Raw genomic sequence first — 229,029 nt, 5'->3', positions numbered from 1 at the left:
AGTGTCCCAGCACCCTCTAGGAGAAGAACCTTTTTCTGCTATCCAACCTAACCCTCCCCTGACACAGCTCTATTGTGACAAACACTTTGGTCATCTCTTCAAGGCACCACTGCTGTCAGAGATGGCACAGGGTTTACAAAGTTGACAGTTTTTGACAATGCTGAAAGGCCAAAGACTTGTGTTTGGGTTTTTTTGTGGGTTTTTGTTTGTTTGTTTGGTTGTTGTTTTTTGTTGTTGTTGTAGAGAGGTTTGTGAGAGACCATGATCCCGGCTCCCCTCCACCCAGTGGGGCAGCAGCTGCATCAGAAGCTTCGAATCCCAGCCAAATTGCCTCTTCATACAGATAGGAGATCCATCCTCGGGATCATCAGCCCGACACGCGGGGTTTGGGTTGGGTACGGTGTGATCCTCTTCTTTTGTTTACTTCCGCAGGCCTTCGACAGCGTGGGTGGCAATTCCTGGAGAAAATGAACCCCCTGTTACCGACGGAGCAGAGACGAGTGAGCCTGAGAACTGGTTGGTATTTTCGGCATCCCGAGAGCCGGTTGGAATTCACGGGTAAGGCCTTTGCTCTGCTACGGAACGCCACGCATGGGCTGAATGCCTGGCTGTGGTTGTGCAGGCGCTGCTGCACGCCATAAATCCAGCTCCTGGCGACAGGGACACTCCAGAGCCTCCGCGCTATTCTCGCCGCGGTGCCTCGGGCTCCGGGCGGTGCCTCCGCCGCTCGGATCCCGGGAGAGGGCAGCAAGAGCCCGCCGGTGTCGGGTGGAGGTTTCCCGGTGCTGGCATTGGGCTGCTTCGTGCGATGGAGCCAATTCTGGAACTCCTTCCGAAGTGATGTGTTAGCGTTCGCTCAGATCTTGCCCCACAATATCCCTCTTCCACGACCAAGGGCAGAAACCCGCCAGGAGGGGAGCGGAGAATTCCTTGCTCTGCTTTTCCCTGCGGATAGAGCAGGGCACGTTTGGTCCTTCCTACATTCCCGCAGGAGACAGTGAGAATCCTTCATCCTTATTCTGAGCAGGATCTGCATCTCTCATCATGCACGTCCAGTATTGGCTGCTCTAGAATATAAAGTCTTGGGGGGTGCAAGATGTGAGATTAACAGTTTATGTGTTTTCTGACTTCTGAGTCCTTAGAGCACCCTCAGATCATTTTCTTCCAAGCTCCTCCCTAAAATCTAAAATCTAACATGAAATCAGAAAGGCAGCAAGACCCACAGTTGATAACTCAGCTGAACAAAGATCCAGGATTGTCAAGTTGCACTTTTTGTGCCTTGGTGTCACTGGCAACCTGGTCTCTTGCAAATTCACCCCTTTGAAGCCCCTGCTGTGTCTGCCTTTCAGATGTCAGCTTCCAGAATGGTTTTATGTTCCCAACATGGCAATTTATCCACTGGTTAACTTGGAGCTCTGCTCTGCACTGTCCACAAAGCTGTCACTCATTCTCTGTTACTACTTACAAAAGCCAGTAGTTCTTTGTCATTTAATGAAGTGAGTCCAGTGTCTTTAATAATCCCTTTCTGGCTCTTTCCTTCCAACTGAGTAACACGAAACTTGCTTTTCCTAGGATAATCTATAGATGTAGATATTGGGCAACGAAAATGCAGAAGGATGTGATTGTGTTGGACCAGGAGAAGACAAGTTTAAATTCAGTGTTATATCTGAAGTGACTGCTGTTTATGCACTTAACCTTGTGACAGAGTAAAAACAGTGCCAGGAGCATGTTATTACATGAAAAAGTGTTTATTCCCCTTTAAAAATTTATGAACTGGCAAAGAGGCCATGAAAGAAAGATGTGGGTATTCCTCTGTCGTGAGTATGAGTGTCAGCAGTTACCAGCCAAAGCATATATGCCCCTTGTTCCCTTTGCTAGGACAGCAGGTATTTCTGGATCTAGAAACTTGGTCCTGAAAACTGCTGAGTAAATTCCAAGTAGTGTTCACTGGAATCCACTGGAGGGGTGATCCCTGAGCCCATGTTTAACTGGTCCCTGGGAGCTGTAGCCTGTTGGAGGCCCTAATCCTGGAGGCTTCATAGCTCTTTCAAGTCTTAGTAACTTTGATTGGCATTAAGGGTCACTCAGTACCTCCTGAGAGGAGGCCCTGACTGCTTTCATCTTTTAGAATTAATGGTTTTGATCTTGAGAATCTGGCCTGGGAGATTTTAGTTTGAATTTGCTGGTTTTAGCTTGAGCTTGAAACTGACTTAAATGGGTTTTGTGCCCTCAGTACTGGATGTTAGTGTGTTAGAGCCTTCTCTTCGTTGGTCCTGCAGGTGCAAGTCTTAAGCAACTGCATGCAGTGGACTGAGATCAGGGGTTAATTTGGCCAGGGATAATTGAAATAATAAATAAAATAAACCAAACCAAAACATAAAGCAAAACTTTGAGTTTGGAATAGCTTCTCAGATTCTGAAAGTAATTGAAGTAATCCAGAAGAAAATATGCCATGAAATCTGTTTTCCATTATTGCATGAGATGGTGTGTCTTAAAATTTGATCAAATCCATTTTTTCATGATAAAGATAATGCCCCTTAAAGTGATGTAGAGATCTGGGGTCTTTTTCAGTGTAGAATTACAAATTATTGTAGGCTTGACATTCTCATTTGTTTATTTATTTATTGATGATTCACTGTTCCTGTCATGATTTCACAGCAAGTAAAAATAATTTCTGATTGATTTCTAGCTGCTAGTAGTATTTTTGAAAGATGTTCTAGTAAAAGCTCATTGATGTGTTTGTGCCTGCTAGCTTTCTTATCCAGACCCAGTCTCTTGTATATAATCAAGGTGCAGTTGGAGAAACTTGATGTCCTATATTGCATTCTATTTAAGAAAAAGTACAGTCATTTCTGTGAAGTCCTATACTCATATTTATCTGTGGATTTTGTGAGATCCCCTGACAAAGTCAAGATCAAAGGACAAGGACAGTCCATTCTTTTTGCTTTAAAGGAATTCATTTCCAGCTTCAGTGGCTCCTGAGTGGGATGACTGTGAGCAGCAACACAAGGAGTTCAGTATGGGGAATAGCTGAGCACATCCATGAGTAAGTGGGGCCAGAGGAATTTATTCCCAGGGCTGTCAGTTTTGCTGTCTAGGAGCAAACGTGCTCCCCTTGTTGGTTTTGCATTCGTATTCCCACACCATCAGTCAATCCTCACTCCTCTGTAGTTTTTATCCTCTTCATATCTTCACTGAGGGATTTCCTTACTCACTCCTCAGAGAGAATTCTTTGGAGACCACATTTATCCTCCACAGGGACGAAATCATAGTCTGCTGTGTCTCACCAGGATTCAGCAAGGGCTATCTCAGATTGTGGATGGAGTTCACCAGGAATAGGGTCAAAAAGAGGGCTGTTTTGTGTTTTCTTCCTTGGTAATACAGGGAATTCACCCTCAGAGAATTTATGGAAAGGTCAGTTGGTCAAATAAGACTGTTCTGGGTGTTCACAGGAATAAGTTACTAACTGGCAGGGGTGGTTTGTTCACATCCTCCATAAGGATCCCATGGAAGAGATTAAATCCTGGGTCTGGATATTTGATTGTGAGTAGCTCTTGGGATATCTGTTGGAGTGTTTGTAGTCCATATGCAGTCAGCTGTGGGAACTTATGATAACGATGTTTTAAGGTAAAGTACATAAATGTGCTTTTCCAGCCCACCAAAGTGAACATCCCAAAGTGTTCAGCTAATGGCCCAGTACAACAGTTCTAGTGTTGCTGAAAACAAGCCCCAGTCTGTTCAAATTTATTCTAAGGCAACAGGAAACACAGAAAGTCATGCAAGGGCCTTGTTTGGATGGAGCCAGCACAGGGAAGGGCACAGTGCAAGGCTGGCAGAAAAAGAGGGAGAACTGGAGGCTGAGACAGTGGATTCATCAGGGCATCCGTGCTGGAAACAGCATGGCTGGAAGATGGCAGTACCAGGTGATCAGTTTTCACTGCAGGAGCTGGCACAAGTCTCTGCTGCACCCTTTGCACTCAGGTAGGCACCTGTATCTGTGCATGTAAGTGTGTAGCAGTGCAGGATGTGTGGAGAAGGGCTGCTCTTCACTTTAGGCATCTAATTGAAGCACATAAAAAAGATACCTGGAGTTAAGGAGCTAAATCAGGCCTCTTTTCTCTTAATTCCCTCTGTAAAATGCAGTTAAAAGCACTTTCTCTGTGTTCCAGTTTAACCAAGATCCAAGCAGTGCGTGGAGTGTTCAGGTTTTTCTTCACTGACTGTGTGTATTTTGCACTCTGTAAGTTAAAATCTGGACCTGTGTAGAGTGTGGCACCCACGTCATGAGGCCATGGCAAAGCTGAGCATGGGGTGGCAGAGCAGAAGCATTTGGTGGTCTGGTCCCAGCTATGTGACATTTGGCTCTACCTGCAGCCTTAAAACTGAGCTGGAAACACAGCATCAAGTGGAGATGGCTGGAAAGGTCTTGCACGACCCCACAAATGGTCACTGATCAGAAAAATTACACTTGAGGGACTCCTGTCTGAGTCTCTGGAGCCGTTACAAATCTATCCTTGCCCAGATGGGGCTGGAGGTGTGCCAAGAAAGCTCCTCAGAGACCTATCCCTCATCTCTTTTGTTTCTCCAGAAGCTTGTACAGTTGAATTAATATATATTTTTGGTTCATTCCTTCCTGTAAGTCTGGAACAGGTAGGTCAGGTTCTCCTGGACAAGCAAGGAAAACCCGAGTGGATTTGTAGGAATGGGAATTTGCTCATTCCCATTGACACAGCAGAGACTGATGTGGAATTTTTAGGGGACCACAATTTAACAGTTGGTGCTTAGGAAAAAAAATCCAAAAACCTGACTTTTGATTGTAGAATATATTAGCAGTAAAGTCATGTGAGGCACAGGGTGATTAATTGTGCCACTCTGGGAGTCTTTGGTGCACTGACGGAGAGAAAGACACACTGGAGAACAAAGGAGACCCAAAAGAACAACCAGAGGTCTAAAACTCTGGTGCTGTGGAGGAAGCTGGAGGAACTGGATTGATTTAATCCAGAAATCGCAGATTAAGCCTAGAATTTGCTAAGTCTTCCAGTGATGAAAGGGAAGAGGCTGAATCTGTTTTCTGACTGCTGTAAAAAGGATGGGGAAGTGCTGAACTTCCAGCAACACACATTTCAAGAAAGTTTTTACAGGTTTTCCTTTATTAGACAGGAGGGTTCACATGGGGGTTTTGGGGGTTTTTTTACCATAGCAGACCCTCTGAATATGGTGTATATGTGTAATACATATGGAAAAAGGTGATACATGTGGAAACTGGATCATGACTTTGAGGGAGGAAAGATTGCTCCTCTGTGCTTGGGATGAGATTCAGTGGCATTGGGAAGCAGGGGATTTGAAGGGGTGTGAGTGGTATAGCTATGCACAAGGATCTGGCTTGCCAGATGCACAGTGCCATCAGCAAATCTCCCATGGACTCAGGGAATTTCCACATTTACAAAATAACACTGGAACTGACTACACAGAACAAACCAGAACAAATTACCAAAATGACCATTTCTGTGAATGAGACCATCACAGTTACAATTATATCTATCATGGATAGGCGATCTAAAGGAAATTTTTTAAGGATTTAACCCTTATATTTAAAAAACCCCAATCAGTCCTAAGGAAGGAGGAAGGGAGGGGAGATAAGATGATACCCACACCTCTTTCCAGGATGGAATACCTGTGGGTATTGCACACTGCAGGGTATATAAAGTCTGTAAGCCTGATCTAAGTGTATCTGGGCAGAGAAAATGGAATAAATCCCTGAAATTCTCTGGATTTGACGGAGCAGTACCCATTTTGGGAGTCAGTGGGGGAATGTTCTGCTCCAAAGAGGCCAGCTGAATGAATACTTCAGTGAAAAGAGAGACACTTGAATATTTTCTTGGTTGCCAGCAGTCCAGTTTACCGAGAGCTGCTTTCTTAGAGATGGTTTGTCACTGGAAAAAAAAAAAAACAAACAACAGAGAAATCAGTCTAACATTGACATTGTTTCTTTGATTCCAACAAACATGGATCAGGGAATCAGGGTGGGAGTCTTGAAAACTTTTCTCTAAAGTTTAAACAGATGAGGCCTTGCTGTCTGAACTCTTTGGCTGGAGGCTCCAAAAGTAAATTGTAGTTTCCTTATTTCTGCTTGCAAGATTTTCATCAGGCTCTGGGAGAGGAATACAGTGGGACAATTTTTCTTGATCTTGCTCTTGTCTTAGTGAATGCTGAAAAACTGAAGGGAAGGTAGAATTCCCCTCTTTGTTAAGGCTAAAAGCTCAACAAGTTTTCAGAGGCTTGGGCTTTTCAACAAAGGTTTTGTGGGGGATTTTTGATTTTTAAATCTTAACCTGTTTTCTCCTATTTCAGTGTTCTTTGTATTGAAGATATATTGAGATAATTTCAATTCCTCTGAAATGTTTTTCCAGGTATTCTTTGGCTTTGATAGAAGAGAATTAGTGTCCATATCAAAGGCATCCAGAAAAATTAATAATTTGCTTCTTTTGTGTGGCAGGGAGGTTAATGGGGCCACCAATGCTGAAGCTGGCCCAGGGTGATGAACTTTGATCTCCCAAACTGGTTTTGATTGTTTGGAAGCCCCAAAGCTCCTGAGTTTTCCATGGAGTGGTGTTGCTGTTAGAATTACACCTGCCTGCTCAGCACAGGGCTCTGGGCCTGAGGAAACACAACAAAAACACCCACGGAAGCACCTAGTTTAATGTTCCTTGTTACCTGTTGTTGTACTGAAAAATTGTGTCCAACCCCATCTGATGGAATGAAGTTCAAGTGGGGAGCAGAGATAAAAGATCCATCCCGGATAGATTCAGATGTTTTAACCCCCTCTGTTCTCCTGTTTATAGTGAGTTACTGGTTCTTGGACAAGATGGGATTTAATGGGAGCCTGGTGTGATTCAGTTCTTCAACAAAAGCATCCTTTCTCTGCAAAATTAGTTACTCATTTGTGCTGAATGAGGAATGAAAAACAGAGTTTAAGGATTTAATTAACATTTACTTCTCTTTCCAACATATCAGTCTTTACACTCATAAACTTGGTGATAAAACTATTTCCAGTTACTTTCTGCTTGTCTGAAAATCTTCCAACCTCCACAGAATCTGAATTCCCAGGTTAAGAAACCAAGTATGTAAAAAGAAAAGCTAGAAATAATATTCTGCTACTTTTATAAAAGGACAAATGTAATTTTTGTGTGCATATGTATTCATTTTTAGCCCAGCAGTGATTACTGTATGTGCTAGAAGTACCTGTTAACATTAAAGCTTGTTCAGAAATCTTTTGTTCTGACATAACTTGAGTGGGCACAGTTTAAAAATATGGAGGTTTTTATCCTGATTTAGAATATTCCCATATAGGATTAGGTAACATACCATTATGACAATCTGACTGTGTCTAAGTAAAACAATATTATCTTTACCACCAGATTGGCATAATTAAAGCAGTGTTGGAAAGCTATAGTTAAATGTTATTGCTTTGGGCATAAACCAAGGAATACTATAATTTTTTTAAAAAAGTGTTTCTTCTCAGAAGTCAGGACTACAGGAATTGATTCAGTCTTCTTAATTCTGGAAAGCATTTTGAAGTTTACTCAAGGTGCCATTTTTAGTCATAAAAATAAAAAAATGAAAAATACAGAAGTGTATTTATAGGAAGAATAATGAAGATTTATAGGGTAATGATAGTTGCAGTGCTCCTGGCCTAGGAACCCTATATTGAACAGAGTGATTGAATGTTTGACTTTTTAAAAGAGAGAGAGAGAGAGAAAAAAAAAATCAAAAACCAGATGAATAAAGAAAAACAAATCCTTTCTCTAGTGTAAAGCCAAACCTGTGTTTTGAAATTTAAATGGTTTTTTGGGTTAAGCAGTGAAAAAATGGACTTGATCTTTGCAATAGGTTGGATTTATTATTGGAACCAGTTGGCTGTGCCACAGAGGAGCAGAATTTTCTGGTAATGAGAGCAGGAACTGGGAGTCAGAAGCAGTAGGGTCTGTTTCTGGTTTGGGCACTAGCACACAAGGGAGCCTTGGGAAAGGCTGCCTGGTTCGCACCTTGCCTTTCCCAGCCAGAAAAGAGGGCTAAGAAAAGAATCCCACCTCACAAAGTGTATGCACTAATTAAGGAACATTGCCACAGCACCTACTGGAGGGGGGATTTTCAACAAGGACAGGCTTTATCTGCTTTTGAAAAACTAAACATTTACCAACCTGATTGCCCAGACTCCTAAATCCATGTGTGGCCATCTCATTTCCAGAGGTCTGTCTGCTGGTGAGAAAAACGTGGTAGGGAGTGTTTTTCCCTGGGCCATGCAAACAGAAGGGTGACAGGACTCCCTCTCACTGGGACCCTGGCGTTTGCCTTGGCCTGTTGCACAGGACTTCCCCACTCCAAGCAGTGATGTGTGTGTGACCCCTGCAGTCTCCACTGTGGCTCTCCAAAGGCAGCTGGGGAATGGTGAGCCCAGGTCATTCATGCAATGGATGGATCCCGATGGGTGCGGACAGGTCCTGCTGGAACAGCTCCCTCAGGAAGGGAGCAGGGTTAATCTGCACATCCTCACTGCAGTTACCCCAGTATCCCCCAGGCCCCAAATCCAACTTGGCTCATCTCTCCCAGTCATTCAATTCCTAAGTCACCCTGTATTAGCATTAAAATTGCTCAGCCACCCCTTCCTTCCTGATGTCATGGTCGGTGAGTGAAAGGAATGGCCTTGGACACCATCCCTCCCTCCCTGCATCAGAGGAAATGAGCGCTCACAAGACAGGAAATTCTCCTGAACCACAAAGACCTGGAGCTCATCTCTCACCTTCCTGTGGGCCTTACCCAGTTCTCAGCCTGGGTCTTTAAAGGTTATTAATAGCACTGGTTGCATTAACAGATTTGTGTTTTTTTTCTTCTGTCAACCAAGTTATTAAACTGCGATTTTCGGGTTGTTTTTATTCAAAGTATCAGAGATGGACCCAAGAATGTTGTGGTCCTGCAGGACAATGATTCTTTGTTGCTGATGGGCAGCCAAGTGGGATTTGTCTGTGTGGCAGGCTCTCAGTCAGCAATGGACAGGCTCTCAAGTCTCCAGTGGAAAACAAATAGCTCCAAACTGGGGCAGGATTTGGTTTCACAAGTATTTCTTTACAGCAGCAGTGCATTTCCAAAACCCCAGTCACGTTCTCCTTGTTACAGCTGATTTTTCCAGAACTCATCTATGTTCTCCTTGCTATGGCTGATTGTTCCAGAAGCCAGTCAAATTCTCCTTTCTGTGACTGGTCCCTTCTGCACCACCACTGTTCCCCTCTCTCATCTTGTTGTACCATTTGCGTGGCTATGTGATGCCTAGCTTTTGGAATTATCTCAATTCCAAAAGAAAACCAGGACAAAATCCCCTTTGTTTTTGATTTTTCATCCTGTTAGGTTTATTTTTATTTCAGGTCAGTTCCCTAATCCATATTTCATCTGCAGAAAAGCAGTTGTGGAGACAGCGAGAAGGAGACAATGAGAGGAAATACAGGAGTTTGTGCGACTGGAGGCTGAACCAGACCAAAATGAGCTCCCTTGTGCTCCTCTTTGAGACACAGGAACCTCAAAGTGAGTCTTGGCTGCGAGGCACATGTGTGTAGTTTGGTGTTTGTGTCAAAGGAGACAGTTTGTGTCTTTGGTGTTTGGTCACTGGGTAAAAGTGCTGGTGTTTGTCAGGTATAAAGCTCTGCCATGGCCAGCAATCTCCCAGGCTGGCTCTGGGTTTGCAGGCAAAAAAAAGGTGATATAGGGATCGGAAAATACTAGGTTCTCTACATTTCAGGAGTGTCACTTTCTAAGTCCTGCAAGTTCAAAAATTATTGTGTGACTTTTCATTCTTTAAATGGCACCTCTCTGTGTGCTAATTTAGGAAAGGAATCAGTCATCCAGGGTGGAATATCAGATGTATCTGATATTCCACCCTGAAATATCAGAGTAACGTTTTGGTGGCTACTGGGGACCTTAAAAAAGTGTACTCATAAAACCTCTGCAGTACAAGGATTCAGACACAGGGAATAGAAGTTTTGGTTTTAAAAATGCTAAGCCCTTCCTGCAAACTAATGATTCCATCTTCTGCTTCCTGCTGGAGTTTTTGGTGCTTGGTGCCTGCAAGATGGGATTTGGAGCTGGCACATAGGTAAGCTGTTCTGCTGCCTTTGGAGAATAGTGTTATTTTGCCTAGCAAAGCAAGGGAAGGAGTTTGAGAAACATCCATGCAGCCAAGTAACACACAGGGTGGGGAGCAATCTGTCCTCCACAATGTCTGCACTGATCCTCACAAGGAGTTAAACTAGACAGAGTGAATAGATGGTGGGCTGGTTCTCTCTTGAAAAAGGTTTTTCTTTCACAGGAAGAAGGACTGAGAAGATTAAAAGTTCAACTTTGTTTATCCCAGATTTATTCTGGACTGTAGTATGCATTGTAAACAACTTTCTTCATGGAAAAGTATGTGGATGAAGCCCAGTCTGATTTATTTTCTCTGTTGCTCAGATTTAGCCTGAACTGGTATGAGTTCCTACTTTTCCATAAATGTTAATGCTTTTAAAAACAAGCCCAACATGTAATTTCACTTACTGTAGGCTTTGTGTTTGTCATGCAGACCAACAGCCACAGCAGAGCACGAGCTCTGAATGGCCACCCTGAAAACAAAGTGCTCTGGTTTCCAGTGCAGAGTCAGGTATTCCTGAAATATGTGAACAAACCTGGGGCTGCTCTCTTGGTCTGGAACCCCCAGTTCTCTTGATGGGCTGCCTAGGCTGTCCTCTGGCTTTGCTCACCCTCCCTCTCTCTGGGTGGGGTCATAGCACTTGGGAAGGGCAGATCAGAGACCACCTTTCCTTGTGATCAGGCTGGATCCGTCTTTATGTTGATTCCATAATGCCTGAGAGAGCAACTCCACCTCGCTCCTGGGACCAAACTCAGCCCCTAACAAGGTTTCCTTTCCCCTGACATTGCGGCTGACTTTTGGTTCACGCTCAATGGCTGTGTCGGCCTGACAGCCCTGGAGCCTGGCCTGGCCTGGCAGCCTTGGTGCCCTAGTCACTGAGACTGACTGGGAAGTCACTGGAAATGAACTGGCAGCATCAATCCTCTGGCATGTGATCCTATGGGATCAGATTTTGGATCCATCTGTTGGTTGCTTATCCCCATTTAAGTGTTGATAGCAGTTAAGATCCCACCCAATGTAACAAGGCTTAGAACTGTAAATATTCCTGGAATACATGTAACAGCAGCCAGCCTTCTCATATGGAGTGTGGGCAAAGCAATGCTCCCTAATTATGGATTACTGCACAAATACTGCATGTGTTTAGTGTGTTGGAGACATTTGGATGTCAACTTCAGTGCCTCAAGACATCCCTAAATCTCCAAAATAGGCTGTTCTCACAGCTAAAACTGAGTTAGAAGAGTTTAGTTGTGAGGGTGAAAGGATCCCCTTTAAACTGGTGAGCAGATGAGAATGAAACAACGTTCTTGAGTTTCCTTGAGACCCATGAAATGACCATTTGAGTTTTTTCACAGAGCTACATTTTCTCCATTGCTATTTAACTAATTGCTGGTAACTGCAGCAATGAAGACCAAAGAGCACCAAAGCAGCCTTGGAGCAGAGTAAAAAATACTCAGTGCTGTATGCTCTCCTTGATTTCTACCTCAGCCTTATCCTATACTTCCCTGTGGAAGGAGAGCTGGATCTTGTCACAGACTCTGAGCAGGGCTGGCAGCTCAGTACGCTGCCTCCTCCTGCCCTGGAAGTGCCTCTGAGTGACAACAGTCACCCCACAGCTCAGGACAGAACAGGTCCTGTGTGATTGGTATTGAACATCCACCCTTTGAGCAGATCTTTGTTCTGGGACTTTTCCAACATCCTGCAACATCTTTGGATTCAGGTCTTTGTTCTCTTTGGTCCACGTGGAATCTCCAGAGCTTGTTCAACTCTGAGCACATCACCTTGGCTCTATCTGAAACCAGTATCTGGGTTTCAGATTTGGGGAACAGTATTTGGGGCACAGCTGGACAGCAGGAGCTCATGCTGGCTGCATGGAAAAGAAACCTTTATCCATGTACTGCATCAGGCCTTGTGCAGCCAGCAAGATCCATCTGTGGAAGGGGATGTGGCGTCCCTCTGATATGCCACGGGCAAGTGGTTCCTGCCAGGAGCAGGATGCTGGGTTTGCCAGGCTTCTGGACAGCCACCCTGGTGCTCCCCAGCCCAGATGGTGGATGAGATCTGTCTGAGCTCAGCGCTGCTTTTAGCAGCTGGGAGAAGGGAGGAACTGCCTCCCGAGGAGCTGGGTGGACACAGCAGCCTGTGTGGGATGGAAGGGCCTTGCCTCTGGCTCAGGAGAGCGGGGGGGGGGTTTGGAGGGGAACTTTTCTGGCAAGCAATTAACTTGTTCAAATAAACAAGAGGCTAAAACCAGCTTGTCCTGAGTCCCCTTTAGAAACTCTGCAGCAAATGTTGTCAGTGACTGTAGGTCCTTGTTGGGAATTCCATGGATAGTCACTGACAGCAGGGAAACACGTGGCAGTACATGGCAGCTCAGAGAGGGCCCTCTGTTCTCTGAGCTCACTGGACTCTCTGTCCTGTCTGTGCAGATGGAAACACGGCAGACTGAGCACAGAACTGCCCCGTGCTTCTGGCTTGGCCATGCTCAGGCTCTGTGGCCTCCAACAAGTTCCTCCTTTGCACTGTAGATCCTTCTGTGTGTGGTGAGATCAGGGATGGACAGCTGCTTCTCCGGGGATTCTTGACTAGGCTTTTAAACTGCGAGGTGCAACTGGAAGGGACTGTGTTCAGAATAGGTACATGTTTCAACATTGGTCTAATTTTTTACATCCTTAAAGATGAGCAGGGGCTTACCAAAAGCTCAGCTTGTTACAAGACTATTTTTTTTCCACCAGTGAAAATGAGAAATGCTGCAAAGAGATAAAGAGGCTGGGTGTGATCAAGGTGACACTGGACCAGGCTTGGCCTCTCTCACATTTAATGCTTTGCTCTCATTTTGCTGCATTGTGAGCCCAGCTTTTTGGCTCTGTGTCGTGGAGAAATTAATCCCATCTGAAAGCAGGACGTTGTTACAAGGTGACTCATGTCCAGGCACAGCGATGGCTGTGGGAGGTGGCTGGGGCTAGGAAGGGCAGGACTGAAGAACTGAGTATGGCTCCAGGGTGTGAAAGGAGCAGGGAATTTGGGATTCAAGGAGCGAAAAGAGGAGCCAGATCAGGCTGTGCTGTGTTAGGTTCTCCCTTTCTGCTCCTTTCTGCACATTGCTATCTAGTCTCATGTCATGCAGATAAGAAATAAATACTTGTTTCTTTGGATTCATGGACTTCCTTTCAGAAAAAACAGAGTGAGGCAGAAGGTGGGAATCACTGTCAGAGTCTTGAATTTAAGGGCATGGTGTTGTCTTCTCCCTCAGTGAATATGGAAACCTCTTTCAGATCTGTCCATATCCAATGCCGCCAATTGCTTGTCCCATGGAAAGAATGAACCTGTGTCATGGTTTGACCAGGAAGGAGTGGGAATTCTGGGAAGCTGTGGTCAAACCAATGAAGGTTTTGGGTTTCATACTGACACCTGGTGTAGCCAGTGGGGTTTGGACACACCTCCGAGAATACACAGGGGTTAAAAGCAGGGCACTGCCCTGGCACTTCCTCTTTTGGACATCGTCGGGCGAAGAGGTCAGATCTCTCCCCCGTCCGGCCCGCTGCTGCTGGGCGGGGGGGGGAGCAGCCACGTGGTAGGCCCGGGGCCTGGACAGAGATGGGGTTGAGGGGGCTTCGGGGGGGCTTCGAGGATGGAAGGGTGGAAGGTCCCAGAGAGTCAGCCCTCGGGCAGCCAGCTCCCCTTTCCCCCCCCCCAGGAGAGCAGCCAGCCGGGAGGAGAAGGAGGGAGACTGCCCGGCCGCAGCGGCAGCGTGTGGGCAGCGTGCGTGGGAGTCGCTCCGGGACCGACAGCAGAGAGACTGAAAACTTTTAACCCTTTCTTGCATGATTGGGGCCTTACAAAAATGCTAATCCTCCTCGAAGCTGAATAAGAAGGGAGATGAGAGATGAGATGACTTGGCCCGGAGATTGTGGAGATGATTGGATGGGGAGAGATGATTTGGAGTGGCCTTTTGGCTGGACTTTTTCTTGTAGCCATGGACTCAGTTGTTCCTGTGACACAGACTGCATTTAGGGGGAGGCAGTGCCTCAAAACCAGGAGGGTTCATTTGTGAGGACCCCCCGGCCCCAGGGGGTTGGAAAAATATGGGGGGGACAGTTGTCCCAAAAGCAGAGACTGTGCCTTTTTGGAGTGAGACAAGGCATCCTTGAAAGACCACCCTAAAAGCAGCTCTGGCCATGTCTCGGTGGTGAGAGCACTGAGCATGGAAGGAACATGTCACAAGCGGCAAAAGGACTTTTTTTTCCCCGGGCGGTGCCGAAGTGACAGGGAAGCACACGAGGTTCTCAGTGTGTCTCCACGAGAAGCCTATGGAACGAGAAGGACTCCTTTCCTCTTCATGAACTGCAGTTTGAGTATACTAAAGTGTCGTGCTGGGCTGGGCAGTTGGTGTTTCTGAGAGAATGTATTGGATTGGGAAAGTCAGGGAGTGGGGAGGAGGAAAAGTGGTTTTTGTAAGGTTTTCAATTTTTTTTTTCCTTTTCCTTATAGTCTTTCCCTATTTTTTTTCCTGTAGTTTTAGGTAATAAAGTGTTCTTTATGTTTAAGTTGGAGCCTGTTTTGCTTATTCCTGGTCACATCTCACAGCAGACACCAGGGTGAGGCATTTTCATGGGGGCACTGGCTCTGTGCCAGGTTCAAACCATGACAACCTGCTAAGCAAAGCCTAACCCTATAAAAATCCTGGGATGTAATTCTCAGCAGGAATATGGAAAGCAACCATATAATTCCTGTTACACCTAAACACTACAGACCAGTCTGGGAAGTGACAAGATTTTCTAGATTTCTCTGAAATCTTCTTTTATCATTGAGGGGCATCCCAGGGACACAGCAAAGCATTTTTCATGAAGCTGTGAATTTGTGTATGCATGGAAATTTCCTATGAATGGGGCATCTGGAAGGAGAGAATGAATCCTGGAATGAATCCCACATATGGGCTCCACAAACACAACAAGCTGGAGCTCTTTCTCAAACCACTTTTCTCTTCTGCTTATTTTATTCCTTCTTGAGGCTTTTCCAGCATCTCTTGTTGGAATTTATAATCTGTCTATTCTCATCATGGCTTCTAGGCCCAGATTCGGTGCGACTCACATCCCTCCTTATGAAGGAGTAGCAGACTATTCCCATCTGATACCATTCCTACTAATCCTGAGAAGCTACAATTGAGTTAAAAACTCATGTGTGTAGTTAACATGCCAGGAAACACCAAAAGGAAAATATGTAAGGCCAAGCAGAAGTGACCAGACTGTTTAATGTGATTGAAAATCAAGCTAGGAATATTCAGTGGGAATTATCTCATGGAAGTGACTATACCTGTTCACTGTAGCATAGTTATTTTATCTCCTGAGTCTTCTCATTCCTGAAAATGACCATTTCATATTTCTGGGAAAACCTAGAGGGTCCCTTTATTAGGATGTGCTGGTCACAGCAGTCCATCATTCAGAGCTATGGTGTTAGTACAGCAGGAACTGCACCTGGAGGAGTGAAATGTCAAATAGCTGCAGCTTTTCTGCAGGGAAGAAAGAAAATATGTTCTCTCATGCACTGAAAAACTTCCTAAGAAACCCTGTGATACTGTAAAACTTGCCAGGAGATCTCCAAATAAATATTTATTTGTTTTTATGAAACTAGTTTTCCTTTGGGCCATAAGGTTTGAAATCCCTAGATCTCAAAGAAGGCAAGGGAAATATAGGGAAGTGGTTCTGCAGGAAATCTTCTTCTCTGTCTTGTTTTGTAGGTTTGTATTGATAAGACCCGAATGACTTAAGTGGTTCCAAGAGGCTGGATATCAAGGAAAGGTTCTTGCCCCAGAGGGTGCTGGCACTGCCCAGGCTCCCCAGGGAATGGGCACGGCCCCGGGGCTGCCACAGCTCCAGGAGCCTTTGGAGCACCCTGTGAGGCACAGGGTGGGATTGCTGGGTGCCTGTGCAGAGGTGTTGGACTTAATGATCCCTGGGCGTTCCTTCCAAGTTGGAACATTCTATGATTCTATGAAACACTGCAGCACTTAAACCTTTTAGAAACCCCCATGGGTCCCCAGGGACCTTCCCTAAACTCTTTCCATAAAAGACTGCACCAGAAACAGTCCATCCTCATTCTCTCTCTGCACAGATTTCCTTCTCATTGAAGAGGAATGGGAACTTTCTTATCTTGCCTTGGCCAGGAAACACCACAGATCTGTCACTTCAAGGAAGTAATTCTTTCTTAACTCTTACCAAAAGCAAGATTGGCCTACAAAGTCTAGAATACACTTTTTTTTGTGGTTTTTTTGGTTTTGGTTTTTTTTTTTTTTTTTTTTTTTTTTTTTTTTTTTTTTTGTTTGGTTTGGTTTGGTTTGGTTTTTTTTTCCCTTTGGATTCCCTGCTGTTTTGGTAATCCCAGTAACTGGTTAGAAAACTCTGCCATGGGCTATCTGGGAGCAGAGTTATCACTTCCGTACAAACTGTGTTTTGAAATCTCTTGGCTCTGGTTTGTCTCTGAAGGTTATAAATACTGTTCCCAGCACAAATATTCTCTGTGTCTGAGAGCTAATGAGCCGAACAGCTGCACTGGGGCTGTCCACCAGGAAATATTAAGGCATGTGAAAAAGATTTTAACATGCTCAGACATTCTGATATAAGAGACTTAATGTGTGTCTAAAATGCAGGGGTTTTCCCTCATCTAATTTATACCTTCAAATGAAACAGTCCTTTAATGATCTTCTTTGACACCTGTTTTGTCAGGACAAGACAGGACTGACCATCATCTCTGTGACACTAGTACAAATCCAGCTGTTTTCAATAAAACAAGCTATGTTTACAGAAAGAAGAGACCATGAAGTGTCAAAACCTCTCTCTGAGGAAAGTATGCATTTTTGTAAGGATCCATCTGAAATGTACCACACGCAGACAAGTATTCACTGATACACTCTGACTCTCTGAGCAGCTTCAACTCCAAAGCACCAGTGAATCCACTTTAACTGGCCAGCTAAACCAGGTTTTGACTACTTTGCACTAACAGAAAAAGGAATGGTGTCCTGGCTCCTGCTGACACATCTGATCTAAAGTATCCAAGAATTTATAAACAGGATCTAGGAACTATTTGAAGAATCAAGTAACTTTGTCCATAAATTTGGATCAACAGCAGTATCTATAATTCACTTCAGAAGTGACATAAACAGGAGACTTAACTGTGTGTCAAACCTAAGTTAGTGAGGATAAGAGTGCAAGCAATCTTGCAGTTCATGGAATCATAGAATGCCCTGAGCTGGATGGATCAGCTCCTGGCTGTGCACAGGACAACTGCAAAAACAACACCACGTGCCTGAGAGCATTGGCCAAACACTTTTCAATTGTGAGAACCTGAGTGAGTGTGCAAAGATAAACATTCTGCATGGAAATCTGCTTCTGAGCCCTCCTTTGAGAGGATCACAAGGCCTTTCCTGCAAGACTTTTTCCCATCAGTGCTCATCAGACCCCAAACTCCCACCAGGGTTACAAATGGCCCACTGAAACAGAAGTAAAATGCAGTTGCACCTCAATGTACGCAACAGCAAAAACTCCTATGTTATCAGGTAGATGTCAAAGCCACACCTGATCCTGGTTTAGAAAAACCCCTCTGACTCTGCCTGCACTTTTGGAACCCCTGAGAGCAACAGCAGTTGTGCTAAAGGACATCCCAAATCCTTAAATTCCTGATGTGGGGCTATGGGAACCATTCTTTTCGCCTGACTCATGTTGACTTAAACCCAAGTGACTTTTAGTTCAGGCAAAGTCAAGCCCAAGTTGTGAACAGGATCTTTCCATTCATATTCCCAGTAAGGCTGCTTCTTCTTAAAGAGAAAAACAAATAAACTGGGTAAGCTGAACACAGTAAATAATTTTCTCTCTTGTTTTGGGCTAAAAACTTCCCAGTTCCTTAAGTGAAAATTGCTGTGGCTTAGAGAAATGTGTACCAAGGCCCCTCTATTGTTCCTCTATCATTAATCACTGGAAGAACCTTTCCCTAAGGAATGCCATTGGCCAGTTTGCTTTTAGTAGCTCCAGGCTGGATGCTGATCTGCTTCCTCTGCTTGCATCTGGCATGAGTCTGGTGAAGGAAGTGGAGTGACTTGGAATTCATAACTGTGTGAAAGAGAGCAGAGGCAAGCATCTGAAGCCTTCTCAGATCTTTAGCATCTGGAGAACATAATTTACCAAAACACCTGAACATCCATTAATAACTGCTCTGACATCCTGGGCATGACATTCTTTCCAGCAGGAAGACTGTGCAAGGGTGGGAAAAGAACAAAAGCAATGGGAGATAAAAGAAGCAATGAGCAGTGTGGATTTCATATGCTCATAGAAATGGACAGCATACACTCTTCATGCTGGGTTTTCTCTGCTCCTGGCTTTTGGGATTCAGTGGAATTACTCCTGATTTACAGTCATTTGAGTGGAACAGGTTCACTCCCCTTTTCTTCAGCAAAACAAACATTTATTACTTGGAAAGAAAAGCATAGGATTCTTAAAATTTGACCCAGAGCTGAGCAGAAATTCTCAGTAATGCAAGATTTTGTGTTTCTTTAGTTTGTAAACAAAGAAGGAGCCCTTGGAAGGAGTGTGTGGATTAATGCCAGAGGAATGGCAGAGGGACAGTTCCTGTTGAGGTGTAAGTGAGGATTCCTCCTGCCACAGGCACGGCAGCTCCATGTGCATCTCATGGGAACGTGGAAGAGCAGGATGGTCTAACATGAGAGAGTTGAGCTTTGGGAATACTGACAGCAGCGTCTCTGCTGGCTCAGGGCCCTCAGGCAGAGCAGGACCTTGATCAAAACAAGCTCAGCTGCCTGAAGGAATCGAGATTCAGTGCTGAGCTGGAGGTAGCTGGGGGTCTGCAGTGCAGACACATGCTAAAAATTATTTCCAAAATCACCCTGAGTGCCAAAAGGGAATCAAGGTCAGATGCTCAGCTGGTGTAAACTGGTGCGGCCCTCCTGGATCCTACCTCTGACCTATGGTTTTTAGCTTTGACCAGACCTCAGGTTCCTGTAGCGCCCATGAAGAAATTCCAGATGTCCTGATAGTGGATGATTTTTTTCTTCTCTTCCTCCTGAAACACATCAGCACTGTTTTGAAGTGGTGATTTAGCCCCTGGAGAGCCACAGAGATCCCTGCCTCTGGAGAGCACAGAGCAGCTTCCCTCTGGGAAGGGAGAGGAACCATGTATGTGCATCCCCATCCACACTGCTCACTGAGCACTGTCCATTAAACTCAGCATGAGCTCCAGGCCCAGCCACAATCCAGAGTATTTATGGAGTGAATGTCTTCCTGTAAATATGTGGGAGGATGATGCAACCCCTGTAGACCTGACCCTCCTCTCACCTTTCTTACACACATTTTTATGATTATTTCCTTTATATGGGACTGGAATAGCAGGGAGAGATCCTGGCTGCCTCTCCATTCTGCAAGGAAAGGACAGGAGAAAGGTCTTCACCTCCTCCCATGCCCTGGGGAAAGCCAGGAGAATCCCAGTTTTTCCGCTACAGCTAAAATAGTAGCTGCACTGTCCAGGCAGAATGTTTCAGGGGACACATACAGAGCCCTAGCAATTAATTAATGCCAGAGCCAGGAACATTTCTGTGGGTTCTGAAGGTGCTGAGTGCCAAGTGACCAACAGCTGCCCTGGCAGGAAAAGGCTTTTAGCCTCATGCCCTCGAAACAGAGCCCAGCCCCACAATGTTCATCTCCCCTATCTCATTTTGTGAGGGTAGGCCATCTTGTGCTCAATTTTGTAAAAATCTGAAAATCCCCCAAAACTACCTTTTTTACCAAAGCATCTTGACCTTGCAGACTTGTCTCTCTCTGCCAGGCAGGTCGTCAACTTCCAGTCTAATACACCAGAGAGAACATTGTGAAATGACTGTGCATGAAGAGGCATTGGAGTAAAGGTGATTCGAGAGTATTCACTTGGCCAAGAAATGGAACGAGCTACAGTTTTCTTTAACCTGAGTCATGGCCATATTGCAGGGATCAGGTTGGAAAAAACCCAAGTGACTGTTATTTGCCCAAAGTCTGCCTTCAAACCCATCTCTGTTGCCAGATGACATCATGTGTCTGAGGGGGAAACAATTTAAAATACAGAGATGCAAATTATTGGTTCAAATAACTTCCTTAAAGCAGAAAAGAATAATAGACTGAGGTTTTGCAAAACTGATTTGAAAATATCTGTTATTTCATATCTGAAGTCAGATGGCCCAAACTGCGAAAGTTTGAGCGGTGTGTTAGTGGTTGTTTTATAGTGTTTGGGAATTTAAAAGACAGTGTGGCAAAAGTTGTACTGAAAACAGAGGTTCTGAACTTGAAGTGTTTTAAGCAGTTTTGTAACAGTAACATGGTTGTACATAAATGGTATGAAAAAATGCAGCGTGTGTACTAACTTTGCGCTACAACTAATAACACTGTCACCTCTAAATATATATATAGGGGTTTCTACCACCACACAACTTTCTGGGAAAGTGAGCCAGGGAATTGTGCAGGAAAAGCATTCTCTCTGGAGGAGAGTCAAACTCAGCTTGTGTGAGTTTGGTCTGTCTGAAGGCGATGATGGTTCCAACCACAGACGATTTCATTATCAATCTGTTTAAAATCCCATCATTCCTATAACAAGGCTCCTTATGGAGCTTGGAACTTGTCTTTTCTTAAACAGTTGTGATGTGAAACTTCAAAAATATCTATTAGTAAGGAAACAAATAAAAACAACAACAAAAAAAAACCAGACCAGCCTCATAGATGTCTGTCTGTAACTCTTGGGTTGCTGTTGATAATTGCTGCCCCGAGATGTGCAGGATGTCTCTGCTTTGGCCCACACATCCGAAGAACGAGTCTGGACTCTTCACTTTTTGGTCTTGAGGTTGTTTATTAATTCTTATCTATAAAATTTTCTTTCTGCCCAGCCGAGGTCTGCTCAGCAGGGCAGCCACAGGCACTCTGTGTTGTCCTTTTATACTACAAACTACATATAACATATTTACACTTAATTCCCAATACCTACCACCTGTGTTAGACAGTGCACTTCTACTCTAAACCAATCCCAAGGTGCCAACATCACTGCAGAAAATGGAGACCAAGAAGAAGAAGAAGGAGAAAGGCTGGAACGCCCAGTTCCTCCATCTTGTCCCCATAACCCCCATACCAAAAATCCTAAAATCTACCTTTTCACCCTGTGATCATTTTATTATTATACTATTCAAACCAGTCTTCATACAAAGTTGGCAACTTGTTCCAGGGGTCACAATCAAACCCCCAGGTGTTCTGGGCTGTGTGCCAGGGTCTCTGAGCCCCCCGGCAGGGTCCTGGCAACTCTGGGCACCCGGAGGGATGCACTGAGTTCTGACATGTAACCACAACAAAAAGAATTAAGAACAGGCAAGTGAAAATCCCACACTTAACATCTCCCAAATAATTTTTAAGGTTTAGTAACTCAGCTTGTGCAGTCCTTTGGAGGAAGATGCTGCTCTTTAATCAGCAGGTTTGCAGCTGATTTTGGACGTGTCTGTGTTACATTCTATGGTTAACAATCCCTTCAGCTGGGGGAAGTCCCTGCCACTCCAAAGGTGCCAGCTCTTTGTTTCAGGGGGCTGGAAGCTAATCAAGGATTCCTGTGTACAGGAAAGGCTGGCAGAGCATCTCATCTGGATGAGCTGGGGACCCCACTCACCTGCTCGTCTCTCCTGGTCTCTGAAATCTGCCCCTCTTCCCTATCCTCAGGGCTGGGTTTGGGCTGCAGAAGGACCAGATGACCCAAGGTCCTTCCAACTTAGATTATTCACTAATTTCATGTAATGAGCTGGAATAATTCCAAAACCTGAATGGGAAAGGTGTGGGCAGGCACCTGTTGGAATCTCAAACCCCTAATGAAAGCTACACAAATCCTGGGGGACCACCCACCCCTCCAGGTCCTCCCAGGCTGCCAGAGCTCAGGGACTTGTTGCTGCCTGTTGAGGCTCCTGAGATGTGCAGCTGGTGTGAATTACAGAACTATGACAGAGCTGTTTTTTGTCTGAGTCCTGGATTTTAAGGCTAAGATCTTAGGTGATGCTAGAGGTCTTTGGAGGGATGGGATCCAGAAGAGAATGTACCCTTGCACCTTTTTGGATAGAGCTGTGTAGACACAGGCACTAGAGGAGGCTCCTGGTCCTTGTGGTAGAGCTGCAGCTTCTTCAGGAGCTGGCAGATCCCAGTGTCCATAAAATGGATGAGAAAAAGCAGCATTTGTAGGCAGAACCAATAATGTTATTTCATAGCCCATACCTGGGGAGAGGTCCCTTTGTCCCTTCTTTCTCCCAAGCAATGTCACCTCCAGCACATCCTGCTGTGCCTCGCCTGAGCAGGTGTTGAGGACCAAACCCCCCGGGACACAGAGTGGTTACAGAGCTGTGCTCCAGAGGAGTCCTGTGGCACTGACAGACTCCTTAAATCATCCTGTCCAAGTCCACCTTAAACATGCCCTCCCTCCCTGCAGTTTTCCTTCGGGATAATTAAGCATTCAGTAAGTTAAGAAGTGGAAAAACCTGAGGAAGCATCTGTTTCACAGGTGGGTGCAGCTGTTTCCTCCAAGGGCTTGTTCTCCTGCAGTTCTGTGCAAGCCCGTGCCTCGCACAGAACTTCAAGGCACAAATGCTCCTGGTACAAATGCTCCTAGCCGTGATGGTGACTCACACTTGTATCTAAACATCCAAATTTTGCAGCTGTTAAGGGTCTCAGGGGATCACTTGCTGTCATACTGCAGTCTTGTTGCTTGGATGTCCTTGGAAGTGCTGAGTTTCTCACTGTTCATCTGTTCTGAAACAAGGATCCCATGTTTTGATCAATAGGGTTTGGTGTCTTTCCTCTGGGTGCTCTGGGCTGTAACTCTGGCACTGCAGAGGTTTGCATCCTGCCAAGATCAGGCTTCAGAGTGGCATTTATTTTTTTCTAGAAGTGAACATGTGCTTTTGCTGGCCACGTCTGTCAGAGCACCATCTCTTTCTGAACTTACAATGTTAAGATTGTTTATATATATATATAATATCTACAAGGACATCAGCAGCCACCTCACCATCCCAAGTGTCACATCCCTTGATAAACTTCAATATCACAATAAATCCTCAAATACAATAGTTCCTCCCAGAACTAATATAATTGTGGATTTCACAAGTCAACTCTGCAACCACGGGCAAAATTTGTCCCCTGCCTGACATCCCTTTTGCTATGGGCACAGCAGTGTGGTCTGGGGGCTGTGTATCTGGCAAGTTAGGAGAGGGAATCCCAGCTCTGCTGGAGCCAGCAGGTGTTTCCCTGCAGTCAGCATTTCATCATGGCAGGGCTGTGCTGGAGTGAGCAGGGGGTTGTTTTCCTGCCCTTTCCCTCCACAGGGAAGGGAAACCATTGCACCCAGGTTGGAGTTAGACAAGGTGAGGCACTGAGCCTTTGCTGAGCTCTGGTGCTGCATTTCCGTGACACTTTCTTTTGACAATTTAAAGCCACAGCTGATGCACTTGGACAACAGAGACAGCAATCTCAGAAGGCTGTTCAGGAGCTCCAGCTCTTCTTCATGTATTAAAGGGAGCCTAGAGAGATTAGACTACAAATGGAGATGCCTTAATTAATTCTTCTCAATTACACAGCATGGATCTGACCCTAAATATCCTTCTAGACACACTGAATTAGTACTAACTTAAACTCAGCTCTGGAAGAGCCCTTCTCAGCTGTCAGTTCTCTGGGAACCATGTTGAGCCCCAAAAATATCCAGGGCTGTTTATCTGTCTTGCCCCAAGACACACAGACCAGCAGAACTCCTTCCCAGCCTTGCAGCAAACACAGACCCTTGAGAGACATTGGTGGGTTTTGTTCTGTTACAAGTAATAAACCACAGATGGAGAAAACACCAGTGGCAGAGTCCCGTAGCCCTATACCAGCAGGAGAGAAGTGAAAAGGCCTAGCCCAACTTAAAAATTGCACTGTATCCTCAGACTGGCACAAAAAGCAGGGAAGGGACTCCTCCATGGCCCTGGATCTGGCACTTGTGACCAGCTGAGTGTGGGAGCAGGATGGATCAAGCGGGCAGCACTAGTTGGGTAATGACCAAGGAAATGGAACCGTGTTTCGGACCATTGAGTAGGATGGATCTCACCATCTCTGCTGGGCCTGGTTTGTGTTTGGTGTCGTCAGCTTAAAAGAGTTTTATATCATCAAGTCGAAGGAGTCCCAAATGGGAATGAGGACCTGTCATCCACCCCAGAGGTAACTTTTGCTGTGAGAACACAAACCTGCTGCAAGGCTCCAGAGGCCACCAGTGTGTTCTGGGGGTGACCAAGCAGCTCTGGGACAGGAGACAGTTCTGAAGTCACTGAGAACTGGGTGAACACAATTCTCTGTACCATGCTGCTTGCAGCAGCTTTTATTTTGGCTTCTGCAGGCAGAGGGACATGGGGAGAGATCCTGCTGAGACAAAAGACTGTGTGTATGCTTGCCTTCATTTCATTTTATTCTTTGGCATGACAAGATTTTTAACAATTATTTAAATATCTGTTTTTCAAATAACTATAAATCCAGAGAAGCTGCTGGTGGGCATGGTGGCTGAACCCAGAAGAGTGTAACAAGGTGTGTTAAACACCCACTATTCTTTGCTTGGGGGAGATTTTAAGCAGGGTTGACATCTTTATTGCTTCATTTGAGGCAGCTCAGGCAAAAGGAAGAAATAAAAATTGGTGTTAATTTGGGTGCTTCCTGCCTTTGATCATTCTGAGCCACTCAACCATCATGTTCTTCTTTTACCTCTTGGCATGTCCAGTGGGGTTAGCAGCTCAGTTCTAGCATGAGGGGTAGTTTTGTTTCTCCCAGTGCCTACGAAAATCTTGCACAAGGGGTGGAGTGAGCTCCCAAAATCAAGGGATCTCCAGCTGATACTTCTTCACATCCTGCTCCTATAATCCAAGAGGCAGCTTGAAGGATGAACAGGACTGAACTTGGTACGTTTTACTGCCCTGGGAAGGTGGAAGCATTCAGGTGGATGATGATGATGAGAAGCTTGGAAAGGATGATTTATCATCGAATTATTCTTTACTTTTGTTGTAGGTTGAAAACTTAATCAGCCATCATAATGCTGGCTTACTGCTGAATATTCCCCACAGAACTCCTGATAAGTGAGTGATGTTGGGATTTTGGCTGAACAGTTATCTGAGGTCACACAGCAAGTTTATGTTAAAGCAGAATTTGGAAGATTGCAGCTTGAGGTGCAGCTGCTGCTTCTTATACAATCAGAGAATGATGGAATGGTTTGGGTTCGAAGGGAACTTTAAGCTCATCCAGTCCCACCCCGTGCCATGGGCAGGGACACCTTCCACTGTCCCAGTGTGCTCCAAGCCCCGTCCAACCTGGTCTTGAACACTTCCAGGGATAGAGCAACCACAGCTTCTCTGGGCAACCTGTGCCAGGGCCTCACCAGCCTCACAGTGAAGGATTTCTTCCTAATACCTAATCTAAACCTGGCCTCTTACAGCTTAAAGCCATTCCTCCTTGTCCTGTCGATGCACAAAGGGAGATGTCTTATTCTAGCAGAAGGAGGAATGGATTGAGTAACACATAACACACTGTCCTTTTAAAAAGCCACAAATATGCCATCTTCCCATCTTCAGGGGCCCTGGAGGGGTCAGAATTCAGCTGGGGTTTATATTCTTGCCGTGTGAGAAAATGAGACCAGAAGTGTGCAGCACTTTATCCCTGTCTTGTTTACAAGCATCAGGAGAATGTCCTGGGAAATGTGAGCAGCTAATTTTAGGTGACAACATAGTTCAGGCCCTCCAAAAGGAGAAGGAATGTATCTCCAGCCAGACTGCCTGGAGCTCCTAAGTTCCTGAAGGCTGTGGATGTTTATGGCGTCTCCAGAACCTGAAATCTTTTGTGTGCAGACATAATCATCTGGTGTGCCACAAGCAGAGGTGGCTGTCATGGACATGATTGTGAAATCCCCCATCTCATGGAAGAGGAGAAGCTGCATCTGGGGTGGTTTGCACTTTGCTAATGCTTTCCAGCCCCAGACCCAAGGGGATTTCCAAATGCTAATAAATTAAGAATCAGAGTTTTCTGTTTATAGTGGTGGACACACAGGGAGCGTGGATGCTGATCTGGTATTGCACAGGAACCTGAACGGACCTGGATGAATTGCAGGGCTTGATTCCCAGGTAAACTGCCCTACCTTGGAGGCAGGAAGGAAAGAGGCTGAATTTAAATAACCCACTACATATTCCCTGTGTTTATTTCCATCTTCTCTCTTGTTTCCCAGCACTCAGCTGGGACAGGGATATGCTGGGGTTGCATTGCACAGCGCCTGGGCTCCCGGCCCAGCTTTGTATTGGCCCAAAGAAGGTACCATCCCTTGTAGCACGTCTCCCCAGGAAAGCTTCCTGACCCTAAGGAAAGGCTCCATCTTTCTCAAGTCACTCCATATGTACAGAAGCTCCTGTCTAAAATCTGACTGCTCTGTCCCACCCTGGCCAGCAAGGACTAAGAGTGCCCTCTGCTGCACTCCTCCTTCCGTGGCAGTGCTCTGATTGCTCTTCAGGCATAAACAAAACGACTCCTTACTACAAAAAACAGCTTTCATGTTCTAAAGGTCTGCCGTGCTGGCTGTGTACAAGCCTGGTGCTGTATTTCAGCAGCAAACAGAAAGGATCATGACCCCAAATAAAGATGTGTGTGATCCTGCATCCATCCCAAAGCACTTTGGAGAACCTCTGCCCTTTATGAAAAACTTTCATCCAGGAGCTTTTCATTGCCTTATAAAATAGGCAGCTCTCATGCAGGAGTTCTAATCACGAAACTTTCATTCCCCGGAGCTGACAGGTGATGCACAGCCAGATGTGACCTGACAGCACCAAACTACCCATCCCTCCCTCCTGCTCAGACTCTGAGCACCACAAATCTCTGTTTCATCACTCCTCAGCCCTTGCAGCCAAAAAGGAAAGAGGGGGTCTGTGTCAGGAAAGCTGTGCCAAGCTTCATAATCGGAGGTAGAAAGAGGAAAAATTTAAAAATAATAATGCTGCTTTTACTGGGGTTTGATTTCCCCACTTGGAAAGTAACCAAGCTGCAGGCAGCGGTGGCAGCCCCGAACGGCCGGAGCCGCAGGAACACACTCGCGTTCCCTGAATTTGGGCATTTTTTGTTGCACCCTTTTGGGCTCCGTTCCAGCCTGCCACTCAGCGCGGGGCCCGCCCCTTCCAGAGGATATGTAAAGAGAAGCTGATGCGTAACTTGCTCCAGAGAGACGGGAAACTCTGCAGGAGAGGGCGGGGGTGGCCGGCAGTCTGGATCCCTGCCCTTCGCAGCGCTCGGGATGCCGGGCAGCTTGGGGACAGTGCCGCGGGTCCTGCTCCTGCTCCTCCTCGCCCCTGCCTGGGTACGTACGGCCCTGCAGCAGCTCTGCTGGGCAATGCAGCTTCTTGCTTCCATGCATGCGAGGGCTTTGGGCTGAGAGACCCTTCCCGGCTGGCAGCTGCCCCCGGGTTCCCGAGGGGGGAGCCGGGCTGGGAGCAGAGCGATGCAAACGTGCTGGGTACCTGAACCACACTGGGGGCTGCCCCGTGGCATCCGCGGCTCTCAGAGCTCCTGGCACATGGGAAGGGGTTTTGTTTCCTCCTACTCCTGGAAGCCAGAAATCGGCCTTGGTCTAGAAGTGGGAGAAGAGAGCAGAGAGAGGGGAAGGCAGTGAGTTTGTAATTGCAAAGAGTAACAGTTTCTTATCCCAATTCCCTCCCATCACCACTCTTCCCCAGCTGTCACTGAATCCACCCATGTTCTCCCAAAAGCAGTGATCCCAAGGGGAAAATTAGACTGCATCATCTCTGGAGCAGGATTTCTGCCTGTTTTCCTGTTAATACAAGTTCTTGAGAGAGCAGCTGATTCCTCTGTGGACATTTGAGTGCTGTTCTCATGTCAGCAGCATCAGGAACGTCACTGCCATCAATAAATTGCTGTAAGTGCTTTTTGGCTCAGTGAAACTGGGTTCACAGAGCCCCTTGCAGGGCTCTTTGAGGTGAGAGAGGTGCTCAGTTCCTGGTTGGGGAGCTCTGTTGGATTGCTCCTAGCAGTACTTAGTGTGTGCCAGCCCTTTTCCTGCCAAGAATGCGAACTGGGCTGCAGTCTAAGGGAAACAGCTGCCATTTAGGGTGGGCATCCTGATTCTTACTCTGGCTCAGATGTGGCAACACCATGTAGCTCATATAAACCATAACAAGTAATCCCACCACTGTGACTCTTGGTTACCACTCTGAGACAGGTGATTTTCCCTAAACCTCAATGTCAAATGCTCAGAAATGTGAGTTTTGACTTTCTTTAAGCATTAGGTTGGATTCAGTGACCTTTGATGTCTTTTCCAACCTTAATGATTCTGTGATGCTTTGTGGATTAAGGCAAAAAATGAGAGCTGTTACTCCTGAATCTCTCTTCTGTGTTGTTCAGAGGTGGGAGTAGCTCCAGGATTACTGTGAGTTGTGTTGAGGCTCATCCTGGGCAGGTGTCTGTATCCCTGTGCCCTGTCTGTGAAGGGGGTCCCTGGTTCTTGTCTCTCCAAAGGAGCTGTTACACGTGCTGCAGCAGCTGTAGGAAGGCATCTTTAGAGCCTGAGATGGAGAGAGAGCAAAGATTATCCACAGTCATTTGGAGTTTGGAGGATGAATAGCTGTGTTTTGGCTGCTTAGTCTTGGAGCACTAAAAGAACCAGCTGAGTGTTTATTACATCACCTCTGCCTTGCAGCATTAACCCCTGGCTCCCAAAGCTCTTTGCAAACACCCAGCTCAGCTCAAAATTCACCTTTTCCTGCCCTCTGAGCGCAGTGGGATCAAAATGAGCCCAAACATATTTTAAAACATCCTCTTTGGTTTGGCTCCCCTAGCTGGTTTCCTGGGCTCCTGTAGACATTGGTCAGGAATGAGAAATCCAGATGGTGACACGAACCTGCTGCAGTGGTGGGAGCTCACGTTGCAGCACTCATGCCTTCCAAAAGGTGCAGGGGAAGAGGTTTTATGTAAATATGAAGCAGAAAGGACGTTCTCAGTTTTTCTTACCTGCAGGTAACTGGGTTTGATTTTGGTAGTTGGGAGGGAGCTTGTTCTGGCTTGTCAGCTGAGCAGACAGCTTCAGGGAGTCAGAGGTGGAGAACACAATGGAGCAGAGCAGGGGAATCCTCTGCTCTGAGTGTTGGCACTTCTGCTCTGGCTTGGCCATCACTCAGGGGTCCTGGAGGTCCCATAGCTTCACACACAGTGTTTGTGATGGATGCAAGAGCTGTCAGAAAAGCCAGAAGAGCCAACATTCCAGGCTTTAAAACCTCTTAAATCCATGGCCTTGATCTCTGGTTCTGTTCTGCTGCTCTCAGAGTTCACAGAAATGCCCTGCAAACCTCAAGAGAAGCCAGGTCAAGGTTGTCGTGAATTGAAGTCAAGAGTATGCCCAGTGAAGGCAGAAGTGAGTTCTGGGGCAACCCTTTCTGCAGAGGCATGGATGTACCAGCCTGGTCAGAGAGTAAGAAAACTAGATAAGTTTTCCCAGAACTGGCTTGTGAGACTTTAGGGAGCTGAAGATACACACTCTCTGTTTTCATGTTTTTCTCAATGATTGTTTATAACAAAACACCTATCAGGTGAAATGTGTTGATTATTGACCAATCTGGTCTATCTGTACTGGAACAATGTATAAAAAGAGAGAATTCAAAGTGAAGTGAGGTGCTGTGCAAACCAGCCTTCTGGTGAGTCTGTGTCATTTCTTACTTGACAGTGACATAGATGGAAGAAAATGAAATATTCTCTGAGTTGAATCCCTCTGGACGCAGGTCAGTGGCAGGTTATGTGGAAATATTGGGCTTTGTGTTACCTTTGGGTCTGCAACAAAACCCTGAATTCCAATCCTGGCAGTTCTTGGGAACGGTTTATGGAGCTCTTTGGGGCAGTTCTAGGGTAGTACTTTGGGCAGAAGAACGAGAAGCAGCCCTTGGAAAGAATGCAGGATGAAGGGTGCTCCATGCAAAACCAATATAATCCGCTAGTCACCCTCTCTGAAAGAAAATTCAGTAATGGAGGGCTCAAGGAAGTTGCTTGAACATTGACTTTTTCCCACTTGAGAGTCTCCCTGGCCAGGCAGTGTTTCAGTGCTCTGGCTGTTGGGTATGTGTGAGTTAAACCCCATTCCAGCTCATTCCCTCCTCTTCCAGGCCTTGGCGAGCAGCAGGAATTATAAATAGCTTGGGCTGACTTTGCTCAGCAATAAAACCGGCAAACAGGAGCCCCAACACCTCCTGGGCAATGGAGGGAGACACATCCGAGCCAACTGGTGGGAGCATCTGGGAGTATTTAGAAGGGTCCTGAAAACCATGATGAATTGAGCTTTTGAGCTGATGCTGGGGGAGCTGGGGTACAGCATAGGTGGGTGCAGGGTCACCAGCTGGTCTCTGATGCAACAGAGATGTGAATCCAGATGTTCTCCTGCTGAAAAGCAGCTATGATACAATGAGGAAGTGAGGCTGCTGTGAACAGAAGGTAAAACCAGGTGGGCTGGTTTATATGGGTGAGTTATTAAGGAAATAACTAGTGCCAGCAATTATTAATGAGGGTGGGGAAAAAACCACAGAATTGTAGAATCATGGACTGGTTTGCATTGGAAGGGATCTTGAAGATCATCCAGTTCTATCCCCTTGTCATGGGCAGGGACACCTTCCACTAGACCAGGTGGCTCCAAGCCCTGTCCAACCTGGTCTTGGACATTTCCAGGGGTGAGACAACTCAGTTGGGTTTAAAGCTGTTGCATTCTCTTATCCCCAAAGAGCTTTATTTGGTTTGCATTTCAGCAGGAGAACTATTTTGGGAGTGTTTCTATGGCCTGTGGCTGACACTGCATTGGAAAATGCTTGTTATCATTATTTTTTCTTAAGTGTGTGGATTACGTCTTAATATAGATCCCACATTAGGAATGCTTTGTCTCTTGTGCGGTCTCACACACCCACTCCAACTCATCTGGGACTAAATAACATGCTGCTTGGCATCTCCAGCAGCTGGAGCTGGAAAAAGTAGGGAAGATTTCTGTATTTTTAGTTCTTTTGATGCACTTCAGCAGTTGGGAATTGATTCCTGGGACATGCCAGGTTCTGGTGAGTGGCTCCTGTGCAGTCAGCTGGGAACAGCTGGGCTGCAGGCTGGAGAGGCTTGTTTCCAAAGTACTTAGTGCTAGGAGTTATCCAGGAGAATTATGCTGATTCCTGCTGAGCAGGGAGGCTCTGGAAACACTCACCCCTTGGGACCACCAGAGGGAATGGCTAGAGCTCTTTCAGGAGTGCTTTAGATGGATATCAGGAAAGGTTCTGCCCCCCGAGGGTGCTGGCACTGCCCAGGCTCCCCAGGGAATGGGCACGGCCCCGAGGCTGCCGGAGCTCCAGGAGCCTTTGGACAACACTCTCAGGCACAGGGTGGGATTGCTGGGGTGTCTGTGCAGGGACAGGGCTGGACTCCATGATCCTTGTGGGTCCCTCCCAACTTGAGATATTCCATGACTTTGAGGGAATATTTAGCCCAATCCCAGTCCCACAGTGCTGTGTTGGTGACACAGCTGTACAAAGAAGGTTGCACATTCTGACCCCACATGACCTAAAGTCAGAGCAACAGTAAAAATAGCTGGAAAATTTTTCCTACTCTGATTGGTGACAGACACAATATTCAAGGAAGCTATTTAACAAGTGAGGGCTGGATGGGATCTGAAAAGTGCAAACAGAGCCATAACAAGATATATTTTTTGACTTGTTCCAGGTGTGTGTGCTCCTCCCTGCTGCCCTCAAGGCTATTACCAGCTCAGCTGCTGCTCTCCTGGGGTGACAGCAGAGGTGTGAGGGATCTGCCTCATTGTATGCTTCCCTCTCCACCCTGTTCATAGCAGTGCAGGATCCCAGAGTGTTTTGGTGGCATCGTCCATGTGCCAGGGTTGTGGGAGCTGAGCTATGTCCATAATAGTGGAGTGGTGCATGGAGCAGGGCAAGGGGGAATTTGGATGGGTAGGATCTGAACAGTAAACCAGGCAGCAGCTGGCACTGATGTTTCTGAGGAGGTTTCAGAGGATCTCTAGAGACCACACATTCTGCACTGTTCACAGTCAGGTTGTTACATCTTGCCCAAATCTGGGCACAGCCAGGGCTGAGCTGGTGTTCCTGCTCCGAGCTAATGCAGGACAGGGATGGCACACACTCAGTGACTGGGATGCTGGACCCATCTGGGTTTTCCAGAGCAGGTAATCCTACTTCAGCTGGTCTCTGTTTGGGTATCTGAAGTGTCATGAAGCCAAGGGTGGGTTTCAAGGGCTGCCCAGTGAAGTGCTGCCAAAGGGGAGCATCTGTGCACTCACAAGGTCCCAAGGTGTCGCAGAATAGAGGCCTTTGTTGGGGATGAGCCATTTGTTGGTGAGGGGAGACTCAGACACTCAATATGAGTGATAAGCAAGTTCCGTTTATTGAAGAGAGCATCAGACACTTATACAGCAAGCAATAAGCTCATGAATATTCTGTAATTTACACCATCCATTGGCCACACCACAACATCAACTCTTCCCCATTCCTCAGGGGTTACATCTCTCTTTTCTCATGTCTCTTTCACTATTTGTTATCATACTACAGCTATGCCCAAGGACACACTATCTTGCAGGTGCAGGACTTGGAATTAGCCACAGCTTTGTAATTTTCCATTCTCTAGCAGCTAAATTCCCAACACCAAGGAAGGTTGGTTATGCTGTGTTCCTTGGAAAATGGAGAGGGCACATGTAATAAGAAAGTGTGAGATGCAGGGGACAAAATGAAACTTTCAAGCTTCTGGGCTGGTTTTCAGCATCCCCACAGTCCTGGCTTTGGGCAAGTCCTGTTGCTGTGCACATTGCTTATTCAGCTTCCATTCGATCTGATGCTGGTACAGAGGCTTTGATGGTTGTCCTGTGTAAAAGCTGGAATTCCTTGCTGTTAATGATTACTACTTTATTGCTTCCAGAGAGGGTGAGCTGTGCTGGGGACTCTGAGCTACTGCTTGTCCTGTTTGGTTTGGATCTGCTTCCAAGAGACTTTTTTTTTTTCCCCTTGAGCTCCAGATGAAATAGGGATGAGGAAAACCTGAGTCCTGTGAGTACTTGGGAGCTGCATACACCCCTCTGGCTGGTCCCCTTTGCTTCTGGGGTATCTGTGCTTTCAGCAGAGACATATTTTTCCTCTCCCTGTCCAGCTGCCTTGCAATAGACTCATTCTCTCCATGGCTTTTTGCCTTCCAGGTAGAACCACAGGCCTGCATGTTCCCATGCCAGTGTCCCTCCCAAGCTCTGCCGTGCCCTGCGGGTACCAGCCACGTGTGGGATGCCTGTGGCTGCTGCAAGGTGTGTGCCCAGCAGCTGGGCGAGCTCTGCTCCTTGCACAGGCCCTGTGACCATCACAAGGGACTCTACTGTGACTTCTCAAAAATCCACAGAGGCAGTGGGATCTGCTTAGGTGAGAGCTGCAGGTTCTGTCCTTGTGTGTTTTTTCCGTGGCGCCTCCCCAGAACACCCATCAGAATTTCCCTGGCGCTTCATGCAGTGCCAGCCTGGGAACATCAGATCCCCTGGCACACACACAGCTGGTGTCTCACAGCTCCAGCGAGGCATGAGTGGGGCTGTGGGCCACTCCTGTGTCTTGTGACATCCTCAGGGGACATCCTGTACCCTTTGGGCATATATCAGCAGTCTGAGCTCTTACTGAAAGTACTTTCCTTGGAATATCCTACCCTAAATCCCTCTACCTTGTGCCAGGGATGGGTGTTCTGCACTTGGCTGCTTCTGTGCAAGAGGCAAAGTGTATTTCTGGCCATAGCATGTGCGTGGGAAGAGCTGAATAGCTCCTTCACCACATTGTGTCTCTGTGGAACATGAGAATTCCAGAGCCAGGTAATGCAAATGCAGAAACTGCTTTCTCTCCGACACCTCTTTTCAGCTAGAAAAGAAAAAACAATTTTTTTTTTCAGTAGTTCCTTCTGAAGCAAGCAGAAATTATTTTGGTCTAGAGGAAAATAAAGTATTTCTGCAACCTCCTGGTCTTTGTTTAAAAACAAGACTCCTGTCCCATCTCTGACAGGAGCCAACATTTTTTTTTCTTAAATTCAAGCTTTTCAAAATAGTCAGGAAGACCTAGGAGTTGGCAGTTTATGTGAGTACTTAGGGAAATGTTTGGCCACAGCACTGGATGTCTCTGGAAATGATCCAGCACCAACCTGAGACAGAATCATAATATCATGGAACAGTTTAGCTTGGAAAGGATCTTAAAGCTCTTCTTGAGCCACCCCCTGCCATGGGTGGGGACACCTTCCACTGTCTCAGTTTGCTCCAAGCCTTATCCAACCTGGCCTTGGACACTTCCAGGACTGGGGCAGCCACAGCTGCTCTGGGCACCCTGTGCCAGGACCTCAACAGCCTCACAGGGAAGAATTTCTTCTCAATACCCCATTTATCCCCAGCCCTTGTCTAACTGAGTCTAACTTGTTGGTGTTTCGTCCTCCAAGAAGTTTTTACAAGTTGCTTCATTTTCATTCCCCAGTTTGGGGAATTTTTGGAAGCCATGGATTTTTGGAGCTCCTGGTACTTTCTGCAGACATTGAAACACCTGGGAGCTGAGGATGGAAGCGTAGTAAGGCAAACACAGGTGTGATGACATCCAGCAGATGTGAGCTGCATGCTGCCTCATTCCAAATGGGAATGAGGTGTCTGTTTGTGGAGGAAAGGTAGCAAAATCACAGGAACAATTTCCTCAGGAGTGTGGGAGACACCATTTCAAAATCTCTCCATGAAGCCTTGAAATCATTCTAATAAAGGTGCTTTGTATTCACCAGACATCCAGGTTTGATCCAAACATTTGGAGTGAGAGTCCCAGATCCTGCTGTGGAGGAAATCAGACTTGCAGACACAACTATCCTTCCTGGTTTTAAATAAGAAATTAGGCTTTTCACAGCAAAAACTGCAGTGAACACAGGCCAGGATTTATTTCTAAAATGGGCTGAGGATTTGGGCCATAATATCCTTGGGTGATGTTTTTATGATGTCCACATGGATCTGTTGGAAGATTTTGGAGGCACTGAAGGAAGCTGGAGGAGTGAGTCAGAGGAAAGGAAGGATCAATGTTTTGACTTAAATTTATCCAAATAAGCAGATGTGCTAGAAGGAGAAAGGAGCTGAGGCGTCAAGAGAAAAGTGTCTCAGTTGAGACCTGTAGGCTGTATTGGGAGAGATGGGAAGGGAACCATCAGAGGGAAGCTTATTTTATATTTGTGTAATTTTATCACATTCCACATATTTCAGAGGAATCCTTTCCTTCCTGCAGAGACCTCGGAGTACTAGAATGGTAGACAGGGTCCTGTAGTAACTCTAAAGTAGGGGTCCTGCAGGTGATAGGGGGTGCAGGGAGCTGGTAGAGCTTCACAGAGCAGCTCTTTCAGTGATGCCACATCCCCTGAGGAAAAGGACAAAGAGTCTCCTTAGCTGGGCTTGGTGTTTGGGTGTGGGTGGTGCCAGGCAGAGCTGGGGAATAAAGAGCTGGAACACTTAATGGGTGCTGTCTCTTCAGAGCCTTAATGGGACCAGGTCAGAGGGAAAGGGAGGGCAATGAAGGCCACAACAGAGGGATTGAGTTTGGAAAACAAAATCAACCCCTGGAGCAGGCTGCTGTTCTTTGGGAGGGGAGGGAGGAGAGGGAACGGCATGATCTGCTCACTGAGATGGAAGAGTGTGTTTAAAAATAAGTATGAATGGTTGTATAGAGGGAGGGTGGATGGATGGCTTCCACTTTGATGGAAAAAGTGAGGATTTTGAAATGTCAAAGTTGGAGCACAGGAGTATTTTTATCCCAATGAAATTGTAAAGAGTAGCAAGATGACATGCAGGTCTTGATAGGAACAGTCCAGAAGGATTTGTGTCCCCTCGAGGGATAGGGATGGGATGGAAAGAGATTCTTACTCCTTGTTTGATTCAAACACTTTGTATCCGAAACAGTGTCCCTGGGCGAGCAGGACTTAGGGGAAAACAGATCAGGTTTCCTGGGAAGTCTCCACAAGCAGTCAAAAATCCTTCCTTTTGGTAACTTCCCCATAGAGGTTTGCATGGATTTTTTAAAGATTCAGGATTGCAGAAAACAGCAGCTGCTGAAAACTGTCCAAAATCAAGATTTCTGACTTGTGAAAACTCTGAGATTTCAACATTTAATTTCAGGTGGAGAAAAAAAAAATTTAAAAAAAAAATATATATCAAAAAATTATATATAAAGTGTACATATACATATAAGTATATATATACTTATATACATATAAGTATATATACTTATATATATATAAGTATATGTATATATATATAAGTATATATATATACTTTTATATATATATAAGTTTTTTTAAAAAATATATATAACTATTTTTTTTAAAACCTCAAAATTTTCCATGACTTATTTAGAATACTTATTTGGCTGTGCCAAAACTTTCCCTTTCCATTCTATCAAAATATTTCATCTTCATAGTATCAAAATAATTACCAGAGCAAAATGCTTAATGCTTCCCTCTGTGGATACTATCCCATGAGTATTTTGGTTGATCATAAAGGAAATCTTTCATGTCAAATGGTTCAGTTGGTTCTTCTTGAAAACATTCTTGATCTTAATCAGCTAAGAGATTTCTCCTGCAAAGCTTCCAGTGGGAAAGTTCTGGCTAATGCAGTCATAAGAACTTGGGAGTAGTGTTGTGCCTGCAGAGTAAAGGTTCCTGCTCTGTGTCAGATATTGTTTCCCTTTTTTTGCCCATTTAAGTTTTATTGGGAAAGAGGCAGAGAGTGGTAGGAGGTCTGGAGATGAAAGATCCAGAGATCAGAAAGGAGAGAACTGGAAAAAATTGGGGCTGGAAGGAGGAAGAGATTTGTGCATCATAGAGGGGCCAAAAAGGTCATCAGCCCAAAGTGTCATTTTCATTTGTAGGTACCATTTGCATGGGGGAACCAGCCGTTCTTAGAAGAGCGTTGCCTATTGGTATCCCAGGAGTACTGAGGAGTACAGCCATGCTCACATGCCGTGTCAGGAATGTCTTGCACAGCACCACTGACCTGTCACTCTGAGCTGGTTGAGAAGAACTCTGACAGAGAAACAGGCTCTTTACAGGCACCAAAGACAAAATCATACTTAGTAGTTCATCCAAGTGGAAAAGAAATTTTTCTAGAGAATTTTGGGAGGACCAGCACTTCTGAAAAATCAGTGTCATGAATAGCCTTGGGTCCAGGGAGGCAAATACGACATATCCAGCACTGGGATGGCAAAGCAGGGGAGGATGGGCTCTGTCCCTCCTCAGGAGAGCACTGTGTCCCGAAGACAGGGTTTCAGCCTTCTGCTTACTCCTCCTTCTCCTCCTCTTCCTGCCCCAGCTCGTGAGGGTGCGACGTGTGACCTGCTGGGCAAGATCTACCTCAATGGGGAGAGCTTCCAGCCCACGTGCAAGCTGCAGTGCATCTGCATGGACGGGGCCATCGGCTGCGTCCCGCTCTGCGCCGATGACCTGCGCCTGCCGTCCCCAGAGTGCCCCGCGCCCCGCAGGGTGAAGTTCCACAACAAGTGCTGTGAGGAGTGGGTGTGTGAGGAGGGCAGCGAGGATAACCCCTTAGGAGCAGCCACAGCAGGTCAGTGGGGCGCGTGGGATGGGGCTGGGAGCTGTTTGCTGGGGAAGAGGGGTGGATTTGGAGCACTGACTGGTTTGTGGCTGGGGGTGGCTTTGTGCATCATCATGATGGGGGTGAGTACCAAGTGTTGGGTTCCAGAGGTAAACACTAGGTCCAGCCCACCCAGCTGCTCTATCACTCGCCTTCCCAGCTGGACAAGGGGGAGTGTCAGAACCATGTCTGGACAGGCTGTTTGGGTCCAATCCAGCTAGCTACGGACCTTAGCCCACATGAGCTTATATGGATGAAAGCAAAAGATTGGAAGTGCTCTTCTCCACGTGGGGACGAATGTCCTCTGCTTATTGACTTGGAGGACGCACCTCAGACTCAGGCAACCCCCAAGATGGGAAAGAGGGTGTTGTCTGATGGCGGGAGACTTTTATACCCAGGGAATGAGGGTGGAGGAAGAGGACCACGGCCAATGGGATACCAGTGAGGGGACACTAAACGAGGGAAAGGAAGAGACCACCAGGGCTGACACTGGGGTAGGGAAGAAGAAGACTGTGTGGTCATAGGATACAAATCATGTGAACAGTGCAAATCACCAAACACCCAGTGCAAACAACTAAATAACTATTTAGTGCAATACAACAGGGGAGAAAAATAAATGGAAAGTGACTTGTAGGTTGAGATAAGGCAGTTTATGAAAGGAAAAGTGAAAGTTTGCATGTGCACAAGCAAAGAGAAAAAGAATAGATTTATTCTTTACTTCCCATCATCAAGTGGCGTCCAGCCACTTCCTAGGAAGCAGGACTTCAGCACATGGAGCAGTTGCACCAGAAGGCAAACATTGTGAATAGCAATTTCCCCCTCCCCCTTTTTCTCCTCCTTTTCTTAGCTTTTATATCTGACCTGATACAGTCTAGAATATCCCTGTGGTGAATTTGGGTCAGCTGTGTCCACTCCCAGGATCTTACCCACTCCCAGCCCCTTGATCAGGGTGCGAAAGTTGGAGAGACATCACTGATGCTGTGCCAACCCTGCCCAGCAGTAGCCAAACACACTGGTGTGTTAGCAACACCTTTCCAGCTCCCACTGCAGAGCACAGCACTGGAATGGCTGCTCTGGGAACATCAACTCCAGCTCAGCCGACCCAATACAAAGTGAAACCTCAGTGGTGCTATGGGAAAGCTGCTGTGTCCTGAAGTATCCCTGCAGACCTGTCTGGAGCCGGGCTATGTAGGAAATGGCCCCTGCCCACCTGCATCCCCTTCCTGCTGAGAGGCCAAGCATCTCATGGGATGGGCCAGACCTTTGCTGATGTTCCTGAAGTGTTAAACTGAGTTGGGAGCAGCCATGGAGCTGCCATTCTTTGTGCAAAGCCCTGAGCCTTGCCTTGTGTCTCTTCCTCATGGCTCAGTTTTCAGGAAGGATCCAGCTCACAGGCCAGAGCTGAACAACCTGCAGGAGAACTGCCTGATGCAGACCACAGAATGGAGCACATGCTCCCGGAGCTGCGGAATGGGCATCTCCACCCGTGTAACCAACAACAACCCCCAGTGCCGCCTGGAGAAGGAGACTCGGCTCTGCATGGTCCGGCCCTGCGACTTCTCCATGGAGAAAACCAAGGTATGGTGAGGTATGGTGCTGGAGGATAGGGGACACAGCACCCCAAATGCTGGTGACAGCCTTGGGAATGATCCTGGCTCACAGGATCCTGACTCTGTGCTTCCACTTCCTCTGTGTCCCATTGCCCAGTGATGGGGCCTGAGCACAGGCCTCAATGCATCTTTCCTGTCATGTCCATGGTAATTCATCTGCTCTCTCCCTAGAAGGGGAAGAAGTGTGTGCGGACCCCAAAGCAGCGCCAGAGCCTCCACTTTGAGTTTTCGGGATGCACCAGCACGCGCTCCTACCGGCCGCGGTTCTGCGGCAGCTGCTCGGACGGGCGCTGCTGCACCCCGTTCCTGACCAGCACCGTGGACGTGGAGTTCCGCTGCCCCGAGGGGGACTTCTTCCAGAGGAAAATGATGTTCATCAAGATGTGCTCCTGCCACTACGACTGTCCCCGAGACAACGACATCTTCCTGGCCACATATCACCGTTGGATGATCGGAGACCACGTCAAGATTGAGCAGCAATAGCCCTGTCTTGCCAGATCTGAGGTGTGCAGGAAGGCTCTGCAGTGCTTTCATGGCTGTGTCCTGGCCAGTGCAGCCTCTTCCCCTTCTGTGAGCAGCACAGTGCTGCTTCCACAGCAGCACCATTCACACCAACGGTCCCTGTGGTTTTCCCAATGAGCCAAGGGAGGGGCCGCAGCTGCTGCAGCCCGCTGACCCCCATGCACAGTGTGCAAAGGTCAGTGAAGGAACCAGAAACAGGCTTGAGCTGCAAACTTGATCTGTATTCCTGCTGGCCAGAAGAGAGAGTGGTTCAAGGTCATGTGGCTCCCGCCTGTCTCCAGCCCAGAGGACAATTCCTGATTCAGACCCCAAGAATTCTTCCAGCATTAACTGGGGGTAGACCAGGCTGCCAGACCAAGGTGTGTCCCCTGAAGGTGCTGCTCCGAGCAGCTTTTAGTGCCTTGATGAACATTTCATAGAACCATGGAGTGGTTTGGGTTGAAAGGCACTTTAAAGCCCATCTTGTTTCAACCCCCTGTCATGGATAGGGGCACCTTCCACTAACCCAGGCTGCCCCAAGCCCTGTACAACCTGGCCTTGGACACTTCCAGGGATGGGGATGGGGATGAGGCAGCCACAGCTTCTCTGGGCAACCTGTGTGGCAGGGCCTCACCAGCCTCACAGGGAGGAATTTCTTCCTAATCTTGTAGGAAATGGCTCTGGGGTGGGAGAGGGACTGGACCACACAAGCTTACACATGCACAGTGAGGCTGCAACTATTTCAGCTCTGGAGTCTTTGCTCTGGATGTTTGTAAGTAGGAGGAACACTTTTCAGCTCCAGTCTCCCTGGCCATTTTAAGGTACTGGCAAGACAAATCCTCCTATTTGTAAATGGAGCAGATCCCATCTGGAGTTCCTAGGGCAGTGCCATGGGGAGCTGTTGGCACCGGTATCACCAGCAGTGGGATTTCCTCCTGGCCACAGACTTGGCAGAGTCTCTCTGCCCCGAGAGGACCCCATTGCCAGCCCTTAGCTCCAGGAAAGGCCTCCAGCAGCCAGTGCCAGTGGTGTGTCCAGCAGCGCGTTGGCAGCTTTGTGGGACTGCTAAGGTCTTGTCAGGTGTGGAAAAATCTTCTGATTTTAAGCAGAAATATCCAGGTACAGCACTTGATGCTGGTTCTTAAGTCATCCTTGCCTATCACCATTGGAAAACATGAAGAATTTCTGTTCCAGCCATGCAGGAGCAAGACTTCACCTCACCATATCTTCCTACCCCCAATTAGAGCCTGGTGCTAAGGGACATTCCTAGCTGTCCCCAACTGCTGCCCTGAATTTCCAGACTGCTGACACACCAGCTCAGGGCCCATGTTCCATCCCAGCCTCTGTTCTTTCTCTCAGCCTGCAGCAGCTCATGAATCTTCACCCTCCTGTAATCAATTTGAACTGTAAATAATTTATCTGATATTGTTTCTAAAGCCTTTGTACAGTCCCAGGATCCTGTTGGCACAGCCCTGCTCAGGCTGTTACTCCTCTCTGAGCTTCTCTCCTGCCATTCATACTGTTGCTGAGTCTCAAACCATCCTGAGGCTGCACTTTACTCAATGCTAATAAATATCTCTATTTTTATATCTCTGAACTCATCCCTTTGTGTGAGGCTCCTGCCTGGTTCCTCTGCTGACCTTTCCCCAGTGCTGGGATCTTCTGCAGAGTTGATGGCTGGGTACTGAAGAGAAGGAGTGACAGGGTTTTTTTTCCTGTTCCCAAATAGCAGCAGGATTGATGTTAAGTGTTTCATAGACACCTCTGCAGCCCACAAAACACAGCTCCTCCCTCCACGGCTTGGAGGGGGGACAGGCAGAGCCCCCCTCTGCCTGCTGAAGGACCCACAAGTCCTTAATACCAGATTAAAAATAACTCTGAGAGCAGATGTGAACAGAAGTCAGTGATAACAGGGCCAGAACGCGAGGGGCTTTGCAGTGGCTTAACAGCTTATGGATTCATCCCCCTCTCATCACATTAGCAGGGACTCCCCCCTCTCCCACTCCGCAGGGCCAAGAGGCTCTTCCTGCTCCCAAACCTTCAGCCCCATCGGGGAAGGCTTAGGGCTCCCAGGGAGGGGGAACAAACCCCTGTCAAGCTTGAGCTGCGGGGTGTTGAGGTTCTGAGCCCGGGGCGGGCTCCGGCCCGTGCACCTCTGAGGGCTGCAAAGGCCCTGGCAGAGGCAGCGAGGGACACACGGTCACGGTCCTCGCCAGTGTCCCCGGGGCGGTGACCATTAGATGGCACTAGGAACCTCCCCATGGGGACACCCCGTCCCCAGAGCAGGGAACAGTGGCGTGCCCCTGGGGTGCTGAGCGTAACCCCGGGTAGCCCCCGCCAGGAGCGCCCGCTGGGTACTGCAGCCCAGTCCCGGCCACCAGCGCCATCGCAAGGCCGCCACCGCCAAGCCAACGGAGACAGCAACGAGGCCCTCGGCGCTGGGACCGAGTTCATCCAGCCGCCGCCTCCGTCCCCGTCCTCGCGGGGGCCCTGTTCCACCTTATCTCCGCAGCCGCCGCCTGCGCGGCACCGATAACCCGGGCGTGGCCCCAGGGATGGGGTCGGGGTTGGGGGCGCTGCAGTGACCCTGACGCCCTCACGGGCTCCGGCCACGCTGCAGCCTCCTGCGGTGGGCTCAGAATGGGGACACCCCCGGCTCCTCCAGCCTCCAGCAAGGACGGGGTTTTCCCTAAGAAAACTTCGGAAAATAGTGAAAATGAGCAAAAATATCTCCAAAAGCCCTGATTCTGCCGGTTTGGGGGGCTTTGGGGCTCTGCCATGACGCGGGGGGAACCCGGGGGGAGGGACCTTCTCCTTATTGGACCTATGACGTCACGGGGCGCAGGAGGAATCTCTTGGCCCCACCCCCCGCTCGTCACCTGCAGGCCCCGCCCACTGCAGCGGCGCGCTCTGGCCTCGCCCCCTCGGCGCTCTGACGGGCGGGGGCGGCAGCCAGTGGGCGCGGCCAAGGGGGCGGGGCTCGTGTGGTGACGTCAAGGGGCGGGGGCGGGGCCGGTGGTGCAGGTGGAGGCAGCGCGGAGCGGAGTGGCGGCCCCGGTGAGCGGGGGCAGGTGAAGTTTCTCGGGTGTCAGGCCTGTTATGGGGCGAGAGAGGTTTGGAGGGGAGGGTGAGGGCTGTAGGGGTCAGGCAAGTTATGGGGGATGCTGTGGGAGTCCTGGGGTGCTTTGGGGGGTATAGGGATCAGGCAAGTTCTGGAGGATTTGGGGCTCCCTATAGGGACCCATGGTGGGTCAGTCTGGTCGTAGGCTGCGGGGTTTTAGGAACAGTTGTGGTGCTGTGGGGGCACATGGGGGCTCAGGCTGTTTATGGAGTGGAGGGGTTGCCAGGGGACATGGGGTGCCATGAAGCAGGGGGTCTCCGGTGGGATCAGGCTGGATGTGGGGTGATCTGGGGCTGCGGAAACCAGGGCCACCCGTAGAGGTCAAACTGGATGTGAGGTGGTTTAGGGTGCTCAAGGGTTTGGAGGGGGCTGGGGATGTCAGTCTAGGTGTGGGGAATCCACGGTGACTGAGGTGTGAAGCAGGGGGTTGTGGAGAAATGGGTGATGTTCGGGGGATGGAGGAGACGAGGCAAGCACCTGCAGCGCTCTCAGGAAGCCTATGGGGCAGAAGGGAAGTGAGGTGCTCTGGAGTGGGGAGATCCCCAGTAGGGTCAGGCTGGGTGTGGGGGGAATGGGGTGCACTAGGGCTGTCCTAGAGACTGAATGGGGCTGCAGGGGAGGATGTGGGGTGGAGGGCCACCCACAGTGGATTCATGCTCAGGAGATGGACGGGGCCCTGCCTCACGGGGAGTGGCCAGCCCCGGGATGTTTCCCCCCATGCTGTTGTTTCCTCTGGTGCAGTGGAGGGGAAAGGCAGGTGCAGCCTCGGAGAGTGGGGTCCCCCCTGCACCCCACAGTCACGGCAGCAGCACTGGTGTCCCTTCCTGGGAGGTGGCAGCTCCCGCTTTGCCCTTTGGGTCCAGCTCTGTTTCTTGGAGCATTCGGTGTTGCTGGGGCTGTGCCAGAGATGCAGCAGCTCAGCCTGTGGCTTCGGGGTGGCCGCGATCCTTTCCCGAGACACCGTCTGTGCCCGCCGGACGGTTCCCAGGGCCGGCGGCAGTGGCCGAGCTGCGGGGCGGCGGGAGCTGCTCCTGCCGTCGATCCCAGCCCCGGCGCCGGTCGGTGCCGCGCTGAAGCCTCGCATTGATTTCCCCACCCCCTTGGGGGAGTCGATGTCTTCACGTCCCCTCCTCGACGGGGACACTTTGCGCTGATGTTGCAACCGCAGGCGTGTGCGGCGTGCCCGGCGCTTCCTGCAATCTCTTCCTCTCCTGAATTTCGCCCTCCTGCAGTCGTGGTGGGACGAGAGGCTGGTGAACCTGCTCCGGTGAACCTGCTCGTTAGTTGGTGCCGTTGGCTGTGCCGGTGGCGGGTCCGAGCGGCTGGTGGGATGGCAGGGGACAGCGGGGGACAGTGACTATCTTTAGGGCTGTGTTGCAACGGAGGGGTGTGCCTTGGCTCGGCGCTGCCGGCAGCCGCCTCCTCGCCCGAGGATTGACTTACGCCGAGGCTCCCGCATGGGAAAAACCAGCACTTGCTGTGGTTTGTTTGAGCAGAGGGGGGGCTGTGGTGGGGCTGTGAGGCTGAGCCAGGGGTCCGACAGCATGGGGGCTGGTGTCAGTCACACATGCCCTGCATGAGCTCAGGCTGTGTGAGGTGTGCAGGGCTGAGGTTTGGGGTGCACCGTCGGCCCCGGCGCTGTCATGTGTCACACATGCTCTGCCACTGCCTGGCAGTGGGAACAGCTGAGCTGGAGCAAACGGCCAGTATGGGAAAGGTTGGGGAATCTCTGCTGCTTCCTGGGAGAGAATTGCCCTGGAGCACAGGAGCAAAGTTGGGTTCTTGCAAGGTGCATCCCAGAACGTTCCCATCCCTGTGCTCCCTTCTTGAGGCTTAGTGGAAGCACAAATGCAGCTGTAGGAGAGAGCCAGAGTCAGGTCTCTTTTGAGTCCTGTTTCTGCCAGAGTAACCTGGTTACTCCGTGGGGGAATAACTTGCACCAGAGTTGGGGTGACATGGAGATTCTGTGTTTGGCCTCTGAGCCATTGTCCTGCTCATGGCCACTGTGCCTGTGGTGGTGCAGCTGCACCATGCCTGTCTCTGAGAGGAGGCAGCTGAAACTTGCGGAACAATTCACATCCCCCCATGAGTGCAGTTCCTCTCCCAGTTCTGGGGCCTGTGTAGATGTGGGTCTCCTCCAGCTCGTGGTGCTGGCAGCCCCTCAGTTGCTCTGACAAAGTGGGGCACAAGCTGCTTCTGCTTCTGGTGATGATAACGGCAAATCAGCAGAAGCAAAAAGTTGATCTGTGCATCAAACTGCTTCCTATGGTTGTGCTCAACATGTTCTGTGGATGTGGGCCCCTCCCATCCCTTCACTTTGCTTTTCCTCGTGCTTAGGAACAACTTCAGGCCTTTCTGAGAGGGCTTGAAACCCGCTGAGGAGAGAAAGTGCCTTCTCATCTGCAGCGGTGCTGCTGGGATGAGGCTCCCTGTTCCTGACGCGCAGCCTGGCAGCTGCTGGAATTGCCTGCAGCCGCATTGCTCCGCACCGCACTTTCCCCCAGGCTGGCAGGGTCCTTTCAGAGCCAATGGCGGGGAAAGGATTTCTCAGAGAAAAGGCAAAACGTCAGCTGCTTTCCAAGGAGGGCACCTTGGAGTTATGTCACTGTTTAATATATAGCAAGGTTTTTCTGAGCTCCCTCCCCAGCTATTCCCCAGAGGGGAAGGCAAGTTGCAGGTGGTCTCTGTCCCAGAGGGCAGGAATTGTCCTGTCTCTGCTAAGCAGTGTTTCACCTTTGTATTCACAGCTGCAGGAAGAGGCTTGAGGCTGTGGTGGCTGGAAGTTTAGAGTCATAATTGGCTCTTGGCCATGCTGGATGCTGTGGCTGGAGATGTGATTTGGGAAGGGGGAGGAATTGCCTATCATTAGCCCAGAGGTGTCTCTCACTGAGCTGCCCAGGAAGGAGGGGGATGTCTTGGTTGTCCATTTTATGAGTTTTGCTTCATGCAGTGATTTGTGTGAGCTCTGAGCTGGGATTCACCAGCAAGGGCTGCAGTTGGTTGTCCCTATTTAGCCTGGGACTAGCACCTGGCGGATGAGCAGTCTCACACAGCAGTTATCCCAATGAGGCTGTGATGGTTCGGGTCCCTCATATTGGGACTTTGTCATGCAATCCCATTCTGAGCTGGTGGGAACAGCCAGGGTGGGCTGGCTGGGGCTCTGGGGTCTGGCCAAAGCAGCCACCACGGCTGCCCATCTCTCCCCACTAGAGGCTGCTGATGACCAGAGCATTTTCCATCCCTGCTCTGAGAAGGCACTGGGGTCTGGAATTTGCAAGGCTGAGCATCCTGGCCTGAGCTTTTCCTGCTGATTCACCCTGGAGACAGCAGTGTGCTTTCCTTGTCAATGGCTGGGTTCAGGGGGCACATCTGCTCCCCTGCCAGGCTCACAATAGATCTCCCTACTTCATTAAGTCCTAATTAGGTAAATGCACCGGTACCTAGTGCAAGGCCATTGCCAGGGGACATGGATCCTGCGGGGAGCAGGGATGCTGGCTACCATCCTGCCTGCCTCAGGGATTTTTCCAGCTGGGTGCTGAATGTGGAATGAGTTCAGACTCTTGTATTGTTTTCCCAGAGGATGTGTGCACAGAGATAAGAGCTTCAGCCCTCTGGCATGAATCAATTGGCAGAAAAGCCAAGGATTAGTTAAGCCATGGAAAGGATCCTTCACCTCTGGGCACAGCCATGGTAAAGCCACCCCGTAGACACAAAGGAGAGTCTTAGACCAGGCCACCAAACACCTGGGCAGGATGGGTTGGAAAACCGAGGCCCTGGGAAGTTGCTTAATCACAAAACAATGAGGTGTAAAATGAAAGGCAGTGCCTACTGCAGTGGAAGTGCAGAGAAGGAGTCCGTGGAGTTGCACAGGCCCTGCTGCCCTTGCTGGTGCAGGCAGTGCTGGGTGGGCAATGTGGTGCCAGCTGGCTCTGGCACAGGGCACAGCTTCCCTGACAATGGCAGAGCAGCGCTTTACATAATCTGGGATTTGCCAAACAAGCTTGAAGGTCTGGAAAATCCTTCTGCTATTGTTCATGCTCAAAGTTTACTAAACTTCCTGGTTTGATCTGCAGGGCTGGACTTTGCTTTGGTACCACAGTGGGGGAAATAGCTCTTTGCACAGAGGGAAGAAAAGGGTGTTTGTGGTGTTTAATCCATTCTATTTTTGTGGTTCACAAGAGGTTCTGAGCAGCTGCTCACAGCTTTGTAGGGCTGCAGGACTCTCTGTCTATCCAATTAATATGGTTTGTGTCTAGTCCCCTCCTGATGCCCCCCTGAGAAAAGCCTGGACTACCAGATGAGGAAGGGGCGCCATGAGCAGGGCTCACAGCCACCATCTGGGCTCCCAGCTCACAGCCTGTGTCGGGACACAAATGCTGTGTTGGGACAGCTTTTTGCTATCTCAACTCCTCAGACCCTGAGGCTCCAGGAAGGCTCCAAAACTGCCACTCGTTGGCAGATTTTAGGAGAAGAGGTGTGATGGGAACTCGGGGCGGCTTGTTATGCTGTGTCAAACCTGGTGGTAACTTCCTGGAGATTTGGGGCAGCTGGGAACCCCTCTGGGAAGATGCTGATGCTCTGGGAGCCACCCCAGGCCCATCCTGGCCTATGTAAGGCTGTGGGCTCCACCTGGATGTGTTTCCTGGCCTCTGAGAAGTGTTTTGGGGCATGGGGCCTGCCCTTGCTCCTCCATTTGCTCACCCCAAAACCCTTTGCCAACACAAATAAAGCCCCTGTGTGCTATTCAATTAAATGGAGAAATCCTGTTAAAATGTTCTCTGGTTGTTTGTGGATAAATGATTGAGAAACAGGACTTTTCCTTCCATTCCTGGGAAAGGCAGGTTTTGTAACAAGGAATGGGGTGAAGTTCTTGCTGGTCCTCTTACTGTGAGGCAAGTTTTGAGCCCTGGAAAGCAGCAGAAGAGGAGGAATCTCGGCCTAACAGTATGAATACATCCTCTTATTAGAGGTGGCTTTGAGTGCCTTTTATGTAGGTAATGACATCTGGCCACAGTTGACCAGAGCTGTATTTAAGGAGGGGACATAAGGCTTGGCACAAGCTGGGAGCCTTTGGAGCTGACTGCAGTGGCATTACAGCAATCTGGTAGGTGTTGCTAACAAGGCAGTGCAGGGCAGCTATGGGGAAACTCTGAGCCTTAAGGCCTGGAAAACTTGGTGTTGGCACTGACTTCAGCTTTGTGAGGGGAAGTGGGGTGGACTGGTGCCTCAAAAACCAGGGTGTTAAGGCAGCTGTATGTGACCTCTGTGACCTGATCTCTGTGGTGGTTTAGGTGCTCACTGGGTAGAACCAGCCAGCCAAGGGCTTGTATTTTTGTATCCACTCTCCAAAGCCCCTTGGAGATGGATAAGCTGCTTGTAGGCACTTCAGAACCTGAAGGGAGCTCGTTGTCTGTGCTGAGGTTATGTATTGGGCAGGACAGCATGAGTTGCCTCCCTGCCCCCAGGTGAACTCAAACGTTGAGTGTGGGAACGAGGGAGGGCAGATGTTAGCCCGGCACAGAGCCACGTTGAGCTATAACGTGACTTTGTGCGTGTGTGTTGATGTTGTGCTGGAGGTGCCGTGTCTGACGTGGAGGTGAACCCCTCCCATATGGCCCGGATTGGCCTCGGCCAATCCCTGGCTGCTCAGAGGCTCACGGGCTGGCAGATGGGGTCAGCACTGCTTGAGAATTTCCTTGGGTGCAGAGTGGAGGCTTTTAATAGCAAACGCAGTCATCTGCATCATGACATGGCCTGAAACTTGGCCCTGAGGATCCACTGGCAGCTGGGCACTGGCTGAGCAATATGTCCACTCGTGTTGGAATATTTTTTAAGTGTTAAAGTAAAAAGGTTTTGAGTAAAAATGAAGTAAGATCTAAACCTATTGCAGGTGGGTTTGAGGTGCGGCTCCTCCCTGGGTGGTAGCCTGGAGAAACCCTGCCTTTCTTGGGAAGGTTATGTGGCCCCATCCCATGTGCTGTGCTGACAGATCCCATACCTCAGCCGGGTGCCAAGACTTCAGCCTTCTAGGAAAGGCAGCAGGAGCTGGTATGGGTTTTCTTGTGCCATCCTGTGGGCACCTGGTGCTGTGCGAGCAGCGTCCGGAGTTGCAGATGGCTCACGTTGTGGTTGTAGCACTGCTTGGTCCATCCAAGCTGCCTTTGAGTGGCAACACACAAGATATGCAAGTGCAGAATTGATCTGTGCTGCTGACCAGGGTTGTTTTTGGCGCTGCTGCTTTTTCTTCTGTTGTAGCATGAAGTGAACGTGACTTCGGTAGCTGCCTGGCTCTGGCAGTTTGCATCCTTCCCTCCTTACAAATTGTCTTCTTCCTGCTCAGCCTCCTGACCCCTGTCCTAGTCAATACAAGGCTGTTATTGGAGCTCAGCAGGCCATGATGATCACATCCAAGTGCTGGACCTCGAACCACCTGGCAGTGCTGGGCTGGATGAAGAAGCTCATTTGCATAGGGTGGTTAATTCTCTGTATGCTTTAATCTCCGTGACCATCTGTGTTCTTTCCCAGGCTGGGGAGATGGGAGCTCTTTGGATTTTCCCAGGAGGTGAATGTAGAGAGGACTGCTTATTCTGGGTATGCTGAAATCTGCCCAGGGTCAGAGCAAGACATCCTCCCACTGCTCTGGGAGCAGTTGTTCTGCATCTTTGGGCAAGAAGGAAGCATTGATTTGTCAACTGTATCCTGAAGGCACATCCCGAGGAAATGCACGGAGGAGACAGGAGCAAAGACTAAAAATGGAAACCTCTGTGAATGCTGTCCAGCATTCAGTCCCAAACATGGAGGGTCTGTGACCAGTTTGGCTGGCACCCTAGAGGGCTGAGGTACCAGGAAGGCTGTGTTGGTCTGAAGAAAGACCAACACTAAAGCATCTCCTGGTCATCCAAAAAACCCTGCCAGGTTTTGGCAGCCTCTGGGGTGTACTCCACCAGCAGCTACTGCTGTGTGTGTCCTGGTGAATTGCTTGATTTGAGCTTCAAAAGCTGCATTGGAGACTGGGGTGCTCACACACAGCACCAAAATAAGAGGACTGATGCCTATAGGTGAGCAACACCTGAATTCTTCCTCATTTTGCTTTCTCACATTTGGAGCCTGAGGCTCTGCAGACCATTTGCAGCCCCAGCTGGGATCCCACTCACACTGGCTGTGGGTGCTTTTGAGGAGCGCCTATCCTGTGGGGCAGCATGGCCCTGTGGAGGCTGCTGCTGGCATCCAAACCCAGAGGGAATGATTCCTGCCCAGTAATTAAGCTCTTCTGCTCCTGTTCACTGCACTAATGAGCTGTCTCATGGATGTGCTCCTCAGAGCTGCTCTGGATCCTCTGTGTGGCTCTGAAGCTGGAGGTGACTTTCCAAGAGAGCCACCTGCAAAGGGCAAGATCTCCATTCCTGTCCTGTTGGGGTGAGGTATCTGGGCTGGGAACCTTTGACTGTGAAGGCATTTCCCTGACTACACCCTGTGTGCTGTGAATTCTTCTGGCAAGGTGCACCCGAGCTTCTTTGGTGAGGAGAGCCCTTCCTGCTGGTCATGCTTGCAAGGCTGGGCGAGATGAAAGTGTTTTCCCAGCCTTCAGCTGAGGGACTGAGGCTGCGCTCTACCTGTATCCAGGCTGGATAGTAACACTTAAAAAATAAATGGTGCTCCAGCTGCTGTCCTGGTTCAGTAGTTTGGGTTTTCAGTCCTGATAGAGATGATGGCACCAGGACTGTTGGCATCATGGTGCATCCCATAGGATAGGTATGGGCTTGTGCCCAAATTTCCACCTGTTCTAGTGAAAGGTGTCCCTGCCTGTGGCAGTGGGTTGGAATGAGATGAGCTGTAAGGTCTCTTCCACCACAAACCATTACATGCTTCTGTGATTCTCTGGCATGGCAGGGTGACTGCTGAGTCCAACTTCTGCCATGAGTGCTATGTGAGGCAGGTCCCTGTACCCTCAGTGGGGCTGTTGCATGGTCTGGGGATCTGGCTGAATTTCAGGCCCTGGTGTGTGCCCACCAGAGCACACATACAGCCTTGCCGGGGCTGGGAGCACCGTGGCTCTCTTGAATCTCTTCATTTACTTAATGATCCTTTTGTTGAGAGGATTAGGGTTTAGAGGCCTCTGGCCGAGTGTTAATTAAATTAAGGCTCTGGTGTTTTGTGGAATTTTTGAAGCCCACTAGAGGGCTCAGTTGGAGCCCTGTGGAGCCGGGACCGGCGGCGCTGGGCTGCGTCCAGCCCTCCAGAAGTTTACCCGAGAAGTTATGTAAGTCCGGAGGAACTGGACGGGCACACAAGCTGCACGGGGCCAGCTCGCAGCCTCCACGGAGCCCGCCGCTCCTGCAGCCCGCTTGTGCCCGTGCCCGCGGGAGGCGGTACTCACCGGAGGGGTTACTCACGGGAGGGGGTACTCACGGGAGGCGGTACTCACGGGAGGCGGTACTCACGGGAGGCGGTACTCACCGGAGAGGTTACTCACGGGAGGGGGTACTCGCGGGAGGCTGGCAGGCATGGGATGCCTACGTCACTGCTCTCTGTATAATCAGCGTTAGGTAATGCCGAGCTGATGTTTTTGGTTGGTTTTTTTTTCCTTCCCCACTTGGTGTTTACATTTCTAAGAAGTGGCTGACCGTGAACATCCGGTTCCACCTTCACTTCTGGAAGAGTCAGATACTGAAGTTTGCTCTGTTGCGTTGCTCATGTGGGTGCAAGTGTGAGCTTTTGACTTTGTGGCTTGGGTTTTTCTGGTGGGTGCATGGGTTTTTCGTGTTTAGCCAGAACTACTTTTTAACCAGTGTCTCTTCTCCTTTCTCTCCTATCCGTTGCCCCACGATGGATTTTGGTGCTTCACCTGTGTGGTTGGCCCGGCTCTCTCATCTCTGGGTAAGTACCTGTTTTGTTAGATCAGTGGCAGAAATAGTTGAAACAAATTGCTTTGACTTAATGATCAGACATATTGAAATAAAGAACTGACCTATTTATTGTCCTAAACTCTGAAGCATTGGTTGTTGTCAAACACCATGATTTATTGTCTGTGTGTGTGTCAAGATTTTGGATATTGAAAAGCACTTAGTTGGCCTGGAAATTGCTGTATTTTATGATATGAAGAAGCCCCCTGTATTAGTTTTTCTTACAAGCCTAGGCTGTGGAGCACTGACCTGGGGATAAAAACACACTTTAATGCCAGCAAGTGAGCAAATGGAAGGGAAAATATTTTTGCGAATGGAAAGCAATGCTTGCTGTTCTTCCAGGATGTCTCCTGACACCTGTTGGTGGCAAGTCAGCACTGTGGTTGTGAAAGGGGCTCTCTGATGGCACTGGACTACCTCACCCTTTGCAGACCATGGGTGTTTGGGGCTTTGCAGGCCATGGAGAGGAGGCTGAGGCCCTTCTGGCAGGAGAGGAAGGGAAATGCGTGTCGAGCTTGGAGAAGAGCATTAGGCACTGATGATTTCAGTTTGTGTTCATGGAGCGCCTGCTTTGCATAGGGGAAAAATTGCCCTGGTGGGGTGGATTCTGATGGTTTCCCTGCAGAGGTTTGGTGCCTGCCATGAACTTGGCTGTGAGGTGGTGTTTGTGTATTAAAGCCTCTGAGGACAAGGTCTGTGTGCTCAGGGTGGAGGGAAGGAAGGGATTTGCTTGGTGATGCTTTTTCTCTGGGTGCAGTGGTGCCTTTGCATCGAGGTTGTGTTCTCTGGAAACTTCAGTAAGTTCAAATTTACTTTTTTTCTTTTTTTAAATTCAAGCTGTCCTCCTGCTAAGCTTTCCCCTCTCCATCACTCCTCTTCCCCAGTAACACCCTCTCCTCTCCTAGTAAGGGAAAGGGCTGAGCACATTTAGAGCAGCTCTGCTCCGTGCCTGACTATTTCATGTGCTGCCAGTCATTGATGAAAGACTTGAAGGGAAAGCAGAGGAAGGTGCTGGGAACAGATTGCTTTATTCTTAAACTTGACATCATTATACAATGCCTCATGCCAGGGCAGGAGAGATGAATCAAATCCAAGCATAAACCTGTTGTTCTTACTCAGAAGTGAGCACTATATTTGGAAGATGAGCAGCTGCCTCCTGATCTGAATGAGCTTTGCTACCAAATCTCCAAAAGCAGGATTGTTAATTAACTAGAAAACCTGCCTTGGTTATAAGTGCTGAGCTCCAACCCCACCAAACACCCAGCAGCCATTTGAGTGCAGAATAAAACTCCTCCGCGTGGAAGGTACAGCTGGGAGCTGCTGTGAGCTTGGATGTGGAGCAAGATACAAGTGCTCACTTGCATGATGGCTGGAATGGGTTAGTGAGAGGCAAAGCTGTTCCAGCAGAGCAGCTGTGCCAGGGTAACCTGGAGCAAGTCCTTGGCCAGAGAGTCTTCCAGCTCAGTGCTTGAGCAGGGCCTCAGGACAGTCACCAATCTGGCTATCTCTGTTTAACAAGTCTCTGTTCAAGGGTGAATTTCTCCCTTGTGAAACACTGATAACCCAGACCATCCCTGGTTTGCACTCCCTAGAGCAGTCCCCATGTTACTTTTGTCTGTTTTCTTGCATGTATTGCACAGAGGGGAGAGAATTGCATTTTGGTGATCCTGCTTGTTACATGCTGTAGAGGTTCTGATCATGATATGATATGAAATTTGCTGCTTGCTGAATAATTGGTGTCAATCTTTATCAGCAAACAAGAAAGCCATATGGTACCTTGTTAGGGATAGCAAAGATAAAGGGGGTGTGGTACAGTATCACTGGCTCAGGGACAGCACTGACCTTCACTCAGCAGAGAAAACAGCAGGCTCAGATTGCCTCTCCTTCTTTAAGCCTAGCTTGTCTCATAGGTAAACATAAAATGCATAGGAGTTTTGGTAATATATATTTATATTAAATATAAATTTAGTAATCTCCTCTCCTGACCTGGTAAGTGTTGGGCAAAGTAACACACCAGCAGCTTCCATGGAGAGAAGCTGGAAGTAGCTGTGGGGCAGAAACCGTGAAGGAAAATGCTGAAAAAGCTAGAAAACCCTCTCTGCTGGGAGTTTTGCTCTTGACCTTCAAGCTGAAATTCACATATGTTGCCATTATTTAAAGCCTGTCAAGAAATCTAAGGTGAGGTCACTGCTGAAAAATTCAGAGCTGTGTCTGTGGTGGTAAGTGCAGGGTGTCCATTCATAGGCTGTGTTTGGGCTCTGCCTTTCCATACAGTGGCACTGGTGATGCTGGAAACCACGTGCTGTTATCTATCTATACATGTTGTTTCTATCCATCCTAGAATTGATGGGGGACCTGGAGAAGGGCACTGCTTTGCCCTTGAACAGCTTGTTGTGCTGTGAGTTTCTCTCCTTAGTTCTTGTTTACACATAGCCCAAAGAGGAAGAACAAATGAGGTTTCCAGCACATTTCAGTGAGATTTTCTTCTTCAGCCTCTCCTGTTGGTTGACAGTGCCTGAACATGAGCCTGGGTGTGCAAGAGGGCAAATGGCACGTGGCCTGTGTGAGCACTAGTGTGGCCAGCAGGACTAGGGAAGTCCCCCTGTACTGGTCACTGGTGAGGCCAAACCTTCGATCCTGGTGTCAGTTTTGGGCCCCTCACAGCAAGAAAGACATTGAGGGGCTGGAGTGTATCCAGGGAAAGGAACAGAGCTGGAGAAGGGGCTGGAGCAGCAGGAGCAACTGGGGGAGCTGGGGTGGCTCACCCTGGACAAAAGGAGGCTTGGGGGGACCTTCTGTCTCTCCATAGCTCCTTGACAGAAGGGAGCAGCCTGGAAGAGATTGTCAGGGAACAAGGGACAGGATGAGAGAAAATAGCCTCAAGCTGTGCCAGGAGAGGTTTAAGTTGGACATTAGGGAAAAGCTTCTTCATGGAAAAGGTCATCAAGCACTGGCACAGGCTGCCCAGGGCAATGATGGAGTCCCCATCCCTGGAGGGGTTTAAAATCTGTGTAGATGTGGCACTTAGGGGCATGGGTTACTGGTGGGCTTGACAGCGGTGGGTTAATGATTAGCCTCTTTGATCATGAAGGGCTTTTCTGACCTAAATGATTCCATGTTTCTATGGAAATGTGGCAGCAAGGTATCTCTTCACTTGTCCCACACTGTCAGAAGAGACCATGGTCTCTAACATGGTGTCAAGTTCTAGAGCCAGCTTAGCTCAGTGTTTTCACTTTGTTGCTTAGTAAAGCAGTGAAAACAGTTCTCATTGTGGCGTTCAGAATAGCAGTGCTGCCCTCTGAATTACCATCTAATTAAATGAAAGCAAAAACTCCAAAACAAGTGAGCTTTCTGTTGCATAAGAAAAGCTGTTTTGGTTGACCTAAAAACCGACATTGAAAACCAGCCTAAACAGAGATGCTTTCCCTCCCAGCTCCGTGGGCCATGCAGAGCAGTTGCTACTGTTCTTGGAGAGGCATTCATGCCGTGGCAGCTGTGAGCCCACTTCAAAACAGTTACGCCTTTGAGACTTGCCTCCCTTTTGCTTGATGGTTGGAGAAACCCTGCTGTGGAGACAAATAATTAGAAATAAAAGATGGCAGCTTAATGATTATTAGCTTTTCTGATGCAGCCTGCAGTGAGTGCAGGGTGAGATTGGCATCTCCAAGCTGCTGCTGCATCTCCTGCTCCAGAGATTTACTGTGTGCACTGTTACTGTGCAGCCTCAGTGGACCTGCACAACACCCTGAATTAACAGAGTTATTTATTTTAGTAGCAAACTTTTTCAGACTCTTGGCAATTAACTGTGACAATGGCAGTATGCTTCCTGCCCTTGGCTCCCTGTCTCTCCATCCATGCCCAGAGCTTTCCTTCGCTACCTTATCCCCCTCGCCCTCCTCAATTTCTTGGATTCTGTCTATTAATATGAACCACTTTGGGTTCTCTTAATAAAATAAGCATGTAAAGTTACTACCTTAAAATGCCTCAAAATGCCTTATTTTGAGCTCCAGAAAATCTGGCAGCAGTGGGATGCTATCCTCTGGGATTCTGTCTTATTGATATTCATCTTTTTGAAGCTGGTATCCATGACTGCCAGTTTCAGAGGTTAATATACTGCATTCAAGCAAGCTGAGGTCTTTTTAATTTGTGATATGGAAATGTGCACCAGTTAATCATTGTGCACCTGCAGAAATGCTTCTGGGCAGACTTTGGCTGTGCTCTATCAGGTTCTGGGAACATCCATAGGCAGGACTCAAAGTGACAAGACTGATCCAGTTCAGTAGCTCAGGACAAATCCTGCAAGGTCCAAGGACGTGTCAGGCAGGGGACACCGTGCTGACCAAGGTGTGCAGAGCTTTGGCTCTTATTTGTGGAAAAAATAATGGTTAGAAGCTGTATTTGTTCTCCACAGCTAAAGTTTAATTTAAATAAATGTTAGGTTTTGCCAAGTGTCCCTCCCTGATGCACAGGTCTAGCCCTCAGCACCATTTGCTGTCTGTTGACTGAAGCTGGGTTCACGGCCTTTGGGATATGTTAGTGCAGACTCGAACACTCTCTGCCAAGTATCTGCCTTAAACTCACTGCTAGGTAAAGTTAAATAGTCCTGAATAAACCCTGATCTTGAAACTGTCCTTCCCCATACCAAAGAGCTCTAAGCATTTTGAAGCCAAGGGGGGCTCTTTGCCCAAAAAGAGATTAACAGAATGGAGTCCAGTCTCCTTCACTGAATTGGTGCCTTTCTGTGGAGAAGCTGCAGCTGAAAACACACCTACCTGGTGTTATTTAAAGAAGCCAGAGCCTCTCTTGGCTACAGTTTGACTCCTCATCTATGCAAAGAGTAAATCAGCCCCTGACATCTTTTGTTTGTAGTGCAGCTTGGCTGCCTCCCGCCTGGAGCTCTGGTCTCTAGGTGGCAGTCACTGTTATTTTTGGGTGCATTTCAAGAAAGGCTGCATAGCTGAGCTTGTCCCCCGCTGAAGGAACAGCTGCCTCTCTGGCCAGGCTGGCTGGTCCTGCTTGGCTTAGGAGGCTGACACAAGAGCTTGAACTTCTTCCTGCTGCCCAACTGTAGGAGTTTCCAGCAGCATTCCTGAAAGAGGGGTAGGGAGTCAAGTGCTGTCTGTGAGCACACACCTCTGGTTTTAGTTTTTTACCGTGACTGCTGGGATATGAAGTCCTAGTAAATGCCTTGAAGGAGGGTGAGCTCTCGAGGTGATGGAGATGAGTGTGCTGTGGGACAGTCTGAGGCTCCTGTGATGGTTCTTTCCATGGTTCAGTCAGTTTCTTAGGTTGTTTCTGGTGCTCAGGCTCATGCCATACTGACTCTGCCTTTTCCTGAGCCTGCACTGCTTGAATTCACAGCATCACCTGTATTCTGTTCTCCAGGATTTTTTAAGCTCTTTATAGATCCTTCCAGTGCAGACACTTGTGTGTTTAATACCTCCTACTCATACTTGAGAGGAACAGTATTTCTCTGTCAATGTAGAAACATTCACCATATGAGCACTGGATCCTGCAGGGCTGCAGCTGACCTCCTCTAATCTTTAATGGTGCATCTTGGCAGAAATGTGCTTTACATGCTGACTCTAAGCCCTAAGTCTAAACAAAGCTGACTCTCCAGGAGCTGTTCTTCTGCACTGGCACACAGCCTGGAGAGAACTGAAGCTCCACTTCTGTTTTGTTCCTCTTTCTACTTGGAGTTTGTCTGCTGTGCTGCAAGACTGACTCAAATGAACATCAGCTTCATACAAATCAATGAAACTCATGACGGGAGCTTTTTGCATCAATTAACCAGATTGCAGGTGGGAAGGGAATTCCTGGGTGTACAGACTTAGTTCCCAGCCACCCCGTCTGTCCAAAAAGGATCCATTTGAGCCAGCCCAGTACCAAAAAGATCTAATGGCTAAAAAATGGGATTCTTCTGCCCATGGGAGAACACATGGTTGTTGTTTAGCAACAGCAGCTTTTAAAGGCTACAAATTACAGCCAACAAAAGAAAATTCTCCAGAAGGAAACCACAAAGAAAAGGGTGGCAGAAGCAGTTTGGATTTAGCAAAATTGGAGGTGAACTGCCCTGATGCCAAGTGTGATTCCAATACCTAAATCACTCAGTCTCTTCAGCTATGGAGGGCGCTTCTTGGCCCTTTAATAACTATCTCAGCAATGAATCAATTGTTGGTTTTGGAGAGTGTTATGATGGGCTGGACTAGATTTAATCTTTGGTTAAATACTTGATACAGAGCCAGGTGAGTGTAGATGTTTCAGGTTGCCTTCACTGTGCACACCATGAGTTGTAGCAAAGTAGTGCAAGTGTTCTAGACCTTAGTGAAAATTCCTTGAGTTTGCAGTTCAGCCTTTCAGAGGCTTTTTCAGCAGTGAATTCTGTGCTGGAGAGAGGGGTGGGCAGGGGAGAAATGCAGCGTTCTTGCCTTCCAGGTGAATCATTTACCTGCACTATCTTAATTCTAGATCACCATTTTACAGGAAGACAAAGCTTGAGAAGTCAAAAGGAGGTTTCCTCTCCTCCTCATTCTTGTCTACTGCTCGTGGCCAAATCAGCACTGCTGATGGTGACAGCAAAGCTGGAAGAGGAGCCAAGGGCAGAGGGCCAGGAACTGGCAAAACTGAGCCACCTGCTCTCCTCCCACCTTGTTTGCTGTGAAGCTCTTGTGAAATGGTTGCTGCTGCAAGGGAGACTGTCACTTGTTTGCAAAGTGTGTGAGTGTGAGAAGGCAAATGGAGTGTGCCCGTTGTGTGTTCACATATGTGTGCGTAATACAGCTCATTTAGAGCAGGATAGATAAAGGATTCATCTGACCAGCCTAATTTTTTTTTCCCTTGAACTTGGTGTAATCCCAAGTATTTCTCTTCACTTTAAGTCCTGCTTGCTTTGGGGAAGGGAGCACAGCACCAGTGTGATGCACAATTGCTTTGTTTAGACTGGGAATTCCTCACTGGAGAAGCTCCTCAGGGCAAAGAGGAGAGAGCTCTGTGCCTTTTGTTATTGTGCCAGTAATGCTCTGGGCAGTGTTCCCCAGCACTGGGGTAAACTGGGAGCCCTGTTTTGCAACAAATCCTACCTGGAGTGTATCTTGTGGGCCTACAGAGTGCTGCATCACCTTACAAAGATCTGTTCTATGAAGAACTTAACTTGAGCTAGATTTAATCTGCTATCTGGATGCTCTTAGGATGCTGCAGTGTGTCCTGCTGAGCTGCTTGCAAGTGCCTGCACATTACCCAGGCAGAGGGCAGGGTTTGGCATTGTCCTCCATGACCCAGTTGGTTTACACCAATCCACCAATCCATCAGGATCTGAGCATTCCAAGTGGCCTTTCACTTTGTGAGGAACAACCTCTGCCTTAGCGACCCCAAATGCATGCCTAAAATGAATATAATTCCTGTCCTTATTCCTATATCCAACAGGCAAATACCAAGAAATCCTGTCTTAATAAAATAATTCTCAATCTCTAAATAATTCCCATAAAGTGACTTTAACCAGCTGTAACCAGGAGAGTTCTTTAAATAGTTTCAATCCAGGCTTGGCACAGGGCAAACTGTTTTGATAGTAAAGAATTTAAGAAATTTCCATTACTTCCTATGGGATTTCAGAGGTCAGTTTGGGGCTATGTAGGAAGGAGAAAGTTACAAGCTAAGCCAGTGGCTTCCAGCAGAAGTGTGGTGGTGATGGGTTTATTTCCATGAGAGTGGTGGTTTTGGGTTTCTTTTGCCCTTTTTTTTCTCATATCTTCTGCTCCCTATAAAAAGTTGCTTTATGTAGGCTTAGATCCCCTTGCCCCAGAAGAATGTTTTTCAGGCTCTCATGGCATAGATGTAGTGCCTCCTTTTGTATTTGATAATTCAACTTTCTAGTGTCTCTTCCTTTAGCTTTTTAGCCAGTCAAGCTCAGCCATTTGTTTGGGATCTGAAGAGGTGACAGCATCCGTTGCCCTCATGCACAAGCACGTCAGCAGCTTGTGCTAGTGCTCCCTGTGGATAAATGCTTCACCTGGGAATACAAAATGCAGGAGCTGCTGCTCTCTGTTCTCAGCTGCTGACAGATGGAGTTGGGGATCATCTGGTGATCTGAGCGTAGTGGATGATGCACTGTGTGGTGTTAAATCACTGCTTTGATGCAAAGTTTTTGTTGCCCTGGTCTCTCCTCCACATAATCTTGAAGCAGTGTGGGTTTGTTTGCTTGTTTTTCTTAGCTGCGAGAAGCTGTTGCCAACCAAATCTTGTGGTTTCTTTGCTCCACGGTTTTCTCCTCAAAGCTCTTTGGACTGGTATTTCTCTTCTGGCAGTGTTTTATGCCCACCATGGGTGAGCAGTAGCAAAGGCAGCAGTTGTGGTGGATCAGCACTGAACATCTGACACTCCTCCATGTACTGCCTGGGCTATTAAAATATGCTAATTTATTGCACTGGGGACTGAAGTCAGAACTTCAGGGCATGTTTCAAAGGAGCTACCTGTCCCTAATGTAGGAGCAGCGACTTGGAGCTGCCAGACCTTTGCCAGCCTTTTTTTAAATCAGATGTGCTCATCTAAGTCCAAGGAAACCACCAAGTAGTCCAGATTTAAGGCAAAAAATATCTGTCTTCCCTCTAATTAAGGACCTTATTGCAAGTAGTCTCAACACTTGGACACAGGGGAGCTGCTCCGTTCTTCTTGGCAGAGCTGACTGTCATAGACGCATAAAGGAGAAGGGGTAAATGGCTGTGAGAAACATGTTAATTTTTTTCTAAAAATCTGGGTATTTTTAGCTTCATATAGCATAAATGTCCTCAGTGTGAGTGGCCCTTGCTAGATCAGTATCAGTGATGGAGCCATCCCAGCCAGTGTGCATCAGCCTTGGGTATTATCTGCTGGCGAAGAGGCAGGGCGGTTGCTCTTAATCCAAGCAGAATAATATGCCTGAGACCTTAATTCTCTATGGGAGACAAATGGAGATGCCTTAGTGCCAGGAGTATTTTGGAATTGTGCACATATACGAGGGGGATTCGGTTCCTGAGCTGGGCAGGCTGCCAGCAGCTTTGCTGTAACCTTTGGAAGTGCTCAAGAGGTACCGGGCAGCATGTTTTGCTCTGATGTACAAAGCAGGGAGAGCTGGACAGCTCTGCTTGACAAAAATAACTGATTCTAATTTGGCTGTAAGCGAGGGAAATCCAGGCCATGCTGGAGGTGCGGGATTCCAGAGCAGGGGCAGGGTGGGCCCCTCGGTGGGGCTGTCCTGGGGGCGTTTCTTGTTGACCAAGCCACCTCAATTGTCGCTTTTTTGGCTTGCCACAAGACTGTGGCAGTACCTGTTCGATTACGAATGGACTTATGCTCAAAAAAATGAAGACTATAATGACAGCGTTAAAAAAACCCCAACGCCCCCCCCTACCTTTCTTCATACATTCCTCCTTGCTTCTTCACCCCGGGTTTCCCTTCAGAGCTGCGCCACGACTTTCTCTGGGAGGCAGCGAACGGTATTTAAAATTTGGGTCACGGAGGGAGGGGGAGCGGCGCTGCGCCCGCGGTACGGGCGGGCAGGACCCTTCCTGCCCCTTCCTACCGGGGCCGTGCGGCGCCAAATTATCGCCCCCCCGCCACCATCACTCTAGCGGGGGAGGGTGTGGTGGTGGCAGGAACAGGCGCTAATCCCGTTATTTCAGCCTCTCGCTGCCCGGGTTGTTGTTGCGGCGGGCTCAGCAAAGCGCTCCGGGCTCTCCCTCCGGGCCGCCCGCGAGAGGAAACGGCAGAGAGCGGCATGGGGGGAGCCAGGAGGGGGCGCACGCTCCCCCGCCCGCGCCGCCGGCCGCGGTTTCCCTGTAGCCAATGGCGAGGCGGCGCTGGCGTCCCGCCCCTCGGCCTCGGCCAATGAGAACTTACTACAGTGTTGTGGGGGGAGGAGGCGGGGCGGGGGGGGTAGAGCCGCGGGCGGGCGGCTGCGGGCGCGGAGCGGCGGGCGCGGAGCGGGAGGAACGGAGGCAGAGCGACTGGCTGGGCACGACGCGGCCCCGGGGTGCCGCACCGCGGCGGGGGCTCTGCGGGGGCCGGTGCGAGGCCGGCGGGCGCCGCGCGCGGAGGCGGCCGGGTAAGTGCGCGCGGGAGCGGGTGCGCGGCGCGGGGGAGTGCGCGCGGCCTTTGCGCGGCGGCTCCGTGTCCGTGTGTCCGTGTCCGCACACGGCGGGCCGGTGCGAGCCCGCGGTCTCTGTGCGGGCGGGCACGTGTATGTGCGCGTGTGTGGTTGTGCACGGTGTGTGAGTGCGTGTGCTCATCTGCGCAAGGTGCATCTTCACAGTGAGCGTGTGCGGTTGGTGTGCTTGTGTGTGTAAAGGGTGTGCGTGCGTGGGGTGTTGCAGTGTGCACGCGTGGTCTGCACAAGCACCCCGTGTGTGTAGTTTGTATCGGGGGTGTGTGGTGTGACTGCTGTGAGCTTTGCGTGTGAGCACTGCATGGATACGCAGTGCGCTGTGTGTCCCTGCACACCAGGTGAGTGTGCCCCATGTGTATGTACGTGCTGTGCGGGTGTGTGCAGCGTGTCTGTGTTTGCCCTGTGTGTGTGCGCGGTGTGTGTTTGCGGTGACCGAATCCGGTGCATCTGCGTGCGCACAGCGTGTGTGTGCGCGGCTCGTGGGGCTGTGTGTGACACGGAGTGCTGGAAGTCAAAAGGCCGAGGCTCAGCCCGAGACAGATTCTGCAGGAGGCAGGGAATGGGGATGGCAGGATAGGGACACACAGCTCGGGGGGGCTGGCACCCCGTGTTCCCCTGTGCTGGGGCGGCTTGCCCGGGCTGGGATCCCCAGCTCTGCCCGGAGTCCATTGTGCAGGAGCGAGATATGGCGGGGAAGGGCTTAGGGCTCCGCAGACCGATGCCTGCTCACCCACCCATGGGACAAATGTGGATGCTGTGGTTTGGTATCAGTCAGGCAAGGGCTCTTTCCTGTCCCTGGATCCTGCTTTGCCCTGAATTCTAGCTCAAGAAAACACCTTGGCCCACTGGGAAGCAATGCTCTTACTGGATTTTCCACCAAGGCGTATTTTTATTTCCTATCTCCAGCGAGGCACCATTTGTGATGAAAATTACTCCAGAATGTCTGGAATGAGTTAAAATCCACCTCAGACACCTCTGAGTGCTGCAGCTGCAAGTGTTCCAAGTCTTCACTTCCTTGTCTTTTGGGGAAAAGGAACTTGTTCACCCTTGGTGCACTGGTTTGAGGAAGCTGGTTTTGGGCAGGGTCTGGCAGCTTTTCCCTCTGTGGCTGTGTAAATGGTAATTCAAGAATTGCATGATTGCATGGTGAAGAGAAAATTTCTTAGAGATTGTCCAAATTCTGGGGTTGGTGCTATGCTCGTTCAGTTATAATTCTATGTGTTAATTTAATTAAGATATTAATTAAGCAAAGCAAGATGGGTCCCTTCCAATGCAAGCTATTCCATGAAAATCTAATATTTGAACAGTACCACAAATCCCTTTTTGCCTTCCCTTGCTCTTTCCGTTTAGGATTTGAAGGCTTTTCAAATATGCTGGATTTTGCTTGCCTTAGTTTGCTGGATCTAGAGGGATGGTCTTTGAATTAGTGATTCTTATTCACAGTTAAGATTTGTAAAAACAATGCCTGTAAGATCTCATGGGGCAGAGAGTATGCTGGCTCTGGATGAGGGATGCAGAGGGGCTCTGCCCTGGCTGCTGCTGTGATGCGGTGGAGTGCAATTCCTTTCATGCTTAGCTAACTCCTGTGTCACTGCCCCAGGATCTGCTCCCTTTGCTTCAAAGGTTGCTTTGTGGAGATCCAAAGTAGGTTGTTTTTCTTTTTTAATGGCTGGTCCAGCAAAATTTTTGATGAATTTAAGTTTTTCCTGCAGCATTGTGGTGACTGGTAAGGGTTTTGTGTCACATGTCAGTGATACGGATACTCTTGATGTTTATATTTTACATCATCTTGCATCTTCAGTTGCACTTCTAGGGCAATTTTGAGCATTGGGTGGGATTTAAAAGGCAGTGCATATCTCTGCTGCCATGGCCTTAATAAAGAAGGCGAGGATTTTCTAGGATTCCCATGGACAAACATAATCTGCTGTGGAAGATAAATATCAGGATAAACATAGTGTGTGCTCCTTACCTTGAAAACTCAATTAGAACCTTATGAAACATAGAGAAGGATGGTTTTTCCTAATATAAACACATTCATTATTTCCTGTATCAGTTTAGATGACAAGAACAGGAATTACCTGTGTTTTCGTCTGATCTCACAACTGCAAGTTAAAACAAATAATCTTATGAAAAGCAAAGCATTTCATGGGAAAGCAGCAATCCTGAGGAGTAAGGACTCCTCTTGGCCTGTTTCCAAACATTGTATGTTCCTGAAGCCTATAAATGCTTCAGGCAATGATACTCCAAACCTACATCTCCTGGCTCCAGTGTCTTCCTGCCAAGTGCCTATGTGCTCTGCATGAGCATCCATGGTGATTTTCATATGACAGCATTTGATTTTTGGAAAGTGGTAAACAATGTCTCTCCTACTGCCCCATTTACTCCTTGTTGAGCAGATATTTGAATGAATGGAACATAGGCTGGCAAGGATGTGGTTTATCTAGGGACCAACCACCTCCACCAATTCATTTATTAGAGATCAAAGTATTGCTCTGACAGGATAGCTTGCAGGGATGTTGGGGTGCTCCGAGTGCTTTGATACATTGATAGGTGAATGATGATGATAATGATGTTGTGAATGTGGCATCTAACATGCTGGAATAAAGTTGTGCATACAGAAGGGTTGCTGATGGCAGGCAGTGGCTCTGTACTAGGTTTTCACCAGCAGTTACTTGGCATCTCAAAGGAATCCTGGATTTTTGGGGTCAGCGCGTGAACCTCAGGCTCTTCATCCTTGGATGTTCCTGAGTATCCATAGCATCTGACTGGGATTTTTTCTCAGATATCTTTCCTTGTATTCCCAAATGAGGGGCATGTGCTGAGAGCCTCTTCATTTGGGGGAGCTGTGACAGTACCTGTGTCACTGCAGGTGGATTTTTCTTTAGCCCCTTACTCCCATATTCCACCTATTTATTGGAAAAAGCCGTGGAAATCGGTGGTGCTGAGAGATCTTGTGTCCATGCCAGGTGAGAGAGCTCTGGGCTCTCCCCACCTATCCAGGCCAGAGATCCCTGCTCGTGGTGGGAGCTTCCCACCCCTCTTTTGATGGAGGAATGTGTGGGTGGGGCTGCAGTGGCGAGGTAGAGCTGAGCTGTGCTGTGTGTCACACTGGGTCAGTATCTGAACTTGCTGGAGCTGATTTTACATCCCTGGAAAGCCGTGATGAATCTAAGGGATTTAATAGGATGGTGTGAGGGTCCCTGCAGCGGCCCTATGAATGTAAATAATTTCCCATCATAAACTTTACTTTGTACTTTTAAGCTCTACTGCAGGTCTGTTGGCTTCCCTCTACCTTCTGTGCAGTTTTCCTAGAGCGTTAAGGAATAGGAGATACTCAGGTTGTTCAGGCTTGGAGCTGTGTTTCTTGCTCTTGTGTATTTCTCTGGGAAATATTTCAATATAAAGCTTTCCATCAGGACTAGAAATTGCAGTCTGGGCTTGGGGATCTTTTGCAATGATTATTCTTTCTTGGTGCTTGGTTTATTGTCGTAATCTTGTGTAGGCTAAGCAGGCAATAATGTGTAAAGATTTCCCTTTGTATGTCTAATCTACTACTGTTTTGATCAGTGTTGTGGTTTCTTAAGTTGCAAAGGACTGTAGATGTGGCATAGCAGGGATTTATCTTTGTCCATCGGATGGATTAGGTAGGAATGTTTATGGCTTGTACTTAATCCCGATTAATATTATTAGTTTCTTTACGTTCAGTTGGTTGTTTACGCTTGTTTTCTGTTTATGTGAGTTTTTGCTTGTGTAATGCCACTCACATTGTGTATTAAAAGCCAGTGCTTTTTATTTGTCCAAGTAGATCATACCGATGGACTAAATCTTTCTCTCTCTTTTTTTCTTTTTTTAAATGAAGCAGTTCCACAGAGAGGGAAATTGTGTGGGCTTCGGGGCTATGTTCAAGCAGTCGTGCTCTTCCAGGCCATGCTCCTCCAGACCCTGCTGCATTTTGGATCTGGGATTTTTAAACAAATTCCCATGCCAGCTTGCTTTAGCTGCTGTGCTCAGAGCAAATGTTGATAGCAGTGCTTTGTAATTTATAATTTATAAAGGCTTACAGCACTTGAACTCTGGTGCTTTTGGAGGAGACTGAGAATTTTGTTTCTCCCTGATCTCAGTGCAGAGCCTAAAAGATGTAGGAAAATGGGAAGCTCAGGGGAGTGTTTCATCTTGCAGGTGGTGGGAGAGCTCCATGGCTGCCTGGTTGCATGGCCGTGGCCGCAGCGTTGGGTGCTTCCCTCCCCATGTGTATTTTTGGGGAGCAGCCCAGTCCATCTGCTGGTGAGGGCGAGTCCCATGGGATGTCAGCCTGGCTTTCAGACTGGGTCACACAATGGAATAACCCTCTGTGGCTGCATCAGGAAACCTGGAGCCCAGACCTGTGGAGGATCCTTTGCTCTGTCAAAATTGAGTCCTCCTTACAGGATCAGCTCAGCCTGGGATGTAACCACAGCAAAACACGCCATGGCTGGAGCCTGGGGATGGGAACACGCTTTGCAGCAGTGGAAGAAGAATTGGGCTGGTTAGCTGTTTCTATGAAAACCACAATTCCTTTGAACCCTCTGGTCACTGGTTGTAGGCTGATTATTTCGTTCCTTCCCCACCCCATGGAATGTGTGTGTGTGAGAGAGATAATTAAAAGCTTTTAGTTAAATAAATAACTAAGCTGCTCACGTGGCTTTGTAGTAGAATTGCAGAGGCAGACCCGTGGAGGTGGAAGATGGTGTGTGCTGCTGCTGGTCCCACAGCATCTCCTCACCTTCCCATGCTGGTGTGGCCTTGGATTGTGATTCCATATGGACTTTTCACTCCTAGGGCCTGTGTATCACTGAATATGAGAGCGAGCAGGATGTAAGTGGGGACAGTCCCATCCCATTGTGTCCAGGGCTCCTGGCTGTATTTATTCCCTGTTATTCAAACTCTGCTCCAAAGACAGGATTACTAATTCCCGTCCAAATTCATCTGCGATGCCTGTGTGCAAATGAATCAAAAGCATGAGCTGGTCTTTGCAGTTCACTCATGAGATGGTCTGGATGCTCCAGGATGGCTTGAAGGGTGGTTTGGTTTTATCCCATTGACATGGATAATGTCAATGATGGAATGTTTCGTGTTCCAGCCCTAGTTTCTGACTCTGTGAGCTGCCTGCAGTGCCTTGAGCCAGGCACTTGGAAAATGAGAAACATGCAGCTGGTAACCATTCCTGGGGAGTTTTAGGAGTTGTTTGTCATTGGGCAGGGGTTGGTTCGAGGAAGGATAAAAATCTTTCAGGTCCAGCTTCAGCTGCCCTAAACAGCAGATATTTCTGCTCCTGCAGCCCTGCCTTGCATGCTGCCTTCCAGTTCCTGAACCAGTGGATAAGAGGGCCCTATAGCCAAAGTCATAGAATCTTCTGAGTTGGAAGGGAGCCACAAGGATCATCAAGTCCAACTCCTGGCCCTGCATAGGACACCCCAACAATCCTACCCTGTGCATCCTCGAGAGGGTTATCCATTGTCCAAACGCTCCTGGAGCTCTTGGCAGGTTCCGGCCTCTGACTGTTCCCTGGGGAGTCTGCTCAGTGCCTGACCAGCTTCTGGGGGAAGAAACTTTTCCTGGTATCCCACCTGAATGTATATTCCTGATTTCCCCTCTTAGCATGAGGGCCAGAGGAGAGCAGGATGCCCTGGGGCTTTATGGGAAAATGCAAATTTTAGTCAGTGCAGGGGCAGCTCAGGGTAACATTTTGCAGACTGACAAAAAACTCTCTTAAATCCCCAAACAAAAACTGCTGGTCTGTCCTTCAAATACTGGATTCTGTGTTTGCATAGTGTATTAGTCCTGTTGGCAAAGGACACATATCCTGGCAGTGTCACTTTGGCATGTACATCAGACACAAGCCAGTGGGACCCTCCAGGGATGGAGCCCCTTGGAGAAGAGCAGTGGTGAGCTGTCATCCTCCTGGTACAAGGGAGTCCTCCTATCCTTCATGTACCATGAAAACTCAGCTGCTCATTTGATCTAAAAAAATCTTGAAATCCAGCTTTAGACCAAAGTTTTCTGGCCTTAATACCTTTTGCAACTATTGGTTGGCAGTGAATTGGCAGGCAAGATGGAAACAGTGTGTTTAAATTGTGGGGATGGTTGTTGGTCTGAAGTCAAAAGAAGTCACCTAAGCAGCATCCCTCTTTCTCCTGCATGCCTGCATGTAAGTGTATAGAGGCAGTAAAAAGGCCATTTATCATGTAAACAAGCCCTGACACAGACAGAAGGCAGACCCCTATAGCTTGTAGGAGGAAGGGGGTCACATTCCATGCAAAACCCCAGCATTTTTAGGGCCCTTGGTAGCACATTATTACAATTTGAACAGGGGAAACCAGGTGGGATGAGTATCAGGCACTTCCCTGGTGTCCCTCCATCCCTCTCCTGGGAAGTGCCAGCGCTGCTCCCATGTCCCTTCATTCCTCCTGGGATTGGTGCTGGTGGCCGATGCTGATATCGCTGCTTTTTTATCTCCAACTGCCAACTTGAAAGCTGAGTGTGTGTGGTGAGAAGCTCATGAGAGGCTTGGTGAATACACACATGAAGTAGCAACAAGATAAACTCAGTGTGGGCTGCCTGGTCCAGCTGTGGGAATAACTTTCATCACTTTTTCTCCTTTTTAGAGGAAAAGCTGGAAGCCTTTGGGGCCTGGAGAAGAGTTCAGTTGCAGAGAAAATGCGAGTTTCAGCTGTTCATAAATGTTTCTAGTCAAAAGGGTTTAAGGAACCCCACACTTTCTCAAAGAGGGGGAACAACTAGCAAGAGAAACTGTTTTGGAAGAGGAAGAATGTAGGGTACATGTATATTGCTTTTCCATGAATTTTCATGTGCAGCCAGGCTTCCCCAGGTGTTTAAACAGGATGGAAAAGGGGTCTTGCATACGTGTGAGTTTGCTGACTCACACACATGAGCTGGCTTCATTCTTCAGGGCTTTCTGGAAAATTCAGTATTGTCAGGATGCCCTTGGGAATGGGGTTTATCTGCAGTGGGAGCAACTGCGTCAGCGTGGGAAGGGCATGGTGGTGATACTGGGTGGAAATGGCCATGTGCTGAATTCCTCTGGCACTGCTTCTAGTGAGTGCTGTAGTTTCTTCAGACTTCTGGAGGGGTTTGTTGTTGTTGTAACTGCTGCTTCTGTTACTTCCATCGGGTCTGCATAGGTGCTGCCTTCAAAGCACACTTCCTTTGTTTGTGGGTAGCAGTATCAGTTTGCTTGTTCCCACCCATCTCTGCTCTTTCCTTCGCTCCTCCAGGAAATGGTGGAATAAAGCTGGGGTTGGTTGATGAGGTCAGAGCTGCTGTCAGAGCAGGACCCCTTCCCTGCCCATCTCTTCAGTGAAGTTTGGGATGCTGCATTCCCTTGATAACATGAACCCAAGGGACTTGTCGTGTCCAAGCAAGTTCATCTCCAAAAATGACCCTTTTTCCTCTGTTTACACACTGAAGCAAGTTTTTTCACTTTGTTTTGTTCTGAAGCAAGATGCTTTGAGTAGCTGATGTCTCTCATCCCCTCAGTTTTGGGGCACCAATGCAGAAAGCATCCCTCTTCTTGGTTCAGGTGCTCTTCCTCCTACCTGCAAACACCTGCTGGATGCCTGTGGGGAAACCAGCAGTGGCACGGACAGTGTTAGTGGCTTCATGTTTTGCAGCTGCTGCTCTTGGCTTATTTAAAAATGATGATTGACTCTCTTAATCTATCCTGATGATGATGTATGGTGATATTGCTTTTGCAGACATGTGGTTTATTAAAAAAAGAGTCCCTGTTGCATGATGAATCGAGAGGGAGTGCTCGGGGAAACGGAATCTATTAGTGTTACTTGCCTGTGTCCCTCCTGAGGCAGGAATGGGAGTAGATAATGGACATGAGGGATGAATTCACAAAGCAAGGAGGCTTGCAATTACAGAGAAATTTGGTATTTCAATATGATACTGTTCTTGCAAGTTTATTTTTTTTATAATTGAGCTGGACTCTCCAGCATGAGCATTGCTTGATTGTTACACTGGTGGGTTTGACCTGCACAGTGCTAATCACAGCAAAATCTGGCAGTCAAATATTATATTATACACAACATATGCAAATACAGTGGATTTAAACTTTTTTCTCCTTTTTTTGAGGTAGATGCACAGCTGCATCTGTGCCAGTGATGATAAGGTTCTCTGCAGACACAGGTGAAGGAGAGGTGCCAGTGCCCTGTGCCTGCAGCTCCATCACACACGGGTTCAGGAGGCTGGAAGGTGTGCAGGGAGCTCATTAGTGTCTCTGTGGGGTGCTAACCTGGTTACAGGGTTGGCTCTGTTTGCTGGGGGAAGTGGTTCTGCGTTAACCATTTCTCATGATTTCTCAGCACAAACAGTTGTAAATCACTCCTGTGGTAGGAGCAGCTGCAAAAAGTGCTCAGCTCTGGTTTTGCTGTGCAGAGGTACCACCTCCTGCCTGGCCTTTGAAAACACAAATATAAGGAAACAACTCTGCCCTTTTGAAGTATTAACTACCAAATCAGCTGAAAATTTGTCGATAGATTCTGCTTGTTTTGGAAACAGGTTAACCTTCTGAAACTTCTGACTTTGGCAGAAAACCAGGGAGTGATGAGTTACACTGTACCTGAGGTTTGATTAATTGTAACTTTCATAGCACTTCAGCTTCACCACTAGAAAAACAATATAGGATTGGTGAAAAACATTGTTCTTTCACTAAAACACTTGTCCTAATAAATTTTCTAGACGGGGCAGGGGGGAGAGAATGTCGCAGACATCTTTTTGTGAGAATCTTTTTCTAAAGATTTTTTCTTCCTGAGAAGCTGAGAGGCTTCAGGAACAAATGTAAACATTGATTATCTGCTGCTGTGAATGCAACAGGTGCATCTGGGATTGGTCTCATGTGGTTGTTTGTAATTAATGGCCAATCACAGCGGAGCTAGCTCGGACAGAGAGTCTGAGACAGCTGCCTTTGTTATCATTCTTTTCTATTCTATTCTTAGCTTAGCTAGCCTTCTGAGATGGAACTTTTCCTTCTCTTCTTTTTAGTGTAGTTTTAATGTAATATATATCATAAAATAATAAATCAAGCCTTCTGAACATGGAGTCAACATTCTCATCTCTTCCCTCACCTGAAAACCGCTGTGACCACCGTCACAAGAGAACATCAACTGGAGCTGCAGCTGTGCCCCTCTGAAACAGGAGGTTTGTGAGTGGGTGGTTCCTGTCTACCTCAAGTGTCTGCTTATGTTTTTCCCCAATTCCTTTCAGCAGAAACACTCCCATAGAAAATACTTTGAGACATTTCTTTAAAACAAAAAGCAAGGGGAGAGAGAAAAGAAGGAACCTCTCTGTTGTAAAGGATTGTCAGAGCTTTGCTGTTGGAGCAAGAGTGTTTGGGATTTATGGAAGTAGGACAGACATGCAGCCGGCTGCACCTCGTGAGATTGACCATCATCTCAACATGCCTAGGTCAGCCAAGCCTAGCAGTTGCTCAATTCCACATCTCCGGAAGAAACAGTGACAGGGGAAGGTGCAGTTTTTATCTGTTTTTCTGAGTTAATCTCCATGCCCTGCTTTCCCACCTATGGGCTGTGGTTTTGCCTAGTCACAAGGTATTTCATGGGTGCAGTTAGTTCAGGTGCTGCAAGTCAGAGACATCTGGGGATGAGTCACTAAAGCTCACGATGGGGCAAGTTTCTCGAAAACAAGAAAACAGGCTTTGTGAAAACTTAATTTTAAGAGTTGATTCCCAGACATGAAAAGATCCAGACCTCTTGGTATCACCAGTGATGAGCTCTTTTGATGTGCTTTGAGAAATAGGCTTGAAATTTGTTGCTGTGTTTAAAAAAAAGTGTCTTTGGTGCTCCAAGCAGTGAATTATAATTTTTTTTTTAAATCTGAAAAAAAAAATGGAAAATGGAAAAAAATTCAGCTTGGAGCCATGCAGATACTTGATTTTTAAGTTGATAATTTGTCACACAAGTAATTAGCCAGTGTGATATCCAGCACAGTCCCTTCTGACTTTTGCAGTGATCATATATGTGATCTGCTCTTACTGTGGAGAAAAATGGATGTGGCACTTGCATTTTAGTTGGAGGACTGGCTTTTTTGGGTTGAGTCACTGTAAATGGGGATATGTATGTTTCGTTTGGAATCTGAGATCCGCCCATCTGGTGCTAATGAAGTGTTTGGTTTAAGCCACCTGCAGCAGAAGCCTATGCAGCCATTCTTGATTTCCCAATGGCATGAGCATTTGTATGATTATGCGGCACCTTCTTATTTTAAGCTGTGCTGGAAGTTGGTTTTGCTGCTTAAAATGAACTGCTGTAAAGTAGCAGCTCGTTTGGTGACCACTAATTGATTTAATTACTTCTCTTAATATGAAATATGTTGTGAGTTATAGAAGCATGTTCTCCTGCACCACAGTACTAGACTGATGCTGTCCTAGATGTGGGAGGTGTTCCCTGTGTCCCCAGGCAGGCATGTCCCTGGTGTGAGCAGTTCAAGCCACCATGGTGTTCCCCATCCCAGTGCTACAACATGGATTTTTCTCAAAAGCTGTGCTTGGCAAGGTCTGGGAGCAAAGTGAAGCACAGAGAAGAATTATTCTCCTTTTTATCTTTCCTCTTGTATTTGGATGTCTAGCACTGATCTTCCCTGCTGTTGTCAAGACTGAATTCTGCAGTGCTGTTGGTGGAACACTTTGAAAGTGCACTGCACCCTGCAAAGGGAAACACATTTTTGAGGAAAAGAAAATCTAATACTAAAAAGAAGTAGATAATCATGGCAAAGTGCTGTTTCCTTCTGGCATATTGCTGTTTCATGCAAGTGGCAGTGAATTGTGCAATAAAGATCTATTTGTAGAAAGCAAAAAAAACCGCCAGAATTGACGGGATTATTAAATCTGAGCAATGTGAGTTGCACAATAGCTTGTTAGGCTGCTGTCTGCAGAGGCCACTGTGTGAAGGCAAACGGGCATTCTGTGCTCTTCCTGAAGGCTCACGCTGTACTCCTGTGTCCCTGGGCTCTGCACAGGGAGCTGGTTTGGCCTTAACCTCACAGGGCTGTTATTAATGCCTGAACAGCACAGTTCTTGCTATAAAGTTACCTGTGCTTGAAGGGCCACGGTACACAGGCATTTCTCCCATAGTGTTTGGGTTCTTCATCCTCCTGGGTTTGAGTGCTTTGCCAAGGTGCTTAAAACTCATGGGCATTTATACAGCACTGGCTGCTGTTGCTGGTGCGTGCCCTTAATCCCAGAGATTTCTGGGTTAACATCCCCAGGCTTGAACTGGTGCTGTGTTTTGTTGAATCCCATAGCGAAAACCAGATATTTATTGCTGTGGATACTTGGAGCATCCAAAGGGCTGCTGAAATCTGGGCATTGAGGCTGTGATGCTCATGGTCTGTTTCACCAAACCTGCCCTTCATGCTCAGGACTGTTAATCTAGCACTAGAGGAATCTCTCGTTCTTCTCCCAGAGGAGAGACTGGTCCTGGATGCTTCAGCTCTGTGCAGTTCAGCAGACAGCAGCCTTGTTCACAGGGTGCTCTGTAATTACTGTTGGCTCTTAAGAGCCAAGTAATTGGGAGCAGTAATTGGATGGTAGCTTAAGAGTAGGAGCACAATTTAATAAAACAAGCAGGCTTGCATTTGTAATGTCAGCAGGTAAAACGCCTGGGAAACAGCAAATGCACATGGTGGTGACGCCAGCGAGGTCCGTGCTCAGCGCAGGCGCTTGGCAGCCCAGGCAGTCAGGGCAGCCAGGTCCTCTTCTCCTTCTCTTGTTGCTCAACAGGGGACACAGCCTGGTAAGGCAGATACTCTTTAGACATCTCCCATGCTTAGCAATAAGAGAATGAAATGTTAGTGTTTTGGAGTTCTAGTTCACTTCTAAAGAGCTTTTGCAGCTTGTTTAGCTGGGGAGCTCTGGAGTGAGCTCAGGCTGTGCACCCGTGTCCTCACCAGAGATCAGCTCATTGCATTTGTTTCCTCTGGTTTTTGCTGTTTACTCTTAAACTACACTTCTTGCCGCTGCAAGGGCTCTCATTAGTGTGCTTTTATTTTCTGTATTGCCCTGCTCACAGCCTATACTGGCAAGGAGGTGCCTCCCAGCTAGCTCAACCTGCTCAGTCCTCATTTGTATGTTCATTGTTTTCATCTCAGATGGGAACAGGTGACTATTTACCTTCAGATTGTGCGTATGGAAAGAGAACTTGAAGGAAGTGCAAAGGAGGTTGTTTAGGAATGTATTTATTGGAGGACCAAAGAACGGGTTTGCCTGGGGCACCTGGGTGAGCTCACCGATGCTTTTTGCTCTCTCCACTCTTTCACCCTGGCCTCGTTTGAAGGGTCTTCTCATGGCAGTTTTAACCCGAACAATGGTATCACCAGAGCCTGCAGAAAAGAGGATCTGTGTGGCATTTTATTCCCTTGTGCTGCATGAATGTGGATTTCAGCAATATTGTTGTGTGGCTCCTGCTGTCAGCAGCACGTTGAAAAGAATGGCTCACTTGTCTGGAATTGTGACTGTGGGATTTGCAGCCCTGTAGCAGCGTAATTTTAGCTGAGGCTCTCCATTTATTCCTCAGTACTGGGCAAGACCAATTGATTTTGGATCTCAGTATTTTGGAAAATACTGAGAATAATATGGTTTAGTCTTAATTTGCTGTTGCTTTTGATACTTGATAAATACCTGAGCTACGCTGAGTCCCTGTGAGTTTGTGGAGCTTTCAGCTGGCTTCATCTGTGCATGAAGCAATTACACAACAAGGATTTAAATATAAAAAAGGGAAAAATAAGCAAAGCTTCTCCAAAAAAACCCCATGTGGTTGTTCCTACCACCATTATATTGTCGGGCGTTTGTGTATATATATGCAAGCACACACTTTGAATAGAATAAGGATTTTTTTTGAAACCTAACTCATAAGTTTAAATGGGATGCTAAATTGTGTATATAAGGCCAGTAGCTTATCCAAAAAGCACCACTACTCCCGTGTACAATTCTCCCTAATTTATTTTATTAGGGAGAAATTTAAACCAGCTACTGTTTCCTGCATACGCATTATCCCTACCAAAGAATATATTTTGTCTTTATTGGCTCTTCATTTATTTTAAAATATTGCAATGTTAAACCAGTTGGAAGCTGTTTATTGTTGTCTTCTCAGCTGGTTGGTGGCCAGCACTGTCCTGCCTGTGCCGTGACAGGTTGTGTTGGCCCTGGTGGGAGTGGAGAAAGCTGGTTTACAGCTTCCAGGTGCTGCCCCAGTTTCCCCAGTGCACATGCCCACCTGACTTCATAACCACATTCCCTTTAATGCCCTCATGGGTGTTAAACTTCTCCCAGTGTTGAGTGTATTAACAGTGTAAAATATCCTGTATTGACAGGATAAAAGGGAGACGACTGGGGAGAAAAGTGTGAGTTGGTGGGGAAAGGCATCCTGGACAGCCCCTGGGAAATGTGGGGGAAGGTTGGAGGGAATCATGGGGTGCTGGAAGAAAGAGCAGGTCTGGTGCAGCCAGACAGGAGGGTAGGAGAGATCCTTTTAGTGCATGTTGTCCATGGAGCTTCTGGGTGGAGCAGCGTTTGGATCAGCAGGGTAAGTGGCTGGAGAAGGTACTGTGGTGTTCTGTTCAGAAACACAAGGGCCGTCCAGGAGCACCGCTGTGGTACTCAGCACTCACCCTGCTGTGGTGTTCTGGGAGGCAAAGGTGGGCGTTGACGAGGTGGAAAATACCTCTTGAGAGCCGGTAGAGCATGGCCATGCTGCTGTTTGTTCAGTGAAATCACAACCCACAACCAGCCTCCCACACCAACCGTTCCAGCACAGAAAAGAGGGTGGTGTCCAAAAATATGAGCAAACAGCCCTTGAATGTGGGTGCAAAGTGTATTTCTGACCCCTCCCTGCTGTACTGAGGGTGAACACAACTTCCTTTTCCTTTCTGTAGTCTGAAGAAAGCAATGTTTGTGTACATTTCCTCCATGCAAATAATTGCAGCAACTCTGGCTGATGCTGGAACTGAGCAGACTGTGCTGCTAGAACCAGCATGCATCCTTACTTGGGTCTCCAGTGGTGAAAAAACACAATACCATCTTATCATTCATCCTATTCGTTAAATCGGTGCTCTCCTTTCCCCCCATGGTGGTGTTTAATATCCTGTTCACTGTTTCCTACTGCTCACAGGCCAGGCTGCTGCCTGGAGCTCAGCTGCTGTGCCCTGGTGAGCCATTAATGCATCAGGATGGGATCTGGGGCAGTAATTCAAAACAGGAGTGAGCACAAGCTCCCTGTGGGATAATGCTGCCATGGCTCTGTGGGCAGGCAGAAGGTGTCAGCGTCGTTATTTTCATTCTGCAGCAGAAGTGGGGGTGATAAAGTGCTCACTGAGTGTTTGCTATCCCAGAGGATCAAAGGGATTCCTGACATCTGAGCTGCTGAAATGGAGCATCCCCATTGTCTGCCTTTAGCTGAGCTACTGAATGGTGATGGACCAAAATCATCAGGATAGGTACTGAAATGCTGTCCCTCCATCCTGTGGGTCAGTCTTGGAGAGGATTGCTTGAAATGGTCACTTTTTTGCTGTAAACTTCTGAGAGCTGCACTCCCATTCCAAAACCTCAGACTGCCAGTGGTTCATCTGCTCTGCCAAAGAAAGAGGTGACTATTTAATGAAAATAGCATTTCCAAGCTGTCTGTCTTGTTAAAGCATCCAGAACGCCATGTTGTGTCTTTTTCCCTGTTGGTGACACTGCACAGCCAGTGTGGGAATTCAACAGCAATTCTGATTCAAAGCCACCTTCAGTGAAAATGGTTGTTTGTAAATGTGTTGCATCAGATGTGTCAATGAATGTAATTAAGGAATGAGGACTGCTGCACACCCCTAATTAAGGGGATTAAAAACTAAAGCTGCCTGATTCCACTGCTGGATGGAAAAAACAGACTGGTGGAAACAGCCAGAGGCCGAATCTTGGTGGGGTGAGAGGAGTTCTCACAAAAGGAGCAGCTCTGGGAGTTGACAGGACTTAGCTGCTCTGCCACATGCCATAGCTGCTGACTGTACATGGTAGGGTTTAATTGCTGCTTCACACTCCTGTTTGGTTCCTGTTCCTGGTGGGCATGGGAGGATTGCCATCCCTGCCAGCCATGCTGGGGTGCAGCCTTGGGAAGCTGACAGTTGTGTCACCCATGTTAGTTTGGTGTCCTGGTGTCTCCTACCATCTTGGTACCCGTCCCCAACTCTCTGGCTTTTCTGGGTGGTGCTGTGGGATCTTGTGTCAAAGTAGAAGCGGGATGTGTGTGAGGACACAGGGCAGAACCTCCAGGCACCTGTGAGGTGCTTTTTGCAAGCCAGATTGTGCCAATAGAGGACGAGGAACATTGTGCAATGGAAATATTAGGAAACCGTGCTCACTGAGGGCTTCTCCCCAGCCTTGCTAAGAGGAGAATGACTTTATTATGGGATGGGGACTGCCAGCAAGGATGTCTCATTAATCCCAGCACTGATTTCCCATTGTTTTTTTAACTCAGGGTGGGCATGGCCTGCCCTGTGGTGCAGGATCCCTGGAGGGATACTGGAGAACAGCCTCTGTGTAGAAGATGTTACAAACCCTGCTGTGATTTTCCAGGAACCATCTTCTCCTTTGCTGCCTGGCTTGTGGAGCCATTCCAGGGTCAAGGGTGACTTTGTGGTCACTGAGCATCACGAGCCGAAAGCTGGGAGGAAAACCATCCCTATGGGGGTGATGTGAAGTGTCCGAGCATGTTCCTGGGACATGCAGTGCTCTTCTGGGGCTGCATTCATTGGGGCAACCTCCTTCTGGCTCCAGGGTGGCACTGGAGCTAGTCCCAGTCAGAGTCAGTACCTTGAGGCTTTGCAAACAGCTTCTGATTCCTGGCTCTGTGTTTGGGGGAACAGCTCAGTGATTGGTTGTTTGCCAGTTGCCTGTGGACCTGGTCTGTTGGGAATGTGGTTACACCCAGGGTTTGGATCTTTGCCTGCTCTTCTTGGGCATAGAGAGGAGCCTGCAGATGTGCATTAGGATCGTCCCCATGTGTTTTTCCCCTGGGAGTGGTGCAGAGTTTAACTATCACCTGCAATGTTTTTTAAAAAAGGAGAAAGAAAAAAAAAAAAGAGGGCAGCTTTCTGGGGGAGGTGTCTCCGTGTCTCCTCACCTCCCTCCTGTGCATGGTGCCTACAGAAGATATGTTGCTGTTCCCAGTCTTAAGGCAAGGTCAGCAGCATCCCAGTTTGCATTCCTCATTGCTACATGCCTTGTGGTGCTGCAGTCAGCTTGGAGTGGGCTTTTGCTGCTGCTTTTGATAGGGGACCTCAATTAGCTCTTAGTGAGCTCTGAAACCAAGCTTCCTGACCTTGTGAGTTTTCAAGTTGCTGAAGGTTGGGTTCTTTCTGTGATACTGAGAGTTTACAGCTCGAGGTCTGTGGTGGGAATGGATTTCTTCTCATTCTATGTGCTGTTGCATGTGATACTGGGCCCTGAAAGAAGAGGAGACTTCAGGAAAGGGTGAGCCTTCCTGAAACAAAGCCTTCCCCCAGCTCAGGAGCAGCACAGGCTGCTGCGTGCTGGTACCTGTGGTGTTTGCACCCACCCAGCAAAACGCGGCTTCACAAGCCCCCTGCTCACTCACTCATTCCCTTGGGCTCCTTGGAGCTTTTGCTGTCCCAATTGTGTCTCCAAAGCTGGCATCCGTGTCTGTGCTGGATCTGGCTTGTTCTGTGCTGGTGGATGCTGAGGAGATCTCCAGCTTCTTCATCCCGTGTTGCTCTGCAGGTGTAAGTGGCTGGGGCTTGGCCAGAAAACGAAGAATTGAGGAGTTTAGTAAATAATCTGCAGCTGGCCAGTGCCTTCCTGCACTCCTAGGTAAGGGTCATTAATCTTTAAAAGTGCAATGTTCAGGCTGATAATTACTGTAATGGTAATTTTAGTGACCTTGCAGCCCTTGTTTCACTGCTCGATGGTAGCAGTGAGCATGTGAGAACAAATCAGGTAAATCAACTCAGCCTGGCAGCTAGTACAACTTCTTAAAACTCATTAAAGCAGCAGAAAACCACGTTGTTGCACACCTGGGTGGACCCAGGCACTGCTGGGTTAGGCACCATGTCCTGGGAGTTTCTTTCACTGCAGGCTCTTGTGGGGGAGAATGATGTTTCCTCTGCATTCAATATGTTTGGAGTGTTGCTGTAAGAAGAAAAGGTCTTGAAATCAGCTTAGAGTAGTGTAGTGACTAACTTAAGTGTCCTTAACAAGCTGAGGGAGTTGTGGGTATTTAGACTTGAGAAGAGAAAGCTCCAAGGATACCTTAGAGCCCCTTCCAGTGCCTAAAAGGGCTTACAAAACAGAGAGAGATTGACTTCTTTACACAGGCAGATAGTGAGAGAATAAAGAGGAGTGACCTCAGGGCAGGATTAGGTGGGATAGTGGGGAGAAATTCTTTGCCGGGAGGATGGGGATGCCCAGGGAAGCTGTGGCTGCCCCTGGATCCCTGGAAATGTCCAAGGCCAGGCTGGATGGCGCTTGGAGCCCTCTGGGATAGTGGAAGCCGTCTCTGACCATGGCAGGGGGAGTAACAAGATGAGAGGCTTTTGGGTTCCCTTCCCACCCAAACCATTCCAGGATTCTGTGATATTTGATGGCAATTTTGAAGCAGTAAGCCCAGCTGAAAGGTAGGGTTGAGGATGTTTTCATCCAGCTGTTTCAGCCAGCTTTCATGTGGGCTCGGCAGAGAACAAGCCGAGTGCTTGTTCTCGCAGCCCTTCCTGTGAGTGGTTCCCTCAGATAGTTCAAATATTGTGCATTTCATGTGTGCTAATAGCATCTGAATAACTGCGTGATCTTGGTTATTTTTAATGAATTTGGGGCGTTGTCCCAGGGTGCCGCAGATACATTTGAGGCGCTTGGGTGAATGCAAGTTGCATTCACCCGTGAAGTAACAAATGAAGCGCTCAAGTGCAATGTCCCTGGCACGCAGGGGAGGAACAGCCCATGTGTGTGAACGGGGACAGTACGTGATGGAGCCTGTTAAGAGGTTTTAGCATCAAACATCCTTCGGGCTCTTGGTGCAGCCATGGTTCATCCTGGCAGGTGTTTGTGTTTGTGTGTGTGTGTGTATCTGTGTGCAGGGGTTGTATTTATCTAGTAAGCAGCTCTTTATCAAAGGAGTGTGCAGGGCCCTCGGGGCTTCTAATTATAGCTTTGGTTTGGAAGCAACCAAAGGGAGAGCAACAAATGCAAAAAAGTACTTTACTCACGTTCTTAGGAAACTACGGAAAGAATATGAGCCCTGTTATGTTAAACCTTGAGTGTAAATGAGGCACAGTGTAAGTAAACACATCTGTGTTCAGTCGGGAAAAAAACCACCTTATGAATAATTCATGGAAAAAATCCTCCTGTTCAGCTGATGGAGAGCTATTGCTTATTTCTGTTGAACTGTTGCTTTAACAAGATGGAATGCTGCTGCGGGGAGAGCCATCGTCACTCGCAGCGGTGGCATTGTCATCTCTGCTGTGCTGTCATCGCCACCGTGGGTATTCCTTCGGTGCAGAGCCGGGAGTGGCTGTGACAGAGTGACCTGCTGGGACGGAGCTGTCCTTGCCATTGCCTCCCTGTGATGGAGTGGCTTGCTCATGGTGCCTTTGTAAGCACCGTCCTGCTGCTTCTCTTTGCACAGATTTCTGGCGCCTGCTGGGTGCCCGTGCTCCCTGTTTCCACGGGAGGCTGGTGGAGGGAGCAGCCCCAGGAGGTTATCTGCACCACGCAGGGGCTGAGCTGCTCCTAGGGTGGGGATGGGCTTGCATGGATCCCTCCCTCTCCCCGCCAGGTCGGGCAGATACCGGCTTTTTCAGCAAAGGATGGTTTTGGAGTGCCTGCTGCCTGCCAGGCTGAGCTGCTGTGTCCTCCAGGAGGATTTGGGGACTTGTTTCTGAAGAAGCGGCCCTGTCAGGCACTGTGTGTTTGAGACCAAACCATGTTGTTTCTGCTCTGGCCTCTGCTGCAGAGGGGAAGGGAACCCCAAGAGTTACTGCTTGCTGCTGAATAGGAAACAGCACTTGTATTTTACTGATGCTTTTCTTAGTCTTCTTAGCCAGCTAGTGCGTTGCAATGGGAGGAGGGAGGGTCTATGAGCAGCTTGATTTTGCTGGCAGTCTGGTGCATGTGCCTTCTCCGTGTCTCTGTTCTGGGTCCAACTGCTCCAAGTGAGTTTTCCAGACAGGTTCCATCCACACGGGCAGCCTTTCCAAACCCATTGCTGTAGACAAGGCCCCAGTGACAAGTACATGTTTTCATTTAAATTTCAGCACTTCACCAATGAGCAAAGCCCATGAATTTCCATGTAAGGAATTATGTACCATCCAGGAGGATTTTTGAGGATACGAAGGAGGAGCTTTCAGCTCCCTTTGGTTGTAATGCACTTACTGCTCCATTTAGTCAGGTCATTTTATAAGCCCAGTCTTCAATTTGACATAAATGATTTGCTTTCAGCAGATGGTGAGCTACTATTTTTGCCCTCATTTAAATAGGAAAGCTGTACGATAGCAGGAGATGGGAGAGGGGCACGGTGCTGCTGACATACAGTAGATTACCAGGGCTGGTCTGGTGAGAATTAAATCCAGGCAGCTGTAATGTGCCATCTGTGTTGTGTTGGGTGGTTTATTTTTCCCCCATTCAATGAGGCTCCTGAAGTCTCCTGTTACCCTCCAGGTCAGGCTGAGCAACAGCATCCTTTATGTTCATGATCCAAAGTACCAGTGCAGAAAGACGAGGCATGTTAATTGTAACGGGGTTTATAAAATGTCAGCACTAATTATTCCTCTAATGTAGTAAATAAATTCTGAAAGGTTCTGAGTCTTTAGATTATTTTAAAGTTGTTTGAATTTCTGTTGAGAGGCTTATTTTATTGCATTTGAATTTCTTGCCTTGTTTGAAATCCCCAAGCAAACAGCTCTCTGCTATGGTTATAGTATCCCAGACTGGTTTGGGTTGGTAGAGACCTTAAAGTCCATCACATTCCACTCCCCTGCCATGGCCAGGGACACCTTCCACTAGATGAGGTTGCTTCAAGCTCTATCCAATGTTTTCTTTACTGTAGTAAAAATCACATGTAGGATGCATAACACACACACGTGGAGTGAGTCGTGCTGGTGGCAGCTGCAGTTTCCTCCTCTCCCACCCACAGCTTTGTTGCACGTGCACCAGGTCTTGACAAAACGGAATTTTCAGGCTGTGCTCTCTATTTCGAGCAGCATTCTGTGTAGTTTCCCTGGTGAATTATGTGCTTTTCACACACATTATGAAATGGGAAGGAACGCATTTTAAAAAAACCCACCACACTGTTGCTGAAACTATTTGATTTTTGCCTATTTTTAGCAGAAATTTCTGTCTTATCATTATCTCCAGCTCCTGCTGGAGCAGCAGTGTTCAGTGAAGGCACATATTTTTGCGTAGGAAAGTCAAGACAGTTTGTCCCACCCGTTATCTGGTGTTAGGCATCTCTGCAAGACAGTTTGTGTTTCCAAGAACTGAACCTTCCCCATGGACAGTCCTTTTCCTTTCTCTGAAAGACCAAGCCACTGGGAATTAATTAAGTTATGGCATAAGCCATAAATAACTTTTCCAGGCTTGGAAACAAGGATAAGTTAGATTTTTCACAGAATCACAGGCTGGTTTGAGTTGGAAAGAGCCTTAAAGCCCATGTCATGCCACCCCCTGCCATGGGCAGGAACACCTTCCACTGTCCCAGTGCTCCAAGCCCCATCCAGCCTGGCCCTGGACACTTCCAGGGATCCAGAGGCAGCCCCAGCTTCTCTGAGCAGCCTGTGGCAGGGCCTCACCACCCTCACAGGCAGGAATTTCTTCCTGATTTCTAATTAACCCTTCCTTCCTTCAGCATAGGTTCAGTTTACTATCACTAAACTTACTGGGTGCTTAAATAAAAGAGACTGAAGTAGACTGATAGGTAGGAGAGGGTGACAGACATAACTAAACTTGCCTGTTTCATTGAGCCTCTGTAACTCATCGTGGAACAGCCCAAATGAGCAGCCCTGTCATTTCCAGGAAACTCAGGTGTCACCACTTAATGAGAACCTTCCAGAGCACAGACACCATAAGCAAGGGATTTAGCATTCTCTTGAGGATTGAAGACTATCTCAACAGGGAGCTGTTGCAGTGTTTTGAGCTACTCTAAAGTCTTTTAGATAAGTCTCTGTGTGTCTGTGCAGCATGGAAAATGAGGATGGTTTGGCTTAGATTGGGGTTGTCTTGTGATGTCTGCAACAGCAGAACCCATGGAGCCATGGGGTGAAACTGAATTTAACCATCATCTGCTCACTAGATAATTAGTGCAGGGAGGATAGGGCTTGGAGCGACCTGGTCTAGTCGAAGGTGTCCCTGCCAGTGCCAAGGGGTTGGAATGAGATGAGTTTAAGGTCCCTTTAACCCAAAGCATGCCATGATTTTATCATTGAACTATGTATGTTGGGAGCACGGTGAGCAGTGAGCGCTTGCACACCTTTTAAGTCCATTTTGTTTCAAGGATTTTGATGCAGGAAAGAGGGATGAGTATGTACGAATTACACCATGCCCAGGGAGATATTGTGTGTTCCCTACAGCTGTGCCCTTGGCCAGAAAGAAGGGTAAGCACTGAGGTTGAGGGGCTCAAGTATCGGGGGGCTGTAGGGTCTTTGCAGGTAGAGCAGGTTCAGGAGGTGCCCCTGCACTGTTTTGCTTTGACCTTTGGTGTTCACATTTTCTGATGCCTTTTGAGGGAAGGTCTGTGGAGCTCCCTCTTCATCACCAAAGCACTGACATTCTTGAGGAGGTCCAGGTCCACCCCTGGGGGCTTCTCCAGTCCATATGAGGTGGGATGGTGCTGTGGAAGTATTTAACACCTTTCTCTTCAGGTTGCTTCCAGTTGCCAAAGCCGCCTTATCTGTAGGATATTCTTCAGATTAAAAATCCTTAGATATAAATACATACTTGTACTCTTTTCTGATGAGATTGTTACTCTGAAATCTCTCTCTGGGATCATACCTGAGTTTTGTTGCAGTTTGCTCATTTCTGTAGTGTTTAACACCTTCTCCACGCCAGACTTGTGAAGAGCCTGCCTTTTACAGGCTGTCTGACATCAAACCTTCAGCCTCTACCAAAGAAAGCCCCTCCAAATGAAGCATTTACAACAATGTGGCAGTTCAGAGCAGAAGGTTAACAGCACTGCTTGAGTGCTCATACAACAGCAGAGCATCTTCCTCCAGCATCCAGGGAGCTCCTGAGGCACCTGCTGGCTCAGCAGAATCGCCTTATGGAATAGCAAGGGAAGAAAATTTAATTTAAATAAAAACCTGCTTGTGGTTTGGCTGTGGGCAGTGCTTTCTCCAAGGGATGGGTTGAAGAGCAGTGGAGTGGGAACCTCGCTCTTTGTGTCTGCTCTGCTGTGGGCTGGGTTAGAAACAAAACACTGTTTGGCACCCAACTCCTTGCAGGAAAGGCCCTTTTCTTCTGTGTGTAATCACAGAATCACAGACTGGCTTGGGTTGGGAGGTCTAAAGACCATCTCATTCCACCCTCTTGCCATGGACAACCTCTCGGTTGTGTTACTTACTTGCAAATCTCTTTGCTTTTGATAATGAATGTAGGGGAAATCATTTCTGAGCATAAAACTTCCAAGGGAGGGAGCTGGCCAGGAGTCCACACATTGGAGCAGTGCACTCGGGTCTTGCAGCAAGATGTTTGCTGTAGCCAGTGAGTTATTGGTGCTGGCTGCTATGAAGTGTTTATTGAGAAAAATAGGGCTCCTTCTCTGCATCCCCAGCGCTGCCAGGGGGATCTGGCTGAGCTGCAGCGTGGTTCTCAGGGGAGGGAGGAAAGACAAGGAGAAGTTTGCTCATTGCCAACCAGACCCACCTTCCTGCACCAGGAAAGGTCCCTGACTGTGGCTTTGAAATGTAAACAAGCCAACAAATCTTGTTCCAAGTTGTTGGTGTTTAAAGAGAGAAAAGTACATCCAGAGGAAGTGTTCCTTTGTGGACTGTCCCTGGGGCTTCCTGCAGCCGGTAAGAGCTGCTCCTCAGCTGTGCCCTCCCCACCGACATCATCTCTAAAGCTTGGTTCTGTCTGTTTTGGTTTGAAGAGCAGCTCATCCAATGTTGTGCATTTTGATAACGATTCGTACAAATGTATTTATTCAAAACAAACACAGTGGGAAACAACAACAAAGCAGGCTGCTGCAACAGCTGGTGCCTGAGGGAGCTGGCTGCTGGTGTGTGATTGTGATGGAACAGGCTTGCAGAACATGCCTTTCATTCTGTGTGTGCTGGGGCATTGGGAGCTTTGCCCTTGGTGTTGGCATAGTGGGTTTGGGGCAATGGGTGTTTGGCTGAACAGATGGGTCCTTGGGCTCTTCACTGCCTTGTGGTGTCCCCAGGAGCTCTTAGAGAGCTGACCAGAGCAGAAATCGGCTTTGTGGTGACTGGGGTTCTCTGCAGTAGGAGCCAGGGGTTGCTAACGGGGCCTGCAGCATCTGTGGCAAGGGATTGCAGGAGGAAAGGGAGCAGAAGTAAGAGCTGTAGGGACAAGTCACACATATGCTGCCATTTGCAAAGCGATCGCAAACACATGTGGGCACGCCTGGGTTCAGGCACCCTCTCTGCCTTGTAGCAGTTTCTTCAGGGCAGGTTGAAAGCTGCTGTTTCAGTGGCCTCTGCCACTCCATTGGGTTTGGAAATAGCCAGAGCAGCTCACAGAGGGGAGATTGTGGGTGGAGAGTAGTTCTGTCTAATGCTTCTGCAGGAGACCATGCTAAAATGAGCCCTGCGGCTCGTCCGCAAGGCTGGCTTGGGGCTGAGTCCAAGTGGAAAAACCCGACAAAAACCCCAGACCAAACCCTGAACCTCAGGAACTTTGTGTTGCTGCAGAAACAAATTCAGGGAAGGTCTGTGATGCTGTGCTGATTTTACCATGGTGTTAGAAATAATATGAAATGTTTGCATTAAATGCAAGGGGAAAGTCCTTTGAAGAGCTGGAGGGGCTTTTCTCCTTCAAGCACTCTGGTTCTTTTAGCAGTCAGGATGAGTTAAATTGAAGTTAATGCGGTAATACATAGGAGGATGTCATCTTGAAATGTTTCTTAATTTTAAGTGTGTATTTTGAGCAAATATTTATACACTGAGGCTTGGACTGAGGGATTGAGGCATATTGGATTATATGCTCTTTGCTCAGTGTAAGCAGCAACAATTTATTGCTGCAGATACATGTGATATGGTGTGCAAAGATTAGTTCTATCCCCTCTAAAGCATGATTATTTTGGGTCTTCTTTATACCTTAAATAGATATTCTTCTCATGTGATTTCCATCTTTTTGTGTCAACAGCCTAAACAGGCTAAAGTTGAAATAAACATTGCTTCAGCTTAATGGCACAAGCTCTGAGGAAATCTGCTCTCCATTATAGATGTTGTTTGGAAACCTTTTCATTTGACATTTTTCCAGTGTGCAGGACAAATATCCTATGAATCCCAAAGTCTGCTGGGTTCCACTGGATTTGTCTGGTACAGAACAATGTAATTGCTCAACACTGATAGGTCCTGTTCCCAGCAATGTGGCTTGGTGTGTTTTAGATCATAGAATCCTAGAATTGCTTAGATTGGAAGGGACCTTAAAGACTGTCTTCAAAGCAAACTATAGCAAAAGGAATGACTTTGCTTTTGCTGACTTAGTATGCTGGAGTCAGCCAGGGTTTCATCCCCTTACAGGCCATTCACTTCAGAGTTGAACGAGATGATCCCTGTGTGTCCCTTCCACTCTGGTTCTGTGACAGGCTGGTGAACATGGCGTGTCTGTGCTTGTGGTTGGTTTGAATAGCTCAGTCAAACATGGGGAGTGGAAACCTCTTGATTGAGCCCTTTTGCTCCTCTCACACAGCATCATCATGACAACAGAAAAGAGCCCAGCAGCTGACGCTGACAGCTCAGAGCAGCAGCAAGCCAAGGAGGAGGAAGGAGCTGCTGAAACACAGAAGCAAGAGGCTTCCCTGGAGGAAGGGGCTCAGCCAACACCAGAGAGGCAGCCCCAGAGGCAGAAGGCCTCCAACGGAGAAACCCCCACGCACGAGGAGCAGGGCAAGAAAGAGCGTCGCGCCTCCGAGGGCCGAGGTCTCTCCCGCCTCTTTTCCTCCTTCCTCAGGAGGCCCAAGTCTCAGGTATCCGAAGAGGACAAGGACACTGATGCTCCTAAAGAGGCGGGAGGTGACCAGAAAGATGCAGGATTAGGAGCCAGCCCTGATGAAGATATCTTGGTGAAAGCCCCGATTGCAGCTCCTGAACCCGAGCTCAAAACTGACCCATCGCTGGATCTCCATTCCTTGAGCAGTGCAGAAACACAGGTAAAACAGCCCATTCCATGGGACATGCTCCCTGCTGCTTTAAAATATGTCTTTGTAGCCAGAACTATTAACAACTTCATATCCCAGGCTGGTGAGCTTGACCACAAAAGGTCATGGGATGCCAAAAAGGCTCTTGTTAGTTCCCTGTGTTTCATTGTGTACTTCCCACTCTTGCATCCCTGCATCAGACCTGCAAAGTACCTGTTCTAGGAATTAGGGTCATGCTCCACAGCATAATTTAAAATGCCCTGTGCTGAATCATTGCTCTGCTGAGGCTTAGGATGTCACATCAGAACACAGAGGGTTCACATTCATTGAGTCCAAACCCAGGGTTGATTGTCAGGATATCCTTGGTGTGAGCAGGATCAGGGCAGGTCAGTGGCCCAAGGTGGATGTTGCAGGAGTATTTAGATTTGGGAACAGGTTTCTTCAACTTCAAGAAACCCAGGCACGGCATTTTAGGACTTGGTCATCTGCTTGGTCCAGGCTAGTGCTGAGCCTGCCAAATATAAATATTTTCTGCTTATGCATCATGTAGACAGGGATTTCTGCATGGCACATGCACTGAACCCAGCTCCTGGGACGTGTCTGACGTCTGCTCTTTCCAGCCAGGGTCATTTTTCATGCAAAATTTAAAGTTTAAAAATCTAAAGCAGAAATTGAGGCAGAGACACCCCCAGGGAACATTCACTGAGCTGTGGCTGGTTATTGATTTGGGGGTGCTGGGTGCCCTCTCTTCTTCTTGGGTAGTTACAGCTCTACTATTACTTGAGGCTGAAGTGGAAAAAGGTGGGTATTCCTTATCCTCAGCTGGATTTCTTACATCCCAACCAACCTGTGTGTATTGCTGGAGCCAGACAGGGTGAAATCTGGATTTCTTACCCACTGCCTTAAATTCACAGTTGATCCAGATACCCACAAATGCTCAGTTTTGGAGCAATACTTTACAAATTCAAGCATTGCCAGTAGGCAATAATTGTAAATCCACCTCCTTAAAATTACAGTGTTTTAGAGAGGGTTGTAGGTAACAAACAGCTTTTGCTTTCTTTTCCCAAATTTCTGAGTCTGTGAAGACCATGGGAGGATCTCTGCTCATGTTTTATTCCTCTGAGGGTTGGGATTAGCAGGATGGGGAAGAGGTGGAGATCTTCAGGCGGTTTCAGCCCAGAAACTGTATTTTCAAGAGGAGCTTGTTCTTGGAAGTGTTTAAGGCCAGGCTGCATGGATCTTGGAGCAACATGGTCTAGTGGAAGGTGAGATGAGCTTCAAGATCCCTTCCAACCCAAACCATTCTGGTTTTTTTTAATGCATTATTTCTTTCTCTATTTATCTCTGATTTCCTGGTCCTGAGCCCATGTGAATTTGCACCCCAGCCTTTCTTCATGGGTCATTCATTTTAGACGACGCGTTTGTGTCTTTTTTAGTTCTTATTTTAGATGACTGTCAGTGCCTTTCTGAACTGTGACACTCGGCAGATATTTCTGCAGTGAAAGCATTTGCGAGGTGCTGCAGTTTGATAAATGCTGACCGACAGGCATTAGGAGCTTTGACTGATTCCCTGCTCCCAATTGTCCCAGTTCTGCTGGAACAGAAGTCAGCAGCTTGTGGACATTATTTAGTTTTTTAAATACCTCTCTGCACTTGTGCCTGGGTGTGATTTCATGAGATGTGATGGGCTGAACAGACAAGGTTTTGCTCTTCCTCTGCTGCAGCTCTTTACTCCTGCTGCATTCAGCCCCTTCCAGCATCGTCACAGCCTGCTGTGAACTTGTTTAACCTGCTGAAGTGGCAGAGGAAAAAAACGCCAAACAGCTTCCTTCCTCCTCCTGTCCCCAAACTGCATCTCTTTCTGCTGTTTGAGAGGATTAAACTGGCTTGCAGAGTGCTTCCCTAGGCAAAAGGGATGGTGGTGTGGAGGCTGCCTTCCCTTTTTGGTGGCAGAGAGCTGCTCCAATGGCCATGAAGCCTCAGCCTGACCCTCCTTTTAATGCCACTGCTACCATAAAATCCCACAATGGTTTGGGTTGGAAGGGACCTTAAAGGCCATGTCATCCCACCCCCTGCCATTGGCAGGGACACCTTCCACTGTCCCAGGTGCTCCAAGCCCTGTCCAGCCTGGCCTTGGACACTTCCAGGGATCCAGAGGCAGCCACAGCTGCTCTGAGCAGCCTGTGCCAGGGCCTCACCACCCTCATGGGAAGAACTTCTTGCCAATATCCCATCTGGCCTCTGTCAGTTTAAAACAATTCCCCCTTGCCATGCCAAGGGCCAGTGCACTGGAACCACACCTATGCCAGTGGGAGCACTGGGGGTCCTGCCTGGGAGAGAAAAAACCTTCCCAGTCCAGAAGGTGCTGTCACTAACACTATGAATGCATGATGTAATCTGCCCTGTTTTCTCTAATCAACCCTTCCTTCTTTTTTATTACATCATTTACAAAATGAAAACTTGAAAAGTACTTGGAAGAGTTTTAAAAATTGATACCATTGCCTTGGTCACCCCAGTTGCTGCTCCTGATCCTAGGTTACCGGTTGAAGTGGGATAATGAAGTCTGACTGAGATCCCAGCCCTGTAGTGCCTGTTCCATGTGATGCTTTGTTTGTTTCCTTGTTTGACACCTCTAAATTGGGGGTTTCAGCCTGCTCAAGAAGAGAGGAGGGACGACCAGGAGCCTTTGGGAAGAGACCTCGAGGACAGGGAAGAAGGAGAAGCGAAGGAAGAGGGTGCCAAGCCAGAACTGAAGCCAGAGTCTCTGGAGACTAAAGCAGACAAGGATTTGAAAGCTGCCCCAAAAGTAGTGAAAAGACACAGAAACATGTACTGCAAAGTTGTCTTGCTGGATGACACCATTTTTGAGTGTTCTGTGGATGTAAGTACTTTGGGGGTTTGGTTCTGCTTCTCCTCTCTTCCCTCTCCCTTCTGCTTCTCTTGAAAAATCACCACAAACACAATTTAATAGGAGCCTAATGTGCTGCTAGGGAATTACATGACAGGTTTTACTGCAGAACAAGCCTGCTCTAAGCTATAGCAACTTATTTAGTGTGTTGTAAAAACCTCAGGGTACTAGGAATCTTTATTTTATTGTTCTACAATTCCAGGGTGCCTTACTTTATAAAGGTGGGGGGAAGTTAAAAAGAAAAACAAACCCAAACTTTATATTACTTGCTGTTCATGATCTCTCTTATTTGTATCCCAGGCTAGAGGTTAGGTTTTTGGGGTAAGTTGCAATTGTCTAAATAACTTTGGCCTCCTTGGCTTTGAATAAAATGGGTTGTATAAAATTGATTTGTGCTTTTCTAGTCCCCCAAGGTATCTTTACCTCTCAGGCTGCTGGTTCACTTAGCTCCTGTTGCTTGGATGTAAAGAAAAACACTCTGTGTTTAGCCTACTGTTGAATATATTTCCAGTAAACAATTTAAAATCATGTTGACTTAGAGCACTGCAACCCTCTTCATTTGAGAGCTTTTTTCCTCCTTTATTTTGTGTATTCTCTCACAGGGCTGTGGTGCTGTCAGTGCAATAAAAAGCAAGCAGAAATCCCTATTTTAGTATCAAAGTACTTGTCTGGAATATTAAGAATCTGGTACTTACCATTGGAACATACTTCCACCAGCTTGTTTTCCCTCAGTCCTGCTGGTAAATGGGCCAGGAGTGGGTATGTGGGCACAGGGCTCCTCGTGGGAACAGTCACCTTGGGTGATCCTGGGCAAGTAGGTCAGTGCCGAGTGTTTGTGTAATGGTGGCGCTGCTGGTGCTGCCTGGGATCAGCTCAGAGCATCCCTGCCCCCAGCACCTTCCCCTTGCCCAGGGAGGCCGTGTGCAGCCCCGAGAAATCTCCTCCCCAAGTCCCAGTGACAGCTTGCTGTGGCTTTGTGCCTTTGTTTGCTGCAGCAATGCCTTTGGATACCGTCATGGACGCTGTTGGAGGGAGAGCCATGGAGAGCCAGCGAGAGCCTGACTTGAGCAGGACGTGAGAAATGCCTCTCTGTGGGTCCAGAGTGTCGTGATGGATTCCTGCAGAGGTTTAGGGGGGCCACTGTGTCAGTGAGACTCTTAACTTGAGAAGCATCCTTGGCTTTAGTGCCAGTGTAATTCTGTTCTGGCGCTTTGAGAGTTTATTAAGATTTAATTGGGAAGGAATTGCGAAGGTGTAGGCAAAAGAGCAGCACAAATGCCTTTATCCAAGGAGAATTAGTGTTTTCAGGCATCCTTTTCGACTGACAGCCCTGGAAGCTTTTTCATTTCTATATCAGTGCCAATTCCTTGAGAAATACCCAGGCGAACACATACATTATGTTACCTATAGAGTCACAATGTGTGCACAAAGGACCTGACAGCTGAAAGACTGAAATAAAGCCAAGGAATAAAACAAGGCAGGGGTCTTGGAGCAGTTGCCATGCAGAGATGGCTGACAGGAGAGCTGCGGGCATTAGTGAAGCTGATTTTGCGTCACTGGAGCTGCACTTTCTTCTAGCAAAGCCGCCAATGGAATGAGCTGCTTCTGGTTGCCATAGTTTTATGCCTCAGGGATGTTTTCCTTCATGCTTTTGGACTAAAAGGGTGTTTGTTCCTTGGCCAGTTCACTTCTGCAGGATTTGGGGAAGAGAAAAAGAGGAAATAGGAATGCTCAAAGTGTATTTCTGGAGGTAGGAAGCTGTGTGCTGAGCAGCTTTGGGCACATGAGGCAGATGGGAGAAGCTGGTTGTCATCAGCAGAGAAGAGTGATGGAAAGGACATGGAAATCATGGGCTTTGGTTTTTTCTGAACATGAGAAAAGTCCGGTTGCCCCTGAAATGAATAGGTTGTAGCAGCAGTTTCATCTCTTGATCAACGTGTGAGTCTGGGAGATACCAGCACTGTAGATGTACCTTGGGAGGGAAAACCTGTACAGATCCTTGGTGTCTGTTAAGCTCTGTTGGAAACTCCAGCTTTGGGGGGTTTTCAGACACGGAGCTGGTGGGAAGAGAGAGACACACTGTGGTTCTTGTTGTCTCCATGGGATTTTTATGTCTGGTTGTCTCTGGAATTTTTATGCCCTTTGCTGTAGGGAATCCTTGCTCTGAAACAGTCAGGAGGTAAGATTTGGTGCTACTCAGGACCTTTTTTTCCCCTTACTGATAGTGCACAGTGTGGTTTGATCCTTTTCCCTTCATCCCCTCTCCTATAAACAAAGACAGGCAAAACCCAGCTCTGTCCTACGGGATTTCTTTATCTATTTGCAGAAACACACCAAGGGACAGGATCTACTTAAAAAAGTCTGTGACCACCTCAATCTGCTGGAAGAAGACTACTTTGGTTTGGCCACATGGGACACACCAACCTCCAGGGTAAGCACCTGCTGGTGTTGAGGGGATCCAGCTCTTTCTGCATCATCTCCCCAGGGCAGGAGGTGGGGCAGAAGCTCCTCTGCAAACTTGTTTTGGTGTCCTCCCTAAGTGTGGATTGTGGGTCATGACACAGGAAGAAATGGTGAATAAATGACTAGAGCAGTGTAGGTTTTTGTGAAAAAGCTGTGTGAATGAGTCCTAGTGAACTTGGGTCTTTACCTGGAGAAAAGTCATTATATTCATTTACTGCAAAATGATGTCATTAAGTTGTAAAGCTGAAGGAGTCAGGCACTGGTGTCAGCATTGGGAAGGTTTGGTTGGAGCCATCCAGAGCATTTGGAGCTGAGCCTTTGCTCTGCAGAAGAACAGACGTGACTCTATCAAAGCTTCTGCTCATGGTTTCAGTTTAAGGTCTTTGTTTGATTTGCTCAAGCAGTGTGTTTTGAGACCTTGGTTACCCTTTAACTCAGCAATTACTCGAAGTCTATTTCATGAAGTCAAAAGGGAGATAATTGAGATGAAGGGCCCAATGCTGTGTCCTTTAGACCAGTCATGTTGGTCCGTATTCTGACTCTTCCTCTACTTCACCTTCAACAACCCTCTCTGGCCAGGTTATTGAGTGACAGATGTCTGTCATTAAATACTTTATATTAATATAGTTTTATACACAGGCAAAATAGCAACCAAAAATAACACTATTTGAGACAGGCAGAACTCCTACTTTGTTTTACAGTCTCTGGTTTCTTCCAATTTTCTTGGATGTGAAATGTGTTTCCATGTATATAACCTGGATATTTTTTATATCAGAGTATTTTTTTTTTAATCAGAGTTTGTTCTTGCTGAGGGAGGGGTAGGTGTACTTGTAGATCCAATTAAGAGCAAAAAGAGTGTAACTGGAGCAGCTCACCTTCTTGTGCTGTGGGCAGCTCGCTGCTGCATTGGATGTTAGGAAAAATTCCTTCCTAGAAGGGGTTGTCAGGCCCTTGGCACAGGCCGCCCTAGGAAGTGATGGAATGTCCCTGGAAGTGATCAAAAAGCTGATAGGTGTGGCACTTGCAGATACTGCATCATGCTAACCCTGGCAGTGCTGGAGTAATGATTGGACTTGATGATCTTAGAGGGCCTTTCCTAAATGATCCTGTGGTTTCCTAGAGCCTCGGACTTGCTCTTCTTGCCCAGGCTTTTGGCATTGATTCTTCTGGATGCAGAAGCATGTACCTTCTCCCCCAGACCAACAAGGGCTGAGAGGTTGTGCAGCTTTTTAACTGTAGGGAAACTGAAAACAGATTGTTTTGCCCCATCTGTGTCCCAGAGCGGGATGCTGGGGCAGATGAGGCCACTGTTCATGGGTTGTTCAGCTCCAGTGTGGAGCAAGCTGCTTTGGTTTGCTCTGATGGGTGAAAACACCATCATTTTTTTTTTTTTTTTAATCTTTCTGGTTATGTTTCATTGAACTTTGAAATCTAAAGCTCTCCTGCTGTAACTTCCAACAAGACCTCCCCAGAGTTACTGATTCACAGGTGGAATGGTGTTAATAGGATCCAGGGATGAGCTCCTGCACCTCACCTGCAGCTGTGTAGAGCAGGTGGAGATACACGTGTATATTCCTGGATAGGGAAGGGTTGTATGTGACATTTTCCACCTTGATATTTAGGGAATAAAATTTCTGAGGACCAGTAATTACCCATATGGGCGTAGCAGAGGGTGACAGTGGCTGGAGCAGCAAGGAGCTCGTTGCCCTGAAAAGGAGGCTTGTTTCCAACTGATTCATGACCCAGTGGGATAAAAGTGCTGTTCATTGCTGTTCCCATCATTGTCTGCTGGATCAGGCAGGGTGGGATGCATGACTGCACCCTGGGCTCACCCCAGTAACGAGCAGCTGTGGCACCAGCTCAGCCATGGAGATGCTGTGCTCCAAGCTGTGACCCTAAAAAGACAGCAAATCTTCCTTTCAAACGAATTTTGTATCCCCACTTTTATATGTTAGAGTAGGCATATATAAAGAGGAGATTAAATGCAAGTATTGATGTCTCCCTGCCATGAAGTTACGTGTCCTTCTGGTCAGGAGAGATTAGCTTGGGGGATTCAATGAGTTAATTCCTTCACCTCAGGAGACCTGCACGTCCAAATCCTATTGGGAGCTGGCGAAAATGGAGAGGTGGTTAAATGTAACCTCTCCAGCAGGGTTGCTAGCCCAATGCCTGCAACAGGACAGGCCCTGACTCCTGCAAAGGAAAAGGCTCCAACCATGGAAAAAGCAGGAATTGTGTTTTGAGGCTTAGATTGCACCACAATCCCACAAAACCCCAAATTACAGAGGAGGGGAAAAAATATATTTCTAAATTTGTAGCAGAGATAATCCTAGGAACTTGAGTCATAGTTAAAAGACATGAAGTTTATGTCGCACTCCTGTAAAAAATTCCAGTCTTACTCAGGAATTGGGTGTTTTTACTCATATTTCAGCAATTAGGTCATTGAAAACTATAGCTAATAATAGAAAGTCTTGGTGATCTTTGATCTGAATAGAGTAAGTAAGGAGACAGGGTGCTTAAAATTATTGTATCTGTCCTATTTACCTATTTTTAAGGGTTTTGGAGAAAAAAGGTGTTGTACAAGTGCCCCTGGTAGCTGGATGTGGCTGTGGCCATACCTGTTACTCTGTTTTTGCAGCCCTAAATAATCTTTTTTTTCCCCCTCTTGTTACTCCTGCCTCCCTTATGAATCCCTGGTAGGTGAATGGTTGGAAATACACCCACAGAGACCACAGCCTGGAGTGAAAGTAGTGAAGAATGCACCATCTCTTCAGTTTCCATGGCTGCCTTTGTGTCAAATATTGTCCTTTTTTTTTTTTCTTCTGTATTTTTAGCAGTTTTCAGCTTTCTGTGGTGTTTCTAGAATGTCTGGTAAACTGTGAATGTTTTTATCCTCTTACAGACGTGGCTGGATCCTGCCAAAGAAATAAAAAAACAGGTTCATGGTAAGTAGATTTAATTTATCGTGTATGGGGGGTGTGGTTTCTCCCAGTGTGGCTTTGGTGAGCCATCCAGGAGGCCCAAGGATGGAGAGAGGTCAAGTGAGGGTGTCTGGCAAGGATCAGCACAAGTTCAAGCAGTCTGTGCATTCTTTCTGGCCTTCTTAAGATCTTCTTAATCTAGATTTAGGAGAAAATGTCATTTCCTTGGCAAAACAGCTTGAGGTGTGTTTGCCTGAAGCAAAACCCTGCTGTCAATGCAGTGCTGAAATGGGGATGTGCTCCTTGCTGGAGGATAGCAAAATGGGTGTCAGTGGGAACCACTGAAATCCCAAAGGAGGTTGGGAGACCTCAGGCAGAACTTAATGGTGGAACAAGGTTTTGTGGACTCTGAGGCTGTTTTGGGGTCCAAATAGGGGCACTAGAATGATAAATGGCTTGAAAAATATCAGTTCAAATACCAGATGCTCTCCCAAGTTGTGTTTTAAGGTCTGCTAGCACTGAATTAGTTCAAAATTAGGGCAGTGTCAGAATTAAATATGTTTTAGAGGCTTTTGTTTTCTCTTGGGAACAAGTCTGACTGCTTTAGAAGTTCTGGGAAGGAAAGTACTGGTTTCTGGATCCTTTTGGTGGGAGGCTGGGGACAGAGTGTGTCATTAAATGCAGATTAGGGGGGCAGTGCAAGACTGTGGAGTAGGGAAAGCTCCTGGTCCTGCCATCTTCTCTTGGAATCAGTAGCAGGGTGCATGTGAAGGGCAGGAGCTGCTCCATCCATAAAATTCATCCAGTGAATGTAATGAATATCACCCTGCTTTGAAATCTGGCCCCCTGGGGATGGGTTAAATGGCAAATTACCTGATTTTACTTGAAGTGAAGGTATTTTGCATGTACATACAAATGTGTGGACACCAGTGTGTGGTGGTTTAGGTAACTTCTGTTCCCTTCATTGTCACCTTGGAACCCCTTGTTTTGAACTGTGTGTGATGAAAACAGCGTGCCTTGTGTTTAGTCCCAGTTATGGCATTGCATAAGAAATAAATCCAGAAATGCTCCATTTCCCCTGTTCCCTGTGTGAGATTGGGATAAACTTCCAAGTGAGTTAAGTTCTCTTTCTGAAATAAATCTTATTTTGAACTAGTGTTAAAGGGCACAGCAGGGGGAGATGTAACTATGGAAATCATTCAGGACTAGCTTCTATTCGGAAATGGGATTGTTTTCAAGGAAAAGAGAGTTACCTCTTCAGCTGTGTCATCTGGGCTGTCCATACCACATATCATGTCCATTCTATGTGTGTTTATGTGAATTCTGACTCAGTTAATGCCTGTAATGTTGCTATACAAGGTTTGCAACAAGGTGTATTTAAGCAATTACGTCTGGACTTGAAAAGCTCTTCCTATCTTGGTGCTTTCTGTCTTCATCCAGAGGCTGATGCTTGTGTTGGGCTGAGTTTAAGCTGTGTCTGAGCACCTGATCCCAGTGCATTAGGCTGAGGAGTGACTTAGCACAGCCTTCCTTGAACTTTGAAGTTTGGGTTAAGCAGTAAACCAGTCCATTCAATTGGTCAACCAACCAATTAATTAATTTATAGCCTATGCCTGACCTAGCTTCATGAATTCCTTTTCAGTCAATGAAGAAACATGTCAGTCATTAAGCTTCTTAGCAATTAATTTAATTTTTGCCACAAGTTGTGGTTAATCCAGGTGATTTTCCCTGCCTTGCTTTTTTCCTCCTGTTTTTCTTACCTGCTGTAAATGAAACCACATCTCTACACTTACACAGGTGTTAAGCTGCAGCCAGCTGTGAGAGCAAGGAATCAGTGTTGCACCTGCTAAATTCTGAAGATCAGATTGGCTATTCCCAGCTCCTTTTTGTATCAGCTGACCATCACAAAGCCATCCCAGTGTGTTTATTTTTCTCAAGCTCTCCCTTGTCATTGCAGGAGGCCCCTGGGATTTTACCTTCAATGTCAAGTTTTATCCACCAGATCCTGCCCAGCTAACAGAGGACATCACCAGGTGAGTTATCCATGAATCCTACTGCCATGTTCTCCTGGATGTGGAATAGAAATATTTCATATTTGGGTGATTTTCCCTCCTTCAGGAAGGACATCAGATACCTTCACCATTTGGAGGGGGTTTGGTTTGTTTTTAGTGGATGTGATGATGCTCCCACACTCCACTGGAGTCCACGTGTAAAGCAGTGTCATTTATAACTCTGCCATGTGTGTGTTCATATAGGAAAGGAAATTTTCACCTAAAGCCAAGATTTTCTGGTCATAGCATCCTTTATTCCATTTGCAGAGTGGAGGTGACCTTGAATCCCCCAGTACTCCATGCTGTTTACCTTGGGAATAAGTAAACCTTGGAAACAAGCATTGTCATATGTTCATCAGTGGCATAAAAAAAGAGACTCGTCCTCAAGTTAATAAATTTCTCTCTGTTCTCTGTGAATAGCATTTTCCTTTCTGCCCTCAGGTATTACCTGTGTCTGCAGCTCAGACAGGACATCCTGACAGGGCGGCTGCCCTGCTCCTTTGCCACCTTGGCTCTGCTGGGTTCCTACACTGTCCAGTCAGAGTTGGGAGACTATGATCCTGATCTCCATGGCCCAGATTACATCAGTGAATTCAAACTGGCCCCAAACCAGACAAAAGAGCTTGAAGAAAAGGTTGTGGAACTCCATAAAACATATAGGTAAGGCACAGTGGGTGGAGGACTTGTTTGTGCACAGCAACATGAAATAAGGGAAATAATGGGATTTTCTGGTGTTTTCCCCACCTCTGTGAGCTACAGAAAACCTGTGGATGTCCCATGCCTGGAAATATTCAAGGCCTTGTTGGATGGAAGTGGAAGGTGTTCCTGCCTGTGGCAGGGGGTGGAACGAGATGATCTTTGAGGGCTCCTCCAATCCAGACCATTCTGTGATTTTATGATGACTCTGTGAACATTAACTTTTAACAAAAAAATCTAATACTTTGGTCAAAATCTTTCTAGAAGCAGGAACTCTTTTTTCCTGCATGAAGAAGAAATTATGTTTTTAGAAAGCAGATGGGAAGTCTTGCAATTATTTAGTAACAAGTGCTTTTTTTCCCCCCACAGAATAGCCATGAAAGTTTAATTCATGTGCAAATGCAAAATTTACTTGTTTTAACCTCGCCCTTTGTGGTTTTTTCTGTATATTTCTTTGGGATTTATGTAATTTTGGATTGTAGTTTGATCTAGTTTCTCTGTTTACATGCTGTAGCCTACAGCCTGTTTGAGGCATTCTTCTGCCACATTTAGTGAGTAACATTCGTTTCCTAATGAAGGAAGTGGAAGGATTCCAGGTGATCAAGGAATTACAAACCTGCACTAAGTGTTTCCTACTGCAGCCATGACCTGGGCAGGTGTGTCTGGTTCAGGTAGGGTTGGGCAACTCCTGAGACTCTCCGTGGTTTCAGATTGAAGGGTAAACCTCTTCCTCATCCTATTTTGGGCATATCTTCCTAGAAAGGAAAAGATGGAGCAAAGGCAAGACTTTCTGACAGGCAGATGGGAGCAAAAAGCTGGAGCATATTGGGAAGGGTGGATGTGGGCTGTGGCTGTGACCACTCAACACCTCACTCAAGCCTGCAAATCAATATTTTAAATTGATTCCCCTCCATTTACACTGAGAGGAGAGGAAATGAGGGAAAATAAGAACTGGGCCTCTGACAAGCTTCATGACTTGGAGTCAAAGGCCATTTGCTGTGCTAAAAGTGGTGGATCACAATGCTGAATTATTCATGGCCTCATCAGAAGGAGACTTTAATGTATAAGATGTAGTTATATTTAATCTGTCTGCATGTGCAGGAGATGACAACATGTCCCCATTTAATTTCTGGTCTATATTTTGTGAACATTAAACTTCAGAGGGTTTTCAGTGGGAATCCTAGAATTACGGAATTATTTAGGTTGTAAAAGACCTTGAAGACCATGGCATCCAGCCACTACCCAGCACTACCAAGCCCACCACTAAACTGTCCCCAAGTGTTCTTTGGACATTTCCCGGGAAATCTCTGCTAAACCGTGCTCTGGCTCTTGCTGCTGTATTTGCAAAGCACGAGGCACATATCGAGATGGTGACTGCTCCTGGGGCTTTCCTACAGGATTGTCCTTACAGTGGACTTCGCCCTGTCTCCCTCTGCTAAAACCTCTATTTACATCACACACAAGATATATGTGAGCGCTCAGTAAGGAAGACATCAAAGGAGGGTAGAAAATGAAATGTATGCAGCTGAATCCTCTCCCAGCAGAGCTGTTAATGTACCTCATACACCAGAAATGTATTAACAGGGACACTTCAATAACGTTGATAATGGCCTCCATTATCAGGATGTCTTTGTTAAATTGTGCCCCTCCTGCAGACAGGGCACCATCTGTTTCCAGAAAACCCCTCATTCATCTGCTCCCCTGGTTGGAATCTCTACTGAGTGGTTTCAGCTGTCTGTGTGTTTGGTTGGAGAACAATAGCTGGGCCTGGGGAGGTCTGTGGGGAATAGGACCTATCACCTTTTGCTCTGTTGGGTTTCTTCTGCTGAATCAAGTTTTGTCCCCTCACTGCTGTTCTTCACTTCCTTCTCTAGTGCCCTTACAGCTTCACAGGAATAAAGTCAGCTGTGTTATTGGCTTGCTCAAATTTGGGCAGTAAGAGTGATTTCATAATTCATTATCTGGGCACAGATTTGTGTTAAAAGCAAAAGGAAATCTAATGGATTTCATGAAGTCGGATCTGTCTCCTCTTAAAAGCAACAGTTTTGAGAATACCAATCCCTTTATTTTTCTGCAGATCCATGACTCCAGCCCAAGCAGACCTGGAATTTCTTGAGAATGCAAAAAAGCTGTCTATGTATGGAGTCGACCTTCACCAAGCCAAGGTGAGAACCAGTGTGTGTGGACCTACCCGTGGATTTTGTAATTTGATTATCCTTCCCTTGCAGAAGCAAGTTTACCTGTTTTGGGAAGCTGCTTTGGAAAGAGAGGAAGTACAGAAATACTGACATATAACAGGAAAGCCTTAGGCATTCCTGCAAGAGAAGTGGTTGTTTGTGGTTTCTTATTATTTATATGTCACAGGAAACTTTCCAAAGCTCCTTGTATAGACAGGTCTTTTCTTTGAGTAACTTAGAATACAATACATATTCCCTGCCATATGAGCCTCTGTGCTCCAGGAAATGCAGGATGGGCTCTTGATGAGCCCTTTGGGCAACCAGCAGAACAGGAGAGATCAGGAGGAGGGAGGAGGTTGTCAGGAAAATCATGAAAGAAAAGGAGGGGTGGCCATGGAAGTGGGAGCTGGAGTCCAGGTGGTGGGGGGATGAATTTATGGGAAGACCAGAGGGATAATTTGGAAGGCAGCTGCTGACATGAAGCTCATAAACCTGACACTGCTTAAATCCTATTCTGTATTCCCAGGACTTAGAAGGAGTGGATATCACTCTGGGAGTCTGTTCCAGTGGCCTTCTTGTTTACAAAGATAAACTGAGAATCAACCGCTTCCCATGGCCCAAAGTCCTGAAGATTTCCTACAAACGCAGCAGCTTCTTCATAAAGATCCGGCCAGGGGAGGTACGAGTGGCTGCTGTGGGCTCCTGTCATGCGCTGTTCCCTTGGGATGGTCGCTGTGTGTGTCCCTGGCACGGAGCTCTGCAGGAACGTTTGTCATCGGGGTGTCTGATCCCAGCTGAAGCTCCAGGCCAGCTGGTGACGGTGTAACAACCACACGTTGTCATCCAGCACCACCTCCTGGCATCGCTGGGTATTCGCAGCATCCAGGGAAAGGCATGGCAGGTTGACAGATGAAATTGGGGCAGAAGTAGCTCATTTTTTTGGAAACAGGGCAAGACAATGGCTCTTTGTCTTGCTTGCATTCAAAGAAAATAATTAAAAATTAGAATTAGCTTTTCGTCTAAGTGCAGGAAGCAGGGAATGGATGCATTGGTGCTGCCTCTCATGAGCGGGGAAATCCCTGCAGCAGCCTGGTTACATCAGAGAGAGAGGCTACAATGGGGATCCACCTCTTTCCTCTTCTTCCTCCTTCTCCTGCTTTGAGTGCCATGAGCCAGCCTTGCAGGGAGGTCAGTATTTGACCTCAGCTGACAGCTGGGCAGTATGACAGGGGGGATAAACCCACGGCATGTTGCTCTGCAAATCCCTGTGCATCCTGAGGGATGCCCGGGCTAGTGGCCAAGTCCTCTATTTCCTCTGACCTGAGGTCCTGCTGCACACTGTGGGGCAAATTCAGCAGTTTGTGCCACAGCAGACCAAGGTGGTAGTCTGGGGACTGGGTTTCTAACACAATTATTTCCTGCTATGCTGAAATAACTTATGCTTTCCACAGCAAGAACAGTATGAAAGTACAATTGGGTTCAAGCTACCAAGTTACCGGGCAGCAAAGAAGCTCTGGAAAGTATGTGTTGAACATCACACCTTCTTCAGGTGGGTTTTCTGAACAGTAGCCTCACCCTCAGTAACTTAGTGCTTGAATTTAACTATTGAAAATGAACATTGTTCCTTAGCTATCTGGAAAAATGGGAGAGTAATGGTTTCAGGGACAGTAGGTGTTTCTTTTGCAGAAATTTTGTAAGCAAGTTTTGCTTTGTAAGACCCATAGGACAGAGATCTTTGGGTCATGTAGATAGATGCGAGACATCATTAGTATGTGCATTTCCTTGGCCAGGTGGACGCAAGAGACTCCTTTAATTTCTATTTTAATTCTTCTTCACATGCCCCTTCCTGGCTTTGGAGGTGTGGTTTCTAAATGTGTGTGTCTTTCAGGCTGACTTCCACGGAGGCCATCCCGAAGAGCAGGTTCCTGGCGCTGGGCTCCAAGTTCCGCTACAGCGGCCGCACGCAGGCGCAGACGCGGCAGGCGAGCGCCCTGATCGACCGCCCCGCGCCCCAGTTCGAGCGCACGGCCAGCAAGAGAGCGTCCAGGAGCCTCGATGGAGGTGAGTCAGCCCCTGCTGCGTCTTCTCTCTGCCTTCTGGAGTCACCAGGATGCTGAAGTACTCCGTAAGGAACACCTGGATTCCCTGCTGTACAAGAACAGGGGCTTCACTTGTCGCTGTAGAACAAGAGCTTGTTCCTGCCTCTTACATGTTTAGGAATGATGTGCCTGTAGTGAGACTGAATTGGTGCTCAGTTGGTCAGAGCAGGGTGCTGATAACACCACAGGAATGGGTTTGTTCCCCATATTGGCCATTCACTTAATGGTGAAAGTTAGACTCTATGATCCTCATGGATCCCTTCCAACTCAGAGTATTCTGTGATTCTCTGATTCTGAATTGTACTTGGTGATCCTGTGGGTCCCTTTCAACTCAGAAAATTCTGATTCATCACACAACCTTTGTTCACATCAACAAAACTGCCCAACCAAACGAAAAATTCCCCCAACACAAAACAAAAGTGGACAATTTGCACCTAATCCACCCCCTTCACCATCACCACAATTACAACAAGAATTTCCCATGATCATTCTGCTCTCTAACATTGGTCAGTACTTTTGCCCATTACCTCTCCCAGTTTTTATCCTTATCTCAATATCACAGCACTGTGAGGTCTGTTATGGGTAAATTAACTTAATCTCAGACAGACCCAATACAAAAATGCAAACCCAGGGTGGTCCCAGCAGAACTGACTGATGAAAAGAATTTAGGTAGGTCCTGAAGGCTTATAACTAAGTTCTACTTATAAAGCTATTTCTTCGTTTGATCTCAAAACATTTTCCTTTAGAAAAATCGGGAATGAAGCCATTCTGTTTGTTTTGTTTAATATGACTTCTTAAATTCCGTAGTTTTACATCAGGGGGAGATTTTTTGCCAGGATAGAATCTTTTTCAGTGTCTCTTAAAGCGATGCTCAGGTTGGAGTTGAGGTATGTCAGTCAGATGGGCTCATCCCTGATATTTTTTAAAATAAATTGATAGCAGCAGAAGAGGTGAGGCATGGAAAAGGGAGTGCCTAACTTGGGTCCACATGATCTATATCACAGAGTATTAAGAGCTAGGGAAAGAGGAGCATCCCTGTGCACTGGGAGGATCCAGGGAAAGAGGAGCATCCCTGTGCACCACGGACACCTGCCTGATGGAGCAGGGACTATGTTGCTTTGATCCTTCAAGTTTGTTCTGCAGCTTGGGGGAGCCAGGGCTGCTCAGCACCCCATGGCCAGCAGCAGCCAGGCTGTCCCTGCTTCAGGGCTCAGTGCCATCCTGAGCCTGGGTTTTATGTTATGGAGCTGGAGGAAAGGGATGGTTCAAGCTCCATAAGGCAGCAAAGCCAAATTGCAGCTTCCCTGCAGTCTGGGCATGTGGAATTCCTCAGGCACAGTGCACAGCAGCGAGGGGACCGGTGCTGCTGCTTGCCCATTGCCCATGCCATTATGACCCCAGATGAGTAGGGAAATCACAGCTGCAGTGCTACACCTGGATGTAGAGATGGGAGAAGAGCAGCCTGGGAATGTGACACTCCTGCCCCCTTGACATCTGTGCCTTTGCCATGTGGGCAGTCGTTAACATGTGCCCCGTTTCTTCAGCTAAACGTGCGACTCAAAAGGTTGAGTTCAGAACCCTAGAGGAAGAGAAGCAGAAGGAGGTGGTGGTGGTTGAGGTTCCTGAACCAAAACCTGCGGATCAGATCCGAGAGAAGCCAGGTATAGCTGTGGTGGTGGCTAAAACTCTCTGCAGTGCCTTTCCTATCCTCTACATGCTCGTTCCTGACAATTTCCAATTTTCACCAAATTGGGTGGCTTTCTCTCTTCATTTCTGTGCAAGAAGAGTTTCTCAGTGAAAGGAGACACAGCCCGGCTCTGGAAGGCTCCTTAAATTTCTACCTTGCACCTTATTCAACTGCAGTTCTTGTGGGGAGGTGGGGAAAAGATTAGGATGTGCTGGCACTTGAGAACTCTCTTGTTAAATGTGGGTAGTTTTGTGTATATGGATTTGAAAAACTTAAGTTTTCAAGTCTTGATCTTGAAGCTTCTCATGAAGCTTCAGAAATTCTTCATCCCAGAATGTCCTTGCCATTTTGGGTTGTTTTTCTTTTTTTTTTGTTGCGGGTTTTTTTTTTTTTTTTTTTGGGTTTGAGAAATGCTGCCCATTTTGCTCTGTGGAGCTTATATTTCTCTTAGAATAGGTACTATTAGTAAATATGAATGTCCTTAAGAGGTGTGTAGGTACAACAGCATGTTTGAATACTCATAAGTGTATCATAGCAGCAGTGTTACAAATATTTGCAGTCTTCATTACTTGCATAGTGACCACCTGTGGTGTGTTAGGGCTGGAGATAATTCACATGCAAATACTTTGGGTATCCTCCTACCAGCCAGAATTTTTTGACTGCTTTACTGCTTTTGACTGCATGATTGCTTTTCTAGTATCTAGATCAAGTTTTCATGAAGCGTGGCAAGCTTCCTCTCCATGGGCATTCCTTGAATCCTGACTAATCAGCATCTCCTGGTGGGGAAAGCCGGATGCTGTAAAAGCAGAAGGTGGAGAATTTCAGACACCAGGGTAGATTTGAAGTTGATCACTCAAGTACCTTTCATTAAAACTGCTAGATTTTGGATAGCTTTTTTGTCTGGATGTGTTTTTCCTGGATTTTGACAGCCAGCACCTGCCTCCCTCCAGACTTTGCCGGCAGAGCCCTTCTTAGTTCCATGCTCAAGAACTGTTCATGTGTCCCATGTTTCCTTTCCTGGGCAAGGAGCCCATAAAGCTTATTTTTGTGTTCTTTCCTCCTCTCATTCAATACACTGTTGGGTCTGACAGCACTAAAAACACTGACACACAGTTCCATGCTGGAAAATGACTTCTGAGCTGCCTGCAAACCTCCTTGCTGTTCCCAGCTACTGAGAAGGATCTCCTCACTCCTTGCTGTGGTGACCATCGTGTGTTTGTGTGGGTCCCCAACCCCCATTAACACCTGCAAACCTCTTTCTAGCCAAACACACTCTTGAAACTTTTGAAATGAAACCCATTGCAGAGGAGGAAGAGGAGGAGAAGGTAGAGGTCATTAAGGTTCCTGTTGCCAAGCCAAAGTCAGTGGAGCTGGTGCAGCCGTGGTCAGGTACAGCTGCAGTGGTGTTTGGTGGCAGTGCTGATCCTGTGCTGATGCTGCTGGGTGAAGTGATGCAGTGCTGTAGGACAGAGGTTACACTGGTTGTGCTGGTGTTTGTACTAAAATCACTCCTGGCTTTGCTGTGTGCTGCTTTTCAGGTGTGCTCTGGGTGCAGCGAGCGGGTGCCATGCCCTGGCTGTGTGTGGAAATGTGGGCATCTCTTAAAGCTCCTCCCATACTGTCCCTTCTTGTGAGGTTTGTTCCCCTGAGCTGCAGGAGCGTGCAGTGCCTGGAAATCAGGTTATGAGATCTGGGACTGCTGGAGGTCACCTATATTCCACTTTATTTCTTCACTAGGGAGCTGCTACTTGCCTAGTTGAGGAAGGATGTCAGAGCAACATCACTGCTGCAGACAGATTCATATTAATCATAATTAAAAGTAGAGTTGATTATTTGTTGCAGGAAGAAGAGTTTGAAGCCATAGAGGGAGGTAACTGGGAACATCACATGTTTCCTTGGTTGCTAGAAAACCACTGGAGAGCAGTCATGGCCCCAAGGCTGCCAGAGTTCCAGGAACATTTGGACAATGCTTTCAGGCACTGGGTGGGATTGTTGAGATGTTCTGTGCAGGACCAGGAATTGGACTCAGTTATCCCTCTGGGTGTTTTCCACCTCAAGAGATTCCATGATTCTGTATTCCATGGGATATGTGGCAGCAGATTGGACATCGGCTGGTGTCAGACCTGAGCACGTCCAAGGCTCTCCTGCTGTAGCTGCCCCTTCTCATCCACCTCCTGTACTTTGCCTCATCCTGGCTTTTCTGCTCCCAGTAGGGACTGTAGGTGAGGTGATGGCCATGCTGATGATGATCAGTCATAGAATTCTGCAATGGTTTGGGTTGCGAGGGACCTTAAAAATCATCTAGTTCCAACCTATGTTTTATCTCTCAGTGCTTTTTACTGTGTTTAAATCATGTGTTAAAATAGTCAAAGGCAGTTAATCATGAAAATGTAACAAAAATACAGTTCTGGCAGCCTAGAACTCATTGTTGGATGGCACAGGGGAAGCTTGGTGTCTGTTACTATTTTTCCTGCATGTCTTGATACTCTGGGAGAGCAGCAAGAGAGATGGCCCTGTGGATTTACTGGTGGCAATATTTCCTTTACTGCTTCCTCTTTAAGGTGGCATTTTAACACATCCATAACTTTTTTAGCCAAACGTGATCTTGGCAGTATTGAGATAAGCCCAATTGAAGAGGAGGAGGAAGAAAAAATGATGGTGGTGAGAGAACTAGAGCCGTTGCCAAAGGAGTCAGGTACCACCGCAATGACAGCTTTGCATTCCCAGCATCCTCCTCATCCCAGCCATCCCTGCCATCTCACCTCTGTGCAACCTTCCCAGCAGCTGTCACTGCTTCCGTGACATGAATGCACTGGGACACAGCACCGAGTGTCCTTTGAAGAGGATAACACAGTGTTTGGGTCACAGAAATGAAATGCTGTGCCAAGGAGCAGGGAGGGAGTGGAGCTGGCAGTGGTGGGGTGGGTTTTAAGGTTGTTTACAACAGGATGTGGTGTCCAGAAGTTTGTCTTGAAAGTGTCATTTCTATCTCTGGAAATTCAGAAATTAAAAAATTCTTTTTTAGCCTCCACCTTGTACATTTTTGGCCACATGGACACCTTATTCTCGCTATGTTTTATTAAGACACAGATGAGATGCTGTTACTTATTCAGTACAACAGGAATTCTTACTTAGGAGTTGCTTGAAATTACAATTTTTATTTTAACAGCAAATTTTCTGTGAGTGACTGGCTGGACATGAGTGACCTGATGTTTGCTGGAATATGATACACAGTATAGTCCTGCTGCAAACTGTGATTTTGGGAATGTGAGATCACATCAAAGATAATCTTTTATGTGACAGGATGTCTTTTTAGTGAAACATCCCTAAAAACCAACATCAGGAGAACCAAATAGTGTATTATATACCTAAGTGCATACAGGAAATTAATTTGGGCTTGCTTTGTCACACAGCTTTGGCTTGACTATTTCCTTGGGGTTGGGCAACTCCCTGGCAAATCAGGAACTGAAGTAGGCAGTTGACTTTGTGTGAACCTCGTGCTTGTAGTCACAACTATCATCCTCTGAAAAGATGGTTTTTGGCAGTATGCTGTTCATTTCTGCACTGTCACTGGCCTGGAAGTGCTGGATATCTTCCCACTGTGCTGCCTTGATGATACCCAGCTCAGACACACAGTCCCAGCCTGCCTTGAAACCCACTGGGAAGTTGCTGAGAAGTTTGCTGGAGCAATGCTTGTTGATTTTTGGTGGGGGGGGACAGGGACGAAAGCCTGTGTTTTTCTTCCAGAAGCCATCTGTTTCTGTGTGAGGAGATGCCTCTGAGTACAGAGCTCCTTGCGCTGTGTCTTTTTTAGTTGCATTGGAATGGAGTCCGTGTCAGTTGTGTGTAAAGGACCCAGAAATTCATGGCCCAATGTCAAAAATAGATTTGCCTTTCTGGTGTGGCTTCTGGTGTGGCAGAGTGCAAGCTTGCTTTTTGTAAACCATCTGGTATGGGGTTTTATTTGATTTTATTTTAAACCATAAGGAAAATAATCTCAACTCTCCTGTACCAAATGCACATGCTGCTTTGCTCAACATCTTTATTTCTTTTCCCTTTTTTTTCATACTCCTCCTCCTTCTCCCTTTCTTTTTAAATGACAGCACTGTAATTTGGAAAGACTTTGCACAATCCATTGAAAAGTTACCTGCTCTGAACCTTGTCCCTGTCTGTCCCCCATCCTCAGCAGTGGCTGTGATAACCCCAGAGCGGAGTCCCCGGCCTACCTCAGCCCCAGCCATCGCTCAGAGCCACCCTGCAGAACCAGCCCCAGCTAAGTCCACTGTGAAGGACGTGGCCACATCTAAAGTAGGGAAGGAAACAGCAAAATCTGATGTGAGACGTGAAGAATTTGCACTGGAGAAACCCAAGGAGCCAGTGGACGCCTCAAAGGTAGGCCTGGGCGGAGTCTCTTGGGAAGAGCTGGGCTGGAGCATCGCCCAAGAAAGTCACCCCAAAGCAGCAGCTCTGTTCTGGGAGATGAGGGGTTCTGGGTGCCAGGGAATCCCAGCTGTGACGTTCGGTGGAAGAAGGAGCTCCAGGGCAGCCGGGTATTGGTGGTTGTAGTCAAAGCAAGTGCAGCCTGCTGATAGATGGTTAAAAACACTGGCAAGAGCTGCATGTGATCATGGAACCAGAGTTCAGAGCTCACCCTTGGCCAGACTGTGCCCCCTGATTCCTGGTATGACAGCAGGAGTGAATTCCAGTGAAATCAGTGATAATGGATCTGGTCTGCAGCCCAGCGCCAGAGTGTTTTTCATCTTGATAGGCTTTTGCTGGGAGAGCTGGTAATAAATACAGTGCTGCAAATTGGACTGAAGCTTTAGTTGAAAATGGCACTGGTGAGATCTTGGGGAGTTTATTGTTTAAATTCAGTACTTTTAACCATTATTTGATCTTTCTACAAATGTCTAAGTTCTTTGCTGGGGTTGATACGTGTGTGCTGTTCTAATAAGTTGAAATAATGTGCAAAATTATTGCTGATATTACAGTGTCCTTAATATTCAGCAGATATTACTGACTTATTGAAACCTTACAGTGGTGCAGTGGAAGTGTTTGTCTTGAGACAGTTTCCACATTACTCCAAAATTTAGCTGTTCTCAGCATTGCTGGAGCCACATAATTCTGAACATATCACACAGTGGGTCTTGTGTAAGCATCTCCAGGGATGATTCCTATTAATTAAGGTTTGGAGATGGAGGTGAAGAAAGGGCAGTTGCTTCAAAAACTTCCATGGCCTGCATGAACAGTTTTTAAATGAAACTGCTGAAGGGAACTTCAGGTTGGCACTGTGGGGTGGGAGTCAGAGCACAGAGATCCTGCCCTGCTGTTCCTGCCCAGCTGCTCCCCCTCCCTCGTGTTACACTGGGAACAAGGAAATTTTACTTATCCCATCTTACTTATTACAGTTTTTTTCCTAAATGCTTAAACATTAGATTTTTTTTTCCCTTTAAACGTAGATGTGGGAGGAAAATGTGGATTTGAACATACTAAATTTACTGTTTCTCCAATGGAGCTGCATCACTCTGATGCTTTTGCCTTCAGAGTATGTGGCAATCTAGTTTCCCTGAAATACTTCCCTTAGAGTGTTAAGACAATCTTGGCTCTCTACTTATGGACAGGAAAGAACCTAATTTGTGATGTTAGGCTTGGGTTTGTGGCTATGCCTCTTCTTACTGCCTCCTCCAACATAATACCTGTGATACAACCAATAATTTCTGGTTTTGAGAAGGTCTGTGTTAATTTGAGCATGTTGCTTTGTTTGGATTTTCACTGGGAGATCCAGCTGCAAATGCCATTTGAAAACATTGCCTGACCAGCCTACTGCAAGTGGGAAGCCCTTCTTCAGAAGCACTGGGGAGCACTGGTTTCAAATACAAATAATTCTCAAGCTGGAGGAATTATTTAACATGCTGTTGACTAACAAAGTGCTGGGGAGCTGCTGTGTCATTAACCCCTGCCCAGGGCTGCATGTTGGTTTTTGCATGTTCCCCCAGCACTTCAAAACCAACTTTATGCAGCTGTGTTTGAAACTAAATGGTTTCTTGAAACAAATCTACTAACAAGAAATGTTTTTACCAATTTATTTCCTAAATGTAGGTGAGGAAAACACATATTGAGGTCACAGTCCCCACCACGAATGGTGCCCAGCCCCAGGTTTGTGCTAATAATTCAGTTTAGGTTGCTCACTTTTTTTTTTCCCCAAGGTTCAACGTAGTTAAATGAACCAACAACTCTTTTTTTTTTTTTTTTTATCACTGCCCAACAGCAGCAGCCTGCAGAAAAAGAGGAAGAGCTGATAAGAATGAGGAAGGTTAGCCATTTTACCCTTTCACCAAATTTGACATATCATTCATGCATATGTAACTTGTTTAAAAAGACAGTGCTCCAGTTTCTTCATGGGCTTTGGGTTGGGGTGTTGGTTTTCTTTAAACTGTCAAATACTTGATTTGAAAATTAATTTTTGTCCCATAGATAATCTCATTGCTGAAATTATGCATGTTGAATGTTCAAAAGAAATACACGTGTTTTGATTTATGAAATTTCTTCTCAGTAACAAATTCAGTTAGAAACTAAATGTAGCCTGCATTGCAGGAAATGCAAAACAAAAATCAAGAGAAAGCCTCTTGGTATTGATTAAGTAATAGGGAAACATCCAAGGTGGGGCAGTGGTTGAGGGGCAGTTGCTGTGCACGTTGAAGTCCTCCCAGGCAGTGCAGCCCCGAGCTCAGGGTGAGCCTGCATCCCTCAGGAGCTGGTGAGGTGACTGAGCCAGGCTTCCACAGAAATCCAGGAATTGTGTCTGTGGCCAGAGCCAAGGCCCCTGGGAGCTGTCTCTTTAAAGGACTCATCACATCTCCCATTCTCCATGAGCCAGACCCCCATTCCCAGCGGGAATTCCCACCCCATGCTGCCACAGCGCTGCACTCCCAACGCTGATTAACTTTTTAATTTGCCGATTTATCAATCCCACAAGACCAACGTTTTAATTTTTTGTGCTTTTTTTGTTTTGTTTTGTTTCCCCCTTTTCTTTCATTTTCACAGAAGAGATCAAAGAGGCTAGATGGTGAAAACATTTATATCAGGCATAGCAATTTAATGTTGGAGGTTTGTATGAACTTGAAGCTTTTTTTGAGTTGCATTTGCTAAACCTTCTGCATCTGCGCTGAACTTCTTCCTCTTTTGCTGCTGCCCTTGTTTTTGCATGCTCTTGCATGAAAGAACTTTTGATTTGGTTGATTTTTTAATTATGCTTCTGCATGGTGACAGTAAACATGATGATGTGCAGGCCTTCTTCCTTCTTCCTCTTCTGACTTTCATTCTCTCATACCTCCCCAAAATATATGATTGGCAGTGCTCAGATCTGCTCTGGGACCCGCTGGCTGCTCAAGGAGTCGTGGATTGTAGTGCTGGGCTCATTGACCAGTTTTTCACTGCTTGAAACAAATTCTTTTCCTGGGGGAAAAGCCTGTGAAAATATAAAATTCAGGATAAGCTGCTGGTGAAGTTGGGGCAGATTGCCCAGAGCAGCTGTGGTTGCCCTTGGATCCCTGGAGGTGTCCCAAGGCCAGGTTGGATGGGGTGTGGAGCAAGCTGGGGTAGTGGAAGATGTCCCTGCCCAGGGCAGGGGGAGACTGGGATGGGCTTTAAGTTCCCTTCCATCCCAAAACATTAGAGGATTCTGTGAAATTGTCATCTCTATGATGTCCAGGCCACCACAATGTCCGTGTTGCTTCAGGCAGGAGGGATCTTTTTGGATGCTGCAGTGGTGTTTGCAGCTTTTCCATCCTCTTCCCAGCCATTTTGGCCTTGCAGCGCCTCATCACCCCTGGGCCCCATCCTGGCTCAGGGCCAGGTCCCTCTGGATCTGATAGACAGGCTCAGTGGTCACGGGTGGGTTATTCTTCCACATTGCTGCTCTTTCCTTTGGATTTGGGAGCCCTTTCCACTTGTTTTTATCTAAGCTCAGTCTCAGAACAGACCATGCCAATCATATATTTTATTTTCTTTAATACACTCTGTTATGGAAGATGTTTTGTGGCTTCTGATACTCTGGTCCTGTGTTACATGTTTCTACTCAAACCTGCAGCACCAGCAGCTCATAGGGTTTCCCTGGTGATATCTCTTGAAAGTGGAGGGTACTAACTGCCTTCTCATCAGAATGTTCAAAGTATTGCAGCTTCTGTGGGGGTTTCTTGGGGTTTGTTGTTTTTTGGGGTTGTTGGGGGGTTTTTTGTTTGTTTGTTTTTGATTTTTCTTTGTTTTTTTTTTTTTTTTACTGCTACAACATTGAGCTTTGAGTTACAAGTGAAGGGTCTGCACATGATAGGCAGAGTTCAGCTGCCACTGGAGCGCTCTGAAGACCACGCCTGTTGCTTTTTCACCCAATTCAAACAGCTCCAGTTTCCCAACCCCAAAGAGAGCTTTGTCATTGCTTCTAACCTCTTTTTTCCCATCAGTGCAATACTTGACTCCCAACCCTTTCCGTCTCCACTCCCCTTCCCACAATTCTGTTGCAGGTGCTCCAGCCCTCCCCTACAATCAGGCTGACCCAGCAGCTCACCCCCTTTATTCCCTTTATTTTTTTAATCCATGCACTTGGCAGATCAGATATTTTCCTGTCAGACCTCACCTTCCTGAAGCTGCCTGGTGATTTTACTGAAAGCCCTTTAAAGCTCCCCATGCACCAGCTTCCTGCAGAAAGGGCGAGACAGGAGGGAAAGGGTGACACTGAGCAAGCTGGTTCCTCAAGGTGCTTCCCAGAGCCGGCTCCACGTAGCTCCTCGTGGCTTTGGCTCCTCTGCCAGCCCTCCCAGGCCCTGCTCCTGCGCAGTGCTGGAAAGCCAAGGTGGTCCTTCTCTCTTCTCTGAGCCAGGAGCAGCTGTAGGCTTCTTGAACCAGGCAGGGATTTGCCCCGGAGTCCACAGCAGACTCATTTCTATTTTTTTTCCCTACCTAACAGGCACTTGCCTTATACTTTCATCCAGGGTAGAAGCCAAAATTTGTTATTTTCCCTCCAGAACTGTGCCAAAAAAAGTAAATACTGTTAAAGAGGCATTTGGGGTTTAGCCCTGTGGGGAGGGAGGGTGGTGTGTCCTCAGTGAGCTGCAGGAATGGAGATTTTTGGGAGGGCCCTCCTTTAGGGATGCATTTGTTGTCCCATCTTCTAAAATCGATGGGCTGCGTAACACCTAAAAGCACAAAAAGAGTGGAATTTCCAGGTGATGCTTTTACTGACCTTGATTTCCCCTTTTCTTGCTGCTTTTTGGCCCCGTCCTGAAAAGTTGTTTGCTCTCTGTGAAAGCTTTCTTTTCTATAGCCTCTGGTTTGCTTGCAAGGAAGAACTATTTTTAACAAGTTGACTTGCCTTGAAGTATGTGTGTTTATGCTGTAAACTGGCATCACACAGTAAAAATCTGACTTTCTGCAGATGAAAAATTTTAGCAGGAGTTTCTTGATTGATCCAGCATAAAACAAATTTTCAGGTTGATTTTTTTCCCCAAAAAATTATCTCATCTTTGTTTCTGAAGTCTAAAACTGCCTGTGATGGCTCCTGGAGGGATGAGATGAGAGGGAGTGGAAAAATGGTAATGGGATATTCTGGGAACAAAGATGATTTCTGCTAGGAAAAAAGTGAAACAGATAGGAAGCAAGTAAATAAAATTGAGAAAACATTTTCTTTATCATCAATTGTATTAATAACTGGAAATACTCAGGCTAGCAGAGGGTAAAGAAAGCAAACCCACAAAATTTAAAGAGGTTAAATTAAACAACCCAAAGAAACATAGTTTGGCAACTTTAAAAAATCCTGTTTGGGGAAAATCCATTATATTCCAGCTCAGCTGTCACCTGGTTTTGGTGTCACTTGAGGTGAACCACTGGCAAGTCCCGCTGCTGGACAAGACCCTGTTCTGGGGTTGCAGTTTATCCTAATTAAAAAAAGAGGAGGAGAGAGGATGCTCCCTTTGTGTGTTTGCAGCGTGAGCACAGTTTGGGAAGTTGTCAGTAGATCTGCTGAGTGCAGCTTTGCTAAGCACAGCTTAGGCAGTCCCAGATCTCTCCGTGTCCCTTCACTTATCCTGTCCTTTTGCTGATAGGATCTAGATAAGACCCAGGAGGAAATAAAGAAGCACCATGCCAACATCAGTGAGCTGAAGAAGAACTTCATGGAGTCCGTGCCCGAGCCTCGGCCGAGCGAGTGGGACAAACGTTTGTCCACCCACTCCCCGTTCCGCAGCCTCAACGTCAACGGGCAGATCCCCACGGGAGCGGACGGAGTGAGTACCTGGCACGGCTGCTCCAGGGGCAGCACTGCACTCTGGGGCTCAGCTCCCCTTGGCTTCTGCTTGTTTTCAGTTTTAATCGTTAGTTTTGGCTTGTAACATGTAGAATGTTCTCTGAGAGAATCGAAGCTTTAGTCGTAGTATTATAAAAATGTGATTTTTTTGGTAGAGGAGGATGTAAGAATTCCTTAGCTGGTATTGATGCTACTTTTCGTAGTGTTGCTGTCAATGTCAGATGCTAGAGAGCACTTGTCCCATGGCTGGTTTGGGGACTGGGTCATTCCTGGATCTCTCCAAAATGTGGAAAAAACCCTGACAAACCCAATATGCAAAGACCTATTATTACTTCAGACATAACATTGCAGATAACCCAGCGGAGAAGCACTGGGATGGGATGATTTTTCCAAAATCACTTTATTCTCCAGTTAATCTGGTATGTCATTGGGTTTAGACTTGCATTAGGAACTCCAGGTGCTGATCTGCTGTGGAGGGTTTCAGAAGACTCCTCGGGTGGCCACAGCAGGGCTGTTCAAACACGATGAGAATCTCCCTTCTTCCAGGAACTGTGTGTTAGTAACGACATAGACTCACAGTTTCTCTGCTAATTTCCTTTAAAAGGTAACTTTTCAAGGAAAAACCAGTCACCAGCTGGTTTCTTCTTGGCTAACAGACACCTCTGTGTCATACTGGTGGCAACTGGCTCGTATTTGGAGTCTGTGAGTAAAACTGTAGTTAGGTGCCTGTGGCAATCAGTCTTTTATGTGGTAAATGCAATTTTTTATTGCAACAGAAAAATTGCATCCTGACTGCAAATGGTGGTAATTGAAGACTCTCTTGGTTGAAAGCCCAGTTTTTCCCCTTCCTTCCCACAACCCTGCAGATGAACTAGTATTTCATGTTCAAACAAGGCAGATACTTATTAATCAGGAAATAATCTTTCAGTAGATGGAGGGTAATTGTAACATGTACAAGGAGTTTAACACGAAGTTTACTTCAGGCTCCTCAAAGCTCGGAGTAAAGCCAGGACAGCTAAAGGGCTTTTTGCCTACTAGCAAAATGAGGCCTCCAAAGTGAACTTACTCAGGGTTGGTTGCTACAGAATCTCAGAATGGTTTCGATTGGAAGGGAACTTAAAGCCCCTCCAGTCCCACCCCTGCTATGGGCAGGGGCACGTCCTGCTTGTCCCAGGTTCCTCCAAGCCCCATCCAGCCTGACCTGGGACACTTCAGGGATCCAGGGGCAGCTACTGCTTTTGTGGGCAGCCAGTCATAGGGATTGCCCTGTTCAGCACACGGATAGGCTTTACCCTCTGTGGCTGAGCCTCGGCGTAGACTCCTCAGGAGGGTGGGCAGCAGAGCTCTCCTCAGTGCCCACTGGGTAGGACAGAGCTGAGGCCCTCAAGCTCTACAACTGCAGTTCAAGAATGTTGTCCTTGGTTTTTATGAAGAATTTCTTGCAAGGTGACCCCACTGGGACCATGGAGGGCTGCTGGTTACCATAACTGGATGGTGTGGGCTTGTCCCACCTAGGGCGGCAGTGGGTCTGCAGCACTGCAGAATTGGTGTCAGCCCTAGATTTGCATTTCTGGAAGTTCCTTCTTAATCTGGTCCTCTTTGAAATGATCTCACTCTGAGGTTACTATGTCCTGATATGAACCTCCAGAAATGCATCTTCTCCAGGCACTGACTGGGGAGAAAGTTTTCCCTCACCTGCATGTGTTGAAGGATCATAAATCAGATGGTAATTAAGGATCGTAAATCATGATGCAAAGCCATTGCTCCTGTTCATGATGGTGCTTTCACCCTGCCTTAGTGGCTGAAGGGTTTTTTGCCAGGGGCCACTTCTCTGCTATTCCTGTATGTTTTGTTATGAGACAACTGAACCTTAACACGCTTTGTGTGTCCAGGTCAAGAAAGTCACTGTCCCATCTTCTGAGAGACAGGTTGGTGGGCTTGAGGTAAAGCTGCTGCTCTGATCTGTGCTTCTGAACCAGACTTGCTATTGCAATGGCACCGAGCAAAAACTCAACAGCAGCTGCTGGATAACATTTTTTTTTTTTGGCTACATGAAGTAGTTTCATAACTCACACCCAGAGGACTTTGGCACTGCTGCAGCTTTTGCAGCTTTCAATTTTTGCTTATTTTGGTGCATGGCTGGTTTGAAAAAGCTGCATGACCAATATAACCGTGTATTCGGGGACAAAAGCAATTCTGAAAATTTAACTGTTCCCTGTTCTTTTTATGTTGTCTTTCTTTCTGTTTTGTTTTTTTTATTTGTTTTGGTTTTTTGGGTTTGTTTTTGTTTTGTTTCGTTTTGTTGTTGTTGTTTTAATGATCATGTTACTCTTGCATCTTATATTTTATTTTGCTGCCCAGTCTCCCAGCTACTTTCTCCCGAATTCTCACCACTTAGGGGTGTGCAAAGAACCAGTCCCAAAATACCGCACTGACCAGCGGAGGTTGGCTCAGCTGAGGGAGCTTAGAGCCAAGTTTTTCCTGTCCTAAGCACACTTGGGTTTGACCAGGGCTGGCAAACTAAAGGGATGTAGACTTACTGAACAGCAACATTCCCACAGTCTTTCCTTTCTTCAGCAGAAGTGCTGAAGCCCTTGCATGGTCCTATTTGCTGATTTACTCATTCTGGGTTTTTATCATTCTTTAACCTCCAGAAACAAATATGCTAAAACACAGAGCAAAATTCCAGGAGTATGCTCTGCTCCTACTGCCACCCTGCCCGTTCCATGCGTGGGATTTTTAAGATTTACAGTTTTTCACTTGTTCAATAGAATTTTCAAACCAGCTGAAATTTTGATACTCTGGTCAGAACTTTGGAAAAGCATTTTGTATCTGCTTTTCAGTCTGGCTGTTCCATGGGATTTTCCAAACACTGGGTTTCAAGGGCACTGTAGATTAGGAAGTTGTCAGAGACCACATTTTGTACTGCACCATTCCTGTTTCAAATGCTTCAAATGTTTTTCTCACCATTCCAGTTTCAAAACACTCTGGAAGATTTTGGGCATCCACTTTTCTGGGAGGGCAGGCATCAAACACCCATGATCCTGGTGCAAATGTTGATGAGCTCTGCAGAGAGAACATGGTTCTATAGCTCCGGGGCTGGTGTGACACAAGCCACCAGCAGCTCTGCTCCCCAGGGCAGTTTATTTTATGTTGAGAAGAGTTGCCCTAATGCTTTGCACATCTCCAAGTGTCATTTTGGGCACTTTCCATCTGTCATTTTTGTTCATCTCTCTCTGTCTTTCTTGATCTTCTACCACGAAAGCAGACACGGGAACGGCCTCTGTTAGTACAGGATGAAGACAAACTAAAAGAGCAGGAGATACCTACTGAGACAGCCTTTCCCCGGCCAGCAAGTGAAGCAACTCTTCCAAAGGTTTCTATTGCAATCCCTGAAGAGCAGAAATCACTCAAAAAGTGTCAGCTGTACTCTAGCGTTTTTCCTTCTCCACGTATTCCCTTTATGATGTCCTTCCTCCTGGTTATAGCACTGACTGTTTGGTGGCTGCTCTTTCTCTGAGTGGCAACAGGGTCATATTGAAACCTCAAGACCAAAGCTCCTGAATTTCTGGGCTGTAGTCTCTGCTGCATCTTCTTTGTCCTGGTTTCTGATCTCCGTAGTTGGCTGTCCTGGGAGGGACACCCGTGACTGTCGTGTTAATCCTGCTGTGTGTCCTTGTGTGGCTGTGATGGGACCTAGCAGGAGTGCTCCTGGATTGCCAGGTCCATTCTGAAGTTTCCGGTGGTGCAAAAGCAAATTCTTTGAATTGTGTTCCCATCTGCTGTGGGAGAGCAGATGGGTGGAGGAAACCCTGAGAGGAGAGTCTGGTTTCCCAAGCCCCTGAAGACTTCCCATAGGAATTGCTGGAGAATTGCTTTTAAGCTTGTTGTTTTAAATGTAAGATATTCACAAGCTGAAGAACATTTGACACTGATCTAAAATATGCTTTACAGGAATCTGCTGAGTCACAGAATCCTGGAATGGTTTGGGGTTGGAAGGGCCCATAAAGGTCATCTTGTTCCCCCTCTGCTGTGGTCAGGGAACCTTCCTCTGGACCAGGTTGTTCCAAGTCCCATCCAACCTGGCCTTGAACAATTCCAGGCATGGGAATCCACAGCCTCTGTGGGCAACAAGAGGTTGACTCTCTAGGAAGAACATTATAATCTAATCCATAAACACTAAATTTCTAGGAAACTCAGATTGGCACTTAAATAAAAAGTACTGGTTCTCACTGCCGCTCTTGGTAATAAATTAGGGACAGGGTCTGCCTTTCATTTTCTAGTGGCGGAAGCCTGTGACAAAGTATCCCAGCTTTCCTCTCCACCGCTGTTCTCACATCCAAGAAAATACATAGTGTTACAGGAGAAAACTCATTGCAATGAGATATTTATTGTAAACATAGATTAATTTTTTTTTTTTTAATCTGAAGGACTTTGTGCACTTGGAATGTTTTATTTAATTTGTGTAGAACTAACTGATGCATGTTTGCTTAGGTCACAGAGATGGAGTTACCTGTTGTTTGAACATTCCCTCTGCTGGCAAGTTGGCTTGGCCACATCAGGACACACTTCTAATGTTAAAGCCCTCGATTGTTTTTGACTTCTTTAACCAAACTGTTGCATGCCGCTCGTTGTTTATTGCCTAAAATGTGTCTGGAGGATGCTCCCATTTATCCAAGTTATCCTGCCTGAACTGTGCAGGCTCCAGCCCAGCTAGACTGAGCAGAGCTGGTTTGTGAATTGGAGGGAAGGTGGGACTTCGTGTCTAAGGGGTTTCTTTTCTGTAAATAGTAACAATGGGGCGGAGCTGAGCCCCCCCATTTCTCCTTTCAGCACTAATCTGTGTTCTCCTGTGTCCCCTGGAGGACTGGACTGGACACAGTCACTTGGAGAACACCCCCAGTGTCACCAGTGGTGGCAGCTGCTCCAGCAGCATGGAACAGAAAGGAGCAGGCCTTTACTACATGGACTAAAATGTGTGAATATATATAAATACCTGTATTTATAACCCTTTCTAGATCTGTATCTGTGTGAACAGTATTATTTAGGAAGCTAGCAGATAAACTGGAAGGAATAAGGTAAACATGGCATGTGCTGTCTGCTCTGAGGGTCCGTGGGGTATCATGGGCCATTCGAGCCACCTCTTGCTCTTGAGGTACAGGTTGAGGTTCTAAATGCTGTCTCAGAAACTTAGGTTGCTAGTGAAATCCTTTGTTTTAATCCCACAGGAATCCTTCCAATTCCTCTTGTAACCTGCTCCGATTAGTTCACCAGTTTGTGCCTTTAGGACTTTGTTTTGTGAGGATGCTGATTTTTCATTGGAAAATATTCCTCCCTTTTTAAAACACTGCCTTTAATACACAGTCTTCCTCCTTTGGCACTAGGAAGTGTAGAAGTCTGAGGCTTGTTGTCCACGTGTAGTCTGGTGTGAAGGAGGGTGCTGGCAGGCTGTGTCCCTGAATCCTTGGAGCATCCCTAGGAATGCTCCAAGGAGAGCAGCACTTGCACTCCAGCAGATCTGATGTGGAGTTTAGGAAGATGGAGGCGGGCCCTGGAGAGGAGAGGTGAGGGAGGATGCTGGGATGCCATGTGCTGTGCAGAAAATGCAGGCTGGAAGAAGTCAAGGGTTACTTGTGGTTGGCATTCCCTTCCTGCATCTCCTTCCCAAAGTGGTAACTGTTGTGATGAAGAACAGGGATTGTTTGTTCTCCCCAGCCTGGTGTGATGAGGGAAGAAACAGGAGTTGTTTGGATCTCTCTGTCCATTTTCTGTCCATATTTCCTGGAGTTTGAACACAGGTGCTTCCTTCCCAAAGCCATTGCTCGGGATCGCTGCCTGGGATGCTGCAGTGAGCACTGCTGAGTTTCCTGCATTTCTGACCCAGTGACAAGAACTTGGAAGCCACACTGGTGCCTTTGGCAAAGCCATGGTTTCTATAGCTCTGTCACCCATTTTCAAAGGACCTGAATTCTAAAACTTTAATTGTCCAGAGCAACCTTAGGCCAGAGTGCTCAGGGTGTCTCATCCTAGTGGGGTAAGAGATAGGCTGTGTCACCTCTACTCAATTCTTTGACTCTTTAATTCAAGTGGTCTCTTTCTCTCTCTTTAGATCTTTAGATAAGGCTGGTTGTCATCAGCAAAAAACCTTGGAAACTTTACACTCTGAGAATGCTCAGGAACATTTTTGCAATTTATATACCAATTATCACTGCAGAGTAAAAGAAACTGAACAAATGCTTTCTGTATTTCTGGCGGTTTAGAGGCCAGTTATCCATATTCATCCAGGTAGATCTGATCCCTCCTGAGAGAGGAGGCCTGGAACTTAGCAGGAACAGAAACCTCATCTGTCCAGTGCCCCAGGGATGTGCCCACTGGGCTACAGACCCCTTCCCAGGCGCTCTTCTGCTTTTTTCCCTGTTTGCTTGTGATGCAAAGGGAGTGACAGTCCATGGCAATCCACGTAAGGTCTCATTCCTGCACATTCTGTATCCCGTTTGTGCACATTCCATATTTTTACACCTTGGTGCTCTGGTTTCCCCCTTTTCCCATGATGTCAGCACAGGATGCAGCACCGAGAGGAGGATTTTGTGAGTCCTGCTGTCATCCCTGTGCACAGGGAGAGCTGATTGGCTCTAGTGCTGTTTAACGGCTGAGATCTCAGGGGATCTATAAAAGAACCAATACATGAACTTCATTCCTATTTTCCTCAGGAACAAACTTGCTGGGAACATCAGCAACTCCTGCCTGCCTGCCCCGACACTGGCACCCGTTGACATGGGGATTCACACACTCTGTTCAGCCAGGCTGATGCAGTGCCAGGCTGTGGGTGATGGAGAGCTGAGTTATCCCTCCTGCAAGGAAGCTGTAAGTGTCTGCAGCATGTAACCTCATCCAGGTTGGCAGGAGAAATCCTGGTTTTTCAAGGTGACCTGCTGCAGAAAATGTCATTCTGGTGACTGGCACACTGGTGACACAAGCAGGATAAGTCTGCCAGAAGTTTTGTCCAGTGTTTTGTGGTGTGGTCACTCAGCTCTTTGATGCTCTTTGATGTGTGTGGGATCCCACTGGGAGCTGTGGAGGGTTCAGTGATTCCCATTGTGATATTGACGGTTGGCTTCATAGCCACTTCCTGAATCTCCTTACCCGGCTTCCACCTCTTTTGGACACCACCTAAAACACACAGAAGTTTCTTGTGCTTTCTTGCTTTAGGAGAAAGTGGAAACCAGTATTCTGAAGCAGCAGATGTGCCAGAGCCAATTGCTTGGAACTCAGATTCAGCTCTGAGGCTCTGCTGGGTGTGGGGCTCTGTGTGTGATGATACTCGAGGTCTTTGTTGCTCTAAAACAATATCCCTTTTCTTTTTTGACTGCTGAAAGGGAGCAGATAAAGAAGGATGTTGCCTGCACCTCCTCCCACCTTCTGCCTCGCTTGGGGAGTGATGGAAGGTGAGCTGAGGACTCTCCATGGGCAGCTCAGTCAGGGCAGTGTTCAGCCAAGACTGGCTCCCCTTTCTTGTGGCTTTTCCAGTAACTAGTGATGACTCTAAAGAGTAGGTATTCCATATCTCACTCCTATTCTGAAATAATCAGTAGAGGATGATTTCCTCAGCACAAAGGGAAGTAGTTTGTGTTGGGAGGAATGAGGCTTGGCTGTACCACCAGCTCCTGGGAAGGTTATCATAGAATCATGAAATACCCTGAGTTGGAAGGGAGCCACGAGGATCATCAAGCCCAGATCCCAATGGTTATGGGCAAAGTCTTTCACTTCACATCAGTGTTAGTAATTTATCACTCTGAGAATTGTTTCACTGGTTTATTGCATTTTCTTTTTTCCTTGCCATGAGTTGATGGTGCTTGTTCTGACCTATGGGATGAGGGAAGAAGCTTTCTGGATAAATTCAGCCCAAGAAAGCATTATGGATTCATGCAGAAGCTCATTGGTCTGTAGTTATTGGTGGGTGATGCTGGAGAACCTGACAGAGTTGGTTCCTCTTGTGTCTCTGTTTGCATCTGTTGTGGTTTGTGGGACTGGAGAGAAAGACAGGCCTTGGTTTGGGCCCTTTGGGATCTTTTAACAATGGTAGACAGTCTTGTTAGACTAGTCCTGTGGGGACTAGAAACACTTTCTTTTTTTACCTAAAATGCTCTTTTGGAACACTTTTTTGGTTTTGTATTTTTTCTCAGATTTTTCGTTGTAAATATGTACATTTATCCATTAATAAATGTTATTGCAAATCAGATTTTTCTTTCCACTGCTTATTAACCAAAAAAAGCTATATATGATCTGTGTTAATGACTTCTTGAACTAACCTTCAGTATTCCTTTCTCAAAGCAGGAGCCATCAGACAGAGTCATTGCTGATGGCATTCAGAGTGTAGGGTCTGTTAGACACTCTTGGGTGTGGGCTGGGGAGAGGGAGTACACAAGGCTGCAGCTCTAAGGTCTCAAACTGATTCAGAATAATTCAGTTGAGGATTAAATCCAGCTTGGTTTAAGACAGGCTTTGTTTGCAGGAATCCTCTACCAAATGCTTAATGTCACTCTAGCACCTTCTGCCTCTTCGCTTTGGAGACTGTGTGGTAGGAAAAACCAGTTGCAGGAAGTTGTTTTGAGAGCACAAGTGAGGCAGGTTCTGCACAGCTACAAGAACCTCTGTCCCACCTGGTGTGTTAATCTGGAGACAAAAATGCTCCTTTTGGGTTTTGTAAGTGAAGAAACCACATTCCTAATGAACCACTGTTCCTCAGCTCAGTGATACAACGCGAGCTTCTGGTGGATTTTTTCTGGTTGAAGCTCAGGTTGTGTTTTGAGGTTGTGTCAAGAGTCAATTTTAAGTCCCAAGTTTTTCAAGATTACAGGAGGGCAGATCTGGCTGCTCATAATGCAGCTCCTGAGATGAGTGTGGCATCAAAGCAGAGCTGTAACTTCATGTCTTGGTTTGAACAGACAGGTGTCTGTTAAGGAAGGCAGGAGTATCCCTTGAAATGAAAAATGTAAATCACCCCTCCCCCTGAATTATTCTAATTTTGAAATTAAGAGGCTCTCAGGCAAAGATTTGGGAGTAGGAATAACAGTTCTTTAACAGAGAAAAACTATATATTAAAAAAATAAAGATAAAAGTAAAAATGCAGTAATACAAAACAATTATGCCAGAGTGCGAGCAGGCCCTGGCACGCTGTGGCTCAGGCTGTGGCACAGCCCCATCCCATGGGGGCTCAGCCCTCCTGCAGTGCCAGCTGTGGCTCTGCTGCAGCAGGGATCCTGCACAAGGGGGGAGTTTTCCTCTGCAGCTCCAGGGCTGCTGCAGATGGGCCTGGGCTCCCTCTGGCCATGCAGGGCAGCAGAAAGCTGCTCCTCTGGCAATGCAGGGGGCAAAGGCTGCTGTGCTGTGCCAGGCTCAGATTGGATCCAGGTAGGAATGCTTGGCTCCTGCCCTGGGCGCAGCATCTGCCCATGGGATGCTGGAATTGGATCAGCCCTGCAGGGACACTCAGTGGCCATGGAGAGCAGAGATCTCCTGGAGGGAGGATTGGCTGTGGGAGAGATCAAGAAAACTGCCCCAAGGGCAGCAGAGAACTGCCCCAGCTCTGACAGGTGGGCACAGAACACACAGCCCAGCCACACCTTGCAACCTAAGACGCCTCATTTATGGAATGAGGGAAGTGGAATGAGCAGCACAAAATTGATGGCGTTTATAAACACTGACTTTATCCCCTCTCTTCACTTGTTGCTGCTGCACTAAGGCAGCTCTTGCAATGCCACTGCTCTGTTCTCTGCAGACGGATTTTGGAATAAAGAGCCCTTCATGTGACAGTACCTGTCCCACAAAAGAGATGGGAAGGAGACCAGTGGGGGTGGGCAGAGGAATCATATTGCCTAACAACCTCATTTTGATAATTTAGGTGTTCATCTTGAGGTTGTTTCATGTTGCCCAGACTTTGATACAATAATTGGAGGTAATTGCTGTGTGTTGTGTAATATATTGGATTCTTGTTCATGACAGAGTTTAGTCTTTTGAAGGTTTGGGCGCACAGTGTGTTTTCTAGCATTACTTTAACTTTTGGTCAAAATCTCTTTTATCTGTCTGTCATCTGAGTAGGCTGGTCAGGATGTTGTGATCAGGTCAATGGCAATGAGAAAATCCACTGAAAACCACAAATCCATAGGTAATGTCCATCCTTTTCAATGCCAGGTTGTTTTGAACAGCTTCTGAATATTTTTAACTTTTACCTTAAGGCAAAGCAGTTTGGTAAGGCAGTGGCAGGTACTGTAAAATAAGGATCTCTTGTTTTCTGCTTCATAATACTTTTTACCCAAGTGCTTTGCCAGCTGTGAGATTGAGCATCAGTTGATCTGGGAGCGCTCTCTGGTGAGTGTGGTTTGCTGCAAAGCAACATCATCTCCTTGTGCATTCCTAGACAGTCACTCCCAGCCTGTGAGCTTCTGTGGATCCTTGTTTGGGGATAACCTAATAACAGCGTCAACAATTCCATTGCCATGCTGGAAAAGAACAGGACTGGGAAGTATTAACCAGCTGGGATTCCTAGCCTTTCATGTGGTGGTTGTAGGTAGTTACTGTGCTCCAGAAATTCATGGTTTTAGCAATTTTTATTTAATATTAACTGGCAGTTGACATAGTTTTAGCACTTCTTAAGTTTTCTGCAGGATAGTAGTCTGATTTGGGATGGGAATAATGGAATATTCAACATAAAGAGGCAGCAGCATGAAAAAAAAACATCCACTCTGACAACACAGGGCAGCTGAGTCACACAAATAGATACTGATCCAAAACAGCAGTCTTGAAGAAATGCAAGTAAACAAATTTATACAAAACCACTTTTTGAGAAAAAGAAATCCTTTTGGCCACTGGTGTCAAACATGAAATTGAGCCTGTTATTAATTTATCCCCAGTCTGAATTATTGTGCGTCACTTCATTGCAATGCTTCAGCCGTATCTTCAGAGGCACAAAGATTTGTATTTGAAGGGTGGTGCATAAGTTGCATTCATGTCTGGGTCAGTTTGTTTCTTCTGGGGCATTGCATCCTGTCCTGTATTTAATTTACTCTGTGTTTGACTGCTTTGTGCTTGATTTAGGCCTCAGTGGTTTGGGGCTATGTCCCTGGAAATGAGTAGTTGGCAGTCCAGGCACCTCTCAGGTTTCCTGGGTCTCAAGGTGAGCTTGGAGCTCTGCAAATCTGAGCCCTAAATAGGTATGCTTTGGCATTTGCAATTTTAAACAAATCTTGATAAGATCAGAATTTGTAACAGATGCTGAAATTCCTATGGGGCAGTTTTACATAGATAACTTTATTTAGAAATTAATACCTTTCCATTAGTTTATCTTCTTGATAATAATAAGTGGAATAGGAAGGCAAGGCAATAAGTGTTTCTGATCAGTTGATCTTATCAGGATTTCGTTCTGTCTTTCCAGCTTGCATGTTTGCTGCTGCACTTGGCTCTGAGTGGCGATGAGAATACACACAGCACAGGCTCCATTCCAGCTCTCCCTTCCTTTTTGCATCTGTCATACAAGATGCTTCCAAATGCAAATTATTTTATCTGTCTGTGAAAGGGAACTGGGAGGTTGTTTTGACTGTATACAGATTTTTGCCTTTTAAATACATCAGTGTTTGTGTAGCTGCTTAGTCTTCTTTGTTTTATCTGTGATTCTTCTGTTGGCTGGGTAGTGCTCCAGCTCTTACATAAGGAAATCTCACTCCTAAGGCGTGTTCCATTAAACCCCAGAAGATGAGCTGTGTCTTCTCAAGGTCCCATGAATAATTTGCAAGGTTTAGCATCTATAATTAAGGGAAGGTCAGCATATTGGCAGTATATAAATTCAAGTTTTAAACAAACAAGACACGGCTCTACACAGCTGACAGCCCATTCATGTTTTGTTTTGTGGAATATTGCAATGTAGAGTCTTGCATTAGGAAACGAGGGTGGGATCTGGGTATGATATCATAGAATATCCTGAATGGGAAGGGACCTGCAGGGATCAACCAGTCCAGCCCCTGGCTCTGCCCAGAGCCCCCAGCAAGCCCAGCCTGGGCATCCCTGGAGCTGTGGCAGCCTCGGGGCCGTGCCCATTCCCTGGGCAGTGCCAGCACCCTCTGGGGGAAGAGCCTTGCCCTGATCTCAGCCTGAGCTGCCCTGGCCCAGCCCCAGCCGTGCCCTGGCTGCTGTCCCTGTCCCAGAGCAGAGATGGGAGCTGCCCCTCAGGAGGAAGCTGCACACTGCCTTGAGGTCTCCAAGTTTCTCCATGTTTGGACAAACATGTGGAAGGGTTTGGTTCAGAAATAGCCTTTCCCTGTGAGCACAGTCTGACCTACCCATCTCAGTGCTGGTTGCTCTCCCTCATTTGTATTAAATGCATTTTGGTAAGCAATATCCCATCAACTTAAGACAAACACAAGAGGCTGGAAATTCTAATAAGTAGAAATCTTACAGCTAACCTGTCTACAACATAAAGAAGCAGAGAACTGAAAAATACCATGAGAAATGGGGGAAGAGTAATTTCTTGAAGTTATACTTTAAAAAAGCATCTGTTTGTTCCTTCATAAAGCAGCTCCTGCTCTTATCCTACCATTGAGCTATGCCCTGAGAGGAGGTCAGTCAAAGTGAAAGCCTCTGGGGTATAAAAAAATTAATCATACCAAATAACTCACAGGCTTCAGGCCTCACATTTTAAGCACAAATTGTAGTATTTTTGGTTGCCCACGGAATCTTGTTAGAAAGTGAGGCAACAGTTTGAAGGAGTTAAAAGCGGAATCAGGATGGTTTTAGTGAGTTTTGTTGCCCATGGAAGTTTTGGATGTGTACAAGTCCCCTCTTGATACACTGAGTGATACACTGAAATTATTCCAAACTGAGCAAAAAGTGCATAGTGGTGGTTCTTCCTCTAGGTGCACAGAGTTTTCATATTACTTCCTTAGAATTTAGGAGAGTGGGTTATTAATGTACCAGGAAGGCTGTGTCAGTGAATGCACTGGGTACAGCACAGAGCTTTTCCGGGGTCCGGCCCCACTGTTGCATGTGTTACTGGAGATATGATATATGATAAGAACCTGATGTTTTACCTTGATGCCTTCTGACCTCCTGCTCTCCTTAACTCCCTGCTCTCTTTCTCTCTCTCTCTCTGGCCCTTTTTGTGTATCCATTTCTTTTTAGAAAATGAGTGACTTTCTCTCCCAAGAGGATGTGGCTGCAGTGGCAGAGTGGAGCAGTGTTGACACTGGCTTTGCGTGGGAGGGCTCAAGGCAGTCGGTAGTTGTTAGTGAGACTCCAGTGCCACCCGCCTCACAGCCTTCTGCCAGCTGGCACTGTGGTGCTTCCTCCCTAAGCAGCGAGGAGGAGGAGGAGGAGGAGAAAGAGGAACAGGAGCAGGAGGAGGCGGTTCCCAGCCGATCCGCCCGCGAGGAGGACCTGACATGTGGAAAGGGGGTTTGTGTGGATGTGGAGAAGGACTCGGAGCTCTCTGAGCTGGAGCCCCAGCCCAACCCTGCCACACTTCCCCGTCAGCCCTGGGGAGGAGAGGAGGAGGAGGTGGCAGAGGATGGTGAAGACAGCTTTGGCTTTAGAAAGCCACATGGCGAATGTCCCAACCCAGATGCTCCTAACAGGCTGCTGGAGCTCATTCGCTGCTTCCAGGTAGTGAGCCCAGCTCCTGCCCCCACACCCCGGCTGCCTTTGGAGTGGGAACCCAAACACTGCAGCAAGCAGGTGCCACAGACCCACATAGGAGTTGGGTTTGCTTGGCTTGGACTCGTGCTTGGAGCTAATGAGCCAGTGATCTCCCACAGTCAGTGCAATAAGCCCCTCTCAGTTTATCTTTGAATTAAATACGAGCCACTGTCAATTTGTCTTTGCATTAAAAAAGACTCCCTCTCAATTTATCTTTACATGAAATACAGTTGCCACAGTGCAATGCCCTTTGTTCTTCTTGGATTGAAGCATCCTGTGGCATTTCCTCAAAAAGGCAATATTTAGGCTCAAAAATTGTGTAATTTTAGCTCCTTAAGGATTTTGCTGGCCCCAGCTGGACTGGCAGCTGACTCTCAGTACAGCAGAGCAAATTTGAGGTGCTGTCCAGTGTGTCCCTTTGTGCTCCCCACTGTGGGAGGGACTTTTGCCTGCTCCAGTGTTGATATTGCTTTTGATTCAACAGATGCCTGTTCCCCGCTAATGATCACAGTGGCATCTGGCAGGGTTGGGGATGGTGGCAGAAATCGAGCCCTCTGGGAAAGCACTGGCTCTGAACTCACTCTGCCTTCTTCTGGATAATCATCAGGTGTTGGAACAACTGATTTCTCTCCACCCTTATTTTTCTTCCTGTTTTATCTGACATTGATTTAATAAAAGTTAAAGATCTGATGAGGATTTTTCATAACGCAGTGTTACTCTTGAGGTCAGGATAAAGCTGCTCAACTGTGATAAAGTCCTTGTGTGCCCAGGGCTGGTGTAATCCTGACACTGGCATCACCAGATGAGGGTCATCTTCTAGCAACTGGCAATGAGCTTCTGGTAATTAAAAAGTTAAGAATCAGTGGAGACAGCATCTGTGGTGTTGTGACACACCATTAAACCCTTAATGCCTGGTTTGGGCTGAGCAGAGTCCACGGTGTGGGGAAGGGCTGGAGGATTTTGCTGCCTGTCTAATCCTCACGCCTGATCGCTGCCCTCGGAGCAGTGTGATGTTCCAGAGACTTAAACCCAAAGATTTCTAGGCTGACCTTGGTTCCCACAGTACTTTTATCAGATCAGTGTCAGAACACTTGCCAGCAGCCCAGTCAGGGTGTGGAGATGGGAACTGGCTGTTTACAAGATGTTTTTAACCCTGTCTCACAGCCCCCGCTAGTGAAGACACAGACTGTCACCATCTCTGACGTGTCCAGCGCCGTCAAAAGCGAAATTCCCACAAAGGAAGTCCCTATTGTCCACACAGAGACAAAGACCATCACCTACGAAGCTGCACAGGTAAGGTGTGTTCTGATGAGTTTCGTAGGGGCTTCATTAAACCCAAGTAAACGTTCTGTTTGTGAATCCTCAGGAAGAGACAGCAGCACCTGCCTGTCTCTGCATGTCTGGGTGCAGCACAGGCATTAACTGATGCTGTGGACACTATTTCCAGGTGCATCTGGTATTTCTAGAGGAGCAGTGGTTTTGCTATCTCTGAAGAATAATTATTTTTTCAAGATGTGTTTGCAAACAGAGTTTATCTTCAGCCACTGGTGGCTTCAGGATGTGGCTCTCTCTGTACAAAGTTAACCTGAGTTGGCCTTTTTTCTGCAATAAATGCCTTTTCTTGTTTTCCCAGATCTGAAGAGGGTGTTTATGCCTCTTCAGAACTTGGTTTTTAAATTATTTGGTCATCCTTAGGTTTCAAGACTGAAATGGTTGTTAAACACTAAATGTTCTGTATAAAATGCAACCTCAGTGGGTATGTGGTGACTAGAAAGTAAAAATCTTAGTGGAGCAGTATTGCAAAGCAGAGGATATGCAGGTATGGATTCATTGCTGAGGTTAAAATTAATCCTCGGTCTAAACCAGAGGATTTTAATCACAGACTGGCAGGATGGTTTGGGGTGGAAGTAACCTAAGAGTTCACTCAGTTCCAGCCCTCTGCTGTGGGCAGGGACACCTTCCACTGTCCCAGGCTGCTCCAAGCCCTGTCCAGCCTTGGACACTGCCAGGGATCCAGGGGCAGCCACAGCTTCTCTGGACAACCTATGCCAGGGCCTGCCCACCCTGCCAGGAAACAATTCCTTCCCAATATCCCATCCAGCCCTGCCCTCTGGCAGTGGAAGCCATCCCCTCTGTCCTGTCCCTCCATGCCTTGTCCCCAGTCCCTCTCCAGCTCTTCTGGAGCCTCTTTAGGCCCTGAAAGGGCTGTAAGGTCTCCCAAGGCCTTCTCTTCTCCAGGCTGAACACACCCATCCCTCCCAGCCTTTCTTCATGTATTTGAAATTTTGGAGCCTGTGTCAGCTTGGCTCTGCCATCACTGTGGTTGTCATCAGCAGCCTGTGCTCTCCTGTTGCAGTGAAGTGGCTGTGGGATGTTGTTATGGATGCAGGAATCTAATGATTGTATAATTTGGGATTCCTAAGGAATGCTGTGGCTGCTCAGCATCCTCCCAGCTGCAGCACCACAGAGATCATTCAGATAGTGGTGGTGAGCATTGCGCTGGCTTTCAGCAAGTGTAGGTGAATGGAGGAGTTTTGCTCTAACTGGGAAATGGAAAGGAAGAGTGATCTCCAGAGCTATGATCAGTCAGCCATGTGTGCACAGGATGTGATGTGCCATGAAATCTCTGCCACACTGTGGAAAATGGTCCCACCTTGTGGTAATTCCAGATATTGTCCCAGTGCTGAGCAGGGACGCTGCCCAGTGGGGACATGGACAGCGCGGCCAGGATGACTTCGTTTGGGATTTTTGGCAGACCCTGAGTGGTTGAGTCAGGCAGGATGAAATCCAAGAACCAGCTCCAAAATTTGTTCCTGTTTCAGCAAACATCTGGATGTTCTTTCCTTCTGCAGAGCATGAAGTGAGGGATGTGCAAGGTGTTGTGAGGAAGGAGCAAGGGTGACAATTACCTTCTGAATAAGATTGTGCTCTTGGCTTTGTTGATCTCCATGGATGCAGGCAGGTGGAATTTGGGATCAGTGTCTGTGTTGGTCTCCTGTCACGGTTCAGGCATGGATGGTATGACCAGCACTGCAGGGCCAGCAGCATGCTCAGACTTGGGTACGTCCCAGTGCCCCTGGTCTGAGGGGTGTCACAGGTCCTCCCTGAAGGATCTGTGCTTTTCCAGCCTTAAAGCATAGGGACTTTGAGCTTTCAGAGACTTGCCCAGCTCTTGTGCACCTAGGCGCAGGTTGGCTTGTGTCTTGTGCACGATGGAGCTGCTGTCCTCAGATTATCCTCTGTGTGGCTCTGGTGATGTGGAGTCTTTGCTTCTGTCCCCACTGCTCAGGGGCTGACGGCCTGTTCTTGTGTCCCACAGACAGATGGTGGCAATGGGGATTTAGACCCTGGCATCCTGCTGACTGCCCAGACCATCACTTCAGAAACCACCAGCAGTACCACCACCACCCAGATCACCAAGGTAACACCAGGGAGCACCACAAAACACCAGTTCAACCAACAGCCTGATGGAGAGATGAGCAGGGATGAGTGAGAGGAAAAAAAGTTTTTGGAAGGTCCTTTCAAATACATGATTAGTACATGGAGCAAAGCATGAAGGGTTCAGTTTTGTCTGTGTTAAATCTGTGGATTGTGCGTTAATTGCAGCACAGTGTGGACATGGACTCTGACTGTCCTGTGGGGGACAGCAGGAAGAGCTGTCCTGTGAGGAGAAGCTCTTCCCTGGCTCAGCTATAAAAAATAACTCTTTGACAGTTTTTCCTTGAGCAGCAGCAGTTTCCCCTGTGACTCTAATGCCAGGTACAATTTGGTGACACTATTTTTGGATACCATCTTTAGACAGGCAGCCCCAGTGAGCTCAAACGCCTCTGCACTTTTACACTAACAGCAGCTTTTCCTTCTGCTCTAGACTGTGAAAGGTGGCATTTCAGAGACACGGATTGAGAAGAGGATTGTCATCACGGGAGATGCAGATGTAGACCATGACCAGGTAGGAGTATGGATATGATCCAAAAGAATTTCCCAGAGCTGGCAAAAATCAGTCAGGCTGCCTGTTCAAAGACGGTGTCACCAAAAAATGAACCAGGGAAATTTTACTGGGGTAGAGATGAAAGTTCATATTCTTATAAATTGTGGCTGCTCTATCCCTGTAAATATTCAAAGCCAGGTTGGACAGGGCTTAAAGCAACCTGGTCTAGTGGAAGATGTCCCCTGCCCATGGCAGGGGGTGGAATGGGATGAGGGTTTTTAGATCCATTTCCAACCAAGCCATTCCATGATTCTATATCAGTAATAAATTTCTTTTGACATTAAGCATCTGAGACAGGAAAGCTGAATTCTATTCTGAAACTGATGAGCAGCAAAGTTTTGATTCCAGAATTGTTTCAGACAGTTTTGTAGGCTTTTTAAAAAAATCCATAAAAATGTGAAATAAAAGTTTTCCTTGACATCTGGCTGATCTGCATTCCTTTTCCCATAACTTTGAAGCACTATTGCTATTCTGTAGTGCCAGAAGTAATTTCAGAGCACTCAGCACCTGTGTAGCATCTCTTTGGCTTTATATGAAACCTTTCTGATGACTCAGTCTCGTTGGCTTCTTGCATGTGTTGGAAGTGATGATTTTGTCATCAGAGAATTATACTTTGAATTTAAATTTAGTCGCAAGTATCGTGGGGGTGGAAAATATTCTTATGACAAGATCTAGTTTATTAACTCCACCAGAAAATGTCTGAGATGTGCCTATCACACTTGCTGCAAAGAATAAGCAGGTTATGCTTAAATGCTCTCATCCATCTTCTGCCATGGGGCAGTGGAGAGATGGAGGTATTCTTCAAGTAGTGCTTTTCCTTTCAGAGATAATGTAGTAGCACTAAAAGTCACCGAAGTGTGTGGCTGAAGTCCTGGGGGCAGTGTTGGGCACCACAATTTAAGACCTAAAACAATTAAGAGAGATTCCAAAGGAAGCTCTGGAGATGGTGAAGGATCAGGAAGGGCCATGGAGGGGGTGGCTGAGGGCACTCACTGTGTTCAGCTGGAGCAGAGGACACTGAGGGCAGTGCTCAGCAAGGGCTGCAGCTCCGACCTCTGCTCCCTGTGATGGAGGAGGTTTAGGCTGGAGATCAGGGCAAGGCTCTTCCCCCAGAGGGTGCTGGCACTGCCCAGGCTGCCCAGGGAATGGGCACGGCCCCGAGGCTGCCACAACTCCAGGGATGCCCAGGCTGGGGCTGTTGGGGGGTCTGGGCAGGGCCTGGAGTGGACTGGATGATTCCTGTGGGTCCCTCCCAACTCACAATTGTCATTTTCCTATAATTCTATCAAGTGCATCTACTTTTCTTTTTTACACTCTGGAGTTAGAAGAAGGCTCTTGTGTCCTTGGTGGGTGCCATGCTCTGACACTCTGACGTGCTCTAACCTTTGCTCTCCGTGCTGTCCCTCAGGTCCTGGCACAGGCGATCAAGGCTGCTAAGGAGCAGCACCCAGACATGTCGGTGACCAAAGTGGTTGTGCACCAGGAGACGGAGATTGCAGAGGAGTAATTGGGCTGTGTGAGTAGAGACATCACCTCGAGTGGGGGCAGGGGATGGCTGATCTCAGTGCACAGGAGATTTGGGTAAATAGGGTCAGAGTTGAAGTAAAATGATCATTGTTCTCTGCTGAGTCCTGCTCATGCCTCTTCCTGTTAGATCCATGGAGGCTGATGAGGCAGTCACAGACAGACTAATCCTGTGGAAATGAGCCCAAATGGGTTAAAAGCTACACAGCTTCTGCCATGAGGCTACTTTGCGTTCCCAAATATCCATGATGTGCTGAGAGCACATGGAACAGCTGTAGGTGCCACATAGACCCCTGCCCACATCAGTGCCCAGTAACCCTCAAGCTGCACTTCAAGCTTGCCTGGAAATCCCATTTACTGCAAATTTTATAAGTTTGGGAAGGAGCTGCTGAAGGAATCCAGGAGCTCTGGGTGTACCTCAGTGCGTTAAAGGCCATCCTGCCCCATGCCACTGATCACAGAATCCAGGAATGGTTTGGGTTGGATGGGGACTGTAAAGTTCATCCAGTCCCACCCCTGCCATGGGCAAGGACACCCTCTACTGTCCCAGGATGCTCCATACACTGTCCAGCCTGGCCTTGGACACATCCAGGGATCCAGGGGCAGCCACAGCTCCTCTGAGCATCCTGTGCCAGGGTCTCACCACCCTCCCAGAGAAAAATTCCTTTCCAATATCCCATCTAACCCTGCCCTCTGGTATTCTTGTCCTGTTGCTCCAGACCCTTGTGCAGAGTCACTCTCCTGGAGCCCCATTAGGCACCTCTCACCTGCCTCTGGTGGTAACTCATCCGACGTCAATTCCCATCCACTTCAGGGAGGCATATTCCTGTCTTTTCCAGCATGCTGCTGGTGGTGCAACTTACTGTCTTCCTCTCTTGCTAGGAAACGTTCCTGCCCATGACAACACCAGGAAAAAGAAACCCAGCAAAACTACCAAGAAACTACCTGGAGCACAAAGACCTCGGATTTCAGACTTGACACTCAGAGACATTCATATCATTTATTAAGAGTTGCGCTTTGACATTTTACTTGAGATTTTTCCAGAGTCCACTAGATCCTACTGGATATAGGGTTTTGTTTTGTTGGGTTTTTTATATCTATCGCGACAGAAATATGCCATATTTCTAACTTCTAAAATATTTCTAGTATTTTTTACAGGTTTTCAGTTTTGCATTCCCTCTCACGCAAAGCCTCTTCAGACACAGAATCTCACCTCACAGGGCTCCAGGGCTCCCTGTTTTAACTTGTATTCCCTCTGCCTCGTCAGGGATAACGGAGCTGTTCCGTGCGCGTTCCCGGTGCGGGCTCTGTGTGCGCCTTCACAAAGCCATGGGTCCTTCTTCCAGGAGAGTCAGTTTAAAGAGTCAGACTTTGTGCAGCATTTCCAATTGCCTCTAGATTATTTTTGTAGCTCTGGGGAGCTCCAGCCCCGCTGCAACCCCTGGGCTGCTCTGAGCTCCCTCCCCACTGGGTTCCAGCCCTGATGTGTGATCACAGTAGGGTTTTGTGGTGTAGCCTGTGCACACATCTGAATAGTTGACTAGATTTAAGGAATACTGGAAGTTGCTTCAAGTATCTTATACTGTGAATTTTAGAGCTTTAAGAGGATAGCATCTCGCCTTCTTCCCGTGTGTCTCTGCTGAGTGCTCCCCACCTGTTTGTGTTTTCTAGATGCCATTAAATTAAAAAGCCCTTAGAAGTGTGTGTTTAAGGTGTTTGGACTCGGGATGCTATTAAGGTAGGCTTGTGCAGCATTCACAGCAGGAACTGAGCTTTTCAATGTCAGAGTTTTTCACTTGTTTGTGTTCATGATTTTTAAATTACGGAGGGGTTTTTTGGTTTTTTTTGTAAGTCATGGGTTGGGTTTTTTTCCTCCCCTCACAGTGCTATTTAAAGCTGAACACGTTACCCATTTCTCAGAGCGTGTATCCTACTAGCATTTAATTTAAACTCCTTTAGACAATCCTTCCTAGGCCTGCAAGCTGTATTTGGAGAGGCTGAACAAGGAATTTTAGGAGGTGTCAGGTGTTGCTGATTGTGAAAGAGCCAAACCACATGGGAAGTGTTGACATTCCCTCTTCCACACTGGCCTGCGGGTCTGGATTTGGCTTCATGACCCCCTTGCTGGAATGAAGTATCAGGGTGATTGTCTGAATCTTGAGGCTGAGCTTACAGACCCCCAGGGCCATCTCCAGCACAGAGGGGGTGATGCAAAAGCATGATTTCAGGGGCTGGATGTGCTCCCATTTCTGCTCTCTAAGCTTCATGGGAATGTTCTTGCCTGGTTTGTCCTTCCACCATTTAAATTCAAGAAGCAAAAAACCAACCAAGCTCTGTAAAGAGTCTGCCCAGACACTTGTGAACACTTTAGTCCACTTGAGGTTGTGATTTTTTTTTTCATGTATAAATATACATATACATATATATATGTATATATAGTGTGGCACAGTGGTAGCTGAGGGCAAAGAGTGCTCTGCTCCTCAGGTGAGGATGGGAAAAAAATGGCAATAAAGAGAAAAGCTCTTCAGTTTTAAATTTGAATCATGTATTTCAGAAGTCACTGGATTTAGCTCAGGCTGCAGCGACTCCACTGTTTAGCTGCAGCCAGCCCTGGAACTACACTGGGGCTGGTGCAGCTTCTCAGCTTCAGGTGCAATTTTAATTAAGTTGTCAGTATTGATTGGAGACTCTGCTGGAGCTGCTGGATTTTGGCTCTCTTTGAGCCTTGCTGGCCCTGGTCCTGCTCAGCCTCCAGCCCTCCTGTGCCACAGCTGCCTCTGGGCTGCTCTGGTGCAGGTTTCCCTCCTGGGACGCTCTGCCTCCCTCAGGGCATCCTGCTCTGGGGATTGAGGGAGTCCTGGGCTCTGGTGCAGAGATTTAGTCTTCCTATCCATGTCTGAAAAGCCCTTCCTTATTCTGCCACGCAGGCCCTGGCAGAGGCTCTGCTGCCCTCAGCTGAGTTGGGTAATGCTTGCCTTAAACACCCATCATGCTGAGCACCCTCTGCCACTGCCCTTTTTCTGGAAATTGAGTCCTTTGCCACTCAATCCTTCCATCTCATTTGCAACAGACACCTGAAGAGTGAAGAGGCACATGGAGCAGTGGCTGAGAGGATTTCTGGGCTTTACCAGGCACAGCCAACATGATAAATTCACTTTGTCCGTAGCACTTAAAGGCACTTGGCTGTCACGAGAGTTTAGGGGAATGTGGTCCATGGTGTTCCCTTGGGGTGTCTGTGCCCTGAGCACCCTGAGTGGGACAGAACACCCCAAGCAGGGATTTCTGGGTGAGAAGCCTGCTGGCAGGAGAGCTGGTTCCTTTCCAAAAGGATGTGCTCACTGTTGCTGCACATGTCCCTTGTTAAAGGACCTGTAGACGAGAACAACAATTTTTTTTCCTTGGATTTTGGGTGTCTGTTTTCCATTTTCACACTTCCCCCTGCTGAGTTCTTGCTTCTCCTGGAGAAATTCAGACAAGTTCTGGCCTCATGTGCCCTTTGCCATCTCCTGCTGTGTAACCTCAGGGGTCTCCAGCCCCACTCCTGCCAACACAGTGCCCGAGCCCAGGAGCCTGGGAAGAAGATGCAAGTTAAAAGCAGAAGAAGCTTCTCTCACCCTCAGCCAAGGCCATGGTGGGGCTGCCCACTTCCCTTCTACCTCTGGTGGGATTTAAAATCCTTGGCTCTGAGCATGCTGTGTCAGCTCTAGGGACAAACCAGCTAAGTAAGGTCTATTTATATGAATGTTCCCAACTCTTCCCACTCCACAAATTCACCCAGAGACTGTCTTGATTGTATAATATGCATTATATGGAAGCTATTTATATATGAATGAATGTTTTTATAGAAAGGAAGGCAAGGAGCTCTTGTTCTTCTCCATTAAATTGGAATGGCAGCTCCAGTTGCCCAATAGGAGTCCCTGACCAACAGAGATGTGTTAGCAAAGGACTGACTGATTTCTGATTTTAATAAACTGTGGTTTGCTGATTTTCCTAATTGTACAATTACCTTAAGAGGTGTTAGTGTCCCAGCCTTAGAGATGAAACTTGTAAAAAACAAAACAAAAAAATTATTTAGTTGAGAAGATGAAGGAGCTTTGTAAAAAATTTTTAAGGCAATTGTGAATTGTCTAGGTTAGGCATTTACAACTCTTTATAAAAATAGGAACTTTTAAAGTTGGCAAAACTTTCTAGATCAACTAGTGGTGGGAGTTGTTATTTTGGATTTTCATAGTGAATCAAAGGGAAAGTTGCCATAGTGTTTAGGCAGACCTAAGTGTTCTGTATTGCTTCTTGTACTGCATTTTTCAATAAATCTTCAAACAAAATTCTTTCCCTAGTGTTGAATTCTCTTCCTCCTTCTCATCTTCCTCCAGGTCTCTCTCCGTAGCCTGGCTTTGTGGTGACTTGGTTTTACCAGCCCAAACCAAAGCCCCCAAATGTGGCTACAATGGTGCCAAAGCTCTCCCAGCCCTGGGCCAGCATTTCCCTGGGCTCTTGGTGCCTTCAGACCCTTCAGACAGTTCCCATTGTGGTCACATATGGGACCAAAGCCCCAGAAATGGCAGAAGCAATTCCCAGAGTTCAAATTTGCCTCAAAGAAGCATCACTTGATGTAAAACCTTCATTTGAGCTGTGAAATTTGTGGTGAGACCAGGTGAGGTCTATGCTCAGCAGCTACTGCCCAACCCTAAGTGTGACTCAGCTAGAGTGGGGGGAAGTGTCAAATCCATCGATATTTTGGTTCTATCTGATTTTTTTTCTGGCTGCAGCAGCTTTAGGAGGGACAGAAATAAGGCACAAAAAGCTGACAGGGCATCTTGGCTGCAGGCCTGACAGAGAACAAGAGCCAGATGGCCCAGTTAGGGCAGTTGGAGACTGGAAATTGGCTGGGAAGAGCTTCCCTGGGGGCAGGGGCAGCCCAGGCCTGGCTGTGGTGCCTCAGTTTCCCTAACAGGCAGAAAGAGAAGGGTGGCACGTGGCATGTCCTGCTAAGAGCTCTGAATTCCCATTGCCGCAGACAGAGCCAGCATAGTTTCCACCCTGATCCTGGACAGTTTGCTTCCAAGAACTAAATCTCAGTGTCCCGTAGAGCCAGAATTACCAAGGAGCTGACCCTGGAGAGCTGGGAACCTGCCACCCCTGGAGCTGCTTCCCTGTGAGAGTCAGCATGGCTCACTCACAGCTCTGTGGCAGAGCCAGGCCCCGTTATCCCCCAGCTCCTGCCCTGCCCAGCCCAGCAGGGTCAGGCTGCACACAGCCCTGTTCAGGGAGCTGGGCACATCCCAGCACCTCCAGACAATGCACTGGTGTGAGGGGCCATGGCTGGCTATGAACCACAGCCCCAAAAACATCACGTCTGCAGACAACCCACCAAGAAATCCCTTTGCTTAGCTGCACTTTGGGATGTCAGCCCCTGCTCAATGGCCAAGATATCATCACCTGCTCCCACTTTTGGCCCTGTTAAGCATCACCTGGGGACCAGCTCCAAGCTCTGTCAAGCTCCTGTGGGGCCCAGTCTGTCCCACAGCTACCACCTCCAACAACAATATGGGATTGTGCTGGACTACACCAGTGTGTCCTGGCAGAAACACCATCATCAGCCTTGGGACTCCCACACGGAGGGGACCTGGGCCTGATGGTTCCCATGGGGCTTCTGGCACATCCCTGTCCTGGACACTGCAGGGACGTCAGTGGCACCAGGGATATGGTCCCATATTGCCCATCCACCCAAACCATTGTGCTTTGCTGGGCAGGAGCGTTGCCATCACTGGTGAAGGGACACCCCAGCACAGGTGACACTGGAACCCCATCCAAAATGCCCAGGGGAAAAGTGTCCTCAGCTTATTTCCCCAGAGTACAAGTGCAGGGACAGCAAACACCCACCTCGATGCTCAGCAGTCTGGGGCCATCCCAGGAGACTGGAAAGGTTTTTCCTTAAGGCTCCCCAAAGCTGCTCTTGGGTGAGTGTCCCAAACCCAGGGTGCCTTTACCCACCTCAGCCAGAGCAGGAGGGGGTGTGGTAATGTTGCCTGTGGCATTTTGCCTGGCTACAAGCTAGGGAGAATGTTAGGCAAAAAAATACCATGGCAATGCAACCCCCACCCCTCGTCCCAGCTGCGCAGGAGGCAGCAGCTTCTAGCAGACCCATCCCAGCCCCCAGATCCCACACCAAAGGCAATGACTGCCTTGGAGATCCCATCCTTTGGGAAGAAGCCACAAAAGTGGCTTTCCTTCATCACCCATCCCTGTTCCTTCCTCATGTCTCCATCCCAGAACTCAACCTGGAGAAGCAGCTGTCACATCAGCAGGGGAGAGTTCCCATTAAGTCACCAGTTTATTCCAGCCCAGGCGCTTTTCAGGCTGCTCCTCCTGGTTTTGGGGCTCAGCAGCCAGTCGTGTTCCTGGGGGATCAGGGCTGCTCTCAGGGCTCCAGGGGGAATTGCTGTGGGAACCAGGCAGCAGCGGGTGACTCCATCCCTTCCACCGGGGTCTGAGATAAACAGGATTGAAAGGGAGGAATTATGTTGGCAATGGGCCAGGTTGGACATGCTGAGCTCAGCTCTGTGCTCCATCACTGGGGAAACTGAGGCATAAAAGAATAGCTAAAACCAGGTGGGGAATCACCTCAGGTCCTGCAGTGGCTGGGTCAATGGCCTTGGATTCATCCCTGCTCCATCCCAACCACCCAAAGAAGCACCAGCGCAGACTCCTGCAGATTCATGGGCATCTTTTGCTTTTTGCCACCAGCACAGGCAGTGATCCCTGATGGGCTCCAAGCCAAAGCCTCAGAGGTTTCGGCTCCAGCCCCATGCCAGCACTCAGCTGTCAGGACACATCACACAGATGTTGACAACACTGAGGGAACTTTGGCTTTTGACCCAGGACCAGCCCCAGGGCAATCCATCCCACATTGCTCAGCCCATTTCTACAGTAGGATTAATGTGCAGAGCCTTGGGTGCCAGAGAATTTATACAGGACACCCCCAAACCCACAGGAAAAAAAAATTTAAAATAATTAAGCAACTACTCCCAACCCCAGCCCAGCTCCAGCTCCCCTGGGTACTGGGAAGCACTAGGATGGGTGCCTTTGGCTCTGTGCTGGCTCACTAATGCAGAGAGGCATTTTATATCACACTCTTGCCCTTTTTTAAAATAGAAATCAGTCCCCTGCCAAAAGGGGAGCACAGCTGCACCCATCCCAGCGCTGCTCTGTAGCCACGGAGGGCAGAAGCCACACTCACCCAGCACAGGTCACACCGTCCCCTGCGCGTCACCTCCCCAACCTCGGCAGGAGATCGATGGCAGCATCACTCACTGCTGGCTGCACTGCAAGTGTGTGCTGGGAGCCCAGCCCTCGCCTTCCCGCAGACCTTAAATCTTAACAAGGGCACTCTGGCCAAGCAGATTCATGGCTGTGACCGGCCCCACTGCGGAAAGAGGAGGAGGAGGAGGAGGAAGAGAAAGAGCTGAAACCAGCCAACAGCTGAGCAGTATCAGGGAGTGATTGTCCCCAGCTGTGGCTGTTGTGCTCCCTGGGGACAGAAGAATCCCCAGCAAATCTGGAGACTCACTGGCACTACTGGGGTGTCCCCAGGCATGAGAGACCCTCTCACAGCCACCAGCAGGGTCTGCCCCTCCCCAGCGCACATCTCCCACACAGCCTGTGGTAGCGGCTCCCTCAATCCATTTTCCCCATTTTATCAAATTTTGGCCCAAACTAAGCTGTCCTGTAGCCATGCACGAGCTGAGAGGTCTCTTGGTGCTGGGGGATAACTGCAATTTCCCTTGGTCTCTCCAGCCTCCATCCTCTGGTCCAAGGGTCAGTCCTCGTCAGCCTGGACATGCTGGTGTTGGGAACAATCCCCCAGTTTTCTTTGCTCGTGTTTACAATGAAATTCCCCTCCTGTTGGTAGGAATCTCCTCCTGCAGTGGGCACCTCCTGGGCTGGGATACCCTGGGGGTGACAACAGCTGGATATTTAGTCCATAGTGTATCCAGCCAGTTCCTGAGCAGGACAGAAGGTGCCTCCAAGCACTGCCCTTCACAGGCTGTGCAGTGTGGCATCTCTGGGGCTTCCAGGGTTGTTCCACTTCACAACCCTGCAGCCAAACAGTCAATGGAGGGATCCATCCAGGGTGTACATTTTTACTTTTACTTTCTGTTTCTAACCTCACCCTGCCCAGTCACTCCCAAAACACTGTGAGGACAGCACACATGGCATCCATCCACTGAAACCAGCACTGCTAATATCCCACAAACACTCTGGGAACAGTGTCCATGGACAGAGCTGAAGGTGAGGGATGCACAGATGTTGCTCTTCCCTGGAGAAGGCTCGGGGTTTCTCACCCTGCCAGATTGATTGACCAAACTGCTTTGCATTTTGAAACGATCCCTGTGTCACTCAGAAATGCCTCCCCTGGAGGATGCTGCTGAGCTGGGAAGGAGGATGGGGCAGGAGGATGATGCTGGTGCAGGCACATGGTCCATGCAGGTTGCCCTGTGGTCCAGCCATTTCCAACAGTTAGACTGAGCCTCAGCCAGAAAATGAAGGGGAAAAATTAAAATAAACACCCCCAGTAGCTTCTCACGCGGCTCCTTGTGGCATTTTGGGCTCCAATTTCTTGCTGCCAGTTCCCAAAGCATGGCCCAGGGCCCAGCATTAGCTCTGGCTGCAGATGGTTAAGCCCAAGTAAAAAGTTATTTTTGGACAAAAACAACCCTCTGGCACTTCCTCTATGGTGCTGCTCCAGGGCAGACCCCAATGGTGACTTTTTCTCGTTGCTGTTTATTGCATTGAATCAGAGCCTAAATAATGTTGAGATTAAGCAGCCAAATAAATAGCTGAGCTTGGGCTGGTATCACTCCCAGAGAGTCCTCTGGGATGCAGCTGGGCCCAAACTGCAGCTGTGGGTCCCATCTCTGGTCCCTGCACAGGGGAAGTTGTACCCAAGCTCTCTGGGAGGGCTGGCACTGCAAACAGAGACAGCTTTTCCCTGTAAAGCAGAACCACCCCCATCAAAGCATTGTGGGGGGCTGCTTTTTGGGAGATGAGGGAGCTGGGGTAGAAAAAGCAATTTCCAAATGATTTTACTGGGATGTTTTGATCTGGAGAAGGATGTTGCTCCCAAAGTTGCAAGGTCTGACACTCTGTGTTCAATTCAGACCAGAGAGGGAGAAGCAGGGACAGGAATAACCCTCCCCCCACCCCCTGCCCCCAAACATTTCATACAGATAAAAGAGATTTCAGTCATCCCAAGAGGCCCTGGTTTTGGGAAGGCAAAAGGCAAAGATCCCATCTAGGCTGCCACAGCCATTTTGAAGCCTCCCGAGTTGCTGGAGAGCAGAGCTGTCCCAGTCCTTCCACATCAATCCATCCTTCCACATGCCCTGGCATCCTGGGGCTCCTCCTGCCCAAGAGAGCAGGAGGGAGTAAGAAGGGATGGGATGAAGCCCCAGCTCCCTTTTCTCCAGGAATCCACCCTGTGCTGAGGCTGCCTCTCTGGCCTCATCCCATAGAGCTCTGCATCCAACAGGCACCAAATAACAGAACAGCACTCTGGCAAAACCAGCACTGACACTCCCCCAACTCTCTGCCCCTTCATATCCTTCCTCCCACCACCTGCATCCTCCATGCCACCAAAACCCAGCACAAACAAACCTAGATCCACTGAGAGGCTCTCAGAATTGCTGCACCCCAGGTGGGCAGCAGCACCTTGCTCACTGCCTGCAGCTCCTTGGGCACCTTTTACATCCCTTCCCTCCATAAAAATCCCAAACCTTGCACTTATCACCCCATCCTCTGAATGCTGAGCAGCTGGTTATGGAGCATCCCTTCTCCGGTGGAGTCTGGGTGGGGGCACAAGGTCTCACGGACCCTCTGGACAGACGGCCACAGGCACTGCCCCTCCCAAGCATCCCACAGGCAAGAGGAGGAGGCAAGGCAGGACCACATGGCATCCAGATAATATTTAATAGCCCTGTTGGGCCTACGTGCTCTGGCCAAGCAAATTTTCTGGTGGATTGAGGCTGGACAAGGGGACATCACCCCCCAAAGCATCTCCCCACCCCAAACCTACTGAGATAAAGTGCTGTGGGGGCTGGTGGGGCTTCACCTGCCCCCATGTCCCTATCCCACAATTTGTGTGGGATCTCAAAGTGAGGACTCCTCTAGAAAAGCCACCAGGAAAAGGTCTTGTAAGGCCAAGGGCATCCACCCGGAAGGACATCCCACCTAGGCGAGTCCTCACTCAGGAGCAGAGGGTCAGGACCTTCCTCTTGGCATTGGCGTAAAAATGCCACCCCCAAAACCCCTCTTGCATGTGGTGGGTACCGCAGGCCAGGATGAGGGACTGGGATGTTACAGTCCCCAAAGGTGCTGGGGACATTAGACCCGTGTGCCCTGCTCCATGCCCACCACCCAGGAGCTGGGCAGGGGCTGGCCCTGGCCTGGGCACTCGCTGGGCTCCAGCAGCTGGTCCGAGGACTCGCCAGTGCTCTCCAGTTTGGCGTAGCCCACGAGGCTGACGTGGTCCAGCCGGGGCCAGCTCCGGTTCTTGCGGTCCTTGATGGGGGCCACCAGCAGCACCCCCGGCCGGCCAAGGTCCAGGGATTTGGAGTGTCCCGGGGTGTGGAGGTGCACATCGGGGCTCAGCTCCACCAGCGGCTCCATGCCAGGACAGCTGTCACCCATGCTGATGACAACGTGGCCACCGCCACCATCAGCGTCGTGGCCGCAGGGTGCGGTGCTGTCACCGATGGAGAGCTGTGATGTTTTGGGAGGACGCTCAGCAGGGCCCCTCTGTGCCCTCCCGCCAGCCCCCCGCGCTGCCCCGTCCAGGAGGCAGTTGTTGAGTTTGATGATGGGCAGTGTCAGGGCCCCCACGGCCGAGGACAGGAGGGACTCGGCTCCGGCGCCGCGCGGGAGGCTCAGGTTGGCCTCGGTGGAGCGGAGGCTGTGGAGAGAGGCCGCGGGTGAAGCTGCCGGGTGCTGCAGGAACTCGGCCATGGCCTGGAGCCGGTTGGGGCCGTAGCAGTCAGACCACTTGCTGCCAGGGCTGGGGCAGGGCTGACAGGACAGGTCCACCTGGTAACAGCCCTCCACGCACTCAGCGTTGGCCTTGGGGAAGGGCTGGCTGTCCCTGTGCAGGCAGTGCCCATCCTCGGGGCTGGTCCCCCCAGGCAGCCCCACTGCCAGGCTGTAGAGCCCCTTCTGCATCAGCTGCCGGGTCTCCATGTCCCTGTTCTCGTACAGCATCGTGTTGGCACAGATGAAGATGAAGAGCCCGATTCCCATGATGACAGGGCCGATCAGCTTCAGCTTCTCACTGTGGGGCACGTGGCGCCCAGCCACCACCTCCCTCCTCATGTCCCCCACCACACTGGTGTTCCCCACGCTGGCCTCGGCGCCCCCGTGTCCCCGGTGAGGCCAGTAGCCCACCACGGCAATGGTCATGCCCACCAGGACCACAGAGATGCCCACCATGACGAAGGCGCCCGCGGGTGAGCGCATGCGGAGCTGCCCCTTCAGTGGGGGCTCTGTCGGGGGCTGGCGCCGCAGGCGGCCCCGGCGCCGCGGGGGCACGGGGGGCACCGGCACCTTGGGCCCTCTGGGCTCCGCTTCCCGCATGGGCCCGTTGGATTCGGCGCTCCCTGCAGTCATCGTCTCCGGCACAGCCACAATTCCTGCATAATGGGAGGAGAAAAAGGTGAGCAGGCATCATTGGGGGTCCCTGTGCCCGGGATGCTGGAGCACAGGCACCAAAGGGACACTGGGAGCATTGGGATGCCAGGAGCACAAGGACACCAAGCCCACAGGTCACACTAGGCAGGGACGAGCAGCTTCGCTCTACCCAGCTCCCCTCTCTCCTCAAGTCACTTCTCTCTTCCCAGTGAGGAGTGAAGGGCTGAGGCACCCCTTCCAACCACGCTCCCAAAGCCCCCAGACTCATCCCTCTGAACCCCTGAGCTGCGCAGGACAGCTGGGACCCTGCTGTGCCGCACCCAGCACGGAGCCATCGCAGCCTAAGGGACCTGTCCTAGGTCACCCCAGCCCTGCAACACCTGCAGAAGGTGACACTCCCAGTCTGCCACACCAGCAGTGAGGGAAGGGGCCATTTATTCATCTGCTGGGGAAACTGAGGCACCTGGAAACTCAAATGAAAGGTCTGACACAGCCACACCACCCAGAGCCCCATGAGTGATGATCCAAGCAGGACCTAAAAACCTAAATCAACATCAAGCCACTCATCAGACGGCAGGACCCATCAATCCATGGAGAATTTAAGCTAAAAGAGGTGTTTTTCCCAATTTTCTGCTGTCTCCTATTTCCTCTGACCTGCTCAGTGCATCCCCAGGATCCTACCCTCACACACACCAACATAAAACTCCACATCTAGGGATTTACAGTGCGTTGTATGTCATTTTATCCAGAACTTTATTTCCTAGATGAGCAAAAAGGTGTGGAAGCTGCAGCCCAACACAGCAGGTGACCAGCCTGGCAGGAAGCATCAGCTGGGCTGGCACGATTGTGCTTGGGATAAGTGGAACCCTGGGAAGCTAAAACAGGCCTTGAACAAGTCCCAGACCAAAAACATCTTTAAAAAACTATAAATAAGCTGATGCTGACAGGAATCCGTGTCCTCACAGCGTGGTGCTGTGTGCCCAGCCATGGCTGGCAGTGGGGCTGGGGCAGGACGGGGTGTCCGCGCACTTGCCTGCGTCTCCTGGCACTGCCAGCATGGAAATGCTGCCCAGGCCATTCCCAAAGGAATATCCCTAAGGGGATGTGAGCAGGGAGAGCTACAGGGTGGCCCTCAGCCAAGGGATGCTGTGGGAGGGGGCTTGTCACCCCACTGCATCTTAAACTGTCAAGAAAAGCATTTGGATAACACAATCATGGATATTCAGCAAATCAAATCCAGAAACCACACCCAAGGAGAGCCCTGCAGGAGAAGAGGGATGACCACTCCAATTTCACTCCTCAAGATGAATGAAGTACTGAGAGCCAGTGACCAGCATCCAAACAGCAGAAAAATACTACTTTTTTTTCCCAGTTAATCATCTTAAAGTGTTATTAGCATCAGAGGGAAGGAATTAAAAATATGAGATCCAGGATGACAGCTTGTTCCTGGCATAAGGCTGTCAAGCTGTGACAATTCGAGTAAGGTAGATGTAAAGGGAAAAAAAAATAAAGTCCCAAACAAACCAGACCAAACCCCAGTCCACTGCTGAGTGGGGTGTTAAGGCTTTCTGAAAAATAAACTGATAATCCCACATGGCAAAAGGAAAACATAATAAACCCAAGGTAATGTTCATCCTGAAAAATGAGGCTTTAAATATTTTGATAATTAAGGGAATCTACTGGACACTTGACCACATCCCAAAGACTGTGGGCTTTTTGACTCCAAATGCCCTGATTAAGGTTATGTCTCAATTTTCTCTAATTGCCATCTTAGCTTCAAACTCTCTTAATTTTTATAGCAAACCCTTTAAATGCCTTGCTGGCTAGTTAGAGATTAAGAAGAGAATAACCCTCCACATTGCAAGAGAAAGCTCTTGGACACTGACTGGGGGGAACACGACCCCCACAGCTCACGACCCCAAACTCACACTGAACACACTCCTGTTTTATCAAACACTCCTGTTTTATCAAACACTCCTGTTTTATTCTGCAGCTTCAGCCATACCTCTTTAACTCCAATTCCTCTAACCTCTCTAGCACTTCCCCCTCTCCATCTGGAATCAAGACCAGTTCCACAGGGACCAGGAGCATCCCTGATGTCCCACCTGCGGGTACAGAGAGCCTCCCATGGGGACAACAAGCTTTGCTGGGGTGCTGCCTGTGAGGACCATGAGCACCTCCCAAATTCCGCCTGTGAGGACCACACATCCCCTGGATCCTATTCAGGACAATGCTTTGGGTCTAGGTGATGTTCACCTGGCCTGCACCAGGCTGCTCTTGCCACACTTTAGTTCTGGATACAGTCTGGAATTCATCTCAGGCTGCCTGGGAAGGGGTACAGGAAGATGAGGGGCGCCCACCCACCCCACATTCACAGGGTCCAGACCACCCTGAGGCCGAAACAATCCCCTTCCCACCTCCTCTGCTCTTCCCTGGGCACAGGGACAGAGGTGCTGGCAGGGGGGACAGGCAGATGCCACCAATCTGGTTGCAGGTGGGGAATCCCCTCTGCAGCCCTGGCCACTGCTCCTGCCCAGACTGCCTGTCCCTTATGTGCCCACGGCCGTGTTCTGAACTTGGAGCATTTCCCTGCTCATTGCTGGGGCTGGCTGCTCCCAGAGTTCAAAACCATTATTTTTATTAATAGAATCCCCAAGGTTATATAACCCTTTTAGAAAAAATAAATTAAAAAAATACAAAAGCCAGCGCTGGCATTCCCTGCTGCGCCCTGCAGCCGCCGGCAGTGCCGCGAGTGGATGGATCCCACGCTGGAGCAGCGGCGCCAGACACGGCCGGAGCACAGAACCGGGCTGGGACAGCCCGACCAGGCTGGGGACAGGCAGGGGCTCACTGCTCCTCGGCATCCCTGGGCAGCCCCGAGGCATTTGTGGCTCACCAGGATGAGCTCTGAGGTTTCCATTCCCGGTGGGAAGGAATGACAGTGTGGAACTGTAAATGTCGTTCTGGAGCGGGATGAGCACTGCTCTGCTGCCAGGTTAAGCTCCCAATCCCCGCAATAAGCCTGACATTAAAATAAACCCAAATATTTCTCTAATCCCTCCCATCACGAAGGCACATTGCTGGCTCCACCCTCCCACCTCAATCCTCTCTGGCCGCCTTCGCAGATTGATTCTCCTAAAATTTGACACTAAATCCCAATGCATCTGACAGCAGCAGAGCTGGGTGGTGGTAAAGCCGAATTTGGGAGAGGTCCCTCCTGCAGGCAGGTCCTCAATTCCTCTGGGTGTCCCTGGGATGCTCTGCCCCTACCATGACCACACTGCCAGCTTGAATTTCCAGCATCAAAGGCTATCAAAAAGCATAAATGGCCACCAAATCTCCCTCCGGATGAGGGAAGAGAGGCTGTAACAGTGTCTGGAAGTGCCACTCCAGTCTGGTGCCACAGGAAGTGCCACCCAGCTCAGTGATGGGATGGAGATGCAAAAATGCCATATGGAAAAGGGGCAAGTGCAGGCAGCTCTGAGGGCCTTCTCCTCGCAGGGTTATCCCTCTTGCCAGTTATCCTTGCAGGAGCTTTTTCTTTTCCTTGGCTCACACCTGGAAAGGGCTTCACTGCAAGACAGCATCCACCACACAGAAGGGAATCCAGCATCTCCCTGGGGAGAGTGTTCCCATGGCTGCCATGCCCCATGCCAGGCTGCAGGGCATGATCCCATTCAGCACCCGGGATCCCACGCTGGATGCAGGATCCTGTGGGTCCTGTGCAGGGCATCACCCTGGCAGCTGGCACAGGAGCAGCCCTGGCTGTAATGAACACCCAAGAAATGCCCAACAAACAGAAAATACCTCTGCTTTCTTTTTCTTTTCCTAAAGTACTATGACTTTAAAGATGCTCTCCTGACTTTGGGAATAAACTGGGTTTGCAATTCACTGCTAAATCAGCCAGCAAAACCTGCAGTGTGTCTAAAGGCCACAGTAATGGGTGAGACCCCAAACCAGCAAGCACAGCCCAGACCCCTCTGCCTCATCCAAGTCCTGGGGAGCCTATGACCTCCAAGCCCGTGGTGGCTGAGCTCCCCAAATCCCTCTCCACGAGGAAAGGGGGACCCAGGCAGACAAGACCTTCTGGGAATGAGGCTGAGTCGAGCTGCTGGAGCCCCCCCGGCTCTCCCACCCACAGGGAAGGTATGGAGAATGGGAATGACAGTCTGCACTGAGATGTGTTGCTTAAAAATAACTTCTTTTCAGCCCAACCTCCACCGCCGCCCCCGGCACGGGGCAGGAGGCGACCACAGGAGCAGTACCCAGGCACCAGCTCCTTCCCCAGCCCACCTCCCCTCCTGCAGGAGACCGGGGCCACGGCCAGCAGGGGAGCAGCAGCGATGCCAGCGCACGGGGCATCCCTCACGCTCTGAGCCCCCATATCCCCACCTGTGCAGTGCCTCCTCCTTCCCTAGTTCTCTGAGTTCATTTCAAGTTCCCCTCCTTGGCTACACATAAAGGTCTCCAGAGAGAGGGAACAGGAGAAAAATCTGCCAGACTTTTCTGGGGGTTTCCCAGCTGGAGCAAACACTATCACCATCCCAGCATCTCAGTCCAGAGCCTCCCCTGGGCTCATTCCCAAGGAATAAAACCTCCCTGTGTGAACCTGACACAAGTGTTCCCAATGCGGTGACAAAATCCGTGGCTCCAGCTCCAGCTTTAGCTGGGGACACCCATTAATCAACCATAATTAATTAAGTTCCCTCATAGAAACTTTCACATAAACTCAGTAACGCTAATTACCACAGCATGGGAAGGATTATCCCCTTCCCAATGGGAATCACCTTCTGGTCCTTCACTGGGAGTCTTGCTGGGGTCGTGACAGATTTTCACCTTTGCTGCAGTGCAGAAGATCCCAGGACTGACAACCCAAAGGTCAGAAGTGCCCCGTATTCCCCTCTCTGCAGCACAAAGACCTCGGTTTGCCCAGGTGAAGGATGGGATGGAGGAGACATTAACACAAAACCACCTCCACCAAGCACCTATCAACATGGGCATCACCCCACACCTGGCCCAGGGTGTGGAGAAGCATCGTGCCAGCTCCCCATCATCAGGTCACATGTCCCAGACAGCCGTCAGGAGCCACCAAGGCCACCACTGTCCCTTGGAATATGATTCAGGGAAAGAGGGTACTGGGGTGATTTGGGGACACACGGGTCTCTCCTTTTGCTTTCCACCCTGCGCTTGACCCCAGGCGAGAGGGTCCTGATGGGCAAATGGGATGTGAGGCCTCAGAGCCATCAGGTACCACCAGTGGCTCCAGCTCCATTCACCTTGAGTTCCCCAAACTCCTCCCTGCTCCTAAAAAATGGGGCCATGCTCTGAACGCCTCTCTTACCCTCAGGCAAAAGAAAGTGTGTGGAAACATCCCACTGATTACTAATTATCAGAGCTTGCCTTACCCAGATTTGCTCTGCTAATTAGACTAATCTCCATGGCTGGGAAATGAGCCGCAGTCACCCATGGTGAGGAGCTCACGCAACTTGGATGTTGCTTAACTCTGATATGTCAGACCCCTGCAATGGGAGCGGGATTGTGACTCCCAGCTGCGTCTGACAGGCCATTGTTTACGGAGACAATGAAAATCCACACATTTGGTGTTTCTCCCTCAAGCCAGTGCTAAAATCAGGACATCTGCATTGCCCAACTTTTTTGATAGGAACCAGATGCAAATAATTAATAAATCCAAATTCAAGATAATGCAGACATCTAAATTTAAATGGAGAGTGCTCTTTGCTCACTTGGAGGAGGGGGAGGAGAGAGGGGCTCAGAGGGACTTCCTGGGAGAATTCCTGCCTCTGGAAGTGGTGTGGGGTGGCAGGGTATCCGAGGATGCAGGCTGTGAGCAAGCACCTTGCAAATCCTCGCAGGCAAGAGAAAAGGAAGGAGAGGAAAAGAAAAATCCATAGGCTGAGATTTCCAGGGAATTAGGACCAAACTCTGAATCTGGCACCTTCCCTGCTGCTTCTTTGGAAAATCCCTGCCAGCAAGGAGGGAGGGGAAGGGATGGAAGGATGGAGTCCAGAGGCTGCCCCCCTGCTCCCAGGCATGTCCCAAGTTATCCAGGGGGGTACAGACACACAGATCCCATCTCCCGCTCCACAGGCCCACATCACACCCGGCCTGCAAGCAATGAAGTTCCCAACTGTATTCCCAGCTGGTATCACTCTTAACTCCCAGCTTTTTAACCCCCCTGTCTCCTACTCTTTACCCTGCAAAAAACATATTTTGCTGATTTCCTGAGCAAGGATCTAAACCCACCAAGAGGTGAGACAGAGCCGTGGGTCTGGCACGGTCGCTGACCCCTCTGTGCCATGAAGCTCAGCCCCTTGCGCACACAGGCCCTCCTGACCCCAAACTCCAGGATCTACTGGGATAATTTCCACCCACTTCTTTCTCGAGTGTCCACATCAAACCCCATGTGGGGATGATCTGCAGGGCTACTCCTCACCCCAATCCTCTGCCAGGAGCCTCGGGAATTGCAAAAACTGCTGGCATTGGGCAGTTCTGCTCAGCTCCTGGGTTTTGGCTGTGTGAAGATGCGTGTGCGTCTGTGTGGGCTTGCACAGGACTGTGCGTGCACATCTGTGCACAGCTGGTTGTGCATGCCAGTGTGTATGTGTGGTGTGTGTCTGTGTGCGTGTCTGGGTGTCTGCGTGAGCTCGGTGTCTGTGGGAGCAGATTTGTATCTGTGGGTACACCGTGCCTGTGGGTGCCTGGTGCCCCTCAGTGCGCAGTGTCTGTGGGTGCCCGGTGCTGTCCATGGGTGCCTGGGGGTGCTCAGTGCCTGCCTGTGGGTGCCCGCTGTCTGTCCATGGGTGTGCAGGGGTCCCTGTACCTGCCTGTGGGTGCTGTGTTGTCCATGGTGCCGGGGTCCCTGTGCTGCCTGTGGGTGCCACTATCTGTCAGGTGTGCAGGCTGCTCAGTGCCTGCTGTGGGTGCTCGCGTGCGGGTGCCAGGTCCTGGTGCCCGCCTGTGGGTGCCCGCTGTCTGTCCATGGGTGCGGGGTGCTCAGTGCTGCTGTGGTGCGTGTCTGTCATGTGGCAGGTGCTCAGTGCGCAGTGCCTGTGGGTGCTTGGTGCTGTCCATCCATGGGTGCCCGGGGGTCCCTGGTGCCTGCCTGTGGGTGCCCACTATCTGTCCATGGGTGCCCATGGAAGCTCAGTGCCTGACTCTGGGTGCTCGCTGTCTGTCCATGGGTGCCCGAGGGTCCCTGGTGCCCGCCTGTGGGTGCCCGCTGTCTGTCCATGGGTGTGCAGGGGTGCTCAGTGCGCAGTGCCTGTGGGTGCCCACTGTCTGTCCATGGGTGCCCGTGGAAGCTCAGTGCCTGACTCTGGGTGCCCGCTGTCTGTCCATGGGTGCCCGGGGGCGCTCAGTGCCCGGCGCGCATCCCGCCGTGGTCTGTGTGCCCGAGGTGGATGTGGCTGTGCACGGCCGGTGCCCCGTGTCTCCCCCCGCGGTCCCCCCGTCCCCGCACTCACCGGCGGCCGCCGAGCCGTGCGCCTCCCGCCGGGGCCGGGGCCGGGGCCGGTGCCCCGGGGGCGGCGGGCGCTGGGCTCCGCCGCCGCGGCCGGGGCCATGGAGCGGCGGGAGGCAGCGCGGTGCCGCGATCCCAGCCCCGGCTCCCCGCTCGCCGCCGCCGGGACGTCTGGGCGCGGGCAGGGGGGGCGGCGGGTTCCGCCCGGCCCCGGGTCCCGCCCCGGCCCCGCGGGGGGCGGAGCGCGGCGGGCGCGGGCGGGGGGGACGCGGACGGGACGGGACGGGACCCTCGTGCCCCTCCCGGGCCGGGCTCCGCGGGGCCCGCGGCCGCTTCCCGGCCGTGCGAAAGTTGCGATCGCCGTGCGGGATCGATGGGGTTCGGGATCTCCCCGGCTCCGAGCGGGGCCGGCGGCGGCGGCGGGGGATGGAAGGGGCCGGGCTGCGATCCTTCCTCCGCCCCGCGCCCGGCTCCCCTCGCCCCGCGGCGGACCCCAGGCCCTCCCGCAGGACGGGCCCTGCTCGCCGGGGATGCTCCAGGGGAGGGTGGCCCTGCCCGCGCCAGGGGGAGGGCTGAAACTGGATGGTCTGTAAGGACCCTTCCCATCCAGACTATTCCGTGATTCTCTGGTCCTATGAAATACTCAGAGCTCAGAGACCCTTCTCCACCCCACCAGCAAAGCCCCCCAGCCCGGCAGCCTGCAGTGCCCCAGAAGATCCCAGTTGTTCAAGCCAGGCCAGCCTGCACTGGGACTGGGGCTGCTGCAGTGGTTCCCCCCTTTCCTCACAGGGATTTCAGCAGCTGGGATGAAGCATTATCCCGCGTCCATCCTGGCAGCTGGAGGTGTTTGCTGCAGCCCCCCAGACGGTGCTAACGCGGGTTCCAGAGGCACTTTCTCCTCCAGACAGGCATAGTGCAAGGACCCTCGGCAAGGAGCTGCTCAGAGTGCAGGGCTTTGTTTCCCCTCCTTTGAACTTGCCAAGCACACAGCAGATCTCTCTGTCAGCCCCAGGGATTATGGCACAGCACCCCCATTCCTGCCTCCGCATCCCCCATCTCCATCCCCTCACCCCCATTTCCTCCTCCCTGTGCCCACATCCCCATCCCCACAGGGCACTGAACAGAATCGCACAGCTGTAACCACAGGCACATCCTGACACACCAAAACTGCCAATCCAAGCCTTCACCAGCACATTTCCACCCCAGCACCCCAGTAAGTCCTGTGGGGACCCCATATCACCCAGAGCCTCAGATGTTCTGCAAGGCAGAGGCTCTTTCTCAGCCTTTAATTAAAAGTGTGCCAAGGTCACATTCCTCAGTTCCCTGCTCTCCCTAGGAAGCCACAAAACAACTCAACTCCCTATGTAACTTTGCCACTGACACCCCACAGCCCAGAAGCAGACCCAGGATCCAGCTGAATATCTCTATGGCAGGGAGTACTTCCTGGGAAAGATTTTTAGGGATAAAGCTTAAAAATGAGGAGCAGGACACCAGGTTCCTCACCTGTCTCTGGCAGGGAGTATCATCCAGAAGGTTGATGATGAGGGAATTTAATCCCCAGTTCTGGGGGAATGCTGCACAGGGTCGGTTCTTTGCCTCCTTGCTGGGCTCAATTAAAGCAACTTCTGCAAATGTTTGGAGTTTCTTGAGGGAAGGGATTATGGCTGTGAGTCCAAGGTGCCAGCTGCATTGCTGGAGTGGAGCAATGCCTCACTCATCCAAGCAACCAAGCAAGGAACACCACTGCCCAGGGAAGAATGGGATTTGACTTTGGCTTGTCAGGCTGTTCAAGCAACACATTCAAGGTCTCCCTTTGCCACCACTGGAACCCATCTGGGTACCCCATGATCCAGAAGAAATTAGTGCTTTTAAGCAACATTTGATTTCTATTCAGAGGCTGTACCTGTGCCAGGCAGTGCTGGCCAAAGAGCAGAGAGGGAAGTGGTGGGAGCTCTGTGCTGGCAGCTTTTGGAGCAGGGCTTGGCAGCATGGGCAGGGCAGGGGGCTGGTGGCATGGGGCTGGCAGGAGCCACCACACTCCAGTAGCATCCCTCCCTGCACAGGTTTTGTCTCCACAGCACTTTTCCAGTCACAGGTCACCAGTGATGCCCTGAGTGGGCTGGCCTGCCCCAGGGCTCTGTTAATGAGGGAGGAGATGCTGGAGGCAGGGCTGGGGGAGAGGGAAGCTGCCTGTGGTTCCCTGGGGTTAAAGTTGGACTGTGTAGGGCAGGAAGAGCTCACCCTGGATTTTCCACCCTTCCCAAGATGGAAGATGCTGGGATGGGGATGTGGGTTCCTCCTGTGGGACCATCTCTCTCCAGAGGAACAGAGGGGTAAAGAGAAGAAAAAAAGCCACTGGGGACAAAAGTGACAGCAGGGAGAGAAGAGGGGGCTCAGGGAAGAGGTTTTGGAGAAGAGCCCATGGCAGGGCAGGAGATGTGCAGGACCGACAGCTCAGAGGTTTTTCCCTATGCCCTGGGAGAGGGTGGCTCTTATGGACACATCTGGGATGGGGAGGAACAACAAAAAACAATATGAAAAAGAACCAACATCATTGTCTCTCTTTAAAGAGAGAAAAATTAATCTCATGATAACTGGGCACCTCCTCTTGATTTTAGGGGTGGAGGGAAATGGAATCCTTGCTTGAATCTCTGGTAATCCTGACAAAGCCTTCTCTGCTCTCTGCTGCTTCGGCTGGGGACTGAATCTGGGCAGGAGGGACCATGTGGATGGAGGAAGGAGGACCAGGCAGGGAGTGATCACAGCCAGGATCTGAGAGCAGAGAGAAGGAATGTTGTTATGGAGAGGCTGAAAGCTCGGGGTGGGGATGACTCATGCTGGAGAACATACAGCTGTTGGAGCGGGATTTGGCACAGGCTCCGGGGCTGAGGAGCCTCCCCCATTACCAAAGAGGGGAAAGAGGAGCCTCCCTGATGGCTCTGACCTGGCAGAGGCAGCTGTCGACCTGTGCTGGAGGTGATGGGCAGAGAATGCTGCCTGCTAAAGCAGGGTCATGGCCTGGAGAGGTATTTTGGGCAGCAGAGAGTGCGCGGTAGCGAGATCTCCTCTGGCTGAGGGATGTGTATCCTGTGTGCTGGGGCTCCTCTGCTCTCCATGATGCTGCCTTGGGGAAGGAGATTCAGAGCAGTGGGGCTGGGATGGGGCTGGACAGGTCAGCTGTGAAGGACAAAGCATGAAGCAGACATACCAGCTTGCCTAGTGAGAGGGGAACCAAAGCATGGAGCAGAGACATGCTCCCTGTGGGCTCCTTGGCCCATGGTCACGGTCTCCTCATGCTGGGACAGGTGGATGTGGGGCCTGGAAGTGATTTCTGTCCGAGGAGTCAGACTGCCATCCCTCCTGGGCTGCTGGCAGCTGGTGGTTGTAGGGCACCAGAGCTTCCATCCAACTTCCATCCAGCAGAAGATGCTGCAGCAGCTTCCCCAGAATTCACAAGGCTGCCACAGAGCTAAGGGGGAAAAACAGTCCCCCACATCCACTGGAGCCAGGGCAGGCAGACAAGGAGATTTGGGCAAGGCATTAGGAGCAGAAGGGTGACCCGACACCTTCCCAAAGTCACTTTCAGAGAGATGGTTTTTGGATGATGCCTGGAAATAACCAGAGCACCAGATTCCTGGTGCCATGGGCTAATAGCTCCATAGGTTGTTTCAGAGGTGGCCCCATTACTGGGGTAAGTGAAACAACTGTAAATACAAACAGACTTGTAATTAATCATGCTCTGTAAATGTGAAGACATTATCTGTATGTCCCTGGAAAAGTAATTATCTCCAGTTTTTCAACAAGAACTTGGAAAAGCCTGAAGAGTTGAGTTCTGGAAATGTCATCCATCTCCATGTAGAAGAAAAGCTGCATATTTTCACATATTAATGCAAGTTAATCAAATGTACAAAATAAGTGAGATTTAATACATCTCCAAAGCTGTAAGTTAAATGCCTCTTCTCTTCCCAGGGACTTATGAAAGTGTTTCGCAAACTTTTCCAGTATTGGACACATTCTGTGCTGCTGTGTTTAATTTTCTAGCCAGTGGACATAAGATGGGATCTGATTTACAGATCTGTCCTCCTCTGCCATGTAAAGCAATCCTTCCTTGCCTGACCAGGCTCACGGGTGCAGAGCTCTGTGTAACGAATTCCTCTTTCCAAACAACAAAACCCAAATGTTTTCCAGTTGAAGGGAACATCAAGTCGACGACTTCAAGCCAAAGCACAGCTCTGTGAAGTTTTATGCAACTGAAAGTCCACAGAAACACACCCATGCTTGACCAAAAATATCTGGGACGATGACATTGCCTGCTGCATTTACATTCCCGATGCTCCAGCAGCCACTTGGGGAGAGGAAGAGCAAGAGGAGGAGGAGGAAAAGGAGGAGCAGGAAGCGAGAGGCTGCAGAGCTGGAGCAGCCCTTGCCAGGAACTGCCGGGCCATTGCATTTCCAGCTTGGGCAGCGCAGTGTCAGCACGGGCTGGGTGGGACACCTGCACTGAAGGGGGTTTAATGCCACCCTGTGTCTCTAACACAGTCTGTGGGCAGAGAGCTGCAGGGAAGGTGCTCGATCTTGTGCACACACACCCAGCGCTCCGCGGGTGGCTCAGGCTGGGGTCAGCGCAGCCAGAATGAATTTTAAGCAGCCAGAAACATTCAGGAGAGGAGCTGCATCTGGTCATCACTTGCTTTTCTTGGTCACACAAAGGATCAAGATCCACATCCTGATGGAAGGGTGGACTATCTCTAAGGATTATTCCAAAATGCACCAAAAGGCTCATCCTTGTATCTCTTCCCCAGCTTTCAGAGAGTTTCTTGCATCAAAGTGTTTTGGTTTAGTCATTTCAGTTATATCCTAAATTACTAAGCATTAGTGCTTGCTAATGTTGAAGTAACAGAAATAAAAGCTGAAGTATTTCAGCTAAAGCTGGGATGAGATATTTTACAGAAATGCAATATTCTGAGATTGCCTTTTCATTTCAAAATGAGCCATAATATTTCCAGCTCCACATGCTTCTTGGTGGGAAGGAAATTTGGATTTTTCAACCCTTTCTTGCTTTGCTGGAGCAGGCAGGAAAAGATTTGAGACAGGCTGTGTGAAACCTTGGTGGCTTGGGGCAGGGGCTGAGGGATCCTCCTGATGTCTGATCCTACAGGAGAAATGCCATGGGAATCCAATGAACCCATCAGGGCCCAATTTTAACAGTCACTGAGGGAAATGCATTTTGGACCCTGTTTAATCAAACTGCTGAAGTTGTCACTGCAGGAGCTCAAGAACAAGTTCAGAAGGGGCACACTGCAATTGAGGGGGAAGAGCTTCATCATCAGCTACCAGACGTGGTCCATGGGATGACAGGATGACATCTGTGCTGCAGAAGCCCTCGAGGCATTGTTTCTCTGAAGGGATGGAGCACACCAGGGAAGAATTGTCCCTGACCCATGCCGAGATCCACATCTGAAAACCTTCCCATCCCTTTTTCCCTCCTTCATTAAATCACACCCTCATTAGCACCCAGCCTTCATTAGCAGCTTGCAGGGGGGAAGTGCTGTGCCCTGAAGGAGATGTGAAACCACAGGGTGTGGCAGTGTCTCTGCTCCTTGTTCCCACAGTGGGACATGGAGCCATCCTGTACCAAAAGCCCCTTCCCAAAACACTTCAATATCTGCTTGGGTGATGCAGGAGCTGAGCACTCCCAGTCCATCACACAAGGAAAATTGCACAACTCGAATGTCTGGGTACCCATGAGATAGAAATGTCCCTTTGTCTGTCTCAATTCACAGGCTTAGGACACATCTTGGCTCAGAACATTAAATGGCCATTATTGACATTCAGATGCCTGAGCCCAGTGTTTCCAAAATACAGCAAATATCCTCACTGAAATGATGTCTCTTGCTGTGCCTGAGCACCAGGCCTTCCAGCAGCCCTAGAGAAGGCCCTGGTTCTGCTACCAAGCTGCTAAAGGATTAGTAAAGTAAAAAAACCAAAAACCCAAACCAGAATAAAAAAATCACCCAGTGCAATATCCACAGCCTTTTCTTGTGCTTTAAAGTTGGCAACTGAGGTCAGGCAGGAGCAGGAGGAGCCTGTGCAGTGCCTCAGCACTAACACATTTATCTGCTCCTTAGGCCATCAGCTGCATCTCAGCATCTCTGGAACATTATTGCATTTATCCATGTCCCTGTTTCAAATAACATCCAGGGAGCTGAGACCTCAGGAGGGGAGAGGACTTGGTGAGATTCCCTGGAAAGGAAGATGAGCCCAACTCAGCCACAAAGCTTTCTTGTTTGGAATATTCTGTTTCATCCCAGGATACAAACTCATCCTCTGCAGCCCTTTCCTTGACAGATTTGGATCCCCCCACCCACATCACCTCACAGACATGGAGCCGCTGCACAAAAGAGCTTCTCCCACTTTCTGGAGCATGGGAGGATTCAAAATGCTCCCCCACCCCTCACAGCAAGGCAGCCCCCGAGGCTTTGGGGGATCTCAGCCCTAGAACACCAGAACCCAGCACAACCCCCACAGATCCTTCCTCCCCTGCTCCCCAGGGACACCAGCCTAGAAGCAGGGCTGGAGCTGCACCCTGATTGCGTTTAAGGTGTTGGCAAAATTAACCTGATAGGTTTGGAGCTGTGGGACCCAAAAGGCAGGAATACCCAGGCATTGAACAGCAACTGTCGAGGAACTCATTTCTCTCTGGTCTGCTCAGACATGGGGTTTGTCTTGGACAAATTATTTTCTCTCCCCTGGGAAGGTCCTGAAAACCCCTTGGCTGCTCAGTGGTTGAGATATGGCGACTTCATCAAAAGCGGTAGGGCTGGGATTCATCCAAAGGACACATTTCCACCCAAAGGGCACTTTGCTACCCAAAGCAAGCTGGAGCAGAGCCTGTTTGCCATATGGTGCAGCCAGGAGTAGCTGGGAGGAAGGCTGTGGAGACCTTGCACAATTTCATCTTTTCAATTTCTTCTCTAAAGTGAGAAGATCAAGAGGAAGAAGAAAGAGAGAGGGGACCTTTGCAGGCATCCTTCTCCTTCCCTGCTGGAAATCTCAGATGTTGAGGATGGGAACGCACCACACCTGTGATTTCCAGGAAATTATTTGGGCTACAGCATCTCAGTGTGCTTGACCTTCCCAGGTCACTGAGAGGCTCCATAGACAGAGTAAGAAGAGCTATTAACGCTAATGGGTGGGAAGTGGCTATGAATAAATCAGCAGCATCTTTCCAGCCATCAAAGCCTGAAACTCTCCCATATGGAGCGAAGAGCAGATGGGAGGAAGGGTGATGCATGTCTGGTTTATGACAGGGGTTATCAGATGCTGTTACCTACCAGCCTGAGAGACTTGGCCCCACAGATCCCCACCCAGCTGCCATGGGGGGAGTTTGGACCTCACCCCCCCAGCCCTGAACAGAAATCCCCTCCCAAAGCCACAACTGAGCATCACAGAACAAAACCTTTCCCTTTGGAACAGCTCTGGGCTGGATCTGTGCAGGGGTTTCACACTTCTCTGCCCTTTCAATGTCACAGATGAGAGACAAGATGAGGAGAAGCATCACTAGCCCAATTCCTCCCTGTAACCAGACAGATCCCTCTTCCTCCATCCATCCAGCCTGGCCCCAGTAATCTCAAATCCCAGGCATTAGACATTTAATCTTGCATTTTATCATGTCTCCTCTTACCGGAGGGTCTGAAATTAAAAGGGAAGGAGGGAAGAGCTGAGCTCCTGTGAGTTTAATTGGTTCTGGCTGGTAGATAAGAAGGAAGGAGGGAAACACAGCAGTTTCTTCTGCTGGCTTTCCCTGGTGTTTCCTGAGCAGCTGTAACTATTCCAGAAGAGGGAAAGAGATGCAGGATTGGGGAGGGAGAGGACAAATGCCCCCTCCTAGGACAGAACAGGAGCTCGTGTTTGTGTCTCAGCTGGCCCCGGGCATGTGGAGCTGAGCCAGCAGCCTTGGCTGCACCCCGTGGACATCATTTTCCATGATGCAAACTGGGACAGAGGGAGAGAGGCCAAGGCAGGGCGTGGATGAGGCAGCGGGTTGGTGCCTTTGATGTTCTCTCCTGCCACGCAGAAAAGTTGGAGGCATCTCCCCTGCCCCAGGCTGCTGCTGGGGAGGGTCCCACGGGGGCTGTGAGTGGGGCTGAATGCTGAACACTGCAGCCAGTGGAATAGACTGGGACAGAGCCAGAGGGGATGGAGAACAATGAGCTGGGGGCCAGGGATCCCCATTTCCAAGCACAGCAGACTGGATTTGGCTGTGGCTCCCAGGGGGTACATGGTGCAAGTCACACCTCCTTTTGCTAATGCCCTATGGGTTCTGGCATATAAAAATTCCAGTTTCCATTCCCTTTCCCCAGCCTGTAATGCATCCTTGGGACATCTCAGATTTTTATCCCAGAAGTCCCAGAGCAGGATACTGAGCCATTCATGCAGAATACTGCAACATCTTGCTTGTCATCCCTGGGTCCTGCTGATGCTAATCAAAAAGGGTGTTGCCCTGGTTAATAAAAGCACTTATTTTTTTGTTATTGGCAGAATAGGTAATTTTTAATTGCACCCCCCATCCCCCAGATGAAATGAGGGACTGTACTTTGATTTCAGTTGAAATAATTACAGGTATGTGTTATGTATATATATGGATACATTTTATATATATCAATACATTATTTTCTAGATGAAAATAGATCCACAGCTGATTGGAAATTTTTTAAAAGCCCACATGGTTAAGCTGTAGCCCCATTTTTCCTTATTTATCAGAAAAAAAAGCAGCATGTAGGAGTTCCAGCACCCCACACCTGTGGCTCTTGGATGGGGAAGGTAACTGGGAACCACGGGCTGGGATGCTGCAGGATTTCCCCAATGCCAGCCTGCAGGAGCTACTGGGAGAAGACGAGGTTTGAAATAGCCTCACGTACTTAAAGAATAATGCAACCTGCCAGGCACTTAATGCAGCCAGATAAATGGAACTGCCAGCTGGAGCTCAGCCAGGAGAAACTGCCTGAGGCAGAGGCTCTGGGGACAGGGATGAGCTTGGGGATAAGGCAGGACAGTTCTGGAGCTGCCACTGTGAGGTCTTTCCTTGTGTGGGTGTGCAGAGGCTTTGGAAATAGGGCAAGATGGGGAGCTGGGATCTCCCTGTGGTGCTGGGCAGGATCCCCAGCCAGGCTGGGATAGCTGAGGGTGGGCAGGAAGGGTCCAGGAAGACTTGAGAGTCCCTTCCAGGGACTAAAGGCTTCCAGGAGAGCTGAAGAGAGACTTTGGACAAGGGCATGGAGGCATAAGACAGGGGAGAATGACTTTCCACTGCCAGGGGGCAGGGATAGGTGGAACATTTCCTCTGAGGGTAGTGAGATCCTGGCACAGGGTGCCCAGAAAAGTTGTGACTGCCTCATCCCTGGAAGGGTTCAAGGTCTGGTTGAATGAGGCTTGGTCTAGTGGAACTCTCTGCCCATAGCACAGGGGTGGAATGAGATGGGCTTTATGGTCTCTTCCGAGAGAAATCATTCTGGGATCCTGTGATCTGGGGAGATGGCTTAAATCAAGGGAATCACAGAATTGTTCAGAGATCATCGAGTCCAAACATTCCCCAGCACTGCCAAGGCTACCATTGACCATGTCCCCAAGTGATACATCTGCACATCTCTTAAATCCTTCCCTGCCCTGGGCAGCCTGTGCCAGGGTTGGATCACCCTTTCAGTGAAGAAATATTTTGTAATATCCCCCCTGAGCCTGCCCTGGCCCAGCCTGAGGCCGTTCCCTCTCCTCTTGTCCCTGTTCCCTGGGGCACAGCCTGACCCCTGGCTGTCAGGGAGTTGTGTAGAGCCAGAATATCCCCCCTGAGCCTCCAGGCTGAGCCCCTTTCCCAGGTCCTCAGCCATTCTTCATCAGATCTGTGCTGCAAATACCCCACAAGATGAACAAGAGACGTCCTGGTGTCCCCAGCAGCCCCTGGGCACTGGGCATGGGGCACAGAACCAGCATCTTCGGGAGGTTTAACTTCCCGAACTGGCAGCACCCCAGTGTGTGAGCATCCCCCAGACGGCTGCTCTGCAGGGAAATGGACTCACAGAGAACATCCTGCAGCTCAAACTGATCCTGAGAACCAGGCTGTGCCCGTGCCGGCCCAGCACCCTCCGCAACGCGCTCCATATGGCACCTATTGCTGCTGGCAAGGAGAGAGGTGTGCGCTGTGAGCACAGACACACGGACACACAGACAGACACAGACACACGGACAGACAGACACACGAACACGCAGACACATGGACACATGGACAGACACACACACACAGACACACACACACACAGACACACACACACAGACACACACACAGACACACACACAGACACACACACACACACACACACACACACACACACACACAGACACACAGCCACACAGACACATGGACACACGGACAGACACACACACACAGACACACAGACACACAGACACACAGACACACACAGACACACGGACACACACACACACAGACACACACACACACACACACACACCCACACCACACACACACACACACACACACAGACACACACACAGACACACACACAGACACAGCCACACACACAGCACACACACCACAGACACAGACACACACCGACACACACACACCACACAGACACACACACACACACACGGACACACACACACAGACACACAGAACACACACCCACAACACACACCACACGAGACACACAGACACACCAGACACACAGACACACAGCACACACACACACACAGAGACACACAGACACAACACAGACACACACACAGCACAGACACACACAGACACACACACAGACACACAACAACACACACACACACACACACACAGACACACACACACACACACACAGACACACACAGACACACACACACACACACACACACACCCACACCCACACACACACCCACACACAGACACACACACAGACAGACACACAGACACACACACCCACACACACACACCCACACACACACACAGACACACACACACACACACACACACACACACACACACACACACAGTGTGTTGTTGTCGTCCTTCCCCGTCCCAAGCCCCCAGCTCCTCCCGGTGCTTTAATCATCTCCACATTCTCAGGAGGGAGCGCAGCCAGCGCCCCGGGCTGCCTGTGTGGGCTTTGGGCCCAGCTCGCTCAAAGGAGCCCGGCACGGCCTCAGGAGGGCTCAGCCTTTCCCTCCCCATCCTGAGTTTTGCCTCTTGGGGAGGAACATCCAGAAGCTGCCACTCCAGACCCTGGAGGTGAGCGCTGTGAGCTCCTGCTCGCTCGGGACACGTTTGGAGAGGGTGGCTGAGCACACAGGCATTTATGAGGGAAGCCAGTAATGCTGTTTGCAATTAAACAGCTCAGCCCTTTCCAGAGCAAGACTGCTTCCCACCCCTGAACCACAGCAACCTTCAAAGCCTTTGGCCAGAGTTCCTTGGCACAGGGTGAGTTTTCACCCCTCCTGTCCAAGAGGTCTCTGGAAAGGACTCGCTGACGGTATGAGCAGAGCTGAGGAGGCTGGATGCTGGAGGGAATTCAGGAGGGGAAATGACACCAGTTACCACTCAGAAGTTTTACCTCAGAAACACCAAGCCTCCTCCAGCCCATCCCAATCCGTGCTCTGCATCCACAGTGGCAGAGTGGCTGCGGCCGGGGCCCGGTGCCAGTCCCAGGACAGCCCCAGTCGAGCGGGCCCCGCTGCAGAGGCAGTAACAACCATGGAAAGTGCTCCTCATAATCCCTCTGGAGAGGATCAAGCCATGCTGAATGCAGAAATGAAGACATTTTATGGCCACCTAAGGACTGAGCAAGAGAGCAGACACCAGCAAAGGGATCCATGAGGGAATGAGTGGAAGTAACAAGAAATTGGGAGTTTTTTGGGAGCAAAAGGGATAACTTTCATTTAGGGAACAGGACACTGTTTCTCCCAGTAAGTTTTCAACTACAGACTGGGAAAATCCTGTAATAATTATGTCCATGTTCTAGTATTACAGAAAATGCTGTAATGAGATTGGGGCTGTGCTAGGCTCCTCCAGAGAGCAGAGGGGCAACATGCACAACCTGCTCCATGTGCCCACTCCCCTCCATCCTCTCCTGCTCCCGGCAGAGATTCCAGGATTTGGGAACCCTCCTGATGTGCAAAACACCATCATGACGTGAGGAAAGGCTGCAGGTTTCTCCCACTCTAAGCACAAGCTGGAGCAAGCTAGTGAAGGTCTCAGGACATGGTGGCTTGGCTGAGGCTTTCCAACCCTCTGATCCTCTTCAGCTTCATCATTTCCACCAGTGAGATTTTCCTGGAGGTATTTCTGGCTCTTTCTGTGTTGCTCTCCATATCCCACTGAATATTGCATGTGCTATCCTTCCCCAAGGACTGTTAGTCTGAAGAGAACTGATTCTTTTCTAGAGCTGCTAAATGGCACCTCTCCTGTTCCCTGGCGTGATTAGATCTGTGCATTTACCACTGGTTATGTTTGCAGGCACTTTTGGGTGTGATTAGCAGCTGAGGGCTGTCAAGGAGTCAAGCTCAGGCGTTAGAGCCTCTCTGGGGGCTGCAGAGGAAACAAAAGCAGCATTTTTTCCTTTCCACAGAGGCTCATGGTTGAACTCAGCACAGATGGTGGTAGCGGAGCGACCCTGAGGGGTCTGAGCTGCCCACAAGGGCCCAGGCCGCCCACCCCATCCCTTCCCAGCCCTCCTGCCCTGGGGTGTTTGGCTGGAGATCCTGACCCAGACAGAGCGAGAAAAAAGGAGCTGGAGCTAAAAACGGGGGAGAAACAGGGAGGGGAGGAGACACCTTCTAAAGGGTTGGGATGGGGGGGAATCTGTGCCATGGGCCTTCCAAAGCTCTATTCCTTACAGAAGTGCTTATAGAGATTATTGTTCTTAATTTATGTAGATCTACTCTGGCACTAGAAGAACTTAGAAACTAATTAAACAGCAACTGAAGAACAGCCCTGGCCTTGGATCTCACCCAGAGGGAAACAATTCCTGGGAATCCTGAACCAAGAGGGAGCTCAGCTGTCAAAATGCTGCTTAATCTTCTTAGAGATGATATGAAATTTGGGGTGATTTTCTGGAGAAAAGGGAAACAAATCAGTTCACAAATCCTGGAGTTCTCAGACAGCAGTGCAAACTCTTTTGGCATCAGTGGCCCAGGGGAAAGGAATCATCTGACGAGCAATGATTTTTGACACTATGTTAAGTAAAGGACTAGGACCCAGTCTCCAAATGACTGTGTCTGGATGAAATCCAGGGAAAAAAAGGAGGTGGCTTTTGGGAGAACACTTTGCTAACCCTATTAATGGGGAGAAGAGCAATTACACACATGGCTGTAATAGGCACGAAAATAGTTAACACTCTGCCACAGCTCAAGTAGTGATTTTATGAGTCCTGATGAATTTGAGCTCCCATAGGAATATCAGGGTGGGGTTTTTCACTCTTTTGGGACTATTTCAGGCTCTCATATACAACTACTGAATTTTTCCATCTATGGATTTAACTGAGCTCCCTGATCAGCAGTGAATTAAGGGACCCTGTTGTCCTGTGAGGACAGAGCCCCACCACACCTCAACTCTGCACCCCTTCAGCTGGGGATCCTTTCAGTTGATGCTTTCCTAAAGTTATCCAGCATTTGCTGAACATTGCAAGGAGCTTTTCTAGGTTAATCATGCTCTGAGCCTGGGCAGGCAGGCATGAGGAAAGTGAGAGGAGAAAAATCTTGCTGTGTTATTATAATAAAACACACAATAAATACTAAGGAAAGCATTCCATACATCCTGTCTGAGGAAATTCACCATGCCTGACCTCAGCCAGCTGAAAATCAGCCGTCCCCTGGGCTCTTCTGAGGGTTAAGGGAGAAAGTCAGCATTTCCACACATCTAATCCCAAAAGAGCTGTGTAAGGAGAAGGGGATTCCTTCGTTTCATCAGATGATGATTCCTCCTGTGTCCAGTGCCAGAGCTGAGGTACCTCAGACAAGATGTTCAGCTTTGTGAGGGCTGATGCCACTTGAAACAAATCAGACCTTTGACAGTGCCCAGCATGTCTCTGGACCACACCAGACCCCATCAGAGCTGTCCTGTCTCATTCCCAGCTCTCCTTGGCGTGCCAGGAGAAGGGATGAGAGCCGGCAGCAGGAGCAGGCTCGGGCTGCAGCTCCTGTCCTCGTTTGCCCTGTGCTGAGCAGCTGACTCTCCTCGTGGCAGCTCCTGCAGTCCCTGCACCCGTCTGGGGGATGCTCCTCTCTCTCAAACAGGCCACGGGATGGACCCTCAGGGCCCAAAGCACAGAGCAGCACGTCAGGGCAAGGCAAGGTGAGAGCACCCGCTGCTCGCAGGGCGTCGCTGGCAGGGTGAGCCTGACCTCGTGGGATCAACAGCAGCCTTTGTTTTCGTTATCCCTTCCAATTAATCAATTTTACCGCTAAACAAAGATGACTCTTTGAAGGGGAGGTCTCCTATTTCAAATCTTGTTTCAGGAGATGTTGTGGATGATCTTGACCAGACATGTCTTCTTAAAGGGATGGAGATGCTACTGCTCTGGCTGAGCACCCTGGAAGGTCATGGAATCCCAGAATGTCCTGGGCTGGAAGGGACCCACAGGGATCATCCAGTCCAACCCTGTCCCTGCCCAGAACCCCAATAACCCCACCCTGGGCACCGCTGGAGCCCTGTCCAAACTGCCCTGGAGCTCTGGCAGCCTCGGGGCCGTGCCCATTGCCTGGGCAGCCTGGGCAGTGCCAGCACCCTCTGGGGGAAGAGCCTTGCCCTGATCTCCAGCCTGAGCTGCCCTGGCCCAGCCCCAGCCGTGCCCTGGCTGCTGTCCCTGTCCCAGGGCAGAGATGGGAGCTGCCCCTCGGGAGGAGCTGCAGACCCCAGGGAGGTCTGGGCTCAGTCTCCTCTGTTCCAGCTGAACACATCAAGTGACCTCAGCCACTACTCTGGTGGTCCCTCCTGATCCTTTAGCACCCTTGTAGCCTCTTTTGGATACTTTCTAGGATATAAGATCAAAAAGCCCTTGGAAAATTCACTTTAATATCTCATATTCCTCTTCAAAGATGAGTTACCTGCTTTCTACCAATCTGAAGGACTTAAACATGTATTACCAGCTCTTCCCACGGGGAAAGTTCATGCAGGAAGATCACATTCATCTCACGTGGTTGACAGAATGCTCCTGAGGAGGACGGGGGCTGCAGCACTGACTTCATCACTCACCACCAAGACTGAACCCCTCATGTCTTTGATGCTATTAAGCACCTCTTGAGTGTGGGTGAGAGCCAAAGCTCATGGCTGAGCCATAGCAAGTCTCCAGTTGGGCTGGATATTGATTTTTGGAGGACTTCAACATATTATTCTCCTCCTGGTTATCACCACAAGCTCTTAGTGCTTCCCAGTGGACAGGGACTATTTTGTCTGTGCTCATGTGCAGTCCTTCCCTTTGCAGTTTACAGGGGCAAACTCTGTATTTTTATCCTGCCTGCAAGAAAGTTCCTTGGCTCAATGATCAGAAGCTCCAATTCAAGTTTATAGAGGTTTTCCATTTGTAGTGGATACAGAGCTACTTGCAACATCCATCTGGAAATTCAGTGCTAACATACAATAAAGCCATCCACAGCATCACTCTTGGTTCTTAATGGAATTTGTTTGTAAACGGACATAAACAAGCACCAGCTTCAAGGCAAGAGAAAAGCTTTGGTGGCTCTGTCCTGGGAAAACCTTGTGCAATAGTAAAAAAACCCCACTGTCTGCTTCCTGCCCTGCTTACAGTGAGTCTTCGTGCACATTTTATAAGAGAAACTGCCTGGGTATAAAAAGAAATGACTCACTGAAACTGGTAACACTGAACACAACTTGGTTTTGATCCAAAGCCAAAAAAATGTTTTATTTATTTGAAATGTAAACGGTTTCTTTATCAACTGCCTTTTTCAGGGGTTGTTTAGGGCAGTTTCCTTCCAAATAGGTTGCTCAGCCCAGAGTTTTGCAAAATCCTGGGAAACAGGGAAAGCAGCAAGGAAGACACAGAAACCCTGCTGGCTGATTTATGGAGAGTGGGATGGGGCCTCCCATCCCTGGTGAAAGCCTTCTGAGAGCTGCCTTTGCTGGAGACTTGTTGCTGCAGCAGGATGGGCAGTGCAGCTCACATGGCTGGTGCTGTACAGACACACCGAGCACAGCTCTGAGGCTCCTCTCTGCTCCAGCCCAGCCTGATCTGCAGCTGGGGAGCACCATGGGGGCACAGGGTCCCCAACAGGACCCTGTGTCACTGCTGGAGCCTCTCCCCTCTGGGCTCCATGGCATTCCTGCTCACTTTGGCGCTGGTGCTGGGTGAGGGCTCCTGCCTCCAGCTGGGCTGGGTGGATCCAGAGCTGCTGCTCTGCTTTGCCCTGGGCTTTCCACCATGGCAAGGGTCTGCAGCCTGGCTCGGTGGGAGCAGGGGAGGCTGAGATGTGCTGGAGCTGCACTGCTGCTGCCCAAGGGCATCTCCCTGCTGTTTTGTAACAGGATTTGGAGGAGCTGGAGGGAAATCCGTGCATCTGCCTTTACCCCGGCAGGCACAAGGGACACCCCATCCTCTGGTGCTCATCCCAGCAGCCCTGGAAGGAACACAAGGCTAGAGGCATTTGGGGAGTGGATGGTGTTGGGAAGGAGGGATGGTGGTAAAGAGAAGGGGATGCCTGTGGGCTCACACATGTGTGCAGCATTCATGAAAAGGAAGGGGATTGATGGTGGGATAGTGGCAGAATTAACTGATTGCATGAAGAATTGATCAGTGAGGAAAAAGCATCACAGGGCAGGGAAATCCTGCAAGGCACATCCAGAGAGAGGAAAAAAAACAAAAACAAGGAGAAAAAGGGAGATGGTGCTACTGAGCTCTGAAGACTTAATCTGGTTAATTCTTTCAGCATGTGGTGTGCACATGGGGGCAGAAGCGAGAGGAAAATACTTGCTCGTGGTGAAGAAAACAAAAATCAACATTCCAACTGTTGTGTTTCTTCTGAAATGAAGAGCAAGACCTTCCCCAGCCACTAACCAGCAGCACAGACATGGTTGGGTAATTTATATCATGGGCAAATTTATATCTGAGCCTCTTCTCTGGCCTTTTTCAATTCCACCCATGAGAGAGATGAGTTCAAGACGTTGTGAAAACCATCTGGAGCCTCATTGAATAGTTGTGTGGTCCCACTTTGAGCAGCAGAGACACAGCACAGCCTCCCCTGCTCCGGTCCTGCCAGGGATAACAAACCCTGCAGCCGCGGGCTCCTCGGTCTGCAGAGGAAAACCCCTCTCAGTTTTAGGAGGGTGCACACAGTGGAGGTGTTCTGGCAACCATGACCCACAGAGCTGCTGGATTCCAGCACAGCCACAGACCCCAACCATGGAAACCACCTCAGTTTGGAACAACACTTTGGAAGCATTTCTGAACACCCGGGGAATTTGAGTCAAGTGCTGTGAGGGACATGGACAACACTCTGGTGTGAAAAGCTCCTTCAACCAGCATTGCAGCAAAAAGCCACTCTATGGCCACTCTATGGCCAGCGCTGATGACATGTGAGGGCACTAGGTTGAATGATGGTGGAGCCACAACCCTTTTTTGAGAACAAAGCAAACAATTGAAGTCACCGGTGCCCTGGTCCAGGATGGGAGTGGGTGGGAAGGGGTTGCCTGGGGGCAAACCAGCATCACTTGGGGCTCTGGCACTGATACCCTTCTGCAAAGGCCTTCAGCACATTTCTTGAAGAAACAGCTGGAAGTGTTCCAGCAGCAAATGTATCTGACTCCAAAAAATATCTTGCTTACATTAGAAGTGTCTGGATGGTGAATAATGTAGAGAGGAGAAAGTGTCATGGGGCAATTAATAAGCTGAGGCTGTACATGGTGGCAAGGAGAAGAATATATTAGGGGAAGTGACAGGCAAAGTCAATAAATAGTGGAGTGGTATTTGGGAAAGGTCTGGCACTTCTGCAGCGGGCTGGGCAGAGCACAGCAGCCCTCCTGAACATGCCAACACTCTGTTTTTCTCTAATGCCACCACTCTTTTTCTCCTGAAGCTGGAATTTGCCCATCAGCTGCAGAGTGCAGGATGGAGACAGCAGGTTCCCTCTCCATCCATTCCCACATCCTTCTTCCCACTGGGCTGGCCTGTCAGGGGAGTGCTGTGGTTTGTCTTTACAGTTCCTCCTCCTGAGAAAGTTGTAGGATTTGAGAATTGTAGGTTGTCAGGTGAGGTTTGTTGTGGAAACCAGGGTGGTGCAGGATCCAGACAGCGTGAGGTGAGAGCTGGGGTCTGTACCCCCCTCCTTGTACACCCACAGCCAACAGCAGGGTACCCAGTAAAATGAGAGACCCCTCCAGTCCCTCCAGGGGGTTTGCAAACCCCACTGAGCATCGTGTGATGGGGCTTGGCACAAGGGACAAACCAGTCCACAGAGCATGGTCAGCGATGAAAGAGTAATTTGAGCAGGCAAAAAGATCAACCACAGGCTTTCCCTGCCAAAGGAGAAATATGACTTGGGACAAAAAAATTCCATGTTTGCCTGAGCAGAATAATCTGCAAATGCAATCAACCATTTGGGTAATTGATGTTTCTTGCTGTGCTCAAACTTCTCTGTCAAAACTGTGGGGGAAAAAAATCGCTGCTGAGGAGAAGCTCAGATCTCTGAATTGCAAAGGACACAGGCACAGGACCCAGCACAGCCCCGAGGGAGCTAACAAGAGCACAGAGCAGCATTTGATGTTCCCGAGGCTGCTCCAAGCAGCCCAGCTCCCCAGACCGGGAATCCGATCACGGTAACAAAAGCAAACAAACCACGGTTTAAATAGAAGCAAAAACGTTGGAAGGGAAAAACCAATGAGAGCAAATGTTTACCCCAAAGATGGGATAGTTTAGAAATTATGGCTGGGAGCCAACTCTCCAATATTTTTAGTTTCAGAAGGTTTGCAAGCCTCAGCTGCCAATGTGGCCCTGGCCGCTCTGCCCTTGGAGCAGGGACCTGCTGCAGGTGCAGCTCCAGACACACCTGGGGAGGAGCAGCACAGGTTCAGTGCCTCATCTGGGACACATCAGAGAATGGCTTGCATTTATCAGCTAATTATGATTAGAGCAGAAACAGGTAAAGTAATTACCATGGTTATGGACACACAGTGAAGAAGCCCAGGGGGCATTAAGGAAAGGGAAAACAGACAGACCCTAAAATGCAGTTTTAATATGGATTCATACTAAGAACAAGTTCTTGCTAGCTTTAGTTAAAAGCCCAACTTTGAGAGCTGTTTAAGAAGATGAAGTTCTGGGATTGTTTGTGATAGGAAACCATGAGGGATTAAGGAATTCAAGAGAAAACCACAAGCCTTCCAGTGCCTACAGGGTCTCTGGGAAACCCAGAAAGGGACTTTGGACAAGGGTCTGGAGGGACAGGACACAAGGAATGGCTTCCCACTGCCAGAGGGCAGGGATGGATGGGATATTGGAAAGGAATTGTTCCCTGGGAGGGTGGGGAGGCCCTGGCACAGATGGCCCAGAGCAGCTGTAGCTACTCCATCTCTGGATGGTCTTTAGGGTCCCTTCCATCCCAAACCATTCCAGGATTCAATGATTAAAACCTGGCAGCAGCAGAGGAGAGTGAGGGATGGGAGAATCAGGCACAGCTGCAGCAGCCAGTGCTGTCCTGTGAACACATCAAGGAGAGCTCAAGTACAGAGATAAGAGCAGGCAAAAGAGATAAAAATGAAGATGCTGCCTTGTGTTGTGACTGCTGTTTAAGGGAAGGACAACAATGTGACAACCAAGCCCCCCAGTGCCAGCCCTCCAGGGCAGCCAGCCCCACACACAGAAGAAACAAACCAGGTGTGAACTTATATTAATTTTATTCACATTTCCAGAGGAAAGCATCGGTGGAGTGCAAGGTAATGGCTAGTGTAGAAAAGCTCAAGTATTTGGTTTAAAACAGGCAGATATTTGTGAGGCTGAGCCGAGCCCCTGCTCTCTTCCCTACACGTGCTTCCAGTTCAAGTAACAGGAATCTCCAAAATAAGCTGGCTCATCACATCATGGGGGGGATGTCAAAAACTTTAAAGCTCTCTGTGGTATAAATCCCTAAGTAGGGCATAAAAGTAGCAGGCAGGCAATCTTGTACAGCTGAACTGGCTTATCCCTGGGCCAAGTGTTGGGCTTTTCCTTCAGCAGCAGAGTTTTGCTGTCAGCGATGCCAAATGCTCCTGTCCAACTTTAATGTGATTCATTGCCCAGAGCTGAAATTTGCTGCTACTGGATTATGGGGATGATTGTTGGTGATGGCACAGAAAAAATTTAACAGGACTCCCAGCCGAGGAGAAGAAGAGAAAAAGAGAAAAAATTTGATTGCTTTGAATTTCAAAAACAACAAAAAGGGAACAAAAACACAGCCAGGAATAAGATTTTGAGAACTGGAAATTCCTAATTGCACGGCTGGCCCATGGGAACTTGACACAGCTCCGAGCTGCTTCTAAGGAATCTACCTGTATTGCTAAGAGAATCCTGGGTTCAGCCAGGCCAACAACTGGCTCTTGCTGACATCCAGCAGACTCAAAATCTGCCCAACCCCAGGTGGCATTAACAGCTTCACATTTGCTCCCCACAGAGCCACAACTTTTGGATTTTTGCTTCAAAGTGCACATTTCAAATTACACAAGGCATCAGATAACCAAAGCCCCTGCAGAGCCCTGGTTATGGCACAGGCCTGGAGCAGGACTGGGAACAGGCAGAGCAGAGTTTGGACAGGCAGCAGGAACAACCCACCGAGACAGGGGAAAGCAGCACTCCCTGACACAAGTGGAATGGCACCAGCAACCGATGAATTCCTGAGTTATGGGGCTAAAAGATGAGATGGTTTAGTTTTGTTCTATATTGTAAATATCAGGGAGTTTTAAATGTGTCCAGTGAAGACACTGGAAGTCTTTTTGTCCTGTGAAGTTGCTGGATTTAATTGGAATACAGCTTATATTTGGGGAAGGAGTGGGTAATAGATGTGTGCACATTCTTGCTTGCTCTGCAAAGACAATTATCAGATTACAAAAAAAGGCACAAGAAGCACATTCCTCCTTCTTTCATCCCTAAAAGGTTCCTCCTTCTCCCCTGCTGAAAGCACTGTGCTGGCTGTCACTGAACAACCTCCAAGTACACGTTTTCCTCTTTGATCCAGCTGGCTCAGAAGCCCCAAGGATTAAAGATTTCTCTTCTGTTTGAATAATGTCACTGACTAGAATCTCATGGCTTGTTTAACTGATTCTCTTCATCCTCCATCTATACATAGTAAAAAAAATGGAATTAATGTTATATTTTGGTTTATTGCTAGAGGCAATCTGCTGTCCCCCAAATCAGGCTCCCAAAGGAAGGAGGTGAAACAGAAAATCTGGAAGGACCTGCTTGCTTGAAACAAGAAAAAGGCAAAATTGCACTTGCCCCACCTGGCTGGGTGTCACAGAGGGGGAAACTGGGGCAAGGAAGGGCTCAGGGTTATTTAGTAAGTCAGTGGAGAGCCAGGAATAAAACAGCCCAGCTCTGGATCTTCTGTTCCAGTTGTCAAGAAACAATTTTGCTTTGCCCAGAAGGTGTGTTCTGTCAAAGGACAGGACATGCCACTTACAATTCAAGTCTTAATGTTGACACTGCATGGCAGAGCAGGATAAAGGAATGTGACTCTTTGGTGAACATCCTGGTTATCATACTAAAAATGTATTTTAATAAATTAAATTCACCCCTTGCCTAGTCCTTAACATTGCAATAAATTTCTCCCCTGTAGCTGCCTGGCTGATATTTAATGGTTCAGCTATTAAATATCCCACCAAACCTGTGTCTTCTCTGTGAAGGCCTAAACTCCTAAAATTCTTATAAAAAAAATATGGAAACAAATTGTTCTAAATATTATTCCAGGACTGAATTGCTTCAGTGGTGCGGATTCTATTTACAATTTTAAGGAACCTTCTGCTTCAGACAAGTCACAAGAACCTTCTCAGCAGCAGGAGGGTTGGACAAAGCGTGTGGGTGACACAGGAAGGGGGAACAAGTGTGTTCCTTGTGTCACCACACAGTCACGGACAGCGTGTTCGCTCTGTTCCCGACAGCTCCTGGGAGCCATGCTGGTGCCAGAGATGCCAAGGGAGCTTGGGGCGCCTGTGGATGGATTACATCACCATGCAGTGCCCTGAGACACCCCAGAGCCTGGCAGAGGCTGAGGGCAGAACCTGTCACACACACACAGAGCACGCCAGGGCTCCCACGGGCTCCCACACACAGCACTCAGCCTCCAGCTATGGACAAAGGGCTGCAAGGGCTGCCTGAGCTGGGGTGGTTCCAGAACAGCCAAACAGCCATCAGGGAGAGTGGCCAGAGGGAGAGCACGAGTGGTGCTGCCAGCAGCAATGGAACAGTGCACAGAGCCCAGCAGGACTCACACCCTGAACAGTGCACAGAGCCCAGCAGGACTCACACCCTGAACAGTGCACAGAGCCCAGCAGGACTCACACCCTGAACAGGGCTCAGAGCCCAGCAGGACTCACACCCTGAACAGGGCTCAGAGCCCAGCAGGACTCACACCCTGAACAGGGCACAGAGCCCAGCAGGACTCACACCCTGAACAGTGCTCAGAGCCCAGCAGGACTCACACCCTGAACAGGGCTCAGAGCCCAGCAGGACTCACACCCTGAACAGGGCTCAGAGCCCAGCAGGACTCACACCCTGCCATGGGGAGAGGAGAACTCGGGAAGTGCCCGTGGGGAACCCTCCAGCCCAATGTCCATGGGATGCTCCTTACACTGCCTGTGCTGCAGCAGGAACCCCCCGTGCTCCCAGCCAGGAGAGCACAGGCTGCATGTGCAGGAACACAGCCCCAGACTCTGCTCCTTTTCCCCCACACAGCAGCTCTCTTTCTGTTGGGAAGTTCCCTCATTTTGCTGTTTAAGTCCTGATTCCTCTCCAGTCTCACATCCCTGTGTGCTCTGCCTGCTCCCAGAGGCAGAGGAGCTGCTCCCCTGCCCTCCAGCTCTCTGGCACAACACATCCAAATCCACCTCAAGGGGCAAAGGCCAAAGCACTTCACATTCATCAGTTTGGATGGTTCAAAAGAAAAGCCATTTGTTTCTAGGGAATCTGTTTGCACACACACTCTGGCCACTGCTGGCTTTCCAACTCCCATTCTTAGCATTTGGCTGAGAGTGGAGAGGGCAAGAACAAACACACACCAATCCCCAAGTGCTCTTGATGGTGCCATTTTGCCAGATGTTCCTGGTGCAGAAGGAGCTGCACAAAAGCACTGATGGGAGAATTACAGCTAAAACACATCCCTCTGTCTCCAGCAGCAGATGCCCTTATGGGATCTTTGCCTACCCAAAGGCCACCTGCACTGCCATTGCCTCCTGACAGGGAACGACAGGAATGAGGACATTTTGCTTGCTGGCAGAACCAGAGCAAGCCATCCCTGATGGAAACCCGCTGCCCATGCTCCCTTCCTGCTGGGGTGTAAGCTGCCCAGCAGCCAAGGGCATCACAACAACCAGGAGCAGTAGGAAAAACTGGAATTTAACAATCAGTCCTGAAAAGGTCAGCTCCTGAGTCACAGCAGTGAAGGATATGGGGGAATTGCTTTGAAGTGCATCTTTTTCCTCTCTCTTTTATTACACAAAACACATTAATCTCGCTGGTGATCACTCAGTTTTTCAGGCACTATCACTGGACACAAAGCCAGTTTTACTCAAAACTTTCTTCTTGCTCCTGCAGCTCCACCAGTGCTACCCTGGATTCCCCTTAGAACTGGAGGTTTCTTCTTGATCTCAAAAAGAGATTGATATATCAAAACCAATTCAATTACAAAATATAATAATATCCTCTTCTTGGAAGTGAAGCTGCCCCATATTCCAGACTGTGGCAGGATTTTTATAACCTCAAACCATTTTTCCTAAATTCTACTTAAAATGCATCAGAGTCCCAATCCACCTGTCTGGTGTGTTGTAATGCTCACAGCTGAAGATCCATTCCCTGTCAATTCCTCCTGGATCTGCCAAAGGCCTTTTCTCAGTTGTCTTCTGCAGACTTGAACATGAGGATGGCATTGTAGATCTTCAGGGCAGGGCCCAGTTTGATGCTGAGTATTTTAACGATGTCATTCTGCTTGAGGAGCAGGAAGGCCTCACCATCAATCTGCTGGAGGTTGGAATAGAAACAGGAGAGGGATTAACCACCAAGGGACAGGCAGGATTTCCACTTCTGGTCATTCTGGGATTCTTGCCTAGTTCTGGCCCCTACACCCCATGATATCCTCTTTCCAAAGGACACAGACCTCATCTCACAGAGCTCTCCCTAGAAATGGAGAAGCCTCATGTGTCCTGCCCATGGCAGAGGTAGGACGAGATGAGCTTTTAAGGGCCCTTCTAACTCAAACCATTCCATGATTCCATATGCTATACAGACTAAGGCATAGTGAAGATGCAATATGGCTGGAAAAACAGAGCCTCCTAATCCATCAACAAGGACATATATTTGATTAGATGCAAATTAAGCAACTGATGAACATACTACCATGTGAAAATACAGGATACTGTAGGTAGCAGCGAGTAAAATCATGACACACCGTTTCTGAAAAAGGTTAAAAATTTACTCAAGCAAGAACATCCACAGAGACAACACAGATATAATTAATATAAACCCCAAATGCTGCAGGGAGGAAGCCAAAGATTAATGGACACAGACAAACAATAAGTGTCTCCCTAAGTTATTCCATTAAAATCCATTTACAGAGACTGACAGTGTCTCCTCCTCTCGCTTGATGCTCACCAGTGCAGCGTGCAGCACACAGCACTGGACAGTCAGCCCAGCCAGAATAACAATTCTGCTATTTTTGTAGTCTTCCCAAATAGAATATTTTTAGATGTCAATGCCTGGTGCAAGAGGAAACACTGAGTAAACTCAGAGAACACATAATTACAGCAAAGAGCCAGGAGCCAGGAGATTTGGTTTTCCCACCTCTCACCACAAAAGAGACCCTCAGCAAGTTACTTAACCTGCTACTGAGAGTAACTGGGAAGTTAATTCCTGCACTGGGAATGACAGCAGTGCTCCCAGACCACAGATGGCCACACCAAGTCCTTGAATCTTATTTTCAAGCTGCCTCAAGTCTACGCTGCTGCAATGAATGTGTTAAAAATAGCCTGAAACAAATAGGACTGTGCTGCTTAAATTAAATAATAGAGTCAAGAGGAGCAGAAAACTGCTGGAAAACAGTCCTACATTTCAAAATGGCTTTGTGTCCAATATTATTTATTCCTATGCTTCATTTTCACTGCACTTCCTTACACTCACTTATTTTAAACAGTCCTGCCCTGAACTGGACCTTGAAACATGTCTGTGCTTTATTATTCATTCCTTTGTTCCATCTTATTGGATAGGTTTTAGAATTCTGCGCACAATTTGTTCTCTTCACTCCTAATGTAAGCAGCAACTTATCCCCCTCCAGCCCCCCAGCAAGGGAAGTCTGCAAGGGATTTATTTATCCTGGATATGAAGCATTTGGAGGCTGATCCTGGACATTGTGGGGGAGTTCAGCTCTCCTGTCACTCACACCTGTATTCTGGCCAAAGACAAACTGCTAAAAGGGTTTTAACTTCAAACTGACAATATGCTTTGTGCATAAACTGGAAAAACAACACAAGCTCCTCTAAATCAGGTGTAGGGAACCTCACTTTGCAGAAAATAAGGATTAGAACAGACTGTGGCTATAGCACTCTCAGAACCAGAAAGTATTCACTGTGTTCAGGACCAGAAGAAATAAAATACATGGAGAATAGTTGGATTTATTAGATTTGCTGGTACATCTCACCTCTGTATACACCCTCCCTAGAAATCCCTTTAACACAGCTACAGTGAAAGATGGGTTCATTTGAACAAATTTCACTATTCCCACTATATTCAGTTCCTAAGTATTCTACTGTATTGTCACATTGTGGACAGTGCTTTTTGCAAGCCTCTATTTCTTTTGCTTCCTATTTTGTGTGAGTCTGCACAGTTTTTCAAACAAGGGAAAACAAACCACAGATAGATAAATCCACAAAATGCACTGCAGCCTGATTCCCCCTGAAAGGGAGGCAGCTCTGGAGCAGGTAGTGATTACAGACCTGCCCTTTCCAGTCACTGCCACGCAGGAGGAGTGGCTCCAGCCCTTCCCTGGAGCTCCTACAGTCACACAGGAGAGCTCTGAGGACAGAACCACAGAACCATGCGATGGTTTTGGTTGGAAGGAACCTTAAAGCTCATCTTGTTCCACCCCCTGCCATGGGCAAGGACACTTTCCACTATGCCAGGTGGCTCCAAGCCCTGTCCAACCTTCTAGGATGGGGCAGCCACAGCTTCTCTGGGCACCCTGTGCCAGGGCCTCCTCACCCTCACAAGGAGGAACTTCTTTCTAATGGCCACCCTCCTTCAGGTTAGGGCCATTGCCCCTTGTTGTGTCACTCCTCATCTAAAGACCCTCTCCAGCTCTCCTGGAGCCCTTTAGACCCTGGAAGGGGCTCTGAGCTCTCCCTGGAGACTTCTCCTCTCCAGGTGAGCACCTCCAGCTCTCCCAGCCTGGCTCCAGAGCAGAGGGGCTCCAGCCCCTGGACCATTCCTGTGGTCTCCTCTGGATTCACTCCAGGAGTTCCACATGCTTCTGACACTGGTGCCCACAGCTGAAGGGAGCTCTGCAGGTGAGGAATGACCCGAGCAGGACAGAAGGGAAGAATTCCATGCCCACGAGCTGCCCACACCATGAGATGAGTCCAGGACAAGGCATCTGTGCAAATTCATCAGGAGCTCCTAAAGAACCTCCGAGTGATACCTGCATATAAGGGGAAGCTGAAGCACCCAAGGGATCCCTGTTTGTGATGCACCTACAAAGCTGTGCCAAAAACCAGCACAGCCACCCCCTGTGCCCTTGGAGGTCTCCCAGAGGCCATGGTGAACACACCAGGAACGGGACCAGGGCCCAGCCCATGGCAGTACTGACAGGACACTCATCACACAGGACATGCTCTGACTTTCCAACCTCTGCTTGTCAAACTAAAGGTTCCCCTCCTGCTTCCAACGATTCCTGGGAAACCCTGAGCTTGCCAGGCTCCCCAAGGAAACAGGAACATGTCCTTGTTAGAGGCAGCAGATGAGATCCTCGCTAACCATTCCAACAGGGCATCTCTAGAGCAGTGCCAAGCCCATGGCACAAGGGTCCAAGACAGGATGTTAAGCAGAAGCTCCATGATTGGAACTGCATGGGAAATTTTAAGCAGCAAGATGCAATTAGCCATGGTGGAATTCAGCTCCATGCTGAGGCTGCCACTGCTCTGCTATGAAAGGGCTGAGCAGGTCTGAGCTCTCTGCTGTAATTGCAGGGATCTGCAGCACAGGGTCTGGGCACACCCCACTTACCTCTTCCCTGAACACAGATGCTTGCTCTTTGCAGCCAGGCAAACGCTGGATAAAACTCACCACCTGCAATTGCATGTAAGAGAAAGGAAACACAGACAATTAAAATGAGACATCATCAAGAAAAGACCTCTAATTTGTGTATGAGAATTCCCTATGCAAGAATGTTTAAAACTTTAATACTCAAAACTCTCACATTAATGAAGGCTATAGATTGAAAACATTGCTGGGTTGCTGCTGCAACTCCTCTGCATATTTTGGTTACCACCAGTAACTGCCCCTATTGCCATTTGACCATTTCTCTCCCTGTAAGAATCCAGCTTTTCCACTCTTCTAGAAGGTTCTCACAGAATAAACATTATTTTTCCAGATAAAAAGCTATATATGGCTTAGACTACTTTAAATTCACTCACAATTCCACTTTCTCTACAGTACTGTTGGAAAGTAAAACAAACATGAAAAAAGGATTTAGACAGTTTCCCAAGATGACATGCCTCTAAGAGACAAGATAAACCAACTGAATGAGCACTGCTGGTTTACTAACATGCAAAGGCAGAAGAGCTGGAAAGGAAGATGGAAGGCAGAAGAGAAGGAAAAGAGTTTTGGTTTAATTTAATCTGTGCTGGGTGCACAGGATCCACAGAACCAAGAGGATTAAACAAATAAAAGTTAATTTTACATTTCACATTAGGGAAAACCTTTCTAGGCAAAGAATCTGTTAACATTTGGAATAATCTCCCTGGACTCAAGCAAGCAGCCCTGGGGTTACATTACATAACACCAAGGAGTGTGAGGAGCAGCCCTGTGTGCAGTCGAGGATGACTTAATGTGCATTGTCTTCTCCAGCTGCAGCTTCCCTGGTTCACAGGAGATTTGTATATTGAGGCGTAATCAGATCAAACATCTCCTGTTAATTGGACGCTCCCTTGCAGGAGCAGCTCTGCTTCATGAGGCGTAACCATGTGAGTTGCTGCAGATGTGACATTTCTTCCCTGTACACAAACAAGCAGTTGGGAGGGGTCACTGTCAGATTCAGGCTCCTTTCAACTCAAAATTGTCAAAGTCTCTCCTAAATCACATCCCTGTACCTCCAGATCATCCTACCCCTAGACTTGGAGTCAATCCCTCCCCTGCAGTTCCAGCCAGGCAGGAATGGGGCTCTCAGAGTGCCCTCCAGGTTTGCTCTGCCCTGGCAGGAGCAGCTCTGGCTCCTGTGGTTTCTGTTATGCAACCTGAAAGCAGAGCATCCCTCTCCTTCGTCCTCCTCTGCCCCTCCATCTTAAAGGCAAACCCTAAAATCCACATCTCTGTTGGACAGTGACTCCAAATTTTCTTCTGCAGAAGTGTAAACTATTAATAATCAATACCAAAACACTACTGTCCTTTTGAGTCCCCTGTCTGCTAACAATTAAAACACAAATGAAAGTCTTTCTGCCAGGTCTGGCTCCTTTGAGAATTTACAAGACAGTTGGACCCTTGGGGCAAGAGCTGAGTGCTCCTCAGTGTCTGTGGCACTGAGAGGCTGGCAGACATCTCCAGGGAATGAATAACCTGGGCTTGCCTTGTTCCTGCATCCTTCCCTGCACAACTGCTGCTGGCTACTGTCACTGACACGCAGTGACAAACCTTTGATCTGCCCCAAGGCCTTTGGAGGGACACTGCAACCACTGGAGAGGCCTCTTGAGCAAAGCAGCCCTGGGGTTCACCAGGAATGGAGAACAGAGAGGGAAGAAAGATGCAAGAGGACAGAATGGGAGAGAAGGTCCCCTGGACATGAGACAGACCCCAGTGAGGCACAGGGACCTGCCTGGCTGTCAGTGCTGGGGAGGAGGGTTCCCAAAGCAAGACAGGGCAGCTGAGGGAGGCTTGGGAGCACAAGAACAAAACACCACAGGAATTCAACACAACTCCACAATACTGGCAGGGAAGCCTTGAACCCTGAGAAAGGCTGAGACAGGGAGGGCTCAAAGTGAGGGTGGGACAGGTGTTGGACAGGGAACATCTCAGAGGGATCAGAGCTTTTCTATAAGAAGGTACAAGTCTGCTGGCCCTTCCTGCTGTAACCATCCCATGGCTCAGAACTGCCTGCTGGAAACTCTTACACTCCCCAAGCACATTGGGGAAGAGAAAGGGCTTGAAAAAGAGCTTTGTGCAACCCTGAGAACACCCTGGAAACTGGACAGCACCCTTGTGGAAGGCGCTGATGTGTGGCAGACACACTGGGATCAGCACAGGATTGATGGGGACCCGGCAGCCCCACACTGCACTCCTCCAACAGCGCCCGCAGGCCGGCCCCTCTGAGGCCACACAGGGGAACTGGCTTAACTGGAATTCAGAAATCCACTTACACTGGGCACAAGGACAGTCCCCCCACCCGGGGTACTGGCATTTGAAGCAGGACTAACTAATGAACAATACAACTCCAGCACATCTTAATGTTCTTCTATGAGTCAATAATCTGTGCTCTGAAAACATGACAGGAAGCTTTCAATAAATACCAAAGCTGCATTAAAGTAACTACTCTTAGTGACTGCTCAGTGTTACCACGACTTTCTTAGCTTGAGGGCCCCTAAATGCTGCTACTGCTGCTGCTCTGCCATTTCAGCTGCTCCCAACCAGCAGAGAATTAAAGGAACTTCTTTTTTCCTTAATATCGGTTTTATAAAATTATAAAAACAGTTCTTCAGCCTAAAAACAAAGGAGAATTTTACACCCTCATCACTCCTGTTTCAGATCAGCACAGGACTCCTTTGGACTCCTTCAGGACTCCTTTGTACAGCAGAGTTCAAAGCACAACCCAACAGCAAATGCCTGCCCCACAGGAAGATGTTGGGAGCCCAAATGCCAACAGACCAAATGCACTTTGGACACCCTAAAACACAGCAAGTCCTGCTGCTTTCAGCTCCCAGATCTGTGGCTACATTGCACTGCACATGCTGATCCTGCAAGTGCTCAGAGAGAACCCAAATTGACTCCTCTGGGAATTTGTGATGAACATAATTCAAACCAGAGGCACTTTACTGAAATTCAAGATAAAACCTGTAATGATTTCAGCCAGTACATTGTGGTGCTGCAACTGAGCTTTTTAATGTGCCATTCACACTGCTACTGGCAGCCAAAAGTTCCCCAGTTGTTTCAGGCTGCAGCAGAGTTCAGTTTATTCTGGGTTTGAATCACTATATTCAGTGCCCTGCATCCATGTCTGTGGTCCCTGCTCACACTCATCTGTTATCAAACTAATATCCCAGTTAAATTTACCCAGCAGTTGCTTTAAAGGTCAACTGCAAAGGACAAATTTTATTTGGCTTGGATCCTGACACTGTACTCCCATGAAGCGGCCTCCTGTTTTATCCAAAAGAAAGAGATTTTGATTATCATGTCAGAGGATTATCTGCTTCTGACTTTATTGATTTCATAAAAGACCTTTTGGAAAATCATTGGAAGCTTTCTCAAAAGGACAGGAACAGTAAATCTTTCAGAATTTTTTTTCCTCCAGAGTATGAATTTAATTCTAAGACATTTTTATTAAAAAGAGCAAAAAAACACAACCAAAACCCAACACTACCACCAAACCACAACAACTCAACACAAAAAAGGACCAGGTTTTAAAACATCAGCACTAATTGCTCTGTCCCTTTTCCAGCTGCTGTGGTTCCCATCTCCCACATCACTGCAAATCCCACCAGACTCCTACCACTCCTCCAGCATGAAGAGCAAAGTCAAGATAGGATTCATTCGATGTTAAGAGGCACTTAGGGAAAATGCACTTTCTAAAAGTCTCTGAAGATCCTCTCTGCATCAGGAGCAGCAGTACCTTTTTCCTGCTTTGCAGATTCTCTGCATCCTTGCAAGCACAACTCTATAGCACACTTCTCTGGAATTAAATGCCCTGCAATTAAGCACCAGGATCCAAATTATAACCATTTCCCAAGCACAGAGAGAAATATTATTTATGCCCAAGGCATCGAGGCAAAAACCAACTACTCAGCACACAAAACACTCTGGCTTTTTCACACACCACCTAATTACAGGAGACATCTCAAGAGCTGCAGAGACACATCTCCAGCTGCACAGCTACCTCTGCCAGAAATCAGGTCAGGCTGTGGGCATTTTGTTCCCAGGGAATCAGGCAGGGAGATGCAGCAGGAGTGGGCATGCACAGTGCAGTTTGGAATTCTCTGCACTGTAAAAGTGAATCAGCAGCAAAGTCACAGGAGAGGGGGAGGGAGATCAGAGAAAGGGAATCTGCTGTCAGAATGATGCTTCAGGCCCGAGAACTGAGAAATCAAGGGGTAAATAAACAAGAGGGAGGGAGGAAATCCTTTTGAGGGCAATAAGCTGTGGATACCAGAGGGTTAACAGGGGTACTTCCCCTCCCTGATAAAGGGTCTTGGGTCTGACTTCCAGCTGAGTCAGCTGTGGCACACGCACAGCAAACAGAAGAGCACTGCCTAGGAGAGGGAAGGAAATAAAGATGTCTCCCAATAAGCACTCCAGAGGAAGAGTGCTCTGGCATTCCTGCATCCTGGGAGAGTGGAGCAGGGAACAGGTAACTCACCTCCTCCACAGTCCATTTGGCAACTTGTTTGGCTGTCAGGCCCGAGACCTCCGGCAAGAGCCTGCAGTGCTGCTCCCAGAAGAGGTGGAGGCGATGGCTCGGGTTAGAGGCCAGGGAAGGCATGAAGATAGACTGGTGGAGGGCCTGCTGGAGATCCAAATCAGGGCCTGAAAAAGGAAACAAGGTAAGTCAGAGACAGGCTTCAAGTAGGAGCAACTACAACAAAGCAGGAGGAAGGGTCACAGCCTGGAGGGGAAAGCAAGACAGGGTGAGCAGAGGCAGGCACAGCTACTGTGTGGCACACAGAGCTCTCAGGACGTTCTCCCCCTCCCGAGCAGGAGACAGGGAAAAAAAAGGTAAGATTGCCAGGCTGGAGGCTTTATCATTAGCTTCTTCCCTGGAAAATGATGTCATGCTGCTACCAGAGAAGATGTTTGCAGCGTTTTATTGACAAGGTGGAGGAATTCTGGTAACAGCATCCTCGGCTGGGAACTGATGGCACCGTTCCAGCCCCTGCTGTAGCCAGAGCTCTGTGCTGCCAGCGTGGCCTGGGCTGACTCCCCAGGAGACTCCCAGGCCAGGAGTGCTCAAGGTACCTCCAGACATCAGCTCCCTCCTCATGTGTCAAGTGAAGCTCGGAAAACCAAGGCAAAAAAGAGAGGAAGGAATCACCCCTCCCTAATGAGATCACTGGAGCAGTGCAGAGTCACGGTCCTACAGGGACGTGCTGCTTATACAACAGGAAGCCAGGCAGGGATGGGAGCAGGCTGGCAAGTACTCCTCTGGTTTTCAGTGGCACGGGGGTCTACCCCCGACCCCCCCCACCCCTGCAGGCTGCCCAGCGCCATCCCGTGGCATCCCCGAGCATTCCCACTGCATCCCAGCCCTCGGGAAGGCTCCGTGTGCCTGGAGCAGCCGCTGCTCCTGCTGCCTCTGCTGCCCCTGCTGCCTCTGCTGCCTCTGCTGCCCCTGCTGCCCCTGCTGCTCCTGCTGCCCCTGCTGCCCCTGCTGCTCCTGCTGCCCCTGCTGCCCCTGCTGCCCCTGCTGCCCCTGCTGCTCCTGCTGCCCCTGCTGCCCCTGCTGCCTCTGCTGCCCCTGCTGCCCCTGCGCCCCTGATGCCCTGCTGCTCCTACTGCCCTGCTGCCTCTGCTGCCCCTGCTGCTCCTGCTGCCTCTGCCCTTCTGCTGCCCCTGCTGCCCCTGCTGCCCCTGCTGCCTCTGCCCCTCTGCTGCCCCTGCTCAGCAGCTCTCAGTGGGCTGAGGTGTAGGATGTGGGGGGTAATCAGTCACTATGTGGAAAGCACAGAGGAAAATGGCAGAAATACAAAGAAAAAGCAGATTCCCAGGGCTTGCCAGCTGCCCCCTAGCTGAAGGGGAAGCAGCTCTGGAGGTAAAGCCTGTCCTAGGGAACAGTCACTGCCCTGGCCTGAGAGCCCACTCAGCTCATCTCCACATCCCTATTGGTCATGGTACAGCATCAAATTTCTAATACTGAAACCAAGGGAGGATAAATAAAGCCTGAGTAAGAACTGCTCAGTTGAGGAGCTCCTGGTGGAAAGCGGGCACAGGACCTGCTCCATGGGAGGGCTGTTACCCCTTCCTTCCCTGCTGCACTGCTGCACAGGTGGGGACAGACAGCACCTGGTCTTGTCCCCACCTCCTGCTCCAGGAGGTCCCACTTGTGCCCAAGGTCTCCCCCACTGCCACATTCCTGCTGGGTGGGCATTACTTCCATCTCAAACCAATTCCTTTTCTCCACTAAGCACAAATCCTTGGACTAAGCACCCAAACCATGACCTAGACAAGTGACTTTCCCTCTGACAAAGAAGTAGTGATCTCATAGTTTAAACACAGCTGAGAGGAAAGCTCTGGGTAATTGTGAAATTGCAGGTCAGTGGATGATTGCATTTCCCTCCGTTGATTTCCATCACTCCATGGAAGGTGAATGTGAAGGGAGAATGGGCAGCTTTCCCTGCCAGCTGCAACTGCAGCTTGGAGCCAGCAGATCCCTCAGCTCTGTCTGCAGAACTCAGCACTAGGTAAAAATGAGTATTAAAAAAAAAAAAAAAAAACAAAAAACCAACATCCAGGCACCTGTCCCAGTTTGTGCCTGCTTAGCTATTTTTGATTGGAGACTTATTACCATCTTAAATCCTCCTAAAAGCCTGGTCAGCTCTGTTCTCTGAAATGGCTTTTTATAGTAAATCTGAAAGTTAAGCATATGGTTTGCTAAAGTGATAGCAGAAAGCTGCTCTGATAACTTAACCTGTCACATACCAGGAAAAAAAACACCACTGTTTTTCCATTTAGCTTTTCATTTTCTTTTTAATCCTTAAGAGAACCTTTAAAAAGTCCTCCAATGATTCAGAATATGTTTCTGAATACCCATGAGGGTTTAAAAAAAGGGGTTGATGGAACTTAAACTATCTGCTAAGTTCTGAGCAAGTCTCCCTTGAGCCCTGAGCTGGCTCTGTCACAGCCTGACAAAGGTCACAGACTGTTTGGGAGCCCCTTGTCACTACAGGGGAGTTTGCAGTGGCACAAAGACCAGTGCAAACTTGTCTTCTCAGTTAATAAATACAAGGCTCCACTCTACAAAGTATTGAATCTTTCACTTCTAAGTAATTTTACCCTTTCTCCTCATTTTAAAGGAACTGCCATCATCTCCAGCATGTGCTTTCTCTTGACTGCGGAATCAAAGACAAAAAAATCTGTGAATTCCGAATGCTCCTTGTGACTGTGGGGATATTGCAGAGACAGGCACACACACAGAAAGAAGGAATAAAACTTAACCAACCTTTCCCATTGCTTTCCTGTTTCACCAGCTGAAACTTGATATAGGCATGTGAGCACCCGAGCCTGAAAGCAACAATTACAAAACATTTCAGAAGACACAGAAATGAATGTAATTTCTTCTCCATACAAAGATAAATGAGATTTATAGAAACTAAAAACTTTTTCCTCTTAAAATAAGCAATAGCTTCATCCCTGACATCTCTCTGAGCTAAGGGCTGTTCTAATAAATTCATGGCCAGAACTCAGATCTGAGTTTACTGCAGGAAAGAGAGGGCCCAAAACAACAGGAGGAAGGGAGACTTACCAAGTCATTCTAAAACACTCTGCTGCAAAACTTCAATCAAATTGGGCTGTTTGCTATTTACATCTTTATTTCAGATACAGCAGCAGCATCAAGAAACACTATGGTTAATGCATGAAAATTCATCACAAAAGTTGTGTTTACGTTTTTGGTGTGGCTTTGATGGCTGCAGAGGAATCCTCCTCTCCCCAGCCTCGCTCCCGACTGTCTTCTGATTGCTCTGATGGAGTGTGGATGCTGCTGTGACACCACTTTTCACTGTCTGGTGCAGATTTTCTGCAAAGACAGATAAATGACAATAGCTGAGCTGACATTCTCTGTTCCCTTTTCCCACAGGAGAGCAAAGCTGGCTGTTCCTAGCAAGTGAGAGCAACAACCACCACCTTGTGGCAGAACCTCCCTCTTCCCTCCATGAGTACAAAGTGTTTTATTCCTCTTCTGCAAGGACTGAGGGAGTTTAAGGGCAATAATTCAGCCTCTGTGGACTCAGGCTCTGATCCCAGCAGCTACAGGAAACCATGGTGAAAGCAAGAGATTTAGCATTTCTGAATCCTGATACCTCTGGATAACATTTAAGAGTTTCCATTACTAAGTTTGATGCATAAACTGAGCTACAGAGCTGGCCAAGGGAGGGCAAGCAGCAGGATAATACCAGACTTACAGGCTGAATTCAGACATCCCACTATGAGGAAATTAAATACTTAGAAGAAAAGAAATAGATTACAAATCTAAAATGCCAATTATTCTGTGAGAATTCAAAATCTCCCAAGAGCTTTATGGTAAGAGTGCTATTGAAATGCACACCAATTTTGGTGTGGAAATTAGGGAATGAAGATGCCATGAAGGCTAGGGAGGAGAAAGAGGCATTCATTCCTTTTTTCTGGACAAATAGATCTTGGAAATGTTATAAATCTAAACAAATAGATGAACTTTAAAATATAGATAAGCCGTCACATACAACAAAAAATTAAAGTATTGCTGGAGTTTGCCCTAGTGAGACTGGATTTGTGAAGACTAAAAATGATCTCAAAAAAAAATCCTTCATATTCTGGTCTGTCCCATGACAGGTTTAGCTGACTCCTGCACTCCAAGAACCAAGGCACAGTTTCCTTTCCACAATGCTGCTCAGTTCCAAGATTTTCTTGTGAGAAAACAAAGCATCTGAGAGTGCTCAGCTTGTCTGCTGCTAAGTGATACACACAGAGTGCTCAGCCAACTCAGAGTGGATCACAGTTACAGTTTAATAGTGCAAAATAATCTTGGCTTGACAGTTTTAGGACAGGAAACAAAGGAAAAGAACATATTTTAAATTGAAACAGCAAGGAAAAAGTTATGGAGACAGAATGCAATTTCCTTTGTTGGAATGTGACCAGAGCACCAGGATTAAAGAATCAAGAAACTTATTAAGGCATATGAGGGTATAGAAGTGCACTGCTCTGTGTTAGGATATACTGGGGCACACATCAATATTACAGATAAACTCAATGCTCTGCTGTGTTGCTGCCAATTCCAGTGGTTTTCACCCTTGTAAATGGTTTTGCTCCCCAGCACCTGGCCAAGAGCACAATGCAGCTCACCTGGATTGTGAGGAGTCGCCCTGAGAAGCCTCCCTTGCTCCCTGCAGTGGGCCAGGGCTCTCCAGCCTCCTGCCTTTCTGCAGGATGCTCCCAGGGGAAGGTCTCTCCCCACTCAGCCGGTCCTGTAAGAGGTTTTCTCTGCTCAGGTTCACATCAGAGTATGGGCAGCCAACTAAGCTGTGATGGAGAAACAAAAAAGAGACAGGACAATGAAAGCTTTACAGTCATACAGTATTCCCTACCTCAGGAAGCGAAATCCATCAAAAACCCAGAAAAAAGGAGGCCATCTCAGGAGATGCTGTTATCCAGCTCTAGGTGTGAGAAAGCAGGGACCATATGGCAGAATTTAAACCTAAAGTCGTGTTGTTAAAGAGCCAGCACAGAGGACAAGAATTCATCCTCTGTAACTTGCTTATTGGAACAACATTTCATGAATCAACAGAGTTCTGCGACTTTTAGTCTGAAAAATTCAAAGCCCTTTGCTGTATTATAAACTACCAGGTCTTCTGACCTTCCACTTGAGATTGTTTTCTTGCTCCTAAAATAATTTACTTGAGAAAAAGCTTCCTCTTCCAAGAGCAGACAAGAAATCAAAAGGCAGAGCACAAAACATAAGCAACCTCTCCTCACTTATACTTTAACATCCTTCCCATGCCCTCTCTTTAACTGTCTCGTTGCATGTTGTTCTTGGGTATATTATTTCACAAATATAACTCCTTCAGTACTGCTGGAATGTAGAATCTGGAGTGAATGAATCTGTTTGCATTGCAGCTATCATGATTATAGTGGTATAAACAAAATTTATGATCAAACAGCCTGCTTAGACACAAGAGGGAGCTGCGACTGCAGTTATAGCTATCTCCAGAATAACTACCCTGAGATCATTTCAGTGCAGTGCAGTTGCTTGGTGCTGCATCATTATAGTTATTGTTGTTGTTGCTGTGGTTGTAGCTGCTATCATTGTCACTACATACGTGTAATGTGTTCCGTAGCGGGGGCCCCGCACGTGCCCGATGCCCTGGCAGCCTGGAGTGGGACACGCCTGTCCCACTGCTCCCTCTGCATCTTCAGCACCTGGGAGCAGCAAAAAAAGGGAAGATAAACAGATTTGCACACGAAGAGCAGACTGCACTTAGGAGATTATCCAGCATAACAAAAGCTGTATTTACCTAGAGGAACTTGCAGGGCGTGTCCAGTTTTGTCACACCAGCCTACAGGATGGATGTCAGGGCTGTCTGCATCCACCCAGAAATCGTAGTGATGGTCCCAGCCATCAAAATGTATCTGAAAGAAGCAGAAGTCTCAGGGAAAGACACAGTTCAGGGCATGACTCAGCTCTTATGTTAACTTCCCCCTTTGTTTCACTTTGCTCAGCTTGGGGCTGATTCATTCAATCTTTCAGATCAATTTTTCAGTCAGGCGCAATCATCTCTGTGCTCAGTCTAACTCTTTGTTTTCTTGCATCTGTGTTTCACAGAATAACCAGGTTCTGGTGACACAGTCTGTCACCCAACAGCCCGTGGGATGCTCTAACATGCAAAGTCCAAAGCTATGCAAAAACAAATGCTTATTTGTTTTGTTTTCTGTGGATCCCAAAATACCATAAAAGCCAACAAGTTTGGTGAGTTCTGCAGTGGACAAGCTGCAATTTTCTGCTGGATGAAGAGACTGCAGTAGCTCAGATCCAGGTCAGGTTAACAGAGACTGAGGATCACTGGAGTTTAAAGGCTACTGGGTTGTTCATGCAGGAAGGTTTCAGTGTATGAATTGAGTATCTTGCCACTATGGACTGGCAAAGCTTGGCTTTTGTTCACAGCAATGAGACTCAAAACCAGCCAGATAATGGGGAGTGAACTCCACTCCTGCCCACGCAATCATCCTTTAGGAAGGAGATCTGTGGCCATGGAGTCTCCATCAGTGCAGCCTCCACTTTAGCTGGCTCATACTTAGTTTCTCAGAAGCCAAAGCACAACAGATTATTTGGGTAACATATTTGCATGAAAAGACTAGGTTAAAATGCATTTATGTGACAAATTTGTACTGGAGAATGATGCTGCTTCCCACATGTAGCAGGATTTAAATTGCTCTGGGTTTCCCTTTCCTGGTAGAAAAAAAACACAGGCAGCTTCCCCAGCAGAACACTCCTGCTGCCATCAGTCACAGAGATCACAGGGAGTATGCCAAGAGAGGGGACATCTCACTGTCGAGTGTTAGTTCAAAACAGTTACGTTAGAACAGTAACTGACACCAGGCCAATTCCATCAGATTTCAGCAAAACAAAGCAACAGGAACCAATTCCAGCTGGGCAGGCCCGGAGGCCACAGCAGCTGCCAGGCTGTTGTTTGCTGCTTCTTGTTCCCAGGTGTTGTTTTCCCTGCACTGCCCATCCCAGGGTTCTCAGCACAGGCTCTGCACTTGGCAGCAAGGTCATACCTTAACACGATGGTTGTCTCTGTCAGTGATTGTTGCCACTCTTATCAAGATGGGATTTCGTCTGTCCACAGCCTCTAACTTGGTATTAACCTGGAATCCGTGAGGAGGACGCTGCAAGAGAGGATTGTAAGCAGAATGCTAAAAAGCCTTGGAGTTCAGAGCTGGCACCTGCTCTGAATGAAATGTGCTCCAGTTTCCATCCACCCCTGGCTGCCTTTGGAGCTTTGGGTTATCTCACATGGCACACTGTTCAGAGGCTAAAATCAGAGTTCCGAAGAGAACTTAGCTGAGTGTTTGTCAGCAGCCCCAAACTGCTGGAGAGGCAGCCTGAGGTGGCTCAGCACAGAGGAGCTGTCCCAGGCAGAACAAGAGGCCTTTCCCTCACAGACAAAAGGCCAGGAAGCACAAGTGGCTCCACTGACACAGCCTCCCCAGGCTGACAGCACACCTCCCACACAGCAGGGACATGGTCTTCTCTACAAGAGGAGACTGAGAAGGGAGAGATCTCAGCAGTCCATATGAGTTTCTCCAGGGCAAGTGTCAGAGGATGGTGCCAAACTCTCCAGCAGGGCCCAGTGACAGGAAAAGGAGCAATGGCCCTGAAATAAAACACTAAAACCTCAACATGAGGAAGAACTTTTTGTGGAGGCTAGCAGAGCACTGGAACAGCTGGCCAGGGAGGGTGTGGAGTCTCCCTCTCTGGTGACATTCCAAACCCACCTGGACGCAAAATTCCAAAGCCACCTGGGTCACCTGCTCCAGGTGACTCTGCCTTGGCAGGGGGTTGGAATGGATGACCTCTCTTCCAAGCTGACTATTCTGTGATGTCACACCAGTCAGGACAGTGGCCAGTTCTCCACTTTTCACATCTGAACACACCATTGGCTGAAGCCTCTCTTCACTACCCTACATCCTCCCTGGCACCAGCTACAGCTCCTGCCTATCAGTTATCCTCACTACACAGACTGCTCCTTAGGACAACACCTGTGCTGCTCATGAACTACTGCTGGGAGCTGCTGTGCTGGGGCCCACAGCAGCTCTGGCCCTGGAGCCTCCTGTGCAAATGTTCACTCACCCTTTTCCTCAAACCCTGAAGACTTTGGGAAAACTCCAGAATGTTCTTTGACCTGATGTGTGCACCCTATGTAACCTCTAAGCAATAGACAGCTTTTACCAATTTTTCCATTTATCTGACTGCAAATTCCTCCTCTGACCTCCTCAGCAGGAGGTTATGGATGCTCATTCAAAACATGTCTCTCTTCACTTCTGCACACAGAGGTGAGGGTTTTAGCAAGAAATGATGAATTGTCTATTTGAACATGACCAAGTTAATGAAATTATTAAAATCACTCTTCCCTCCCAGTCTTCCTTACCCTTATTATTACCATTGGCTGGGGGCAGGAAAGAGGTGCACTCCTGAGCTAAGGGGTTTAATTCCACACCTGAAGCTCCTCTTTGGCCATTTCACCTGGACACAGACATCTCTCAGACACTGGACACACCACAAAACAGACAATCTATACTGCTTTTATTTTCAAGAGCATCTTATTGAACCAGCCAACCTTGTGTGTCCTCCCTGAAGAAGAAGCTGTGTTCAAGGTCCAAATCCTGCCCAGAAGAGGAGCCAGGCTCTTTGCTTAAGCCTTGCTGAAGGGTTGCTGCCCTTTTGGCAATAGCTTATGAATGTTCTGAAATTGCCAGCCCAAGAGGATAGGCTGAAATAACAATGCTTACATTGGAGCTGTCTCCTGAGTTTTTGGGTGGAGAGGGCAGAAATCCAGACCCAAGACCTGCTATTTGTGCTGATGACCTGTGTCTCCAGACTACATAAGACAGCTCTTTAAAATTGTTAAAAGCTAATTCAGTGAGAAATGCCTGTTCTGGCTCTCAACCCGCATTTTTATGTACTGATTTCCTGTAATTGCTAGCTGGAATAATAATAATTATTTTTAAAAAATCAATAGCTTTGCCATTTATTTGCACTTCAGTCCAACCAAGCCAGAAAAAAATAACGAGGTTTGATCTTGAAGGAGTCCTACTAACTGCTGATATATCAAATATCTTTTCTATTTTGTCTCATTTTTGAAACACAGTTTTAGATGCTAATTTGCACTCTAGAGTTTCATGAGGGCCAGAACTGGTCTTCCTACTCTTCTCCCAATACCTGATGGAGCCTGATACCTGACGGAGCCTGATACCTGACGGAGCAGAACAGTGGCTGCAAGAATGTCTGGAAAACAGAAAAGAAGGCAGACAAGGCAGCTGCATCCCACTTGGGAAGACACTTCACTTTGGAAGAATCCAAAGAAGGGAGTTCTGGGTACTGAACAGGCTCCCTGTCCTGAGCAAAGCCTCTTATGTTCAGGTATCTCTCACTACACTTCAGACCCTGAAAACCTGAGGGAAGAAGCCACAGAGGCAGATCTTACAGAGGACTTGGGCTGGGAGTTTTAAGTTCACATTTTCCAGCTCTATTGGGATTTCAAAAAAGCTCAGTCCATCCTTGGGGGCAACAACTGTGTCCCACTGACAGCTCCACTCCTCATCCTGCCCCTGGCTCCCAGGTGCTTCCCAGCCATGGGAAACCTCAATGCCAGGGATGTTTTGGACATGCAGCATATAACTCCAGATAAAGCCCTACTGTTCTCTGAAGAGGCAAAAACTTCTTTCACCTCCCTGACACCACTCTGCAGCCTGCACCAACCTCATGTGGGCACCTGCTGAAATCTGGCAATTATCAAACCTGCCTCGCTGAATTTTTGCCTCTCTTATCTGAGGCCTCCCTGATTGATTTTCCTTCTCAGTCCCAAAGACCTTTCCACAGAAATACACAGGAGGGCAGCAGGTATTAACCTGCAACTCCCACTTCAGAAAAAGGAACCAAGACAACTGTCACGATGGCAAAGAAGAGTTTTTAAACATATTGCAAAGTTTAGCAAGGTGAGCCAGCAGCATGGAAGGGGAAAAATCAAATTAAAAGTACACTCATTTTAGAGGCTTTTGGTTTGTTTCTGCTCACAGTGAGACTCCAGATAAACACACTGAACTGCAATGAAAGAAACAAAACTCACTGTCTCAAGGTTGAGAGAAGCACCTTCACACTGAGTCTGTAAGATGGTCTTAGGGGTTTGGCAGAGATGCTCTTTCATCTGTTAATACATTCATTTCTGTGGAGGGCACAGCTGGCTCCTCCCCAGAAGGACCATGATCTGTATCAGCACACATAAATCCTTGATATGAACTTCTCTACCTTAATTCCAGCCTCACTAGCCAGGGAAGTACAGATTTCCATAACTGCAAGGTGAATTTTAGAAAAGGTTTTTAAAACTTCATGCAGAGGGGACACCAGATAAACACATTCTTTCTCATCTCTGTGCCCTCTATCAGGCACTTCCCACAAACCTCTGGAAGCCACTGTGGACTGAAGGCTCTGCCCTTAAATCTGCTAATGGAGCCACTGAAGATACTTAGTCAAAAATCCTTTCAAAGTCAGCCTTCCATAGTATCAAAAAACAAAAAAATCTTGTATTTTGCTCCGTGTTTTTGTTTTAGCAGCATTGAGATGATCTTAAACTCAAAGTTAACCACAGTTTCACCTTCCTCGCACAGATAAAGTGAACTATGCTCAAATAAAGCCTCTAACAAAAAAGGGTGGAAAACAGCACCTGAGCAAGAGCAATCAAAGATATTCACCCACCAGTTTAAAGGCTCTTGCAGGAGCTGCTTGGGAATTAGTTTCTTCCAAGTACTTCTCCCATGAGAAGGCTTTGGAATCCCTGTGTCCTGAAAAAACAGAGAATAAACATTTCTGTAAGAAAAACCCCACATTTACTGTTACAAACTGCAAAAAGGCAGCTCTGTGACACTGTAATGATCACTTACAATGGATGGTGACCTCTTTGCTCCTACCCACCACCTTCAGCACCCAGAGCAGCTCTGCAGTTCCCCAGTGTAAAACTGGGAGCTCGAACCCTTGCGAGTTCACTTCTGCACAACTTAATCAATTCTTACCCTCTAAAGAAAACTCCAGTTGTGAGCTAGTCAGATGATTCTGTGATGTGCAATGGCATTACAAGTTAATTTCCTGTTTTATGAACTACTCTATGTGTGAGCACCTATAAGACTGCAGAACCTTCTCTCCTGCTGCCTGCTCACCCAGGCTCAGTGAACCCAGCAGCCTGGAGAGAAAAGGCTCCTCGGGTGTGCTGCTCTAAAACAGTGCCATGTCTCTCCCTGGCAATTACATTGAAGAAACTGCTCCACGTTTTTCCTATTTCAGTAATGTTTACCCCCAGGACAGGCTCTTTTTGGCAGCAGGGTGCAGTGACTAAATGCTGAGCACAGTCTGCAAACTGCTGCACTAAGTCCTTCAGCAGAGAGAGCAGAACTGGCTGCAGGTTTTGTGGGGGCACAGGAAATCCTGATATCAGCAGAGAACTGTAGAGCCCAGCCCTGCTGAACCTTCCAGGAGCAGGGACAGATGAGGTGCTGCTGTGAGGGAATGTCCACAAACCCTTCCACATCAACAGTGAAGACACTGAGGCCAATTCCCCCCATGCAGAGGGATTGGGCAGTGCTTCCTGCTCCACTGAGCCTGGAACACAGCAACTGCAGGAATTCTTGCTCCAGGGCTGTCAGTCTGACAAATGTCAGGCCTAATTTTTTTATGTTTGCTATTCTTAAGCTGAATGAGCACTTCCAAGGCCTGAGAACAACACTGGTTTCCCTGTACGTTCTGTCCTCTCTTATTTGCCAACATTCTCTTCATTTACCAAATTCCAGTACAGCAGAAAAAGATGTGGATTAAGTTACTCCTTCATTTCCAAAAAATCCATCTAGGAAATCATTAGAGCATGGTGCTAACAATGCCAAGGCCATAGTTCAATCCCTGTATGGGCCATTCATTTCAGGATTAGACTGAATGATTCTTGTCGGTTCTCCCAACCCAGAGTATTCTGTGATTTCCAGAAATTCCATCTAGGAAATCATGGTACAGATCCCTTTTTCTCCCAGCTCACCCTGAAGGAAATGCTGGAAATTCTCACTTTCTCGCTTCTAAAATCAAATTCAATTATAAATTACCAAACCCTGTTCCATTTTGTCCTAGCTTGCAAGATGTGGCTGGGCTGTGTGTTCTGTGCCCACCTGTCAGAGCTGGGGCAGTTCTCTGCTGCTCTTGGGGCAGTTCTCTTGATCTCTCCCACAGCCAATCCTCCCTCCAGGAGATCTCTGCTCTCCATGGCCACTGAGTGTCCCTGCAGGGCTGATCCAATTCCAGCATCCCATGGGCAGATGCTGCGCCCAGGGCAGGAGCCAAGCATTCCTACCTGGATCCAATCTGAGCCTGGCACAGCACAGCAGCCTTTGCCCCCTGCATTGCCAGAGGAGCAGCTTTCTGCTGCCCTGCATGGCCAGAGGGAGCCCAGGCCCATCTGCAGCAGCCCTGGAGCTGCAGAGGAAAACTCCCCCCTTGTGCAGGATCCCTGCTGCAGCAGAGCCACAGCTGGCACTGCAGGAGGGCTGAGCCCCCATGGGATGGGGCTGTGCCACAGCCTGAGCCACAGCGTGCCAGGGCCTGCTCCCACTCTGGCAGCGTTGTTTTGTATTACTGCATTTTCATTTTTATATTTTCTTTTATTTTTTTTTTTCCTAATAAAGAACTGTTACTCCTATTCCCATATCTTTGCCTGAGGTCCTTTAATTTTTTTTCAAAATTACAATAGGAGGGGAGTGGTTTACATTTTTCATTTCAAGGGGTACTCCTGCCTTCCTCAGCAGACATCTGTCTTTTCAAACCGAGACAGATTTCTTCAATGAACTATGAAACAACATAAATTGCAGTGGCAAAGAGTAGGAACAACATTGTTCAGGCAGTAAAGAGTTCTGAAGCGAACCTGGAGCTTGCAAATATGTAATTATGTGGAAGATATAGTTTGCAGGTTTTCTGGCTGAGGCAGAAAGTAAGTCTCACTTGCAACCTACCAGGTGGTGTTGTCAGTGGGGTTCCAGTTTCTTGGCAGTAGCCAACAGGACGGATATATGGGCTGCTCGTTTCACACCTGCACCAAAGAAGGAAAGTTGGCACCAGTCAGATGGAAAGCAAAAAGAAAGGCAGGATTTCAAATGCTGTCTGATAGGCCTTTGCTGGGTGAGCAGATGCTTTCAGTGGGCGTGATCACGGTGTAGAAGACAAGCACTGCCTTGTTAGAATGTGTAACACTGGGTTTTCAAGGCATTCAAGCTGTCCCAAAAGAAAGGGAAATACAAAGTAAATCTTGAAATGGTTTGGTTGGGAGGGACCTTAAAGCTCATCCTGTTCTACCCCTGCCATGGCAGGGACACCTTCCACTGTCCCAGGCTGCTCCAAGCCCTGTCCAGCCTGGCCTTGGGCACTGCCAGGGATCCAGGGGCAGCCACAGCTGCTCTGGGCACCCTGTGCCAGGGCCTGCCCACCCTGCCAGGGAACAATTCCTAATTCCCAATATCCCATCCATCCCTGCCCTCTGGCAGTGGGAAGCCATTCTGTGTGTCCTGTCCCTCCATCCATTGTCCAAAGACCATCTCCAGCTCTCCTGGAGCCTCTTCAGGTACCACAAGTTTTCTTACCTCCAGTGCTTCCCAGCCAGCTCAGGCAACCCCCACTGGCTCTGCACTGAGCTGCCCAGCACACCAATGGGAAGGGAACTACCGGGCAACTGCTCTTTGTGAAAACCCCAAGGAATTATTCAGATGCCTGAAAACTGATATAAGATCCCAGCTTTAGGGCCTGCATGTAAAACAAAGCCAGTCTACCTTCAGCCATGTATCAGAAATAGAGTCTTTTACCAGTAGTCATAGCTCTCATCCCAGTTATCGAAATGGATCAGCAGCCGGTTTTCCACCATGTCTGTGATGGTGGCAACACAAACCATGGATGGGTTCTTCTTGTCCACTGCCTCCAGTTTCATTCCCAGACGAAACCCAGAAGGTGTGACAGGCTAAGGAACAGGATACCAGGAAAGAGAAATCAGCCACATTCTTGATCAAGCCATTGAAATCCCCATTAAAAACTCCTTTGATCCCAAAACCCACAGAACAAAACACGCTACAGTGACTATCAAGGTGTTTGCAGACAGGATTTTCCATGAGTTCTGGCAATGACTATTACTAAAAAAGAGCTAATGTGGCTCAAAAAACAGAATTTCCAGGTACACTGACCACTGCAGCCTCCCAGGCTGAGACACCCTGCAGTGATTTACTGAGGACAACGGGCATTGCACATCCTGTTTTACTGGTGGAAAAGCTGGGTGAGCCTTCAAGGAGACAAAGTGCCTGAGTGGGAAGTAGGGCAGAGCTGGGCCCTGATCCCACTGGAGGCAGTGACTGTCCATGAGCAGCCTCCAATCCACCCACTGTGGGCTTTGTGCCATCCCAGTAACACAGAATGGGATGGAGATTTCACAGCAACTGAGAGAGCACCACTGGGATGCTCTCTTGGAAGGATGACAAAAGCTCAAGATCCACAGCACCATAATGAATCGCATGGCACACATGAGCATGCTGCTGGAATCCAGGAATTATTTTGGAAATTATTAAATTACATGAAAGTGACACAAATATCTTGACTGCAGGGGCACAGTAAAACAGACGGTTGTAATATATTTAATAAATGTTTCAGTAAATCTTTTCCTCCAGCATTAAGGAGGAAGGAAAATACAAATTCTTTCTCTGGAATGTCAGTGACTGGGGAAAGGAAGAAAAATTGTACTAATTTTCCTTCTAAAAAATAAAACACAGCACGAAGTAGTTTGCATCTGATTGTACCATGGCTGTACCTCTGACATAAGCATATTAAAACCACATAAATATTCTGGTCAAAACTCACTTAGCACCAGACCTATTGAAACCCCTTCTATTCCATATCACCACTTACACTGCTGAGGGTCTTAAAAAGGCTTTTTGGAGCTGCTTGAGCTTTGCAGTTCTTCAGATAGGAAGTCCAATTAAATTCTCCCTCCTTGAAACCTAGGAAGAGAGAAAAAAAGATTGTTTTACATGGCCCTGGTACATTCTGGTGGGTTTTTCAGAAATGGAAATTACCTGGAAAGAATATGAACTTTGCATGAAAACTACCCTGCTATGATCTCCAGGAGCTGTGCATTTCAGCTAAACCAGCTCTCTCTTATTCACCATAATGTCCAATCATTAATCTCAAACTTCAAATGTTTCTAGAAATTGAATGCAGGAAAGAACTGAACGCAGAAAATAAGTATGTTCTGAAGCACAGAGAGACATTCAATCTCTGCTGTAACTAACAATGTCAGTCTTTAGGAATATCACAGAGAAGATATTTTGCTCTTTTGTGAGTCACTGTGTTAGTTAAACCTCTTCCCTTTAGCCCCTCAGATCAAGTTCCACGATGAAATCACACTAAAAATGAAATATGCAGAGCCAGGACCTCGTCGTAGAATTTATGGTTTCTTGTACACCGCTCTATTTTCTGTCATACCTTTAGGAGGGAGCAGCTTATGGCTTGTTTTTTCACACCAGCCCACAGGGTGGATGTCTGAGGAATCAGCATTAGCCCAGAAGTCGTAGCACTCTGGGTAACCATCGAAGTGCAGTCGCATCCTGTACCCCTGGACCTACAGGGAGAGAAGCTCTGATTATCACCAAGGGTCACAAAGGAGAAAAAGAATCACTTATAAAACACTCCCTCATGTTTGCACTTACAGAGAAAGTAACTTAGGATCTCATTTCTTTCTCAGAAACTCTAGCTGTACTTTAACTTATTTGCTCTCCCAGTTTCCATCTTCCTCTTTCCCCACTTCAAACAGCTGGAAACAGAACTGGTCAGTGGAACCTCCCTGAGCCCCTGCTCCATGCCATGAACACATTCCTGGGGTACAAAAGCAGCCCCAGAACTTAATTGTCTACACGAGATCAACCCAGATTTCACATAACTGAAGCTGCATAAAAGCATTCTGACTTGTTTATATTTACTAAATCTTGGGGCCTCGTGGCATTGTTCTTTTTCATACTCCTTCACTACAGGCAATTAATAGGTTTGCTATTCTTAGTTACAAGTGCAAAAATCTGCCAGTAGGATTTCAGGCAAAGATCCTTAATTACAGAACACCTTTCCTTCAGTGTCACCATTAATTAACTAACTAAAGTACCCTTACTCTTATGTTTCTACTTTTTCTTGAAAAAAGAAATAATTCTAGATGTACATGGGACTTTTGGAATCAAAGACAAGAAAAGCAACTACCTCAGCAACTGTGAGAACACAGAATCGAGAGGGGTGTTCAGGATCCACCCCTTCCAATTTCATTCCAACTTTAAATCCATTTCGGCCTTGTGGGAATGACTGATACTGTGAGGGGGGAAGAAACATTTGTTTTTAATTCCTAAAGACAAAATCTATTGCAGAGCAATCATAACATACTTAAGGCTTCAATTTTTATATTTCAGGTTTCAAAAGCTCAACTCGGAGAAGAAAATCCCACCCCAAGTGACTGTGGCTCCAACAGACAGGTGCAGGCTCAGGGATCAGTAAGGGCACCATCACCTTATTTCACATTTACTCATTATTCTAATTAATCTCTCAAAACCACTGCACTGTTGCAATTAGTTACGAACGCATCTTTGAGCAGATGCAGAAATGAGCTCTTCTCAAACACAAAAGAATCCCCTTCCCAGCTCAGTGCAGAATCAAAGAGCTGGGAAAGCCATAATCACTTTGTGTCAGTCCAGACCCCCACCAAAAGGTAACTCGTCAACTTCAAATGGCGAAAGGGACAGGGCAGGCTTGATCTGCAGCCCAGTTTTACAGTTATTCCAGAAAACATCAGTGGTTTTCATTTATCTGCAGTCTTAATCCAAGTGAGACAGCTGAAATACAGCGAAAGTTTAAAAGCACCCTGAACTGGGGCTGCAAATGACCCAGTGCAGGATTGGACCTTCCTTTCAAGCTCCCTCTGGGGGGACCAACAGCCCTGGGCTCTGCAGAGCTCACTGGAGCTGCACATTTAACTGGGTGCAGAGGCAGCTTCACCGAGGCTGGACGGGGCCTGTGGCACTGCCACGTGGCTGACACAAGCCCACCCTCCCTCCTGGCACTGCCAGCGTGCCCACACCACTGCCTGGGCAGCACAGCACAGGCTGGGAGGGCTCTGCTCAGCCCCACAGGACATGGCACAGACAGCAGGCTGTCCCTCTCCAGCCTAACAGCCACGGGGCCAGAGGAGAGCAGATCCAAACTGCTGCTGCTCATTTGTGGGATTCAACCAGCATTTTGTACACCCTGCTTTGGGATGAGATGCCCAGGGCAAATGCCTGTCTCCCTGGCCTACTTGTACCAAAACAACTCAGAAATACAAGTGCAGGCTTAAGGGTGGTCTGCAGTCCCACCTCATCCTGTGACTGCCAGTAAGCCTGTAATGTTGCCTGAGAAAAACAGCAAGAGAGTGAAGAAAGCTGCCAACCTCTCTGAACAGCTTTAGGGAAGCAGCTGGCATCTGTTCCTCTTCCAAGTAGGAAGACCAGTTCCATACCTTCTTCTTTCCAGGAAGCACTAATTAATCAAAAACAACAAGAAAATGAACGCTTCTCTCTGATGCCTCCTGCTCTGCTTCTCCTCTCTTCTTCTCCTCCTCCCTTGTTTGCTGTGGCACCCCAGAAGAGAGAGTGTTACTCAACTTCTGAGGAAAGGTTTTGCTTTCCTTCTCTGCTTTTGCTTGCTTTTGGAAAGTCCAGCAATAGGAAAACTGTGCTCATTTCCTCAGGAAATGAAAATTTATTGTATCACAGGTCAAATGAACTGTGGCACCTGGACCGCTGGCAAGCTGCCCATGGAAAGGTGCCAAGGAAGAGTCTGGACAAGACAGAATAACTTAAAATTGTGGGAATGAATTCCTCCTCCTGACATTTCACAGAGGAATAAGGGGTTAAATATAAAATAACAGGCAGCACAGAGAGGCACATAATTGCAGCTAAAATAAGCCTAAAATAAAATAAATTAAAAACCAAGTGATTTTTTGCTAAGTTCAGAATTTTTTTTATATACACACATATATTTACAACCTCCTAATAATACAATGCATCTAATAGAGAGGCAGCTCCCAGATGATGGAAACAACTTGGATTCATTCTGGTAGAACCACAGTCATACACACAGAAAATTACATTCTAAATGTACATTAAAACTCTCCCCCCCAGTTACATACTGACTGATTTAAGGTATATAACACATTTAACTCATATTCTACAATCAATCACATTGTTTACAATTTATTTTTTACTTAGCACTCTAGGCTGTGACTGAAGCTCTCCAAAGTCAATGAAAAAAAGATTCTTATTATCTTCAGTGAGCTCTGGATGAAGCTGACTCCTTCCAGATCCTTACCCTGTGTCCATTATGCAGGCAAATCCAGGATACTCCTGCTAATACATCTCTGAAGCCGACAGTGGTAAGAGGGTTATGGACGCAATAAGCTGTTCTGAATGTGAAATGAGCTCTCCTGTCCTTTATTCTTCTGTTTATTATTATTCACTTTATAATAGCTACTAAAAAAAAAATCTATAAACATTAAAGAAAAGAGACTATGAGCTTAGCTCACCTTGTTTTATTGGTTTAGTGTTTCTGCGGCTTTTCATATTATTTGATTTATTCTTCTCCTAGACACAGATATGTTAAAAAGAAGTTTAGCAAGATTGTTTTTCCTTCCCTCCAATCATCTCACAATGCAGGTACAGTACAGATGTAACAAGTTACTAAAAGGACTGCTAGCCAGCATTGCTGTCTCTTTAACAACCCTGAAAGAACATCAGGAGGGACTGTTACACAGATAACGCTGATCTTGGTATCCCAAAGTGCTTTACAAGTTATTAAATATATGCTACTGAAGTTCATTTAAATGTTAAAGAGCAGCACAGGACCAAAATCTCCATTACAATACAGAGGATTTGCTTTCTGCAATGCAGGATTTGCTGCTCACATCAGCAGCCTTACTGGAACAGTCCTTTTTCCTTTCCCTTTCTTACATCCATCTATGCCAGGGAATGGATACAGGGGGGAAAAAAGGAATTCATGAAGCCCTGAAGGAAGCAGAAGCTTCAAGGAACTCCTGTCATAGATGAGCACCCCAGACAATGTGGTCTCTCTGTGTCACACTCCATGCCCAACCCTCATTCCAATCTCTTCTGTGTGTTTGCAAACTCGGGCTTGATTCCTCCCAGGCCATCATTTGTCAGAGCAAACCAAAACCAGGCAAAGTGTGCCATACAAGGCTGCCTGCCAAACACTCCCCAGAAGGGACAGGGGGACAGTTTCTAATGAGAACGAAGGGGGAAGAGGAAGACTGCAAGGACTTCTGGAAACATCCATCCCTTAAAACACCTCACCCACATCCCAGAGAAAAGCTGAGCAAGACCATGAATTAAACTGCTCATGACAGCTGAGGCTGCAGCTTTATTGCCCCTGTTCTGCCATACAGAACCCTGCATTATGTGAATAAACATAAAATGGCTCAGAGAGGCACTGATGAGCAGGAGCAGAGCACAGGGCTCCAGGAGGTGGTTAGGGGCTGCAGGAAACTGAAGGAAAGTCAGCTCAGAACTGAGGTACTGCTGGTTATGCACCACTAATACAGGTTTCTGGTAGCGCAGTGAGAGTACCTGCAAGTATGCAATAAAACCCAAACAAACCCTGTGGTTTGACACTGATCTGCAATATCACACAACAGTATTTGAATGTAGTTACTCTGGAGATGTGGTGTTATTACAGTGAACTCCTGACTTTCCCTTCACCTGAGCTATTCATCCACCCCTGTGACTCCTCAGAACAGATATTCCCATCACTGATGTAAGTCAGGATCAGACCCAGACCATTCCCTGGGTGCAGAACAAGCTCCCTCAGCCCAGCTGGCACTGCACAAGAACTCTGAGATAACTGCCCCTGCTTTTCACAGCTCTCCCTAAAGGAAGTACATGCAGCCTCATTTACCTCATCCTCATATGCATTTTCCTCCTCATCCTCTGAATCCAAAGGCAATCTTCTCTTCCTCCGGAGACGTCTGACAGGTCTGCCAGCCTCAGCCACCTGACAGCCACTGCTGGTAGTAACATTTCCATTATTTCCTGTTTCTGCAATCATCTGGAATGTCTTTGATATCATTAAACATCCAAAATTAAAAACAATATAAAATTAAAATATTATTCCTGCACTGCTTCCAGTGTCTCTGAACCTCTTGGAATGAGGAGGCCTGGGCTGAGGACCTGAAGAAATGAAAGGTGTCTGCAGGATTTCCTGGATATGGAACTGTAACACTAGGTCTGACAGGTTCATTCTACTCACAGCAACACCATGCTCCCTTTAAATGTTTTCAAACAAAAAATGGGAAAAATCTGGGATTTCTGTACCTCTCCCTGTGCTGCTGGGAGCCTGTTTGAGTACAAATCTTTCCATTCTCAAAGCAATCCATTTGCTCAAGGTTTGGGAATCAGAGCAGGGCACAGCTTGTCTTGGCACTGCAGAAGTAAAGAAAAAGACAACTATTAAATTAAAATGTTAAAACACCTTTCTGCCAAAGTCCTTTACAAACTTTCATTAACTGACACTCAGTATCTCATTGTGAGGGAAGTAACCATCACCGTGTGCTGCCACACCACCTCAGCAGAGAAAACCCCCTTTTATTGGTAATGTTTTAATTTTGGAGCAGTGGTCTCCAATAGTACTCTCAGGCACATCTTGATTGACTTGATGATCTTAAAGGTCTTTTCAAACGTTAATGACTCCTTGATACTATCTGTGAGGGAGCTCCCTGCTGAAACAGTGAATAATTTAATCAAAGGAAACTGGGGATTACAAAGTAAGTGATGCTGAACAGCCTGAAGGGCTGACATCAGGCTGAAGGGCAGTTTGTGGAGAACTGGCGCTCATGGGATGGACTCACTTTGAGAAGTTCATGAAAAGCTGTCCCCCACGAGAGGATTCCCTGCAGGGAAGGACTCTGACTCCTCTCCCTGAGCAGTAACAGAAACAACCTTGTGATGAACTGACCACAACCCCCATTCCCATCTCCCTGTGCCGCTCAGGGCAGGAGGGAGAGCTGGGAAGGAGCAGGGGTTTGACACTCATCCCTGCTCCACTACAGCCTCACACGCACTCAGCTTGCCCTGCTGAGGACATCACAGCAAATCCAGATGCAGAACTAGAAAACCCATCCAGACACACACAGGGTAGCTTTGGAAAAAGCATGATACGTGGCAGACTTCAGAGATTCATCCTTGGAGCTTAAAACACAGGCCATGCAGGAACACTTTACTGGTCCAGATAAAATTATTAAAGTGTGTTAAATAGTGTCACTATGCATCTTTTATTACTCCTGACCTGCAAATGCAACCAAATATTTAAAAAATTAAACTAAAAAACCACCTTTTTGATGAGCAGAAAGCTGCAAAGATTACCCACTCCTTGATCTTCTGTACTGTGTGCATTATGGAGCTACTGAACTCCAGAATAAAAGAGGCAAGTCAAAGGTGGTTGCATTTGCAAGCTCTGCTCCAAAGCTTTTATTCCAAGCACTTCATTAGTCTGAGATATTTTCTCAGCCATCTGCACTTCACTGAAACTTCAGCCTGAAAGCATTTGCTTCACTCTGAAACAGGGCTCCTTTGTTGAGTGGAGAAGCCCCCTCTGTCTTCTATATGCTTCCAGGCCTCAGGATCCTGCCTCCAGCACCCTATCAAAGCTTCATCCCCAATGTTCTTCCCTCTCTTTATCTAAAGCTTGTATTTTTTTAAAGCTTCAAAGATGCTGGACTTGCTTCTGAAAGGCTCACATCCTTCTCTGCAGCCCCAAGGAGACAGAGTGTCATTCCATTTCAACACAAAGAGAAATGTCCCATTCTGAAGAAATGACAATTCTGAGTGGACTCAGCTTCCTGCAGGACTCCATTCAGTTCATCTCCCCCAAACACCTCAGGAGCAGCAGCATCCTGGTGCAGATTCCAGAGGCTGAGGCTGGTGGGACAGCTCGGTGCCATGGCAGAAGGACAGTGGAGGGAGATCTCCAAGCTCCACATGCTGCTCCAGACAGGGTTCCTGTGCCCAGGAGCTGGGAAGGTGCCCGTGGCACGGCAGGAGCAGAGGTCTCCAGGGCAGTGATGCCCCTGCACATGAATGAACAGTTCTGGTTCTGCCCAAACCGCTGCAGACAGACGCCAGGGCTCCCTCCTGCCAAAATCTCACAGTGCACCTGTGGCCAGGTGAGCTGGGGAAACACAACCCCAATCCCAGAACACATACATTTGCATCAGAAAAACAATGAGCATCTTTACTAACAGTCTGATCTGTGGGTGAGGCCTGGCTGATCATGGGGGGAACCTCCAGTTTCATCCCACAGCTCTATCCCTCATTCCCAAGTTCTGGAAATGCAGAATTTACTATCAGGACTGAAACTTCCTTTACACAACAGAGCTCAGCAGAGCAGGTTTGCTAATATGAAATCCACACAAACCCTCCAGAAATAATCTATTCTTCCAGAGATGTTCTTGAATGGTATTAAGGAAAAATGCATTTTGTGCATGCAAGAACTGGAATATAGCAGGAAGAGAAAGAAGGGAAAAGGATTAAACAGGAAAAAATATATATATTTGGCATCTTAAGGACGAAGCAGCTCTCGGGGCAGCCAGTTATTGTGTTCCAGCTGAACATTCCAACCAGACCCACTAACCAAGGTACTGAGGGCTCTTGCACTTGATCATCTAATATAAAACAACACATTATCATTTGGGGTCTTTCAGTCTAATAAATAATGTGGTGCTTTGTTGATTCTCTGCCATTAGGAGGAATCAATAAAAGTGAAGCTGTTTCTGCAATGGAATGTTACTGCTGGGTAAGGAGCAGAAGTGCAATGACTTGGATTGAACACAGGGCAAAAGTTATACCATTGCAAAATAACCCAAAGGAGTCAATGGACCAATTCCATGTTTTATGGGAGTGTAGACCACTGATCTCAGAACACCCCAAGCATGAAGGTTTATCCACATCTGCTGGCAGAATTGTCTCCTCACAGCTTAAGGTCCTTCACAGCCCTTCCCCACTGCTCAAAGGGAGGAGGAGGAAGAAAAGGAAGATTATCAACACAGGTCAAATGTCAGGGACCTGATTCCGAATGCCTGATGTGGTAACAACAACAACCACCTGATTTTTCAGAGCTCTCAAGTTTCTTCAGCTCAAATTTATTTCACTTGAAATTCATCTTTTCCTCCCCAAGACTCAGAACCTGCAGCCCTGAAGGCAATTCTGTGTATTTGTTTTCAGCACAAAGGAACAGAACAGCTGACTACCTTCATTTGCAAATGTAAACAGCCACTCCCCCTCCTCTAACACAGAAGCCCAGGTTTGTGACCATCAGACCTTGGTTCTGATTCCTGAGAGCCCTGTTTGCCCCTGAACTCCATTCTTGACCTGAAGCCTTCCAGTCTTCTGGAAGAAACTTTCTACCTACAGGTTTAGTGTGAGCATAATTCAACCAAAGGCAGACCTGATGCTGGGCACTCAGGACACTTCAGCATCCCTGCAGCTCCAATTCCAGCACCACCACAGCTCTTTAGGATTATTTTAATTGGGCCAAAAGCAGGAGAGATGTTTGCAAATGGCAATAGGAAATATACCTGGGATAACCTCTGTAGGAGCTCCCCAGCTTCCCCCGGTTTATGGGAAGTGCAGGTGTGGAACATCTGTGGCCATGGCCATGTTCAGGGTCACAGAACATCCCCATCCCCACGGCTGCAGGGAGAGGCAGGAACTGGACTCACTGAGCCTTGTGTTGGGTGGGATTGAATATATTAATATTTGATGGAGCCTTGTACATCTATAAACATTTATAGCAAATGTTTGATCGCCAGCTTCAACAAGGGCAAGCCCAGCCTTTTTTAGATTTTATTCTTTGTGTTCAGGCTTTAAAAATAAAGAAGCTCAAGCACCAAGATTATTTACAAAGCTCCCTCTAGGAGAAGGAGTTTGGAAGTTACTTGGACAGAAGTAATTAACTTGGAGAATATACTTCAAACTGGGCCAGGACAAATGTCAAAAATCACAATGTAGAAAATAATTTGGAACTTAAGCAGAGAAGGCCTGATAAAATAATTGGTCTTTCTCATCTCTGCATTTTATAAATCCAGTAGAACCCACAGAAAAATGAAATAATCGCTTTTCTTATAATGCTCCCTTATTAGTAAAATCTGCATTAAAATCAAGACAATCCAATAAAAGGAAGCAAATGGGGCAACTAAAAAGAGAGCAGAAACTAACATGAAACATTTTGAAGAACCATAGTCAGGCCCAAATATTCCTCATTTGTCCCAGTTTGTGATTTCTATTCATCTTTAGCATTTTAAGTCTCAGAAACATTAAGGCAAAAGAAGATACTTCAAAACTGAGATGAGTTATTCAGTTCCAAGTTGCAGATTCAGATTTATGAAATGATAAATGATTGCCCGGCTGACAGAGATAATGAAGCCTAATTAATATGCTTCCACCCAGACCTCTATGCTTTATCTTTAGACAGGGAATCCACAGGAAAAGGCCAGAAATACTCAGGTGTTTATCTCATTTCTGCCCCTGAACCAGTGCAGGCTTGGGAAACCATCTCATTGTTACTGTAGAAAACCAGCTTTGGCTTTTAACATCCACCTTACCTTTGTCAGGAGATGAAAAATTAAAAAAAAAACCAACAAAAAACCAACAGGAAGAAAAAAAAGTAAAAGTTCACTCAAAGTGAGTGTGAAGGCTAAATGGGTAGACAAGGGTTCACTCTACTTCTATAAACACCATCAGACTTGATGAGAAGAGAAATATTTCAACAGAAATCCCATTCCAGGTGCTGCCAGGATAATTTCCAATGACATGAGGATTTCAGTGTCTCTCTCTGGTGAGGAATGCAATGGTGCAATAAACCCAAACACTGTAAATCCAGTATTAACGTGAAGTTTGCAGCACTTCTGGCAAAGCTTCCATGGACCAGGAGGCAAAATCCCATTCAAGAAGCACCTGGCATCAAGGGAACCATCTGATACTGTGCTGCTCTGGGAATTACTGATTTACAAATCACGTTTCTGCCCTGAAACAGGGCAGGAGCTGAGCAAAGCTGCTCCTCTCACTCAGTGCAAACCAGCTCTGAAGCTCCCATCTCCTGGGAGCTCTGCAGCGGTGTCTGACACCTGACAGGTGACATCTGCCAGCATCTCCTGTGCCACCAATGAGGAACAGAGCTGCACTTCAAACACAAACACACAAACCCCACCATGACTCCTTGCAGCACAACTAAACCCAGAACTGCTCAGAACCCTTAGGAGCTCAGACACAACCTGTACTTGGCTGTGACGGTGACAGACGATGCTTTACTCACCCTCAAAACCTGTTACTCACCTCAGGCAGGCAATGCTTTGCAAGGCTGAACTAATACCATTACCAAATAAAACCCCAGCCTCATCTCCAGGAACCTCATCAGTCAGGGACTGAAATGAACCTTCAGAGGCTGCAATGGAACGGAACCAATGCCTCAAGAGAAAGTGCCAGGAGCCACCAGCAAGCATTTAATGGCGTGAAGAGACTGTCTATGTCAGTGAAAGGAAACAAAGACAAAATTCAGAATTGAGGAATTCCAAGCTCCCCCCTTGCACTTCCTACTAATTTTTGTTTCCCACAAAGAGGGAAACGTTTTAACTACAAAACCAGGGAAATATTGCTCTGAAAGATCAGAGTGGGAAAAGGGCCTGGGAAGAGAGAGGGATGCTTTGGCTGGTATGGAGGAGAAGCAAAGACTTTTTGTCTAGGTTCCGCCACAGGATCACAAGATGAAGTCCTTGGGTTTTCAGGAGTTTGTCCAGCTCATTTGTACAACAGAGCCCTTCCAAGTTTCCCCTAAGCACACGATAACATATGGATTATGGCATGCTATTGCACTGGGGGACAAGTAAACAACACCATGGCAATGTGACCTCAATCAGCTCATAGGACCAGACAGCAAAATTGTGAGTTTACTCTAAACCAGCAGCTCCTCCTAGAACAAAGCCCAAAGCACTGTTGGAGCCTCTGAGCTGCTCATCTTGGTTTGCTGACACAGCTGTGTCAAAACACACTCAGGTATCTATTCCAGCAGTCAGAGGAAAAGCACTGGCACAGGCTGTGGCTGCTGATTGTGCCTGTTCCACATCCACCCTCTCCCCTGGCGATGCCAGCCGGCATTCCGGCGTTCCCACAGAGCATCACACACCCGACAGTGCTGCCTGTTCCTACAGAGCATCACACACCCGACAGTGCTGCCTGTTCCCACAGAGCATCACACACCTGGCAGTGCGTACAAGCATCACACCTGGCAGTGTGCCTGTTCCCACAGAGCATCACACACCTGGCCTGCTGCCTGTTCCACACGCATCACACACCTGCAGCGCTGTTCCTACAGAGCATCACACACCTGACAGTGCTCGTTCCAGAGCACACACACTGACAGTGCTGCCTGTTCCCACAGAGCATCACACACCTGGCAGTGCTGCCTGTTCCTACAGAGCATCACACACCTGGCAGTGCTGTTCCTACAGAGCATCACACACCTGACAGTGCTGCCTGTTCCCACAGAGCATCACACACCCGGCAGTGCTGCCTGTTCCTACAGAGCATCACACACCCGACAGTGCTGCCTGTTCCCACAGAGCATCACACACCCGACAGTGCTGCCTGTTCCCACAGAGCATCACACACCTGACAGTGCTGCCTGTTCCCAGAGCATCACACACCTGGCAGTGCTGCCTGTTCCTACAGAGCATCACACACCCGACAGTGCTGCCTGTTCCCACAGAGCACACACACCGACAGTGCTGCCTGTTCCCAGAGCACCACACACCTGACAGTGCTGCCTGTTCCCAGAGCCACCACTCACTCCTTCCCAGACATCAACACCTGCAGTGCTGTCCCACAGAGCATCACACACCTGGCAGTGCTGTTCCTACAGAGCATCACACACCTGGCAGTGCTGCCCCCTCGAGTGGGACTGTTCCCCTTTGCCACCACACCCACCTTGCTGCCTCTCTGTAGGTTTGGGTGACACTGTGACAGCCGTGGGGCAGCAGCTCCTCTCTCCTGTCCTTACAGGCACTCAGTGCCGTGCTGGACAGCATTCTGACCTATTCCAAACAGACTGGGAGGGATGCAAAAGAAGGCACAAAACCTTATTCCATGCCCACAGAGTTAATGCTTTCTGTTCCTTCATGGAAAGAGAGGAGCAGAAACAGCGTGCACTTCCAGTTTTGTGGGTTTCACTGAGAGCCTTTGGTGCTGAGCTGCTTTCCCCAGCTCTCCCCTCCTCCTGCCTGGGAAGGGCAGTGACTCTGGGGAGGGCACCTGGCCACTGCCCCAGCCCTGCACAAACCTCTTTGGGGCTCAGCTGGGAGCCCAGGAATAACTCTGCAGGCCTGAAACCACAGAGCTGCCAATCCCAGTCCCTGGGAATCACCTGTAATCACTGCAACACTTACACACACTTCTGAACATCACCTGAAGCCACACAGGAATTACACACCTAAAAAACCTTCATGCTCTGCAGGAGTGACCCAAAGTAGAATCACAGAATCCTAGAATGGTTTGGGATTGGAAGGGACCTCAAAGCCCATCCAGTCTCAACCCCTACTATGGGCAGGGACACCTTCCACTATCCCAGGTGGCTCCAAGCTCTGCCCAACCGGACCTTGGACACTTGCAGGGATCCAGGGGCAACCAGGGCTATCCTGGGTAACTTGTACCAGGGCCTCCCCACCCTTAGAGAGAAGAATTCCTTCCTAAGATCTGATCTAAACCTGCCTCTGCCAGCATGAAGCCATTCCTGCTTTCCCTGTTGCTCCAGGCCCTTGTAAACAGTCTCTCTCCAGCTTTCTTGTAGGTTTGTTCCCTTTAGGCACTGCAAAGCTGCAATTAGGTCACCTCGAAGCTTTCTCTTCTCCAGGCTGAACAATCCCAATTCTCTCAGCCTTTCAAAAAGTTTAAAAGCTACAGCATAAATACGGTTGTCAAAACAAATCCTGTGTGATTCATGAATGCAACCTCTACCTGTTTGCTTAGCTCTACCATGCATTTATCCCATCACTCTGCTGGATTCAATCAGAAATTTAAAAACCAAAACAAAACCAACAGGAGATGAGCCAAAAGATGCTAAACCCAGCAATAAAACACCCATTCCTTGGGGGTAAAGTATTTTACCAGTAAATTGAACCATTCTCTAGAAAATAATCTGTCAAATTTAGCAAAGCACATCTGCCCTCACACCTCACCGGTGGAGCACAGTGAGTGATGCTAATTAGGAGAAAGAGGGTTTGGTCAGATCTCTGTTGGTGTTGGTTACTAACTGATTCCACGTGCAGGAGTGTGCAGCTGCCAGGCTTCCTTAATAAGGACTCATTTGGTCATTTTTCCCCCAGTCTCCAATCTGATTTTTCATCCCACTGTGTCTCCTTCTTCCTGCTCTTGTGCCCATGCAGCACAATTGGAGGGCTTGAGGAAAGGCTGATATAGATTAAAAATTACAGAAAATATGGGACAGAGAGAACAGTGTGTGGGGGAAGAAGAACCAACACTGTAACTCATGAATCACCTTGTTATTTCACAGAGAGACTGTAAATGCCCAGAGTAATCACTGCTGTGGGTCAGTCTGGTTTTGATCCAGTCTATGTACATTTCCTTGATATTCAAGCTGTGCAATTCTGAGAATGGGATTTAGGCCTCCAGAACATTTTCCTGCCCAGAGGTGAGCCATGGACTGGCACATGGACACTCCACACCTTATTGTCTGACAACACTCACAGTGGGATTGTTGGGGTGTGCTGTGCCAGGACTTGGACTCAATGATCCCCGTGGGTCCCTTCCAACTCAGGGTATTCCATGATTTTATGATCTCCACTGTCATCCTGAGAGGATCTGATTCCATGTCCCAGTGTCAGGCTTGCAGCACATGTCATCTCTCAAAAACTACTAGCACTAATAGCAAAGGACAAGGGGGTTACACTGAAGCTTCACCCTCAACACCAATAGATTATATTGTCATACCCAGAGGTATCTGCACTAAACACTTTGCATGAAGACAGAAGTGAGATAAGGGCTAGCCAGGCCTTCTCCTGCTGATAGACCAACACAATTTTAAGTACATTTAAAGTAAGACTGCAGACACTGCTTCAAATAAATTCACAATGCTACTTCTAAAAATCAGTGCGAAGACTTAAAAGTTCAGTAAATAAAGAACCGGTGATAAAATTGCTGACAAACAGCATGGTTGATGGAAGGAAAACACACCCTGGGTCCTGAGGAGTCAGTGGGGCAGCAATGGTCTGCAGAGCACATCTGGCTGTGTACCCACCCGCCCTCCTGCAACTTGCTCATTATGGCAATGAAACCCTGAAGACAGAGAAAATCACCTCTGGCCAAGCCAAACGGAGCTGGCCCTGCACAACCTGCCCAGCAGTTGTACCCAGCAGCTCAAACTGGGCTCTGAGTCCACCCCAGCACTCACCGGGAATTACAATTCATTTCACACACGTTCAGCTTTAATGGGATTACTTGCAATATAAGGTGCAATCAATTTTAGGGCAAAACCAGCGCACAGAGGCCAAAAACATCCTCTGTTTTAATTGCATCTGTAATTACTTTGTAAAACTGCAATCCAGCAGATTACCCTGGGGACTCCTATTAATCATTATTACTTATCTCCCACGGCCAAGCAGGAATACTCGCTCAGGAAAAGACTGTTCCCATCCTCAAAAACATATAATCTGATTAGATTATAGATCATGAACTGAAGAAGAAAAACGCTGATTAGACCACGTCAGACTGCTCTTAATTGCTGTGTAGGGAAGGAAAGTTTGAAGCACCAAGTCTGTTTTCCCTCCTTTTAACTTCTGTTTTACTATATAATAAAACACAGACCTAAAAGGTCTGTTACAATTTGGCACAAAATATCAGAGCTCTTTATCCCTTAATCCCAGTTACAGGCTATTCTTAAAAACTTATCTGGGCAGTAATTGAATAAATTAAATGTTTTCATAGTATAAATCTAATCCGATTTCTTGCAGCACCAGGAGCCCATAAAACTGTCCTAATCTCTTTCTCCTGACACCAAACATCATTCAGACTGTCCCACACCGACCCCTACCCGCAGCCGATCGATACTTTTGAATTATTGTATTTATTCCTCTATTTATTCAGCGCGGACTTCCCCTCCCAAAATCCCCATTCCATTAGTTCTGCACTTTGAATTTGCTGCCAGAAAGTTTGATGGTTTTTTGGTTTTTTCCGTCATGTAAAATCTGTTTTCAAACTTAAATCTTTCTGGTTTTCGGGAGGTCTCCCGGAACTGTTTCTACTGCACTGGATTTATATGTTTGTTAATATTTTTGAGTTGTCACAGTCCCGAGGAGTTCCACCGGCCGGCGCCCAGACGGGATAACCCCAATTTTCTCCTCAACTCCTTGGGTCAAAACTGGGCAACCACCACCTCAGAAACTGTAAATACTTTGTGACCGTGCAAAGAACTTAAACCCGCGTCCTGCCGGCAACCATCGGCGGGTTTGCGGTGAGTTTTGCCCCTTATGGGGGTTTAAACGCACTTTGTGTCCCGCGGGGCCCCGGCAGCCCCGGCCCGGCGGCGCCATTTGCGCTCCAGGCCCCCCACCCCCCCAAGATGGCGGCGCCCCCGCCCGGCCCCGACCCCCGCCCTCCCTCCCTCACTCACCGCCGGCCCGGCCCGGCCCGGCCCCGCCGCCGCCGCCGCTCCGGGGCCTCGCGATGGAGCCCAGGCAGCGCTGCGAGCCCCGCGGGCCCCCGAACGCATGCGCGGCCCCGGCCCGGGGGAGGCGGCGCTGGCTGGGGACGGGGACCGGGAGCGGGGCGGTGCTGGATAGGGGGTACTGGGATAGGGGGCACTGGGTGCGGGGTACGGGGAGGACTTGGGACAGAGCTGGCAGTGCGATGGAAATGCCCTGGGGTAGGGATGGCACTGGGATGGGCTGGCACTGGGACATGGAAGCGTAGGATGGGAATGAACGGGGATAGGGCTGGCGCTGGGACGGGACACGCGTGGGGCACCGGGGGCACTGGCACGGGGCATCCGGGTGTGAGGGCACAGCCCCGCTTCCCGAGCCGGCCGGGGGGAGCCTGGGCACGGCCGTGGGCCCTGGGGCACGTTCATGGCTGACACAGGATTTGGGCAGCGGAGATTTGGGATGGGAGCTGTAAATCAGCAAATCGTGAGCGCGGTGTCCCGCTGCCTCCCCTCCAGGAGTTACAGAGGTATTGCCCCGTCCTCTTTGCATTTCTTAAACTTGTTTGTCTTCTCATCTGGGACTGTTATTTTCCATTGTATTTGAATTTTGGAACAATAAAAGAGGTGACGGTAGGATTTTTTAATGACGCGTCGGGGGTTTTCACCAAGAGCAAAAGCAGGCCCCAAGCTGTGACAGCTTAAATGGAATGGGATTTCGGGAAAATAATACATGAGATTTGCAATGGCTCATTTGAAATACACATCACAATATTCTTCATCCCTCGATTGAGGCACATAAAATACCCTTTAGAATCTTTAAATCTAGTCAGAAAGCAAATACATTTCTTACCTCATCTGTACCAGCAAGTTCCAGCTAGAACACAAATCCTGCAGATGCTTGCAGCCAGTGTTGAAGTATTCAGTGGGTCCAGGTTTACAGGGCTGTTGGAGCCAAAAAAAATTGCAAGTAATTGAACCATCCATATTTATTTAGACTCTTAATTTAATTGTTGTAAGTTTTGTTGAGAGATTCCTAGTTTGGAGCTTCTTGCCCTTTTATCTCCCTGCTCTACTGATGGCTTTGCCCGAACCTACCCTACACCTCCCTTAGGTATGTGGGAGGTGTGTCCTCAGGTATTTAAGGAATAGATGCTTTTCCCAAAGGGCTCACTAAAATCTAGCTTGGTCACTTGGAATGGAGTTGCCAGACAGCAGAAACCAGAGTCACTTTTTAGTCTTTACCTAGACTGTATAATTTGCAGATTTTCTTAAAATTATTTTTCAGCTAATTATCCCTTACTAGCAAACATCTTGCCTTGGCTGATTTCCTTCTGTATTAAGCAGCAAAAAGGATTAAAAACATCATTTTGAGAGTATAAGATGTTAAAGCCCTAAATATATATATAGCTGGAAAAGCCTTTTTTCTCTGAAGATGTGGTCTATGATAGAGATAATTCATGCTATAGATATAGATATAGACATAGACATAGATATAGATATAGATAGATATAGATATAGATATATAGATATATGTGTGTATAAAATATTGCAAATATTCCAAAGGTATGTCTCTGACCACTCTGGCTGGGAACAGAGTCTTATTGTAACCAGTTCCAGGACAGCGTTTAGATGATATCAGGTCTGTTACCCTATGAATGGAATAGTCCCCGGCTATTATGGGGGATTTCCTGCAGTTCCTCCATTCCAGAGATCCCATCTGGACCTTCCCGGGATGGAATGTCTGGAGGAGCACACAAGACACGCACCTGGGATGTGACTTCATCACGGTACTCAGAAACTGGTACATGTGAATGCAGCCTCTGCCTGGACACTCAGACATTCGTCTGCATCCCTGATTTCGCCTTTGTCTGTTTCTACATCTGCATGGATTCAGCTTTAAATGCGAAGGAACACAAAGAAATCTGTGGTTATCCCTGCCCCAGGCAGAATAAACTGTGTATGAGCTGGCTGCTGGAAGCACTGGGGTGTACCTCTGGGAAACGCTGTCCCTCCGTCAGCCGGAACCCGAGGGCACCCAGCGCTGTTCCGGGACTCACGCTGTCTTGGCTGTGGTTGTTTTTTTTTTCTTTTTTCTGAAATTTCTATTTTTGTTATTGTCCTAATATATCTTTGCTATTTTTTTTTATAAATTTGGCTACTGATTTGATAATTTGTAACAGAAGGTATCACTTCCACATAGATTTCTCATGCCACCGAGGTAATATGATATTTGATAGTCTGAGCCACTTGCTGAGCCCTGACCCCTCTCAAAGTGTGGGGAGATATTTTGTGTTGCAAGCAACTCTTATGATCTATAACCTCTTCATCTTTTTAATATGGCAGGACAAGTTTCAAATGATTAGATTATATGGAATTACTGCACCTATGAAGTGACTCTCGTTGGAGAGCCACTGTCATCAAGTTGTGATCAGTTTGGAATTGGCTAAAGGACAGTTTTAGGGGAAGCTGTAACTAACCTTTTTGTTTCAGACCAGGAACTCACAAAATGCATTTTGCCTTCTATTTTTCAGAATGTTGCTTGCAGGCAGAACAGGGGCTGGGGATGTCACTTCTTCATTCAGAGCTGACTGTGCAGGAGAAGAGCTTGTGGGAAGTTCAGTCTGAGCAATTTGCAAATGGCCCAAGTCTAAATTTGGGATATTATTCAGGAACACCTACACACCTACAAAACTCTTGCTAGAAGCTGCCCTCCCATGTCCCCAGGTTTCCAGGGATGCTGGGGACATACCACAGAACAGCCACCACCCTCTGTGCTTCCAAGCCCAGAAGCACATACTGAGCTTTTTCTTTTATGAAGGCTCTTCCCAAGCACAGGTGTTTCAGTAGGAGGAAAAACTCCTGAAAAATATGCTGGAGAAATAAGTTCTTTATCTGGACTGTATTCAAGTGTTGTGCCTACACTGAATGTGAAGTGACTTTCTGAATTAGGAACCTTTTTTCTGTGAGTGACTCTCTACAAATTCAGGCTTACCTTGATCAATAGAAAATGCTGACAATCACAACACAGCACCACATAACCAAATGTCATCAAGCAAAAATAGTCTTTATTCAAATTTCATGGAAACGGGGATCACTGTACTTTGCAAGACAGGGAAAAATAAAATAAAAAAATTTAATATAAAACAAGGATATTGTCACAATACCAGAATATGGAACTATAGTTCTTTTCCCTATAGATTACTGCAAGTACCTCTATTTTTTTTCCTTTTGACTGTGCTATTCACAACTTTGTAAGTCCAAAAAATATGGAACAAAAGTAGTATGAAACTTAAGACTTAGCACTTCCACTAAATGGCAGACATCAAAGGGCATCAATCAAGGGCAAAATCCGTTGAATCCATCATACCTACCTATCAGTCATCACTGCAATTCCATAAACCCACCAGGGCGCAGTGCTCATTCCCTGGGCTCATTCCCTGCAAGGCTCTCCTTGGAAAACAGGGCAATTTGGGGGCTCGAGGAAGAGGGGAAGAGAACCTTTCTATTGGATTGAAAGAGAAGAGAACCTTTCTATTGGATAGAAAATGAGCGGAGCAGCCTCACACCAGAGAGCGCTGCAGGGAGAGAGCACTGCAGTTAATGACAGACAGACCATCAGATTGTTAAAAATACACAGCATCGACAGGGTTTCTACTTCAATCACTTGGTTACAGCTACTAAACATGTACAAAAGACTTTTCCAACCATTCCAAGTGGTGTTGCAGCAAGGTTAGGATCTGGAGCGGGACCTTGACCGCGACCGGGAGTGTGACCGAGAGGCAGACCTAGACCTGGACTTGGACCGGGACCTTGGCTTTGAATCAGATTTAGACCTGGAACGAGAATCTGATTTGATATTTGGTTTGAACTTGGAAATGGATCTAGACCTGGAGCGGGACACTGCATCCTCCCCCTCGCTTTTCGCCTCCTTCTTGTCCGACTCGGATTTGAGCTGCTCCTTTTCTTTGGAGCCTGACCTGGACCGCTCGTGGCTGTCCTTTCTCCTCTTCTTGCTGCTGCCTTTGCTGTCTCGCTTGCTGCGCCTCTTGCTTTTCTCACTCTTGCTGCGGCTCCGGCTTCTACTTCTGCTACCATCCCTGCTCCTTTTCCTACTTTTCCTTTTATCCTTGCTGTGGCTCCTGCTCCTACTATCATCCCTGCTTTTGCTCCTGCTTCTACCCTTGCTAATGCTCTTCTCCCTGTCTTTGCTTCTACTCTTCTCCTTGCTTCTGCTCCTCATGCTCTCCTTGGCCTCTCCCCTCTCCTTACTCCCACTCCTGCTCCTGCTCTTTTCCTTGCTGTGGCTCCTGCTCTTGGCTTTCTCATCGCTGTTATGGAGAATGCCCTCAGATTTATCCTTGCTTTTGTTTCGGGATTTCTCTGCGCTCCTGCTGCGGCTCCTACTTTTATCCTCTTTACTTGGAGTCCTGCTTTTCTCTTTCTGGCCTCTGCTACGGCTCTTGCTTCGACTACGGCTCTTGCTTCTGGAACGGGACACAGACCTGGAAGTGCAAAAGCAACAGACAGCTCAGCTTTAGTGTGGCAAGAGTGTGTAGAGAATGGGAGGGAAAAGAAAAACAAAGTGTTCCTGCTGCAAATTTAACACGATGCTTCTCACTGAAGTGGGAGCTCCCAGTCCTCCCAAGACATACCTGGATCTGGATCTGCTCTTGGAGCGGCTGCTACTGGCACTGCGGCTCCTGCTCTTGTGGGAGTGTCTGCTTCGAGAGCGAGACCTGCAACACAAGGAACCACCCTCACATTAGCACGTGTCCATGGGGAGCTTGTGACCCCTGTGGGCAGAACCCCACAGGGCTAAAGCACCTTTCAGCAGCCAAATGTTCAGAGCTACACAACACAGTTACAAACTCAGAGCACCCTCTCCCCCCGTTTCATCCCTGCTGCCATGTCTGGCTGTGAGTAAGGTAGTAATCTGAAAGAAAATATGCCAGTTTATTTAAGGGATAATCACTTTCCCAATCAAATCAGAATTTGAATATGGTAAGACACTGGCATAAAGCTTTGACTTCAGATTTTGATTTCATAAGCAAGTTATTCTAGGAACAGTAAAGATTTGCTTGAGTTTTCTTGCAACAAGTTCCACTCCAGAATGGAAAGGGGAGTACACTTGGTGCTGCTGAAGCAGCTCTTGGTCAGTCAAGGAAAGCAACAAATCTCTTAGAAACAGGAAACAGGTGGAGGTTTCTAAGCTGAGAAAGAACTGTTAGTCCTGGTGCTTGGAGCAGAACACAGTGTTCAGAGCTGAAGTGTTAGAAGCACCTTCTGTTTCCTTCCATGAGCACGGCTCCACCGGCCACGCGGCTGCTCCCACAAGGAACAAGGGCTGAGTTATCAGGGAAGAACAGTGACAGGTGCTCAGGGAGCAGGTCCACACATCCACCAAGAGAGACACCTCAGAACACAGCCCTCATTTGCCCTGGATATTAATACATGCTCAAAAAACTAGACCCATTGAGAACTCCAAACATTTCCAGTGTTTTGGAACCCAAAAGTCTCAAGCCGCTCTATGTTCCCCACCTGCAGCCTGAGGGGCGTTACACACATACCTTGAATGGCTTCGGCTTCTGGAGTAAGAGCGGCGCCGTCTCGATCCAGGTCTGTCTTCCATCAATCTAATCTTTCTGCCATTTACTTCTGTCCCATCCAGTTTTTCAAGGGCTCTTTTCATGTCAGAATAGGATTTGAACTCAATCACACCTTCATTTTTCCTTCCTTTGTGTGCATCTGCATATGTCACTTCCCCTGCCTGACGCATATAATCCTAGAGGAAGAGGACAGAATCACCATTGCCTTGAATCCAGAACCAGGCTTCCAGCTGCCCCTGCTCACTTCTGACATGATGCTCCCTGAGCAGCTTCTATTCACAGGGATGCCAGCAAGTGTTTGACCCAAACAGCATCTGGAGTGCCAAATAACACACTATGACTTCACAGAGTTGGTGTGATTAGAACCAGGTGGATAGCTTTGAGACAAATTATCATTTAAGGTCTCCCATTTCAAGTCTTAGATCAAATATGCTCTGGGCTCTCAAGTTTCAAATTATAGAAGTGATTAAAGAAGTAAAATGCTTGCTCTCCAAATCATGTTTTCAGAAATAATTAGGAAAGGTGATAAAGGTTGAATATGAAGAGGCGAGAAGCCCACAGAGCAGCAGACCTCCCTTCATCCTCTGCCTTGTCAACAGCTCGTTCTGCTGGAAAAAACCCCACAGAACTCCAAGCTCAATTCTTCTTCCCACTTCATGCTTCCTGGCTTCTCCGTTTCATTTCCTAAACCTCTCTTTAGAGGGTTTATCAGGGGTCTGTTCTGCCCTGCTTTGAGCAAGGCAGAGCAGGGCCTTTGCCAGGCCAGGGCATCTTTCAGCCCCTGTGGAAATTGGCTGCAGCGGAAACAGGGCCCAGAGCTCTGCTTTGTTTTCAACCCTGCTACTCCCATTTGAAGTACACTGAAATGAAAGATATTCCCAAAAAAGCAGTAATGCATCCACTGGAGGATTAATCATGCCATGCTCTACTTAGGATTTTAATAGAGAAGCAAAGACAAGCTATTGATAGTGTGAAGCATTAACAACAAAGACACTGGAAGCACCTCTGTACGTACCTGAACTAGTGTAAAATTCACCTACAGACCAGTTTCTACTACGCCAAAGTTTGTTTAGAACAAATTTTACACACCCTTAAAAGAGAACCATAAGAGAAAGTGTTCCAGTAAGAACAAGTGGGTTTAACCATTGCTGCTCAGTTTGATAAGGAAGCACTAATCTTTTTGCATCCATTATTGAAATCCTGCTCCATGAATCCATGATGTGGATAATCACAAGCCAACACATCACCTCCAGAGTACTCAGAGGCACTGTGGGCTCCACAGTGTGATTCAACACCTCCACTGTTAGAATCACCTGCCACTCCTTTGGATGTCAAAAATAAGTTTTTGGCAGAGATTTTTCATGATTACTCATTCTGGAAGCATCCTTACCCTGAAACTCTCCTTAAAACAGCTTTAGATGATGTGGAAAATCCTAACAGAGAATTTGCAGGAACAATGCTGTTGTTTCAAACAGCTCTAGCACCTTACAAATTGATGGGTTAAATCCAAACTGACAAGGGCAAACTCCTTCATCTCTAGTGAATCCTATCCCTGGCATGATTTGGGTCTGTTTTGACAGGGCTTAAGAGAAGATAAAACACACCTGTATGTGATGTTACCTGGTGCTAAGGATAAAATTATTCTCCCCCTGTGCAGTGCCACCAGTTCTGCAGGTCCAACTCCCAACCTCTCATGAATGGCTTCACATATGCAAACATAGTCCTGTATTAAGGTGTGTGTTACTTCCAAAATCTACTCCCCATGGAGTTGCTCAGCTGGAGCAAAGCAGAGCAGCACATCACTTTGCCTGGCTGAAGATCTCTTTCACCCTTTGTGCTCTGTAACAGAGAGAGGGTAAGGAAAGGGGCCCCATACCTTCAGATCCTGCCAACTGCAGCGGCTTGACAAATTTTCCACAATCAATCTGTATTCTGTACGGGTCGGGGGACCGTACTTATCTCTTCCGCTTCTTCTATAACCATATCCACCTTTAGGAGGTGACAAGCAGACAGCAGAGCTTCAGCCAGGGAAATGGAGCCTCGCTCTCCGCCCCGACGGAACCGCTCTGCCCTGGGTGCTCCCAAAGACACCACAGCCCCTCAGGGCTAAACCCACCCCCTTTATGTAACACCTTGCAAAGACCCAAAGCATTCAAACAGTTTTACTACAAGCTTGTAATTAAACAAGGCACAGAACTATAATTACGCTAGAATTAACATGCAATTATATTTAATATTATTTTTAAAACAGTTTGAAAGAAGAAACTGAATAAAGCCAGTTGATTAATGTTATTTACATTACTTTAAAGCTTTCTGAATATCTGACATTAATAAAGCTTTTCAGGCACCTATTTTAGATTAATCTTGTATGTTTCTAACCCTTGGGATCCTCACCACCCAGGTCTAATGGGAAAAGCTTGAGGTCGTCACATGGCTTCTTTTTTTTTTTGGACAGCCAAGGGCCACAAAGGTCAAAGAGCCACTCATGGAAAGGTACCCCAAGGTCAGCAAATGGAACGGGCAGTCATCTTAGCCTCAAAGGACTCTTTCAATTAAAACATTGAGGTCTTTGTTAAATCTATGTTAAACATCACATTGCAAATAACCATTCAAATAGTTAAACAAAATGATAATAATAAAAATGGTAGAAGAAACTGTGTTTATTAATGTATCAATTAAAAGAGTTTAATACAACAAACAAATTAATAAATATTCAGATCAACAATTACATTTGCAGTTACAGAACACTAGTCACAACTTTGCATTGCTTTCCTTTTATAAAAGAGTAAACCAATGTTTATTTCAAAGAAGCCATGGATACAAATGCACAAGTGCTTACTGCGTCCAGAACCGTAACTGCTGTCGCGGCGTGGGCCCCGGGCGTGCTCCACGATCACTCGCTCCCCACACAGATCCTTCCCGTTCAGCTCATAAACGGCATCGTCGGCATCCCGCAGGTCATCGAACTCCACAAAGCCATACCTGGGACAGGGAGGGAAAAGGGATCACTGGGCACGAACTGAACCTGAGGTATTTGTGCTCAAAAGCATCTCATGGGTTTCTGCAGAGCCCTGTGTGTGCTGTCCTGCAGATGAGCCTCCTGAGCGTACCTGAGGGTTCAAGGCTTTGAGCCTTGAAAAAAACCTAAAAATGCAAACCCTCCCAAAACCAGGGAGAGAAATAGGAAGGTGTGAAAACACATCTGCTGATTTGCTGAATTGAACCTAAAGTCATTCTTCATCAATAAAATGATAAATCATGTGAGAGTGTAATGGCTGAATTCATTTGTTAGCAAAAGATTACTATTATGGCATACTCTTTGATGAAATCAAGGGTGTCATCTATCTTTTTAAAGGTAGAAGTTAAAACCCCTCCCCACTAAAAGTGAGCACAACCCCACACACCAAAATTAATAAATAAACACAGAATCACAGAACTGCTCAGATTGGAAAAGCCCTCCAAGATCAGGGAGTCTGACCATGATGTTCGACATGGCCTGCATTATCCCTGGCAGTGCCCAAGGCCAGCCTGGATGGGGCTTGGAGCCACCTGGGACAGCAGAAGGGTCCCTGCTCATGGCAGGGGGGGAGCAGGATGGGCTTTATGTCCCCTCCCACCAAACCACTTCTCTTTGGAAAGCAAACACTGATTTGGAACAGAGGTAGATGGAAGGATGGAAGTTTGAAGCTTTGACCTGTGTTCCTCAATCCACTGCACAAATTACATCCCTCTGTCCTGCAGGTGTTGCATTAGGATGAAGCTCTGAATTCTTCAGAGCTGCCCAGAGTAATGCAGGCAGGTAAGCACCAGGAGTAGAACTGGTTTGGTTTTTTTCTTAGAGGCATCACAAGCAGTTTGAAGTGTGTTCATAGAAGATAAAAAACAGGCTGAAAAGTTCAATTTTCTGGTCACTTCATCCATTGACTACACATACAGTCACAGAGCTGTGACTGTCAGTGCAGCTCTGAGCAGGAAAGAATGTGAAAACTAAGAGCACACAACTAAAAACTGCAAATTGAAATGGAGAATCCTATATGACCCACACTTTCATTTCCCTGTCCTTCCCTCAGGTAATAATTGCTTTAAGCCATTGAATTTCAAGCTCAAATTACAAGTAGTGAGCAGCAGCTAAGCTTTCAGAGCTCTGTGGTATCACTTTGCATTGCATTGTCTCCCTCCAGCATTCCAGTTCAGCTGCTGAAACACCCCGTGGAGGATCCAGCAAGGAGAACCCCCAGATTTCCAGAAACAACTGCAAGAATCTCTGCATCAAACACCATGAAGGAAGTTTGAATTGTTTCCTAGGCAATAGCAGAAATAAGGCATGGAGGAAGGCTCAGGAGAGCACAGCTCAGCCCAGGCCTTCCCAAGCACAGACACAAAACCTGATTGCTCAAGTTCCATTTTTGACAAAGAATTTAACTTCAAACCTGTCAAAAGAGTTCAGAATATAAAACTAGAAAAAAACAATTATATTGACTTAAAAGCAGAAAGACAAGTCCCTTTACCACATCAGCCACATAACAACAGTTCCACATCTGGTAAGAAAGTTTGGTTGGCTTCCCTTCCCCCCCATTTCCAACATGTATGAAGCAGAAATATTGAATTTAGGCCTTACTCAGCAATAGGAAAACTGCCCCCCCTCCTACCCCCAACATTTCCAAGGATACACAGCAGGACTGGAAAACAGCAGCCTCAGGTATTTCAGCTAATCTTCAACAACTCCTGAGGCTGTGTGGGTTAAAACACTGACACACGAACACTTTTTTGCTTTAATAATGGATTTTATTCATCTTATAAACCTGTTAAATGTCCACCTGCCAGCACAAGCAGCATTAAAACTTAATGGGCCTCTTTCACTTTAATGCTCAAGGAGTAACTTGTACAAGAAATTCCTCTTCTCCACTGTAATTAATACCTGCCTCTCCTAGCTATATAATGATAAATCCATATTCCATTCAACCTTTCTAAGGAAGGCTTCAAGCTGAGTTTCTTGGAAAAAGCAAAGGCACTCATGAGGCTTTGGGTGTTGGGGAAAACCCCACCAAAAATGGCAATTTGCTTTTTCCTCAAAAATCCACACTTGAGTGTCCTGGCCAAGCCCCGGTGGAGGAGGATCCAACCCTTGGAGCTGCAGTGTGGGCTCAGCTACCGGAAAGAACACAGAGGTATGGGGAGTTTGGGGTGTTTGTGGGGAGGCAGAACACACCCCAGACAGCCTGAGGGCTCTGGGAGCAGCTCTGCCCACACAATGGGGTCCTTCTGGGGGAGGTTATCTGGGGTGCAGCCTGGCTCACCCTGCAGTGCTTGCCCTGGGGTGCAGAGGGGCTGGGGGGTGACCGGTGACACCCCCTCCCTGCAGCAGGCAGGGCAGAACACACACGAGCTGCCCTAAGAACTGAAGTGACACTCAGCTGTCCTACCCCGCAAGCTGTCACAGAATCCCAGGTGTCCTGCCTTCCAAAAAGGAGATGCCCACCCACCCGAGCCCTCCCCAGAGGGGGAGCCCAAGTATCCTGCATCCACTCCAAAAAAAGGGGAACCCAACTGTCCAGCCTCCCTCATCCACCCAAAGGAGAGTCCGGGCGCCTGCATCCCCCCGACAGAGCCCCAGCCGTCCTGCACCTCCAAAAAAGGCCCAGATGTCCTGTCCCCCCTTGACGAGAAGGGGAACCCCGGCATCCCGCTCCCCATCCCTTAAGGGAACCCGAGCATCCTGCTTCCCCAAGGGGAGAGCCCAGGTGTCCTGCTACCCCCTGCCAAGGAGATCCCAGCAACCTGTCACCCTGCCCAGAACGGGGAACCCGGCCAACCTGTCACCCTGCCCAGAACGGGGAACCCGGCCCCCTGCCTCCCCCACACAGGGGGAACCAACGCGTCCTGTCCCCCTCCAGCAGGGGCCCAGACCTCCTGCCCCCTCCCCCATAAAATAAAGGAGAAACCCAAACGTTCCGTCACCCCAAAAAAGGAACCAAGCAGACTGCCCTCTCCCAGTAAACCCCAGCCATCCTCTCCTCGCAGAAAGGGCGGACCCAGCCCCCGGTCCCTCCTCCAGGGGAAGTTCAAGCATCCTGCCCATCTCCCAAAAGGGAGAATCCAACATGCCGCCCCAATAAAGGACCAGGCTCCGCGTCCCCCACCACGGGGGAGCTGAAGCTTCTGCCTCTCTCATCGCACCCAAAGGAGGCGACCCGGCCGTCCTGCCCTCACCGCTGCCCAGAGCGCCCGGGCGGCCTCTTTCCCCGCGGCCCCTGCGAGAGCCTCAGGCGCCCGGGCCCTCCCCTCGCGGCAGCCGGGCCGAGCCCGCGCTCACCCGTTCTTGAGATCCACCTCGAGGATCTTGCCGTAGCCCTTGAAGAAGCGCTCCACGTCGCGCTCCCGGGCCTGGTAGCTGAGGCGGCCGATGTAGACCCGCGGCATCGCGGGGCCGGGGCTGGGCCCGTCAGGGGCCCGGGGGCCGCGCGGCCGCCTGACGTCACGGCGGCGCGCGGGCAGCGACGCGAGGCAACGTCACGGCGGGCCACGCCCCTGGCGCGGGCTGGCTCTTAAGGAGGCCATGCCGCCGGGTGGGCCCCACCGGCCCGGAGATGGGGTCCCGTTCCCCATGGAGCGGAAGGCTCGATCCCGTGTCTGATGGGCAGGACAGCGTGCGATCCCCCTTCCCACGGCTCAGGGGGCTTGTGGGGCCCCCTCTCCGCATACACCGGCTGTATTGGGGTTTGCCTTCCCATGGGGGTCCCGTTCGCCATGGAGAGGAAAGATCGATCCTCCCTTTCCCCCGTGCAGGGCGCTAGTGACGGTGCCGAGGCGCTTATGGGGCCCTCTCTTTGACAGGGGTCTGAGGATTGCCCCACTCCCAAAATGCTGGATCCTGATGGCGCCCCAAAGGTAGGCAGGGATGGGGATCCCCCATCCCTACACTCGGGGCGCCCAGGCGTCCCCCCATGGCATTCCCCATCCGTGAGCAGACTTGGCTTTTTCTCATTCCCTCTGGTGAGCAACAACATCCCTCTTGCTGAACTCTAAATGTCAGTTTTGGGGAATTATTTTTATCCTTTTGGTTAAGACGTCAGATGTCTAAATCACACCAAATCCCAGCAGAGGCTCTTGGAACATTCCAACATTAGTAGCCACCCCCCTGAAAAACCCCACAATCACCTCCAAAACGATTAATATTGTGTAGGTGCAACACCAGCAGCTGGATTTCCAGCCATGATCTTGCTCATTTGACAAGGAGAATTAAATTTATTTATTTATTCCTTTGTGCTCTGGTATAGGACTGAGAGGTCAGAACATTTTGTGAAAGAGTTCTCTAAAGCATGTTGGGTT

The 229,029-nt window shown here is 48.1% G+C and overlaps 5 protein-coding genes across 40 annotated transcripts; 2 read left to right on the top strand and 3 right to left on the bottom strand.

The window, feature by feature from the left end:
- The first annotated feature begins 27,398 nt into the window (after nucleotides 1–27,398).
- LOC135457280 (CCN family member 2-like) lies at nucleotides 27,399–41,600 on the top strand. 2 transcript variants are annotated; one of them, XM_064731762.1, is made up of 6 exons: nucleotides 27,399–27,568; nucleotides 33,184–33,311; nucleotides 33,458–33,671; nucleotides 37,607–37,858; nucleotides 39,258–39,466; nucleotides 39,670–41,600. In XM_064731762.1, exons 3-6 carry the CDS (start codon nucleotides 33,476–33,478, stop codon nucleotides 39,979–39,981), a joined length of 969 nt encoding a protein of 322 aa, XP_064587832.1. In that variant the 5' UTR covers nucleotides 27,399–27,568; nucleotides 33,184–33,311; nucleotides 33,458–33,475; the 3' UTR covers nucleotides 39,982–41,600. The 2 variants fall into 2 exon arrangements, with proteins under 2 accessions (XP_064587832.1, XP_064587831.1); XM_064731761.1 differs by lacking the exon at nucleotides 33,184–33,311 and having other exon boundaries at nucleotides 27,423–27,568.
- Nucleotides 41,601–43,012: 1,412 nt separating this feature from the next.
- On the top strand, nucleotides 43,013–138,360 carry EPB41 (erythrocyte membrane protein band 4.1). Of its 32 annotated transcripts, none has more exons than XM_064731364.1 (24): nucleotides 43,013–43,056; nucleotides 87,104–87,546; nucleotides 90,185–90,415; nucleotides 92,769–92,873; nucleotides 95,808–95,850; nucleotides 97,784–97,859; nucleotides 98,319–98,537; nucleotides 100,651–100,738; nucleotides 101,277–101,429; nucleotides 102,202–102,299; nucleotides 102,639–102,811; nucleotides 104,394–104,510; nucleotides 105,800–105,925; nucleotides 108,723–108,928; nucleotides 110,636–110,692; nucleotides 110,805–110,849; nucleotides 111,581–111,643; nucleotides 114,634–114,813; nucleotides 128,004–128,483; nucleotides 129,681–129,809; nucleotides 131,836–131,937; nucleotides 132,385–132,465; nucleotides 133,913–134,020; nucleotides 134,911–138,360. In XM_064731364.1, the coding sequence occupies exons 3-23, from the start codon at nucleotides 90,362–90,364 to the stop codon at nucleotides 134,009–134,011; spliced, it is 2,694 nt and encodes an 897-aa protein (XP_064587434.1). In that variant the 5' UTR covers nucleotides 43,013–43,056; nucleotides 87,104–87,546; nucleotides 90,185–90,361; the 3' UTR covers nucleotides 134,012–134,020; nucleotides 134,911–138,360. The 32 variants fall into 32 exon arrangements, with proteins under 32 accessions (XP_064587434.1, XP_064587433.1, XP_064587421.1 ...); XM_064731363.1 differs by lacking the exon at nucleotides 43,013–43,056 and adding an exon at nucleotides 51,466–51,489; XM_064731351.1 differs by lacking the exon at nucleotides 43,013–43,056 and adding an exon at nucleotides 61,993–62,098 and having other exon boundaries at nucleotides 87,087–87,546; nucleotides 108,726–108,928.
- A 4,891-nt stretch (nucleotides 138,361–143,251) lies between these two features.
- Nucleotides 143,252–153,319, bottom strand: TMEM200B (transmembrane protein 200B). The gene is made up of 2 exons (XM_064731384.1): nucleotides 153,192–153,319; nucleotides 143,252–145,709 (listed from the first exon to the last, which is right to left on the bottom strand). The coding sequence occupies exon 2, from the start codon at nucleotides 145,684–145,686 to the stop codon at nucleotides 144,412–144,414; it is 1,275 nt and encodes a 424-aa protein (XP_064587454.1). The 5' UTR covers nucleotides 145,687–145,709; nucleotides 153,192–153,319; the 3' UTR covers nucleotides 143,252–144,411.
- A 19,748-nt stretch (nucleotides 153,320–173,067) lies between these two features.
- LOC135457322 (lethal(3)malignant brain tumor-like protein 3) lies at nucleotides 173,068–216,148 on the bottom strand. Of its 4 annotated transcripts, none has more exons than XM_064731850.1 (20): nucleotides 216,065–216,148; nucleotides 205,708–205,815; nucleotides 205,292–205,400; nucleotides 203,907–203,964; nucleotides 202,773–202,861; nucleotides 201,557–201,661; nucleotides 200,795–200,930; nucleotides 200,219–200,310; nucleotides 199,132–199,283; nucleotides 198,289–198,365; nucleotides 196,004–196,089; nucleotides 192,307–192,417; nucleotides 191,043–191,157; nucleotides 190,848–190,947; nucleotides 189,874–190,050; nucleotides 188,441–188,572; nucleotides 187,997–188,058; nucleotides 185,201–185,367; nucleotides 180,646–180,708; nucleotides 173,068–177,393 (listed from the first exon to the last, which is right to left on the bottom strand). In XM_064731850.1, exons 2-20 carry the CDS (start codon nucleotides 205,767–205,769, stop codon nucleotides 177,265–177,267), a joined length of 2,022 nt encoding a protein of 673 aa, XP_064587920.1. In that variant the 5' UTR covers nucleotides 205,770–205,815; nucleotides 216,065–216,148; the 3' UTR covers nucleotides 173,068–177,264. The 4 variants fall into 4 exon arrangements, with proteins under 4 accessions (XP_064587920.1, XP_064587923.1, XP_064587922.1 ...); XM_064731853.1 differs by having other exon boundaries at nucleotides 173,068–177,390; XM_064731852.1 differs by having other exon boundaries at nucleotides 205,292–205,397.
- Nucleotides 216,149–219,139: 2,991 nt separating this feature from the next.
- SRSF4 (serine and arginine rich splicing factor 4) lies at nucleotides 219,140–228,182 on the bottom strand. Its single transcript, XM_064731854.1, has 6 exons — nucleotides 228,014–228,182; nucleotides 224,540–224,682; nucleotides 223,577–223,689; nucleotides 221,662–221,876; nucleotides 220,747–220,830; nucleotides 219,140–220,596 (listed from the first exon to the last, which is right to left on the bottom strand). The coding sequence occupies exons 1-6, from the start codon at nucleotides 228,118–228,120 to the stop codon at nucleotides 219,825–219,827; spliced, it is 1,434 nt and encodes a 477-aa protein (XP_064587924.1). The 5' UTR covers nucleotides 228,121–228,182; the 3' UTR covers nucleotides 219,140–219,824.
- Between the last annotated feature and the right edge of the window lie 847 nt (nucleotides 228,183–229,029).

This window comes from Zonotrichia leucophrys, chromosome 23 (assembly GCF_028769735.1).
Source record: "Zonotrichia leucophrys gambelii isolate GWCS_2022_RI chromosome 23, RI_Zleu_2.0, whole genome shotgun sequence".
In the NCBI taxonomy this organism is placed as follows: domain Eukaryota; kingdom Metazoa; phylum Chordata; class Aves; order Passeriformes; family Passerellidae; genus Zonotrichia; species Zonotrichia leucophrys.
Note: the sequence above shows the minus strand (reverse complement) of the source record. Positions and strands in the feature narration are given on the sequence as shown.

Coding starts and splice junctions, on each gene's coding strand:
- LOC135457280 (XM_064731761.1), top strand. CDS start 27,506: ATGCCGGGCAGCTTGGGGACAGTGCCGCGGGTCCTGCTCCTGCTCCTC. Junction 33,672..37,606: donor AGGCAGTGGGATCTGCTTAG/GTGAGAGCTGCA, acceptor TTCCTGCCCCAG/CTCGTGAGGGTGCGACGTGT. Junction 39,467..39,669: donor TCTCCATGGAGAAAACCAAG/GTATGGTGAGGT, acceptor CTCTCTCCCTAG/AAGGGGAAGAAGTGTGTGCG.
- EPB41 (XM_064731350.1), top strand. CDS start 87,094: ATGACAACAGAAAAGAGCCCAGCAGCTGACGCTGACAGCTCAGAGCAG. Junction 100,739..101,276: donor TCGACCTTCACCAAGCCAAG/GTGAGAACCAGT, acceptor CTGTATTCCCAG/GACTTAGAAGGAGTGGATAT. Junction 101,430..102,201: donor TAAAGATCCGGCCAGGGGAG/GTACGAGTGGCT, acceptor TGCTTTCCACAG/CAAGAACAGTATGAAAGTAC.
- TMEM200B (XM_064731384.1), bottom strand. CDS start 145,686: ATGACTGCAGGGAGCGCCGAATCCAACGGGCCCATGCGGGAAGCGGAG.
- LOC135457322 (XM_064731850.1), bottom strand. CDS start 205,769: ATGGATTGCTTTGAGAATGGAAAGATTTGTACTCAAACAGGCTCCCAG. Junction 188,059..188,440: donor ATCAAAGCCACACCAAAAAC/GTAAACACAACT, acceptor TGTTGCTTTCAG/GCTCGGGTGCTCACATGCCT. Junction 177,394..180,645: donor CATCTGTGTTCAGGGAAGAG/GTAAGTGGGGTG, acceptor TCCAACCTCCAG/CAGATTGATGGTGAGGCCTT.
- SRSF4 (XM_064731854.1), bottom strand. CDS start 228,120: ATGCCGCGGGTCTACATCGGCCGCCTCAGCTACCAGGCCCGGGAGCGC. Junction 221,877..223,576: donor GCAGTTGGCAGGATCTGAAG/GTATGGGGCCCC, acceptor CTCTTCCTCTAG/GATTATATGCGTCAGGCAGG. Junction 220,597..220,746: donor AAGAGCAGATCCAGATCCAG/GTATGTCTTGGG, acceptor TTGCACTTCCAG/GTCTGTGTCCCGTTCCAGAA.